Source organism: Natator depressus, chromosome 8, assembly GCF_965152275.1.
Source record: "Natator depressus isolate rNatDep1 chromosome 8, rNatDep2.hap1, whole genome shotgun sequence".
NCBI classification, from domain to species: Eukaryota; Metazoa; Chordata; order Testudines; family Cheloniidae; genus Natator; species Natator depressus.
This window is the reverse complement of record NC_134241.1, coordinates 17,795,533-18,083,890: the sequence shown is the minus strand read 5'-3', so window position 1 is coordinate 18,083,890 and position 288,358 is coordinate 17,795,533. Positions and strand designations below refer to the sequence as shown.

The 288,358-nt window shown below is 42.7% G+C and overlaps 7 protein-coding genes and 1 long non-coding RNA gene across 9 annotated transcripts in view; 3 read left to right on the top strand and 5 right to left on the bottom strand.

The window, feature by feature from the left end:
• The window catches only part of LOC141992003 (uncharacterized), an 11,598-nt gene extending 7,260 nt beyond the window's left edge, over positions 1-4,338 (bottom strand). The window contains exon 1 of the long non-coding RNA XR_012640511.1: positions 4,258-4,338. This is a non-coding gene — a long non-coding RNA (uncharacterized LOC141992003). The remainder of the gene's footprint in view (positions 1-4,257) is intronic.
• Positions 4,339-5,310: 972 nt separating this feature from the next.
• On the bottom strand, positions 5,311-7,502 carry POU4F3 (POU class 4 homeobox 3). The gene has a single exon (XM_074960523.1). It carries the CDS (start codon positions 7,500-7,502, stop codon positions 6,735-6,737), a length of 768 nt encoding a protein of 255 aa, XP_074816624.1. The 3' UTR covers positions 5,311-6,734.
• Positions 7,503-20,858: 13,356 nt separating this feature from the next.
• LOC141992631 (uncharacterized) lies at positions 20,859-22,663 on the bottom strand. The gene is made up of 2 exons (XM_074961972.1): positions 21,946-22,663; positions 20,859-21,373 (listed from the first exon to the last, which is right to left on the bottom strand). Exons 1-2 carry the CDS (start codon positions 22,475-22,477, stop codon positions 20,859-20,861), a joined length of 1,047 nt encoding a protein of 348 aa, XP_074818073.1. The 5' UTR covers positions 22,478-22,663.
• Positions 22,664-54,601: 31,938 nt separating this feature from the next.
• Positions 54,602-93,534, bottom strand: RBM27 (RNA binding motif protein 27). Of its 2 annotated transcripts, none has more exons than XM_074960521.1 (21): positions 93,446-93,534; positions 89,655-89,773; positions 87,402-87,526; positions 84,916-85,007; positions 84,238-84,431; positions 83,163-83,423; positions 82,266-82,517; positions 79,473-79,607; positions 75,865-76,014; positions 73,969-74,116; positions 73,481-73,631; positions 71,848-72,123; positions 71,571-71,711; positions 70,279-70,401; positions 68,311-68,385; positions 68,026-68,190; positions 66,802-66,906; positions 66,499-66,690; positions 59,844-59,930; positions 59,255-59,365; positions 54,602-58,045 (listed from the first exon to the last, which is right to left on the bottom strand). In XM_074960521.1, exons 1-21 carry the CDS (start codon positions 93,502-93,504, stop codon positions 57,959-57,961), a joined length of 3,048 nt encoding a protein of 1,015 aa, XP_074816622.1. In that variant the 5' UTR covers positions 93,505-93,534; the 3' UTR covers positions 54,602-57,958. The 2 variants fall into 2 exon arrangements, with proteins under 2 accessions (XP_074816622.1, XP_074816623.1); XM_074960522.1 differs by having other exon boundaries at positions 71,869-72,123.
• A 10,694-nt stretch (positions 93,535-104,228) lies between these two features.
• On the top strand, positions 104,229-156,436 carry LARS1 (leucyl-tRNA synthetase 1). Its single transcript, XM_074960520.1, has 32 exons — positions 104,229-104,341; positions 108,928-109,046; positions 113,952-114,039; positions 115,545-115,625; positions 117,084-117,224; positions 118,708-118,869; positions 120,273-120,385; positions 120,841-120,904; positions 121,464-121,531; positions 124,197-124,422; positions 125,739-125,826; positions 125,939-126,015; positions 126,881-126,934; positions 127,941-128,081; positions 128,816-128,893; positions 129,731-129,816; positions 129,903-129,968; positions 130,063-130,145; positions 131,633-131,771; positions 134,730-134,942; positions 135,679-135,736; positions 140,232-140,295; positions 141,008-141,191; positions 141,456-141,546; positions 142,426-142,566; positions 144,461-144,601; positions 144,702-144,812; positions 146,237-146,347; positions 149,276-149,380; positions 150,336-150,431; positions 151,891-152,023; positions 154,913-156,436. Exons 1-32 carry the CDS (start codon positions 104,336-104,338, stop codon positions 155,116-155,118), a joined length of 3,534 nt encoding a protein of 1,177 aa, XP_074816621.1. The 5' UTR covers positions 104,229-104,335; the 3' UTR covers positions 155,119-156,436.
• A 5,680-nt stretch (positions 156,437-162,116) lies between these two features.
• Positions 162,117-173,864, top strand: PLAC8L1 (PLAC8 like 1). The gene is made up of 4 exons (XM_074962099.1): positions 162,117-162,241; positions 166,231-166,364; positions 172,351-172,487; positions 173,721-173,864. Exons 1-4 carry the CDS (start codon positions 162,117-162,119, stop codon positions 173,862-173,864), a joined length of 540 nt encoding a protein of 179 aa, XP_074818200.1.
• Positions 173,865-185,186: 11,322 nt separating this feature from the next.
• Positions 185,187-256,829, bottom strand: SH3RF2 (SH3 domain containing ring finger 2). The gene is made up of 9 exons (XM_074962098.1): positions 256,324-256,829; positions 222,382-222,651; positions 219,607-219,702; positions 215,921-216,247; positions 197,171-197,265; positions 194,600-194,770; positions 190,347-190,579; positions 187,169-187,527; positions 185,187-186,017 (listed from the first exon to the last, which is right to left on the bottom strand). The coding sequence occupies exons 1-9, from the start codon at positions 256,702-256,704 to the stop codon at positions 185,730-185,732; spliced, it is 2,220 nt and encodes a 739-aa protein (XP_074818199.1). The 5' UTR covers positions 256,705-256,829; the 3' UTR covers positions 185,187-185,729.
• Positions 256,830-282,425: 25,596 nt separating this feature from the next.
• On the top strand, positions 282,426-287,700 carry GRXCR2 (glutaredoxin and cysteine rich domain containing 2). The gene is made up of 3 exons (XM_074962096.1): positions 282,426-282,770; positions 285,143-285,367; positions 287,521-287,700. The coding sequence occupies exons 1-3, from the start codon at positions 282,426-282,428 to the stop codon at positions 287,698-287,700; spliced, it is 750 nt and encodes a 249-aa protein (XP_074818197.1).
• Positions 287,701-288,358: the final 658 nt, after the last annotated feature.

Here is a 288,358-nt window from a genome sequence, read left to right as displayed (position 1 = left end):
CATTAACAGAGCAATGTGGAAGAACTATACACAGAACCTTTGTACATTGGGCCTGAGTTTCCTTTCAGCTACAGCTGATTTACACATCTGAGTGTGACCCATAGCACTTTTTCTATTGCACTTTTGGGGTCATTTTCAGACCTGGTACACATCTGTAACACTGTTGGCTTCAGTGGAGTTACTTGATGGTGTGTATGCATGTGTGTGGGATCAGAATCCAGCCCAATACACTTGACTTTAACTAGTGCTATCAGTCTCTTGTATCCATCAATGCAAAAGCCACCCCTAAGGTATTGGTTTGTGGTAGTTTTATATTCATGTGGTGCTACATTTTGTTTACATCAAGAGAAAACTATTCACCTTTTCTCCCTCTTTCCTAAGGAACAAACACAGGCCCTGATCCTATTCCCACTGATGTCAAAGAGCATTTTGCCACTGGCTTCAGTGAAATCACACAAGGCCCATATATTGTTGTCTATTTGTAATCAGAGCTCTAAGGTACTTATACAAAATTGCCACAAAATTGGACTGGTCCAGGAAAAAAAAAGCCTGCAAACCCAGCCTATTTTTCCACCCTTTACCATAATGAGAATGAAAATAAAAATATTTTACTCTCCCATTTAAAAAGTTCCTTTCCTTAGGTGAATATAATCACAAAATATTCTTCATCTGGTAACTCAGCTTTAGTTGGGCTTTAGCAAGGCACACCCTAGAACTAGAGCTGCCTGGAGAACAATTCCATTTTGGGACAATTTTTGATGTTTCAGAATTTGTCTTTTGTTCCTTACTGGAATGAAGACCAAACCTTTTGACCATTTTCATTAAATGGAATTGTGGCAGAAACATCCATTTTTCTGATGGAAAATATCAGGTTTTGTATTCAAGTCTCTCTCTCTCTCTCTCTCTCTCTCTTTTGTGACCAGAGAGTTCATCCTGGATTTCAGAAACCTTTCCATCAAAAACTTTGTCAATGTTTCAACTTCAATGAAACAGAAAATTTTGACAAAAAGTGTTGTTGAAAATGTTCTATATCCTATTTAGAACTAAAGGGGGGGTTAGGATGGATTTCAAAAGGAATTTAAGAACCATGGATGTCAGAATCTAGCATAAGGGGGAAAATCCTGGACCTACTGAGTTTTGCCATTGACTTCAATGAGGCTAAGAAATTACACCTGCATTGGTAGCTTTCAGGTGATACATTTCTGTTAGGATCATATACATTGACTAATTGGTAAGGTAGGTCTAACTAACCTAGCAGCTTCAGAGCCTGATGCTCACACACACCGATATTTTCCTTTGGATAAGACAAAGCTACATTTGCTATAATCTTCTAAACAAAGATCCAGATAGAGCTGAGATACTTGGAAAAGTCCATGCTAAGAAGACAGACTGTACCGCTTTCATATTGGCTGTAACAGCCCTGGCTTCACATCATTTTTCTGCCCCTCATGCTAATAATTGTATTTTTTATTCATTCAATTACAAGGAAATGGGCACAAGACATTTATATTAGCAAGCTTAACGCTCAGCTAATGGAGGAGCCTAATGACTAATTGATCAGCTCCCAAGCACCACTACAGCGCAAAATGGCTTAGAGGAATTGATGCAATTAGTTTGGGTTTGGTAGCGATTGAGTGCATATAAAAGTAAGCCCTGATTGAGGAGGGGTGGACACTGACTAGCTCTGCTCAGGAGGTGAGCAGCCAGGAAGAACCTCAAGCACCATCGGGCTACACCAACCAGCCCCTTTGTTGTAGGGGAGTGAGGGTGCGATGCACAATGGGGATGTGGGGGCTAGTCGCCCAGGCCCGTAGCCAGAACCCTTCCCAAGGCCAGTTCGCCACGACTCGGGGGGGGGGACGGTAATTACAGGTTGCGGGTCTGCTCCAGGCAGCGGGAAATGAAGACGGAATATGTGCTGGGGGGGTGAAACAGGAGGGGAACGTGGCCTACAGGCCCCTCTTATGAACAGCTCCAGAGCCTGGGAACCCAGGTCAGCTGCTTCCTCTTCTTCCCCCCGAGGAAACAAGGGGCTTTGCTCAGCTCCCACCGAAGTCCACGTCCACGCGAGTTTCGTGTCGATTTCACGGGGACCAGGATCGGTCCGAACTGCTCCCCTGCCTGTTGTTTGCACGGACCCGCTTCTTCCCAGCCTGGCTTAAAACCCTACTCGGACATTGTCCATTCGCCTCAGGCGGGTGCGCGCGGGGGTAACGTTACGCCCGGCCCAAGGTTCGGAAGGCCCCTGCCTCCCCGCCGCGTTCCCGCTCTCCAGTCCGCCCGGCGCGTGGCGGCAGCGCGAGCGCCCTGCAGGCGAGGGAGCAGGCTTGGGCGTTGGGTGCACGCTATTATAAGCAAACGTCTGGGCATTTGCAAACACACACACATCCCCGCCCCCCCCCCAAAAAAAATCGACGTTCGTTCCTTTGGAGGTGAGGGTGAAAGAGCTCTCCACCCCCTCCCCCTCCCCCCCAGCTCTGCCAACCTCCTGCGCAGCTCCCAGGCGCCTTCTCAGCGGCTGGCTATCCATCAGACGGAAAGATTTGCAAAGCCGCTAAAAACGCGGGGTTTGCCTCTAACTCCAGCACGGGCCAGTGGAAGGCTCCCAGCCTCTCCCCCGTTGGTCTCCGCGGACGGGGCAGCTCCCTTCTGGGCTTCCTGTGCCGTTAGGGGGCTCCCGAGCGGGGAGGAGAAGCAGAAGCGCCAGCGTCTTTGACTGGGTGCTGCTCGGGCCGGACTGGCGCGTTTTCTCGCCTTCCTGTGCAGCGAAGTCGTTGGGCCGCAGGAGCGCCGGCTCCCGGGGCCAGCTCAGGGAACGAAAGTGTAACTGAATCATTGTTAATGAGCAGAGGGGTGCCTGGTTTGGGGAGAGCGAGCGACGTGGCCACAGAGTGGGGCAAAGGCCCTGCCCCTCGCAGTACCAGCAGTGGGCTCTTTGAGACTGGGGGGTTCCCCTAAAACTCGCTAGCGTCCAGCTATCCCTGGCACTCTGAATTTCGCTCCAAAGGGAGAGACATAGGTGACAGATTTACCAGGTCTCAGAACCAAATAAATCTAGACACCCACACTTCAGCTGTCTGTAAATAAACCACCGTAAGCACACACGCACAGAGATCACACACACGTATCCTACCCCCAGACAGATTATTCATTCTCCCACAGATTACGCACTTCTTTCCTTTGGCCACTGCTGTCAAACAAAAGGGTCTGGGCTCTTCAAAGTGTTATAGTTTAACTTTCCACCAGCAGCATCTCCTTGTGAATTCTGCCTTTGCTTTTGCTGGCAACAGAGCACAGTGACTTTCTTGCCCAAATATCCTAGTCCGAGTTGAGAGAGATTGCAACCAAAAACAAGCTCACTGCAAATCTACGCTCTGCTCGTTCTGGTGTTAGAGACAAGCGGACGGTTTGCTACCATTCCTGTGTTGGGAGACCATAGAAGATCTAGCCTTCTCTGCCCCCAGGTCCTTCAGGGCAACATTAGTACATTTGCTCCAAAAGGATTAAATCTTACCTCAGACAGTTTGTGACTAAGAGCAGGGAGCCATTGGCAGCACTTTCCAAACCAGGCAGCTGATAAAATAATAAAATACAACAGCCATCTTATAAATAAAAGATGCGGTGCTAAAAGAGGGGTTGGTTTTTTTTAAGAAGGCATCTCTTCTGAAAGTGGGATCCAGGGAAAAACTTGGAGAAAGTTCCCTACATCAAACAAAAGCATTTAGCAGCCGCAATGATCTGTCCAGTTCTGAAATCCAGAATGCCTTGCTGCTAAAGCCAGAAGGAAGGAAACAGCATTTTGAGGGTTTAAGAAATGTTCTCAGTTCAGAGTTGTATCGGGAGGAATAAAAATCATATAAGCCAGGAAAAGAGGAAAATAAGAAGCTGGTGCATTATCCAATCACCTTTTAAATTGAATTGGTGTTTTCGTTTTTCTAGCATCTGGTTGGTGTATTTGTCAGATATTTATTGGATCAAAAATATTTGACCTGGCATAGAAATACCGTCTACCTTGATTCCAGAACAACGCTTCTGGCTAATTTATTAGAGCGCATATTTTAACCCCACATTTAGGAAATAATTTCTCTATCTGAAACTCCAAAAATAACTTAAATAAACAACCACCAGCAACTACAGCTTCTTGTTTTTGTTGATCTTGATATCTTGGCTGTAAAACAAACAAACCCACAAATAAATATAATAGGTGACGTTAATAGGATTTTAAAGATTGAGAAAAATATTAAAAATATATCTTACCTGGACTTAACAAACCCAGCCATGCCCTTATAGAGTATCTGCTGAAATCCTAGTGGACAGTAGTGAAAGGAGGCAGCCTGAATTGCTTTTGCCCTTTTTATACTACGATAGCCAATTAATATTGCATCACCCTTATTTTAAATTTTCAAAACCCACAATATAATGTAATGGCATAAGGACATTTATTATTAAAGGACATTTGATTGGGGAAAAAATCATTGGGGCTGATTAGTAAGAAATAGAACTAGGAAACTCTGGGAGGTTTAGCATTCTAGTTTCTTAAAAGCCCTAAAATTGAAACGATGGATTTGTAAGGTGCTTTCCCAAAAGTGGGGAGGAGGGGTGAAAGAGAGAGATTCCCTCATCTAAGGTTTGATGTTTGACACTCACTGAAATGCTACCGTGAAATATTCAGAAGATACTTTGGCTTCGATCATTAATTTTTAATCGTTAAGGTGCTTCTGGGATTCATAAATAAAAAGCCCCCTTTTTTCTTTTAAACAGCATTAGAAATGAAGCTTTCAGAGAGTTGGTTGAGCGATTTTTTAAAATTAAATTTTAGAGAATGAAATTCTTCCTGTAACTGTCTGGATGAGAAGAATGAATCCCCGTCGCTTCCAAAACTTAACTAAACTTGGGACATTTGTTTTGCAAAGGGGAATTGGTTTTATTCCTAATCTGAATTACACGTAGCCTAGGAACTAGTGAATAAACATAACGAGATCCACGCACAGTAGGAATCTATCGGAATCTGGTAATTTACACTTTATAGATGGAAATAATACATTTTCTAGCATAGAGAAATTATGACCGTCTTGGGAAAAATATGGAGATAAATCAATACATGGAAAATTCAACAAACAAGGAGGTGAAACTTTACAGCTTGTAGAAACAGTCATAATAATACAAGAAAAAGATAACAGGTTAACTGGGAAGGATGATTCATTACGATTTAAAAATCCCTTTCCATTCTCCAGTGGAAAAGCACTGTCTAAAGTTTATTATTACTGCACATTTTATAATATTCTGTTCAGCTTCATCCGACCTGCTTTCATCTCTGAAAAGAAAATTCTCCATTCGGGTTGAAAAATAAAGCATTTATTTCAGAAGTTAATCCAAGGGAAAACAACTTTTCAGCATTTATCCCGAGGAATGAATGAATAAATAAATAAATAAATAAATGACCACACACAAGCACTATAAACTATGAGATAATAACTAAAATATGAAACATATGGGGGTGGGAGGGAGAAAGCTCATTGCAAATATTGAACCACGAATGTGTTACAAGAACCCTTACCAACTTTGTTGATTACAAAACTCAGATACAGTCTTTAATTAAAACGGAAAAAAATTCCTTGGATTAAAAAAAAAAGAATGAAAAAAAAAACACCATCATCGAGTGGAGACATTATTGAAGTGATTGCAGACAAGTCCATGAAGTTACAGAGGTACTGTTAATTCCGCCAAGTCTCTATGATGATACAGTCCCAGTGCTGTGGCTGCAAACCCAAGTGAGTGCACTGTACAAGTCTGTGGTGGGAATCTATGGAGCTGAGACGTAAAACTGTGTTCAGACCAAAGCAAGAATACCACTTCTTTCCACAATTTAATCTCTTGTAAAAAAAAGTCAACTAAATAAGAGAACTTGTTTTAAAGATGAATTAAAAAATCTAGGCAATACACCTGGAATCTAATTGGAGATAGTTGTGTGTAGTTGTGTTTGTGTGTGTGTGTGTGTGTGTGTGTGTGTGTTAGTGTCAGGGGGAAAGAAAAATTCACACTAAGAGCAGACAGAGTATTTCGCTGAGTAAAAATAGGTTGATTTGCTTTTCTTCACCAAAGTTTAGGAGTATAAAACAATTGTTCATGTATCTCAGGTTAAGATTGGTCCCTCTACCAGGCGTTCCGGTCCTAGAAGGCGATGAGATATATACTCACACAAAAAGCTAAGTAGAATTTGACCTCCGGGTATAATCATGACATTCTGAAAATAGTCTTTTTATTTTTAAATATAATTCACAAATCTTAATAAATATGTATCCTCTGGTTTCACCTCAGGGGCATTTCCCCTCTCCATCCCCTTCCCCTTAAATCTATCTTTTTGTTTTTATTGCAACTGTGTTAGAAACAAGACAATTCTCCCACCTCTCCAGTACCTCTCAGCTTCCAGCTCTTCCAAAAGTGACACGCGGTTTACATTCTAGTGCACAACAGACACAACAAAAGTGAATCTCAGCCGAGGAGCAACCAGGAGAAACTTGGTTTGGTTTGGTTTTGTTTTCAAGAAGACAGGACAAGAAAAGGGGGAGGGGGGAAATAATCAGCGTGATGGGGAAGTTAATGGCTTTGTTGGTCGGTCGGTTTGAGTGAGAGTCCTCACGGAGATCCCTGCTCTTTATTTGAATAAAATATATAAAAGTCCAGGCTTAGAAGAGCCAGCAGCCCACCCCGTCCCACCCCAGCCCCTGGCCGAGTCAATGCACGGCGGAGTACTTCATGCGTTTCTGTTTCTGTCTCTGGTTGCAGAACCAAACCCGCACCACGTTCTTTTTCAGGTCCAGTTTCTCCGCTATGGCTGCGATCTTCTCCGAAGAGGGTCTGGGCTGGATGGCAAAATAGGCTTCCAAGGAGCGCTTCTCCGGGGCGGCGATGGAGGTCCGCTTGCGCTTCCTCTCGCTGCCACTGAACAGGTCCGGCTTGGTGTTCTTCTCCCTGTAGGCAGCCTCAGCCTCCTCCAGCCAGGCTTGGAGCACGGGTTTCAGGGCGATCATGTTGTTGTGGGACAGGGTGAGAGACTCGAACCGGCAGATGGTGCTTTGGCTGAGCGAGCCCACGCCGGGGATCTTGAGGTTGGCCAGAGCCGCCCCTACATCTGCCTGGGTCACCCCCAGCTTGATCCGCCTCTGCTTGAACCTCTCAGCGAAAGCCTCCAGCTCCCTGGGATCCGACTCCACGTCGCTGATGCAGGACATGCCGTTGTGAGCCGAGACCGGGTGCGGGTGGCCCATGCCCATGGCTTGGTGCAGGTGCCCCATGGCGCCCAGGTGGTGCGGGTGAATCTGAGCCGACATCACCGTGTGGTCGGGGGCCCCCATGCCGCTCACGGTCAGCGTTGGGGAGATGTGGTCCAGGAGGTCTCCATCCAACCCCGGGTGCACCGAGTGGTGGGGATGCGAGGTCAGGGCCGACGGATGCGAGATGGGCGCTGTGGAGGAGGTAGACGTGCATGGGACACTGCTCATGGTATGGTAGGTCGCGTCTGGCTTGAACGGATGGCTCTTGCCGTGGGAGACAATATCCACAGCCGCCAGAGCTTCAGCGCGGGCCAGCAGAGTCTCATCAAAGCTTCCAAATATATTGCCCTGGAGCTGCAAGCAAGAATGCGCATATTGGAGTCAGTGGGGAATACTGTCAACTCAGGATTAAAAAACATTTCCAAGCACAGAGATTCCTCCTCAAAGCTCAGGTCATAAAAATTAATATGAAGGCTGCAGCTTTGCTTGAATAGACATGTGGATCAGAGACAAGAGTGAGAGAGAGAGAAGGGGGGGGGAGAGAGAGAGAGAGAGAGAGGTTCAGAGATATGCGATTGTTCTGGCGACATGAAAAAAACATTAAGCAAGTGCCTGTCAAAAAATGTGCCTTAAAGCAGTAATTATGCTTAAGCTACATACCTGCGGGGCTGGAAGGCAAACTCTGCGCATCGCCTCTGAACTGGAATGCAAGCTGGAGTACTTGGGCTCCTGCAGGGCAGGGTGCATAGTGAAAGGCTGCTTGGTGTTCATGGCCATCATCTTTGCACACCTTGCAGGTAAGCAGCCCCTGACATAGATTCAGGGTTGTCTCTCTGGCTTGCTTCTGTCAAAGTGAGCTATTTTCAATGACAGAGCTTCCCTCTCTCTCTCCCCCCACCTGCTTCTTCACTCATCTTACAAGCCGCCTGCCAGGAATGGGACCAGCACACTGTGCGCAGGCGTGCTGCACTGGAAGAATAAAAGGAAAGTAGCCCTTGGAGTCAAAGGTAGTTAGGAGCAAAGATGCCTCTGCCCTGACCCGGCCGTTGATTGAAAGGGAGCAGCAGGGTTCTTCAGAGCGCTGGGGTTGGTTTTAAAGGCCGGTCGCCTGATCCTCATAGAAAATGCTTGTTCATATTTTAAAATCAAAGTACAATTAAATTCTAAGGAATAATGCAAAATCCCAGTGCAAGCCCTCCCCACTTTTCTCAGTTCCCCTGGCTGCACTCTCTGGGATTCGGGGTCTCAGACAGAGCGGGAGCAGCGTGGTCAGTACACTTAACCACGGGGAGAAACACGTTTGTCATACACAGAGTGCCGCTTTGTCATCTGAGGTTCTGCTGCGGAACCCCACGACACAGAAGTGAGATCAATCGGCCTGCTGGAGGAATGTCACTGCTTCAGCCAGGTGCCAGCCGACGTGTTTAAGATGGGAACCCTGCAAAAAAATGCACAATCCGCCGGTTCGATCTGTTCAAGTCTATGTGCAAACAGAGCAGAAAAGCCTCAGTCCATGGGTGGGGGAGGGGAAGAGGGACAGGTGCTGATCCTATTTAAATCAATAGCAAAACTCTCATTGACTTCAACCAGCAGGAGCAGGCAGGCCCTTGCAGATGGGATAGTGAACTCACGAAAGTTTATGCTCAGATAAATTTGTTAGTCTCTAAGGTGCCACAAGTCCTCCTTTTCTTTTTCCCTGGACACGCTCTGTCTGGGAAGTCTGGTCGGTTGGTCTGGGATTGTGTTCTAGGTTCTATCCCACCCAGCTTTTATTTTGAGAAGAGAAAACCTCATACCTCTTCCAGCACATTCACTGGGCTAAGTGCTCTGTTAAATAGAACAGGCTTTCACCATAGCATAGATGCTCCATGGCTCTTGTGAGGCAGAAGCGTCCTGCAAAGTCAAGTCAGCGATTTCCAAACTTGTTTTTTCAATCTTAGGAGCGCTGCAACACAAGAAGAATAAATAATGGATGTGAAATCCAGGTATAGCAGTGTGGCTAAAAGCTAAGGCTAGGGACAGCGAGTGTATAAGGTTAGAGCAAACAACCCACCCAGCCAAACCAACCACAACCGGGGAGGGAGAACACTCTCATTTGGGTTTGCAGTTATCCAGTTTGCTGTAAAGTTTGTAAACGATCGCACTGGGTGTACACATGCAATGCATGCGCTCAAACAGAGACGGAGTTAGGAAGCCAGCAGCAGACGATGAAGTATCACCGGCTCCAGCATTAGGTTTCTGTGTAATGCACTTTAGTTTGACCAGCTATATTTCATAAAAGTGGCGGGCCTGTTTGAAAGTTAAATTATTTCTTGCCCTTCCAGAAGCAGCTTTGCTCCTGGAGAAGATCGGAGTTTTTGGAGAAGAGCAAAGCAGACGCCTGTGACCATAGGGCTTCGACTGTACATAACCATGTAGATGGAGGAACAAGTTCCTTCAACCCATGTGGATGATTTGTGGCGTTAAAGGTTTCAGGGATTTCTGAGAATCCAGATGAAAAGGACGGGGGGAGAGAGACTCTCTCTCATTTAAAGACAAGTTTAAGCGATATATTTTTCCTCACCTGGAGTGATTGTTCCTCTTGCTGGGCCCTTGTCTTGAAATTTACTCAAATCCCTATGGGAAATGTTAAGTATTCTTAAAACTTTCTGATGACGTATGGGGCCCGATCCTGCTCCCATTAATTCCAGCAAGAGCAGACTCGGACCCGGTATAGATAAAACGGATGAGATCAATTATATGTCAGACCAACGGTATGGAAGAAAGTTGGCTTTGCGCATACCCCTGGGCACAGCAGAAGTAGGGAGACGCTGAGCCCAGTGGAAAGGAGATAAGGATAACCGTGTAGATAACCCGCTTTAGTCAGCTCTCTTACACCTGAACAAACAATTTGCACCGGTAGCCTCACTCCTGGATTTGAGAGAGATCGGTGGTAGCACAGGGGAAAGGGCGATTGAGCCGTTTCCCTCTCTTGATTAGACTCTAGAGTTGAAGGTGCAGCAGTTAAACCAAGGCTTTACATACTCAAACTTTGACATTTCCCCTTCTAATTCTGATCTTCATGTGCCCAGCTTGGGGAAAAGGGAGAGGGAGAAGCTGTCTGACCGGTTCCTTACAGCCTGAACTCTGCTAAACAATCAGAATAAAACATTTGCAGAATATATTTTAAGCCAGGTGCTCAGAGACAAGACAGCATATTTAAACTCCAGTGTTCCAGAATGCTGCCGACTGCGCTGTATCTAATTAAGGGGCTTGCTTGTGCGTCCCTACCTAGAGAAGGCAGCGTAAGCCTTATTATAATTCCTTTCCCTGGGAATCCAGACAGCTGAAAACTCACTGCACAAGACTGTTAATGCCAAACGCCATTTGTATGCCGTGCTCCTTCCTTTAACGAGATGTCACTGATGCTGTGGGAAGAACAGCGTTTTATGGCATGAAACACAGCCTTGCTATTTATAATATTTTGATCATGCCAAATCTTTCTTCCATTTCCAGTGCCCCATGCGGGAGGGGAACAAACTCTATGTCAACTGTAATAGATTTGTCCAGAGGGCAATACAACAACGCAGCACCAACAGGGCGAGTAGAAGATTTCACGGTAAACTGTTGCTCACCTCATCCAAAATGTTAATGATGAGCAGCTGACCAGAAGCCTGACAAGATGGGGTTTCTTTACAAATTTAGCACCGACTCCTTCTCCTTCTTCAGTGACAGAACTCCAGTTGACTTCAGGGGAGCAAGATTAGGTCCCTTAATTTGGACCAGTCTGAGCGTTTGTATATTATATTGACCAGGACAGGGGCCTTCCTTAAAGATCTGCTTCAGGTTTGCCTTGGATCAGTGCAATGGTGACTACTCTTAAAAAAATGTAAACGGATAATAGATACTTGCTGGCTTTGTAACATATCTTCCTCAAGACAACCCTTAGCCTCTTTTGTACATTCATCAAGGCAAGAGGAACCAGGATTTTAAGTCTTAATTTAAACTTCTGCGGGTGGTTGCGTTGAGGTTAACATTGGTTAGCTAATTGGGGAACCGCCCTGCAGTTCTTACTCTGGGAAAACGACTAATAAAACCAGAGCTGCGGGTCAGGCCCCTGGTTTGGTAATTCCAACCACACCGCTCTATATTATGCAACAGGAGGAAGCCAGTGACAGCTCAGGTGTACTCTGCATTTATCAGTACCATAGTAGCTAAGGCTAATCCTTAAAACTAAGTAATTGTTTCCACTGAGGAGCTGATTTTAACAGGGAGTAACAACTCCACACGGGAACGTGTAAAATATAGAACGACTTCTTCAATGTCTTACAGCCAGTGGGTCCCTGCAACCCCCCAAGTTCTTAATTTCACAGGAACTTAGATTCAGCACCAGCCCTGAACTAAGTTTATTAGAATAATACTTGCACTTTTTCTGAGTAGCTGAAAGTACTTTGCAAACATGCATTCACAAAGCTTCACCGCACCACTGTAACATAGCTATTAAAAACTGCAGAATATATTGTACAGTACAGTAGGGTAAATTGAAGCTTAGAGATGTTAAATTACTTCCCAGCTGATTTAAGCTCCTATAAGCTTAGACACTGAATAATAATTATGACATGGCCATATATATTTCATAGGTTGGAAGTAACTTTTCCTTGAATCTTTTTTTTAAGAGCAGAAAAAAGGAGATTATTGAAAGAAACATACTTTTACTATTTACTAGTTATAATTTGGGATCCTCAAAATCTTCACAGTTCTTCAAATATTTCTAGACTCTAGCCAAGTTTTACTTTTTGATGGTCTGGAGATTTAAATATACTGACAATTGTGAAATCTCCAGTTCCTCAGAAGAATGAAACCTAGTCAAAGTTTAAAAGTTTTTGAAGATTCCAAGGCCCTCAAATCATAACAGGGATTTGGTGTAACACCATATCAAAATAAACTGTTTCATCAATCTCCTAACCAGAAGCATTAAGCATAATGTGTTGTTCACAGAAAGTCGGAGGCCCAGCTTCGTCCTAAAGATTCCCTCTTTCCCCTCTGTAACCAGAAGCTAATGTGCCAGAGGTATCACGATTCTGGCTCTCGCAGCACGTGAATCCAGTCAAACTAATAACTAGTAATATATGTTGTATCCCCCTCCAAGAAAAAAAGCAGAGACTCAAAGCTCACAGTTGAGCTTTATACCTGTCCAGCTGCTAGAGGCACCAACAAGGAGCCCAATGAAGGGGAAAGAAGCTAAATGAGACACATTATAGAAAAACTACTGCAAACTCTGTATGTTATGGGATGTGTCTTCGGCGTACATGAGATACTTATAACCGTTGTTTCCCAAGTCTGCTGTCAGTAATAAGAGGATGAGGGAGAAGTTTGAGTCTAAACTTAACTAAACTAACATTATATGGGGCTTTTCACCTGTAGATCTCAAAGCGCTTTAAAATGGGAAAAGGAAACCCATTCTCTCTTTGTACTTTGAATCTGGGCCACACGAAAGGACAACTGAGAGCTGTGTCTCCCCTGCAAAACCCAGGAGAGATTAAGCAACTCCACTATTTCACTAGGAGGGTGGTGTGGGAAGGGGGGATATAGCTATGGGGTAGCTCACCACAGACCTAACCCATGAAGAGCATTGAACAGGTGGGAACATTACAGGGTGGAACAGGAGAGTTTCAGACCCTGGAAGAGCATGCAGGGGTGTAATCAGGAAAGCCAAAACACAACTGGAGTTGCAGCTAGCAAGGGATGTGAAGGGTAACAAGAAGGGTTTCTACAGGTATATTAGCACCAAGAAAAAGGTCAGGGAAAGTGTGGGACCCTTAATGAATGGAGGAGGCAACACAGTGACAGATGATGTGGAAAAAGCTGAAGTACTCAATGCTTTTTTCACCTTAGTCTTCACAGACAAGGTTAGCTCCCACACTGCTGTCCTGGGCAACACAGTATGGGGAGGAGGTGAGCAGCCCTCAGTGGTGAAAGAGCAGGTTAAGGACTATTTAGAAGAGCTGGACATGCACAAGTCAATGGGTCCAGATTTAATGCATCCAAGGGTGCTGAGGGAATTGCCTGATGTGATTGCAGAGCCATTGGCCGTTATCTTTGAAAACTCGTGGCAATTGGGGGAGGTCCCAGACGAGTGGAAAAAGGCCAATATAGTGCCCATCTTTAAAAAAAGGAAGAAGGAGAACCTGGGGAACTACAGACTGGTCAATCTCATCTCAGTCCCTGGAATAAAACATGGAGCAGGTACTCAAGGAAACCATTTTGAAGCACTTGGCGTGTAGGAAAGTGATCAGGAACAGTCAACATGAATTCACCAAGGGCAAGTCATGCCTGACCAACCTGATTGCCTTCTATGATGAGAAAACTGGCTCTGTTGATATGGGGAAAGCAGTGGACGTGATATATCTTGACTTTAGAAAAGCTTTTGATATGGTCTCCCACAGTATTCTTGCCAGCAAGTCAAAAGAGTATGGATTGGATTAATGGACTATAAAGATGGGTAGAAAACTGGCTAGATAGTTGGGCTTAACAGGTAGTGATAAATGGCTCGATGTCTAGTTGGCAGCCGGTATCAAGCAGAATACCCCAGGGGTCGGTCCTGGGGCTGGTTTTGTTCAACATCTTTATTAATGATCTGGATGATGGGATGGATTGCACCCTCAGCAAGTTTGCAGATGACACTAAGCTGGGGGAAGAGATAAATATGCTGGAGGGTTGGGATAGGTTCCAGAGTGACCTAGACAAATTGGAGGATTGGGCCAAAAGAAATCTGATGAGATTCAACAAGGACAAAGTGACAGGTTTCAGAGTAACAGCCTGTATTCAGAATAGTCTGTACTCACAAAAAGAAAAGGAGTACTTGTGGCACCTTAGAGACTAACCAATTTATTTGAGCATAAGCTTTTGCGAGCTACAGCTCACTTCATTGGATGCATACTGTATGCATTTGATGAAGTGAGCTGTAGCTCACGAAAGCTTATGCTCAAATAAATTGGTTAGTCTCTAAGGTGCCACAAGTACTCCTTTTCTTTTTAAGGACAGAGTGCAAAGTCCTGCACTTAGGATGGAAGAATCCCATGCACTGTTACAGGCTGGGGACCGACTGGCTAAGCAGCAGTTCTGCAGAAAAGGACCTGGTGATTACAGTGGAAAAGAAGCTGGATATGAGTCAGCAGTGTGCCCTTGTTGCCAAGAAGGCCAATGGCATATTGGGCTGCATTAGTTGGAGCACTGCCAGCAGATGGAGGGAAGTGATTATTCCCCTCTATCTGGTACTGGTGAGGCCACACCTGGAGTATTGCATCCAGTTTTGGGACGCCCACTACAGAAAGGATGCGGACAAATTGGAGACAGTCCAGCGGAGGGCAACAAAAATGATCAGGAGGCTGGGGCACATGACTTATGAGGAGAGGCTGAGGGAACTGGGCTTGTTTAGTCTGCAGAAGAGAAGACTGAGCGGGGATTTGATAGCAGCCTTCAGCTACTGGAAGGGGGGGTCCAAAGAGGATGGATCTAGACTGTCCTCCGTGGTGGCAGTTGGCGAATGACAGAACGAGGAGTAATGGTCTCGAGTTTCAGTGGGGGAGGTTTAGGTTGGATATGAGGAAACACTATTTCACTAGGAGGGTGGTGAAGCACTGGAACGGGTTACCTAGGGAGGTGGAGGAATCTCCATCCTTAGCGGCTTTTAAGGCCGGCTTGACAAAGCCCTGGCTGGGATGATTTAGTAGGGGTTGGTCCTGCTCTGAGCAGGGGGTTGGACTAGATGACCTCCTGAGGTCTCTTCCAACGCTAATCTTCTATGATTCTGTGATTCTAAGAGCAGGCGGCGGCGTGCGGCCAAGAACGGGTTTTGACGTGGCCCCTGTGATCTTGATGCACTGGAATGCTCCCCTTCCCTTTATTCCGGTGACCTGGCGGCAAAAAGACAAGGCATCGAAGAAAGCGCAGGACAGATGAGAAGTTCGCGGCGTGCCATCACTTCCCATCAAGCCCAAGAGCTGCACAAATGGAAGTGGAACATTAACCAGGCTTTGAAAGGCAAAGAGAGCAGCTTCCTCCCATCAGGGGGGAAAGTGGCGCGTTGTCGCATAGCTCCATGCCCTGATTTATGATAAAAAATTTAAAGGAAATCATTTATATTTCAAAGGGCCTAAATAGCTGCATGAAAGTTTTATCTGAAGTGGCACTGTATTTATAGGCAGCCCCGCTATGCTGGAGGTAATTAATAGATGGATAAATTTCATGCCTTTGTTTTGTTTTTTTTTCCACCCTTCCTTTCTTTGGCACGGTCTAGTTGAAGTAAATAAATAAAGGGGGGAAATGCAGAAGTGTGCGCTGAGCTCTTGGCAATGCTTTTGTGCAGGCACATCCCCTCCGATGCTAAATGCTAGTGGACTGAGCGGACACTTCGTTTCCAGAGCTTTGCGGCTTCCCTTTCCCCCCAGAAGTCCGGGAGAGAGACAGAAGAGTCCCCCTTCCTAGCGCACGCTGCTCCCACGTTGTGAAAATGAAAGCACGATTAGAGGCTACACGCCAGCTAAACGTTACAAGCTCAGCTGTAGGGTTCAGATCACAGCTCGAACCAATCCTCCTCCCCCCTCTCCGCCGCCCCCCATTGTCAGACAATCACGATCCTAGCCTCCCCCCCTCACCCTAAGGTGCGTGTTTTGAAAGAAACCAGACTGGTTCGTCTAACCGCGCAGCGCGCTCTAATTAAAGCTGTAAAATATTGATGTTTCTGGCCCTGTCTGTTGCTGTTACACCTTACAAATAGAGGAGAGAAGTCTAAAGGATAAACAATAACAAGTTAAGAGAGTCCAGATGGTTTGCCATCAGAAAGTAGCTGCAGCCTAAAAGGTGTCACTTCAATAGATTTGAGAGATCATTCACCTCCTGCTAAATAATTAATAGTATTTCTTGAAAGAAAGAAAGAAAAAACCTGATGCAACATCACTAGTGACTCATTCAAAATCTGCAGGTAAAAGTCGGATTTCAAGTGTGCTTTTTACCCACTCGCCTGTTTTATTCTCTGACCCCAGTTCAAAGACTGAGGGAAATGGGGAGCCCTACAAAGGAGGATTACATTCTCCCTTAGGGTCTGAGCCAAAGCCTGGCGGAGTCAACGAGATCTGACTCCAGCTTTGAGTTTGACCATAATATAAACTTCGAACAAACTACCATGAACTTTAGAGAGACAACCCCGCCCCCAGCATTCTACACTCTGTATGCCACATGCCAGCAGCAGCTTTTGCCAATGTAAAACCAGAAACTTACCAAACAAAATACTGCAGAATGTTTTATTTAAGTGTTAATTGCATTAGATTCTAGTGCATAATTACTTGCAGGTCTAGTCCTTCTGGGAAGAGGATATGATGCTTTACATTTCAAGATCTGTGTGTAAATTAAACCATATATGTAAGTTAAGCCAAAGATCTTCTATTCCTTTTCTTTTCCTAACTGGGGTCTAGACACAATGGCATGTGCTTGCTTCCTACTCCAGAGAACTTGATCAGACAGAGTAATCGTTCCATCGCCTGCAAGGGGACGTGGGTTGGTTCTTGTTTTACTTTCTTGCACTTTTCTCTGTTTTCCATCTGAGAAACTTCTTAGCGTTTCCAGGCCCAGCTTAAGAACTAGAGCTAAAGTTAGTCTTATTTTACAGCTGGCATTGTCAGGTCCCAATCATTTACTGTAAGACACATACTTCGTTTTGAAAGAAGGATGAAAGCAAGGGTGATTTTGACTTTGGAAGAAACCCCTATACTTGGGGCTTAGAAAGCAGATTTCTGACATCATAAAAGATCAAGAAACTCTGCCCACGGTATGACATAGCTGTTCTGCTGAACAATCTGATCGAAGAAATATCTAAGGTTACCCAGACAGTCAATTATTCATCAGCTAAACGGCAAAGCATCAATTACCTGGCTTGATTCTCTCATTCATTAAGGAGATTGAACAGCCCAATTTAACAAAGCCAAAGGAAAGTTGCTAAGTTACAGGAGCAGCAGTGGATTGCCTGCACATTAGCAGACTTTCAGACAAACAGGTCCCCCAGAGGGGAAGTTTGTGGAATATAGAGAACACCCAGGATTCAATTATATATCAGTCACTGTCTGTGCAAGGTTGAAGGAAACAACATATAATGGGTTTACAGAGATATAGCAGTTTTGCTGAGTTTTAACTCAATCTTTATATGAACTTAATGAGAGTTTAGCTAAGGAAGAAAGCCTTAATAGAAGTCTTTGGTAGAAGGCACTGGAAATAAGGCACATGAAATGAATGTTTAGAGTAAGAAACAAATAGTAAGGGAGGAAGATCTCCATTACAGGAAGTTATAACAAATACAGGGGTGCGGTGGAAACCTCTTTTGTGATAGTGTATTAATGTAGTGGAGCCAGCCTATGCATAAGCTGCACAGATGACCTCTTAGGGCTCCTGACACTGACGTGTCAACTCACAAGCCAGTGGGACCCCAGGGGGAGGATTCTCACTGCTTAACCCTGACCTCCCCCTCATCCTTTTGTAGTGGGAGTGGATCAGCCCAGATCAACACTCCCCAGCAACTTGGGAGTTCTGGCTTAGAGATTGTCAGAGGGAAGGTTTCTTAAGCAGGCTTTTGGCTGCTTTCTATCTCAGGGAGAGGAGAGCACGGTTTGGAAAAGGGGAATCCGATCTTCTGGTAGAGGAGCTTCAGCATGTTGATAGCAATGGAGACGGTGAGAGGAAAAGCACAGTACTAAAGTACAGTTGCACTCTGAAAAGAGGCTTTAATACCCACATTGCTGGTGAGAAAGGAGGCAGAACAAAACACACTGTGGGCTGCTGGGGCTTTGTTGGCTCTGTAGGGCTAGGAGTAAAAGCTTGGTTATGTGAGTAAAATAAGCAGCTTTAATTAACATGTTGCAGTTAGAGGACCTTGCAAACAGTAATTTATACTCTCAACTGCTGCTGTGAAGTAGTTATTGCCCCCATTTTACAGCTGGGGAATCCCAGGTACAGAAAGAGCATAGGCCTGATTTTCACAGGTATTGGGCATCCGCCGCCCCCACTGACTACAGTAGGTAGTGTAGGAGCTCAGTCCTTTTTGAAAGTTGGGCTCTTAGGGTATGTCTACACTACGAAATTAGGTCAAATTTATAGAAGTCGGTTTTGTAGAAAGCGTTTTTATACAGTTGATTGTGTGTCCCTCCACACAAATGCTCTAAGTGCATGTAGTCGGAGTGTGGCCACAGTACCGAGGCAACCGTCGACTTCCAGAGCATTGCACTGTGAGTGGCTATCCCACAGTTCCCGCAGTCTCCGCCGCCCACTTGAATTCTGAGTAGAAATCCCAGTGCCTAATGGGGCTAAAACATTGTCGTGGGTGGTTCTGGGTACATATCGTCAGGCCCCCGTTCCCTCCCTCCCTCCGCGAAACAAGGGCAGACAATCGTTTTGCGCCTTTTTTCTTGAGTTACCTGTGCAGACGCCATACCACGGCAAGCATGGAGCCCACTCAGCTAACCGTCACCATGTGTCTCCTGGGTGCTGGCAGACATGTTACTGCATTGCTACACAGCAGCAGTTAATTGCCTTTTGGCAGCAGACAGTGCAGTATGACTGGTAGCCGTCATCGACGTACTCCTGGGTGCTCTTTTAACCAGGTGCCTGGGCAAACATGGGAGTGACTCAGCCAGGTCATTTCCCTTGTTTCATCTCGTGGCAATTCAGTCCCGCACTGTCTTTTAATCAGCAGCCAGCAGAAGACCATGGCCAGCAGTCATACTGCACAGTCTGCTGCCAGCAAGATGTATGAAGATAGATGAAGTGGATCAAAATAAGAAATAGACCAGATTTGTTTTGTATTCATTTTCTCCTCCTTCCCTCCCTCTGTGAAATCAACGGCCTGCTAAACCCAGTTTTGAGTTCTATCCTTGAGGGGGTCATTCAGTTTCTTGCAAAGCCACCCCCTTTGTTGATTTTAATTCCCTGTAAGCCAGCCCTGTAAGCCATGTCATCAGTAACCCCTCCCTCCGTCAGGGCAACGGCAGACAATCGTTCCGCGCCTTTTTTCTGTGCAGACACCACACCACAGCAAGCATGGAGCCCGCTCAGATCACTTTGGCAATTAGGAGCACATTAAACACCACACGCATTATCCAGCAGTATATGCAGCACCAGAACCCGGGAAAGCGATACCGGGCGAGTAGGCGACGTCAGCGCGGTGACGTGAGTGATGAGGACACGGACACAGATGTCTCTCAAACAACAGGCCCTGGCAACGTGGGCATCATGGTGCTAATGGGGCAGGTTCATGCGGTGGAACGCCGATTCTGGGCTCGGGAAACGAGCACAGACTGGTGGGACTGCACAGTGTTGCAGGTCTGGGACGATTCCCAGTGGCTGCAAACCTTTCGCATGTGTAAGGGCACTTTCATTGGAACTTTGACTTGCTTTCCCCTGCCCTGAGGTGCAAGAATACCAAGATGAGAGCAGCCCACACAGTTGAGAAGCGAGTGGCAATAGCCCTGTGGAAGCTTGCAACCCCAGACAGCTACTGGTCAGTCGGGAATCAATTTGGAGTGGGCAAATCTACTGTGGGGGCTGCTGTGATGCAAGTAGCCAACGCAATCAAAGATCTGCTGATATCAAGGATAGTGACTCTGGGAAATGTGCAGGTCATAGTGGATGGCTTTACTGCAATGGGATTCTCTAACTGTGGTGGGGCCACAGACGGAACCCATATCCCTATCTTGGCACCGGAGCACCAAGCTGGAGAGTACATAAACCGCAAGGGGTACTTTTCAATAGTGCTGCAAGCACTGGTGGATCACAAGGGACGTTTCACCAACATCAACGTGGGATGGCCGGGAAAGGTACATGACGCTCCCATTTTCAGGAACTCTGGTCTGTTTCAAAAGCTGCAGGAAGGGACTTTATTCCCAGAACAGAAAATAACCATTGGGGATGTTGAAATGCCTATAGTTATCCTTGGGGACCCAGCCTACCCCTTAATGCCATGGCTCATGAAGCCATACACAGGCAGCCTGGACAGTAGTCAGGAGCTGTTCAACTACAGGCTGAGCAAGTGCAGAATGGTGGTAGAATGTGCATTTGGAAGTTTAAAAGCGCGCAGGCACAGTTTACTGACTCAGTTAGACCTCAGCGAAACCAATATTCCCACTGTTATTACTGCTTGCTGTGCGCTCCACAATATCTGTGAGAGTAAGGGGGAGACGTTTATGGCGGGGTGGGAGGTTGAGGCAAATCGCCTGGCCGCTGGTTACACACAGCCAGACACCAGGGCGGTTAGAAGAGCACAGGAGGGCACGGTGCGCATCAGAGAAGCTTTGAAAACCAGTTTCATGACTGGCCAGGCTACGGTGTGAAAGTTCTGTTTGGTTCTCCTTGATGAAACCCCCCGCCCCTTGGTTCACTCTACTTCCCTGTAAGATAACCACCCTCCCCACCTCCCTTCGATCACCACTTGCAGAGGCAATAAAGTCATTGTTATTTCACATTCATGCATTCTTTATTCATTCATAACACAAATAGGGGGATAACTACCAAGGTAGCCCAGGAGGGGTGGTGGAGGAGGGAAGGACAAGGCCACACAGCACTTTAAAAGTTTAACACTTTAAAACTTATTGAATGCCAGCCTTCTGTTGCTTGGGCAATCCTCTGGGGTGGAGTGGCTGGGTGGCCGGAGGACCCCCACCGCGTTCTTGGGAGTCTGGGTGAGGAGGCTATGGAACTTGGGGAGGAGGGCGGTTGGTTACACAGGGGCTGTAGCGGCGGTCTGTGCTCCTGCTGCCTTTCCTGCAGCTCAACCATACGCTGGAGTATATTGGTTTGATCCTCCAGCAGCCTCAGCATTGAATCCTGCCTCCTCTCATCATGCTGCTGCCACCTTTCAGCTTTAGCCCTCTCTTCAGCCCGCCACCTCTCCTCCCGGTCATTTTGTGCTTTCCTGCACTCTGACATTGTCTGCCTCCACGCATTCGTCTGTGCTCTCTCAGTGTGGAAGGAAAGCATGAGCCCAGAGAACATTTCATCACGAGTGCATTTTTTTCGCCTTCTAATCTTCGCTAGCCTCTGGGAAAGAGAAGATCCTGTGATCCTTGAAACACATGCAGCTGGTGGAGGAAAAAAAAGGGACAGTGGTATTTAAAAAGACATATTATAGAACAATGGCTACACTCTTTCACGGTAAACCTTGCTGTTAACATTTCATACATAGCACATGTGCTTTCATTACAAGGTCGCATTTTGCCTCCCCCCACCGCATGGCTAGCCCCTCATCCCTCTCCGTGGCTAACAGCGGGGAACATTTCTGTTCAGCCACAGGCAAACAGCCCAGCAGGAACGGGCACCTCTGAATGTCCCCTTAAGAAAAGCACCCTATTTCAACCAGGTGATCATGAATGATATCACTCTCCTGAGGATAACACAGAGAGATAAAGAACGGATGTTGTTTGAACGCCAGCAAACATACACTGCAATGCTTTGTTCTACAATGATTCCCGAGTACGTGCTACTGGCCTGGAGTGGTAAAGTGTCCTACCATGGTGGATGGAATAAGGCTGCCCTCCCCAGAAACCTTTTGCTTTGGGAGTATATCCAGGAGAGCCACGAATGCCAGGGCAAATTAATTATTAAACATGCTTACTTTTAAACCATGTATAGTATTTTAAAAAGGTACACTCACCAGAGGTCCCTTCTCCACCTGGTGGGTCCGGGAGGCAGCCTTGGGTGGATCCGGAGGGTACTGGTTCCAGGTCCAGGGTGAGAAACAGTTCCTGGCTGTCGGGAAAAATGGTTTCTCCGCTTGCTTGCTGTGAGCTATCTGACTCGTCCCCAAAACCTGCTTCCGTGTTGCCTCCATCTCCATTGAAGGAGTCAAACAACTCGGCTGGGGTAGTGGTGGCTGAACCCCCTAAAATCGCATGCAGTTCATCATAGAAGCGGCATGTTTGGGGCTCGGACCCGGTGCGGCCGTTTGCCTCCTTGGTTTTCTGGTAGGCTTGCCTCAGCTCCTTAAGTTTCATGCAGCACTGCTTCGGGTCCCTGTTATGGCCTCTGTCCTTCATGCCCTGGGAGATTTTGACCAATGTTTTGGTATTTCGAAAACTGGAACGGAATTCTGATAGCATGGATTCCTCTCCCCATACAGCGATCAGATCCCGTACCTCCCGTTTGGTCCATGCTGGAGCTCTTTTGCGATTCTGGGACTCCATCATGGTCACCTCTGCTGATGACCTCTGCGTGGTCACCTGCAGCTTGCCATGCTGGCCAAACAGGAAATTGAAATTCAAAAGTTCGCGGGCCTTTTCCTGTCTACCCGGCCAGTGCACCTGAATTGAGAGTCCTGTCCAGAGCGGTCACAATGGAGCACTCTGGGATAGCTCCTGGAGGCCAATACCATCTAATTGTGTCCACAGTACCCCAAATTTGACCCACCAAGGCCGATTTCAGCGCTAATCCCCTTGTCGGGGGTGGAGTAAGGAAATCGATTTTAAGAGCCCTTTAAGTCGAAAAAGGCTTCATCGTGTGGACGGGTGCAGGGTTAAATCGATTTAACGCTGCTAAATTCGACCTCAACTGCTAGTGTAGACCAGGGCTTAGTGACTTGCCCATTGTCACATGGAGAAAGTCTATATCCTAGGAAGGTCTCCCAGTCTTGCGCCTTATATGCTAACATAATCCTTCCGGCCCTTCCATTATAAATTGAATAGACCAGGGTGAAATCCTGGTTCCACTATAATCAATTGGAGTTTTGCTATTAACTTCAGTGGGGCCAGGATTTCACTCAAAGGACACACATTTCCAGACAAAGACCGTACTTTAAAGGTAGTTAAAGTGTAAGAGCAATCTAATACATTCTCAAAATGGTGAAAGGAGATGAAAATAGGTTTGTTCAAAAGATTTTTACATGAAAGATCAGGTCCCTGAAAACTAGAAAATTACAAGTTTAACAGCATTAAACAAAAAAGGTGCAAGAAATAACTGATTACAAACTGGGATAACTTTATCAAAGTTAGAAAATGCATATTTGAAAAATTTTGGGGGATTTGAGGTATATGCCTTAAAAGAGTCAAATTTTCATTCATACTCCAATTGCGTACAAAAAGGTTGCAATGATTCTTCTGTTTCCAAGTATAAAAAGCACTGATTACACATCTTTCTGCTTAGCAAACACAGAAACCTGCTTGCATATGCAACCATAGGCTTAGTACATGTAACCTGGCATAGGTGCAATTTTATTAACACAAATGAGTGCACACAGTTTAGCAAGCATAAAATTTGGGGCACTATGTTTGAAAATTTTTCTTCAACTTGAGTAGAGATGATGAATGTGGATTTGTGAGGAGGAGGCCTGGCTAAGTTAATTTGCTGTTTGTGGGGATCTTTAAATTAATTACCACTAAGATGCTGTAGGCACGGGGAATGAAGTGAATGTTACTAGTTTACAAAAATAAATTAATATTGAAACACTAAGAATTACTGTCTAGTGTCAAGTAAGTTGTGATATAAAATAAATTTAGGTCATACAATAATTAAAATTATATAAAAAACTTGTGCAACGCCACGAAGTATTGACTGTAAACAGTAACTCCACCATCTGTAAAATAAATTGCCAGTAAAGTAGCTTAGGTCTTGTTCATAGTGTCAAGACTGTCAAGTGGAAGACAAAGTTTTCTGATGGCATCAACACTGAAGAATAAAAAAAAAAGCAACAATACAAAGAGGTCCAGAGATACTTGACTCAGATTTCGGGCAGGGAGTGAAACGGTACATTTGAGCTAAAAAAGGTAGAGTAAAGGACTATTTAAAGAACCAAAATTCAGAGGACTTATTCCATGTAGCAGTACCTCAGAAACAGCTTTTTTTTTTTTTAAAAAAGGAATCTACAATAGTGTAGATTTCCTCTTTCCTGACCTCAAAAGCACTTTACAAACACTAGTTAGACCTCAAACCATTTGTGCTGAAGGTAACCCCACTTTCCAAATGGGTAAAATATAGGTGTTAAGAGGCTAAGTGACTTGCCAAAGGTCACACAGCTAGACAATGGCAGAGGCAGAGAGAACCCAAGGATCCAAAACAGTTTCCTAATTACAGATTACTACAGGAAAATCCTTGAAGCCATTACTATCCCAGTGGATATTTCATGAAATAGCTACAAAATTTAGAAACTGAATTGATACTACAAAAATATCCTTCCTTACATAGCCCATCAGCATGGTATAATCTCAAGTGACCTGCTCTGCTTAGGGGGGCTTCAAAGAGAAAATGGACTGTTGCAACATGTGGTCAACATCTAGGCCTCCATGGGTCTCTTCTCCCCTTGATGAGTGACTCCCATTGAAGCTAATACCTGTTACCTTGTGTTTTCTTGTGTTCTCGTCCAGTGTGCATGTGCACGTGTCCAACACCAAGGCAGGAGCTTCAGCCTGAACTGTGATTGCCCCTCAGCTGCTTTTGTCAGTTTCAGGACAGCCTCTCTCACCCCGTTAATGCAGATGTAAGTGTGAAGTCTGAAAAAAAGTTAAATAAAGTTCCTGAGTCCTGCTGAGCTGTGATTGACAATCGACATAAGACGAAGAGGTGAGGGACAAAGCTGGCAGCATACTACCTCTGTGCTCTTCTGACTCCTGCCAGGGGGCTGGGGCTACTCTAACTTGTACCAACATTGACACCCATCTCAATGTCATTATACTGGCTAAGAACTGCTGGAGCATAGCAACTTGCATCCAACATTTTACGTGTGAAAGGGGTAACAGAGCCAGTTATGCCAGTGTTACAGCACTTGGGGACCCCCAGCTTCCCAATTAGGGTAATTCTGTGCCAACAGAGCAATTCGAAGAGACCTTATTAGGGTCAACATGTTCTACTTGCAATACAGCTAATCTGCTAATTTATCACCTGGGACAGCAGAATTAAAAATAAATTAATAAATTAGAAAACGGCACAGCTGAACGTACCTTCTCCAAACTATTCTGGGGAAGTAAGGGACAGTTAGATAATTCTGTTCAATGAGATTTGGCGGGGGGGGGGGGGGGGAGGAAGCCAGAACATATAATTGAGACAAAGTAGTAAGACTCTTAAGCAGAAGTTTCCAGTAAGTACCCATCTTGTCAGCATTATTGATCTGTTCTGGCAACATACAGCGTATTCATGTGCCATATAATTCAGCAGTCATTGTCAAAATGGATTGTGTGAGCAATAACAGGCTTCCACCAACAACTCAGAGCTACTCTATCCTCTGACACACGCTGATGCAGTCTGGCCATAATTTACTTCCCTCTTGTGAATGGCAAATTGCCTTTCAGGTTTTGGTGATGTCTGTCTGAAATCCTTGCAGGTTCCTGCTGCTGATTGGCTAAGAACTGTGCACACAATTAGTCTGTGTTTGTTACTGTGTTCGTTACTATGTTCCACACCCATATTGTTGTCTCATGCAGCTGGTAAGTCTTATCCTTTAGACTGTAAACAATATGGGAAAGGACTTGTCATTTACTCCATGTTTGTACAGTGCCATGCACTAGCAATATAAAAATGTTAAATAGGCCAAGAAATAGGGGAATCTGTGTGAGCATTCTGTGGTGGTAGGAGATGGATTGACAGCTCTGAAATCCTGTTTCTTCATAGCATAGGTAGGGCACTGGCAACAACCGTGGAAGCTGCCCCGCACACCGAGGAGAGATTCACTTTGCAGGTGAGAGAGGGGTTCAATCTGCACACCCGTTTAGTCCTTGGGCTCTCTGTGGAAATTGCCAACAAAATGTCCAACTATGGTGGAGTCAGGGAAAGGTGAAATGAGAACACTTGTCCACTAGGAATGGGGCTGAGAGCACCAGTCTACTTTATCCTATGATGCTGTTTGTTAGAGGTAACTTTGTCCCTAACAGGCTGGGCTGGATTAAAACCAGTGGTCAAGTGGTGAAAGGATCCAGTGTCCATTTTAATCCACTGAGCCAACTAGTCCCCCAAATTAGGGAAAGTCAGAAATATTTTGTTTTATGTGAATATGTCTGTTAATCTTTTCATAATATATCAGCACTCCTGGGAGTTGCAAGTAACAGAAAAAGCCACTAATGAGATATGAGATACATATTTTTATGCCACCTTGCAGAGAGATTGAAAATAATGATGCTTGTAATTTACGCAGCTCAATCTATCTGAAATGAGCACTCATCGTAAGCCACTTGCTGAATGGTGGTAGCCTGTTAATAAGAACAGAAGAGAACTGTACTGTATGTTTGGGAGATAACTTGAGTCATTTCACAGCAGAAATCTATCTAATAAGGGTGGGTCACTTGGACAGGTTGCTCCGCACAAAGAGGAATGTTTTATAAGTGAAGGGCTCTATCAGTGCAAAGCAAAATTAAAATTTGATGAGCAATTAGATATTAATTGGTGCTCAGTTATTTCACTCTGATGTCCAGCAGGCCCATAAACAGAGTACTGCTAATTTTAAACACCCATCAATACATGTTTATGGCCATTGATAAAGAAGTTTGGAGCACAGAGTTGAGAATTTTTCAGATGCAGTCAGGCAACGGAGATGGTCAAAGGCACAAATGGGAGCTAGGGACCCAACTCCCACTGAGTGTCACCGGAAATTGGATGCCTAAGCACCCTTTGTGTCTGTGAAAATTTCTCCCACAGCTTATGAATAAAACATGCCATTGAAACATGCCTTGTGGGAAGACTTGAACAATGAGTTTTATCCAGAAAAGAGAACAGACTCAGCTTTGCCATTTACAGGACACATTTCTCTAGTAAAATAGGAGCTGTTGCTGAAGGTACCATGGAGACAAGGATCTAGATGAAGCTGACGCAGAACAGGAAGGCAGATATGCTCCTTTGCATGTCAATGCACAGACTATTTTAATTCTTATAGCAATGCTAGCGTCTGAGCTCTAGGAACAAGCCACAGTTTTAGGTAGGTTTGTGGATACAGTGAACATGTTGCAAAATTCTACATGTAAAAATTATGGAAAGTTTCTCTCTTTACTCTTAGTTCTTACCAGTTTTGGAATTTGGAAAAAGAGGAGAAAAAAATCACATAGACAATATATGCTACTTTATGGAGATGGTGGGAACTATTTACAGTAGCAGGGTCGTGGAATGAATTAATTAGTATGAGACTGAACTCACATTGCTTCATATTAATCCTAAATTAAAAATGCCAAATTAAAATCTTTTGCATTAGCAAACACTCTGGCCAAACCAGAAAGTTCAAAATGCCATACTACACTAACGTTAAAACATTTGGTTAATGAAAAGTAATCAAAACAAACACTGTTTTCTAAGAGGAGCATGTGAAAGACCGATGCAGTCTCATTTTTGAATTTTGCAATAAGATTTTGATTTAAAGAAGCAGGAATGCAAGATACCAGACCATTATTCTAACTGGGAGGTTTTTCTTGTACACGTTTGTAATGCGCATGAATAATAGAACTTGTTTCTTGTATCTTTCCCTGAAATTAAAATGGTAACAAATCACACATTGGTGTTTGTTAAGAATAAAAATTATTTCTTGTATTTAAGATACAAGATGACAATGTTTTCCAGGAATAAAAAAAGGAATCATTCTTAAGATTAGACAGATCTTTCTTGTTATATTTGCTCTGAATTCTAGAAATATATCTAAATGTAGTCTAAGAAGACTGTTTCGCAAGAAATTAATGAGGAACAAACATTAATTATTTATGTCCTGAAACCGTAGGTCTGCTAATGTTTCTGCTAATCACCAAAGCCAAACAGATGTATCACTATAAAGGCAATCTTGGTGAATATGAAGAGGTGAAAGAACAACTTTGAAAGTCTACTTCATTACAATTAGGTGAAACGCATCAGTGCCCCAAAAGTCTATTTACCTGCAATTACAGTTTTAAAATGCTGCAATATAAAGGTAAGATCCCAGTTTGTTCCAAGACCATGTTCTATTTGAAAAAGCTTAATCTATGTATTGTACTGAAATATTATAAAACAGTAACATACCATAGATTCATAAATTATAAGGCCAGAAGGGATCATTATTATGATCATCTAGTCTGATCTCCTATACAACACAGGCCATAAGACTTCCCTGAATCAATCTCTGTTTCAACTAAAGCATATCTTTTAGAAAAAACATCCACACTTAATTTAAAAGTTTCCATTGATGGAGAATTTACCATAATCCTTGGTTAGTTGATCCAATCTGTCATTATCCTCATTGTTACCGATTCATCTAGCTTCATCTTCCAGCCATCGATCTTGTTAAACTTGCATCTCATAGATTGAAAAGCACTTCATCATCAAATTTCTGTTCCCCAGATAGATGCTTATAAACTGTCCAAGTCAACTCTTAACCTTCTCTTTATTAAACTAAACAGATCACTAAAAGGCATGTTTACCAGTCCTTTGATCATTCTCATGGCTCTTCTCTGAATGCTTTTCAATTTTTCAACATGTTTTTTGAATTGTAGACACCAGAAGTAGACAATATTCCAGCACCAGTGTCAAGTACAGAGGTAATATGATCTCCCTTCTACTCAAATTTCCATTTATGCATCTAAGGATCGCATTAGTACTTTTGGCCACAGCATTTCATTGGGAGTTGATGTTCAGCTGATGATCCTGGTGGATGGTCTTTTTCAGAGTCATTGCTTCCCAGGATAGAGTCCCTTATCCTGTAAGCCTGGCCCACGTCTCAGCTATAAGATACATTGACTTTGCACTTGACTGTTAAAACACATTGCTTGCTTGTGCCCAATTTACCAAGCAATCCAGATCACTCTATCCTCTTCATTAATTTACTGAAATCCCCAATCTTTGTGTCATCTGCAAACTATCAGTAATGACTATGTTCATCATTCTAATTTCTTAGTCAAAATGTTGGTACCAACTCAAATACCTTATGGACATCTATACATATTACATCAACACTATTACCTTATCAACCAAACTTGCACTCTCAAACAAATAGCTTAAGTGTGACAAGATCTATTTTCAATAAACCTATGTTGATTGTCATTAGTCCAGTATCAGCCATTCCATTATTGTCAGGCTGACAGGCCTATAACTACCCAAGATGTCCCATTTACCCTTTTAAAATATTGACAACATTAGCTTTCTCCATCCTCCAGAACAGACAATATTCCGGAGACTTACTAAAAACAAAAACAAAACAAAAAAAACCAAACCCCTCAACATTAACATTCAAGAGTTCCTCAGCCAGCTCTTTTAAAGCTCTTGGATGCAAGTTATCTGGACCTGATGTTTTTAAAATGTCACACTTTAGTAGATGCTGTTTAATATCCTCTTGAGTTACTGCTGACATGGAAAGTATTTCATCATCATTGGATATGACTACATCATCCATTTTAACCAGTGTAGCCTTCTTGGCATTTAGTAATATGTTCTTAAACTCCTCCTAATCATTCATATTTTTCTGTTTTAGTTCTTTCTTCCCAACTAATTTGAGCTTTGTGAAATTGTCCTTTTAAAGCACCAAATATGTGTGTCACTGATCTGGATTATATTCTGTTTGCACTTAAGAAATGTGATCAATTCGTGATCATTTGTACCTAAGCTATTACTAATTTTCAGTTTGTGATTAATTTCTCTTTATCTGCCAAGATGAGGTTTAATACAGAATTCTCCTGTGCTGGATGCAACATGTTTTGAGCTAGAAATCATCTACAATATTTAGAAATTCCACAGATGCTTTAGTAGTGGCAGGCTGGGACCTCTAGTACATATCAGGTTAAAAAGTCTCCCATGATCACAAAAGGTATTTTCCTAAACATTATAGGTAAGTGCTTAAGGAGCCAATTCACTAATGTGATTTGGTGGTGTGTAGTGGACACCAGCTAATGACCCCATCTTGTGCTTTACCTGTTAGGACACTGATCCATAGGCATTCAAGATCATTTTCTTCAAAGAGGTCAGTGACTCAAAGAACCAATGTCATTTTTGACAGAGTGCTACTCCCTCACCCTTTTCCCCACTCAATTTTTCCCTGATCATTGTTTGTAACATTCCAATCATGTAAATAATCCCACCAGGTGTCTGTTATACCATATATGTCAAATCTATGCTCAGAAATCCAATTTCTCTTGTTTATTACCCAGGCTCCGAGCATTGGTTGTTTAATTGCTGAACCACATCCTGTGGTGCCTTGATTAATTTTGATCTTAACATTTTTGTGCTAAATGAGTACTTATTTGTTCACGCTTTTCATCCTCTCCTTTTGTTATTGGTCAAATGCCCTCCTGACTCATCTAGCCCAGAGGTTTTCAACCTGTGGTCTGTGGACCCTTGGAGGTCCGCAGACTATGTCTAAAATTTCCAAAGGGGTCTGCACCTCCATTCAAATTTTTTTTTAGAGGTCCGCAAATGAAAAAAGGTTGAAAACCACTCCTCTAGGCAAACTGTCCCTGAGAAGATGGTAGTACTGACATGGACGTCATCCAAAATGTACAGCCCCTTCTCCCTACAGAAGATGGACAAATGTTCCACAAAAATCAAAACCACTCTACTTTACACCACTTACCTAGCTAGGGATTCATTTTCAGAATCTGCTGCCTTCTTTCTTCCTTCACTTGCAAGGACAGGAAGGATCTCAGAGATGATTACTTGGACATTCTTCTCCTTCAGCACCCTTCTGAATTCCATATATTGGGTGAGATATCCCATGACAGTATCATTAGTGCCAATGTGCATCAGCACCAGGGGATCTTTGCCAACTTCAGAAGCCTATCTTAGAGTGGCATCTCATGGCACCAGAAGACAGCACATCATCCTGTTGTCTGTCTGTTCTCCCTCACAGAATGTTCTTCCCCATTCTTTTTACTACAGAATGCCCAACAAGGATTTTCTGCCTTCCTTAGATGCTGAAGATCTTTGAGGGCATGTTTGATTTTCCCTACAAATCGGGCTCAGCAGCCAGCCAATGGCACACCTCTCCATTCCATTTAACCAGCTGGATTTTCAGAGCTATCTTCTGCAGTTTCTATGCTGATGACCTGGTAAAGACTGGAAAGTAGTACAGGGCCTGACCCAAAGCCCACTGGAATCAATGGATGTTTTTCATTGAGTTCACTGGTTTTTGGCTCATCCCTTTGTAGAAATGGGAAATAGAAAAGGAAAATGGAGAACTTTAGCTTTTGGGTCTTCAAATACAAACTCGGATTGAGTACTAGAATAAATCCTGTAGTTGCACTTCTAGTGTGTTGAACCACAATCCTAGATCTGAAGATCCACTGCTGTGTCTTCAAATGAAAAGACTGTACATAGAGAGAAGAAAAATTAATGCTTTGACAAGTTTTAGGGCCTGATTTTCAAACTGTGCCTCCATCTTGGTGAAAACAATTTTACTTCTAAAACTGAGCCTGCAAATGCTACTATTTAGACATTTGCCTAACAGAATACACTTGAAAAACTGGTGGCCTGGTTTGGGGGTGTGTGTGTGGGGGGGAAATCAAAGCATAATTAATGTATTAGACAAAGAGTTATACGTCAAGGCTAAAGTTTGGAGCACTACAAAAAAAATACAAGTGATCTTGTCTTTTACTTCAACAGGCTGAAATATTGCCAGACTTCAGACATAAGCAATTTATCCAGGCATTTTGCAATCAATCATAATGAAGACTGCATCATGAGTGAAGTTTTTCCCTTGAGCGCGCATACGCACACTGTGCCTCTTCAAAACCCTCTCTAACGCCTTGTGGAGCTAGACAGTACTGTTCCAGCTATTAGCTGAAGGGGGTCACTACAAAGTATGTAATAAGAGAACATGCTTCCATTCATACCCTCCAGGGATTAAATGCTTTTCCAGGCTGAGAGCGAAATTCATTCTAACAATATTGCAGAAAGCAAGGTCAGATTGTCACATATTTATGCCAAAGAGTCGTATTCACATTTATTTCAGACGTCTCACAATCAGTAGACCAGCAAGAGGAGATAATGGTTTTTCACTTCATTAAAATACTATCCTTGGTGATTTAAGTAGAGATTTCAGACCTTCCTCACCAAGGAGCTGATAGCTTGGTGCTCTGGGCTTCTACATTCAGACAGCTTATAAGAACTTTACAAACATTTATTCAATCCTGGAGCACTGGAATTCCACCTGTGCTGCAGGGTTAATTCCATTGAGTTCCTGCAGAACAGGAGGAATTTTAGAGCTTGTCTATATTAGGAATTTTTTCTAACTAGTCTGTCTGTCTAACCTGATTTTAAACCTGGTGAGAGTCATAGTGGTCTCAAAACTAGTGCACTAAGACTAGCTCAGGCTGCCTAAAACCAGACCTACATCATAGCTGCATCTGCAAGAGATTGAGAGACCTGCTCAAGGTCCCTAAGTAGGTTGGTGGCAGAGCTGAAGACAGAAGCCAAAACTGACTTCGACTCATATGCTGTAACCATCAGACCATGCTCCCTCCTATGTACCCTGTGGATCCCTTTGAACTCGCTCTGATGGCACTGCATATGAGGTACTCTGGAAGTCGGCATAAAGGTTTATGGGTTGCTTCTAGAAAGTAAGATTTGTAACATCTGCCCCCCGCCTCCACCCAAAAGTTAGCGCTGCCCCTCTGGCTGAGGGCCGCTAGGGACAAGGATGTTTTAAAGCTGTTGGGTGCATGCCTGCCCTGTAGCTCTATAAAATTATTCAGCTTTGCGTTGCCTTCACATCCCTTTTACATTAATGCTCACTGAAATCTTCATTAAAATTTGAAATTAAAATGTTACAATCAAAGAAGGAAGGGGAGAAATCCTGTCACCTGACATTAAACTCACTGCTTCCACATTTACATTCTGAGGGTTTTTAATTACCCCAAAATAAATGAATAAATAAATCACACCGGCTGCTATGTCAGAGTCTGGGGAACGTAAGTAGTCGCTGGCCAAAGCGCGTGTACCGTTAGTTGCACTGCCACAGCAAATGCCATGTATGATATCAGTGCTGACAAGCCAAAGCTTCCTGCATCGCTCACTATGTTTTATTAAGGAACAGAATCTGCTAGGCCATGTAGCTGGCAGCGGCTGCTGAACACGCACCAGCTGAATTCCCTTTGCCGCTGCAGACACTCCCAAGTCGCAGGCATCACACAGTGTTTTTAGAAGTTGTGTGTGTCTTCTTCTGTCAAAACATCCCTGATTCTTACCGCCATTGGTCACCCATCAAACGCACCTATCCTTTCCTTTCCTGAGCACAACAATCCCCCTGAAAGCCTAACGGTCTTAAACGACATTATATTGGGTACAGAGCTGCATTAATGCAATGGAATTTTCCACAGCAGCCAAAGGTTTATAGCTCATAAATAGCAGATAGGAGTTTTTCCAAAGCACCTAAGAGATTTAGGAGCATAGGCCCAATTGACATTCACATCTAATGATTTTCAATGTTCCATGTGCTCCTAAATCCCTTACGCACTTTAGAAAAATCCCACCTCACACTCCACAATTATTTGGTCTTTTCCCCCTTGTTCCCTCTAACATTTTGCCCAGTCAGGTTCAGACAACAGGGCTTCTGGCACCGCCCATGAGACTATTTTAGCCAGATGTCACTGTCATACACTCTGTCCCCGTTATTTTCCTTTGATTATTTTCACCTCAGTTTACCTGCTCTTCCCACCCCCACCTCCGAACACACCTATTCCTTCCCCGCCTTCGTCAAGCCAGAAACTCAAATTTTGGCTTTAGGTTCACAAATGAGTTTCAAGCTGGCCTTGTCAATACACCAGCATATACTTACATACAGCCTTTTAGTGCTTGCTTTCCCCGTCATCCTTTAGCCAAGCTGCTCTTCAGTACAAGTCTCTCTTCACAGACCAGTCCTTCCAGCACTTTCCACATGGTTGATGCAATCCTTCCAGTTGTCAACCTGTGTTGGGGAGGTGCCCACAATTGCACCGGTTAGCCTGGATTTGTTGTACCAGTGCTGTACACAGGGAGACTAGCGCTTCTTCAATCTATGAGCTGTCATTTGTGCAGCCCACAGATTAAAGTGCAGGGCTTCCCCCCACTCCCATTTCTGCCTCCAAGCTTCTCCCTCCTGTTGAATACTATACCAGGATGCCAGCACTTCTCCCCTGGCCCCCACCTTTACACACACCTTCACTTGCATTCCTCTAGCTCAGTGGTTCTCAAACTAGGGGCGCCACTTGTTCAGGGAAAGCCCCTGGCGGACCGGGCTGGTTTGTTTACCTGCCTTGTCCACAGGTTTGGCCGATTGCAGCTCCCACTGGCCATGGTTCGCTACTCCAGGCCAATGGGGGCTGCGGGCAGGGCGGCCAGCACAGCCCTCAGCCTGAGCCGCTTTCTGTCTTGCCAATCTTCCTCACTCCCCACATAAAATAACAGAACTATAACATTAAACATTAACAATGCGGAAACCTCAAACTGTGTAAACTAAAGCAGCGATATGATCTTATTACTATGATCCTTGTCCCATTTCCCCCACCTTGCTGCTATTACTGGAGTTCTAGCTAAAGCTACCAGTCCTGATTCTGACTGCATTACTCATATTGAGTAGTAGTTTATTCAGAATAGTCATGCTGAAATCAAATTGCAGAGTGAAGATGACAGTCAATCTGTGATACTGTAAGCTGCAAGGAATTTTGTCTGCATGGAGCCATGCACACTTATGGCAGTTTACAAATAATTACATTAAAAATACTATGTTAAAAGAATCTTACTGTTGCAAAAAGTGTAAAATAATAATCAGCTACCATAACTGATCATCATAATGCATGGCAAATTACAGTTGCACAAGCAGAATTAATTCTGGCACTTCCTAATTTTTGCTGGACTTTGCAACCGTAACATTAAATTTATTTGTTTTTTTAAAAAGCAAACAAAACAAATTCCATTAAGTGAAACCATACTGAACCCCCCCCCCCCAACATGGACCATCACCAGGACTGAAACCTCTAGATCCATAGCACAGACTTCTACCATTTGAGCTGATGGGAGTAACTGGCAGCAGTAGGCGGCAGTTATCCCCCTCTAAGGGGCTAGTCCAAACACTTTGCCAGTGAACTGCTGTTGCTTGCTGAAAGCACAGAAATGCTGAGACTTGAGTGCCCTGGGTTCAATTTCAAGTTCTAGAGGGGAGTGCCCTCTAGCAGTACTAAACACTTCTCAGCCTGTCCCTCTCAGTTCCTTTATGTCCTGTGCCTCTCCCTGCTCCTATTATTCCCCACCTTTCCTCTGGCTCCTGCCTGGCCCCCTCTCAAATGCAGAGGGATGATGGGAAGGGAGGAGTCAGGTCGATTGCTACCTAGCCACTGGCAAGGGGAGCACGGAGAGAGTCTCCCTGTTCTCAGATTTCAGAGTAGCAGCCGTGTTAGTCTGTATTCGCAAAAAGAAAAGGAGTACTTGTGGCACCTTAGAGACTAAATAAATTGGTTAGTCTTTAAGGTGCCACAAGTACTCCTTTTCTTTTTCCCTGTTCTCCGTTCCAGTACCTGGCACCACAGCAGCCCCAGCAGACAGCAAGAACCATTACAGGGAAAGTCCAGTTCAGCCCTTGCAGCAGCCTTGGGATGGAGCATGCTCAATGCAGTCAGTATGTTTGGGGATAGAGAGCATGCCCAGTTATTCAATCTCTTGGGAGAATTTAGTTGCCGGATTCTAACCAGCTTCTGAGCATGTATGAACTGCAACTTTCACAGGCTTATAAACTGGCCAAACTTGGGTGGATTTTTACATGAATGGCGGAGGGCACATCCCTAACACGGGGGTGACCGCCCTGACAAATTTCAAGTCCCTGCTCCAAAGCACGGAAGTGCTAGACGAGCTTTTCAATGAAACTGTGCTAAGGATTTCTCATGTGCAAAACAGTATTTTTCCTCTAACTTTTCCCAGAACAGGCAGACACCCACCATGGACAATTTCTGCCTGAATAACTTAAGTTTGGCAAAGTTGTAAGCAACTGAAACCAGGGTCTTACACTGGAAAGTGTGTGTTAACGACAGATAGCACAACCAGCTCAGCTTAAAGTGTCCCATTAGGTTTCATTTACACTTTTTCCAGCGAGGAGATACAAATACTGCCTTGGTAGGAGGGCTCACTTCCATTCAATTCTTACTTCATGCATGTCCGGCTGAAAAGGGAATCTTTATGAGAACTGAACTGGCAATCACATTGCCCTGGGTAAAGATCAGAGCAGGTGCTGTTCTGATTTTGTACTAAGCATCATAAGCAGGTAGAGTTTGAAAGTTAGTTACCTTTCAATCCCACCTTCCCTCCCAATCCCAACGTGAAAAGTTGACTGGATCTACTGGCAAGCCATTTTCTTTCGAGCCAAGTCAGAATGGTTTCGTCCACTAATTGAACGAGAAGGTGTGGACAAGGGAATGCTCTAACAAAGCCAGGATCAGCAAGTAAAAGCCAGAGACAACACACAAAACAAAAATCCCCCAAAAGAAAAACAAAAACCTAAAAAACACACATAGGATGAAATCATACTCCATTTATACCCTGTGTAACCCCAGTGAAGTTAGAGCAGAATTTAGCCAGGTATATTTACAGCTACTGTCCTTGACTCCATGGATTACCCTAGTGTCTGAAAGTAGTGTACTCTGAATCCAGGGATCAAAGATTTGGGAATAAAGTCACATTCCTGATGATATACAACAGGTTGACAGTGTCCCTTTAACAATATTTAAAATGAGATTCCTGCTGTGAAGATAGACAGGACTAAAAACAGCAGAGGTTTTCATGTTTATCGAGTCAATGGCTTTCAGACAGAATATCCTGCTTGCAAGAAAACTGTTTTTACTGTCAGGTCTGCAAATGCAATCTGGAATCTAGAGCTGGCTGGAACATTTTTGACCAAATGTCTTTTTGATGGACTGTGGTGTTTCAAAACCTAAATGTCTTGTGGAGACATATCCATCTCAACGGAGCTTTTGTCCAGGGGAGAATAAAAAACCTGACCATTTTGACAATTCAGTTTTTGCGAAAACATTTGAGATTGTGGTTTTGTTCCAATGAGGAATGAAAAACATCACAGCTTTGACAGTTGTTGAGAGATGGAATTGCCATCCTCCGATCAGCTCTCCTGGACTCTAGATAAAAGCTGTCTCTGTGATGACCTCTGAACCACCATGAAGTACTAGGTTTTGAAACTAGAACATGCTAATAATTTGTTTGGGGATGCACAAGTTAGAACAGGCTCCTGTTTGCTCATGTAGTTATATGGGCTCAGTGGCAATAAAACACAGGACCTGAACACATGCAAGGAGCAGGCCTCTTGAATTAAGTGGCACAATTTTTGCAATGTCACCTTAAAAAATATTCAACCCCCCCTAAAAAAAAAAAATAAAATAGCCAACTGTGCGGTACTATGATACTTCCAGTCCCCACTGGCAATCAGAAGTATAAAGGACTGTTTTTTATACTTTGAAACAGACAGACTCCTGGTTGCCTGGAGCTACCATGTCATCATCTGATAGGAAAATTGTTAAGCTTCATGCACTCATTTTAGGCTCTTTGTATTTGGGTCCTGGCAGATGCACGCTAGTTATGGAACTCTCAGAAAATATCAGCCCTTCTCCAGCCTACTAAGTGAACCTTTAACAGCACTTCAGCTCACTGAACCGAGTAAGCAGCATGCCTGGGGCAGTGTGCAGCATTTTATTTTAAACAATATTGTTTGTAAAACACTGGGGGAGGGAGGCAGGACTCCTGTTTGAAAGCAGATTAAATACAAGCAATTAAGTGGCAGCACTGACATTTGTCTTCCACAAGCAGCACTATCACTACTCGTGCAATTTTCCCCTCTTCTGCTCAAAGGGGGACTAAAAGGAACTCAGGTGAGGGGCTCCTTTCCCTGGCTAGCAATGAGTTGAATACATGCAGGACGGTGTCCCGGTAGCCATACAGCACATACTACTGAAATTGGACTTCCTTAAGAAGCCTGTTTAACTAGGATGTGTCCCAGGGAACAGCATTTATCTCCAGCGACACATGGCGTCCACTGATACCACTGAATAGCAATATGTTTAGTTGATTTGGTAAGATTAGAAGGTGCCAGTTTTGCTGGCAATGGGCAGGAAGCAGCAACAGTTCTTTATATAGGGCAAACAAAGCTCCCCCTCAATTCTGTGGCGACGATTGACAGGATTAGGTCTTCTGCTTGCAGTAAAAGAGCACTGCTATTGAAGCTATCCTCCATTTACTAGGAATTTCTCTTGATGGAGAAGGATGGTAGGATCCGAATTATCTGCTACCACCCTTTGTTTTTAGTGCCACAAAGAAGGCATTCTGTACTAAGCACTGGTGACTACAAAACACAAGATGAAGAACTGAAGCTCGTTACTGCAGCAAGTCAGTTTGGACTTAAGTTACACAATATTTGAGATGCATAAAGCTTCGTGTCACTAAGAGTGAAATCAGCATAGCTGTGCCCAGGGTAAAGCAATCTGTACTCAGTCTGTGTGTGTGTGTGTGTTTGGGGGGGGTGGGGGGGAGAGAAGAGAGAGAGAGAATCTATAATTCACTGCATCACCGCATTCACTGCCACTGATGAGTGCTTGTCTGTGACTCGCAGCAATGAAATGAATCATCAGTTCCAAATTAGTGTTGCATGCCTTTTCAAGAATCTGTACCTTGTACCAAGAGGCAAATACTGTATGTTTGTAAATATACTTAAGAGAACACCATTATTCACCAAAATTGCATTAAGTCTCTCTCTGTTTGGTCAATCCTCCTGCACTCCTGTTAAAACTTCCGTTACACAATACACAAATAAAGCCAAAAAAGCCTTCAAGACCTATAACATTCAGCTTAGTATAGAAATATGATCTATGTAATGATATGAAAACAAGTTCTATCCCCCTTTAATAAAATGGATTTCAATGTTTGAGACATGTTCAGTTAAAAAGTGTTCCTCAATTTTTTCTGACCTACAGATAAGCCAAAGTCACTTTAAAATGTGAAACTGAAGAGTGGATGTAATTGTTGTTTGACATATTTTTGGCCACAAGAGACCACACAGAAGTACATTATATTGAGCTGACTCCAAATAATTTTCACATGAATTACTAAAGTGCCAGAAATGTATAATTTATTAACATTTAAATAAATCACATGGAGTAGAAGCGCTTTAAGGTTATCAGTGTGAGATGCACAGAATACCAAATTATAATTACCAAAAAAGGTTATCAAGTACAATAGACTCAACTGTGTCATAATTTTACACGAACAAAGCAAGACAAACATTGACTAGAAAAGAGGGGATCTGTCTTTTAAACACACTGAATAATGATAAATACAGTACTGGTTTAAACAAAATGCACTAGTTAAAAAACTAATGCCAGAACTGGTCCAGTTCATTTGGATCCATTGCTCTTCCTGACACTTTCACTGGCAGTAACTTTCCCTAGGGTCTACACCACATTATTTTTTCTCTCATGCACGAACATATGTGCAGCTTCCACAGACAGCATGTTTTCTATTAATTGGCAACCAACCAGTTTACAGTGCACAGCTAAAACAACCTATTTAGGGGGAACTTCTAACAGATCATGAGTATTCAGTGTATTGCTTCATCTGTGGCGTTTCAATCTCGTATACAATAAATAAAGCTCGCAATGAATGGGCCACCACAAATTGTGTTAGGGTCATTCCATTTCGACAAGGTTCCTATTACTCACTTTCAATATAGTCAGATACTCAGAAAGAAGACATCTCTGCAATTATTTCCATCAGCTACTGATTAAGCATATGTACAATGTAAATAAAGCACGTAACACTGTTATTTTCTTTATAAGATCAAAATCTAAAAGCTACCTTAAAAAAAAAAAGTACTTTCTCCAGAAGCCACAAAGAAACTGAGAAATGGTAAAGAAAAGGGGTACCTGGAAGGCAGGAGTATAGGATGAAGGATAGTGTAGAGAAACCTTAAAGGACTTTAGATAAATCTTGATGGAATGTTTGATTCCATGGTGGTAAAACAGGCCTAAGAAAATAATGTCAATCATTAAAGTGCAGTTTTCAAAATGTTGACATTTAAAAAAGTTTGAGATATGTAAAGTTGTTACAGAGGAAACATTAACAATCTCCTCCTGGAAGACTACGTCTCAAAAGTAAGTAGGACTTAGTTCTTTTAAAGAGGTAAAATGGATTTTTATTAATGTAACAATTTCATCCCTTTATGGCAACAGGATTTGTGCTATATGAACGCTGTTACAGATTAGCTGAAGACAATGTTCTGTAAAAAACATTCCCCCATGTATAGTATGTATTTCATGTATTTTACACACAAACATACACCCTAGATGTGGTCACGACCACCATGGAATAAGCAACGTTCATTTTTTGCCATTTTTGATCTTCTCACCTGCTGTATGCCCTACGAATCTAGCTTCACTAGGATGGTTTATATCACTCTAATCCTGTCATTTCTTTCCCCAATCATGTTTTAAAACAAAAATCACATAACCACGTTTTTCCTTCATATCTACCTAACATACATTTCATACAGGTAACTCCATGGTTTTAATCACCATACACACAATTTAAACACAATTTAAAAGATACTACTCCCATTCCACCACTGATTTAGCTGCTTCTGCAGGGTTGCTACCCAGTGGGAAGAGTTCATTTGGTGGTGGTTGCGTGAATATCTGTGAAAATACCCGTCTTGCAAGTCTGGCTTATCCTGATGTCCTGAGGAAGGAAGCTCAATGGATATGGCCTTCGGCAACAGAGGTGTGCCCCCAAAGTTGCACTGCCGGCTGTTAGCTTGAGCATTGCTACTGACTGAAACTGTTGAAGCAAGCCTCTGGAAGAGAGGCAGACCAACACTCATGCCTGCAGTCCAAAGGTCTAGATGAAATGTCATAACATTGAATTGGATCCAATATGACAGGGAAACAGTGCAGATCAGGAAGAATTAGTCTGATGTGCTCATGTGTCTTGCTTTAGACTACAGGCTGCCACGGCACCTAAGCAAAGCTTCCGTGACCCGCACCTCTCTTTCTAGAAAGTGTGCATGCCTAGCCTGAAGTTGACTGAAGAAAGCACAAATCATCCCCGCTGGCTCCACACCTAGCAAAGGGTGCTGCCTCACAACCTGGATCAGGCAAGAGCAGGGACTGAAAGTTACAGTGAGATTGGTCTGTTATGGCCAGTCCTAAACTGGTGCTGGTAAAAACACTGCTACTTTTCCAGAGCACTGCAAGCTTTACACAGTTCAGTATCTCTTGAGGTGTCAGCATTAAACACAAATGTTTCACATTACAGGTGTTTTAGGAATCCTGGCTGTTCAGAACTATAAAAGAAAATCCTGTTTTGCCCTGACCTAATAGGTTTGTCCCAATTCTAGACTATATAGGAACTAATTAGTACTAATTTTTCCATCCTGTAGTGAGTGTAACACTTCAGTTACTGTATTATACAGAAGAGAACAATCACAGTTTACAGGGGAGTGATAGAGCAATAGAAACAAAACAAAATTAAAACATGGCTACTCCAAAATGTCTATATCACACCATATTTTTATGTATTGCATTTTTATTGGCATTTTGAGATGATCTGCAGAACATACAAATGGCAAAGCCATGAGTAATTGTTATCTCAAACTCTTTCCAGTTAGCTGCATATCACACATCCATCCATCTGGTATGTAATGCTAAAGCCTTTTATGGTCATGACATTACTGAATTAAAGTGAAAAATCCAAAAGTTTAACATAGGATCGAAAGTATAATAAAAATGAATGTACCATTGTTGGAAGAATGCGGGTCAAAATGTCTTGTACATTGACAAGATGATCCAATTTATGCAAGCAATCAAACTAAAAATACTACATCAGCTCTTTCTATCCATAAATTTTACAAGACTTGAAAACTGCAAAAAACACAGCTAAATAAGTTTATAAACTTTCATTTTAAGCTAAGGCTAAAAGAAAAGGCATCAAACTCATGAAAATATTGAAAAAAACATACTGAGGCACCATAGAAAAACTGAAAGATCATCATAATCCAGTTTGCTACTGAAAAGGCACATTTAAGATTAAACTGAAAATAAAATAAGCAGCCAAAGTGCTTCATATTTCCTGGATGAACATTGCTAGGGTCACAGAAGATATTGCTTTAAAATATGTTTATCTACAGATTAGCATAATCCTGTTCTATATGGTTTCCAATAAACTTTTCTGTGCTGCTCCTCCCAAGGGATACAATATACTCAAATACAATGTGCAGATGGGGACAGATGAAGCTAGGACAATGACACTTGACAGACACAAATAAAATGGCCTGCTGACAGTGTTACTATACTTACCTATACATAAGCCTGCAAAATAAGCCAAATGGAGAGAAAAGTCAAATGCAGCTATGCTCATTTTCTAAGACATGCTCATGCAGTGTTGTGTGATGGGTCAATACATTAACATAAGACACACATTACAAGGGAGACATTTACAGTCTGATTTAATACCATTATGACGCTGTCAGACAAGTTGCCAGCTCATGCCAAGGGCCCTAGGCCTCAACTGGACACTGACCAATACATAGCTGGAAACCAGTATGGCTCACCTGTGTGTTAATATGGTTAAAACAGATGTTAAGTTTATACAAATGTGTTTAGTGTTTAGGTTTTATGAAATGCTTACAGGATGCTGCATGTAGTAATCTCACTTACAACTCTGTACCCTATGTGATAAGGTAATACTGAGCATCTGCATTGCCTGGTCCATGCTGCAAAGTTAGGTCAATGTAAAGCAGCTTACGTTGACCTAATTATGTTTTGTCTACACTTCAGCCTTGCTCCTGTCTATGTAAGGGCCCTACTACACCGACATAACTGCACCTCCACAGGAGGTGTAGCACGTATGTTGGTGTAATTAGGGTGATGCAGTGTCCATGTAGACATGGGTTACTTACATCGGCTGTTGGCTGAAATTCTTACCAATTTTATAGCTCCCCTGTGCTGTGTAGCAGGGGGCTCACAGTTGGAGCCATGAAATTGACAAGAAGGCTGGTAGGCTCCCTACTATGAAATTGAGCCAGGCACCAGGCTGACAGCTGCCCCCTCTCCCCACAGCTGTCAGCTTGGTACGGGGCTCATAGCTGGAGCCCTCATCCCCCACCCCGGGGGTGACAGCCCCAGCTGCAAGCCCTGTGCTGGGCTCAATTTCACAGGAGGAGCCTACCAGCCTTTCTTGTCAATTTCACAGCTTCAGTTGTGAGCCCCTGGCTCTGAGACTGGCAGCAGCCCTGAAATGGACAAGGAAGTCTGGGTGGCTCTATGCTATGCATCCCAAGTGGGGCTCAGACTGATAGGTGTTCCAAGGGGTACATCAACTCATCTAGATATTTGCCTAGTTTTACAATAGGCTACATAAAGAGCACTAGCGAAGTCAGTACAAACTAAAATTTCATACAGACAATGACTTGTTTATATTGCTCTATATACTATAATCAGCAGTTCACAAACTGTGGGTTGAGACCCTAAAGTGGGTTGTGAGTTTATTTTAATGGGGGTGCCAGGGCCAGTGTTAGACTCTCTGTGGCCCAGGACAAAAACTGAAGCTCGAGCGCCACCCCCTGGGGCTGAAGCTGAAGACAAAGTCCGAGACCTGCTTCATGGAGCTGAAGCCTGAGTAGTGTAGCTTTGCGGAGCCTACGGCAATTGCCCTGCTTGCAAACCTGTAAAGCTGGCCCTGAGTACACAGATAATACCCTAACTTTAGGAATGATGTTTTGGCTTTTGGGTCAACATATCTTTGTGACATCTCATTTTCTAAGACTGCCATCAAGACGAAGAGTAGGAATAGACTCAATGTGGAGAAAAAAGTAACTGCTGCTGTTGCTTCACTGCTTCCCAGAATGACAAGGCTCACAAGTGAAAAACAGGCTCAAGTATCACACTGAAAAGTAAGTACAATATTTACATTCCAATTCATTTATTTTATAATTATATGGTAAAAATGAGAAAGTAAACAATTTTTCAGTAATAGTGTGCTGTGACACTTGTATTTTTATGTCTGATTGTGTAAGCTAGTAGTTTTTAAGGGGGGTGAAACTTGGGATGTGCTAGGCAAATCAGACTCCTGAAAAGGGTACTGCTGTACCCCTTTCAGGAGTCTGATTTGCGTAGAACCACTGCCGTAACTCACCAAACAGGAAAGAAGCATTAACTAATGTAAAATGCTGGCTTGCTACAGAAGATGTTACCTCCTGTCAACAAAAAGGCCCATTGAAACCAAATAAACCATTCTGAAACATCAAAGAACAAAGGCTTTGTTAATTGTTCTTCCCCACCCATGATGAGTAGATGCTTGAACTCTGGAGGAAGGGAATAAAAATTCCTGACAAGAAGGAACTATCTCTATGCTGCTTTGACTCTGGGAGGGAAAGATTTTTAAGCACAAGCAAGGGATCCCTAGCTGCTTAGCCTGGATTAACCCTAGGACATATAAAGCTTGCATATCACCGCTTCTATCATCTTTTGAAACCTAAGTAACTCATTTGTATGTTTATGTTTATCTGCTTTAACCTTGTAAATAACTCGTTTCCTTTTCTTAGTTAATACATCTTTAGTTAATTTATTATAGGATTGACTACAAGCATTGTCTATGGTGTAAAACCTAAATTGTAATTGACCTGGAGTAAGTGACTGCTCCTTTGAGATTGGAAATAACCTGAATAATGTTGTGATTTTTGATGTAAGGGGCCATCAACCACAAAGGCAAGCTTGCCTCAGTGGCAAGATAGACTGGAGCACCCAAGGAGACTGTCCGTGACTCCATTGTTATGCTGTTATAATGCCTGATGAATTTACACTTGATACTTGGTTGGTGAAATCTAAGTACAGAACTCACAACCAGTTTGGAGTTTGTGCCCTGCTTCTTAACAGTCTGCCCTGAGGTTGGTACTCATGCTCTTGAGTCGCTCCAGACAACTTGACAACCACAGCTGATAAACAATCCAATTCCTGAGGAGGCCTCCCAGATAATCCATAGTACCTTATTTTAAATAAGGTAACACACAACTAAATCACTCAGCATGACAGCATGGCTTTTTCAGTCTGAGTGTTGTGAATAGGTGTTAAGGAATCACGACTACTCTGCCCCTCCTTTCTTGCTAATGGGGAAAAGGGGCTCCAGCTAGTTCCTGGTAAAAGTCAAGCACCACTGTTCCTTTCATAACTTGTACACATGGTCAACTCTGATGGGCATTTTGAGAGCCACAATCCAAACAGCCATTTCAGATGAGAGAGATGAGCCCCTGTGCACAATGAGAATAGTGCTTGCCTCCCTTATTACAAGATTTGCTACAGTGTGTAAAATGCTTTGGAGATGGAGAGTTCTATATAAATGTAAAGTGGTACTAATAAATGCAAAGCTTAATTGCAGGTTAGAAGTTTAACCAGAAGTCAGGAAATGAAAACATGATGAACTCACTCACATTGATGACCTCATTTTTCATTGCCTGATCGGTATGCTTAAATTCATATTGCCACAGTAAAGATTTTTACCTTTAACTTCCTTTCAGAAAAAAGGACCCGCCTTTGCTTAATAACGTTAGCATTCAAACACATGTAGGCTTTAAAGGTCACACTTCCTTGATATGAAGAGGGAAGGAGAGGAAATTTCCCTATTACTGTTATTTGTGTTCAGGTTTAGGTGCTATCAATCGCCTTTTGCTGGAGACAGGTTTTCTGCAAGGACTTGTCTACATAAAGTTTCGGATTTGAAATAGATTTTGATTAATCGATTTGTGGTTGGCATCATGTCAGCTAACTTGATTCTTCACAGTGGTGTTCAAACATGGCAATGTTTACAAGCCCCAAAACTGATCTGGCGTATTGGGCTCTGGCACATTGGTTTACTTTTGCAAAAGGAAGTGTTAACATTCTAATTTTTTTTTTTTTAATTACAATGCAGCAAAAATTGCTGAGAAACTTTTAAAGTCACAAGAGACACAATTTTCACATGATCCCTGAAAAGGTTTTTTCCAAAGAAGTTTGTGTTGGTTATTTCAACAAAATATTTAATGCCAGATTTTTAAAAGTGCTTAGTGTTGGCCTATCACTGCTTCAGCTGAAGTAAATGGGAGTTTTACCATTGATTTTCACGGAAGTAAAATTAGGATAACGCTAAGCACTTTTGAAAACTCATACTCTTAGCATTTCCTTTGTTCAAACTGTCCAAGAAAGCAGCTTGAGTGCAGAAGCCTCTATGTCTGTCAGGTTGGGCAGGGAACTGAGCTTTATTATGCTTTGCTAAAATCTCATTTCTATTGAGACTGTTCAAAAACGTTTGTTTTTTATGGGAATTCACACCCCTTCCTCTGAAGCATGTAGTACTAGCCACTGTTGAAGACAGGATACTGACTAGATGAATTATTGATCTGACCTGGCAAATATTTTGTACTGATATTCATTTCTCATCTATTTTACCCCCAAATAAACATCCTCAAAGGACTAGCCACACATCAAGTATGGGGTTTTACCAGAAACATTTTCTAGATGCAGAGACAGGCGACTCCAGTAGGTTTTTATGATGAATATTCACTCTCTTTTATTCTCCAACATCCCTTCCACCAGTATTTCACCTTGTAGTATTAGCGTGTCCTATTAAAACTGATGGAAAAGCCTGCAAGCACCCTATCTGTTGGGCCCTGATGGCTATTTTCTTGGACTCTTAATACTTAGGGTGACCATATGTCCCGTTTTGGCAAGGACAATCACTTTTTTAAGTCCTGTCCCGGGTGGCCTGACTTTTTTGGCAAATGGGACAACTGCCCACTTTTGTACAAAACAAACAAAACAAAAAAAATCCAACACCGGTGTGTGGAGGAACATGCGGGGCGGGGGGGGGGGCGCGCAGCGCAAGCAGCGACGCCAGCCCTGAGTGGAGGGAGGCAGGGCTCGGGTGGGGGGCAGGCAGGGCTCAAGCAAGCAGCGACGCCAGCCCTGAGTGGAGGGAGGCAGGGCTCGGGTGGGGGGCAGGCAGGGCTCAAGCAAGCAGCAACGTCACCCCAGCCTCGCAAAGGGTGTAGTGAGGGCTCTGGACACCAGCCCTGCACGGGAAGGTGGCTCAGGTGAGTGGCTCGGGCCAGCCCTGTGCAGTGGGGGAGGGCTCGGGCTACACCCATGATTGGGGAGCAAGGGAGAGGGCTTGGGCTAGCCCCATGCGGTGTCCCAGTTTCCCTTTGGGAAATATGGTCACCCTAAATACCTGAAGCTAGAAATCTTTCCTCTGCAAATCAAAGCTATTCAAACTTGCCTTTTCCCTTACAAAAAAGAAAGATTTAGAGGTACTGGAGTGAGAATGTTTAGACTGGTATCCAGCTTAAAATGCCAATTTATTTCTTAACAATGAACTGCCATGGATAAAGGTCAGTACAAACCTATGGAGCAGGAATTTCTTTACTGAGGCTACATCTACACTTCGGACCTTACAGCGGCACAGCAGTACCACTGCAGCTGTGCCACTGTAAGGTATCCCGTGTAGCCACTCTATGGTGGTGGGAGAGAGCTCTCCTGCATGCATAATTAAACCACCCCTAATGAGCAGCGGTAGCTATGTCAGCAGGAGAGCAACTCCCACTGACACAGCGCTGTCCACACCAGCACTTTTGTCCGTCGGGGGCTGTGCGCTTTTTCATACCCCTGAGCGATAGAAGTTTTACCGATAAAAGTGCTCATTTAAACAAAGCCTTAATTACAATGAAGAGTTGAGATGTTGGCTGCCACAGAGAGGCAATTTGTATAACTTTGGCTCTGGAAATGACAAGCTTTAGGTGTAGAGTGCTTTATCCTGAATGACAAACTTATCACACTAACTTCAAAATGGATGTCGGGGGACTTAACATTCTAGACTAACATTCTCAGACAGGCACTAAGAACCAGATTTTGTAAGTAAGTAGGTGCCCAGTGTGATCTTCAAAAGCACCTATATGTCTGATTCTCCACCTATTTACATCTTTAGGCACCTAAACACCTTTAAAATACTGGCAGCAAATACACAAGTATTCTTCTGACAAGCTTAAGCAACTTGTGATGCCACAGATGTATGAAAGTGGGTTTAAGAGCAGACAGTCATAGTCAGAGTTCGCGGTGCAAGTGTAAGATCTCTGTATTCTTGTGCCCTCTACAGGATAAACCTCCGACAGCCTGAATTTTTCACCAATTCTTATTTCAACCACAAGGTTTTCAGCGGGCAAAACTTAATTAAATGGAAACATGAGAAATAAAGCACTACAAGTTACAGATGCCAATGTAATTGTAACCAAAAAAATGCATCAAAACGTAACAAGTTTCAGAAGATCAGGTAATAACCGCCCACTTGCCAAGAGGTTTGAGCACTTTGCCTTATGTCTTATAGTGTCCAGTAATGAATTTAAGCTCCCAGGCTCACCTTTTGAAGGTGTTGTGCAGGTTTCTGTTGAGGTCTTATGGTTTCAGTAGAGACACTGGATTTATGGCTTATTACTCCAATTTGTAAGCCACTAACCCTTTTTTTTCCCTATGACTGCAGAGGCATTAACAGACCATTTCACCTTGGATGGTCTCTTAAGCAGTAGTGTGGACAAGCCCTAGGTCGATGTAACTTATGTCGCTCACGGGTGTGAAAAAGCCACCCCCCTGAGCGACGCAAGTTACATAGACTTCAAGCAGTGTCTACACTGTGCTATGTCGGTGGGAGACGCTCTCCCGCCAGGATAGCTTCCGCCTCTCATTGAGCTGGAGTAATTATGCTGACAGGAGAGCACTCCTCCGTCGGCATCAGTGCAGCTGTGCTGATGTTGCGTGGTAGCATAGACGAGCCCTCAGAATATGGGTTAACTATTTATGCTAAACAAATTCTTCCACCTTGTATTTAGTTGTGATACTCTACAGTTCCCAGATTTGAAGAAAAGCTCTGTATAGCTCGAAAGCTTGTCTCTCTCAACAACAGAAGTTGGTCCAGTAAAAGATATTGCTTCACCCACCTTAAACTTTACCGTTTAATAGTAACTATTTCAATTGTGGTAGCACCTAAAACTTGCTAAGCACTTTCCAAATAAGCATACTACAATTATTTGAATAGTTAGCACAATTCATTTTCTATACAGATATTTTCTTTAAGTACAGATTTTTAAAGCTGGGAATGGGCAAAAAAGGTGGTGGTGTAGAAGACAGACAAGAGAACCAAGATGTATTGTGAGAAAGCACTGACCTAGCAGCCAGAGACGACCCAGGCCTGCTGAGAGTGGGGGAGGAGGGGCAGAGTGAGGGCAGTTGGCTTCAGCAGTGTAGACAAGCAGCAAATTTGGGGGGCATGACACCCCACGTGCCCCTCCCCGATGCGTCGCCTCTGCTAGCAACACTTCTACAAAAGGCTCCTTTAGCAGATCTTGGTCTCAGTGAAATACCTTTTATCACTTGTTTTCTAGTTCAACCCTATGCTTTATTATGCTCATTTGAAAAAACTAAACTTGTCAGCCACCAACTTACTTTTTATCTTCAGTATTTAATCGTTTTAATCTTTCATAAAATAGCTACAGATAAATGGTTACTATCAAAATACCAGGCTGTATCTCCTACACGCAAGACCACAATAGATGTCTAACAATTACTTACCATGTCCTACCTGTATCAAGTAGCCTAACTCCAAGACCTGGACTGGCTGGTTAACCTTCAGTGGACTGCAGAAATGTGTGTCAATGGCAGATCCTGTAGAAAGAAAAAGAAAAAAAAAAAAAATCTACAATTAACCCATTTGCATTTTGTCCCAAGTGAATTGTTCCACAGCTATAGCTTTACTGTGCAAATAGTAGTACGGCAATGTGTATGTAGGCTTTAGTGAGTTAAATACAACTGACATGCACTGTTCAGTTGGCTTCCACTCCCCACTCCGGCCCCCCATTATGAAAATCTTACAACTGACAAGACCTTCAGTTAGATCCCACTTTTATGTCAATTTGAAGGACAGGCTGAAATCCTCCTCCCTTATTTGATATACCGGGATGTGTTTTTAACTACAAAAGGAATTGTCATACCAGATCAGACCCATCATGCATTAAGTGCAACATCCTGGCTCAGACAGGGGCCAACACTAGATGCTTCAGAGGAAGGTGCAAAAAAACCCCCTTCCTAATAGCTAGTAGTTCAAGATTGGTTTAAATTCTGAAGCATGAAGCTTAACATCTTACAAAATTTGATAGTGTTATCCATTAAAACTTTGGATATTCTTGTCCATTAATATCTAATCCCTTTTTGAATCTTGCTACATTTTTGTCAATGGCATCCTGTGGCAATGAGTTCCACAGTCTAATTATACATTGTGTGAAGAGTATTTCCTTCTATAGGTTTTGAATTTACCACATTTTAATTGCCCTGACAGTCTCTTTGCTTCTATGAAATAAAGCAGAAGCTCCTGATCTAGCATCTAATACCATTCTTTTTTATATATACCTCTACCCCGATATAACGCGACCTGATATAACATGAATTCGGATACAACGCAGTAAAGCGGCGCTCTGGGGGGTGGGGCTGCACACTCCGGCAGATCAGCACGTCAGCCTCCGACACGTGTCTCTGAGCGGTATGTTAAGGGTGCTGGGCTGCGGCCGAGGGGTTGGATAAGGGGCAGAGGGTCTTGGGGAGCGGTCAGGGGACGGGGGGGTTGAATGGTTCGGAGGTTCTGGGGGCAGGGTGGTCAGGGGAAATTGGATAGGGCATGGGAGTCCCAGGGGGCCTGTCAAGGGGCTGGGGTCCTGGGGATGATTAGGGATGGGGGGGGGGGGTGTGTCAGGTCTTGGGAGGGTGGTTGGGGTGGGGGTCTCTGGAGGGGGTAGTCAGGGGACAAGGAACAGGGGGGGTTGGATGGGTTAGAGTTCTGAGGGGTCAGTCAGGGGGCAGGAAGTGACTATTAATAATGGAAATGCTTGAGGCCAAAAGCAAGTTCGATATAACTCGGTTTCACCTATAATGCGGTAAGATTTTTTGACTCCCGAGGACCGCGTTATATTGGGGTAGAGGTGTACTTCTCTCATGCTTCCTTTTATCTAGTCTTTTCCAAGGTAAATCCCAATTCTTTCAATCTCCTCATACAAGGGTTTTCTGAAGCAGCTAATCATTTTCATCTCCCTTCTCTGACCACCCCCTAAATTCTGAAATAGCCTTTTTAAGATTCCAAGACCAGAAGGGACCATTGTTATCATGTTGGCTCACCTCTTACATAATACAGACCACAGAATAATTCCTAGAGCAGATCTTTTAGAAAAGCAGTCAATCATGATTTTAAAATGGTCAGTGATGGACAATCCACCATGACCCTTTGTAAACTGTTCCAATAATTAATCACTCTCACTGTTAATGTACGTCTTATTTCCAATCTGAATTTGTCTAGTTTCAACTTCCAGCCATTTGACTGTGTTGTACCTTTCTCTGCCAGATCGAAGAGCACATTATCAAATATTTGTTACCCATATAGATAGTTACAGACTGCAATTAAATCACCCCTTATCCTTCTTTGTTAAGCTAAATAGATTGACCTCCTTAAGTCTATCACGATAAGACTTTTTTAACCTCTAATTATTGTTGTGGCTCTTCTCTGAACCCTCTCCAATTTTTCAACATACTTCTTGAATTGTGGACACCAGAACTGGACACAGTAGTCCAGCAGTGGTCACACCAGTGCCAAATACAGGAGGTAAAATAACCTCCCTACTCCTACTTGAGATTCCCAATTATGCATCCAAGGTCACATTTAGCTCTTTTGGCTACAGCTTTGCACTGGGAGCTCACGTTCAACTGGATTATCTCAGATGACCCCTCAAATCTTCTTAAGAGTCATTGCTTCCAAGGACAGAGTCCCCCATTCTATAAATATGGCCTACATTCTTTGTTCCTAGATGAATGACCTTACATTTGGCTGTGTTAAAATGCATATTGTGTGCTTGCGCACAGATACCCAAGTCAGCCAGATTACTCTGTATCAATGCCCTGTCCACTTCATTATTTGCCACTCCTCAATTTTGTGAGCTTCAGTGATGATTTTATGTTTTCTTCCAGGTCACTGATAATGTTAAACAACATGGGGCCAAGAACAAATCCCTGTGGGACATGACATGAAACAACCTGCTTTACGATGATTCCTCATTTACAATTATATTTTGAGATCTAGCAGTTAGCCTGCTGTTAATCCATTTAATATGTAGCATGTTGATTTTATATCCTAGGTTTTTTTAAATCAAAACATCATGCAGTACCAAGTCAAATGCCTTAAACAAGTTGCAATATATTACAGCAGCCATTACTGTTAGCAACCAAACTTGTCATAAAAAAAAAGGTGGGGCAACGAGTCCTATGATCTAGACAAGGCATCACCCGTGAGTTATATGACGGCATAATATTCTCCCTGTTCTCCACCCCATTCTTTATCTATCCTAACATCTTGTTGGCTAGACAAATACAAGCCTACCCAACTGAGTGAATCAATACATTTCTAAAAAAAATTTTTTAAAAGGGTGGAGAAGACGACTTTAAGAACATAATTTTAGTTTAAGGAGCTTCACGTTATCACATCACATACCTGGGTCAACAATGTTTATATGGGTAACAAGTATCAAGAATCTGACAAGTATTTCTTAGTACACATTTCATTAATTACACAAGCTACAATACGATCTTGTATATTTCAAAAGTAAAAAAAAAAGGAAAATCAGTTATTAGCAAGTTCTAGTTCCACCTCTGAAGAAATTCTATGCATAGAAATGCCAATCAACTCCACAGGAGTCCCGCATATAGGACAGGCATGTTGGTCTCCTAATTAGCAATGGTTGAAGTATAATGTAAAAATCTTTGAGTTAAATGCATTTACCTTCACATTTGTTCTGTTAATAGACTCCTTAATATGTCGTTTTTACCATAAAGGTTTTAAAGAATACTTTCCACCATAAGTGTAACTGCCACATACCAGTAAAAGGGCATTTCTAAAATTCAGGGGCAAGACAGCTATATTCCCATACAAAAGATCTGCAAAAACATGAGAGAAAAAATAAGAGCTCTAAAATACAGACAGGATGATTTCTATTACCTTTTCTTGCTTAAAAAACATGTTCAATTAGTAGGTTTTGGGCAACTATTTATTCCCTATTCCAAATCGCACGCCCTAAACATCCCCATTTCAAGGCCTCTTTCCTTCAAAAGCCCTTATCTCATAAGACAGATATTGAGAACTGCTCCAAGACTTTATATTTTAGGCAAAGGAAACAAGCTCCAAAAATGAAAGACTTTTTAAAATTTCCCTTATGGTACTGCTTAAGGCCTCAATTGGGGTTGGGACCCATTGTGCAGAATACTGTAAAAATACAGAAAAGCCAATTCCTGCCTTGAAGCACTTACAATCTAATGACAGATGAAGGGTAGGGTAATAGGGATACAACACACCAGTGAATGAGCATGGTGAAGAAATGACACTACTGTTACATGTAGCATGGCTTTTTTTTTTTTTAAATTGAGACTAGAAGTAAAAAAGGGGAAGAGAAAAAGTCACAGCTTGTCACCTGCCTGGCCATGTTCGGTAAGCAAGGTTTTGTAGGCATCGTGACAGAGCAAATTCTAAGGAGTAATTTGAAGAATAAGAAGGATGAGATTGGATAATTTCCCCACCGCCGCATGCATAAGGTACAACATGGGAGAAAATGCAGAGGCATTTAAGGAAGCCGATTGGTGGGCATTAAAAGCTAGGAACAGAGGCGGAGGTAGAAGTTCTGATTAACAGATTGGATCAATAGGGTGGGGCTACGCTGTGTTTTTATTTATACCATATTTGTACTCTGATACCACCCCGCCTTAGAGATCATCAGGTGATATGCATATGCTCTAATGGGCTGTAGGGTGTGTAACTCACTCCTAGTCTAAAATAATTCTCCACTCATTCCTACTTTTAAATTGAACTTTAGGAAGGAAAGAGAAACTCTAAAGATTAATATAAATATATGACCAACAACGGTTCTCACTTTGTATTAGATCACTCTTAACTTGGTTTTACAATTGGCACACTGTAGTTTTATAGGCTTGCTATATTTTCAATGGTTTCAAAAGATCGATGGATTTGAATTCATTTTGTTCAGTGCACTGGCACAGGTGCATTAAAATAATTAGTTAACCCTTTAAATAAAAAGATGTGAAATGCTTTGCAGTTTTCTGCAAAACACAAATATACTCACAGTTTGCTGACCACATTACTTCATACTGGCTCTTACAGAACTGTAATGCTCTCCACAGAGAAACTATCTTCTCTCCAGCTGCTTCAGCAATATTCCTTAACTATAAGGCAAGCAAAAGCCTGCACATACATACAGAGACACACACGCACACACATTTTTCAGAAGAAAAGTGATATAGCTCTTTTTGTGATGGTTGTAATTTTTTGGAATGGTTCTTCAGTTTTCCAATTTTTTAAGTTAGAGTTATTTGTAGCTTTTTCTTTTTTCTTTTTTTAAATCTTGAACCATTCCATATTATATCTTTATTGCAAAAAGTCAACATGCATCTTAGAAATTCAGATTGTAATCAATAAAACAAACATTACATATATGAATTTAAATGTATAAACAGTTAGAAATTCAACAATATCTCCTATTATACTATTACACAAGTTCACAATTTTGTAAAAACTATAGTACAAGTTTACTATACATCAAGAGGAACTTATATTCCTTTTCACATGATTTTTTTAAAAACTGCTGAAACGTTTTCATCATAAATGGGCAAGTGTTTTCAAATGAATCTTTACAGCTCATGGGCTTTATTATGCTCAAGAACTTAATTTGATGATAAAGAAATGAAGAATAATTCTTCATTCCAAAGTTTAATGTTGAGCATATACAGTTGTATGGTCTGTAAACTAGGCTTTAGTTTGGTAACATTTTATTTTAAATTTCCTATATATAAGTTGCTTGGTATGCATATACAGATATAGTACTGATTATGAATTAAGTCAACTGTACTTTTTGAAGGTGTACATTATAATTTCATAATAAAAATAAAATGTTACCATAAAAAAGTAAAATGTGCATTCTCAGTTACCTACTTAAAAATAAACAATTTAGTATTACCTACTAAGCCGTAAAATACAACACAGGGAGATCCTCTAGCTTTGGCAAAATGAAGGTCACTTTCAAACAGCTTTCCCACTCCTTAAATACCAGAATTTAATCAATTACTGTTATGCTGCCTGTCATTTATATTCCCAAATGATATAATAGCATGTTTTTAATACACAAGCTAAGTTCAGAGGCACAACTCACTTTTGTGCTTCAATGCTTAAAAATCATGTTTGGGATGTCACTTGAGGATGTATGTAAGGCTACCAATGTGCATACCAAAGAAAATGTTATATAAATCTCTCCAAGGCCCATTAAATAAATCTTCCACCCTTGTCTCTCGCCTATCTCACCTAACTAAAAAAGCCAATACATATGAGCAAGGGCAAAAGTGTCTCTCAACAAAGTGTGCCAATAAGATGTGTCCTTTTGGAGCTAAAACCATATGAAAAGGAAACCCCATTCTGTTTAACTGTGTCAAAGGCTACTGAAATTTCTCTTACAGCTTCATTCATTCACTGTAATCTTCAGTTTCCAAATACAAAAATACAACAATTCTTATTGAAATCTATACGCTGGTAGTTTTAGTACACAAAAAGAAAAATATTTACAAAATTATACAGTTTAAGAAAAAACTCTGTACAAAAAAAATATATAAATCCTTTGTTCCCTCTATCATTTTTTTAAACTGTCAGGACTCAAACATTTGCTGTAATGGATCTTTCAAAATATACACTGAGCCACAGACATTAAGAAAATATTAGAGATGGTGGGAGAAGAGCAAGGATTATTCTTCTAGGTTCAAAGTATTAACGTTTTTTCATCATTCCTTCATACATTTAATTTAAACTCAGCATTAGTAGGAACGCAGTATTTAACTACAAAATGGAAGTCTTAATATGAAGGGGGAAAATATTGAAGGACATATTCCCTCCAACTGATACTGAAACTTAAAACGATAAAGTTTTGGCTTCTTTTACATATTACCACAGCAAAAGGATACTCAAATGGAGAGGAAGAGTACACGGGGCAACCTGAAAGAACGTGACTTCAAGTAACTAGCTATGTTCAGCCTAAATTAAAATTTCTGGTACATGCTGTATTTATTTTGAATCAGGAACCAATTGCCAAATACTCTGGTGTGCTAAATATCTGAAAGCAATATATGATTTCTAAAGCCAAGAATGTATGCATTTGGTACATGTATATAACAAAGCTGTTTAGTATCCCAGCAGTTGGTAAGAGTATGTTTGCTCTGCTCCTTCAAACTGACATTCAGAATGCAAAGATACTATTTTACATGGGTTCTTACATAAGAGATAACTCCTACTGTACAAAGTGTACAGTACAGATGCATACAGAGTGAAGGAAAAAGCTTACTGGATAATGTAGTTATGCTCACGAACAGCAAGACCCACATAACAGAATTATGAAGATCTATAGCTCTCGAGGGTCTAAACTTATTAGCCCCATTTCTACCACAATCACCATCATTTCTTTTTTGGTGGTTTTTTTTGTTTTAAAGTGGTATAAAGACAAAGGCAATTGAAAATTTCATAGTGTCTGTCTTACCTGCTTTTAAACTAAACTGCACTTTAAGATATAAATACAAATAGTTTTCCTAAAGTGAGTTTTAAACACTAGTCTTAAGAATCGTATCACTTAAAGTGCTGGTTTAGTATAGTAGGATATTGACCTTCCATGGGCCAAAACACAACAAAACTTGCTCTGAACACTGTATGGGTTTGGCCTGAATATTAATAAGTGACAGACCTGGTCACATTGCAGAGGTGGGACAAGAGGGTTCTCATGGTTGATTGTTTTAGAACTCTATACAGTTTAACAGAATTGACACTTATCAATACTGACAATGCAATAAATCAACAGCCTAGATTAAGCTTGAACCTTGTATCCAAACCGTACGAAGGAATTGACACTGACAGTGAAAGAATGGAAACAATATGCTAATGACCCAGATATCAGTGTCACTGCTAATGTTTCACAGTGAAACAGGATTTAAAGCAATTTACAGCGAACTACTATCAGGCAGTATCATACTAAAGTATGCAAGAGGAAACAGAAGACAAAACACTTGAATGAAGAAAAGTTGGGGTCTTCTACACTGAAGTTGTGTGTGGCTCTCAAGACAGGTCTTGAAGCAAAAAAATGAATTCAGACACAAATATTTCCTATAATAGTTGACTTCACATGTAATAAAATGCTACCCTTTTTGAGTTAGCAAACATGAAGCAACTGACATTTAATGAAAATGTGTCTGCAGCTCTCTCCTGCAACCTTATATTACTAAATAAAACCTGTGACATCTTTTCTTTTATATCTAATAAATCAAAGCATTAAAAAACAAGATAATACAGGTGACGTGAAAAAAGGGCTTGACAATATTGATAAGTTTCTTCTTTATAGGAGGACTACCACAACTGATGATCTTTTTAACTCTGTAAAAAGTCATTGGGCAAAGCTTTGGCTGATCTAGTAGCACAGCTAAGTATCTGACACGTTCGTATCACAAACTTGTTCTCACTTGAAATCTACTGTGTGTTTTGAAAAGAAAGTAAAATAAAATTTTTTGGCTCATCAACTTTCTTAAATAAATTTTTAAAAGTTGTAGTTCAAACTATATTCCTAAAACTATACAATTCCAAATAAAGTTTTATCTTCTCCAAGAACGGGATTCGTCTTCATCTTCATCATCATCGTCATCATCTTCGTGCAAAAATAAATCTGAGGTTTCAGTCTCCTGGATGAAGACAAAATTGTAGTCTGGTTTTAGAGATGACACTTCTATATGCAAGAGGCAACATACTGTATGAAGCAGCAGCATATTATTTTAGGGTTGGATTTACACAATGGATTCTAGATACTATTTGAAAGGGTTCACCATACAATGTGCATACACAATGCATTGGCTCTAAAAGAAGAAGCTGTGTCCCCTCCTCAATGGCACCAGCATGTTGGAAAAATAGTAGCATCTTTTTCATTTAAGTGAACTAAAAAATTCTTTACTAAGGGGAGAATAATTTGCAACATTCCTATTAAGTTCTGGTTAATATGTCAATATCCCTCCATGTCAAGGGACAGGAACAATTACGCAACTTAAACACTGCTTGGTTCAGGATGGCATGTGATCTGAGGAAGCAATATATAGTTTAAACTTATATACTTCGCACATTTTTCTTGCTCTACAGGTGTTTTGCACCATCTGGCCAGGATTAATACAAAATCTATCAACTACTAATTTCACCTTCTTACTACACTGATTCTAGTAAATATGGGATTGTTAATGTTGAATTATAGTCTCTTGCAAATATCTAGTAGTTTACAAGTCAAAGGGATAATCTTATCTTGAGATATGAATAATTATTTCCACCAAAATTTATAAAAGAATACTATCTTGCCCCCATCATAAAGGAGGAAAAATGGTAGGAAGGAAACAAGCACCAATCCACAAATCAAATACTATGCTGCTTCTGAGCAGTCTTTATTAACTGTAGTTGGTTCTCAGAAATGAGTATTTTCCTTTGCAGACCAGGCTAAGGCAAGTTTGTTTATCCATCAATCATTTATAAGGGCCCAAATCAGGGAGGGGGAAAAAATAAAAAAAAATCAGGTACTAGAAATGAAGCAATTTACCCTATATCAGAACTGCTGATGTGTACCTTTAACAATCAGCACACAGAGAACTCAAATGTTTGGTCCTGATAGTTTATACAGGTATGCATATTTTACTCAAAAATACACATCTCTCTCTTAAGGATGCACGTGCAGGTACAATATCCAAGTAAGGTTTCAACATTTCTGTCTTGTAAGAATTACTGTGAACTCTGCCACAATATCTTTGGACAACTTCCACAGCAAACAGAGAAAACATTCTACACAACCAAAAATCCCTACACCACTAGGAATTCTGTGAAAACAGATAAGCCACTATTCCAATGTACTACAGTACCTCTTCCTTGGACTCCTCTTCCTCAATTTCTGTGGACACAGAAGGTACCTTAGGTTTGTGCCATGATATCTGTAGTCTTCGGTCTTTGAATCTTGATCCCTGGTTAGCAGCCTAGGTTTTATTTTAGATGTGTTTTTAAAGGGAATTAAAAACATATGGTTCATAAGAGTAAAGAAACAAGGTAACCAATAGTGAGCTAGGTACTTTAATCAGAAGAGGTTATCCCCTTAAGAAGTGTCAGCGTACACCTCCCAAATCTCTGTTATACAACTACCTCCCCCAACTCCCACAAGGGTATTTCTGAGCAGCAACTTCAACACAGCTCCTAACTGGCAGAGTCACTGTATGCACATTGGCATTCTGGGAATCGCAACAGGGCTCAAAGATTGCTTGGTTGGAAGACTCCAGCATTGAAGCTCTGTCTATACTGAGTTCACCTACCATTTAACTAATGGCAACATATATCCTCACTGTCCATTCCAGACCGGTATGGAACAAAGCACCCCAAAGAAAGTTCAACTAGTACATTGTACGAAAGAGTAAGATTCTTACCCTAAAACCACAGGAAGAGTTCTCTTACTGAACTTACATTTTCAGCTTCTGAGCGGGACTTAAAAGTCAGAACGACACTTAAAGGAGAATCCTCTTCTTGGAGGTCTTCAATATCTCCAAATTTCTGTGAAACAGATGCACAACAAGAAAAAGCATCATTAAACAGGTGTGCTAGTTGGACAAACCATCATATCGTAACCTGGGCCTATTCAAAGCTGAAATTTAAATATGGCTTTTTTGGTGGAAGGAAGAGATAGCCTGAGGCTAGAAAGGTGTCACGGCTTGTACCATTCCAGCAGTGGTATATAGCCTCAAGCCTGTCTCCCAAGAAACAGATTTAAATTACTTGCAATTAAAATTCACTGCTCAACTAGGAACACACACCCTCCCCCCACAAAAAAGGGCCTTAACTTACCAGAGTGTTAAGAATTCTCATCTCCCCCCCGCCCCCGTTAATCCTCTCCTCCACACACATACACACCCTTCCTCATCACATAACTTCTCTAGTCCCATGAAGTAGTTCCTTTTGGAGCTCATTAATTTGCAAAAGGGAAGCTGTTCAGCAAGAGAACCACAGCACTCTGCCAGAAAACAGAAGCTTGATCAATCCACTATCACTAGATCAATCAGACGTTTGCATTTTACAACTAACCAACTCCCTTTAATCTGCGTATTAGGGTGGCAATAACACTGGACCACAATACTGGAGAACCAGATTGGCTTTAGTGTTCCATCTCGCTGAAATGAAAGCAATTTACAAACTTTCATACTGTATTTGTCTTCAATACAAAAAGGATGTGTCAGGGAAAGCATTTCTTGAATCTTAGTCTAAGTAGGAGAATGAAAATTATTTTTGTCTTCTACCTTCATTTTATGTAAAAAACTAGTAAGCTTCTTGGAAACAATTTATTAACTTAGGTAATAGAAATGATGGTATGCCAGATCTCTTACTGCAGATTTAACAGCTGATGCTGCTGAACTAGCAGGGAATATTTTCACAAGAATTTAAGTCACTCAGAAAACTGGGAGAATTCCCAGAGGATGGGCACTATAGTGCATTACTTCATGTTCAGCTAAAAAACACTAGAGCAGGTCGAAAAAATTTCCAACAAAACATTTTTCATCAGAATTGACCAATCCATGGAAAATCTACAGTGTTTGGCAGATATAATCCTTATATCTTATTTCAGGAGTCCAAGAGAACCCTCTCTGGTCACATGGCAGGCAGGCGAGTTGCCAGGACTGCCTCAGAGTCCTGAACCCTAGGGTTTGCAGCTCTGGTTTAACCCACCATATGGGGCACAGCCAGGATTCCATTCCCTTCTACAGAGAATTTTGAAATTTTTGGTTTTAGTTCCAGTGTGGAATGAAAACCAAATTTCTGAACTATGAAAATTCTCTGTGAAATGAACTCTCTTTCTCTACTCAACTCTAATAAATGGTTCTTAATATTACCCAGGTTTGCCATATGACTGCTTTCTCTTTGCAAAAGTTTAGGTATTCTTTGCATTAACTTGGTACGATTCAATGTCACGTTTCACAAACACGGCATTTGTTTCGATTGCTCTGATTATAATTTATGGATTACCCAAAAAAGTTAATAGGCGTCTCAACTAAGAATTGCCAGAAGACATTTAGGAAAGACATTTAGGAAAATTTATCAAAAACTTGATATTAATTTTAGTTGTGTCCCATACTGACACTGGATGCTGGGTTGTGAACTGTTACAAAAGTCCACAACCCTGAAAGCTGCAATATGAACTTCCTAAAAAGTTAAATTTGTGAAATTGCTGCTTTGCTTGGGAAAAAGACAGACAGTTACCTCTTCCATAACTGGTGTTCTTCGAGATGTGTTGCTTATGTCCATTCCATATTAGGTGTGCGTGCTCACCACATGCACTGGTACTGGAAGCTTTCCCCTCAGCAGTATCCATAGGTGACTGACTCTGGCACCCTCTATAGCGGAGCCTGTATGGCGTGGTATAAGGGGTGCCGCGGGTTCCCCCCACCCTGAGTTCCTTCTTACCCAAAACTCCGACAGTGGGGGAAGGAGGGTGGGTCATGGAACAGATATGAACACCACATCTCGAAGAACACCAGTTACAGAAAAGGTAACTGTCTTTTCTCCCTTGAGTGATTGCTCAGGTCCATTCCACATTAGGTGACTCCCAAGCAGTACCATCGGAGGCGGGTAGGAGTTCACGGACATGTAGATAGCAACACAGCTCTGCTAAACCCAGCATGGCCTCTGGCCTGCTGAATGATGGCACAATGCGCTGTGAGCATGTGAACAGAGGACCATGCTGCGGTGTTACAGATGTCCTGGAGAGGGATGTGCAGCAGGAAGGCCGCCAAAGACACCTGAGCTGTAGTCGAGTGGGGTCTGACAATTGGTGGTGGTGAAACCCTGCCAGGTCGTAACAGGTCCTTATGCAAGAGGTGATTTAGTTGGAAATCCTCTGTGAGGACACCGGAAGGTCCTTCATCCTATCCACTGTAGTGATAAAGAGCTGAGTTGATTTATGGAAAGGCTTGGTGCGTTCTAGGTAAAAAGCTGTTGTAGGAGCAGCATGTATGCTCTGTATGATTATGCTATGTATAACCTGTATGCTCAAAAGGTCTGTTACACTTTCCCCCCCATTTTGTCTCCTCTCCCTCTTTGAATACCTGTGAAGTGTCTTTCCCCCTCCACCTCCCTCCTGGAATACTTGTGGGATGAATGGGTTGGTTGAACAGCTGGAAGATCAGAAGAGCTCCCAGGTAGACAAGGTGTCTAGGATTCTAATTAGGCAGCGCTCACACACCCTATGCATGGACACTACCCGAGGTGGAGTGTGACCAACCAGACCCGGCCTAAGTCATCTGTAGTTGCAGGCCGTGAGGAGCAGGTCCTTAAAAGGGGAAGGGGCCATGTGCTCAGGAGTGCACTCACAAGCGTGTACCTCCCGTGAAGGCCCTTTGCTCAGACCGCCTGGCCAGTGGTTCGCCACATTGCATTCTAGCGTGCCTTGGGAAGACTTACCTTCATCGCACCATCCATTGCTGCGCTGTGGGACACCCACCTTGAAGAATCCTGACATCTCCAGTGCTGTGCCTGTCCTGCGAGTGTGAGTGTGACGCCCCGCCCCCCACTTCTTTTCAGCTTAGCTATCAGTATAATAAACGCACGGCTTTCTGCCAAACTTTCTGGGTCATTAGTCCTCCCTACGCTTACTAGCTGGCTCAATTTTGGGTAACAAAAGCCAAGGCCCCTCAGATGTCCAGCATGTGAAGACACCTCTCTTTGCTGGTGTTGTGCGGTTTGGGACAGAACACTGGGAGGAAGATGTCCTGGTTCATATGGAAGGTAGATACCACCTTCGGCATGAAGGTTGAGTGGGGCAACAGCTGAACCTTGTCTTTGTAGAAGACAGTGTACAGCATTCTGAGGTCAAGGCTTTAATCTCAGAGACTAGTCTCGCTGATGTCACGGCCACCAGGAAAGCGACCTTCCATGACAGGTGGGAAAGGGATCAGGAGCCCAGCGGCTCAAAGGGCGGGCCCGTGAGCCTAGAGAGGACCAAGTTAAGATCCCACTGCAGAACAGGGGTCCCTACCCGTGGGAAGTCTCGAGACCTCTCAAGAATCTGACTGTCATGTCATAAGAAAACACCGTCTGGCCCTGGATCGGCAGGTGAAAAGCAGAGATGGCCGCGAGATGCACTCTAATGGAAAAGTGTGCCAGGCCCTGGTTCCTCAAATGAAGCAGGTAGTCTAAGACAGACTGTATGGAAGAACATGAGGGAGAGATGCCTTGCTCGGATGCCCAGTGGGAAAACCTCATCCACTTGGCCAGGTAAATCAGTCTGGTTGAGGGCTTCCTACTCCCCAGGAGAACCTGTTGGACCTTCTTCGAACAGGTCCACTCCTCCGGGTTCAGCCACGCAGCATCCATGCCGAGGGGTTGCTGGGAGGATCTTCCCAAATATGGTGATCCCCATCTTGGAGACCAATGACAGCAGGCTGGTGACTTCGGTCCCTTGATCAGTCCCAGGATCTGTACCAAGCTCTTAGCGATGTGAGGGATTGGTCTTGGTGCTCCTGCGGGGGGGGATGGGTGGGAAGCCTCAGTGAGTCTGTGCCAGGCTACCAACGAAATATGCCTCGAATCCCGCTGTCAGTGCCCAAGGTCCAGGGACCAAAGAGGGCTCCACTGAGCCTGCCTATTTAGCTCTGAGGTGTGACGGCTTCGGGTGGGCAAGCGGTGGCGGGATGTCCCATGTGATGGGGAACGGTGCTGCTGAGGTCCCAAGGCGGGTTTACCCTGAGACTGGGGTACCGCCGGAGCTGGTGTGGACAGCACTAGAAACGTCAGGATCTCCTGATCTGCCTGTAGGGCTTTGGGCGTCGATGGCACCTGAAGCTGACGGAGGCCTGTACTGCTATCCAGACTCACAGGCAAGGTATGGGATGGGCTGCACCACTCGACTTGAACTGGGGCCTGACTTCCCGAAAGGGGTGTTGAGCTGCCCGGTGCACGTCTTGGCTTGCCCCGAGCCCTTTCCTTTCCCTTGCAGGAAGTAGGAGATCTTCCCCTCACTGTCTTCTTCTGCTTCTTGGCCGGAGCTCTGAAGGGGGTTTGGTGCCGGCTCATGGACGGTGCTGGCAGAGCACTGCGCACCGACACCGCAGTGCTCGGTGCCGCCTCGGACCATTATTCCCGTGCCGCATTGAGTGCCAACTCCACCAGGAGTGTTTGCAGGCAGTTGTCCTGTTCCTTTTTTGACCTGGGTTTGAAGGACGTACGAAGACGACACTTGTCGCTTACGTGCCGTTTGGCCAAGCACCTAAGGGCAGCTACTATGTGGATCGCTGATTGGCAAAGGCCATTTGCAACTATTGCAGGACTTAAAGTCTAGGGACCGGGGCATGCCCCATCCCAAGGCTGAGTCCTGTTTGGGACTAATGAAAACTAAGAACTACTACTAAGGGTAACTAATTCAACTAATAACTATATACAACTATATTACAGGTTTTATAAAGTTCGCAAGAATGGAGAACAAAACACTGCCAGCCGAAGCAGCAGACGTTCCAGCACCATCCCTGGTGGCAAGAAGGAACTGAGGGTTGGGGAAACCAGTGGCGCCCCTTATACTGCGCCATATGGGCTCCACTCCAGAGGGTGCCAGAGCCGGACCCCTATGGATACTGCTGCGGGAAAAACTTCCGGCACCGGTGCATGTGGCGAGCACACACCCCTAATATGGAATGGACATGAGCAAGCACTTGAAGCAGCAGTGCTTTACTTTTTAAGCTACATAGAGAGAAAGGGTTGGCTAGGAAATGCCTTTGGTGGGTAAATACACACACATACACGTCTCCCACAGACTGTAAAAGGCTGTTAAGTATTTTTCATACTTCTAAAGTCCACATTTCAAAAGACTTTAAAGCAATGTAGACAGTAACATACATAAGATGACAGAACAAGGGAAAAAGATTCATTTCGCCACATGGTTTTCTGTTTTGTTTTTGGTCTACATACACACTTATGCTCCTGAAACATGAAAGCAATACCCATGGTAATATACTATTTTGAAGTAAACTGTGTGCTGAAGGTATGAAAGCACACACGTGTGAAGTGTAATATGCATTTGTTTTAATGCATGCATTTCACTATACCAAAGACGTTAACTTTAGTTCAGGAATCTTAATGGTCAGAAATGTACTGACTGCTACATCCACTTTACACAATGGACAGATAGGGGAGCAGTGGCCTGCTCCCATATGCACATACCCACACTCCACAGACGAGCTAGGTAGGGATCTACTTACCACAAGATGTGAATTTCAAGTGTTTGAGTAGAGACAATAGGGGGGTTGGACAAATCTATGCACTTGGACATCCATAGAGACTGCAGTGCAGATATACCAGATATGGCAAGTATTATATTCGGGCTTGCAAGGATTACATTTTTAAAATCAGTAAATGTCAATTTCACCATACATACAAACAGATGAAAAAAATATTTTCCTCAACAAAAAAAGTGTACAGATCGACAATTAAGAAAAATGCTGCTTGAGAACTTTTTAGAGTAAAAATCTAGTGATGTATACTTTTGAATTAGGCTTGTTCCAAATGGACTAGCAAATGAATAAAAGTAGGTATGATTTGTTGATTTAAGGACATTCACTGCGTATATTTTGACATGGGATGTTGACAATTTCAAAAATTTAAAGCTTTATAAACCATTAAGACAGAATGTCAACCTTTAGTGTCATTAACTGTCTGCCCCTCCATAATTTCCTGCAACTGTGAAAATTAAAAATTGATAAAAAAAAACAAACAAAAAACCCCAACTTAAAAGTAGATATCCACTGAAATTATAAAAAATAAAAATTTAATTTTGCCAAGCCTAGTTACATTTAGTAATCCAAATCCCAATTTTGGAAAGCAAAATTATATACTTAACTTGTTCTATGATTTTGGGATAGTGATACGACTTATCTGTATTATGGAAATATGAATAAAGACACTCACATCTTCAAGATGCAAGGGGGGGAGGGGGAGGCTTGGGAGAGGAGGCTTGTGCATGAAGTTACTTTGAGTTCCTCTATTGGAAGACACTAAAGAAACACCAAGTCTTTAATCTGCAGTACAGAATCATGACTACATTTTTTTTCCAGTTTAAGTTAACTATCCAGAGCTGACTTACAGAGAAGTGTTGTAATAATTCATCTTTCTCCTCTTGTACGAAGCCACCGACGGTTAGAGCTTTGGGACGGTGATCTACCACCATATGATTCAATGTGCCCCTTCCTCTCCCACCACGACCTCGTCCTCTTCCTCTGCCCTGAGCAGATATCACCTTTCCTCGACCTACAGGCAAGATACCTAAACGGGCAGCCTGTTAAAAAGAAAGGCACATAGTGGGCAAAGCTATCTTCAGCTTTCAGGGGAGTTGAAAGCTTCATGTAACAGACATGAAGCACTGGGGCAGCACTCCTTACAAACTCACTTCAACCTGTAGTTGACTGAGCTTTTTCCTCAACTCTGTTGTATCTTCTCCAGAAGACAATCTTTTATGAAAGTCCAGTTCTGCATCTAAAAGCTCTTTTTGTGCCTTTAAAAAAAAAAAATAAATGGGGATATTAATACTTATCCTCTTAACACCTTATTCCATTTTGTTTAGCCACAAACTTTAGAAGAATCCCTCAGTATCCATATTCCTCCCTAAGCCCAGTGTTCATGCCCAGTAGAAGAAAATGTTCAACGCTGAAGAGAAGACATTTGAATTCCTGTGTTGAAATACATACAATGCCAAGCTGGTAAAGTTCCTTTGGACAAGCAAACTATGATTTCAGTGATCTCTTCTCAGTTGATCATTGAACTATATGGATCAAGAGTAACTTTCAAAAAGCTATTTTCTATTGGAGTTGATGCATTTGCCCATGCTTATACTTATCAGTAGGTATTTCGTTATAAAGATCAGAGTGAAGCAATTTTTGATGTTTTCACAGGTATGAAAGGATTTTATTTTATACTAAACACTGCAGGAGGACAATTTTACTCCTTGTGGGAGTGCCAGTTAGTAGTCATTTATATTCCCCCACTAATCTATCTTGGCATTTAAATGCTGGTAGAACTTGCTTTGTCCTTGCACCTAAGGCTTTTGCTCATACCTTTCCAATATGGAAAGTTCAAACAATTCTTAGCAATTAAAAACAGTATCCCTAATGCTTTTAAAATATCTGTATTACTGTAAACACTGTGTTACAAGTTACTGAATTAGAAAAGTAATCAATACCTTACTGTCTCATTCATGCAGTATAAATCAGCATGTACTGGGTAACGTGACATAGTTCACATACAGGACCCAAAGAACAGGATTGGCAAGAAAAACTAATGATTAAATTAGTCAGTTTGATTTCTTCTCAGAACTAGTGTGATGCATTTTACTTCAGAAAGCTGACATTCAAGCAATGTCTGTAATCAACTTAAGGTCTGAGATATGCTCAGATTACTATAACAACCAGGTATACCCGTTCCCTGAGTACCAGTGTCCTAAAGCGTATTAGCTTTCCGCTTTATTCTATCCCCATGCTTCATTGTCCACTCTGAAAGATGAGGTGAGAAAGTAAACCTGAAGACAGCTATTACCCACTTGCTAAAAATCATAGTAATGATTTATTTCAAAAGTATGTATGTATGTATGTATGTATGCACGCACGTATGCACACACCTCTGTCTTCGACTTCAGTTTTGATGGCGTGGAGGCTACAGATGAAGTTTTCAATTCATCCTTTAATTGAGAGATTTTTCCTGTTAGTTCTTTCAAGGTCTTCATTATTTCTGCCCTCTCCTCTGGTTTCATGGCCTTATTTTTCTCCAGCTTAGATATCAACATCTATGTATGTTAAAAAAAGACAACTGAGCAAGAAGATACAATTTAGACAGCAACCAAATGGAATAAATTTGGTGCCCACTGGAATCAGAATGCAACAGCTAGAATACATTCCAGACTTACCTTTTGGCATTCTATTTGTTTTTCTAACATCTCCTGCTTCTTTTTTCTCATATCTTGTTGAAGCTTCATTGCCTCCTAAGTGAGAAGGACATATTTTCAGCTATTGGGCATATACAAGTTTCTATGATTAGGAAGAACTAGATTAAACCAGAACTAGAACCACTTTTTCTTGGCTGAGATCTAGAGTAACATCCATTTAGTACTAGATTTGTCCTGCAGTGACACACAATGCTACACTGGATGGGGGATGGATTCAGTAAGTCTTTCATTGATAAGTTTCTGATTATCCCATATATAGCCAAGAAAGGTCAATAGCAGCAGCTTTTCTAACACTCCTCCTGCCAACTGCTCAGCTGTTATACTTTTTCTTTAAGCTCTAACGAAGATTAAAAGTGTGTGTGCTGCACAAACATAAAGAGGCTCTGATCCTGATTTACTGTATCACAGTAACACCTAAATGCCCCAAGCTAATGCTGCAACTTGCACACAAAAACAAGGGATAGCACAGACCACTTAAATGAAAACATGTGTCTCTCCCAATTCCCCTTCATCTTCTTACAAACAACTTTCTCGGTCAAGTAGGGTAATTTAAGTGCCTGAGAACTTTAGAGATAGAGGAAACATTCTCTGATACAGAACACATCAGCCTCACAACAAGAGCATTTCCAGTAAAGACAAAAAAGAGATAATACACTTAACACCATATGCTCTCTTCACTGCAAGGGGGGGGAACAACTATTGAAAGCCATTTGGCCCACCTAGAAGAGGAAAGTGGCCAAAAGGGCTGCTCCTGACCCTGCTTAGCCACACTGCCTCTCTGCAAGATATCCAGACAGCCCACAGGCTGTACTTAAAAAAAAAAAAAAGTGGGATCATTGTAAGAGTCAACTTGCCCCAGAACTGCTCTATATGAAAAGTTGGAGTTAAAGCTATGTGATGGGGTGTTAGGCTTGGAGGCCCCCTGCTGGAGGCCTCACAGTCCTACCACAACCTATCCAAAAAAAGAATAGTAGAGGAGAGTCCTCCAAGCTACCTAGAGAGGCTGCAAGGATCAGCCAACCAGGGCCCAGCAGACTCCTATAAAAGGAGCTACAGAGCCAGAGTGAGTTCAGTCTGCTGGCAGGGTCTGGGGGAGCAAGGAAGGTGCTCCTGGCTGGCTGCAGGAGGTGCAAGGGCCAAAGTGAGCAGTTACTGGCAGGGACTCGTGGAACAGGAAAAGTGCTCCTGGCTGGCTGCTGGGACATGAGTAAGATAAGGGCCAGAGGGAAACACAGTAGTTAAAGTGACGTGGCATGCGGCTGCTACTTAGAGGGTCCTTGGGTTGGGACCTGGAGTAGTGGGCGAGCCTGGGTCCCCTGCAAACAGCCACTGGGCAAGTGGCTAAGCCCTAAGCTGAAAGAGGCCCAGGGAAGGGCTGCATCTGGAACAGTGTTACCATCACCAGAAGGGGGGCTAAACTGAGACTGATTCTGCTGGAGAGCTGGAGTCAGTGAACCGAGTTCAAGAAAAGTGGCTGAGTTGGAGAGCTGGGGTCACTGCAGACTCAAGGGAAGGCAAAAGTCGCCAGGGAGGAAGCCCTGGTGGCACTGCTCCACTCCAGAGCAGGAACCTTTGCAAGGCAGTCCAACCCCAGTTGAGGGTACCATGATGGGCCCTGTTGGATGGGCTAAGGACTGAGCCAGAGAAGGCTTGAGGGCTTTGAGATAGGCTCTGTTAAACTGTACATATCAGAAGGTGTGTGTGTGTTTTCGCGTACAGACTGTGTGTGACTTGGCCAGAGAGCTGAGTCACTGGAGACCCACCTGACAAGCACAGTACCTGACAGCGGGCACTGCGAGTGGCACTGCGAGTGGAGAACGTGAGAAAAAACTGCAGGCACACTGCAGGGGGCACGCTGACATAAGAGGTCATTTCTTTACAAGGATCTTGACTTTTAGAATATCCATCAAACAACGTATATACAAGTACCTGTTTCTTTTTAAGGGCCTCTTGAACATCATGGGATTTAGATCCTGTGCCAGGTTTCACAGAGGTCTTTAAGTTTGGGGAATTATACACCATTTTTGTATGGCTTGTAGAAGTAGAAAATGTCTGAAATAATAGAACACTAAAATGAACGAGGTTATTATGCCAGAACATAGTTATAAGCACATGAACAAGCTTTAAGAGTAATGCACCCAGTTTACAACCAAGATAACATGCTTTCTTTTTAGACATTCGGTATTTAGGTGATGCATGACAATTTAATATACAGAGACAAGGTGAGTGAGGTAATATCTTTTATTGGACAGGCTCAAAAACTTGTCTCTTACCAACATAAGTTGGTCCAATAAAAGATACTACTTCACCCACCTTGCCTCTTTAATATCCTGGGAGCAACAAACTACAACTACACTGCAAACTTAATATACATGCATGCATACAGGAATCAACAGCATAATTCTTCCCAGAAGAGTAACACCTGAATGCTTGTCAAAGGCATTTGACAAAAGAAAACCTCTCCCTTCCCTCATCCAAAGTTCTTATTTGGCGAATAATACAGGGAAAGATAAGAGCCAGAGAAGCCATAACAAGGTGATGCTGCCAGTTACACAAACCACAGCAGGATCAAATTTCTCTGCTAACCACTATGGAGACTAAGTGTATTACTTCTGCATTATATACAGGTTAGCAGTCACATGCCAACAATATTATGCCTTCTGCTCAGAATTTTAGAAACATGATTCCCATTAAAAGAACAATAGTTGTTCAGCCTAAACCTTGCATGATTCCTCCTCTCCCACTACAAGCATATCCTGTGGTTACCAGGGCTGTTTTGCACCACAGCATCAGTGCAACTCAATCCGCATTACCTTGAACTGTATGAAGACTGCTATAGAACCACATAAAAAAGTACCTACCCATGCAGATCAGTGCACATGAAATTTACAGGAATAAGAAGTGAAATCTTGTCACTAGAGATCTGACCGACTATACTGAGGGATCAGATTTGTTAGCTAAGCAATACCTTTTGACTATTTTTCTAATCATACCTATATTTTAAACCAAGATTCAAGAATTATTTCCCACAGACATTACTCCAATTTTGCAGATAGGATATTGGAGCTACAGAGATTAAATGACTTGCTGGAGGTCACACAGAACGTTAATGGAACAACCACAAACAGAACCCACAAGTCCTATTTAGTCATCCTCTCATCTAACCAATAGTGAAAGTATTAAATTTTGAGATTCACAGGCATAATCTTTGTCAAACATACCTGAGAATCCTCTGCAGTAGCGCTGGACTGATTTAACAAATGTGCTGCATCTGTCTGGTTTCCACCTGCTGCTCCAAGGCGACGTTTAACTGAAACCTTATTAAGGACATAGGCACCCGATGCCAGTGGTTTAGTTATCACCTGCGTACGAGTACATATAAAAAGGAAAGATTATATAGTTGCATTTTTAAAGCACTATCCACTTTGAAGCATCACTGATCTTCAATGCTCTGACCAGTCTGACAAAGCAGCCTCATTTTGCATGAAGGCAGTATACCTTTGACACATTGCTATGTACCGTTGCAGCTGGAGGTTGGGCAGTCAGCGTTTGTTGTTGAAGATGAAGCTGGTGATGCAGAGATTGTGGTGGTTGCTGCTGGTGATGGTGCAGGTGTTGCTGCAGCAGTGGTGGCTGCTGCTCATTTTCCCTATGCCACAGCACCCTTATAAATCGATTGTTTAAAACTGCCTCTGTGCTGGAAATGGCCTTTCTGGCCTCATCGTTAGTTAAATATTGAATTAGGGCAGCTTCAGGATCACTCTTGAAAGCAACCTAAAACAGAAGTTCAGCATATATAAACAATTGTCACTGATCCATATTTCACAGGAAACAGCACCTGAAACGTCACAAACATTTGTCAAATACAGTTTTACACCAGAAAGGAGGGAGTTGTATTTTTCAAGTATCGATTACACAAAGATGACACTGATCAAGTCAAAGTCAAATGTCCTCTCACGTACTTTACACAGCACAGACGATAGTGTATTTTACTACATACATAAAACCTACCATTGTGCTATCTGCTATCATCACTATTAAATATTCACTATGAAGTGAAACAGGAACAACAATTGCTGCTCCTATCACAGCTGCACTCTGCATCCCCAGTTCTTCCTTTTAAGCTCCTGTGGAAGGGCAGGGTTTGAATCCATACAAGACTAAATATCCACTGTATTAGGCATTTGGGTTACAGAAGCAAGGAGAATTCTGCCCAAAAGGCCAAACAGTCACTACAATGCAAGCCACAAAGGTTTACTCCATTTTTAGGAGAAATGCCTCCTAATTCCATGTGATACATTTGAGGGAAAAAAATGTTTTATTCAATGACAGTATCAAAGACCAATTTTATTTTTCAGTACGAAAAAGGTAATTACATTTTTTAAATACACTATTTTTTGGAGGAAGGTAGATTACTACCAATAGAGCAAGTCATTCTTAACAGAGATAGCTAGATATTTTTAGACTAAAAGTGTCTTTACTCATATCAAACTCAAAACGTAGGTAGATTTTCATAGGTCCCACTTTTTATTCAGTTTTCCTATCAAAGGCCTAAAGGAAGCCAGGCTACTCTCCCAGCCAAACAGTGGGAAACAGTTGAATAAGATTTTAGCCATACAACTATAAATATTTTGTTTATATAGTGTTCTTCATTACAGATAATCCCAAGCACCATCACCTGAATTGCAGTAATTTCTGTTGTGGAAAATGGCAGTAAATTGATATGCAGAGACTTTTGGGGAAAGATGCATGGATAAAGCCCTGGCCTTATAAGAAATACTATGGGATCTTCAATTCCCATACAAAAAACAGGAAGGATTTTTGTTTACCAGGTCTCTTCCAAAAATCAAGTGTAGGGTGCTCAGTGAATGTTGGGCTTTCAGACCCAATGCTTAACCCCCTTGCTTCACCCCCAGCTTTGGGAGTTTAAAATGCATCTGTGCAACTAGAAGGTACTGTAATATTTTTAACAGAGTCGAGAAAGTAATGCACAGTGGACCAGGCACAAGAGGCCTCTGATTTAGTCCTTTGCCCTCCCCACTACCTATCCTGATTTCCCAAATGACACAGTATGTTTTTTTTGACAAACTTATTGGAGAGACACATCAGAAAAAAATAATCTTGATTTTACCTGAATGTTAACAATAGTTCCAAATTTGCTGAAGTGTTCATTGAGTTGTGTAATATTATTCAACTCAGGTGGGATTTTTCGAACTTCCAGCTTGGTGTTAGTATACTGATTCTTTTTCAGAAATCCTGGTTTATTCTGGTTATTGGCTTGCCTAGAAAAAGCAAGAGTGAGATAACATTTATGGGAAACATATTGCATACTAACTACTTAATAGCCTACTGTTCATTACTTAGGTTTATCTTTCTATAATAAGGGTAGATGACAAACTCAAGATTTAATGAGACTGTAGTATATGTAGCATTTAACATCTGTATTCTCAAATGGCAAGAGCCTGTTCACTAGGCCCCAGAGTCTTTTGAGAGCCTCTGGCTCAGACAATTATATTCAGAACACTGAAAGAAATCCATTTTACATTACTGATTAGTCAGCTGCATTTAGATAATCTCATCGTCTCTTATGGCCTTATACTCTGACTTGTTAGTTCTTACTTTCCCATCCAGGGTTTCTTTACAGATGGCCCTTCCATGCTACTTGGAGGTCTTTTCCTGTTGTCTGGCTCAAGCACCACTCTGGTTACATTGCTGCTGTTATTTGCAATGGAAATGGGAGTTTCAGTCTGGATGATAATGTTGGCCGCTGGAGGAAAAAGCAGCATATTATTTAAAGTGCTCTAACCGAGACATCCCCAAAATTAGCATTTAAAGTTTAAAAAGCAGGTTTTTGTTTAAAGAAAAGCACAAGTATACATACTACAGATGGGTATGTTCAGCTGTTAATACTAAAAATCAAAGGTTTTGACAAGCTGCTCAACCTTGTTTATGGAATTACTTCAAGGAATGGAAGTAAGTAGCTTAACAATAAGATAAGTAGTGGAGGGTAAGAATCTCTCTCTTAAAAACGACTTTGGACAAGCACCATATTAAAATTAGAGAAACACACTCAAATTAAACTTCACACTTTAACTTCCAAAGCCTATTTAACTCACTTAAGAAAGTATGGTGCTTCAGCCTATATTTGTGGATATCTGTTCAGACCACAATTCACATTGTTTAGCATGACTTGATTTCTTGGGCTGAAGATCAAGACAGAGGTAAGAGGCTGCAGAAGTGCTGGGGAACTGCAGATCAGAACTGGATGCAATTAAGAGAACTAGGGAGGTTAGGAATATTTGCCTACTGCTTGCTTGCATCCTGCTTAGATGTGGCTATTGCCATTAGTCTTTCACTTCCCACATGCCAAATATTCATTCCCCCAAAAAGAAGCTTGTGGAACTGTACATCATTTTATATGGTTTGTATAAGTACCAGAGACTTCGGTAACACCTAGTTACACTGGTGAGAATGAAGGGCACAGGATGCCCAGATTTTTTCATTTTAAATATATAAAAACAGCTTCCAAAGTAAGTACACCTCTCTTAGCCTTGGAAAACTTGAATAGAAGGGATTGAAACAAATTTGCCTGTAGTGTTCTCGATTTTCCCCATTACTGAAATGCATTCTCAGAGAGCAGTCTCTTAGAGCTTGCGATGTGTTTATGGCATCACAATCCTATGCTATGGAAATGGCATATCAGATTCCACAATAATACTTCACTACTAGATCCCCTGCCCCACCCTCCTCCACCTCCGGGAGCTTCTTTAATGCTGTTCTGGGCCTCAGTTTTTTTTTTTTTTTTTTTTTTTTTTAAAAAAAGCCTTACATGTGTTATGTGCAAGCTGAAGTTTTTTACACATGAGAATTAACCCTTCATTTAGACTACTCCATCTCAACTGAATAAATGCAATAGTTCCACATGCAAAAAGACATAAGATTTCCATGTATGATAGTCTGTTTAAATTAAGATACCTTGTTTAAAATAAGCCAGATCCCCATGTGGCTAAGACCTGCCACAGCAGCTCCTTTGCCACCACCCTCACTTCAGCTGACACAGGGAGTATATGGAGAGAAGATGGTGTGGACGGACATTCCTGTGCCCCGTTGCCAGAATGAACCTTTGTTACATTAAAGCAGTGTTCAGGCTGCTTATGTTATAATGGGTATGATTTTAGGATTAGGTAGCTTAAAGCTTTTTGCACTAAGAGCTTGTTGCGTGCATTTGAAAATTAGAGGGAAAGTGATCTGTATTATGCACTAGTCTGCACCCTAGCAAATCAGTTTTAAGTAATAAGTTGGGTTTTTTTAAAAACTTTTAGATGATCAAGTTAGCATTCAAAATTATCTTCTACTTTAATAAGAACTTTGACATTTAAAGTGTGTGAAAGTTATGCCCGAACATTAGTTCAAAGGCTCTATTAGTTTCAGCCCGGAACAAAGAAAAACCAAGTGATGACAGACTCAACTCTGCTCATAAGAACAGTTAGAGCAGTGTCAAGATACCTTTCTTACCTCTTGGATTTGTATCCATCTCCCCAGATGTTAGGCCAATCAGATTTGGACGCTGTGTCTGTGTTCTAGTAAAGAACTGTCGGTATTGAGATCTACCAGCACTGGTAATACTAGGTGCTTCTGGGTTATAACCATCTGGCTCATACGTATCTATCAAGAGACAGAAAAAAAAAAAAATAGGAGGGATTTCTAAATAATTCCAAAATTCCAGGTTAGTTGCCTTGAGGAAGATGATTTGAATGTAACACATCTGATGTACTACACTGAGCACATAGCCCTTGTCTCAAGGAAAAGAGATTGCAAAATAGCATTCAGCTATATCACCCTGAAGGTCATCTCCCTACCCACCATGACCTGCAAAACCATGCTGAGGTCCAAGAATTAGAGCCTGGTTTGGATGGGGAGCACAGATGGGAGTAAAATAGGGCATAGAAAATACAGAGCCTGCAATCTAAAACAACTGAGTAATATTACTGAACTCTGTAGTAAACCCGTGTTCTACTTAGTTTGTCACTGTTGCTAGTTTGAGGTGTGTTAATACTTCAACCTTTTTCATGCTGCTCCTCAATTCAGAAATGAAAAGATTTAAGCCATGTGGGTTATTTTTAATAAATAAGCCAGGCAATAGGGTTTCCTTATGGCACTCTGCACTAAATCTAAATTATATTCCAGTGCCTGAGGGGGAAGGAAAGGAGATACCCATGTATTTTGCAGGGCATGGTGGGTAGGGAGATGGACCTTCAGGATGATATAGCTGAACTCTGTTGTGCAATCTCTTTTCCTTGAGAAAAGGGCTATGTGCTCAGTGTAGTACATAAGACATGTTCTACATTCAAATAATTCTAACACAGCGGAAATATCAGGCAATGATTTGATCAAAAATATTTACCCCCTAAATGAGCCAACAGAATTTAGCTATCTGACTCCAAGACCTGAAAGAAGAGGTTTGTGTAAGCTTGATAGCTTGTCTCTCTCACAAACAGAAGTTGGTCCAATACAAGATATTACCTCACCCACCTTGTCTCTCCAATTAGACATTAAGGATCATAGTAATCAAAAAGGATAAAGTAGGGCTGTTGATTAATCGCAGTTAACTCAAAAAAATCAATCACGATTAATCCCAGTTTGAATTGCACTGTTATTTAATAAATTTCAATTGGTATTTTATTGTTTATGTTGGATATTTTTCTACATGTTCATATATATTTTATTCTGTTTTGTAATTGAAATCAAAGTGTATTTATTACAAATATTTGCACTGTAAAAATGATAAACAAAAGAAACAGTATTTTTCAACTCACCTCATACAAGTACTGTAGTGCCATCTCTGTTGTGAAAATGAAACTTACAAATGTAGATTTTTTTTGTTACATAACTGTACTCAAAAACAAAACAATGTAAAACTTCAGAGCCATGCGAAACATTCATATGCCCCTTCATGCTTCAGCCACCATTCCAGAGGACATGCTTCAGTGCTGATGACGTTTGTTAAAAAATGATGCGTTAATTAAATTTGTGATTGAACTACTTGGGAGAGAACTGTATGTCCCCTGCTCTGTTTTACCCGCCTTGTGCCATATATTTCATGAAGTTACATATCAATCTTTAGCGCATCTGGCACATAAATATCTTGCAACACTGGCTACAACTGTGCCATGAGAACACCTGTTCTCACTTTCAGGGGACACTGTAAACCAGAAGCAGGCAGCATTATTTCCTACAAATATAAACAAACTTGTTTGTCTGAGCGATTGTCTGAACAAGAAGTAGGAGTGAGTGGACTTGCAGACTCTAAAATTTCAGTTTAATTTTTGAATGCAGGTTTGTTTGTTTGTTTTTTTACATAATTCTACATTTGTAAGTTCAACTTTCATGATAAAGAGATTGCACTACAGTACTTATATTAGGTGAACTGAAAAATACTATGTCTTGTTTTTTTACAGTGCAAATTCTTGTAATCAAAAATAAATATAAAGTGAGCACTGTACACTTTGTATTGTGTTGCTATTGAAATCAATATATTTGAAAATGTACAAAACATCCAAAATATTTAAATAAATGGTATTCTATTATTGTTTAACAATTTATCCAGGGCAATTTATCTTAGGGCTGATCGCAATTAAGATCCAAGAACACAAGAGAAGCTAGGTTGGAGAAAGAGCAAGTGTGGGTCCTTTCAAATGCCACATCATGGATGTCTCCTTCTGTCAAAAGTGTAAGGAAAAAATCCCACACAAAACCAGGAGTTGGAGGGTTTCCAGAAATTTTACCAGGTAAATACTGCATGGCCTGGAAACGGAATGACTGACTAGAGAGATTCATCTGACACCAAGTATCAAAAATCCACCAAACCAGCCTTCCACATTGTCAAGAGGCCATTGAAGTTTCCCCAATACATACTGTAAGTTTTAAAATGTATTCTTTCAGAAAAAGCAAGAGTGACAAATGCTTGATCTTGGATATTTTTTAAAAGCGGTTTAGATCTGGATTCTGCTGAGGACTTCTGTTAGGCATATGTAAATTGCCTTCTAGTTGCTCCTTTGTTGTATCCCATCTGATTTCAAGGGCACAGTCAGCGAGTGTTCCGATGGCAACAGTGAGAATTTAAGAGAATTTATGTAGTGTCAAAGCATCAGTAACATCTGAAGAATTAAGACTGATCAATCAATCATGAAGGAAAACCCTGCAATTGAAGGACAATCATGTGGGGACAACATGGACTGGAAGTATTTGGAGATAAATGAACAACGATTTCAGCAAGGTAACTGAGTAGGCTAAAGCAACACTGCCCTTCAGAACAAGGAAAACAGAAATGCCAATCGACTCTTCATTACAGGCAACAAGTAGTGTAGCACTAAAGATATTGTTGGATTTAAGTTAACCATTTAAGGTTATCCAGTGACCAGACAGATGAAAGCAGTAACTGAATATATTATGTTTTATATAAAACTCTTCATTTTCCATAGTAAAGAGGGACACGTTCATCTTTTGGATAATTACAATGTAGTCACAACATAAACGAAGTCTTATCTTTCTAGCTTGCTTTTCTGGTTCCAACGTACTTGGAGGTGCAGTCTATTTTGGTAGCTGCATATATTTATTTTAATAGAAAATTAAAAGATGTTACCATAATCAAGAATAGAAGCCTTAAAACTGGCCAAAAATAAAAATAAGGCTGAGAGAATGACAGAGGGAAAACACCCCCCGCTATTTAGAGGTTTAAGTGTGACACTAGATTACAAGTTGCAGTGTAAATACTGAGGTTTACGCCGATAGTTTCACATTACTAGCTGAGGGATCATCATTCAAATGGAATTTCATCCAGGCATCGTCTCCTTAAAGCAGTGTGACGGTGGCATAGGATCTCTGCATCCTCAGGGAATGTGGAGGATCCTGGGGTGAACTAGATTTATTAGTCTGGTCTAAAACTCTCTCTCCCCCCCCCCCCGCACACGGAGCACTAACCAAGGGAAAGCCACCAGACTGAATGTTTTTGGATTTGTATGCACTGCAAGAAAGTAAAAGTAATCACCATTTATATTATACAACATTAACAGAAGTTTTAACTCTACTTTATCCCAGGCAGATTAAAAGAGACATTTGCTTACGTTCTGATACTGTATACAGTAGGTTCTGGGGTAAAGGAGGAGGTAGTCTTGCTCCCACTGGTGCAAGATTGGGCACGGCACTTGTCCGAGGCTGGTCACGGTTATTCATCAAACTTGACTGTGTTAAAGGTGGTCCTATAATGACAACATTAAATAGATCAGTGACTTCACAGCCCTACTGACACTGAACAAGTTTAAAAATGTACAAACAGTTCAGTCCACTCAACCTTTACTATAACCAAGTTTCTTGAGATTGCAATATTTTCTAGTCTGAGAGCAATAAAAACTTTCTGTATATGAAACGCCATTTGGGTCATTTACTCAATGATATTTTATCAGAAAGAATAAAGCTTTAAACTAAAAGGCACTCTCTCTTCCCCTGGAGACAATAACTGTTATTGTTAGGGCTTACATTTGCTAGAACAGATCCTCCGTCACTTCCACCAGGGGAATAAAATCTTATTGAGAGCAAGATCACAATAGCGCTGTTTACCCAGCATCAGCCTTCTGGGTGGTGATGGGGAGGGGAAGGGCCGCAAAGCAGTGACCCTCCCCTGGAGCCACAAACACCAGAGGAGCAGACAGCTGGTGTGAGTTCACCATCTTGCTCATGGCAGTGGGGCTCAGACTTCCAGCTTCACCCCTGGGGTGGCGGGTTCCCGCCATACGGCAGTGGGCTCTGGCCATGGGCTCTGGCCCCCAGCACCTCGTGCACCACCCCCAGTCCTCGCTGAAGCCTCCGGCACCCACCCATATACTACATCACCTCAGGCCCCTGCTGACTCCCTACCCACCTCCCCACCCAAGGCTTAATTTGTCTTCCAGCTTGCCAGCGCTGAGTAAGTCTGCTGTGAAAAGTGATATTTGTATGTTTGTTAATATCACTTTTCATGGCCTCCCAGCTAGCTTAACACAAAACAAAACCAAACAAAAAGACAAGTGCATGCAAAGCACCTTATTTGTGTTTCTATTCTGTTTAGGTCCAGTAAAGGATAGAGACAACCATATGGTATTTTTATTATTGAGCTTGCAAAAAAAAAAAAACCCTTGCATAAATAAATTACTATGATTTGGACACGTGCATATATATTACTTAACTTTAGGAAAAACTATTTTAGGAAAAACTGTCATAGTGGCCACCAGCAAGAGTTGGTGGCCACACTGAGGCCACCAAAAATTTTGTTGTGAGAACCTGGGGTTTAGACTACAGGTCTAAAAGAAGAACTGCAAGGATAAGAATTAAACCCTTTTGTGGACAGAAGCATTTGTGTGTTCAAGCTCAGAGAGTTATTTTATTATGTTCTTTTCTACTTACTTAAGTCCAGTACAAAAACTGAGAACAGCTTTGATTTTTTTTATTCATATTTTAAGGGACCACACAAAGTGGCTGAATCATGCAATGCATCCAATTAAGAAGGTTTCAGCCATGATCAGACCGCACTATAGTCTGGTTTCTATTGAGCAAAAAAAAAAAAAAAAAAAAAAAAAAAGGTGGTAAGCAGCTCCAAGTAGTTTTTCTGCTGATCAGATGTACTCGTCGTAGGTGGTTAGAGGGGGGAGTATGTTTTTCCATATCCAGACGATTTTAATTTCATTTCCTTATATTTTTAATACCAATATAAAAGTTAAATGTATCCCCACACAGTTCTTGAATCCTGAAGTCATTTCAGAAGTCTTTGAGTTTTGCACACAAGTTGGTCAATAGCACTACTTTGGGGGCGGGGAGAGAAGGCTAGCAAACTCAATCCTCAAAAAAAGACTGAGGTTTATTCATTCATACAATTTTCTGAATATCACGTATCTGAAAAATTTACAGGAGGCCCAAATGCTGAATGCTTGGAGAGTTCTGATGGAGTATGACTATTCCTATTCCGACAGCAGCTGGCTGATTAGTCCACAGAATGTCACATTACCGTGTTGATGTAATGAGTAAAATAGTGCTGGAACACAGCGTCTATGTTTCCAGTATTCTGCAAAATTCTTCTCACAGGCACAATCTATGCCCCAACGTTTCTCAGAACCAGCAAAATACATTGGGACATAGCGGAGAAGTGGGTAGGGAAACTCAGCCACCACTGACAAGCCTAAAAACCATAATCAACCAGAAGTGTTCGATGTGCTAGAATGCATCCTCTTTATTTTGGACGTTCTACAGCTAAGAGACGAAATTTTGAAAAAATATTAAGATATGCTTTATTACCAAGTCTAGTAGGACAACTACAGAACTTGAAACCTCTGCCTGTAAGCTAGTTCAGTTTTGATGACCGCATACATTTGCCTTAAAATAGTTATTTGAATATTATATGATTGGTAAGGAGTTTCAAACTAATGTGAGAATCTTTTGACTAGACTAACCTAAAAAGGTCATCTGTCAGCAATAATCAGCCCCATGTATATGAACAGCTGCATCTATTCCTTTGTATTAAACATGCTTTGAGTTGTGAGTATCTACTAATCAAAGGGATATATTATACTGAGTCTATAGTGTGACTTATTGGAGACTGAAGTGCTAAGTACATGAATCTAAATGCTCAATCCTACACTGATAAATGGGGAATGGTTAGATTCCCCACCGTGTCTCTGGTTTCTATATTAGTCATTTATAGTGCTGTGAACACTACATTTTTAAAACTGCCTTCCGAGTTTCATTTTAGTAATGTTTTGTACGGTACACAGATAGCTAAGAAGCTAGAACAATCTATTACTTTGGGTAAATATAAGTATTTCTTTTAACAGGAGCCAAGTAATTCATATTAGGACTACAAAATAACCTACTGCAATATTTTAACTTACTTGATACAGGAAGCACAACAGGAGGTGGTGGCCGAGGATGTATTTGTGGGCCTGGCATTCTCATATTGTGAGCTGGGCCTGGCATTGGAGGCATTAGCATTCCAGGAGGAGGGGGGGGAGGAGGAGGAGGGGGGAGTCCTGGGGGTGGTGGTGGAAAAGGAATCATGCTTGGCAATGAAACTTCATCTACTACTAAAGGGTCATTTCCATGATCAAACTGGCAAAGGTCGCCAAGTACACAAAATCCTCGCTCTGCAAAGACAGACAGACAATTTCATTACTATTTGTCAAGAACTTCAAAAGTGATGACTATAAGATTTAATCAACTATCACTATTTCTGTGATTTCTCACTAAAGAACAAATAGATGCATTTAAAAAGTCCAGCATTTTCTGATCTAACATTTTACACAATTAAATAAAACTTCAAACTAGAATTCAAGTTGGAATATTAGTTTAGCGTCAAAGAATCTGAACTGTTTCCACAACAGTGTACAAACTTCAACAGCAACATAGGGGATGGGTAGGTAGGGAAGTCAGAGAGAAAAATCACCCGGTTTATGTCAAACCCTATAATCTTACTTCACCCAGTAGCAGCCCTCAGTATTTGCGAAGGCACACCTGTAGAATTATGAACTTAATACATTCCTGCCAGTGCCAAGAATTGTCAGATTTCAAGTAAATCACTTCCAGCAAGATTAAATCTTATCCAAGCAAATTGCAGGCTCATTAAAAATAATGCATCCTTACATTAAAAATAATCTACCTACCACTTAATCTTCATTTACTGCTTGCATTTAGTGAAGAATTTAGTAGATATATTTAAAAATAAAAATATGAGAGGTAAGAAATAAGAGGCACTAGGGAAGAAGTTGGAGAGAAACGGATACCTTTCTTACCATCATAATCTCGACATCGTCTTTTAGCTGGAGGGTTTCTGCCAAATGAATTGGGAACACTATGATTGTTATAATAATTTGACCAGCTCTCCGTTGTGTTCTCAGGATGGTGAGCAGGTGCAATCACAGTAACAGCACTGGGAATAGACTGCGCAGAGGAATACTGTTCAGTAGAATTACTGGATGACAAAGACACTGTGTTATATGAGCTCTCCATGTCATTCCTTTCTCTCTTGAATTTTGCTCTCTCCTTGTGTTCAGCTTTAAAAAAAAAAAAAAAAAAGCAAAATAAACCAGGTAAGTTTTCATGCTTTTGTTAGGTATATCAAAGTCCTGGAGAAATGGAATGCATAGATGGTTAGTGGACATTACACAGTAATACAAACTCACTTATTCACCATGCAGAACATAGAATGTTTACACAGTTTGTGTAAAATTACTTTTCTTAAAATGCTAGCACTGTAGACCCAAGGCATCGAAGAAGTTTCCACCTCAGAAACTGATCATTGCTCTCACAAAGCTCACATTCATCCAACCATTCTCCTTTCTTGAAAATGAAAGCAACTTTTCCCTCCAATGTGGAGTGAATGACAAACACTCCTTAACATACCCTGAAATCCACAACATTTTATGCCAATCGCTTCAGTTCCTGGATTCCCTATACAAGGCCAATGGAACACGGTGCCATGGTTCTATTTAAGTATTAAAAAACCCCATTTCCTAAAACTGAAACAATTTTATAGGAATAAATCAACTTCTGCACAAAAAGATATCAGCATTTTGGAACAACAGTATGTTTTATCAACAGACAGCACAATACCAGAAGCATACATCCCCTGGAATACACTTATGAATAAATTAAAATGGAGTTTAAAAAAAACCTAATTCCCTTGACTATGCTACACTACATAACAGCACCTTAATTATGTCAGCAGCATGTACTTCTCCAAGCCAGTTCCATAGCCAGAGTTCTTAAACAACTCACAGGCATCCAACTTTGGTTTGTTTAATACATTTTGCATTAATCACTACAATGAGTCAGATGTTCTTCCAGTGCAACATTTTGGCTACTCACCAATATTTCTGTTCAGATCCCGGTCTTTGCTTCTACCCCCGCTGCGGCTACGACTTCGGCTTAACCCTCTGCTTTTACTACGACTTTTACTCCTGCCTCTTCGCCAGTCGTATTTGTCTCTATATAAATCATTCCGATCATAGTATCTGTCATAGTCTCTCCATTTGCCATCATCTCTCTTTTTCTCTCTGGTTCTGAAAGACATGTATGTATGAGCCACATACATTGAGAGAAACAAAGCCACGGAACAAGTTTGGAGTCACAAATGATAAATGTTCTTCACTCCTCACTCTACTCAGACAGTGGCACCAACATGTGAGACAGCATGGCTCACAAGAAAGAACAGGTTCCTGGAATGGCCATCATCAGCTGCTGTTAATACTGTGCATAAAAAACCCCCAATGTTCTTCCACTCTCTCTCCTTTCTAAAATGCGGGTGAATAGACGGAACTCTTAAATATCCCTAAGCACCAGCCCGTGGGACATTTTGCGGTGTTCTCAGAGGAGACTATGTTCTATCAAAGAGCTACTGGAGGTTGATGGCAGAAGGGGAGGGAGGAGCGCGTAGGCATTGTGGTAAAATTACTGGCTCAAGAGGTGAAAATCCAGAGTTAAAGACTCTGACCAGCAAGGAAAGGGAAAGAGATTAACATCTTGTGATTAAACAGCAATACTAACCTTTGTTCATTAGAATCTAAACGGTTTCTCTGTGGGCTAGGATATTTCTTTTTCCTGCCATCTCGTTCTTCCTCAAACGACTCTTGAAATATCTATTTAACAAACACATCATTAAACACAAACAGCTTTAAAAAATACAAAGAAATAAACCTAGATTTAGTTCAAATCACAGCTAGCAGCTGTTTTAGCATAGGGGTCCTGTTGTCTTAATGTTGTATGTAACAAAGCAGCAGGGTTGTAAATGTTCATGTCTTTCTTTTAAAAAGCTTTCAGTTTCCCTTTGTCAGTAAAGCTTTCCAAAATTAGAAGACTATTTTTGGGTTAAATTTATATTATACAGGAGGTGTTGAAGTTAAAGAAAAACAGTGTGTCATCCTCTAATTGGTTGCAGGGTTCCTTACTGTAAGCAAATAGGATCTTCTACATATGATTTCCCAGACAACAGGAACTTAAAACTATGCAGTTTTGCAGGCCTTCTTTCATATGTAGTTGCATCATTAATACGAATTCTGGATGTGGTAAATTATTCATATATTTGGATAGTACTGTACAGGTCATACTTCTCACAAACATTAACAAAAGTCAAAAACAATTTCACTGGTGCTTTTACTCAGCTCCATCATAACTTTGTCTGTTTGAAAAAGATCCCTTGTAGTATTTCTAAGTTTATTGGCAGCCATTTTGTCCCAAACAGTGAATCACTTAAAAATTATTAATAATTTTGATGGCAACAGCGGAGATAGCAATGACCTTTTATAAAACCTTCAAGATAACTATATTTTAGTTTAAGATTCTTCCTTTGTCTGCATTATTTTAGCTTGTGTCATTCCATTTACAGGAATCCCAAAACATCTCTAGATGTACAGCAAATAATGTTTCACAATGAGTTTAAAAGACATTCTGATCTAGGACTGGCTGTATCATGTACTGATCCCTTGCAATCCCACATAAGAAACCCAAATACTCAATTCTAGAAACAAGAGAACAATGGCAGTTTTAAGATCTCTGTTCTAACATGAACTATTATAGCTAAATACAAGTGTTATGGCATTAAAGGAAGTGATCGACTTATAAGGATGCAGTATGATAAACTTTCACTCAGGATCAAATGGTATTTCAGAATTAGAATTTTGGTATTAAGAGATGGTCCTTAGATACAATGAAGGGCAATCTAGAAATAGCTAGATTGAACAGTGTAGATTTACATCTACACTAAGTTACACTTTTAGCAGAGAAATGTCTCCCTTTCCAAAACCCAACATTACATGACTATTCTTTGGAGGCCCGACTGACAGTTCGCAACGCGTGATCATTTACTGCCTCCATGACCTTTGGCTAATTGCTTACATTGCAGACAGGACTATGAAAGCATAGCAAGATATTTCCAATATCTGTATGTAGACTCTCAGACAACAGCAGATATATGAAAAATCCATTTAGAGGCATTTGTCTTAAGCCTTGTTTTCCAATTGTTCACTTATCAAGGAGAGATTTTAGAAGGGAAACTTCTAGTTGTTCTAAGAGTACATGATATACATGCACATGAAGCAGGAGAAGGGGGTCAGAATATCATATATCCCATTTGACCTTATCTAAATATAGCCAGCTCTTTTCTGTAATAACTACATCACTTAAATCAGGCTTGCGAATCTCACTGAACCATGATGACAGTACATCCAGAGAACAGAGAATTATTTCTATTGCATTCTCTACCAAAAACTCCAATCAGGATCAGAGCACCACTATGCTAGGTGTTTTACAAACTTGTAGGAAGAGGTTCCCTGTCCTGGGGAATACACAACCTAAAAAGATAAATATAATAAAAAAAGGTAGTGGAAAGGGGTACAATATACAAATGAAGTGCACAAGGCTGATGATGGGCACACACCTTAGCGCCTCCATTTTATTTTTATTATTCTGAGCAACAATGAATAGGAGTATAAAAAGCAGCTGCTGTGGAAAGAAAGCTGTATTATATCCAGGATAATTCCTTTAAAAAAAAAAAAAAGCTTGCTAACATGTTTCATTGGTAACAACTTTTCTAAAAACACAACAACTCCATTTGTTATGCATTTAATCCTGCATATACAATAGCTACACCTAGAGTAGTGGTCTTTTGAAAATCTACATGCATCTTTTGAGGTAGCTATCAAGGCCTTTACATCATTCCCCATTCCTTAAATCTGTCCATTGTAGTGTCATTCCTCACTGCCAAGGAGGGCTGAATGAGAGTTCGGAATGCTACTCCCACATTGATCAAAGGGAGGTGTCTGCAAAAAGAGACAAAATGCTCCCTTACCCAATGGACAGAGCACACCACCTTTACAGCATTCCTGCAAGCTCAGAGATGGTAGCACAGACCATTAGCCACAAAAGAGCCTGTTCAGAGCATGTTTTGTTTTTATAAAAACTTCCTACAAAAGTGGATGGTGGAGGGACTGGTGTGAGAAGCTCACAGCAGCAGGTGGATGGGAAATTAACATTACCTCCTCTTTGATTTCTTCTTTTTCCTGACCTGCAGGCTTCGGTTCTAGTTTTGCTGGTTCAAGGGAAGGAAGGTAGTTCTTTGTGTACAGACTTTCAAATAGTTTATCTACAAAACCTGAAGTTTCTGAGGAGAAAGATACACACAAAACTTGATTATACATCTTGACTTAAGTCTATTGTCAGGATTATGTTGGTAAGACAATTCCCCAAAATCCAACCACAAAATATCATTACTTTAAAAAAATCCTTATCTTAAATTTGTGTGAATTTTAGTGGTGTTAGGTACTGGAATAACAGCCCTAAAAAATGATGTTCTCTATACAGCTATAGACATAGGTACACAATAGGAAGCAGCATGGACAACGCCACATAGTCCTGCTAATACATCTCAATATGTGGTGAAGGGACCACTTTTAGGACTGAATACACAATTATCTCAATTGCTCATTCAATTTTTCGTCTCTGTAATAAGACTGCCGACTGCAGCAATTTTTGTGACTTAGACACTCATCCACAGGAAACAAGACAAAATTTCACACTGGATCCCAAAAGGCCATTGAGAAGTACTAAGTTACAGTCTCTATTAAATTGGTCTGCACTTGAACCAGTGGCCTAGAAATGAGAGGCTCCGTATCTCCATTTCCATGCCCTAGACAATGCAGTCCATTACATTGTCTACATCCTAGACATTAGTCCATTAAAAATAGGCTTTAAAAAAAAAAGCAAAAATACAATCCACCAATCTACATTTATTAGCAAGTGGTGTGTGACATATTAACTTTTCACATTGTGTGCACAAGTGATAACCCTTATAGGATCATTCAACTTCAAATACTGAATTCACTGAGATATCTAGCAGGCCTAGCTTGAGAGTCAGTTTTCTTTAACCTAGTTAATTAAAACACTTATAGTAAACACAGTCCATGCCTACACGGAGAGTTTTAGGCAATTTGTGGTCTAGATACAGTACAGCTTTCAGAGTGGAAGCAACAGTGTAGACACACTGACATTTTTATCATCACATCATTGAAAGATGCTCAAAGCAAGTCTAGATGATGACAAAAATAATGGTGTGCTGTCTACGCTGCAGCTTTCACCATTGTTAACACAGGAGGAGCTGTGATTGTGCTCAACTTGCTTAAAATTCAAAGCATAGACAAGAGATAAGGGTTTTAATGGCATTTCAATTCTGGCTTCATGAATAGGAAGGGCTTCTCATAAAAAATCAGAAATGGAGGAGGGAGATCAAACAGCTCTTCCGTTTTCAATAAAAAGGAGGTTCTTACAAAATGACTTTTCTATAAGAGCCCCTTTTTAGTCAAAATTCAAAGGCTGTTTGAATTTCACCTCCTACCACACTCAACCCTAATTATTTTAGAGACATTTGCAAGTGGGCATTTGTACTTTAAAGGACAATATCAGTCTTGGTATAACTCTGCTGAAGTCAATGGAGTTACACCTGGGATAAATTTGTCCCAGAATATCAAGTCTCTGATCTGACATTACAAAGATGGCATGGGTTCACTACTAGCAATAAGGAGGAGGATTTAGTTAGGCACAGGAGTGAAGTGGCACCTTTGAGTCCTGAAGTTTCCATCTATTATAATAAAATGGCTCCATCCTGTTGAGGAACTGGTGAGAAACAGACACCCGAGAAATACCTCAAATCCTCCAAACATGGTGTTGTGAAAGTTAGTCATCTTCATTACTCATGTTTAAGAGCAAACACATCCCACCAGACCCACTAATTTGGCCACTAAGGGTCAGATTTCCAAGTTCTCAGCACCCATATTTGGGGCCAGATTTTCAATTGGAACTGAGCTTCCATTTTGGCATCTAAATAAGGGCCAGATTTTCAGAAGTACTCTACACTTGATAGCTCCTGTTGTGAAATTTATGGCCCAATCTTGTTTTGCAAACCTGGCCACTAGCGTCTAAGGAAATTAAGTGTTAATTTTTGCTTATCAGGCTTTAACTCAATTGAAATTGTTTAAAAACCAGATCTTGGAACCTTTGATCCTTCATTTCCCTGCTAAATCTCATTATGAATGCAACATACTTGTACATGGGAAGAGATGAGTAGGCCCCAACATGACAAAACTTTATACAATCCTTTCTAAACTAACTATTATGCTGCAGAACAACCACCTTCCAACTGTAAACCACTAATCACAATTTAATAATTGCATTTAAATTTTATAAATTATGTTGAATATTAAACTACGTAATTACAAAGAAAGCAGAAAAAGTACCTTTCTGCAGAAAGACGTCTAGCTGATCGGCACAGAAAGCCTTCAGCTCTTTCTCTGGTTTGTCTTTCTTGACTAATGCCACGACGTAGTTAGCTAAGGCTGAAGGGTCTGCATCACATCTGAAGAGAAGAGGAAAAAAATTTTCAACATACAAATTGATTTTGTTAAACAATGTTGAAAAATCACTAGAAATTACATTCTGAACAATCATGGTAGTTATAGAGGCATCATCAAGACAGTCTTCTGGCAATGCAGGCTGTTGGACCTTTAGGATAATGTCGTGCAATCCAGTAACACCACAGTTGCACCTAGCTCCTGTGGCACAGAGCAGCTTCTGCCACTGTTGCACACCAGCGAGATGTTTCGATTTTATTTTGTGCTCCACTAACAATATGTCAGAAAAAGCTTCCATGTCTTGTGCTTATTCTTTGGCTTTGCTTGTAAAAACCACCACAATACAATTCTTAGGTCAATCAAGCAGATGCTATCCTTTCCGGCCAACTCCCCCTTACCACAGCACACCCAAAACAACTATGCCCCACCATTAATGAGAGAAACTTACAGAAAAATGACCTGGAAGACTGTTCCACAGTGGAAATGTATGATGTCTTAACAACCAGAATAGACTAACCAAGCACATCTCACCAGGAAGAGATCTGAAAAATGTGTATTACGTACACAGTTTCATCACAAAGGAGCACAAGTGAAAAGAATGAAGCCAACATGCAAACCTTCTTTCTTTTCTTCCACAGTGAAATCTCTATTACTTGAGAGTACTATCTAAAAGTGCCTTTATTATCACAAACTAATTATATTACACTCTCAGCCCAACAGCCCTTATTTGGCTATGTGAAGACCACTAGAAACACATCCTCCCTTTGTACCACAATGTTCTGGTACCACTGGTTAAACTGAAGGTTGCTTTATCTTACACTGTTCAGCCATCAGAAAACGTTCAAAAATGAGAACCTACTTGCCAATAGCGAAGCATTATACAACGCAACAAATGTAACAGCTAGGTGAATAGATGCAGAGGACCCCAAAATGCCAGGGGTATATATTTGTATATATTCTAAGTTCACTATTTTAGAAATCTTTTTTTTTTTTTTTAAATGACCTTTGACTGTCAACATTTGCTTGCTTTTGGAATTGTCAATATAAAGCACACTAGAAATAGCAAACAGTTTAGAGGCCTCAAAAGTTCTTTTGCTTGTAACAATTATTTGTTGAAAAATGCAAAACTTCACAATTAAATATTCACTCACCTCTACACCCTATTAATTCGTTCACTTATTTCCAGTGTTTGACGGTTGCAGGAAAAAACATTTTATGTTTCAAAAGGACGTATAGAAATACAGTAATGAAAAGGGTTAATCCAAAAAAAAAAAAAAAAAAAAGTGGAAGGTTTTAAGGCTTGTAAAAATGGGGTTGATATGTTCCATGCCAGTCCCCATGTACAATTTAATGAAAAAAAAAAAAAAAGGGAGAGCTTCCATCTCTCCCAAACATGTTTTTTGTTTTAAATTTTATCCTTCCCTCTTTAGCATCCCAATTTCTCTCAGGATGACCCACTGTGATATTCTAGCACTTGCTTATTACATAACAGAAATTTGCATAAAGTGTTTATTATACCCCGGAAAGGATCTGTGCTTCTTAGTCACTCCTCATTGATCTCAAATGTACAACCAGCACCACAAAGAAATTCTAACACTGTTTGCCAAGAACCCTGGTCTCCAACTGAAATTCATTCAGAGTATAGCTTTGCTACCAGAAGTCTGAAAGTGCTCAGGTTAGAAGGACGATCAGAATCAATAATAAGACAGATGATCTAATAGAGATGGTAGACAGTAATATGCTAGATAAACATCTGAAGGCTTTTTTTTGTTTATAAAGACATGATACTGTCACTCTCAATTTAAGTTATTTTATCAAAATTAATGCAAGTGAAAAGCGAAAGTATTCAGAGGAAAAGAACCACACTGTAATCACAAACATTACACTTTAAATTTTCAAACATCCATTGGTAATAGGAAATGGGGAAAAGTTTCAGCCAGTCTCTATTTCTTTGCTGTTATAGGTTTAGGACAGACCCCTAATATCATTATGGCAAAGTGGAGAGTAATATCAATGTTTAAGTCTTTTAATAACTACATACGAGTTAGTAAAGTCTGTAACAACTCCTCGTGTAAATATGTAACGAAACGAGTCTGCAACAGTTTTTATAACGTATCTGTATACAGACAATTATTCTACAAAACTGTGCTATTTAACATATTGTAGCTAGAGTCGTCGTAGGGCCTACCCAAATTTTCAAATGGACAAACACAAATACAGAATATATTCAGTGATAAAAAGTAGATTACGAATAGCTTATAAATTCCACAATTGTGAATTCACATAGGCCTCTATTTTCCTCTGTATAAAAACTGAAAATTCAGATAGTTCCATCCCCCAACAAGCCCGTCCCACAGCTTTCATTACAGGAAAGCCCTGTTATTGGGAAACATTTTATGAAGGGAGTGTGCATTTATACATATTTTACAAATATTTACCCAGTACATCAGGGACTCTTTTAGAACTACATCTCTTTGTAATTACAGAAAAATGGCACATTATCAAAATCCTTCAGAAGTTTGCCTGGGAAGTTTTCTGAAGATCCTCAAGAGTGGATTTTGAGTGCAAACTTTTGCCACCTTTTCAATGTGACTGAAGATTTATTTTATGAACTATTTTACATTGTGTGTTTGTGAGGCAGGGGAGGAGGAATTGAACTCATGTTGCACAGTTGAAGATTAAATGCATACTGAAACCAAAAACTCCCAAGCCGTCAAAATATGGTGCAAGTACCACATATTCTGTCCGCAAAGCCCTGTGCAAGCGTTAAATAATTAATCTTTCACATTCCTGTGAAGTAGGAAAACAATTATTATCCCCATTTTACAAGAGGGCCAGGGAGATTTATTTAACTTCCCCAAGGCCAAAGAGGGCATCAGTAGCAAAGCTATGATTAGAACACAGAAGGTCCCTGGATCCCAGTCCTGCGCTCAGACCACTGACAAAGGACAGTCTCTAGGAGAAGCTCTGCTTATGGAAAAGTATGAGCCAACATAGGAGTGTGACGATACAGAAGCTACCGCATGAACTTGCATCCGATGAAGTGAGCTGTAGCTCATGAAAGCTTATGCTCAAATACATTGGTTAGTCTCTAAAGTGCCACAAGTCCTCCTTTTCTTTTTGCGAATACAGACTAACACGGCTGCTACTCTGAAACCAGCATGAACTTCTTAGCTACTAGGCCCTGCCACTAACCCAGTACGTGGACATTCACGCCTCTGCCCCCTTGGCCTCCCCCACAGCCCGCATGCCAGGGGCACAGCCCAGGGCACCTTTCGGACAGCGGGAATAAGGACCTGGGCTCGCAGAGGCCTGGCGTGCCAGGGAACTCGCCGGCCGAGCCCAGAAGTTTATTTGCGAGCCCGATTGGGGGCCAGTAGTGGATTATCAGTTTTAGAGACAGCGGGCCACACATTTCACACACACACACACACCCTCCGAGTTTCCCGCCCCCCACGAACCCCCTCCCCCCCACGACCCCCCCCTTCCCCTATTGTCTCCAGTGCCAGCAACAAGGCAGCCCCCACCCTCACATCTCCACACAACCCGCCTCGCACCCTGCGGCCTCCGGCCCACGCACGCGCCCACAGCCTTCCCAGCGCCCGCCGCCAGCGCCCACCGCTCCCTGCCCTCCCGGGCCGCCGCCGCCGCCGCCGCCGCCCCCTCTCCTCACTCACATCGGCTCCAGTAACTTGGCTAGCCAGGTCTTGAGGGCGTCCACGTTCTCAATGATCATGGTGCCCCCCGCTGCTCCGCCCGGCGCCCCCGCTACACCATGGCCCCAGGCCCCCAGCGCCGGTTCGGACCCCGCCTCCCCCAGGGCAGTTACTCGCCAGCAGCCCCCGCCCGGGCCTAGTACAGGAACTAACCACTCGCTCACAACGTAACTTGCTGATTGCCGGCGGGGGCGGGACCTCGCTCACGGCCACCAATCACATGGCCGGGCGTGCATGAAGCCAGCCAATCGTAGCCGCGCAAAGCCGCTCGGCCCGGGGGTCAGTAGGCAGACAGCAGGTTAGGTCGAGCTAGCACGTGAACTCTTGGTGCAACACAGTAGGGGGGGCGCTCTTAAAGGGCCAGGCACTTCTATTTCCCACTCACCCCCGTCCCAAATGGGTGAGCCACAGCCATAGTGCTCCCACCCAGCCCTGCCCCCTGGGGCGAGCCCCCCCTTCCTAGCCGAGCACCCCGGCCCATTGAGGGACAAACCTCCCCACTCCTCAACCCCTTGCCTGTGGGGTGGGCGTCCCACCTTCCAGCCAACCCCACACTGGGGAGCACCCTATGGGAAAAGCATTCCACATTCCTCCCAGCCCCCCCGCCCCCCATTGGAGTGAGAGCTCCCTATTGTCACTGCCAGAGCCCTTGGGACTGAGCACCTTACAATGCATCTTCACACTGGTGCACTGCAATCCTCTGCACACTGCTCTACTGCGAATCCTCTGCACAAAATGGCTTTCACGATCTTATTTTTAACAGGCCGCTACTGTCACCAGTCATACACATGGTGTTCAGGGTAGGGCCTGAAGGGGGCTGGGGACTGTAGCTCACGAAAGCTCATGCTCAAATAAATTGGTTAGTCTCTAAGGTGCCACAAGTACTCCTTTTTTTATTCCTCAGCTAGTGGCCTCCGGGGGGAAATTAAATTTATAAAACCAGCAAGTACACTTGCAACTAGGTCACGAAGCCACTTATAGTTTAAAATACTTCACTTCAGTTTTCTCTGGAAGGAATCCCCACAAGTCCATCCTTTTATGAATGACTGTGTTATCTTCAATTAATTAAGGCATAAAACAAAGAATCATACTCTGATGCTATATTTAAGAGGACTTTGTATGACCTGGCTGATCTTTATGAATCACATTTGTCTTACTGAATTGCACACGCCAAATAAACACGTTTGTCTTACAAGTGTGAATACGTAGAGGCCCTCTCAAATATTTGTGATTATATTGCCCTGTAGTGGGTGCCCCAAAACAGGATTACAAACCATAATAAAATACATATACTGCAGATTTTCTTGCAGCTCTAGTGCTGATCTCTTTCAGCAGTATTAGATGTCTAAGTCTAAATTGGCAATCCAGTTGATTGCTTCAGGTGACGTGGAGTGGATGGAAGAAATATTACAGGGATATGACTGTTTGGGATATTGATTGATGAGGGGTGCTATAATCCGAAGTCAGTTTCCACAGTCACAAATACAATTGTGTCTCAGTCCCCAATAATGGAGGAGGTAGATGCAACGGCCATGTGATTTGCAGAGGTGATTCAGAGTAGACCATATTTTTATGGGAGTGAAAAGCTACTGAGTTCTTTGGTTGATCCTCGATGAGATGTTTCTTTGGGACATTCACATCCTTCCACATTGTTCGCCATTGATCTTTGGGGGAGAACCCTGCGTCTTTGCATACTTGCATTGCAAGCCAAAAAGGTTTTCTGGATTTAAATCATAATCTGTTTATTATTTAGGTCTTCGTGTATTGGAAGATATTTGTTCCCTTTAATACAATGGAACTCTCACAGGATTCTCATTTTGTGAAGAACTTAAGGTGGACAGATTTGCACCAGTACAGGAAGCCACAATTTTGGAATTGATTTTACTGTACCCATAATGATCTGCATGATAGTGTTAAGTTGAGAATTGAAAAGTGATGTGTGGGACGGTTCACCCGTCCCGATGGGTGAACAGTATTCTGTGGTAGAGTGGACAAGGGTGTGTAAAGAGGTCCATAGAGTTTTCACATTAGCTCCCCAGGTGATTCTTGCCAGTTTTTGGATGAGATTTAATCACATCTTTATTTTGTCATGTATATTTTTCAGGGGCTGTTGTTGATATGTGAGGTTTAGGTCTAATGTCACACTAACATATTTCAGGATGGGATTGTTTCTTACTTGCTGGCCACAAAAGTCCATGAGCAGCTTCACCCTACCCTTTCGATTGATTAGATGAAATGCTGGGGCAGGTGATGATCACCTTCTCATGGTTTGTCCTATTATGGGTTAGAGCACAACCAATGTTATCAAATAGGCATCTGAACATCACTCAGTGAAGTCCTTGATCGAACAAGCAATAGAAATAGTTACTCTGGTGGTAATGACCTTAACTGTAGGAAGAAAGGTCCTGAGTTTTAATCCTTGCTGACAGCTATGAAGTCTGCAATACAAATAGTGACTGTGAAATCCAGGGTGGCAATGGAAGAGTTACATCTTCCATCATTTTCATTAGTCTACAGTGTTTTCATTGACTTGTTTGTCTGTGGGCATACTAGCTGACAATGTCTGAAATATAAATGTGAGGAGATGAATAGGGACACTACTACACCTTAACATCACTGAAATACCCTGGACTAAGGGAGATTCTGAGAAACAGGGAAAATGGTAAATAGTAAGACTACATGAATATGCGTGTTGCACCTTTGTCGAAAAGATCATTAGGCTTGTTTTCACTGGGTATTCATGCTCAGCAAGATAGAAATATTTTTCAAATGTCACAGCTAAGCTCTACTAGGTTTTCAGTGTATACTCTTGAAACAGTAAATAAGTGAATACAGAACTGCTCTTGCCATATTTTTCTATAAATTTAGCTTTTTAAATTAACAATTTAATGTCAGGGAAGATTTAAAATTCTCTCTCTGTTTGGTGAAGGAGAGACTAAAATGTCAGTTGTTTGATGCAGCTTCAAAACTATGTTTTAAAAGGTATTAAAACATTTTAAGATGCAACTAAGCTGTTGGAGACACATATCCAGGGTGTGATGCATTTCAGTTCATCAAATGACCAATTCTTAATGTCACCCCATGTTCTATTTGTCCTCTGAGTACTTAAACCCTATCAAAAATGACATTTAGAGGAAGAAAATATTCGGTTTGTGCTCCCTGCACTTATGATTAATAAAGAAGGTCTGACAGTTCTTTTACATTAGAAATTCAGATCCTCTTTAGTCTGGAAGACTCTGTGATGACTGGACACCTGGTAAAATGATGATTTCACTAGCACTAAACAAGAGAAGGTTGAGGAGTTAGGCAAGGAATTAGTCAGACAAAACACTTTTTCAACTTGAGTGACTAATTAACAGTTTGAATAAAAGAAGCATTTGTTAGAGATATCTCATACCTTCAATTAAGACATTAGGAGCTTTCAGTGTACATCCCTTATGCCTCCTACTAGGTCTCCAACAAAACCAGGGAAGATCCGATGTTATATTCCTGATATTTCTAAGATTAAAAAAATACTAGCAGGAAAAATGAAAGAGTTCAGGCCTTTATACATCATAAAGAAACATAAAGAGAACAAGCCCAGTTGTTTTAAAGTCCTTTGGAGATCACTTTTAAAATAAGAACAGCGGTTAGAAGAATTGAAAATTGTAAAGCTAATATAATAAAGCTACTGGCACAGTAGCTTTAAAAATACCAAAGTCCAGAGTCTCCTCTGCCTTGCACCTTGTGTAGTCTGTTACACCTATGTAAATGGGAAGTAAACTGTTACTAAATTAAAATATAATTTTTGCACAGATTTAAATGTTGACACCCTACCAGACAGTGGAGAATCAGACTCCAACTCTCATTAATGGATACAAGTAATAACAATTAATTATTGGAGCCTATCAATACAGCTCACACAGAATTACAGTATTAACTATTTGTAGGAGCCAGAAGGGGAGAGAAATACTAGATTCTTCAGTGCAAGGACTGTCTGTTTTGTGTTTGTATAACGCCTAGCACAATGGGGTCCTGATCCAGGACTGGGACTCCTAGATGCTACGATAATTAAAATAATAAATAATATTAATAAAGCAAAAAACACAGGCAGATTCTTATCAAATACAGAGTTCAATTTTTTTTGCTGCTGAAGGTGATGCAGCTGCACCCATTTATATAAACAGAGAATTGGTTCATAGAATTAATAATTGCAACCTGGAAATAGAAGCCACGTGATATAAGCCTCACATTTTGCATCCCCCCCAAAACAACAGCCAACCACCAAGGAGCCCTGACTTTGTAAAGGGTGTGCTGGAGAAGTAATTGAAAATGAAAGCTGTTTTCTACTTCACCTTACAAAATATAAAGTAGTACCAGAAAGATATTGTGTTTCCTCAAACTACTGGCTATAGTAAAGGACTTCTAGCTAAAAAAACAAGAAAGAAAAAATACATATAACTGTGGAAGAAAAGAGAAGCAGAAGCTGCCTTTGAATCAGACACACTAAAAAATAAAACTTAGTCCTTATGTTGCATTTTAAATGTTCAAGTCTGTCTACAAACAACTTTTTTGTCCTTTTAGATTTTGTTTGAGCAGAACTTTGAACATTTAAAGTGTAATATAAGTGCTAAGTTGTATTATTTCTTATTCAGAGGCTGGCTATAGAATGTGATGCTTATTTGTGCTGTCCTTTTCTTCCAAAGTTATACTACAGTATCTTATTTTTCTTGTCAAGCTGACTTCTTGGTTTTTTAAATTTTTAAAATTTTAATACTTTAATTTTATGCTGCTAGTCTGTGACTAAACTTGCAGCCAGTAATTTTTCTGGTGACTTTGTCAGTCTCAAAAGGACAGTAAACCCCAAATGGACACATATAATATCCATTTCCCCCATTATCTTGAGGAAACCAGGCATATAAACAAACACTGGATGTATTAACTTCAGCAACAATTGTATATCTCGTCATGCAATTCCCTTCAGGTTTGGATCTTTCAGACTTGAGAGAGTTTCACTAAGCAAAACTAATCAATGGTGTATGAATTTATCTTATCTTACAGCAGGAGTTCTCAAACTGGCGGTCAGGACCCCTCAGGGTGTCGTGAGGTTATTACATGAGGGGTCGCAAGGTGTCAGCCTCCACTCCAAACCCCGCTTTGCCTCCAGCATTTATAATGGTGTTAAATACATAAAAAAGTGTTTTTAATTTATAAGAGCGGGTCGCATTCAGAGGCTTACTTTGTGAAAGGGGTCACCAGTACAAAAGTTTGAGAACCACTTTCTTACAGTCTTATGATTTATGTCTTTGAGTTAGCAAACTTGATTCTTAGCCTTGGTCTACACTAGGAGTTGAGGTCAAATTTAGCAGCGTTAAATCGATTTAACCCTGCACCCATCCACACGACGAAGCCCTTTTTTTTTGACTTAAAGGGCTCTTAAAATAAATTTCCTTACTCCACCCCCAACAAGGGGATTAGCGTTGAAATCGGCCTTGCCGGGTCAAATTTGGGGTATTGTGGACGCAATTAGACGGTATTGGCCTCCGGGAGCTATGCCAGAGTGCTCCATTGTGACCGCTCTGCACAGCACTCTCAACTCAGATGCACTGGCCAGGTAGACAGGAAAAGGCCCGCGAACTTTTGAATTTCAATTTCCTGTTTGGCCAGCGTGGCAAGCTGCAGGTGACCATGCAGAGCTCATCAGCAGAGTGACCATGCAGAGCTCATCAGCAGAGGTGACCATGATGGAGTCCCAGAATCGCAAAAGAGCTCCAGCATTGACCGAACGGGAGGTAAGGGATCTGATCGCTGTATGGGGAGAGGAATCCATGCTATCAGAACTACGTTCCAGTTTTCGAAATGCCAAAATATTGGTCAAAATCTCCCAGGGCATGAAGGACAGAGGCCATAACAGGGACACGAAGCAGTGCCGCATGAAACTTAAGGAGCTGAGGCAAGCCTACCAGAAAACCAGAGAGGCAAATGGCCGCTCCGGGTCAGAGCCCCAAACATGCCGCTTCTATGATGAGCTGCATGCCATTTTAGGGGGTTCAGCCACCACTACCCCAGCCGAGTTGTTTGACTCCTTCAATGGAGATGGAGGCAACACGGAAGCAGGTTTTGGGGACGAGTCAGATGATGATGATGAAGTTGTAGATAGCTCACAGCAAGCAAGCGGAGAAACCATTTTTCCCGACAGCCAGGAACTGTTTCTCACCCTGGACCTGGAACCAGTACCCCCCGAACCCACCCAAGGCTGCCTCCTGGACCCGCCAGGCGGAGAAGGGACCTCTGGTGAGTGTACCTTTTAAAATATGGTTTAAAATATGGTTTAAAAGTAAGCATGTTTAATGATTAATTTGCCCTGGCATTCGCGGCTCTCTTGGATGTACTCCCAAAGCCTTTGCAAAAGGTTTCTGGGGAGGGCAGCCTTATTCCGTCCACCATGGTAGGACACTTTACCACTCCAGGCCAGTAGAACGTACTCGGGAATCATTGTAGAACAAAGCATTGCAGTGTATGTTTGCTGGCGTTCAAACAACATCCGTTCTTTATCTCTCTGTGTTATCCTCAGGAGAATATCATTCATGGTCACCTGGTTGAAATAGGGTGCTTTTCTTAAGGGGACATTCAGAGGTGCCCGTTCCTGCTGGGCTGTTTGCCTGTGGCTGAACAGAAATGTTCCCCGCTGTTAGCCACAGGGAGGGGGAATGGGTGAGGGGCTAGCCACTTGGTGGGGGGAGGCAAAATGTGACCTTGGAATGAAAGCACATGTGCTGTGTATGTAATGTTAACAGCAAGGTTTACCGTGAAAGAGTGTAGCCATTGTTCTATAAAATGTGTCTTTTTAAATACCACTGTCCCTTTTTTTTTCCTCCACCAGCTGCATGTGTTTCAAGGATCACAGGATCTTCTCCTTCCCAGAGGCTAGCGAAGATTAGAAGGTGAAAAAAACGCACTTGCGATGAAATGTTCTCTGAGCTCATGCTGTCCTCCCACACTGCCAGAGCAGACAAATGTGTGGAGGCAGACAATGTCAGAGTGCAGGAAAGCACAAAATGACCGGGAGGAGAGGTGGCGGGCTGAAGAGAGTAAGTGGCGGGCTGAAGAGAGGGCTGAAGCTGAAAGGTGACGGCAGCGTGATGAGAGGAGGCAGGATTCAATGCTGAGGCTGCTGGAGGATCAAACTAATATGCTCCAGCATATGGTTGAGGTGCAGGAAAAGCATCTGGAGCACAGACCGCTGCTACAGCCCCTGTGTAACCAACCGCCCTCCTCCCCAAGTTCCATAGCCTCCTCACCCAGACGCCCAAGAACGCGGTGGGGGTCCTCCGGCCACCCAGCCACTCCACCCCAGAGGATTGCCCAAGCAACAGAAGGCTGGCATTCAATAAGTTTTAAACTTTCAAAGTGCTGTGTGGCCTTGTCCTTCCCTCCTCCACCACCCCTCCCAGTGCTTCTCTCCTCCACCACCCCTCCCAGGCTACGTTGGCAGTTATCCCCTATTTGTGTGATGAATTAATAAAAAATGCATGAATGTGAAGTAACAATGACTTTATTGCCTCTGCAAGCGGTGATCGAAGGGAAGAGTGGAGGGTGGTTAGCTTACAGGGAAGTAGAGTGAACGAAGGGGCGGGGGGTTTCATCAAGGAGAACCAAACAGAACTTTCACACCGTAGCCTGGCCAGTCATGAAACTGGTTTTCAAAGCTTCTCTGATGCGCACCGTGCCCTCCTGTGCTCTTCTAACCACCCTGGTGTCTAGCTGCGCATAACCAGCGGCCAGGCGATTTGCCTCAACCTCCCACCCCGCCATAAACGTCTCCCCCTTTCTCTCACAGATATTGTGGAGCGCACAGCAAGCAGTAATAACAGTGGGAATATTGGTTTCGCTGAGGTCTAACCGAGTCAGTAAATTGTGCCAGCGCGCTTTTAAACGTCCAAATGCACATTCTACCACCATTCTGCACTTGCTCAGCCTGTAGTTGAACAGCTCCTGATTACTGTCCAGACTGCCTGTGTATGGGTTCATGAGCCACGGCATTAAGGGGTAGGCTGGGTCCCTAAGGATAACTATAGGCATTTCAACTTCCCCAAAGGTTATTTTCTGGTCTGGGAATAAAGTCCCTTCCTGCAGCTTTTGAAACAGACCAGAGTTCCTGAAGATGCGAGCGTCACGTACCTTTCCCGGCCATCCCACGTTGATGTTGGTGAAACATCCCTTGTGATCCACCAGTGCTTGCAGCACTATTGAAAAGTACCCCTTGCGGTTTATGTACTCGCCGGCTTTGTGCTCCGGTGCCAAGATAGGGATATGGGTTCCGTCTGTGGCTCCACCACAGTTAGAGAATCCCATTGCAGCAAAGCTATCCATTATGACCTGCACATTTCCCAGGATCACTACCCTTGATATCAGCAGATCTTTGATTGCATTGGCTACTTGCATCACAGCAACCCCCACAGTAGATTTGCCCACTCCAAATTGATTCCCGACTGACCAGTAGCTGTCCGGGGATGCAAGCTTCCACAGGGCTATTGCCACTCGCTTCTCAACTGTGAGGGCTGCTCTCATCTTGGTATTCTTGTGCTTCAGGGCAGGGGAAAGCAAGTCACAAAGTTCCATGAAAGTGCCCTTATGCCTGCAACACTATGCGGTCCACCAGTCTGTGCTTTTTTCCCAGGCCCAGAATCGGCGTTCTACCGCATGAACCTGCCCCATTAGCACCATGATGCTTGCATTGCCAGGGCCTGTGGTTTAAGAGAAGTCTGTGTCCATGTCCTCTTCACTCTCGTCACCATGCTGACGTCGCCTACTCACCCGGTTCTGGTGCTGCGTATACTGCTGGATAATGCGTGTGGTGTTTAATGTGCTCCTAATTGCCAAAGTGATCTGAGCAGGCTCCATGCTTGCCGTGGTATGGCGTCTGCACAGAAAAAAGGCGCAGAACGATCGTCTGCCATTGCTCTGACGGAGGGAGGGGCGACTGATGACATGGCTTACAGGGTTGGCTTACAGGGAATTAAAATCAACAAAGGGGGTGGCTTTACATCAAGGAGAAACAAAAAGAACTGTCACACAGAATGGCCCCCTCAAGGATTGAACTCAAAATCCTGGGTTTAGCAGGCCAATGCTCAACCCACTAAGTTATCCCTCCCTCTGGCATTTCAGGCAGGACTGAATCTCCACTAAAGTTTTCAAGGTGCCCCTGACAGACTTCACCAAAACGATTGTCAGCCGTTGATTCACAGAGGAAGGGAGACGGGGGGGAGGGGGAGAGGGGAATGAATACAAAACAAATCTGGGCTATTTCTGGTATTGAACCACTCCATCGATCTTTTACATCTTTGGCTGGCAGCAGACGGTGCAATAGGACTGCAAGCCATCCACATCTCCTGGCTGCTCAGCAGAAGATGGTGCATTAGGACTGCTAGCCATCCTCATCTCCTGGCTGCTCACCATAAGATGGTACAATAGGACTGCCTGCAGGACTAAAGAGAATGATCTGGTGAAGTCACTCCTAATTTAGTCTCTGCACCCATGTCTGCCCAGGCACTCCTGACCAACCTTACCGAGGCGGCCAGGAGCACGTCGGACACGATGGGATGGTTTTCAGGCCTATTGCACAGTCTGCTGCCACAAGGCAATGGGTTGCTGCTGCTGTGTAGCAATGCAGTACCACGTCTGCCAGCACCCCGGAGACATACGGTGACAGTGAGCTGAGCGGGCTCCATGCTTGCCGTGGTATGGCGTCTACACAGGTAGCTCAGGAAAAAAGGCGCGAAACGATTGTCTGCCGTTGCTTTCACAGAGGGAGGACCTGATAACATGTACCCAGAACCACCCGCAACAATGTTTTTTGCCCCATCAGGCATTGGGATCTCAACCCAGAAGCACTGCACAGGCACTCAGGGCTGTGGCAGGGAGAGATGCCTCTCCCTCTGCTGCGGCTGGGGGAGAGGCACCCCTCCCCCGAGCCCAACCTACACCCAACCCAGCCCCGGACCTGCCACGACTGGGGGAGAGGCACCTCACCTGCTGCAGGGAGAGGGAGCTGGGGGGAGTCCTCTCTCCCCACTGTAGCTCCAGGGCAGCCTACACCCCAAACCCCTCACCCCCAGCCCCACCCCAGAACCTACGCCCCCAACTGGAGACCAGACCCCAACCCTCTGCCCCGGCCCTGAGCCCCCTCCCACACTCCAAACCTCTCGGCCCCACTCCCGCCACATGAATTTTGTTATGTGCATCGTTATGGAGGTGCTGTGTCACACATCCCCTCCATATCGGTGCACATAACAAAATTCATTCCATACATGCATGGGAAAATGAGAGGGAACACAGCTTCTCCTCTGGACTGCCTCCAATTTGTCCACATGTGCGGTTAGCTGCTCAGTGCCTAAGAGCAAGGGGCCCTTGGTGCAGACACTGACCCCTCTGCTGGGCTGGACACTAAATTCACTAAGCGAGACTCCAGGCTCAGGCAATCACTAAAAATGGCCAAAATAAAGGCAAGGGGTAACAGGAACCCCAGTCGTACCCTTTCCCCTAGGCCCAAGCACTAAGGAGGGGCAACTTGATACTCCCCTATCTTTGTGGGTTGGTATAGCCTAATGATGGGCATGATGGGACTTGTAGTACCACTGCGAGGCCTCTGGGAGCTACACGTCGGCCAGCCGTGCTTCCGTCGGCGCGACGATGTCTGGGACCTGTAGTCTTCCAGCAGCTCCTCCAGCATTAGACTAGCAGCGTGGAGAACTACATTTCCCGCGAGGCCTTGCTGTAGGGCTCTGGCCTTGTGCTTGCCGGAGTGCGGCTGGCAGCTGGTACAGCGTGGAGCAGGCTGCGGAGGCCAGCTGGGGAGTCGCAAAGGATAGGATGATGGTGAGTATGGGGCTGTGTCCCGGGGGCACCACGGGCGACTGGTGAGAGAGCGAAAGGTTGGGGGTGTATGTGCATTGTCCACAGGGCGAGAGGCTGGGGCTGTGCATTGTCCCACAGGGAGAAGGGCTGGGGCTGTGGACTCCCCATAGCGGGTGACTATGACAGCAGATTTCAGAGTACTAGTCTTGTTAGTTTGTATCCGCAAAAAGACAAGGAGGACTTGTGGCACCTTAGAGATTAAGCAATTTATTTGAGCATGAGCTTTCGTGAGCTACAGCTCACTTCATGGGATGCATTCAGTGGAAAATACAGTGGGGAGATTTATATACACAGAGAACATGAAACAATAGGTGTTACCATACACACTATAACGAGAGTGATCAGGTAAGTTGAGCTATTACCAGCAGCAGAGCGGTGCGGGGTGGGCACCTTTTGTAGTGATAATCAAGGTGGGCCATTTCCAGTAGTTGACAAGAATGTGTGAGGAACCGGGTGTGGGGGGGTGGGGGGGAGAGGAATAAAAGTGGGAAATAGTTTTACTTTGTGTAATGACACATCCACTCCCAGTTTTTATTCAAGGCTAAGTTAATTGTATCCAGTTTGCAAATTAATTCTAATTCAGCAGTCTCTCATTGGAGTCTGTTTTTGAAGTTTTTTTGTTGAAGAACCTGCCACTTTTAGGTCTGTAATCGAGTGACCAAAGAGATTGAAGTGTTCTCTGCCTGGTTTTTGAATGTTATAATTCTTGATGTCTGATTTGTGTCCATTTATTCTTTTATGTAGAGAGTGTCCAGTTTGGCCAATGTACATGACCGAGGGGCATTGCTGGCACATGATGGCATATATCACATTGGTAGATGTGCAGGTGAACGAGCCTCTGAAAGTGTGGCTGATGTGATTAGGCCCTATGATGGTGTCCCCTGAATAGATATGTGGACACAGTTGGCAACGGGCTTTGTTGCAAGGATAGGTTCCTGGGTTAGTGGTTCTGTTGTGTGGCGTGTGGTTGCTGGTGAGTATTTGCTTCAGGTTGGGGGGCTGTCTTTACTCAAATCAGATGTCAAGAATTATAACATTCAAAAACCAGTCGGAGAACACTTCAATCTCTTTGGTCACTCGATTACAGACCTAAAAGTGGCAATTCTTCAACAAAAACCTTCAAAAACAGACTCCAATGAGAGACTGCTGAATTGGAATTAATTTGCAAACTGGATACAATTAAGTTAGGCATGAATAAAGACTGGGAGTGGATGTGTCATTACACAAAGTAAAACTATTTCCCATGTTTATTCCCCCCCCTGCACTGTTCCTCACACGTTCTTGTCAACTGCTGGAAATGGCTCACCTTGATTAGCGCTACAAAAGGTTCCACCCCCGCTGCTCTCCTGCTGGTAATAGCTCACCGTACCTGATCACTCTCATTATAGTGTGTATGGTAACACCCATTGTTTCATGTTCTCTGTGTATATAAAATCTCCCCACTGTATTTTCCACTACATGCATCCGAAGAAGTGAGCTGTAGCTCACGAAAGCTTATGCTCAAATAAATTTGTTAGTCTCTAAATTGCCACAAGTCCTCCTTTTCTTTATGACAGCAGACTGCGCTCTGTATGGAGATAGCCATAGAGGTCCATACAGTCTCTTTATCCATCAGGGGCCTGTGGCATGCTCCATTTCCTGTCATGCCTTCTGTCAAAGGATCTCAAAACAATTTTCTACCATTGATTCACTGAACTTCACAGGGCCTTGTGAAGCTGTTGTTCTCTCTCTTTTAGGAAAGGGGAAGCTGGGGCACTGAAACGTTAAATGAATTGCCCAAGGTTACAGAGTGGGATGGTAGCAGAGCTTGGGAAAGAAGCTATGTTGACGCGTAGTGCTGTGCTTTAACTAGCATATGACATGTATGCTGTTGCTCGACTTCGGCCTGTCAATATGGCACATGCATTTAAGGGGTTCTTCCTTTTTAGGTTGTCCTGCCAGAGGATTTATGTTTTACAGTGTAGTGACAATTATGCCATGGTGCTGGAAACAGTACCCAAAGCTATCTAGGATTGGTATAGTACTATAGTCAGTGTCTTGTAAAATGCAGGACAGCTTCAGTAAAAATTGGCACTTTCCCTTGAAAGAACAGGCAAGTTTACTTAGACTTAAATTTTGGCAGTTATAAAAATGTTTATAACAAAATTTAAAAATAAGAACTTGGTTCATCTTTTCTCATTGTGTAAGGCAAGTATTCTCAGCCCCCCAACATGCTGTAAAAACTCCATGGCTCACCTGTGCTACAATAACTGGTTTTCTGTGCATAAAAGCCAATGCTGGCATGAAGGGGTAGCAACCAGGGCAAATCGCCTGGGGCCTCATGCCACAGGGGCCCCTGCGAAGCTACATTGCTCAGGCTTCGGCTTCACCCCGGGTGGAGGGACTCAGGGCCCTGGGCTTCAGCCCCATGCAGTGGGGCTTCAGCTTTCTGCCCTGGAGCCCAGTGAGTAGAACACTGGCCCTGCTCGGTGGACCCCCTGAAACCTGCTCTTGGCCCTGGACCTCTGGTTAAGAACCACTGGTGTAAGGTCCATACACTAATACGATATTTGGGATATCACTGTCCGTTGCATGGACAGTGGAAAAAATATTGTTAAGAGATTATGAGTATCCATTTTAATCTCAAATATAGGGATAGTTCTGTATCAAGCGTAGGAGAACAAGAAGATGTCAGTAGATGGGGTAGATTTGAAACATTTCATCAGGTTATGTAATCCCTTTTGTATGGTTTATAGTCATTCTGTGCCTTTCAAAGGCACCCTTTTATTTCAGAGGTCCCCAAACTGTGGAGTGCACCCGCTAGAGGGGGTGCAGAGGAATGTTCTGGGGGGATGGCAGGGGATGGGTCAGCCCCCACGAGGGGAAGTATATGCATATATTTTTAAAATGTATTAATGTTCGTTGCTTATAAACTAATGCAACTTAGTTTATTAAAACCTTTTAGCCAAAGATCTTATACTTCACATACAATAATGCAAGCAGATTCTGCTCTCTTACACTTTTAGGAAGTATTATTTCCATTTCCTGTATGGGAAAATTGAAGCACAGTGAGGTCTAGAGATTTGTCCAGCGTTACACAGTGAGTTACTGAGAGAAATAGGAATAGAGAGGCATGACTTGTCATCCCTTTTTCTAACCACTACTTGTGCTACTTCCCACTAGATCCAAGCTGTTTGCCAATACCTAACTCATTACTTGACTGCAGCCATGGTGTGCTTATAACAGGCTTTCTTTGAGGCACATTTTCAAGGCCCTTTGTATGCTACTGATGGCTACATCAAGCCTCCTGTCTTGGAAGAAGAGTATTAATTACTTCCTTTGAGATTTTTGGTCTTATCATATGATTAAATCTTAGGGATACAGCCATACGTGGATCAATCACTCATCACAATATCCACATGCTGAAGCTTGTTCAGGCACTATGGTGGCAGGGAACAGTGTGTTCAAGAATTGTCACTCATTAACATGAGGTCAGAGCAACAGTGAAGAGCAGTAATATTTCAAATTCAATAGAAAACCAAAGTTAAGTTAGAAGTATGGAGGTACAAGGCTGGTGAGATCAATCAGCAAGGGCTAATGCCTGTCTGTGGCATAAAGTAGAGATCAACTTGAATCAGTTTGGAAAGAACGTAAGTGGTTTTGGATTAGCTGTTACAATTTATTGTCCAAATGGTCCCTTTGTGCCAGTGCTTTCATGTTTTAGAATTCATGCTGGTGATAGCAAAACGTGCCGGGTAGCCTCTTGGTACTTTATCACTCCTGCAGCAACACACACTGCCAAAAACTATGTACTGAGAGCCTCTCCATCCTTTTAAACCTATGCAAAATAAACCAACCTGTATTTTTATTTTTAAACTTCCTAACTCCTCGGTCTTTAGGGGCACAAATTGAACCAAACCACTTATGGTTAATGCTTTGTTTTTTTTCCTAATGTTGGGGGTGGGAACTCTGTAATGCACAAGTCCATGGTAATTTAGTTGTGAAGTAAAGACAGATCATTTAGCAATAGGGCTCCAGGACAGGAGGCTTAATTGCAAGTGGCTTCCTAAAACTTACTTGGAGCTAATATGGAGGCAGCATGGTTTAGTTATCTGAGCACACAGCAGTGCATTAGGAATTTAGGAGTTCTAACCTAATGCAAATCACTCACCTCTATTTGCTATCATGGAAACTGAGGTAGAAAAGTTAATGGTACTTCATTTAGGTAGCGAGTTTGAGGATTCGTTAATATTTATAGTTGTGCTTTGCTGATGTATAGAATTATCTGAGTCCTAAACATTTTACAGTATTCACTGAATTTTAACCAGGTGACACGAGTTTTAACCTTTTAAAAAAAATCTTAGGAGAATAGGAGACTATAAACTTTTTGATAGATGGCAGAGTGCTATAGTTTTGTGTACTCCAGAATGATGATTGGAAATCTGAGATACAGTTCTAATGTCCAGTTACAGAATGAATGCAGAACTGTTCTGTGGTATAATGAGTGCAGAAATATGGTAAATGGTTGGCCAACTGGCTAGATTTTTTTTTTCTCTTGCGTTGAATAGGAACGGAAAGGGACCGCAAAAGTGGACTTCCTGAAGAAAATTGAAAAAGAAATCCAGCGGAAGTGGGATGATGCGCGAGTGTTTGAGGTTAACGCATCTGATATTGGGAGCCAGACAAGGTAACATTTTTCTGTGGGGAGGGAAAGCTTCTAAATAGAGCTGGTTGGAATTTCTTTGATGGAAATTTTTTTTGGTCGAACACTTCAGGTTTTTTTCTGTTTTCCAACCACTTTGTTCTTACATAATCCAAAATATTTTTCTGTTTCTACATTATGTGGGAATCCCCGTTGCTGATAGTTTGTAAAGCAGTGATGCATGTATGTTGGCTGAAATACCAATGAGCTGAAAGAAATTTCTTCCATTTCCTTTGTAGCAGCAGATGCTGCTGAGATCAGGGAGTGAGGGTGTTTCTGAGATCCCCTCTGTGACCAGATAACTTCCCATACTTTGTTGTCCTGGTAAAGATTTGTTTGTCTTAATATTTCAATATGGGGCGGTCTGCAGTTCCTGCAAAACTACTCCCTGAATCAGATAATTGGTGACCCAAAAGGGGCAAACAATCTCTGAATGCTAAGAGAACTAGTGCAACAAACCATGTGTGGTTATTTTCCTTGTTCAGATTTCAAGAGGATATATGGGGCAGCTGCAATCCACTATCTTTAATATTCATGATGTTATCTTCCCAAAGGTCATGGATTTAAATCCCCGGAACTATTAATGTTTTAAAGTTTCAGACTGCAAAGGAAAGGTACAGGTCAGCACTCCATAGACAATTTTACTGTAATAAATCCTTTGATCTGGAATTCCACGGGACACTATGGTAACATACAGTCATTCTATTCGTAAATGGAGTAAAATCTGCTTGCTAAATTGAAGCTGTTTATACTTCTAGTTAGCATGCAGTTCTATTTATTTTGGGGTTTAAGGTCCTATGGCTTTAAACTCTTGGCACTATTTGTAAAAGTTAAAGTAGGTGAAACTAGCTAGAACTACCCCAAAACAGAGTTTCCATGTCACTGGTGCAGCTGGGAAGGTCTCTGCAAGCAGCTTGTCCTTGAATAGTCTAATTAGGAGTCAACCAAGTCACCAAATAGAGTATGCCTTACATCAGAGGTGGGCAAACTACGGCCCGCGGGCCACGTCCGGCCCGTGGGACCCTCCTGCCCAGCTCCTGGCTCGGGAGGCTAGCCCCCAGCCCCACCCCTGCTGTCCCCCCTCCCCTGCAGTCTCAGTGCACCACGCCGCCGGTGCAATGCTCTGGGTGGCCGGGCAGCGCAGTTGCAGAGCCGCGGCCTGACCCGGTGCTCTGGGCGGCGCGGCTGTAGCGCCACCAGGCAGCACGGTAAGGGGGCAGGGAGTGAGGGCGTTGGATAGAGGGTAGGGGAGTTGGGAGTGGTGGTCAGGGGGCGGGGGTGTGGATAGTGATTGGGGCGGTCAGAGAGCAGGGAACAGGGGGATTGGATGGGGCAGGGGTCCCGGGGGGGCGGGCGGTCAGGAAGGAGAGGGGGAGTTAGATGGGTTGGTGGGGGGCAGTCAGGGGCAGGAGTTCCAGGAGTGGTCAGGGGACAGGGAGAAGGGGTGGTTGGATGGTCCAGGGGGGCAAGTCAGGAATGAGGGGGGGGTTGGATGGGAGGCAGGGGGCAGTTGGGGTGGGGGGAGGTCTGGGGGAGGCAGGGGGTGGTGGATGGGGTAGGAGTCCTGGGCAGGCCGTCAGGGGACGGGGGGGTTGGGTGGGGCTGGAGTCCCGGGGGAGCCGTCAGGGGGCAAGAAGCGGGGGGTTGGATAGGAGGCGGGGGCCACGCCTGGCTGTTCGGGGAGACACAGCCTCCCCTAACTGGCCCGCCATACAATTTTGGAAACCCGACGTGGCCCTGAGGCCAAAAAGTTTGCCCGCCCCTGCCTTACATTGTACTGAGCCTGAGCTCTGATAGATCAGCAGGGGGAGCAAGTTATGAAAGTGAGGGCCTTCTGCTGCCATTCCTGGATTCAGTCCTAGAAACTGACAGCAGGAACATCCCTATCAGTCTTAAATGCTACAATGAGATATAAGGTTTCATAGATTCACATTAATAGATTGTAAGGCCAGAATGGACCATTGTGATCATACAATCTGACTTGCTGCATAACACAGGCCATAGGACTTCCCTGAATTAATTCCTGTTTAAAAAATTCCTGTCTTGATTTGAAAATTATTGAAAATGAACATTTAACAGTCCAGAGAGCCCCTCAGCCAGCTCTCTTAAAACCTGAATGCAAGTTATCTGCACATGCTGATTTAAAAATCTCTAACTTTAACAGCTGCTGTTTAACATGCTCCTGAGTTATTGTTGGAATGGAAAGTGATATGAGTACATCATCAGGCTTTTTTCCAAATACAGAACAGAAATATTTATTGAATACATCTGCTTTTTCTTCTTTATTGTTGACAATTGTCTTTTCCATATGGTAATGGACCAATACTATTGTTCTTAATATAATTAGAAAAACTTCTTTTTGTCCTTAATTCTGCTGACTATACATTTTTCATTGTGCCCTTTTGGTTCTCTTATTAAATTTTTACGATGCCTAATTTCTAATCTATTTTAGTTGCTATCAGTGCTCCATTTCTTCCACTTGGTATATGTTGTATTTTTATTTTTGTATAGTTGTTTTCACTTCCCCTCTAAGCCTGTTTTTTTAACCAGGGTAGCCTTATGTCTTGACTGTGGCTTCATGGGCATTCAGTAAAATGTTCTTAAACGGTTCCCAATTATCATTGATATTTTTGTGTTTAAATTCTTTCCCACAACCAGTTTGGCTTGTAATTGTTTTCAGCTTTGTGAAACTGACTTTTTTAAAGCACCCAGTATATAAAATAGTAGTTTGGCCTTTTATTCTGTTTGCACAGAAAAAATCAAGTATTGATTCCTTGTACCTACGCAACCACTAATTTTTAGTTCTGTGATCAATTCTGCTTTATCTGCCAAGATGAGGTCTAATAATAGAATTCCCCCTGCTGAATGCAATACTTTTTGAGTTAGGTGAGAGACCACCTCCCTGTTACTTTAGTCCCAGAATAGTCAGAACTCTAAAGACTATAACTAGGGTCCTACCAAATTCATGGTCCATTTTGGTCAATTTCCCAGTCATAGGATTTTTAAAAATTGTAAATTTCATGATTTCAGCTATTTAAATCTGAAATTTCATGGTGTTGTAAATGTAGAGGTCCTGACCCAAAAAGGAGTTGTGTGTGTGTGGGGGGTCACAAGGGTATTGTGGTTTTTTTTTGTGGGGGGGGGGAGGGGGTACTGCTACCCTTATTTCTGCACTGCTGCTGTTGGCGATGCTGCCTTCAGAGCTGGAGAGCAGCGGCTGCTGGCCGAGAGCCCAGCTCTGAAGGCAGAAGCCACTGCCAGCAGCAGCGCAGAAGTAAAGATGTCATGGTATGGTATTGGCACCCTTCTGAGCTGCTGCCTGCAGAGCTGGGCCCTCAGTCAGCAGCCACCACTCTCCGGCTGCTCATCTCTGAAGGCAGCTTTGCAGAAGTGAGGGTCATGTGGTATGGTATTGCCACCCTTACTTCTGTGCTGCTGCTGGTGGGGTGCTGCCTTGAGAGCTGGGTGCCTGGCTAACAGCCGCCACTCTCTGGCCGTCCAGCTCTGAAGGCAGTGCAGAAGTACGGGTGGCAATCCTGCAACCCCCTTAAAATAACCTTGTGACCCCCCCCCCAACTGCCTTTTGGGTCAGGACCCCCAATTTGAGAAACATTGGTCTTCCCCGTGACATCTGTTTAGGATAGGGTAAAAGCACACAAAAGACCAGATTTTATAGGGGGGAGACCAGATTTCACGGTCCATGATGCATTTTTCATGGCCGTGAATTTTGTAGGGCTCTAGCTATAACCAACAATTTGAATTGTATCTATAAGCTCTGGAGACATATCAGCAGAACATGACTTTGGTCTTTTGCGAAACAGAGCCTGGAACAAAAATAAATTGTCAACTAAAGTGAAAATCTGTATTTATGAGACATATGTTTTATCCACTCTTCTATATGGCTGAGAAACATGGACAACTTATGCTAAACGTACCAAAAGACTAAATAGTTTTCATATCCGATACTTGCGTAAAATTCTTCAAATAAGATGGCAAGACGGGGTGACAAATGTGGAAGTGTTAAATTGTGCTGGTATGTCATTTCCTGCAATAAAAGAAAAGGAGTACTTGTGGCACCTTAGAGACTGTTGATTAGTAAGAAAAGACTCAGGTGGCTTGGACATGTCAAGCGAATGCTGGATTACATGATCCTAAAGAGCATGTTGTACTCTGAAACTTGTGAAGGGTCTAGAAAGAGAGGCAGACTGCTGCACAGATTTCGGAATGCTTGCAAAGATGATTTAGTATCCTTTGGAATCTCTGTGAATGATTGGGGAAAGGAGTGCAGAATGCTGGTTGGTGGAGTCAGCTTGTAGATAGAGCGAGGCGGACTGGACCAAACTTTGTGATGACCGGCTTCAGAGAAGGAAAGGATCTGCTGCTCGGATTCAGAGCATTACTAGCGCGTGGGTATGACCGGACTGTCACTTGTGCTTCGGACTTAGCAGCCATCAAAGAACTCATCGGCTCATACACCATGCTCTGTAAAGAGCGTCAGTGCCATTGTTGCAGGTGGGGAAACTGAGGCATAGATAGGTTAAGTAAATGACTTACCCAAGGCTGCACATCAAGTCACTGGCATAACCAGGGTTAGAACTCAAGTGTTTCTTGGTTCTTTGTCCACTGGAAGATGCTGCATCTAGTTACCACCTATTTTGTTAGAACAGTATTCAGTTTATTTATGAAGAAATTTTGCTTATAACCAAATAGAGGTTGTTACTGGGGACACTTACATTATCGTAGTTGTGGGTCTACGGTAGCTAAACATGCCTGTTTGTTTAATAGATTCATTCATTTAAAATAATAAGTGGTGCTAGTCTCTTATTCTGAAATTCACTTTTAAAAGTTAGTTGTGGTGGTGTTTTAAACATCTTTTTAATCCTTCCTCAGTAAAGGGAAGTACTTTGTCACCTTTCCATACCCATATATGAATGGTCGCCTTCACCTCGGACACACGTTTTCTTTATCTAAATGTGAGGTAAGAATTTCTCTTTCCTAATAGCTTTTTATTTTAATGCCTCTTCAGAGCAAATGTTGTTGAGCCACCAGAGTGCCTCACTTATTATTCTCTTGTCTTAGTAATAACAAAGTCTTAAAATGCCAAGTTTTCTGTTTTCTTTGCATTTTAATGTCTCGGTCCTTACATAAGGTGACACCAGAGTAACCACCAAAAGTAAAACGTTTATAATCCCAGCAGATTGTGAGATGTTGGACCTTAAAGCCAGATCATTCTGATTATCCTGTCTTGTATTCTTTGTACTCCTATTTCAAATTCGTCATGATTTTTAACAGCTGCTTTCTTGAAGGAGTTAGAAGATTAAGGTCTGAGATTTCCAAAGAAACCTCAACGCATCTTTCTTTCATGCAAGCTCTAACACCCACGTCCAAGTGTTTTTAAATCCTAACAGCTGTGCATGCACAAAATCTGCCATCTGTGTGCATATGTGTTTGTGCACACACCTGTTCATATCCAAAAGTAGGCTATTTTCTGAAATTCTAAAACTAGAGAGATGGTATAAAACAATGATTTCTAGTTATACTGGTTTTCATAGTAGTGTCTGCTGAAATCCTACTGGATTTGAAGCGTGGATGGCATAAGAGTCACCATAATCACAACTGAAATATTTTTTCAAAGTACAATGTTTGTGACTTCCTGGGCTAGAGAAGAATGATACATAATAGGGGAAAGAGGAAAGCTGGAATTCTCATAATGGTGCACAACATGAATTCTATCCCTGAAGTTCTGAGATCACATCTTAACTACCATTTGATCCTTCAGTTTAGCAGTGTCTTTTTGGCACTCATACAGGCCGAACAGACCATGTCTTTCATTAATGTAATATTCATTGTTATCTACTTGACACTGTGTTTTTTCCTCTTGTTGATCTGTGCCAATTGTAAGGAACATTATAAGGCTAACTGCTATTCCCTTTCCTTTCTTAATATAAATATTTGTGAAGAAGAGTATTAGTTTATATCATTAGAATAATTTTATAGAATTTCACTGCTTATTTTGTGAAAGTACTATGTGTGTTATACTCAAGTTCATGCTCACCTTCCTAATGCACCGTGTCTTGGAGTCAACAGTTTACATAAAGTTTTTATGATACTGCTGTGCATTCTTTTCATCCATGGAAACTCAGTGCTTCACAAACATCAGTCAGTCCCATCTTGTGGGATCTGTCATATAGGTAAGTATTGATTTAACTTTTCAGGTGGGGAACCTGAGATAGAGACTGAATTAATTGCTAAATTGAATTGCACAACAAGTCAATGGCAGAACTGGGAATATACTCCTAACTTCTATTCTTTTACTCAGATCATTAGACAATATTCATTGCTTTGTGTATTTTTAGTAATTTTGACTGCAAAATGAATCTGAGTCAGAGGTTAAGGACTTAATGTGTCAAGTCACCTGCTATAGCTTTTTGCAGTTATTGCTTCATATTTTTGATGGATGCCTTTTTTTTAAACTTTCTGTAGTTTGCAGTTGGGTATCAAAGGCTAAAAGGAAAGAATTGCCTGTTCCCATTTGGCCTGCATTGTACTGGCATGCCTATTAAGGTAAGACTGCTCTGAGTTACTAAGGTCTCTTCAGCATAGTTCTGTATTTAAGTGAAGTTTTCAGTTAGCCCTACATTGCATATTCGAAGTATTGATTGATTGAAGAATGCATAGATGCAGTTTGATATGAAACCTGTCAATTTTTAGGATTTGTACGGTATGAAAGCATGGCTGTATTTGAATGGAAAAGCATCTCTTGTGGGCGTTTCTGGAAATGAACATCCTTGTCTCAAACCAAAGTGTTCAGATCATATTTACATCCTTTCCACACCCACACTGATGTATGGCATCCCCTGTCATAATAGGTACAGACAATCCACAGTACTTGGATTTGGACAATTCCTAGGATGAGAATGATATTTTAGATTATAGTGGATAATTCTAGCTGACATGAATAAGATGGAATTGATTGCTATGTTATTCTCCAGTGTATGAAGACAGGGAGCTGGAGAGGTACATCTCTGCTCTGATGCCTTATATATATAAGTGTATATTTCAATAGCACCTAAAGGCCACAACCAGGTTTATTATGTACAAACACCTAATGAATGACTGCCTCAAAGATCTTACAATCTGAGTCATTTGGGTGTATCCAATGTTACCAGTGCACGAGGGCCTCAAATTGGGAAACCTTGGACCTTTAATAATCTATTTTTATGCCCTAAAGCAGGGGTCGGCAACCTTTCAGAAGTGGTGTGCCGAGTCTTCATTTATTCACCGTAATTTAAGGTTTCGCGCGCCAGTAATACATTTTAACGTTTTTAGAAGGTCTCTTTCTATAAGTCTGTAATATATAACTAAACTATTGTTGTATGTAAAGTAAATAAGGTTTTAAAAAAGTTTAAGAAGCTTCATTTAAAGTTGAATTAAAATGCAGAGCCCCCCAGACCGGTAGCCAGGACCCGGGCAGTGTGAGTGCCACTGAAAATCAGCTCGCGTGCCGCCTTTGGCATGCATGCCATAGGTTGCCTACCCCTGTTCTAAAGTTATTTCATAGCTGCAAAACTTACAAGAAAATTATGTCTTTGTACCTGCTTAGCCAACATTGCTTATGCATCTAGGACTATGATAAAAATGAGCAGTGACTAATATTTTTTTTATTGATTAATGGCTAATAAGCTATCCTGATTATGACTGAGGCCTGATAATTGTTTTCCTATCTCCATCACTAATTAAAATATGAAGTGGAGGAGAATTTTTTCAGTTCCTAGCCAGTAGTCAAAGATGGACAGGTTAGTGGTGAATTAGGGGGAATTAGTGAACTACAAGCCAGGACACTTGCAAATTGTCATGAGTCTCCAGAAGTGGTTTAAATTGTTCCTGTGGAAAGGGAGATAGAAATATTATCAAATAGTCTTTCAGGTACATAAATAATTGATATAAAAATCAGTCATTGATCATTGTTCCAGCCTTAGCTGCTGAGCAGTTCTGATAGGATACAAATGTCTTTTTATTTAGGCATGTGCAGATAAGCTGAAAAGAGAAATGGAATTATATGGCTGCCCACCTGAGTTCCCTGATGAGGAGGAGGAAGAGGAGGAAATGGCTGCTAGAAGAGAGGAGGAAGTGGTAATCAGAGACAAGGCAAAAGGCAAAAAGGTAAAGTTTTGTATCAAATCTTTCTGAAAGTATTTGTATAGATACATATGGGTACATAGCATATATACCTATGCACGTGAAATGTAAACATGCAGCTTTTTAGTGTACATTTGTTAAAGCTATTTTTTCGCTTTAACACGGTGCTTTAATGTTGGCTTTAAAAAGATGCTTTAATTATGTGGTCTTCAGAATCTTATTTTAACGCATACAAGCTTTCTAATAATGAGCTTGCTTAGACTCTTCAATAGTCTGAGGGAAATGGAGTCTGCCTCCTTGCTTGGGATGTTGAAAAGGACACTGGACAAAGCACTTGAAAACACACTGTAGGAAACAATCCTGCTCTGTCAGTGTGATGGATTAGACGGCCTAATTGGTAGTTCTGTCTCCAGATTTTCTGATGACTCTATGAGCTAAATTGAGAGTCAAACCCTGGCTAGACGTATCAAGTACAACCATGTTCAAACAAGTGGTTTATCAAATAAACTGTTACAGAGATTTATGAATTTGGAAAGATACAATAAATATTAGGGCCTGGGAAAACTAAAATTTTGGGGGGGTTAAATTTTGTTCCACACAGATTAATTTATGATAATTATTAGATAATTGTTAGATAATTTGCGAGCAAAGGATTTGGGACACAGTCTGTTTTCTCCGTGTGTGTGTGTGTGTGTGTGTGTGTGTGTGTGTGTAAAACAGCTCTTCCATAAGGCTTTGTCTACACTGGCAATTTGTGTTGTTCAGAGGTGTTAACCCCCCCCCCCCCCCCCCAAAAAAAAACGACAAAAGTTTTCTCTACAAAAAGCGCCGGTGTGAACAATGCTTTGTTGACAGGAGCGCTCTCCTGCCAACAAAGGTACTGCCGCTCGCTGGGGGTGGGAATTTTTTGTCGGCGGGAGAACTCTACACTGTGTGCTTTTAGCGGCACGGCTGTAGTGGCACCACCGTCTCGCTAAAAGGTGCGTCGTGTAGACAAAGCCTAATTTGGCCTGGTGGCAAGCGAATATTTTGTTTTGTTTCTTCACAATCTTCAATCTTAATTTCCAGCTATTTGTCCCTAGCATATGAGAGCAAAATAGGAGCAGAAGAGATTATCAATCAATCAGAAGGATCTAAAGCAGAGCAACTTAACCTTTTCCTGCAAACGTATCTTTACTAGACCAAGACCTCGCCTGTACCAGTCAGTACTTGCTAACTGCCCCACGGCATGCCCTGGTCTCTGAAAGTATTTGGACTGATCTGAACTTCATTCTCTTGGCTGCAGCATGCTAGAGTAGACACGTGAATTTGAGGCAGACCTTGAGTATATACCAGCACCCATCGCAGTGTATCCTTATTAAATCAGAGAGAGGCAGCCAAAATAGCAGTACTAGTATGCATCTCAGTGATTGGAAGATGTTATGTTAGGATTGAATGATTCCCTGCAGGAGAAGAAACAGTGAGACATGCTTGGATGTTCTTTTGTTCACTCTACTTGTCTTTTTAGAGTAAAGCTGCTGCCAAGACTGGCTCTTCCAAGTACCAGTGGGGGATCATGAAGTCTTTGGGTCTCTCTGATGAAGAAATAGTGAAGTTTTCAGAGGCTGAGCATTGGCTTGATTACTTCCCACCCCTTGCTCTCCAGGACCTGAAGAGCATGGGGCTGAAGGTACGTGTTTAAAATCTAAAATGCTGTTACAAACATGAATTCTCTTACTGGTTTTACTAAATTAATGTTGAGATCTCTTCTCCCCTTGATGTGTTTGCCTAACATTAGTGGCAGTGCAGTAAGTATTGGAACATCCAAAGTGCTATAAAGCATTAATTGAGCTTCACAATATTCTTGTATGATCAGTAAGTATTATCTCAATTTTACAGCTAATGCACAAAGGTTACCTGATACACCGAAGGTCACATAGCAAGACAGGAATAGAACCCAGGAATAGAACCCACTGTGTATTGCCCCAGAAGATATGTCAAATGCTAAATTATGCCTGCAGTTACTTCCACATCACACAGGAAACTCTCAATGCCAAATTGCTCTCTAGTGATGGAATTCCTTCATGTTTAGGACCCTGGCTTACTAGTGACTCAGTAGTGGTACAGGTAATTGATAGGTTTTGTTCTGCTATCCATGACTTCCTGCTAGGTCAGATCCTGCCCTGGTGGTTGATAGCCAAAAGTTCTTGCTGTCTCATGTCTGTGCATTGAATTGTTATTAGTACTAATGTGGCTCCTTTGGGAAGTCTCTGTAGAAAATCCAAGGACAGAATGTATATTGAAGACAGAGTTGCCTCAACAACCCTCGAGGGAGTCTCTTCCATGTCACAGTTGACTCGCTGTTTTTCTAACTGGTTGGGAAACTTCCACTTTGTTTCTCATGGCTGCACCTGTTCTGTGGATAGAGAGGATGTCAGATTTTTAGTTCTTTTAATCTAGCCCTTTTCACCATCAAAAATCTTATTTAAATAAATGAACAGACCCCCCTTCTCTGTATTTATTTTTAAAAATGCCATCTCCCTGAGCTTCAGTGGTGGAAGTTTGCTTGTCCATAAAGGACTGTGTGTGTGTACGATGTGACTTTTATATAATCATACCTTATTTTTCTTTGAAGATTTGGGGGTGAAAGGTGCTACAGATCATTTACATGCGATGCCATATACAGGCAGTCCCCTCTAGAGTGTAGCATAGCCCCCAGGTAGGTAACATGTGCAAAACACATGTAGAGGAGAAAGGGAATCCATAAAGGATTTCAGAGAAATATGTCCCCACCCCCCTGGTCTTACCAAAAAGTGCCATAGAGCACACAGAAGACAGAACCCAGGCTTTTGAAGTTCTTTTCTGAAAGACCCACATGCAATCAACTGCATAGACTTTGTATATACATACAAGTGTCAAACAATCAAGGGTTGGTTTTTTTTTTTTTTTTTTTTTAATTTCATGGAGCAGGTGGTACCTTGTAGGGTTGAATAAGTATAGCAAATGAGTGAGATGAAATGAGTGTTCTGTGTGTGAGTGTTCACAGAAATCTTTGGCTGGATTTGCTTACCTGTTACTTGCATATCTTTTCAGGTGGATTGGAGACGTTCTTTCATTACCACTGATGTTAACCCTTATTACGACTCATTTGTACGGTGGCAATTTTTAACACTGAAGGAAAGAAATAAAATTAAATTTGGGAAACGGTAAACATGCTCTCTTTAATTTACTAAGTCTGTACTATTACAAAATTAGCAAAAAATGTAAATTTTCCCCCATGCACTGCTTTAAAAAGTTGGGTATAATATGTGTCTCTGTGACTTAGTTATAATCATTTTGTAATTTATACAGACTCACCCAAGCAAGTCCTCTGAATGCACATGTCCCACTGAAGTTAGTGGGGCTACTATGCTTGGCCAGCTGTCCAATTGGGTCCTTAGGCTTCGTGGGTGAGGTTTTTAAAAGCTTTCAATATTTACCTAACTTTGCTTCCATTTATATCAGTGGTAGGACTCTCACTGACATTAATGGTAGCAGAGTTAGGCAAGTTGAGTGCTATTGAAAATCCCACCCAAAGTTCTTTGTGCCAGGGACCTTGTCCTCCTCCTTGTCTGTAGATTGCCATGCATACCCCTAAATAATAATTTACTGTGTTTCCTAGGTATACAATTTATTCTCCAAAAGATGGACAACCTTGCATGGATCATGACAGACAAACTGGAGAGGTAAGGTATTTTATTTGACACAGGTTCTTTGTATATTGTATGTAACTTTTAAATAATGAAGAAGTATGCTCTATGCTGAAAATGATTATTAAATATATTTTCATGTTGACTTATCTGATCTCAAGCTATTAATACATGGCAAGCTTGGGTGTCTCTAGAAAATATAATTGTTGTGACACGTGCAATAGATAGTGTTAACTTTAGCCAGGTTTCTCTGAGTGATAATCTGGCAGCTGATGTCCTGACTTTCATAAGAAGAGCATGATTCAGTGCCCCCTGAAGTCCAATTCATTTACTTTAGTAGTGTAATATTATAGCCTCAATGAGTAAGGTGTTTGATCCGTAGGAATAAATAGGACTCTATCCTGCAGTCTGTACGCTGCTAAACTCCCATTGACATCAGTGAAAGTCTAGTTTATTTAAGGACTCCAATATAAGATCCTGAAATAGCATTTGAATTGTGCTACTACAAAATGTAGAATTGATTTTTGGGAAATGGTACTTTTGCTGCATGAGTAGACTTTTATATTGACTACTGGTCTGTGTGTGTGACTCTTAGGGTGTTGGACCTCAAGAATATACGTTAATAAAAATGAAGGTGGTGGAGCCTTACCCTGCAAAGCTAAGGTAGGTCTCACAGATTCATGGATTTTCAGGCCAGAAGGAAGCATTAGGTCATCTAGTGTTACCTCCTGTATAACACAAACCACAGAATTTCAACCGTTACCTCTGCATTGAGCCTAATACCTTGTATTTGACTAAAACGTATTTTCCTGAAAGGCATCAAGTTTCCTTTATAAATGTATTTACAGGAGGGATCCAGTCTCCTTTTAAAAAAAAAAAGTCGGTCAGGAAAACTTTTAAGTTGAACTCAAAAGCCGTTTTTAATAAATATTTAAAATTGGTAATAGAAAGTGTGAAGTGCAGAAACTTACAGTAAAACATAATTGTACAATATTGTTTTTTTCTTCTTTTTCTTATTCACCTGTCAAGTCCTGGATTTTTTTCTCTCCTGTAATTAATATTTAAAATACACTTCTCAAAGACTCAAATTTTAAGGCCATTGGGGACCATCGTGATCATCTAGTATGACTTCCTGCAAATCACAGGCCACAGAACCTCACCCACCCATTCCTGTAATGGATCCCACAACCTCTAGCTGACTTACTGGAGTTGTCAAATCATAATTTAAAGAATTTACTAGTTTAAACGAGCAAGTGACCTTTGCACCATGCTGCAGAGAAAGTGAAAACCCATCAGCGTTTCTGCCAATCTGACCTGGGGGAAAATTCCTTCCTGACCCCAAATATGGCAGTCAGTTAAACCCTGAGCATGTTGGCAAGATCCACCAACTTGACCCCTGGGAAAGAATTCTCTAACTCAGTGCCCTGCTCATCTAGTATGTCATCTCTGGCTGGTGGGTATACTTGCTACTGGAAGTCACAGATTGCCTACAATGGCATGTGCATCATCGTATTATCCCCTCAATAAAGTTATCAAGCTCAGTCTTCAATCAAGTTAGGTTTTTTGCCCCCATTGCTACCCTGGGAAGTCTGTTCCAGAACTTCTCTTCATCTGATTTCAAGCCTAAACTTGTTGATGGCCCGTTTATATCCATTTGTTCTTATGTCAACATTGACACTTGACTTAAATAACTTCTCTCCATCTCTGGTGTTTATCCCTCTGATGTATTTATAGAGAGCAATCATATCTCCCCTCAATATTCATTTGGTTAGGTTAAACAAGCAAAGTTCTTTGAGTCTCCTCTTGTAAGGTAGGTTTTCCATTCCTCTGATCATCCTGGTAGCCCTTCTCTGCACCTTTTCCAGTTTAATTCATCTTTCTTAAACACAGGAGACCAGAACTTCACACCGTATTCCAGATGAGGTCTCACCAATGCCTTGTAAAATGGCAATAATACTTCCCTATCTCTACTGGAAATATCTTGCCTGATGCATCCTAGGATAGCATTAGCCTTTTTCATGGTTGCATCATATTGGCGTCTCATGCTCATGCTGTAATCAGCTGATACACCCAGACCTTTCTCCTTCTCTGTCACTTCCAACTGATATGTCCCCAGCTTAGAGCAAAAAATTCTTGTTGTTAGTCCCAAAGTGCATGATCTTGCACTTTGCACTATTAAATTTCATCCCATTTCTATGACTTCAGTTTTCAAGATCCTCCAGATCTTGTGAGATAGTCCAGTTCTACTCCCAACTTTGTATCATCTGGAAATTTTATTAGCACACTCCCACTTCTTGTGCCGCGGTCATGAATGAAAATGTTAAATAAGATTGGTCCCAAGACCGATCCCTGAGAAACTCCATTAATAACTTCCCTCCTGCCTAACGGGTCACCTTTCAGTATGACTTGTGGTTGTCTCCCCTTTAACCAGTTCTTTATCCACCTTTTAATTCTCACATTAATCCCCATTTTCTCCAATTTTTAATATTTTCCCAGGTAGAACTGTATCAGATGTCTTACTGAAATCCAGGTAGATTAGATCTACTGCATTTCCTTTGTCTAAAAAATCAGTTATTTTCTCAAAGAGATCAGGTTGGTCTGGCATGATCTACTTTTTGTAAAACTATGTTGTATTTTATCCCAATTACCATTTACCTCTGTCCTTAACTAAAAAGAAAAGGAGTACTTGTGGCACCTTAGAGACTAACCAGTTTATTTGAGCATAAGCTTTCGTGAGCTACAGCTCAAATAAATTGGTTAGTCTCTAAGGTGCCACAAGTACTCCTTTTCTTTTTGCAAATACAGACTAACACGGCTGTTACTCTGAAACCTGTCCTTAACTACTTTCTCTTTCAAAATTTGTTTTCGTACGTGACAGAATGTCTCCCTGTGTGCGCTCAGTTTCACACCTAGTGACTTAATTGACAGTTTACTGCTCTTTATTCCTCTTGGCCAATAGTGTCCTTTACTGGGAAGAGAAAAGTGCTTTGGCTAAGATTTTTCAAAAGTGATGACTAGAGACTCCTTAAAGGGGTCTGATTTTCAGAAAGTGCTGCACATCCATCACTTGAAAATTGGGCTCCTTTAAAGTGTCTCAAGTTGGGCACCCAACTTGTGAAAGTCTTGTTTGTTGTCTTGAGTCAGTGTATTCATGAATCTGAATAAAGACTCACAAAATTCTACAGTATTAGACTAAGTGAAAAAGCCTAATAGACTATCCAGATTCATCCCTTACAGAACTTTCCTTAGGGCTAGGTCTAGCTTGTGAGTAATTAGACTCTGTAATAACTCGAGTTTTCTTATTTTAATGTGCTCTATCTTATTTTAGTGGCCTTAAAGGAAAAAATATCTTCTTGGTGGCAGCTACTCTCCGACCAGAGACCATGTTTGGACAGACTAACTGTTGGGTTCGCCCAGATATGAAGTACATTGGCTTTGAGACTATGAATGGGGATATTTTTATCTGCACCCAAAGAGCTGCCAGGAACATGTCCTACCAGGGCTTTACAAAAGATAACGGAGTGGTACCTGTCGTCAAGGAGCTGATGGGAGAGGTGAGCATCTTGCAGCTTATAGGCCAAGTTATGGACTCCTGCAGCAGTTGTGCTTTGCCTACTTATGGCATACAAACTTGATGACACTTTAATCTATATTGGTAGCTTTTTGGTGAGTGTTAAGTGACCAAATAAAGAATGGGGAGGAGATTACCAGACTACTGCAGCTGTTTAATCTATGGACAAATGTATTTGTGCTGCCACAATCGTATTTGAGAACTAATGACACAAGTAATGTGTGTTGCAGTATGTAAAGCAGTGACTCATTATTTTTACTACAAAGAATGGAAGGGAAATAATAGTTAGTTAGAACGAGTTAAGTGAGTCCAGGACCATTCTCTACTGAAATACCCAGTTCACCCTGGGTGAGAATAGCTGCTTCCTTTGACTGCTCCCTATCTTTAATGCTTTAGAATGCTTGGGCCAGGTGTTCAGCATATTTAGTTTCACGAACATTGACTAAAAGTGCTGACCCAATGGCATTTATTCAACATAACAATGCAATATGGGGTGTGCCATTCTACCTCACTGTCTAACTAGAATGCTACCTGCCAAAACTTGATGCACTGAATCTCCTGACAATGTCCTTTTTGTTACTAAGTCACATGAAGGACGGAAAGTGGAATATTCTATTCTATCTTGTTGAAGATAGAATCCATATAAATTGGAGGTGGGGAAGACTGCTAGAACACCTTCTCCATCCCGTTGTCAATGCATGAATGGCCCTGACCGTATGAGTGCTTTTCCAGTCCTTCATTCAATTTAGCTATAAATTTCTGAGTTCCTTCCTCCATTTCCTTTGGGAGACTATTTTTCAGTCTAATAGTCCTCTGGAAGTTTTTTCCTGATATTCAGGTTTTAACCCTCTTTCACCTAAATGTGTCACACTAAACCATTCCATTCTCTCCTTGCTGTTTACCTTTTTCAGTTCTTTGGAGACAGTCTCTCCCGACTCAACCACCCCTTTTATCAAAATTGTTTTGTGTCTGGAAAATGGTATAATCCTCTGTACTGTTCTCCAGTTCTAATGATTTTTGTTGCTCTTCTCTGAATTCCTTCCAGAATTTGGTACTTCATTTCCTAGTAATGAATAAAACAGTCCATATACTGTCCCACAGAGCGATATGTATGGTATCTAGTTACTTTGCGGAAGAAGGGCTTCTGCAATTTGTATTGTGTCATGGCCTTTTAATTTATTTATCTATTTGTATTGTGTGGGGAAGGCCAGCTGGGTTTAAAGGAACATCAGCTTAGCAGGTTCCTGCTGAGCCAGGCCAAAACAGTGCTCCTTGTTCTAATATTCCTCTCTTGCACAGGAGATTCTTGGAGCTGCACTCTCTGCCCCTTTAACTTCCTACAAAGTAATCTATGCTCTTCCTATGCTCACAATTAAGGAAGATAAAGGTAAGATAAAAGTAACATTACAACATCATTTTCTTGCATGAGCCTGTTAGTTAATTCCATGTTTCATAATATATATTGATTGATTTTTGTTACCTGATTGATTTTTTGCAAGGCACTGGAGTGGTCACAAGTGTCCCATCTGATGCTCCTGATGACATTGCAGCCCTGAGAGATTTGAAGAAAAAACAGGTCAGCCTCTCATTCAGATCTGTATTGCTCACAGTTCATTTTGAGTGTTCTGAGTGGCAAGAACATTGACAAATAAAATGGGGACCGCTTTTTTTTTTAGTTGATGAAACTTCCATGAGTGGCCTTTAAACTTATGTGCAAACTTAAGTGTACAGTGTTGCAGACTGTAGTTTGGAATCCACTTGTAAATAATATTTAAAAAACTCTGATCTCCAGTATCATTTTAATGCAGACTTTTTGGAAATGATTTTGTACCACAACCTCATCACTTTTATTATTCTATAGGTGGGATTGACAAGACTGTTAAGGTGGAAATTAGTACCAGGGTTAAGAGGGATTTCTCTGGTGTGGTCACTTGGCCATTGGTTACTAGGCTGAGACCACTATACTCATTTCACATAAACCACATAGCAGCCATTTGATTATATAGTACCAAAAGTGTGCTAGGTGTTTCAAAAATAAGTGAGACTGGTCCTGAAGAGCTTAAAGTCGAGACACATGAATTTTCTAGGTAGTGTGGTACCTGAGCACCTAACAACTGCTAATGTATTTATCCTCACAGCATCCTATGCAGTACAGAAGTAGTATTTTCCCCATTTTATAATTGGGAAAATTGAGCCACATAGGGATTAATAATTTGCCTGAGATCAACTGGAAATCGATGGCAAAACTCGGTGATTGAACCCAAATTTCTTAATTCCCAAGGAGTGGTGGGCAAATAGGGTTGACAGCATGTCTGAGAGCATGATCTATTATTCATTCAGAAGGATGTTCTTTTTTTATGGAATTAATGAAAAAATAGGTTTAAAAAAAAAACCCTCTGTTTTATGGTGTGCTGCTTTTTTTTTTTAAACATCTTCTGTAGGCACTAAGAGGGAAGTATGGAATTAAAGATGAAATGGTCCTGCCTTTTGAACCGGTGAGTGTACCTAAGTGTGTGTGTCAAATATACAAGGCTTTTTTTACTTGGATTAAGAGCTTACATGCCTTTCAGAAATTTTGTTTTTAAAATCCTTTATTAGCCAAAAGAGCTTGAGGCATCAGAAGAACTTTCCCTCACAGTTGTGAAACTGCAGTTGTTAGACTGTGGCCTTGAAGGAGCAAAGCTCCATTACTTCGAATTTTTTTTACACAAAATACTGTTTTTGTAGCAAGTGCTACTTTGAGGCTGAAGTTGAGAGTTTGAATCTCTGTGGGTTAAAACCTTCTGTGATGATCTTGATTTAATGGAGAGTATATTATCCGCTCCATGTAAAGTGCTATAGCTATGCCACTTCTGTTACTGCTAATGGAATTTATGGGGATTCAGCCACGTATGTCATTTTGAGAGTATAAGTTACAGCCAAATACATCTCAGATTTTCTGCATTGCTCCTGCTCTCCTCTCAGTTAGCTGCTCAGTACTCCTTGTCTGTCTCATGCACAGCGGAAAAAATTGGGTTATTGCTCGCAGACGTGCAATCGTGAGTCACTCTGGGGAGTGCCAGAAATTCCTGATGAGCTTAGTGGCATTGTGTTGAATTTTTGTAAAATTCCACCAAATTTGATTAGCAGTAAATTCTGGAAAGTAGCACACTATGTATAGAACAGCAGGAATTCAAAGACTGCTGTAACTTTGACAGCTGCTTTTCATAGGTGTTTTCTCTATAATATCACTTGCTCTGTGCAAATCATACAAGTATAACGCTTATGAATTTTCACAGTTGGGAGATATATGCCTTTCTTCCTCCCCTCCGAATCTCTGGTTTCAATTCTCATGTTGGTTGATGGATTGTGAACATGGAAGAAAAATGCACTTAGCTCTGCATTTTCTTCAGTGTACAATTTCCACTGAAGGCTGCGAAATTCAAGAGTCAATTCCCTGTGGAACTTGTGTTGCGTTCACAGAATTTGAAACAAAACCTGACAATACCATGCTATTCCCAGGTGCCCATCATCGAAATCCCAGGCTACGGCAGCCTTTCTGCTCCATTGGTTTGTGATGAGTTGAAAATCCAGAGTCAGAATGACAAAGAGAAACTTACAGAGGCTAAGGAGAGAGTGTACCTAAAAGGATTTTATGAGGGAGTAAGTAACTAGGCTTCCCTAGGTGTGTTGTGAAAGATGTTTTTTTTTTTTTTTTTTTATATTGAAGTTGATAAGAAACATTTGAAAAGAGGCAGATGAATTAACAGATTAATAAATCGGGAAGGTGAAGGTGTATGGATTTTTTGGGGGATGGGTCCTTTGGGATTTTTTCATGGCTCCCATTCTAAGGAACTTCCCCTTAGGTGAGCCTCTGAATGTGGTATGGGGATAGTGTAGAATCACAGTTGGGAGGTTGGAGGTGTGTCTGCCTCAAGATGAGGCCCACTGTATGGCCACTGGATGCACCTTTCTCAAGAAATGGTCAACATCATTCCAAACCTTGACTTGAGGAAGCTGGTAGAAAATGACAGAAGGGTGGTTCTTCCCCATTTCAGCTCATTCAGTGGGCTTCTGTCACAGTGCCCTAAGCCTCGGCCCATCTAAACTATTTGGAATTCAAAGATCAATTTCCTGTGTGGCAGGGCTGTGCATGTCCAGCTAGCCCTCCTGGTTTGAATGTTCTTAGGTAAAACACATAATGTATAAATATATATGTGGGAGTTAAGGGGGATTTTTTTTTTAAGGCAGATTTTCAACATCTAATTTTTAAGGTACATCATAGGTCACAATACCAGTATTTCTTGTAGCTCAAAAAAGCTGGTTGTTTTTACATATTACTTGAAACTTTAATCTTTTTAAAAAACCTAACTTCTGCAATGGTCTCTCCCTTACAGATAATGTTGGTGGATGAGTACAAGGGGCAAAAAGTCCAGGATGTCAAGAAGCTTATACAGAAGAAGATGGTGGGCAATGTATGTGGTAGTTTGGATACTGCTTTCCAAGATGATCGTCTGTCTTTCCCATAGCAGGATAGTCACTAAAGTATATTGGCTTGTTTCCACAGAAGCATTGCCTTAGACGTTCTCTGGAAAGAGCAGTAGCAATAGAGTACAAAGTGATGGTAAAACAAAGTACGGTATTTTTAGATAAAGAGAAATGTATTGTACCTGATGGATCAAGTAGAAAGAGATGTCTGTTTTTTTTAGCTTTGTGCATACTGCCTTTTATAGAGGCATGCCTTATGGCCTAGTCATAGCCCATAGAATCATGGTGATAATATGGAAAAGGCTTCAGTTATTTAATCTATATTTCTGTCAGTGCAGGATCGTTCCTTTCAGTCTGCAGTGTGGTGCTCTATCTCTTTTCTCTGATACAGAATATGGATGCGGAGTTAAACCTAATCACTCATTTCTCTCCCATTCCCCATTTTGTCTAGTTCTTGAGGATTTTGTGCATCGTATTTTAAAGCCTTGTTATACACATTTTTACCATCTGTACATAGCTTTAAACAGTAAAGACTTTGTGCTTCTATAGCACCTTTTAACTGAAAATCGCCACACACTTTACAACATTATATAAAATAAGACTCAGCGTCTGATACAGTTGATAGTATTTTCTCTATTTTATAGTTGCAAATACCAAGTCATAGAGAGGCTGAGGCTTGTCCAAGGCATCACAGTAAATTGCTGGCTGAGTTGGGATTATAATAGGGGGGTTATTGTTGGTAAACTCCTTTCATATAATGCCTTATGTGTTATATGTTATATTTTCTTTAAAGGTATAAATATACCTCTTCCCTTTTATTTCAGGGTGAAGCAATGATTTATATGGAACCTGAGAAACAAGTTATATCGAGGTCCATGGATGAGTGTGTGGTGGCTCTTTGTGACCAGTGGTGAGTGAAGTGAAATCACTTAACCCATCCCTCTGTTGCACCCTTATGTGAACTTCTTTATTCTAATTATTTTGCTTGATCTTCAGGTATCTAGATTATGGCGAAGTAAACTGGAAGAAGCAGGCATCTGACTGCTTGAAGGATCTAGAGACGTAAGTTATGGGAAAGAGATGATAAAGTGTAGGTCGGGAAGTGGCGTGTAACCCTGAGGAAGACCAAGGATTAATAATAGTCTGTTCCACATAGGTATTGTGAAGAGACCAGAAAGAATTTTGAAGCTACACTGGGCTGGCTGCAGGAGCATGCCTGCTCAAGAACATATGGCTTAGGTAGGCAAACCACACAGCTTTTCCTCACTTGCTGCTTGAGGAGCGTAACTCTCACTTTTTCATCCATTCACGCTTTTCCTGGTGAGGGTTGCAGTAGCAGCATGGAGAATAGGGAGGACCAGACCTCCCTTTCCTCCGCAACAGGTTCCAGCTCCTCCTGGGGGATTCTCCAGTGTTCCCAGGCCAGCTGGAAGATATAATCCCTCCAGTGTGTCCTGGGTTGGCCTCAGGGCCTCCTTCCAGAGGGACGTGCCCAGTAAAGTTCCAAAGGAAGCCTCCCAGGGGGCATGCTTATCAGGTGCCCGAACCATCTCAGCTGGCTCCTCTCAATCCAGAGGAGTAGCAGCTCTACTCTGAGGCTCTCCGGAGTAGCTGAGCCCCTCATCCTGTCTTGAAGAGTACGCCCAGCCACCCTCTGAAGGAACCTCATTTCCGCCGCTTGTACCCACGATCTTGTCCTTTCAATCATTACCCAAGGTTCATGACCATAGATGTGGATGGGGATGTAGATCAACCTGTAGACCGAGAACTTCATCCAAGGACTCAGCTCCCGCCTCACCACCACAGATCTGTGTGGTGCCCACATCACTGTTGCCGCCGCACCAATCCGCTGGTCAATCTCATGCTCCCGCTTACCATCACTCATACTTGAACTCTTCTACTAAGGGCAGCTACTCCACCCTCACCTGGAGAGGACCTAATTCCCCCCACTAACCTCTCAATTAGATATTGTATTAGTTGTAAAATCACTAGACATACTGATCATTTTAAATCTAATACAATATCTAATTGAGAGGTTAGTGGGAGGAATTAGGTAGGCAGAACAGAATTACCCCAATTAGAATTTGACCCAGAACATCAAAAAGATGACACCCTTCCACATAACCTGAGTTAATCAGGAGCTCTTATATTTTTTATATGGAAACACCACCCGCAATAACGCACCCCTGCCCCGATCATCATACACGGCCCATTTGTTCAGAGATGACATAGAAGGAACCAGTACCATTTCCTGCAGCACCTGGGAGTTTTCCTTGCAGGTCTCTCATCCAGACCCAACCCTTCTTAGTTTACAGAATAGGATCCTGATACAAGACCACCTGACTCAGTATGGCAGCAGGCCAAGATAATCTTTCTATGAAACATGCAGAGCAAATGATAAGGTGAGCAGGTGCTTCAGTTTGTTGAATTTAGAAGTGAGCTGACCATTGCATTAGGAAAGCTAAGGACAGTCCCCTGAAAGGATTCCCTCTGTCTGCCAAGATGTTCAAGAACAGAAAACCAGCTGCAACTGGCCCATTCTCCTGAGTGAGATTTTCAGAAGCTCTGAAGTGATTTAAGGGCGAAAGTCCAACTGAAAGTCAGTGGGACTTGTGCTCATAAGTCACTCGGGCACTTTTGAAAATCCCATCATCTGTTGCGAACTTGGCAAGTGGGAATTCTGGTCTGTGCCTGGTTATGATCATCTGTTTTGGGTCTTCTTGTAGGTACTCGTTTGCCTTGGGATGAGCAGTGGCTGATAGAATCCCTCTCCGATTCCACTATCTACATGGCCTTCTACACAGTCACTCATCTGCTGCAAGGAGATAATCTGCGTGGACAAGGAGATTCTCCGCTTGGCATCAGGTAAGGGATCCAGGTTGGTGTGGAATGGTATGTTTCAGTATAGTTCCGTTCTGGCTCTTTCCAAAGGCATAACTTGTAGGCCGACTCTTCAGATCTGTGCTTAGAGCATTATATATAGATAGTAGTACAGATAAAGGCAGAGCCCCGATTTAGCAAAGCTTTTAGACTGGTAGTGTTGGAAGAATTGGGAAGGACACAAGGGAGTTCCTCCAAGGGCAGCTGAAGGAGGTCTGTTTGCAAGTAACCTTCTTTGCTCAGCACTTGCTGCCTTCAAATGGAAACTGCATGATATTTTGGTAACTGACTGGTTTCACTGCGGCTCCTGCAAGTAATTCTGTGGTACCTGCTGAAAATCTGCTTTGTAACCTCTTACAATCTCAGCAAATTGCAGCTGGACCCCTTCTACATGCCTGCTTCTGGGGACACAGTGGACGAGGATAGGTCTTGCTCTTGATCACAAATGAACCCACACTAGAGACTGGGGTTTCTAAGAAACTGGGATTTTTACTATGCTGCAGCCAATATTTATTTGGAAGGCTTCTAGCTTTTTCTCCTCTGTTGAATCTGAATCTGTTGACATGCCAAGAATAGGTTTCACTTTTGGGGTCTGGCTCATTTGGTAAGTGTCTTCTGAAAAGCAGTTGTGCTCGGATGTCTGCCAGGTCTGCTCCAGATGGGGTGGCTGAGGGCTGTGACCTGTGACTGATAGTTTGTGTTCAGTGTTCTCCTCAGGACAAGAACAGCCAAGTGTCCTGCTACTGCCACTCTCCCCTTTCGAGGCTGGGGCTTTCTTTAGTTTAGTGTTTCAGGTGTTCAGGAGAGTAGTTCACTTATGCATCTGAGAGAATAAAGGGAGAGGTGGAAGCTTCCTGCAAATGGTGGACGCAGGGATTAGAGAGGAGTGAGGAGAGGTATTCAGACTCTGCTGGTGGCGGGAGGGGAGCTGAGCCCGTTCGTGGATGAAAAGGGGTTTTTACTGGTTCCTGGGCCTCGCAGTGGCCTTTTTGGGTCCTGCTCCCTATGCCTGATCCTGGGCCCTGTGGCAGCTGCTTCAGTCCCTCTGGGTCTCACTCTCACATCTGTGTGTGCCCCCACACACCCCATGTGCAAGTTTAAGTGGGGGCAGAACTCTCACAATATTTCCACTGCAGGGACACTAGCCTTTCCGGCCCCCCCGTTCTGTGACCCCTGTACACATCTGCTTTGGAGCCTTGTTTAATGCTTTAGTTAATCTGGAAAGGAATTCCAACATAAGGTACCTGCAGCAAAAACTAATCTTAAGAAGCCTGGCAGGAGTTTCATCTGACTTAAAGAACACCTCTAATTACATACAGAAGATATTTTTTGCACTAGGTATGTCTGGAAACAAGGTTTGAAGTGAGCAATCTGAATTGCATTGGATTTTAGATGCACCTGTAAACTATCGTGTGCTTTGCCTCGTATAGAACATCTAAACATCAAGGTTTGTAAAGCACTTTTTTGCAGAGATTAACAGTATTCTGCGGTAAATAAGGGATGTTTAGGGATCACTTCACCCATTGTTATAGTGCAGCGATCTTTGGCATGAAACAGCTGTTGAGTAACAGCACACATCTCTAACTGTAGGGTAGGACAGTAACTGAGAGCCTTTCAGCAATAATCCACCAGAACTAGAAATTTTTAAAACTGCCCATTTTAGGGAGTAGACTATAGCCTGGTGATGTCTCATATGTGAGCTGTAGTTTCTGTCTAACTTATATTGTAAAGCCTTTGATGCTGAGCAGGGCCAAAAAAGGGTGGTAATTGAAACTTTGGGGAAATAAGAGCAGGTAGAGTCTAATAAGCTACAGTGAAATCCCCCATAAAATAAGTACCATGGGATCTTGAATGACTGCTGGTGACTGGAGCCTTGGCTTTGTGTCTGATCTCTAAGGGTAGCACGTTTGTTCTAAAACTACTGTCGTCCTGCCTCTAATGATTTATAGTATATGACTTTCATCATCAGAAAATGTCAATTGTGTGGGGATTCTGTCTCTTGGCCTGCGTTGGTAGAGTGTGGGACTGCTTGCTATGGGGACAAAATACTCACTCTCTGAAGTGGGAGATTGCCTTGTGTTGTTGAACAAGTGATTCCCTCCCTCTTCTTTTCCTGCCCTCTTTGGGACCGTTAAGGGGAAGGGCTGACACATGTGAAGGAGATTTAATCTTGTCCTCCGCCAGAAGGATGGTAGCATGACCTGTGAATGACCCATTGCGTAGAGGCTTAGGAGGACTTAGATTCTGGTTCTGCATTTTCAGGATAGTATTTAGCCCAGACAGGAATGGAGAAGAGAGATAAAATCAAGTTTCCAGGGCTTTAAAGTGTTTGTATCCCCCTCACTTTACAGGAGTCAGAGGACACTGTTAAGTAGAGAGGGGCATGGCTGAGACAGGACATCCTGAGTTCTGAGCCTTGCTATGACATTGACTCAGTCCTCTGTGTCCATGTGCAAGGCCTCTCTGGGTACATCTGTGCTGTAAGAAAACTCCCCACAGCAGTGAGTCTCAGAGCCTGAGTCAGATGACCCTCCCCTCATTAGGTGTCGGAGATTAAGCTCCAGACTGAGCAGGAATGTCTACAAAGCTGCTATTTTTAGTCCCTCCTATGAGCCTGAGTCAGCTGACCTGGACTCTGATGCTTCTCTGCTGCAGTGGTTTTTGTTTGTTTTGTTTTGTTTTTTTAAAGTGTAGGCGTACCCACTGTGTCTCACTTTCATCACCTGTAAAATAGTAAGAGTAACTAGCTCATAGGGACTGTTCTGAGAATTCATTAGTTATTGTTTGTAGCTCATTTTGAATTAGTAAAGTGCTAATTTTTGAATTAAGTAGTGGTAGGCCTCAGATTCAGGTTTTGTTAAAAACAAACATCCTGATTTTTAAAGAAAAACTAACTGCGCGCACGTGTGTATTCTTTATTAAGACGTTAATATTTCTATGCAGGGCGCATCAGATGTCCAAAGAAGTCTGGGATTACATATTCTTCAGGACTGCTCCATTTCCCAAGACACAGATTCCAAAGCAAAAGTTAGACAAGCTCAAGGAGGAGTTTGAATTTTGGTATCCTGTGGATCTAAGAGTCTCTGGCAAGGATCTCGTCCCAAACCATCTGTCATATTACCTCTATAACCACGTAGCCATGTGGCCAGATCAAAGGTAAGTTTGGAAGCGATGTCAAGCAAGTGTGGAGATAAAATTACGAGCCTCCAGCCTTGGTACCCCCGTCAATGGCTCTTGACAGGATGTTCTGTATTTGGGACTTGGGTGAAAGCATGTGTTTTGTTTTTATTTTTAGTGGGCTTTGTTGCAAGTATGTGTATATACCATCAAGACCAGTGGTTCCCATATTGTGGTATGTGAGCTTAATGTTTCATCCATTCACTTCTCAACAATTCTTTAAGAAAGTGATATGTGAACCAATAGAGTTTGGGAGCTGCTGATCAGGATCATAGCAGAAATGGGGCAAATTTCCTCTCTCGAGCATTCTTAGAGCTCATAAGCTTCTTCTATCAGCAAAGGTGTGTGAAACAACTGGCTTTATCCATTGCTATTGGTCCCTAATTTCACTGGCACTAAATTAAATTAAAAATGTAATTGAAAAGGGGAGACAGTGGGGGTAAGTGGAGTGTAGTTTTTTTTTTAAAGCTCTGTAGCGCATGTTTTGAATTGTAGTAGCAATAAGGCTTAGCCACCTGTACTGTAGCTGTTCTGTCTTCAAAGTGACAACATTAACCCTCAAGATACCCCAGTAGGTGCCTTTTTTTTTAAGGTTCCACTTAAAAACATGCCCATTCCTAACTGAAATCACTAAACTTTTGTTCTTTTTGAAAGAAAAAATGTAATTGCTTTTTAAAATAAAAATATACTCTATATTTTGTGTCTTCAAATGCAGAGACAAATGGCCTGTAGCTGTGAGAGCAAATGGACATCTCCTCCTGAATTCTGAGAAGGTACAATAGTTTTTCATCTGTGATATTCGTGTGATGGTCAAGACAACTGGAAACTCCTGGGCCTGCTTCAAAAATATCTTTCAGCAGATTAATCAGGGCAGCATTTAGCATGCTGATTACCTCCTCCCATTAAATGCCTCAGTTACCCATCTTCCAAAGCAGGAGCCTGCTTTTCTTCCATTCCATCTGTCTAGGTTTTCATACCATAGTGTCTGACCACTTAATGGTCCTCCACAGATCATAAGCAAACCTGGTCTGATAATGCTTTGTAAGTTTACCTGAGGTATCTGCTTAATTCTTCCAGAGTTTCAGGGTTACCTGCCTTTATGGGAGAGTTTCTTATGTCTGAATCTTAATTACAGTACTGTAAAGGTGCATTTCACTTTGAAAGTGGGGGAAAAGGGGAAAGTTCATGCAGACAAAATTTGCTTTACTGAGTGTGTTTTGTCAAAGTGAATTAAATGTGCTTTAGCCTCAGGGTATAATTGTCAAAAATGCCTAAGTGACATAGGGTATGCCCACACTTCTGTCAGAGTTGTGACTGCAGCACATGTAGAAATACTTGAGCTAACTTTGGTCTAGCAGACTTGAATAACAGTAGCAGTACAGGCAGTATTAAGGACTGTCCATCTCCACCCAGGTCCCTAGGAATGTACTCAGGTGGCTAGCCTGTGTTGCTGTTCTGGCTTCACTGCTGCTGTTCCGAGCTAGTTAGATTAAAGATAGCTCAGCATGTCTGCATGTGCTTAAGGCACATCTCTGTTTGCAGTGTAGACTGAGGCTGTGCCTACACTGCAGAGCCCCCTAGTGTAGATGCAGCATACGCTGACAGATGGAGGAGTCCTGCCAGTGTAGAGACACCACCTCTGCAAACCATGTTAGCTATGTTGACAGAAGCCCTTTATGGAAAACAGGAGACTGAATCAGGAGCTGAGTTTGGGTGTCTTGCAGGGTATGTCTACACTACGAAATTAGGTCGAATTTATAGAAGTCGGTTTTGTAGAAAGCGTTTTTATACAGTCGATTGTGTGTGTCCCCACACAAATGCTCTAAGTGCATGTAGTCGGCGGAGTGTGTCCACAGTACCGAGGCAACCATCGACTTCCAGAGCGTTGCTCTATGGGTAGCTATCCCACAGTTCCCGCAGTCTCCACCACCCATTTGAATTCTGGGTAGAAATCTCAGCGCCTGATGGGGCTAAAACATTGTTGCAGGTGGTTCTGGGTACATATCGTCAGGCCCCCCTTCCCTCCCTCCCTCTGTGAAAACAAGGGCAGACAATCATTTTGCGCCTTTTTTTCTTGCGTTACCTGTGCAGACGCCATACCACGGCAAGCATGGAGCCCGCTCAGCTAACCGTCACCGTATGTCTCCTGGGTGCTGGCAGATGCGTTACTGCATTGCCACACAGCAACAGTTTATTGCCTTTTGGCAGCAGACAGTGCAGTATGACTGGTAGCCGTTATCGACGCAGTCCAGGGTGCTCTTTTAGCCGACCTTGATGAGGTCAGGGGCGCCTGGGCAAACATGGGAGTGATTCAGCCAAGTCATTTCCCTTTTAAGTTTCGTCTCATGGCGATTGAGTCCTACCGGCAGTGCACTGTCTTTTAATCTGCAGCCAGCAGAAGACGATGGCCAGCAGTCATACTGCACCATCTTCTGCCAAGCATCCAGGAGATGACGATGGCTAGCGGTCGTACTGCACAGTCTGCTACCAGCAAGATGTATAAAGGTAGATGAAGTGGCTCAAAACAAGAAATAGACCAGATTTGTTTTGTATTCATTTTCTCCTCCATACCTCCGTGAAGTCAATGGCCTGTTAAACCCAATTTTGAGTTCTATCCTTGAGGGGGCCATTCTGTTTCTCGCAAAGCCACCCCCTTTGTTGATTTTAATTCCCTGTAAGCCAACCCTGTAAGCCATGTCGTCAGTCGCCCCTCCCTCCGTCAGGGCAAAGGCAGACAATCGTTCCTGTGCCTTTTTCCTGTGCGCCACACTACGGCAAGCATGGAGCCCGCTCAGATCACTTTGGCAATTAGGAGCACATTAAATACCACACTCATTATCTAGCAGTATATGCAGCATCAGAACCTGGGAAAGCGAAACCGGGCGAGTAGGCGACGTCAGTGCGGTGACGAGAGTGATGAGGACATGGACACAGACTTCTCTCAAAGCACGGGCCCTGGCAATGTGGGCATCATGGTGCTAATGGGGCAGGTTCATGTGGTGGAACGCCGATTTTGGGCTCGGGAAACAAGCACGGACTGGTGGGACCGCATAGTGTTGCAGGTCTGGGACGATTCCCAGTGGCTGCAAAACTTTCGCATGCGTAAGGGCACTTTCATGGAACTTTGTGACTTGCTTTCCCCTGCCCTGAGGCGCAAGAATACCAAGATGAGAGCAGCCCTCACAGTTCACAAGCGAGTGGCAATAGCCCTGTGGAAGCTTGCAACCCCAGACAGCTACCGGTCAGTCGGGAATCAATTTGGAGTGGGCAAATCTACTGTGGGGGTTGCTGTGATGCGAGTAGCCAATGCAATCAAAGATCTGCTGATATCAAGGGTAGTGACCCTGGGAAATGTGCAGGTCATAATGGATAGCTTTGCTGCAATGGGATTCTCTAACTGTGGTGGAGCCACAGACGGAACACATATCCCTATCTTGGCACCGGAGCACCAAGCCAGCGAGTACATAAACCGCAAGGGGTACTTTTCAACAGTGCTGCAAGCACTGGTGGATCACAAGGGACGTTTCACCAACATCAACGTGGGATGGCCGGGAAATGTACACGACGCTCGCATCTTCAGGAACTCTGGTCTGTTTCAAAAGCTGCAGGAAGGGACTTTATTCCCAGACCAGAAAATAACTGTTGGGGATGTTGAAATGCCTATAGTTATCCTTGGGGACCCAGCCTACCCCTTAATGCCATGGCTCATGAAGCCATACACAGGCAGCCTGGACAGTAGTCAGGAGCTGTTCAACTACAGGCTAAGCAAGTGCAGAATGGTGGTAGAATGTGCATTTGGACGTTTAAAAGTGCGCTGGTGCAGTTTACTGACTCGGTTAGACCTCAGCGAAACCAATATTCCCACTGTTATTACTGCTTGCTGTGCGCTCCATAATATCTGTGAGAGTAAGGGGGAGACGTTTATGGTGGGGTGGGAGATTGAGGCAACACAGAGAGATAAAGAACGGATGTTGTTTGAATGCCAGCAAACATACACTGCAATGCTTTGTTCTACAATGATTCCCAAGTATGTGCTACTGGCCTGGAGTGGTAAAGTGTCCTACCATGGTGGACGGAATAAGGCTGCCCTCCCCAGAAACCTTTTGCAAAGGCTTTGGGAGTACATCCAGGAGAGCCGCGAATGCCAGGGCAAATTAATCATTAAACATGCTTGCTTTTAAACCATGTATAGTATTTTAAAAGGTACACTCACCAGAGGTCCCTTCTCCGCCTGGCGGGTCCAGGAGGCAGCCTTGGGTGGGTTCGGGGGGTACTGGTTCCAGGTCCAGGGTGAGAAACAGTTCCTGGCTGTCGGGAAAACCGGTTTCTCCGCTTGCTTGCTGTGAGCAATCTACAACTTCATCATCATCATCTTCCTCGTCCCCAAAACGTGCTTCCGTGTTGCCTCCATCTCCATTGAAGGAGTCAAACAACTCGGCTGGGGTAGTGGTGGCTGAACCCCCTAAAATGGCATGCAGCTCATCATAGAAGCGGCATGTTTGGGGCTCTGACCCGGAGCGGCCGTTTGCCTCTCTGGTTTTCTGGTAGGCTTGCCTCAGCTCCTTAAGTTTCACGCAGCACTGCTTCGGGTCCCTGTTATGGCCTCTGTCCTTCATGCCCTGGGAGATTTTGACCAATGTTTTGGCATTTCGAAAACTGGAACGTAGTTCTGATAGCACGGATTCCTCTCCCCATACAGCGATCAGATCCCGTACCTCCCGTTCGGTCCATGCTGGAGCTCTTTTGCGATTCTGGGACTCCATCATGGTCACCTCTGCTGATGAGCGCTGTATGGTCACCTGCAGCTTGCCACGCTGGCCAAACAGGAAATTGAAATTCAAAAGTTCGTGGGCCTTTTCCTGTCTAACTGGCCAATGCATCTGAATTGAGAGTGCAGTCCAGAGCGGTCACAATGGAGCACTCTGGGATAGCTCCCAGCGCTAATCCCCTTGTCGGGGGTGGAGTAAGGAAATCGATTTTAAGAGCCCTTTAAGTTGAAAAAAAGGGCTTCGTCATGTGGACCGGTGCAGAGTTTAATAGATTTAACGCTGCTAAAGTCAACCTCAACTCCTAGTGTAGACCAAGGCGCAGAGAGCTAATTCCTGAGCAAGCCACAGGAATCTCTCTTATCTATCTTGGTTATCAATGACACACAATCCTGCCCTCGTAGGCTGGGACAGCTTGTTTTATTTGTGTCTTTCCCCCTTTGTTTATCAGACTGAGCAGCATGAACATGTCAGAATTTCTCTTATCTGTCTTCTCTTTCAGATGTCTAAATCTACAGGCAACTTCCTCACCCTGAGCCAAGCTGTTGACAAGTTTTCTGCAGATGGTAAGTGCATGCTAACTTGCATTTGTTTTAGTGATGCTAAATTTTTTGGCGTGTCATGCCATCTTCCAAGGAGTAATGGGTTCATTGCAGCTTTGATATTTGAATTGCAAGAAGTACAATGGTTATCGGTTGCTCTTGTCTGTGAATAATCACCAGGCTCTTGTATCTTTAGGAATGCAGAGTACATGTTAATCCTGGCATCAGTTATGAGGCACTCTGGGTCAGTAGGAAGGATCTTTTTTTCATCAATTGCAAGGTTCTTTGGCACCTCCTTTTGGCAGTTTCTGCATCCTTTCCTGTCACACATCCCCTTCTGAGGCCCAGGGCCTTTAGATAGTGAACGAGAAAAGTGCAGAATTTTGCTGCTGTGCTAGGTTCTCATTCTTTTGTCCCCCCCATACCCCTCTATTTTTGGACATGTCCCCACCCAAGATCATTCCTGCCTCTTGGGACACAATGGTTTTTGTCCCTCTCGCTCCTGTAACAAGGCAGTTCGCTGCCCTCCTCACTCCAATCAACCCAGATCCCTTTTGAGGCACTGCTTTCACTCACATTGACCACATGCAATACACGCATGTCCTTCATAGGTGAGTGTTCCGTCTGCATTTTGCTGGCCCTCTGCATGAAAGATCAGTTGGGATTCAGGCAGCCGCATTTACTAGTTGGCTGTGGAGCCAGACATGTTAGTTAATCCTGTCTCTCATTCCTCTAGGCATGCGTCTGGCACTGGCTGATGCTGGCGACACAGTTGAGGATGCCAACTTCGTGGAAGCCATGGCAGATGCTGGTATTCTCCGTCTCTACACCTGGGTGGAGTGGGTGAAGGAAATGATTGCAAATAGAGACAGTTTAAGAAGTGGGACTCCCAACACCTTCAATGACAGAGTCTTTGCCAGGTACCTCTCAGAATAAATATCTTTATAGTTTTTAGTTTCGTATTGAGTCTCATTTCACATTTGTTTGTTTTATGAAGCTATTTCTACTGAATAATGAATGCTTTAAAACAAACAAATGTTCAGTTAACTTTCAGACTAGTGTGTGTTCCTGCTGGATCAGGGTCATTTATAATGTCTTATTACCATTATCTTTAATTATTATTGCCGTTATTATGTGAGTTGGACTGTGTGATGCTAATGTTTTCTCTTCTCTTTTCTTCCTAGCGAAATGAATGCAGGAATAACAAAGACGGATCAAAATTATGAGAAGATGATGTTTAAGGAAACTCTGAAAACTGGCTTCTTTGAATTTCAGGTAGGAGGTCTACTCTGCAGGGGGCAAGAAACCAAATCCTGACATTTGTTACCTCATTTCTTTTGATACTGATACATCTGATTCCTATTTAAGTATACAGTTGAATCAGGGTCCGTATTGTGCTAAGAAACAGGAATAAGTAAATGGATTAAGGATCTGAGGTCATGGTGGTCTGTTTGTGGCATAATACTTCTACAGGAAGCAGCTGTGATCTTGCAAATAGAGCCCTATGATCTTAGGTGAGCAATGTGTAGCTGAAAAGGACAAATGGTTAAAAAGAGTGATTCCTTGCCTCAGCTTTTTTAAAAACATGAATAATATACATGAGAAATACAGAAAATACATCAGCAGACCTATTTGGAAATGGAATGTTTTTCAAAATGTTTCTTGAGGTGTCAGCATTTCTCTAAAGTGTCTGCAGAACCATCTGATTTCACTTAATAACATCTTGTAGAGACTGCTTGACTTGTCTTTCACGAATATGATTAGGCAGGCTGAACAGCGTACGGAATGATAGATCATATTTATTGCCTTTTTTGTTAGTACTTAATGGCATCTTTTATCTGGGCCATCCAGAATGATAGCACCTAATATACATTTACATTTATCTTTGACTTCTATGTCTGTGTCGATAGATGTCTTTTTTTTTTTTTTTTTTTTTAGCCATAATAATGTAAAACTATTATGTCCAATTGGCAGAAGTTCATACTCTTCCATTCCCAGCTGTTTAAGAAAATATAGTTCTTTTAATAATCCATTATCGGATTCTAGGTTGTTTACATTTTAAAGACATATTAGAGCAAAGAAATTGGCTTTTTAAGAAATATTTCTCCATGCCAGCTGGAATGTTTAATGGTGGCTCTGCTGGCTGTGTTTCAGGCGGCAAAAGATAAGTACCGAGAACTAGCGATAGAAGGAATGCACGGGGACTTGGTCTTCCAGTTTATTGAAGCTCAGACTCTGCTGCTGGCTCCAGTCTGCCCTCATCTATGCGAACATGTGTGGACACTGTTGGGAAAGGTACTAGTATATAACTCAAGAATGCTTCTTTGAGACTCTACTTTGGGCTGACTAAGCATGCATGCTTACTGTGTCTAACCTGAACCAAAAGTCTGGGGCAAGAGAAAAATTATCATCATCAATCTGCACTGCATCATCAATCTATTTGAATTGAAGGTACTGCCCCAGTTTTCATTGTTAGTGTTTAAAATTTTAGGCCTCTATCAGTATATGATATACATATGAAGTGTATCTTTGTGATACTTTTGTTATGTGAACTTAATATGTGAGAAATTTGATGCTGGAGTGTTCAAGATGTAGACTGATCTATAGATTATGTATAAGAATTCCCAGTTATCACTTTGCGGGTTGACAGTTATTGTCCCAAGATCAAGCCCAGTACTATTAAAATTACTATATAGTGGGGAACCCCGATGTGCACAGTTGCAATACTCACGCTATAGGAACTCTTCTATATTTACAAATAGTTTATTAATACATTTAACACAGTCACAAACACTTTAACTCAGTAAGGTAGATAGAGATAATACAGAAAGTGCATCTGAACATCCATATTTACACCATTCCTTGCAGAACAACCGGAAATGTTAGCCATTATCTTCCTCATAATCATCACCACCTTCATCTTCACCTGTGGCCATCATTCTGTCACCTCCCAAGAGATACATCTCTCTCTTTCCTCCTGCCCACAGCTAGGATGCCACTTTTATAATATGCTACGCTGATGCTACCGTATCTAACGCATATTCAGTAGGGGTTTCTCCCCTCTTCCTTATTTGTATTTCCTCCCCTTACTAATGTTAAGGTATCCTTCTTCTTTAGGTTAGTATATTAATGATTTCAACTCATTATCATATATGTCAATTCGTTGCCGTGGCACTCTTGTGGTTGGATGTTCTTTCCAAAATCTGGTGTTAGCTCATGTTTCTGTGGTTGGCTGATGTCATTATGGACAAAATCCCTCCTTACACTCTACTTCGAGTTCCCCAAAACATAGGGGTTACCGTTGGGCTGTTTATCTATGCCAAAATTCATAGGCCTCGAGCCTCATGCTAACTGCCGAAGACAATGTCTTACAGTATGCAGGTCTGTAGGTTCCTTGCATTACTACTGAATATAATAAAGGCAGAATAATAAAGGCAAGCTAGTCCTATGGGCTACAGAGGGTGTGTGTGTATTATGCTGTATTTGTAACAAATGCTGTTTTTGTTATAAAATTAATATTGTTGTGAGAAATGTAATTGTAGTTGATAATCTGTAGATGAAGGCTTTATCCAAAGCGTGTTGAACTCAATAGAAAGACTTGTATTGATTTCAGTGGGTCTTAGATCAGGTTTCTGCTTAATACCTGGATGTCTTCCATATGTAGACAGAGGAATTGTGTGAATGCATGTCATACAGCAAGAGAGTATGACAATGTGAACCTTGTATATGTGGCTATGTTTGCAAGGGTGTTGTGTTAACATACATAATTTTAGTGTAGTCATTTTGTATGCCTCATTGTTATGAGGTGACCTAAAATTAACACAAATAACAATGCGGAATTCATTCACTTAGTTATACAGCCAATATCTGCACTTGTGTAGGTAATTTAACAACCACAGAAGTAAATTTCAAGTTTGCAAATGAAAAATTATGTAATGGTATAAACATAAACGTGTGTGTGTGTGTGTGTGTGTGGGCATTAATACACTTTCACAAATGCATGCTAGTTACGAGTATATTTCTGTACTTCACAGCTGAATTATAGGGTTAGTGAGTTGGTGTACTGCGAAATTTAAACTCTTCATGTATCCCCTGACTGTTCAGTTTCCAATTAAAATACAATAGGTAGAGAAACCACCAGAATTTCATGTCCATTAATCCCAAGGCCTGTCATTTTCTTTGTTGACAGCCTGACTCCATCATGAAAGCTTCATGGCCAGTAGCAGGCCCAGTGGATGAAGTATTGATCAGATCTTCCCAATACCTCATGGAAGCAGCCCATGATCTCCGACTGCGTCTCAAGAACTACATGGCACCCCCGAAAGGAAAGGTGGAATACACTAAGTCCCTTGTCCAAAAGTGTATGCGCAAAGTTAACAGATTCAGGGACTCTTCTGAGATGATACATATTTTCTGTCTTCTTTCTTTAGAAAGGTAGTAAGGAGCTGCCCCAGAAACCATCCCATTGCACCATCTATGTGGCAAAGACCTACCCACTTTGGCAGTATACCACCCTATCAGTTTTGCGCAAGCACTACCAGGTGATCTTTTGTTGACACTTACTGCAGTTCTCATATGCTCTGTTTTTCTGTCCGTGAAACAGAAGTTAACTTGACACCAAGGTGTTTGAATGCAAGGAGAAATAGTTTTAATGTGCTTTATTATGCTCTTACAACTCTACAAGGGATTACGGTGTTCAGTAAAAATGGTTTTTGGCACATGATTGAGTCCACAATATGACCTATTACTTTTGACATTTTTAAAATAAAGACTGGCCAGCATTCCATTACTTTTAATCTTTTTCACATGCATAGATTAGTAAAATATTTCTCCCCCAATAATGTTTTTGAGGAAATATTGGCTAATTCTGCCTTATTATGCAAGGAGGCTTAGAAGCATCAGTTCTGGAACTTGGCGAGTATGATATTCACGAACTTTGCAGGAAATTTGCTGAAATGCAATCAATTCTTCTCTCTTGTAAGTAATACAGTGTAAGGAAATCTGGCTTAAAAGCAGCAAACCCTGCATTGCTGAGCTGCTGGAACTGATCCTGTAATTGTTATGGTGCATGAACAATTGTTCTATTCAGCCCTTGCAAGTCAATATCATAATTGATAGATTGCAGAGTCGTGTTTTTCCACCCTCATCTGTAATACCAGGGTTACATTTCACATATGGTTGGAAATGAACAAATGTGGGTATTCTGAGGGTAAACCAAATTGGAGTGAAGTCTGCATTTTCTTTACATCAGGGTCGAAGTCTGCCACTGGATGCAGAGGTGCAGTGGTCACTGCTGCCAGTGAAAGTTGCAGAGCAAATATTGGAGTGTGGAATTTGAACCTTAAAAAAATTAATGATCTAAGATAGTATTGTTTCACGTCTGCTTGAAGGAGGGTCTTATTACACAAGATTAAAACATGTAGTGAAAATCCAGGCATATTTAACGTTATAGGTTTATGCATGTTGCTTTACATAGTGAACAAAGACGTTGGGTAATGTTTTCAAAAGTGCCTAAATCTCATTTTCAAAGTGATTTGACAATGGGACTCAGACTCTGAAGTCTCTTAGGTGTTCTGAAAATATCTCTAGGCCTGGTTTCAAATAGCTTAAAATCTGTGTGGCTGGGATAGACAGGATGCTTGGAGAAACATTGAGTTGGGAGAGTGAGGGATATACATCATAATCAAATTGGTTGCCTGTGTGGCATATAGTCATGGTTTTTGGTTTTTTTTCCAAACTTTTTTTAGGTTTACTTTTTAAAAGTTATTTAAAGGGAGTTGGAAGATTGTTCCCCATGGGATCGTGGGAGCAGGTGGATTTTGAGGCGTGTGCGTTATAGGCAGAGGGAGGACGTTACAGGCATATGGGGAGTGTGAAAGAAGGTGCGGAGGAAAATGGTAAATCCCTGTGGAGTGTGTTGATATTTGCTGTGCAGTGTTTAATGGATTGTTGTTCCATGTTGTAGATCAATGGAGGACAAATGCCAGATAACAAAGTAATTGCTGGTGAATTGAACACCTTGCCGGAGCTGAAGAAATATATGAAGAGGGTTATGCCTTTTGTTGCCTTGATTAAGGTAGGTGTCAGAGAACAGAACCAAGATAAGGGCAAGTTTTCAGTTGGGAATAAGAGAATGATCTGAAATGTAGGCAGTGTTATCGAATGGTTAGAGCACAGACCTGGGTGTTGGGACTCTCTATTCCTGGCTCTGCCTTACTCTGCCCTGTTGGACAGGTCATTTAACCCCTCTCTATTCAATGTCTTATCTGTAAAACAGATGATATATCCCAAAGAAGAAGAAATGGGGCTTTTTGTTATTGTTTATAAAGCACTTTCAGACTCTTGGACAAAAGGTGCTGTGTAAATGCCTTCAATATGTATTGTCCTAAGTGAACTATGGACTAGTTGGCTTGCAGCTAATACAAATTTATGATTTGTGCGACACTGCTTCAAGTGTATCCCTCCTGCATACATCAAATTCATTGTCTCTTGTTCCATTTTTCATTCCGAGAACACAAACAAGGTGATGCTATGGGGATATTAAAAATTGTCTTAGCAGAATTCTTAATGTGGTTTAGAAGTTTGGCACAAATCTAGAGTTAATTACTGGGCACTCAGTTTTTAAGAGTGCATTGGGGATTGCTGAGCTGGATTTTTAGTAATGGAGTGTTACCGACTCTCACAATCTTATCAGGAATCTCAAGATACTTAGGGATTTTCTTAAAGCCCCAGCTCCTTGTCATGTAATGTTCATGAGAGTCAGAAAAGTAAGCTTCTATCCCTCATGTTGGCACAGAAAAGCTCGAACACAAGAACTTTGTATGCTCAAAAACTAAAAGATCAATAAAGAGTCTAACATTTATTATTTTAAAAAATCTCATGATTTTTAAGCCAGTCTCATGATTTTGAGGGCATGACTCGTGTTTTTGAAAGCTTGAATTGGGAATGTTGATGGTGAATAGAGGGGGCTACTTTTTAAACACATGTAAGCAACGTTGTTTGCTTAGTAGAGCAGTGAGTTTTATTGCACCATACAAATGCAGGCTCCTTCTTTCCCTTTGGATCCAGCACTAATCTAATTGCCCCCTTCTGCTGAAGCACACAATGTTCAGAGAAATAGAATGGGTAAGACCAGCTATAACACTCCCCACTGACTATTCTCCTGGGCCAGTATCTGCTGCATTAAAACATGCCAGGGGATATGACATCCTTTTAAGATTAAACTAGTTTAATTCCTTCATCCCAGATATAAAACACACCATATGGCTTTTAGGGGGCAAGGGGAGAAAATTTTATTAGGGAACGTTCTGCTTTCTTGATGCTGCAGAACTCCATTGATGTAGATGCTGGAGCTGTTGTTTGTCTTGCTTTGGTTCCAGAAAGTCACAAGGGCTGCTGTGTAGTGTTTTAACTGTTCACGGTTGTAGGGTGTGTGTCTCCTATCCTGAAACAAGCCTATATTTAAAGATCCTATCTGATGCGAGGAGGCTGGCACTAACTAGATGACTTGCCTTCATCATGAGCTTTGGTCATGCTTACCACTTCACCTCCCTATGCATAAGGCTTATCAGAAGTCTCAGCATTTCTGTTCTGAAGCAACAATAGATAGCAGTTATATAACGAGACCTAGAAACATCCAGCCCAGATTTTTAATTTCCTAGGCCAGTGGTTCTCAACCAGTGGTACATGTACATCAAGTCATCTAGATATTTGCCTAGTTTTACAACAGGCTACATAAAAAGCACTAACGACGTCAGTACAAACTAAAATTTCATACTAACACTGACTTGTTTATACTGCTCTATATGCTAACTGTACACTGAAATGTAAGTACAATGTTTATATTCCAATTGATTTATTTTGTAATTATATGGTAAAAATGAGAAAGTAAGCAATTTTTTCAGTAGTAGTGTGCAGTGACGCTTTTGTATTTTTATGTTTGATTTTGTAAGCAAGTAGTTTTTAAGTGGGGTGAAATTTGGGGGTGGTATGCAAGACAAATCAGACTCCTGAATGTGATACAGTAGTCTGGAAAGTTGAGAGCCACTGGGCCAACATGCTATGCTCAGAAGCAGATTATTCAGCAACTTCAGTGTACAAAAGATATTTCTTTGTTGTTCTTTCCATTAAAGAAAGATTTTCTAATTTACAAACTGAAGCAAATTATTGATAATTTTTAAAGATTCTTGGATATTAAAAAACCATGCATAAAAACAAATTATCAATGAAGCAGAAAGCCACCACCACCTGAAATCTGACCTTGTTAGACATTCAGGGAACACAGCTCTGTTTGTGAAAGGAAGAGAGGGGCTGGAGCCTTAGATGTGAAAAGGAAGTTCTGTTTTGTTCCCATTAGAAATTTCAAACTTAGGAGATGACATCCTGGCCCCTTTTGAAGTCAATGGAAAAAATCCCATTGATTTCACTCTGGCCCCGATTTCACCCATTGTGTGTATTAAATTAAACGTTGGGATTTTGAGTAACTGTGCTTTAATATACAAAGTACATTTTTTTTCTATGAAGAATTTATCGTACTGTTACTTTGAATGTGTCCAATTTCTGCCTGCTTGTCTCAAACTAGGTCATCAGACTGAAGTTCCTGCTGTGAAGCAGAAGAAAAATGGCAGCTTACTGAGTGTGTCCTACAGTTTGCACATTTAAAGAGAGAGTGAAATGTTTACAGCTGTTTCTATGTACTTTTCAAATTCTATGCTAAAATGCATTCTTGCTTTTAAAAGAACATTCAGCCATACAAATACTGGAGCTGAGGTTCGCTTCCCCTTCCATCAGTGTCAGTATCTTGCTGTAAAAATAGCCATTTCACTGCCAATTATAACTACTGTACTATAATGTGTCGTGAAATTGTTGCCAGCAAAGAGCTCTAACAGCGAATAGCCTCATCTACTCAGGACTGATGCAACTAGAGTGTGTAGCTTCCCAGTGTCCTCTTCATTTACAACCTGGGAGAGTTTTAATCCAAATTTTCCTTCTTTTGACATGACAGGAAAATCTGGAGAAGAAGGGTCCACGTGTTCTTGATCTGGAGCTGGAATTTGATGAACGGGCCGTGCTCATGGAGAATATAGTCTATTTGACAAATTCCTTGGAGGTTCGTGTTCATTTGGGGGCATATTTTATTTGACCTTTATTGGAGTAGCTGGAGGCCCAACACTTGCTGAGATTTTAAGCCTAACTAAATTCATTTCTGATTTGGGATGACCATGAACGTTTAATGTTTTTATTAATGCTGACACCTACACTAATACAAAAAGCAGAGTTTGCTCTTCTTGAGAGATTCTCTTTGTACAGTGATGACCTCAATGGTAACCCAGCTGTGAAGAATCAGTTCTCTCTGGCATTGTGTCTGACATAAAGTCAGTGGGAAAAGGCTCTTTGCCGGTGAACAGTGGAAGACGTCAGATAATATTCTGGCTTCCTCAAAAATTACAGAAAATCAGCATCTTCCATGGTTGGAGCCATAGAGGGCTGTTCCAAGGAATGCCAGTGAGCATAGTCAGAATTCTTATGCTGTTATAGAGTCTGATCTTCCCATGGCAACGATATGTCATCAACTATATGTCATCTCCATGCCAGGGCATTTAGAGCTAGAATATAGTGCATGCTGCTTTTTCAGTGCATACGGATGCCAGTTTGGGAGTGATTATGCCCTTTCATGTGATGGCCAGAATTCAGCTCAAAGGACAGGGTCATAATAAGGGGAAAGCCTAGGCATAGTTACAGGAAATAACTTATTTCAGGATTTCTAATCTCATGATATTTAGATTTAAAGCAATTGAATACCTCACTTTATATTCTGTAATATATGAAGTCAGTGATCTTAGCTACATTTTGAATTCAATCCTCTGAGCAAGATCACCATGCTGGCAATAGTGTGCTATCAACTTTTAAGTTTGCTGTTCCTGTTGTTCTTCGTTTTGCCTTTTATCAATGGGGATTGCCTTCCTCTGTACTGTAGAAACAATTCTGCTTCAGTGGCCTGGTATCTCTCATTAATTCAGTGGGGATGATAGTACTTTTATCTCTTCTTTCCCAATGCACCAAAGCTGGATCATATCGAAGTGAAATTTGCTTCTGAAGCGGACGATAAAATAAAAGAAGATTGCTGTCCTGGAAAACCTTTTTCTGTGTTCAGAATGGAAGTAAGTTATGAAATCCAGAGGCATTGGAAATACAGGGTACATCATTAACTGATGTAAAAAATAAAATGACTTTCAATTTGAGGATGTGTTCCCATCAAAATATATATGCACAGGAGGGCTAGGTGGCTCAGGGCACTTAGTGACAGGACATGCTGGCTCATGTTAAGCTAAAATTGGTAACGACTAAATTGTCGCTATCTTGCTATCCAGGAGCCTGTGATATATGAATTTGTTCTCAGTCCAGTTTCCAGTGGATGTGATTGCACATCATAAACATCCATCCCCCTACGTGCACCTTGATCGGTGTTTCTGCTGAAAAAAGCCACAGACTGGATGTGTGTGGAGACTAAACTACCTTTTCATGTCGAAAAGTGGGGCGTCTGGTTAAGGGCCGAAGCACGTTGGCAGGGTAATGTTGGGGTTTCAAGTTGTGTGATAGTAGAAGAACTCTCCTTCTGTTCTTGATCCAATGTCTCTCGCAAGCACTGAATTAACTTAAAGAAGTGATGCTTCTTTTGTTCTTTAGATGTAGAATTTAACATGACTGTGGTTGTGTCTTATCTTAAGTTTACTTTCAGTAGAACCTCTCTAACTGACACTAACTGGGAGACTCATCACAGGTGACTGAATTTGGAGGAACACCCCCCTGCCCTTTCCCCCACCACACTCACTCACTCACTCACTCACTCACAAGTGCACAAGAATAACGCTTCTAGAGAGGGATGCATGATCCTGTGGCTAAAGCACAGGGCCAAGACTTGGGAGTACAGAGCCCTTGGTTCTATTCCTGGCTCTGTCATGAAAATCCTGTGTGGACTTGGGCAAGTCTCGCTTCACCTCTTTCTGTCTGTAAAATGGAGTTATTACTCACCCTATCTATTTAGGGTATTGCAAAGCTCAGGGTCTAAAGAAATTTGAGCTCCCACATGGAAAGTGCTATTCTTTATTCGATGCATCCCAAAATGTGCTGTGATTTTGATTATGATAACTGCAATAATGTACTACTATACTGCATTGCATTTTGTGAAAACAACAAAGGCCTGTAAATTGAGACCTCATTACACCTCTCTGTAGTGAAATCTTTGAGAGGTAGAGCAAGTTATAAGGCGTGGAGCTCAGTGAAGTTCACTGTAATGCTACCTTGTACCAATCCTTCAGCTAGTTATAATAATTTAATATGGCTATTTGGATATCTTAAAAGCAAAACATTTGAGTGTATTTAAAGAAACAATAAACATTTTTATACATATGCTGTAGTTTATTTTTTTAGGTCTGTGATGGTGCTTGCATCCATCCACTGGTATTCAGTATTTCTGAATAAAAGATTTTCTTATCCATCTAGAATGCAGTTGGATGCCGGACATTTCTTTGTTCCCTTGCTGGTTGCATGCTTCCTGTGTGATTCTACCCACAAAAAGCATGATTTTTTAAAAATGTGTTTCTTCTTAATGTCTTACAGCCCAGCATATCTCTATTTTTGGTGAACCCCCAACCATCTAATGGCCACTTCTCTACAAAAATCGAGGTCAGGCAAGGAGATGGTAGAGATGCAATAATCAGGCGTTTAATGAAGGTGGACAGAGGAATCAAAGGTAAACACTGGTTTGGAAGTACAGATATCACATTTCAACCAGGCAGTCTCTGAACAATTGTGCAGTTTTCTAGAATTCCCAGGAGACATTGGGAAACAGGAGGCAGCTTGGCAGGTTTTCATTATCAACAGGAATCTTTCTGAAATTTGGCCTGTTTTAATAATTGCTTAGTAAGAAGCAAAGAGCTCTGTGCTCAGTGAATGTGAATACGGAATAAAGCAGGGTGCATACTCCTTTTGAGGCGTAAAATTACAGAAGCTGAGGCATTATTGACAAGCAAATGAGTGTGCCTCTGATATGCACCCTTACTAAGAACTGTCTTCCCTCCTGGGTTAGTCCTTTATTCTCCGCCAAAAGAGTCACTTACTCTCTATCAGTGACTTGCACAGTGGATGTGTTCTTGTGCCAGGGATTCCCAAGAGGGGGGTTTAATGGTCCAATAGTCTGCTATATGGAGCTTCTTCCGGGAGGGTGAGGGCTTCCTAGGTTAGAGCCCTCTGAAGAGAATTGCCGGATTGCAATTTATTTTCTGTTTAGACATTTTAAATGAATTCATTGAGGAGAAGGTGCCAGATTGACATTTCAAAGCTTTTCTTTATCCTGCAAAGCTTCTCTACACCCCATATCCTTACCAATAACCAATCTACAGACATAATCTTCAGGGAGGGAGCTCTTTGTCATAGAACATCTCATGCTTAAGCCACTTAGTTAAGACAGTTGACATGAAGGCCAAACAGTGCCATCTACAATATCATGATTTATAATGTGAACACTTGTCCTCTAAGAACCTAGACAGAAGCCATTAGTTCATTTCAAATAGGGACCACTCAAAAATTGCCCAGTGGTCTATCAGTCGCTACTCACCTCTGCTAAATTGGAACCAGTGGCCTAAATGTGAAAGGCTCAATATTCCATTCCAAGTCCCCTGAGCCATCCATTCCCTCCCATTTCTTAATACACGACATGCCTTATTTTAGAGTTTTTTAAATTTCAGACTCTATAGTGTTAAAAGAAATAGGGGAAAAGTACCAGCAGAATCTTTCGGAAAGCCCTTAGAGTTCATTGGCAGGAATGAGCTGCAGTGTGAAGGCATTAAGACAAATGCATTTTGTCACCTAGGAGCCAGATTCTCCAGGTAAACTGCTATACATTCTGTTCCACCCCCCTTAGAATAGCTTAAGAGGTTGCTGTGTCACATAAACATCAAGAGGGAATATGTAGGTGCTGCAGCCTCCTGTAGCAGCTCAGGGTGGTTTTCAGCAATGAAAAAGTGGGTCATGGTAAAGTTAAAATGTGTGTTAAACAAATCCAAAAAACCCACCAACTCTATGCCCATCTCGAATTCCCATTGTGCTGTGCTTGTGTGGTTTCCTATTTAGAGAAATTATCTCCAAAGTAACCTCCACAAACTTTCTCTTGGATACTTCCAAGGTTGCTGCTGATATTCATGTGATTCAGTGTCTGTTCTTGATTCTTTGCTTTCCACATATATAGCCTTATGACTTTTGTTTGACTCCTGCCTTATGTTACAATATAGCATCCCACCATTGTAAGTGCCAGAGGGACCAGATGCATAAATGGAATGGAGGAAAGGAAAGCCTATGTTCTCCTACCGGCTCTGCCATTGACTTAGTGTATGGCCTTGAGCAAATTCCTTAGCATATTTGAGGTACAGAGAGGCTATCTGTACAATGGGGATAATAGCTATTCCCACTGGTCCTGTAAGGGTTGATTTAATTAATATTTTTATAGTGCCTTGACAATAAAAAGTGCTTTGTAAGTAGCATAATTTCAGAGGTCATTTGGGCAGCATTTTTTTAGAGATTACTTTTTCCTTTTAATTTTCACTTAAAACAAGTATTTTTCTCCAGTTTACAGTGATAAATTGATTTGTTTAGCAATTCCTAGTTTCTCCTTACTCACTTGCTAAAGAATGACTTATTGGAGAATACTGTGGCCATCAAACACATCGGTGGAAAAATGTTACATTTCAGGCTCCTATGTTGACAGTTTTCTTAAAGGGACAGAGCAGCTTTCCTTTGCCTGGAGACTTTGCTAATTCCAGAGCCAGACAAGGAAACCTCAAGCAGTGCAGACTGGCAACCAGATATGAAGAGAAAACTGGACTTGGTCTACACGCTTGTAACACCAAGGCTGCTTCTGTTTCCATGTGATTTAACAGCTTGCATTTGTAGTATCTCAAGAACAAAGAGACCATTTTATATTGATGCACAGGGAAACAGTATTTAAAAAAAAAAATTCTCCGAGGAAGGAGTACAGGGTAATGTGCATGGCAAAGTACAAATAGAAAAGAAAATACATTTTGGACTCATACACACTGTTAACTAGAGTTCTGCAGCTGTTTGAAATGAATGAAAACAATTGAGAGAGTCCATCAATGATTCTTCCAGATCTTTGTTGTTTCTAGGAGATATCACTGTTAAGCAAGAACCTGAGGAGTTTCTATCTGATGAATGCTAGTAGTGGGAGAGAGCTTTAGTCGACAATTAGTTTCTGGGCTCATTAGTAAAGCTCTTGAGATGCGAAGTATTGTTTGTGGTCTGTAATAGCTGCTGAAAAAGCAGCTAATGTCATTCAGTGCTGAGTTTTAGGAATCGGGTCTCCTGGGTTCTGTTCCCAGTTCTGCTAGCAACTTACTTTGTGACCAAGTTGTATAACCTCTGTGCCCATTGGTAAAATGGTCACAATACATATCTCATATGGCTGTTGAGGCTTGATTGGTGTTTATGAAGTGTTGTGCATTTCTTTGAAGAAAGGTGCCTTAGAAGGGCCCATTATTAATTAAAGACCTCCATTCTGGTTAGTTTGAGTGAAACACTAACCTGGGTATAGACTCCTGTGACGTGAGAATTGTCAACTCTTTTGTAGAGCTCTCTAAAGTAAAACTAATGCGATTTGATGATCCTGTGCTGGGCCCCCGTCGTGTTCCTGTGCTTGGAAAAGAAGATGCAGAGAAAACTCCCATTTTAGAGCAAGCTGTCTTCCACCTAGACCTGGCTGAGAAACGGGTTTGCATAACCGAGAACGGGCTGACAGCGGATATCGGCGACACAATTGTCTATCTAATTCATTAAATTGTGGACTACACCAGCTTGATCCTGGGTTAATATGATATTTTAAAACTCCAGAGTGGCTTTGAAAACATCTGTAATGGACCAAGATAACTGTCATTTCTTAAAAGAAATCTTTTGTTGCACGGCCCCAAAATCTTTTAAATATAGGTATAATAAACATTTTCTGCCTTCCCCTTGGCTCTTCTTGAAAGAAATAATTTTCCCAAATGCTGAGACTGCAAATTTACCTTTTTCAAGAGCTTCTCAACTTTTTGGTATTAGACCAACCTTTACATGGTATTATTCTTATCTGCTAGATACTGATTTCTGTACGTAGAAGGTGATCAGATCTCTTATGGATAGATTGATAAAAATAATAGAAAGCGGAAAAATTGCATTTACTTTCATTGTCTGATGACTCTTTCAAAGATTGGGGTGGGGCTTTAAGCACAGTGCAATGGATTTTTATATGGACCTGTAGCTCAGAAGGAATTGCATAGTGAGGACCCCTCAACGAAAGCATACATGGAAGTTTCCTCAGTGAATATAAAATATAATAGGTAAGCATTGATACTAAGAATTGAGATGTACCTCAAGCAAGATGCTGTTAGTTAAGGCCTTGCACTTTATTCTGTTCTTAAAATTGTTTATAGAAGTGTTTTTAAGTGGAGAGATGAAGTGTCCTTTTCCTAAACAGTTTCAGTTTGAACAATCCTGGCTTTTGGTAATCCAGGACTGCCAAATTGTTTTTTAAAAATGAGCTGTTCTAACATAAGGCACCAACAGTACTATAAAGTATGTTCAGCTCATGTAGAGAGAAGGGTCTATGTTAGACTTGAGGATCAACACAAACTGCTTTAGAAATCTTACACATACAAAATTTGCCTGTGCAGATTTGTATTTAAATAAAGGTCACTGGTGGCAGGCAGAGATGGGATAGTTTGTTCTATACGATCAGTCTTTGACTGAGTTTGACAACTTCTGATACTGCACTTGTCTTAGCATGTTACCAAGGGAAGATCAAATTTATAATGGGGGTGAAAATAAAGGGAATAGTGTATTAGTCTAAGACAATCATCATGAGAGTTAAGTATTGCCACGTTGTTTTTTTTCATTGTCTCCCGGTTCATTGTCCCATCTTATGATGTGTATTTTTAATGTACATGATGTCCCCTCTCACCATGGCAGTGTGCATATACAAATGAAATTAGCCGTACATTATTTGCCTCTATAGAGAGAACTAAAGCAATATACCAATAAACCTCAACCAATATAAACAAACGTTCCTTTGCCACTAATCCTTCCAAGCCCCACCAAGCAAATGTTTGAGAAATGGGCCTTGTATTGATCCCTAAAGATCCACCCTCACACCACTGCGGGAAATAAGTTCCATAGCTGAGGGCCACCCACTGAGCATGCCTGGCCCGCAGGGATTGTTAACTTGAAGTTGGCTACCACTGCAGAATTCGAGGAGAGAGGCTCTACTTCGGCTATACTAGGCTTTATGGGACAAAGCCTTGCATTGAACCCGGGAGCCAATACCATTGTTTTAGAATGGATGCCATTTGTTCCCTCCATCTATCACCAGCTGATGTAGCAGCAGGGAGTAAGTAATGATCTCAGCTATCATAGATGAATTCTATAGCTCCCCTCTTTACAAGTCAGCAGGGGGGAATGAGTCCAACTTGTAAGGTCACAGGCCAAAGAGCCTCTAGAACCTCAGTCAGCGAGACTGGTCAAAGCTACCCTAGATTCTATGTTCATCTCCATGTCCCAGTATCTGTGTTGTGAATCTTATCTTGGAAAATCCCTCATGGTATGAAGATCAGATGGTTTCCAAGTGGAGGTAGCCAGGGTCAACTGCTCAGAACTAGAGCTGTGCAAATAATTGAGCGTTTTTTGGGTTCTCTGGCAGTTCTGAAAAAAATTCATTTCAGGTTGATCCAAAATGAAAAATTTTCAGTGAATTGAAAAGTTGAAGAAAACCTTTGTTTTGGGTCAAAAGAAATGTTTTGTTCAATCCGCAACAAAATGTTTCATTTCAACATCGAGCATTTTTTTACTTTAAAAAACCCCAACCCATTTTTAATTGAAAAATCAAATTGTTTTTGTTTCAAAGAGGTTGAAACAAGATGTTCTGATTTCCCGCCCCCCCATCCCCCTCGAATTGTTTAAAGGCTCTTTCAGCCAAATCAGTTTGGCACAATCGACAGGAATTCACGAAAGGTTGACCCAAATTTTTCATTTTTTTGCAACAGAAAATGGCTGAGAAACGTCACTCGGCTGTACTTCGCACCATTCTTCTGGACATGACCGAGCATGTGAAGAAGTGTGGGCTTTACTGCTGCTGTGCCACAGGTCTTCAAGAACTCACATAGAAAAAATCTGAAGTATTTTAAAATAAATAATAATCCAAGCCATTTCTATTTCCTTTCCAATATCCTGTCCAAAAACCTGGGCAGAGTGGCAGCCGCCATCTTTTTCAATAACTTATTAACCAATGTGGAAAAGGGGGTTGAGGGTAGGGTGACCAGATGTCCCGATTTTTATAGGGACAGTCCCAATATTTGGGGCTTTTTTCTTATATGGGCGCCTATTACGCTCCACCCCCTGTCCTGATCTTTCACACTTTCTATTCGGTCACCCTAGCTGAGGGTGAAAGACACTGGTCCTTCTCTCACCTTTTTCTCTGTGCTTTGATTTGTTTCTCTTCAGGAAACCAGGCTGCCTCCTAACGCCTCTTTAACTAGGGCTTGTCAGTAAGAAAATGAACTATTTTAACTGTGCAATTACAGTGCCTGCTGAATGCTTGTCATCACAGCGGTAGGAACCTGCTCTGAAGCTTATATATGCTGGAGAGGGAGTTACAGCAACCAGGGCACAACTTTATAAATATCCAGCGAGTCTTGCATACCAAACCCCCGATGTTTGTGTAAGTATATAAAACACTGACAATAAGACTCGGATTTTTTTGGCCAGCCAAGGAAATAAATGCTCAGAAGACTCCATGCTTTTGATGGAGTTATACTCAGGAAAAAGAAATAGGTGTGTTCATAAAAGTGGGTAGGATCAAAGTAGTAATAAGTATGTGCTGTATATTGTAGGCACAGGTATGTAAATACATATGTATACTGACTGAATAAGGTCTCCAGTGACCCCTTCATCAGCAAATCTGAGGTTGTCTACACCATCCCCATCCTCCTCAATCTTCTTTGCTGCTTTTGACACTATCACTTTTCCTCTTCTTGACATTGTGACCTCACTGAGTTTGAGATCCTCTCCTCTCCTGGTCTCCTACCTCTCTACCTGTTTTTTCAACGTTTGGTGGCTTAGGGCAGTATATATAGCAGAGTGCTGCTGGTAGAGAGAGTAGTACAAATCAGAGAGTGAGGGAAACGAGATAAGGAGCCTTAAAAGGTAAAAAGATTGGGAATAACAAATGGTGAGGAAGCCAGGGACAATGAAAACAGATCTAGTTGGCAAGCGAGATTACGTTGGGCCTTATGTGGCTGAGACATGAAACCCACTTCTCGCACCCTCAATAGCTCAGGTTCTCACTTTGCTTTTATTCTGCCTGCCTTCTCAGTTGCCTTCTCTCATAAGTGTCTCGCTGTGCTAATCTCCAGCATCACCTATAACCTATAGTTAGACAAACAATGCAGTAAACATGACTAACTAGGTCTGGCTCTTTAGTTACAATCAAGCAGGAAAAACTTTCATGCCATCTACTCAGACCAACAGTGCATGATTTCATCCTCTTTTTGTCATGCCCTAGCATCATGTCAGTCCCTCTGTGAGCTTCCATTAATAGTCCCTGTCTCCATGTGTTAGCAATGATCATTTCTCCCCCCCTCCCCCCCATTTATAATGTCTTGGTCAGCTCAAGGTGTTAAGTCTTGATTGCCATTGTGCACTTTGCTGCTTCTGTTAGCTCAAGACTCATAGATTCATAGATATTAAGGTCAGAAGGGACCATTATGATCATCTAGTCCGACCTCCTGCACAATGCAGGCCACAGACTCAGTACACCTTGCATTGTCAGGTTACAGTCTTTGCTTTACATTCATTATCCTCATGAAATACAGTCTTTAATTCATGGCTTCCTAATTTCACACAGGTGTATATTGAACACTGCAATGGGCTTTTTATATATTTCAAAGAATTCTTCTGAGTCTACGTAAAGGGCTCTTGAATAAACAGACTTTGCACATCACAACCAATTTGGTGTTTTGCTGGAGTTACCTCTGACACTGGATCTTTTTCAAAAGATCTCCATACACCCATTCTCCTCTCCGATGTCTCTGGAAATACATCCCGCTTTAGGAGAACCTTTGTAGGATGTTAATGCTTCCTCCTACTCTTCAGGTTTTTCAGGCTCAATTGTCTGATAAAATCACTTTTTTAGACTCAGAATTATTTTTTCTTATCTATTTATAGCAAATAGTTTATAGCAGATTGTCAGGGCTCTGAATGTCACAACTTGTTTGACTTTCCTTAAGCAGCTTTGGGTCTGATACTGAAAATTGAGATTTTAATGAACGGAGAAGTAATGAAGCACAACTAAGTATTTCCAGATGTGCCCCCATGGTCCCTCTTCACATCACTGACACCAACTTCAAGTCAGAACGCTAAAGGTTTAGGTGCTACCCCAGGAATGGGGCCATATACTAAAGCTGACCCTTCTGTGCTGTTCCTATAGGAGGTTGTTACATTACAAGTCTCCTCCTTTGGAAAAAGGCCTAAAACCTTTCCACCAGCTCTGGTGGATATCCAGGTGGAAGTAACGAATGGGTGCTGCTGCAAATCACTACAGATGTTATAGGCAACAACCCCCCAAAAGCCCAGCTGAGTTTCAGGCTAGAGTGTAGAATGGAGATGATCAAAAAAGTTTTCTTAAACAAGTGCTTTCCTTGTCTAGAATCACCCTGGCTGGCTCCAGAAATTGGAAACCAAGCAAGCAAATAAATAAATAATCCTGAAGCAGTGTGGACTGACAACCAGATAAGCAGGGCAGACTGGACTTGATCCAAAACCTTCTAACAGCAAAGGTTGCTTCTTGACCCTCGTCATTTAACAGCTTGTGTTTGTATTAAAGCTTATTGCAAGAACAAAGAAGATTTTAGACTGATGTTGCACATTGAAATAATGTTTTGGTTTGCTTTTTAAAGAAGGCCTCTAGGAGGAAAATCTTGTACTTTTCATTGTGAAGCAAAAAACGAAGACAAATATGTTTCACATTTGCTCAAGGTTCCTGCAGTCCAGACAAACTAAACTGATTATTCTTCCTAGTCTTGTTTTGTTTTGTTTGTTTCCAGGAGATGTCACTGTTATGCAGCTATGTGTGCAATTTCTGTCTGATAAAAACTAATGACTATATAAAGAGATTTGTTAGTATTAGATTCTCCATATTAGTAGCAAAACTCTGTGCCTTCTTCATAGCCTTACTGGAAAAAGTTTGGTTAGGTAAGCTTTAACAGGGAATTGCTTTTAAAAAACATTGATGAGCAATTTTTTGCTCATGCTAATGTATAGTGTTGTCCAGTGGTATGGAGCAGAATAACGATCAAGGCTCTGCTACTTACTTGCTATGTGGCCTTGGGCAAATTTCCTTAATTCCTCTGTGCCTCAGTTTCCCTATCTTTATCAATAGTATTAAAATACCTTCCTTTCTCTCAGGAGTTTTGTGAGGCTTCATTAATGTTTCTAAAACTTTGAGATCCCCTGAAAAGTGCTATAAACATGCAAATTATTATGGCTGCATTACTTAAAGCCATCACAGATTGGATGAAATGCCAAATTGTGCATAGATTTCAGCAATCTAAAAATAAACTCAACACTGAAAATAGATTTCCTCTTTTGCTGTAGTCCTCTTCAAAATGACACAAATGTGGCTTGATTCCCCCCATCAGGTGCCCATCTTATAAGATTCAAGGAAAACTCCAATATCAACAATCTTTTACATGGGTCCTGCCAAAAACTAAATTAACATCACCGGAGGCAGTGTGGGAGGCCTTCTCTAATGGAGGCAAGAAACCAACCCCTCCTATGTGAACTGTGGGCCTGTAATGTGGATACTTGACCAATTTATGTCTGATAAAAGTTAGTGACAAGATAAAGGGATTTGTTAATGTGTTAGATTTCCCCATTTTATTCGCAAAACTTTGGGATGACTTTGCCTTACTGGGAGAATGGGGGTTAGGCAAGCTTTAACAGGGAATAGCTTAAACAAAATCATGAGCACGAACTCCTGGCTGCCTTACATAGGCATTAAATCTGTTTGCACTTAATTCTTCCTATGCCTGGTTTATCTCTGTCCTTCAAACTTGATTTGGTAGAATACTCTGTTTTCAGAGCGGTCAGCCAGCATTAAACTGTAGCTTTTTCTTTGCCCCTTTCCCCACTTTTTCTCCCTCCTCCAGCCTTAGTCCTGGTCTACACTTTGAAATTAGGGAAGTATAACTATGTTGCTTAAGGGTGTGAAAAATATAACTGTTAGTAGTACTAGTGGGAAAGGCTGTGGGAAAGGTGGTAATACTACTGGATCTGATATTTATACCATTATACACTTCTTAGCTGGAGCTATAGGCCCACTCGCCATTGAATCACATCTGTGGCAAAAACATACATGGGCACTGATTAGCAGTTCTTAATCAAGGGGGTCTGGATTATTTTCCATCACTTTAAACTTCAGGTCTGTATCTCCAGTCATTCATCATTTTAAAGGACTCTCCCATCCACAACAGACATGCTTTAGACTAAAAGACTAAAGTTTAGAGGCAGAAGGGCTATCTTCAAATTTCATGTGAAGACGTGTGTGTGTGTGTGTGTAAGTGTAATTTCTGGGGGAGGAGGCAGTTTCACTTTCTAATCTGGGGGTGGTTTCAGCTGTTGGGACCCCATTGTGACATCGGGCCTGAGCATGCGATGATGTCATCAGCATTCAGCTGTGAACAACCTTGAGGCACTTCCGAATTCAACAGAGAAGGAGAATTTTTCTCTCTCCTTCCCCTCAACCCCAAATGAACTGCTTGGGAAGTCGCTGCTTCAGTGTGACTGAGGAGGCCCCACTGCCCGAGATCCAAGCGCCGCTTCTCCTCTCCCTAATAACACCTGAAGATGGGACCTTTTTTCTTTCTGCTCTTCGGTAAGAAATAAAATAAGGTGCCTGCCTTTCACGTCATAGTTGGCATTATAAATAAACTGTGTGTAAAAAGAAAAATATATTTTACAGGTGATGAGAAATGTGCTTGCTGCAGTATAGTGCTCTGCACAGGATTCAGTTTGGCACAAGTCTTAGAGAGGATTCCTTGTTATTCAGTCCCATGTGGCTTTCAGCTGAGAAGCTGATTGGTCCTTTTAGGCCTCCATGGCCAATGAAGAGAGAACCATTGACTGCATGGGGCACCAAAAAAGCACCCAGAATCCAAATTTTGATTAAACCACACCTGGATATATTTCAGTAGTGTCTTACTGGGTTAGCAAGATAGTTTGACCTTTGCTGGATTTATTCTCCACTGAGATTAGGACAAGCTGAAATCATCAACTAAATGTTAATGAGACACACAAATCAGCTGCTGAGTAGGAAAGGAATCCCCTTTAGGAAACCACCATGAGTGAGCACACTTGCAAATACTCATTTTTAATTTTTATGTAGTGCTTTGCACTTTCACATGGCTCTGCGTTAATATTGACCAACTCTCAAATTGCCTGTGTGGGATAGATAAGCATTATCCCCATTTTATAGCATAGGAAATGATGGCATGATACACTGCGGTTGAGTCTTGCCTGAGAAGCATCAGTGCACAACTGGGATTACAGCTCAGGGCCTGGACTGGCCTTCCTTGGCCCACATGGAGACGATCTTCCCCCTTGTATGCATGTGTGTGTTAATTGTCTCCACAGCACCTTCCTCATGCTTCCATGGGGCTGGGAATGAGGCTGAGAGAGCCCTACAACCCGCAGGCCTCGCTCCAGCAACTCTGCAGAGAATTCACGACTCAAGCACTGATATAGCCAACATCTATATTACTTCATAAACCAGAGCCCCTCTATACTGACCCAAGGTACAAGAGTACCTGGCAACATGGAAGGAGTGGATCCCAAATCCAGTGTGGAGGCACAGGGCCTCCATGCACCTGAATCTAATTCTCCAGCAGACCCCTGATTTCTACAGTGTTTGGCTTGCCACAGGACGGCTTCCTGTGGGACTTTCTGTGGAAGAGGGTGGCTGGGCCCCAGGAGTTCTTGGCTCTTAGGTCCATGTCAACTAGACCTTGCTGCCATTTCTAATTTAAGTGCGCGTTGTCCCATATGGTCAAAATATTGACCAAATTATCAGTGGAATGTTGTGTGTTCTCACAAAGAATAACATTAAGAAATGCTGAGGATTGATACAGGCTCCCTCCTGAGTTATATAGTTTAATAGCAGAACCTATTGATATTGGCGTGAAGGACCGCTTCCCTGATTTAGCACAGCATGGAGACTGCTGTGTTCTTCCACTGCTGGAGAAAGGGGGTGGAAAAAATAATTCCCAGAGGATACTATAGTGGAGATTTAACTGTTGTGATTTATTGAGGTAGCATTGCCGCAAGAAGCATAAAAAAAAAAGCCGTTAAGGAAAAAGCAGCGTTACCTCACCAGAAGTCCAGAGAAACTAGTCAACCTCTCAATCCCTTTCTATTAAGGTTCTTGCAGTTTCAATTTCAAAGCAAATGGAACAACATTATTGAACCTAGGGAAAATTAATTACTATGTGGAGCATTTTAATAATAATTTTAAAAAATCCATGCAAGTGTGTTGCTGCCAACTTTTGGTTTTTAAATGGGGATTGAACCACTCTGGTCTGATGCTCCATTTGTATGAAATAAACCTGGGAGCCAGATTCTGGTTCCCACTCTGGCCTCTGTTTTTGCTGCTACCATGCCATGTAGGCTGGGCTGTAAAGGTGCCACCTAAGCCCTGCGGCAAATTCCCCCAATGCTGGAGGTGCTTAATAATGCCAGTTTACGTGGTCCTAGTTTCATTGATTTCATAGAGTTTAAGTCCAGAAGGGACCATTATAGATCATCTAGTCTGACCACCTGTTTAACACAGTCTATGAATTTTCACCCAGATACCCTTATATAAAGGCTAATATTCTGGGGAGTGTTTTTATGTAAGACATTGGAGGTAATTGTCCCACTCTACTGGGCACTGGTGAGGCCTCAGCTGGAGTCCTGTGTCCAATTCTGGGCACTACACTTTAGGAAAGAGGAGAGCAACAAAAATGATAAAAGGTTTAGAAAACCCCACCTATGAGGAAAGGTTAAAAAAACTGGGACTGTTTAGTCTTGAGAAATGAAGACTGAGGCGAGACCAGCTAACAGTCTTCAGATACGTTAATGGCTGTTATAAGGAGGACAGTGGTCATTTCTCCAGGTCCACTGAAAATAAGAAGTAATGGGCATAATCTTTAGCAAGGGAGATTTTGGGTAGATATTAGGAAAAACATTCTAACTATAAGGGTAGCTAAACTCTGGACTAGGCTTCCAAGGGAGGCTGTGGAATCCCCATCATTGGAAGTTTTTCAGAACAGGTTGGATAAACACCTGTCAGGGGTGGTCTAGGTTTACTTGGCCCTGCCTCAGCACTGGAGCTGGGCTTTGATGACCTCTCCGGGTCCATTCTAGCCCTACATTTCTATGATTTGATGCATTGAGATTGAGCCCAGTGATTTTCGTTAGACAAAAGCATTTCATTCCTCAGCAAACTAAACCATTGTGTGCCATAGGCAGAGAACATGAGAGACCGAGGTACCACTGCTTGAGGCCCTTGCAATGTCAGGAAATAGATTAGGTAAGACGTGCCCAGATGATCTACAACCCTTGCTGGAGAGAGAGACAAAACTTCCCCAAGGTCCCAGCCAGTCTGACATGGGAGGAAACTCCTTCCTGATTCCAAATCTGATGATCTGTATGACCCTGAGCATATCAGCAAGACACACTAGCCAGGCATCTAAAAAAGAGGATTCTCTGTGCCACCTGAGAGCACTGGTCCTCCCCATTTGTCATCCTGGCTCCAGCTGTGGCCAATCTCTGGTGCTTCAGAAGAAGGCAAAAAATAAATAATAAAAACATTCAATAACCCTAGAATACATCTGGCCAATTGTGTATCAGAGAAAAAATTCCTTCCTGACCCTGCAGGCAATTGGCTGAATCTCTGAAGCATGAGATCTGATTTCTCTCCCTGTAGTCCAACCTCCCTGATGTAAGAAGCAGGGCTGGGAACATGGCATGGGGGAGACCACGGTGTTGGCAAAAGGAAGGGAAGTGGCTGTAGCACTGAGTACTTCTACCATTCTGAGCCGCAAAGATCCCTGCAGATAACTGTGAGGATGCTGTCATAACTTGGGGCTTGCATCACTGGCTGCAGGCACAGTCTGGGTGGTACAAAGGGAGATTAAAGGTACCTTGGCATCCCCTGCACTCCTTGGGGGCATCTTCCGGGCTGCACCTCTTGGAAGATGCAGCACAGAATGCAGCCTTAGATGTTCCACCAGAAGAGTTGCTCACAATGCTACTTTGGAAAGAAGTTGGGTTCGGCTCAGAAGCCAAGTTTCATGCTATGTCCAAAAAGGAAAGAATGATTGTTTCAGCACGCAAATGAAATCGTTCCACTCAGCAAAAAATCAGTACCAGTAGCTCAGCCCTTGAAAACCCCCTTTGGTGAAATGATGAATGAATTGATACATTCATCATAAGGATGAAAGGTCTGTGCTAGGAACAGATTTCAAGCGTTAACATTAAAGAGGTAAATCGCAGTGATTTGGCTGGTGGATGCTGAAACCTACATGGATATTGTGTATTTGCACTTGAAGTACTTGGTTTCTGATCAGTTCTTTGTTTGCTAGAGACTGAAGGGCACTGGTGATCAGCTATATTTTCTGCCGCACTCTGAGTGGCTAGAGAGCAGCAGCAACAGAAGCAGAGAGAAATGAAACTGCAAAAGGGGATAGCCATAAAGCAAATTGGTAGCACTAAAATAATGAAATCCACTTTTTTTTCTGTCAAACTCAGGATAGCTTCATTTATGAGCAACCTCGGTGGTAAAAGCCCAGCCTCCCTTTTTTATTTTATTGCTTTTTTTTCAATCAGGAACAAAAAGACAACAGAGCCCGTGACAACTCAGCCGACTCATGGGGTTGGCACGTCCACCATCACAACAGTCATACGGACCGGAGGAGACTGGACCACTGGTCTCTTTGGTATCTGCAGTGACAAGAGTGTTTGTAAGAGTTTGCAGTGTTTTATCATTGCTTTAATTCCTCCTTTGGGGGTGAATTCAAGTAATACGGGGAGGAAAACAAAACCAAGACTTTTATAGAGCAGTTACTAGACACTGGAGATTGAAGATCAGACCATCCATCATGGCTGGTTTAGGGGTAATGAAATTAATATAACTGAGACTCCCAATAAATCAATAGTCAAATCATAAAAACAAATAATGCTTGTGGAAACCTCTTTCATGGATTCTAAAGGTTGGGTGTATTTTTATTGTCCCATTTTGTCAGTGGAGAAACTGAGGCATTGAAAGATTAAATGTCTTACTGAAGCTAACGCAGTGAATCAGTGGTAAAGTCAGGAATAGACCAATTCTCCTGAGTCCAATTCAGGAGCTGAAAGCTACAGGCCAGTCACAGAGGCCTTAGTTGTTCCATGTTTCTGTTTCTTTCTTGTGCTCCATGTAAATTAGTGGCTAACAGAACAAAGTATTAGCCCACGTAATGCAGGAACTCATTAAGGATTTTGCAAATAGTTACAAAGAATCTTTTGCACACACCCTCCCCTTTGGTTTATGTGGTGTATCCTGCAAGCTTCCTCTATACAGGCCTGCTAATGAACTCCATTGCTGACTTGCATTTGTGAGTTCTGTGCCTTTTCTGAACAGGGAATACCCATCCTATCATATTGCATGGTGATTTATAGTGTGAGTGAATTATGGGATCAAAGTGAGATCTCTACACTAATTTTACTTGTGACAGTGGTTACCACAACTACCCTGCATTTGGAATGGTCCCTAATTTGAATGGCTGCTGCTTCCTTTGCCAGAAAGAAGAGAAGGAGGGGTGTCCTGTAGCAGGTTTGAGCTAAATGGGTTCTGTCTATTTTCCTGCCCTGCGGGCTGAATTAAACCACATTAGTACTTGAGAGAACCAGGGAAGATGGGTCTGAAAGACTAGATATGTCCAGCCAAATCAGTTTGCTCTTGTGCATTAGTGAGTTGCTTATAGCCATATTGTTTGTGGAAGTAGTTTGTAGTTTCTGGTGCCAACTCACTCAGTACCAAAAGACCCCCGAACAAGACCCCCCCCCATCTGTTTTTCTTCCATAGTTGCAAAATAGCTTTAAATATTTGATCAGTTCTTGAAGATAGTTTCTAGAATATTGAGAACAATCCTTGTCAAAGGAGAATTGATCCTGAAAGTTATCATTTTAAGAGCAGTTACTCTCACCAATAGGAAGGCATGATATTCCATCTGATGACTAGAATGCCCCATTTTGTAAGATAGAGTATGTACTATGAGAGATGCATGTTACTGGATTACCTGTGTGTTAAACACATTTTGAACAGAAGTTCAGAGAGGAAGGATGGTCTAGTGGTTAAGGCGCTAGCCAGAAACTTGTGTTCAAGTTCCAGCTTTCCCCCACTCCGTTCCTGTGTGATATTGAGCTAGCCAGTGTATGTCTGTGCTGCAAAAAAAACCCCCAGGGCACTGAATCTCGGAGCCTTGGGTCAATAGACTCTGGCTCAGGTTGTGGGGCTAAAAATGAAAGTGTAAATGTTTGAGTTGGAGCCAGGGCTCTGAGACCTTCCTCCCGCACCAGGTTTTAGAGCCTAGGCTCCAGCCTGAGCCTGCACATCAACACAGCTATTTTGAGCACCTTAGCTTGAGTCCCATAAGCCTAAGTCAATTGTCCTGGGCTCTGAGACTTCGTGCTGTGGGTCGCAGTGTAGACATATCCTTAGCCTCCCTGGGTATGTCTGCATTGCAGCTGGGATCAGGTCTCCCAGTTGCTGTGTAGACATACCTTTTGTGCCTCAGATCTCCATCTGTAAAATGGAGATAATAGCACTGCCATTCATTGGGAGGATAAATATGTTATAAACTGTGAGGTGCCCAGATACTCCGGTGATCAGGGCCAGACAAGTACCTAAATTAGACAGAATTTGATTTAAAAAACCAAACGAATTGAAAAAGGGCTATTCTCCAGAGCTGAAAAGCTAGTTTAATTGTGTGAAGGAAGGAAGCAGGGCCTGTTGAGTCGTTAAGGCGTAGCACTTGGGAATCATGAGTTCTTCTCCTGGCTCTTCCAAAGACATGGTGTATCATGATCGTAAACTCTGGCAAGTCGCTTACCTTCTCTGTCCCTCACGTTCCCCATTTGCAAAGTGGGGATGATATCTTTGCCTCATATTAGACTAAGTTCCTGTATGTCTATCAACGGCTTTGATGTCTTCATTTAGGAGGATCAGAAGGTATTAATTTCTATTTGAAAACCAATCCTTGAACTTGCCCAAAATTAAACTAGCCTTAATTCTGCCAATTTTTTTCAATTAGAGAGAATAAATTTACTTACATGGTGGCATATCCACATCTAGCGCTTGGAGTTCCTGATGCCACCGAGGGGTTGAAATGATAAGCGCTAAAGCCAGAAATACAGCCCCTTACCACCTCCTCCCTTATTTCAGTTTAATTAAATAACAGAAAAGTGAAAATTCATTATTTTCAACTTTCCATTTTCTTTGGACTTGAGTCCCCTTCCAACCAACCAGAAAATGGTAGGATAACCCAGAGCTGTAATTTGGGTGTGCCTATGGGTTTGCATGCGGTGGGTGGAAGACATTTAAGGAAATATACTCTCTTTACTCCCATACTTAATTTGGTCATACATTATGTTAAGTGAGCAATAGAACACATAAGCCCCTCTCTACTACTGCTATGTTAAATCTTGGCTGCCGAATGAACTCCTTTTGCTACAGCCGCTCATAATGTCAGTGTTATTAGCCGTCATATGGGAAAATTTAAATGTAGTTGGGCTAGATCCCTAAATAGTGTTCAGTACCATCATCATCCATGGAAGTCGGCTGGAGTCAGGGATGCTCAGCATCAAAAAGGATTTGGCCAACTAGTAGTTCTCCTGTCATCCTCCTCTCCTGTGTTACAGTGAGAGTTTGCATTATCCCCATGGCTTATAGCACTGTCATAAATATAAAGGGAAGGGTAACAACCTTCCTGGATACAGTACTATAAAATCCCTCCTGGCCAGAGGCACAAAATCCTTTTACCTGTAAAGGGTTAAGAAGCTCAGGTAACCTGTCTGGCACCTGACCAAAAGGACCCATAAGGGGACAAGATACTTTCAAATCTGGGGTGGGGCGGGGCAGAAAAAGGTTTTGGTCTGTCTGTTCTGGGTGCTTGCCAAATACAGATCAAGCAATCCAACTCCATTAGAATTAGTAAGTACTAGCAAGGGAATGCGTTAGCTTATATTTGTTTTGGCTTGCATTTTTCTCTGTGCTGAGAGGAAGGTGTATTCCTGGTTTTCTTTTTGTAACTTTAAAGTTTGGGCCAGAGGGAAATCCTCTGTGTTTTTGAATCTGATTACCCTGTAAGATTATCTTCCATTCTAATTTTACAGAGGTCCTTCTTATACCTTTTTCCTTTATAATAAAGTTCTGTTTCTTTTAGAATCTGATTGGGTTTTTTTTTAGTGTCCTAAAAACCCCCAAGGTTGGTCTGTGCTCATCTTGTTTATTCTCAAGCCTCCCCAGGAGAGGGGGTGTGGGGGCTTGGGGGGATATTAGGGGGAAGTAGGAACTCCAAGTGGTCCTTTCCCTGAGTTTGTCTAAATCACTTGGTGGTGGCAGCGTTACCTAATCCAAGGTAGAAGGGAGAATTTGTGCCTTAGGGAGTTTTTAACCTAAGCTGGTAGAAATAAGCTTAGGGGTTCTCTCATGCGGGTCCCCACGTCTGTACCCTAGAGTTCAGAGTGGGGAGGGAACCCTGACAAGCACTAACTAGGTGCCATTAATCAATGGCTTCCTGCCATCCCTGACTAAGAGAGAGACAGTATATTTGTAAACACGGCTTTTTTAAAAAAAACAAACTCTTTTGTTTATAAGCAGTTGCTAAAAATTAAAAAAGGCCTTCTGAACCTGCCTTCTGTGTCTTAGTCTGACACACCATGGAATCCTAAACATGCATCATTTTCTCTCTGATCTTTAAAAAGAAATTGTTTCTTTGCCTTAACTTAAAAAAAAAAAAAGAAAAGAAAAAAAATTGTTGCAGAAATTTCGAATCCTTTAAACAGAAGGTAAACAACTAATAGCAATGTTTTTCCTTTGTTTCTTTTGATGTTTTATTTCCTTAATAGCACTTCAAGTTTTCTTGTCTTTATTTTCTCTCGCTTATTATTTTCTTCTGTTTTCTTTTGTCCTTTTAGCTTTCTTTCATAATACGTCAACATTAGCAAATCCTCGCTATTAATTTGCAGTAAGAATACAATCTGGAGCAAAGCCAGATTCAAAGGCACAAGGTGCTTCATATTGCTCACTGTGAACTAGTGCTCTGAATTTTATTCTGAACACAACTCTAAAGGCCAGGGCTGCTTATTTTATGGAAAAAGTATTTATAATGCCAGTTGAAGGAACAAACAGGCATATGAATGTGTTTGCAATTGTTCAATAGATCAATGAACTTAAACTCACCGTGGAGCAGCTGGAACAATACAGCTGATATGCATGTTCTCAGAAATCTGCTACTGCTTTGACTTGTTTGTCTGAAGGTAGCTCAGCTGAGCTTTGGATGCAGGTATGAGGTCAAACTATGCCCTCATTTACACCTGTCAACTCTACTAAAATCAGTGGAGTTCTACACTGAGGGGGGCAGGACTTTTTAATTCCAATTTCTGGGTGGGTTGCTTGGGCCTTAGAAATGGGTTGCAAGACTTGGCTGACATCACTACTCAGCTGAAGATAGAACTGGGGATTCATTTTTGGCTTTCAAGTTTTGCTCTCAGCCACTGGTGAAAATACCCTTCTGGAGGAAGAACTCTGTTTAGTTTCTCCTGCTGTGTCACCTGGGATCATTTACATTGACTTTGTTGTCTTAGCCAGTACCCTGCTCCCAGATGAGGTGAGTTGAGGGCTGTGGCTGTACTATTTCTTTCAGCTTTTGTCATCTTCAGAGCATAATATTTAAAGTAATTACAGATTCAGGCTTCCACTGAGATTAATGTGAAGATTTCCTAAAAAGGGGGCCATCGACCACATTTAACAGAACAGGAACTAGTATATTTTATTGAAAAATACTGTATCTATAGTCACCAAAGAAATTAAATGAATGATTCCCTGCAGTGGGCACTTGTGCTATCGTTCTGCTATAGACAAACGCTATCCTAGGTGCTTTTACTCCTGATTTGAGAACAAAAGACATTTAAATGAATTGCATGAAACTGTGTGATAACAATGCTGTTAATTTACCTTTTTCAAGAATTTTAAAAAGGAAAAACAAATGAAGTCAAATGGGATTCAGTGCTGTCTGGAAAGATATTTTGAATACAATGTATTTTAAGCTTTGCTGTCAGTTCATCCCTCTTTTGGAGATTTAGGGCTCATTTGCACTACAGGGGAGCTGTATCTTCTGCCGTGGTTGGAACAGTAGTATAAAAAGGCCTTTAGTGTTAGAAAAGTGTTCTATAGACTGCTTTTATGGGGGCGGGTGATCCACTGTATACCTGCATTGGTTATTTCAGCTCAAAGATTAAAACCCCTATCCACGCTGATCAGTAAAACCATAGCAGCATCCTGTTAGCAATGGTTGGTTGAAAATAGCATAGTTCATAGACCCATAGACATTTGAACCAGAAATGACCTGCTGGGCCAAGTAGTGTAGTGATTATCAAACTGTGACTTATGAAACTGTACCTGGTGTTCTGCAGAAAGCTACATGTTGAGAACTAAGCACGAGGGGATTGGGAAGAGGAGATGGGACGCATGTGAGTTACCCACAGAAAGAAGCCAACAGGAAAGCCACCACCTCCCTTCTAGTGTAGGGTTCGCTAGAATTCTGTGAAGACCCGTTTAAAACGCTCTTATCCCCAAGGGGACAAGGCTATTAGAATGAAATGAATGTTCCAGGTTATTTTCAAAGTGCTGTTTACCTCTTGTTAAGTGTGAACCTACAGCACTCCTGTGATTGTGGTTACTGGCAGGTGTCTGTGGTGCCTTGTGTAGTCCATGTCTAGAATGCAACCTTGCAAGGCACCATGAGGAGTGCCTGTGTTTCCCATTGCTGCCAGGTTCCACCTTAGCGTTGAGAGTCGGCGCCAGAGAGAAATACAAGATACGAGTAAGTCTTTGTGTGTGTGTTGGGGAAGGGGGGGAAGGCTGTTTTGTGCAGCTTACATAATGCTAAGAGGCATGTTCCTCCTGTTCCCAAAAGAGAGACTGCAGAACAAGCTTAATATCTGTAGACATGGTCAAATGGGATTAGTGTGCTGGAGTGTGCCACTGAATATTGATGATGTAGAAATTCTGCAAATGTAAAAAATTCACTTGGGGCCTGATCCTGAGAACAAGGAGCTCAGCACCTCACTAGCCTTCCTCCGCCCTTATTTTCAGCTAGGGTTTGAACGGGGTCCTCTAGCCAAACTCCTTTGTGATCTGAGAATCTGTTTTTCAGATGCCTTAATGCATTTTTAAAGCAGAACTAATACATTAACCCTCAAGAATGCCCTTTCTCTTTGCAGGGAAGCAAAGGCAGCATTTGATTTATGATAGAATGCCCATTCCAAGCAACTACTCATGTTTTTTAAAGTACTTTGGAAGAACAGAACTGTGGGGGTAGGTGGGTGGGGATTGTTGTTTTTGTGGCTGTAAATTTACATAGCCCAGAGCTGATGCTGTAAAATATTCATTGCTATGTAATCAGGATGGCAGGGAACAAAGAACATTGTTCAAAGCATGTGGAGAGACACTTTAACGGCTTATGAGGTACTGAGTGTCCTCAAATCTCATTGGCTTTAATGGGAGTCGTGGGCACTCGGCACCGTGCAAGGTCAGAGCCTAAGGTTATGTCTGCATTGCAATGCGGGGGTGTGTGTGTGTGTGTGTGTAACTGCAGCTCATGTAGACGGAGCCAGGTTAGCTTCAATCTAGCTAGCTCGGGTATTGGCAGCAGCGAAGCTGCAGCAGCATGGGCTTCAATACGGGCTGTACAAGCCCGCCCAGGACCCTCAGCAATTATCCGGGCAGCTAGCCTGTCTTGAAGTCTATGCTGCTGTGGCTTCACTGCTATCCACTACCTGAGCTAGCTAGATTAATGGTACACTGCTTGCAGTGTAGACAGATCCTAAATCTTCTGTAGGCCAACAGATTAGAAAAGATCCTATTAGACACTGGGCCCAAATCAGATCTCATTTACCCCAGTGTACATCCAGAGTAACTTGTTGATTTAGGTCCGGATCAGGCCCAGCAACTCATTCTTACTATAGGGTGATTAGAATAGGAAACACATAGCGAGGCAGAAAAGCTGCTTCACGATCATTCCATTTGTGTGAAATGATCTTCCTGCTTTCCCCAGGGAACCCTGTGTGAAGACTGGATGGCAGTTCATTGCTGCTGGCCTTTTGCTGTTTGCCAAGTGGCCCGAGAGCTGAAGAGGAGGGCTACGACCCAGATCTATGAAATAAACACTGCTCCTACAGCTAAAGATACCCTAGTTTAAAAATTCCCAGCCACAAAGCTTGACTCATGATACTTCCCCCTCCTGCCAATGTAAAATACTTTATTTTTAGAAATAAAATGCATTTGTGTCTTACAGCAAAGGCTCTCTAATAATCCTGCAAGGCTGTGTATGTTAAACCGTGATATAACACCTAACCGCCTCAGCTGAAAATTTCCACAGTGCAGCCATATTATGTGGTTCAATGATCTAGGGCCTGCTCTGAAGTATGGCGCTGTTGATGACCTCCCTCTCTGGGCACAGGGATCTGGAATCCTAATGCAAAGCATTTTGCATGCAATTCCTTAGCAAAGCAGCAGTGGCAAAATCAGTGCAACTGAAAAGGCTAGAGGGGAAAAGGAACACATTTAAGGGAGGAAGCACAGTGCCGTGAATAGGGCATGAAACTGGAAGTGGAAGGAAATGGATTCTTTCTCCAGCAACTCACAGTGTGACCTAAGCGGCTCACTTAGTCTCTCTGTGATTCTATTTCCCCATCTCCTAAACATGAGACTAATGATACTCACCCTCCTTTTGAAAAGCACTTTGAGATCCTTGGAGGAAAACTCTCTTAGTACTAAGTATTATTAATACAGTCCTTTGTAGATTACTGCAGTTTTGCTGGAGGCAAAGAAGGGAGATAGATCTCCCTTTAATCGGGTGTCAAAATGGTGATGGGTACAGGGAGACAGCCATGGTAGTCCTAGCTAGAGTCCCAAACTCAAACCACATTCCCAGAGTAGCTGGGAAAGGAATGGCTGAATTCAGAGTAGAACTGCTAAGTCCCCTGAAACCAGCACTAAAATAATTCCTTTCATGCAGGCAACTGGAAAGACTAGAAGTAGAATTCAGTTCAAATAAATGAAAATAAACATTGTTTTATTGTTTCATGCAAAAACAAATTTCATGGCAACACAAAATCTTTTACAGAATGGAATCATATACATGTTTGGCATTGAAAACTTGACCAACATCTATACTTTCCATCTGCTGACCTCCACCGTGCTGATGAGCTAATTTTTGCAGTGCACTCATTCTGAAACCCAGTCTGTCAATTACTTTTTCAGTGTATAAGGTGCAGTACGCCACTCAAGTCAAGATAACTTTTTTTTTATTGGTCTACAGACAACAAACCTAAACATTAGAGTTATAAACTTAAACAAGTAAATTTGTAGTAACTTAGAGCATTCTAAAACCAGAGCCTTTCAACTGATGTAATACAAAATAAATACCTCAGTGGTCAATACAAAACAGAAGATGAAGATACGTTTTGTTCATCAACTTTTCACTTCCTCCTCTTGAGGAAAGTGAGTTAAATTGAAAAACCTTTTAAAAATGAACTTCATATAACTGAATTTATACAACAGTTATTTTTAAACAATAGACTAAAATTATACGTTCTGTCCACCTCCCCAAAGCCCTCCCACCCCATCACAAAATTAGGGAAGAAAATATATTCTACTATTTCTATTAAAAAAACAAAAAAGTTTCCATTCTAGTCATTTATAACACAATGCAATGTTACAGCCATATTAACGGCTATTGGGTTCAATACAGGAACAACTGGATGAAATTCTCTGGCCTCTGCTATGCAGGAGGTCAGACTAGATTATTTAATGGTTCCTTTTGACCTTAAAATATATGAATTTTGGTCTGAAACTTGGTCTAGATAGTCTATTTTTTTCATGTTTATATTTCTACCAAGTTTGATCATTTTTATGGTTATCAGGAGCCACTCCAAATAGTGGTTTCTGCCATCAGTAGCATATAAAAACCAACCAAACAAAAAACCAGTCTCCTTTACAAAGCGGAATTCAGAGTAAATGACTTGTGCAGGTTCTCACTGAAGCTTATGGCTAAACTCTCATTGGCTTTAACTGGGCAGGATCAGGCCCTAAACATGGACCACTTTGGGTGTTTTAAAATGTTACTTTTTAAACAGCTGAGATATTGATAGAAAACAAACATTTTAAAAAGCCACTGTGCATGAAGGAAAAAAACCACTTCCTATGGATTTTATTACATTTAAATATTTATTTACACAATAAACTGTAACGACTCTATTTAGTAAATGATTCATATTATAAATATACATATGAAATCACTTGTGTGCGTAATTTGTGGGCCAAACCCTGCATTACTGCTTTCCTGCATTAGGCACGGAGTAGTGGGAGAGAGAGGGGAGCATAAAGCCCACCATCGTTCTCCCAAAATTCTGGGCCCTGTTGGGCCTTGAGCAGTTTAGAGCAGCCCAATGGCTTCTGTAATTTACAATGGTTTTCCACGTGGTAACTCCTGTGGGTGGTTTCGTCACTGAGAACAGCTGGAGGGCAGCATGCTGTGGACACATCCCCTGCACCTCCGCAGTGGGATCTGTGAGGAGAGGTAGTGTGTCCTGTGCTACCAGAAAATCCTCCTTATATTGGGGTTATTTCCAGGGCAGAAGTGGTTGTCTCAGTAGTTTGCAGTCCCTTTGTGCCACCCTAGAAGAGTAAAGGGACCGCAGTGGATTCAAGAAGCTGGCCTGGTATCTATAACACAACAGTGACACATTTGCCTATAGTAACATAAAGAGATTTTTATACAATAGGCATGTGGTGTTGATTTGGCCTCGCTCCTCCTTCTTACTCTTCAGCTATATATTTGATGCCTCTGTTGGGTTTTTCATTTAAAAAAAAAAAAAACTTGCTATAAAGCTAACAAAAAAGAGCTTAAACTACAGAGCCCCAGGTTGAAGTAACCCCTCAAAGCAAGGGCAGTTCAGAGGTAAGAATGAAAAACATAGGCTGACACCAGTCTTATTTTGCATTATGCCTCTTTCTATTTGCCATTAAGTAAATAACTGCTATGTAAGCTAAGCTATCCTCCCAGATTTTTAGCCTTTAACCTGGATTTTGTGGATTTAGGTCAGACCCGTTAGTGTTTTAGCTTTTTTTTGTAGTTTATGAAAAATTAACAGGATCAGGGCAGAACATGAAACACTGGGAAACAAGTGACCTATTTAAAATACCTCGTGACTAAAAATACAGAATGGATTTGATGTCTAAATGCACTAAAGCTAATTGGTCTTCCTTATGCTAGTTTTAGAAAATGACCTTGCCAATTCAGGGCAAAATATTTGGAGCAGGAGAAGAAGGGTGCATTGTCTGTCATTTGATCATGACATGTAAATGGACTGTATGCCCATGTTAGATAAGATCACTGCTGTGGATATATCATGCTAAGTGATGAGGAATGATTGTAAACTTTGTTGCTTGTTTTGATCCAAACAGAAGATTCTTCCTGGCTTTTCTCTGAGCACTCTTAAGATGGATATCCAACAAACGTTACTTAATGTCCTCCTATATTTACAATACAGCTCTACCTACTATGGAAATTAGTCACAACCTAATTCTCCTTAGCATCTGATGCTATTTCTTCAGTACACTGTTTTCCCGGATGCTACCCTGTCTTTCCAGTATCAAGACACCTGGATAGTGTCTGAAAGGAGGAACCAAGAATGAGAGGGAAAGAAACCAGGGTTTGGTATTGTACACCTCGGTCTCAACTTTGATTAGTTTATCACAAGATTTGTGATATCTGTTTTTTTTCCACAAAGCCCCAGCTTCTGGAGTCAAGTGATTAAGTGACACTAAGCTTTCATTTACAAAAAGTTTCCAGCTCTACTGGTTGTGGAGAAAATGTGAACACTGAAGCCTCAAAAATAAGAAGGCAAATAAAAGGGACCCCAACTTATGTAGCCCGTGATCTGCATATATGCCTCATAGCATGTCTCAGCTCTTCTCAACTCCCAGTAAACATATGATTCTGAATCTACTTTCCATGTGACTGGCCATCCTCCTTGAGTGTAACCCATTTATAATCCCAGCCCATCCATCTCACCAAGTGATAAAACTCTCCATTAGGCACCCCCATCATGGGGCAGATACTGTCCCTCTGCAACTTGTCCCAACTACAGTTGTCAAGCTCATACTCTGTTGCTGTCATGGTCCCTTCTAGTAAAGGTGGGGTTACCTCTAAAGTAGCCTTGCAAAATTCTATTCGTGGCAGGTAATGTTTTTGATCAGGGGCATGTGCAGGAATTTAAAATTTCACTGCTTTTAGAGGGGCATGTTTTGTACCTCTGCCACAGCCCTGGGGCTGGAGGAGCTGTCAGCTCCCACCGTGGCCCCTGGACTGGAGGGGTTCTGTGCCCTCACTGATTAGTGGGGGGGCCTGTGTCCCTGCTTGCCTCTCTTTGTGCATTCCTTTGTTTTTGATGGGTAAGATACTCCTTTTTTCATTATTCTCCTCCTTGTGGTAACAGGTGGAAGAACAGATTTTGGGCCTGAACTGGTAAATTATCCCATCAGCATTACACGGGTGCCTCTCTGGTGAGTCTGAGTGCAGTCAAGTCTGGCTAGGGGCATGGTTGTATTTTTTAAGAGACACTCATGGAAACAATTGGTTAAAATGTTCTGGGTCTCGCCTTTGCTCTGTCTTCTCTTTTCTTTTCTCATCAGGAAACATGACTGCAGTTCAAGCTGAAGGGGTTAGGTTACTTACTGAAGGACTTCCAGGTCCTTGAGCAGTTAGGCAGGCAATTAAAACAGGGCTGATGAATAATCTGATCTGAACTCCAGTTCATTAACTAATCATATAAAATGAGCTGATACTGTGAGCTGAGGAGAAGCCCTGTTCACAAACTCGAGAGAGGTTCATTAACGACCCCTCTGTCCCCAATGTACTACTTTATGCACTATCCCAGGGCTCCTTTTCTATGCACTTCAGACAATCAAGGCACGCTACTGATGGTAGGAGGCTCTGTGTGACCAGCCTGCTCTTTTACATTCACTTGTTAGATAGAGAGCAATATATTTTCATTATCCAAACCCATTATGGTGCAGTACATCTGGAATGATATTCTGATGTTGCTAACATTTTTTGTTTCTTTGTACCTAGTACTTTGTCTGATGAGCTGTGACCAAAATGGAAGGCAATGGAGTTAGCAATACAGCAAGTTTTGGTCTTACGATTTCAAGTTGTAAGAACTGAGTGCTACAGAGACATCATGTGCATCCCCTGGGGAGGAATGAGTGACCTTAACAGGCAGAGGTGGTAGGCCACATCCAGCAACCCTGGATCAGAAGAACTGGTGTGATGTGGATCTTCGGCATAGGGATAAGGAGGATTTGCCTGACTCCACGTAACCCCTTCCTCCAAACCCCTCAACAAGAGCACATAAGTAATAACTGACATTTCATTACCTGTAAAAACCCACCCACATCAGTACCCAGTGAATCCAAAGTATAGCTATGCTGGAATAACTCCCAATGTTGAGACACTATTCCAGAATAAAAGTCACTGTTAAAATTGCAGAATAGTGTCTCGACGTGGAGAGTTATTCCAGCATAACTATAGCAGAGTAGCCTATTCTGCTATGGCTATGCCAATCAATTTCCCTGTGCAGACAAGACCTGAGGCAGTTTGTTGTACTGCCTCAGGAGCAAACCAGGAACCAATGTGCTGCTCTTTACTCAAGGTTCAAAGCAAAGCCATGGTTTAACCCTTAATGGGGATTTTCTTTTAGCCTTTGCTTCTGGAGTAGGAAGACCTTAGTTCCAGCCCCTTTACTCTTTGATGTCCCAAGAGGCCAAGGTATGCAGCAAAGACCTAACTGTGAAGGGTTAGGTGGCTAAGGATATATATAATATATTTTGCAACATTTTCACGATAACAGGGTTGGGTATTAAACAGGAAGGTGGGTGTATTTTGTAGCTGGAAGGGGTTGGACAAAGACAACAGAACCGGTCTTTAGAGCTGTCACTTTAAAATACACCCACCTCCACTTTGATCTCCTCACATCAGTCTCTCTCTCTATATCTTGGGTATATTTAGGATACCTATCACCATGGCATCAAAGCACTGAAACACTCTGATTGAGATATCTCCTGGCCCAAAATAACTACATGCTATTTTACCAAAGTGCCAATTTCACTGTCACTATTTCCTTTCCCTGTCACTGCTCAGGACTCAAAGCATGCGTGTGTATGTAAGCAAAAAGCCCTCTCCTTTTTGATCAGCCTGATTCCGTTAGTGCTGTCACGATGCAATGGGAACAAGGTCTAAGCTCACAAGTGTTTTGATCACGTTGAATATGTGGCACTTGTTTGGGGGTATGCACCATTCCATATTCAGTGTCATATAATGGATAGCTGTGTGGCTTTGCAAACTCGTGTGTCCACAGGTGATATGCAACCTCACTCATCTCACTGTATCTTGTCATCCACATGGAGAGAGGTGGTTTTTGTTTTGTTTTTCCATGAAAGGGAAGCTCCTGAACTGATGCTAATACAAGCTGCATCTGGCTAGTGTAAGTATGGTTTTGAGGAAGGACTTTAGTGGTTTATTCAGTTGGAATGGGTTGATTTTCAGAAGTGCTGAGCCCCTGCAGCTCTCCTACAATATATCCATGGGAGCTGCAGATGCTCCACATCTCTGAAAATCAGGCCACAAAAAAATTCATGTTACCAATTTTCACGCCTTTGCATGGATGGCAGGACTCAGGAAAGGGAGAAGGGAATATAGCTTCACTTCCATTGCAGATTTCTCACTGGGTACCTAACTTTGTATCCCCAGAATGAACGGCGTTCTGTTATTAATAGTTAATCATTCTCATAACCTCTTTCTGCCTGAATGGAGTCTCTTGTGGGAAAATCTGCCCCAGCTACAGATTAACCTTACAAGGTGACTTTACCTCAACATATGTTTCTGTCTGAAGCTACTGGTGAATTAGTGTGTTGCTTCCTTTCTGTTCTCCTTCTTTAAAACTCTCTTTGGATGCAGACTGCCCTAAACTGCCTGTGAGTTTCCAAAACTACTGATGGGCTCTCCTTTGCTCTTTCACCCTGATCTTTTGAGATTCTGAAGTTACAACACCGTAGCCTTCTAAACCCGGGGGTTAATTGCCAGTAATCAGAGATTTCAGAGTAGCAGCCGTGTTAGTCTCTATGTGCAAAAAGAAAAGGAGGACTTGTGGCACCTTAGAGACTAACAAATTTATTAGAGCATAAGCTTTCGTGAGCTACGGTTCACTTCATCAGATGCAATCAGAGAGGATCTCTATTGGAGCTGCCTTAGGCTTCCCAATCCATCACATCAGGCTAGGATGTTGATGAATGTGGGGTGTCATGAATCATGCTCAAGGCAAAATTGGAATTGACAGCCTCAAATCTGACAATTTTTTTTTTAGCTGATATGCCAGGAAAGGTATCCGCCATCAGTAACGTTCTATATAGACAGGTTTCTGAGTGGTAGCAGTGTTAGTCTGTATCACCAAAAAGAACGAGGAGTACTTGTGGCATCTTAGAGACTAACAAATTTATTTGAGCATAAGCTTTTGTGGGCTAAAACCCACTTAATCGGATGCATGCCATGGAAAATACAGTAGGAAGATATATCTATCTATATTTATATCTTCCTACTGTATTTTCCACTGCATGCATCCAATGAATACACAGAGAACATGAAACCTTAATCCATTTAACCTTAACTGATCACTCTCATTATAGTGGGTATGGCAACACCCATTTTTCATGTTCTCTGTGTGTGTATACATACATTATATAATAATCTTCCTACTAAAAAGAAAAGGAGTACTTGTGGCACCTTAGAGACTAACCAATTTATTTGAGCATAATTGCTCAAATAAATTGGTTAGTCTCTAAGGTGCCACAAGTACTCCTTTTCTTTTTGCGAATACAGACTAACACGGCTGCTACTCTGAAATCTTCCTACTGTATTTTCCACTGCATGCATCCGATGAAGTGGGTTTTAGCCCACGAAAGCTTATGCTCAAATAAATTTGTTAGTCTCTAAGGTGCCACAAAGACTCCTCGTTCTTTATTCTATATGGAATCATTCTGTCCATCTAGTGCAGAGACATAGTGTATGTGTATGAGCAAAACATCTTGATCCCACTCGTTCATGATGCAACGAGCTTTTAAGTCTAAATAGAGCGTCTCCTTTACAATATTCCACTTTGTTCCAGCACTTGCATTCCGCACTTTAGGAACCTAATCTCTCCATCTTTGGAGGACATAGCTGGTGCGCACTCTCTCTCTTTAACTTCCTCCTACGGACTTGAGGAAGCGTTGAGTGAAATTCATGCATTGGAAGAGAACTGAAATGGCTGCTCCAAGTCCTGCCATACTGGCAAGGAAGCGGAAGTTTAACTCCCTACCTTACAAAGAATAGCTGCCATTATATATTGTGAAAATCTTAACTGCTCAGGCTGGCACATGCCTCAGCATTCACATGGCCAGTCCTTGCAGCCTGAAAGGAGGAAGTTTTTGCGGCTTAATGGCAAGCGAGCGGTCACAGGGCTGTGCGACTTTAAGGTAAATGCTTTAGATCATGGATGTCAGGCCCATGGGTCACATTCAGTTCAGAGCAACTACACCTCTGGCTCTAGAAATGGCGTAATCAAGACAATCACACTAGGCTTTTTCCAGAGGTGTAAAAGGCAAAAGCCTCCATAGCCTCTCTATTTTGAACCCAAGGTTTCACTTTCTACTGTTTTATACACCTGCAGCATTTGCCAGTGACTCCATCTGTATAATTAATTCTCCTGGGTGGCTTCCCTCCTCATCCTCCCTCCCCCCCCGTGCTCTGACCAAGCTTCTTTAGATGAACCTCGTGAGGAGTCAGCTGTTGAAATCTGTTGGTTAGTATACCAGCAGATTTCAGAGTGGGTCATAGAAAGCCACCTTGCTTTTCATCAGTATGCTGTAAATCGTCATTCAGAGGTAGGGCATGAGCAGGCAAACCTGCCCAGCTATAGGTATAAACTACTAAAAGATCTGATCCAGGCCATGTTTATTAGGCTTTTCTGCCTCCTTGAGTGCATCTGGGGGAATCTAGTGCTTTTTGGTGCAGTTTTTTTTAAAGGGGTTATGCATCTTTAGCTAAGGGATATTGTCTCTAAAATGTTCATTAGTCATCGGAGTGACAATTTTTAGCAAAACCAAACAGCTTGATTTTTCTACTTGTTTGCACCTTGTGTTGTCATTTATGTCTGGGCATATTGATGGTACATTGCTACTTCTCACTGGTAGTGTTTTACATCCCCTTGGCCCAAGTCTTAGGCTATGTCTGCATTTTGTACAGGGAGTGTAATTCTCAGCTCGAGGAACCTACCCATGCTAGTTCTGATGCAGTTAGCATGTTAAAAATAGAGCGTAGCCACAACAGTGTGAGTGGCAGGAGGGGCTACTTGCCTCCATGTACGTGCCTACCCTCTCAGACGGGTACCTACTTCAGGTGGCTAGTCCGTGTCGCTAATGTAACTAGGCTCTCTATTGTGTGTGGTAGCTTGATCAGAGAGAGTGCATGTATGTCTCCACCCGCTGAGAATCCCACCCCCAGCTCCAAGAGTAGACATACCCTAAATGACAGCACACAGTACAAGGCAGTGGAGAATCAGGCCTTTTGTCTATGCCATTGGTGGCCTCTAGCCACGGAATGGGGTTTTTTAAATTTGTGAAAGCAGATGCCAGTTGCTAGCACTTGTGCAGTGTGATGATGAGCTACTAAACCCAGGGGTGCTGGAACAATTTTTATAGCGGGGGGTGCTGAAAGCCATTAAACCAAACCGTAAACCTATAAATAAAAGAAACCACTTCAAGCCAGCGGGTGCAGCAGCACCCCTAGTTCCAGCACCTATGACTAAACAAGAGCTTCTGAGGGTGGGGTAGGGGAGGCAGATTATCTCCCCATGGGGTTTCTTGCTCCATTTTCTGAAGCATCTGCTGCGGTCATAGGCAGTATACTGGACTAGGTGCACCACAGATCCCAGCTGGCAGTCCCTCTGGCCCTAAGGTGGTCTGTTGCCCTAAAATTCTGCAGACCAATAATTGTATTTAGCATTGTTGATTTTTAGGTGTTTAGTTTTAGGCAAAATCTGGCTGCTTCTTTGTTTTTATTTTTTAATCCCAAACTTTTGTCTCAGAGGGGTTATATCTATTTTAATCTAAAACTAGGAATCCTAATTATTGGGCTATGAAAGGACCGGGGCTGTCGGACACTCCTGGGTACCATGAGTCTCTGCTTCCAGCCCCTGCAGATGCACTGGGCTGAGGAAGAGGGTACAGATTAAGGAAGCTGGGATGGGAAAGATTGGGTAGGATTTGACACACATCATTCCTGTTCTGGCTCTTTGGCAGGCAAAAAAGATATAGTCCTATCTGGCTAGCTGGAGTCAATTGTGTAACTATGTGTCATTTAATTTATACTGCTAACAGCTGAAGGAGACTTTCAAACAGTTTAAGGTGCTAGGGGGCTGTGCTTTTGGAATGGAAGGATCTGAGTTCTGCCACTGTTAAGTTTTGAGAGGCCTTGGTGTGTAGCACAGTGATAACTGTGCTTTGCTAGAGGTTACAGTATATTTATTTCTGTATGTAAACATGAAAAAAACCTGTCTGTTCACAGCATGGCTTCATCCATTGCCCTTCCTTAATTTCAAGAGAGAACTTCCCCCTTGGAGGCTGTCCCAATGATCCAGAAAGCTTAGAGTGACTTATTGAGTTAATTTGAATGGGTCTGTGCAATGAAGCAAGAATGTTACTTTACAATGGTCTTTGAACCAGCCCAGCAGCCATTGTCATGAGATCGAATACTCCCATGCTCCAGCTGGAAAGGGAATGGACCGTCTTTGCACTGGCACTAGAAACAAAAGTACACACAGACAAGCAAACCCGTTGTGCCAATTTGCTAAACATCAGTCACAGAGGAAGGGCTGGATACACTTTCCAGTTCTGCTTATCATTTCTGTGGCTCCATAGCTAAGAGAGAGAGTGAAAGATCAGTTGAAGGTAGGGGATGGGGAGAGGGAAGGAAGGGTATATGTCAAGGAGATGTGCAAATCTCCTTCATATTGTTTAGAGAACTATTTCGTGAACTTCAACATGGATCCAGATTTTTAAAAATCCATTTAGGATTTAAACAGGGGGAAATAACATTGCCGCTGAATCACAGGCATCTAGGAAGTGCTGCCTATACTGTCCACAACTCAGAAAAAAACCAACCAACCAGCAGAAGCAAGATCCAAATCACATGACTGCAAGACCCAATGACTGTCACAAACAGCTGCAGCTTAGTACTGATTGCAGGGCAGGGTTCTCTTCCCCAGAAAATTACCTCTACTCCCAGGCTCAAAAAACTGAAGCAACAAACCCATCAAAGGGGAACTTGAAAATTCATCCAGGAACTGCCTGAATTTGATTTATGGTTTCTTTATCCTGTAGAGCTGAGAAAGGTAATGAACCAGAGTTTTGATCTCTATGGGCTTTCATAGCAGAAAGGATAACAAAAAAGGTTTAACTATTTCTGATATATGCACACTTCTTCCCTCTTCCACTTTTCTATAAGGCTGGCTGCAAGATATTGGAGGATACCAGAGAACACTGGTTTTGCAGGGACCACAAACCCATTCCATGTTGGTCTGTGGTGCTTGCATCTACTCACTGGGGCAGTGTGGGCTGATGACATTTGATGCATTGCCATGACATACAGAGGTGGCTTGCTGGATGTGAGTCAGATGCATTTAAAATGAGACTCTACCATAAAATTAGAGAGAGGTGCTGACCCCCATGCCAGTTCCTCAGAGGCCCCCGAGTTACTGGCTGGCCAGCTGCAGATATTGTGAATGCCTGAAGGAGGCCTTGCTCCCCATGGAACTGGGGTCTAGTAAGTTCCTGACTGGATCGCTAGCTCTTGTAAGGAGAAGCCAGGGTGGTGGCAGGTTGGTGTGAGGTCTGTGGGGAGCTTATTTTATCACAGAGGCGAAAGCCCCATTTGAAAAGGAAAGCAATTGAATGGGAAAAAAACCTGTCAGTTCTCAGAAACGCTGCTGTAGTTCTTTTTGGTAGGGAAGGTCAGTTGCCCAGCCTGGGCAGAAAGATCCAGCGATGGTGTCTTTGGGTGCGGCGTCCTCCTCAGATGCACTGGGCTGGAGCTGAGTCGGTGCGAATAGAGAGCTGTCATGTCAGGGCCCAGGGTGTTTGCTTCTGGCTGGGCTGTCTGCTCAGTGTTGCCACCGGGATGGTTTGGCGACGGCTGTGAGCTGTGCCGCTTGGACGGAGGCGGGCTGTAGTTCTGAAATCGCACCGTTTTCACTTGCTGAAATGTGAACAGAACCAAGAGTTACTACTGCAGAAACACAGTGAGTCTCTTCCTTTGCTTTGATCTGCTGTGGCATGGTGCTGCTAGGATGGAGCACAGATACTTTCCCTGCAGGGGACTGGGTACACAACAGAGGGGGTGTGAGTGCCCCACACTTGGGATGGTGTGCAGCAGTGAAGTGATTAGAGGCTTTACAATGTGTACTGTACCAGGCGGGAAACATCAGAGGAGCATAGAGGGTACCAGAAAAACTGGATACCACACAATGGGGGCAATATGAGAACCTAGAGAGGCAGGATTGGATACAGCATGAGTTGAGGTGGAGGAGAACATAGAAGAGAGGCTATGGAATGGTGAGGAGACCTCTGAGAGAGGCTGACCTCTAGCCTGAGGTGCCATTCACCCAGAATACATAACCTGATTTCCATCCTCTGGCTCTCTTTTACCTGGGACTCTGGAAAGATTAATCTCTAGCTAATATGCTAACCAGAAACCTCTGAGCTGGCCTCATTTTGTGGGACTTGTGTGGCTTTTACGAAGTTATTCTGCAGGTGCCACCTGTGGGGAAAGTTGTCACCAGGGTAGTTTCACTCCTCGAATGAAACCATTTGGGTTTTTTTTACTGCAGATGTCAATCAGAAAACACCCAACCTATTCAGCAGAGAAGCAATTAACACACAAGCAAAGGGAGCCGGACAGCAATCTCAGAAGCCCTGGTAGGACAAGCCTGAGTTCTAATAGCCAGATTCAGAGCTCCTTACTCATTTCTCACTCAGACCCTCATGGACTCTTGCCTGGGTTAAGGTCTGGGTAAAGATGTGAGGATTTGGCCATAAGTGAACAGAAGACAGAAGAGTTCAAAATATCTGCCCCTGTGAATGGTTTCATTCCAACAACAATAAACGTAGGGTGGGGTTGGGTGTGGGAGAGGGGGCAAAATCCTGAGAACTTTACTCAGGCACAAATCTCCGTGAATCGCATTGGGAGTCCTGCCTGAGTATGGACTCACTGAAGTAAGGACCTCATGGGAACTGAACCATGGTGAATAGTCAGCTGAAACCTAAGGTCAGTCCCAGCAGGATTTTCTGGACTTTCCAGAGGTGGAGGGTCAGTGTACCGTTCCTTGCAATGATTCAGCCTTACGCTACCTTTTCGGTGCTGTTCCGGGAGGTATCTGGTTTCACCAGGATGGAGGGCGGAGCTGATGGAGGTGGCTTTGGAGCTGGCTCGCTTTTTGCTGGGGATTCTTTGGCATCCAGGATCACTGAGCTACATACAGAAGGAGATCTGCTTTCACCTGCCCTGGGCACAAGCAGCAGTGAAGCATCATGGGAGGCGCTTGGCCTGGCTCCTGGGTCCGCCATGCCAGGGGTGACAGGGGGCTGAGAGGAGACATGCTGGTAAAGCTGAAGTTGCTGGGGCCGCACCGTGGCAACTGGAGCGCGACTGAGGGAGCCGACAACCTGAGGAAGAGCTCCGGACTGCACAGGTCTCTGCAGTGATCCATCTGGGGAGAAAGATTGTTTTGAAGTCAATCGGAGATGAAGGTTAAAATAAATAGGTGCCAATGGGCAAATATGAAAATTTAAACAGAATCAGAAGACAAAAACTCTCATGTTCCATCCCCTTCCACCAGCTCTTGTTGGCTGCTGAGACCGTCCGCTGTCTGAGGCAGGGTCTGACTGAATTCCTACAGGTCTGCAGGGGCCTTTGCATGGTTGGGGGCCCAATATAAATAACAGATGAGCAAAAATGACTTCTTCCACTCCCCACACTTTGCAGGTAACGGATAGTGCCTTTTTATCTAAAAATCTCAAAGCTTAATGAATTCATTTCCCCAGCATTTCTTTGTATTTGTACAGTGCCTAGCACAATGGGGTCTCAGTCTGGCTGGGGCCTCAGCATGCTGGGGCAATACAAATTCTAGTACAAATAGTACTAGAAAAGTACTATTGTCGTCATTTTCCAAATGTCAGGAAATGAGGCACAGAGACAATGTGACTTGCACTAGGCAACGCAATGAGTCTGTGATGGACTCCAGAATAGAACTGAGGAGCCAGAGTCTGGAGTCCCCTGCTCTAACCACTGGACTATACTCCCCTCCTCTTTGTCAGTTTATGTAGGCTGAACTCAATCCATGCAATTAAAAAATAAAAAAGTCCTTAACTCTTCTGCCTTCTGTATGGCAGTGGGCAGGACAGGCTTGACGTTCCTCGATCCACCTGTATGCTGCAGGACCATTAAAGACTCTACAACTATCTCAGGCTTTGAGCCATGTTAACACAGCATATAACAATATTGAGTTTCCATGTTGGACTCTTGCATTAACAGGTGAGGCAATGACACGTCACACACTGATTCGCCACAAAATTCTACTACCCCTGCCCTGACAAATTGAAGTAGGTGGGTAGAACCCTAACCTAGAAGGATCTGATCCTGCCAGGTGCTAAGGTCCTTGGGTGAGGACCTTGCTTGCTGTGCACCCTCAACTACCACTGGCTTCACAGAAGTGGGCCCCTTTTTTGCCAGTCAGCTAATCCCAAGCATGAGCCCTATACCTGAGCCCTCACTAGCAGGCCTCTCAGCTGTGTGACATTTGTGGTTTGCACATCACAGCCTATTCCATTTGAATGTTTACTTTACAGGTGATGCATGCTTTATTCCTCTTGCAATTTCCTGCTGCTTGGAAGATTGATTTTAAATAGAACCACAGTGGGGGAACAAGTCCTTTAAGGTAAAACAACTTCTAAGATAAATCCAATTTCGAGCCTAAAAACATTGACCGTGTCCTTTGCAAATTAACCTCACCCCCTGCCAGTGACTCTACATAGCTCAAGTAGCAGTTCAGGCTGAAACTATTGAAAAATGCATTGCTTAGTTGCTTAAATATAACTGGAGATTTATTCCATGGCAGTCTGAGCTGTCTGAAATAAACCTTGCCAACCTCATGGAAAGAATGCAGCACGCTGAGCTCTGCATAAGCCCGTGGAAAGGATCCTTTTGTGTGTTGAGTCAGGAATTTGGAATAGCAGGAGCTGGGAGAAAGGATGGTCTTGTGGTTAAGGCAGGACTAAGAACAGGAGCCTTGGGTTTTATTGCCAGCTCTGCTACAGACTTCCACTATGACCTTATTCATTCTGTGCTTGTTTCCCCATCTTTAAAATGGGTGCAATAATACTTTCCTATCTCATGCAGGCTTCTCTGATGCCTGATGTGGTGATATTTGAGGTGCTCAGCTATTACAATTATGCCAATAAATAGATCTTACACTTCATCCTGATGAAGTGTGAGTATGCCCACTGGACTGAAATGCAGCCACTTCTGGAGTAGAAGGCAGCAATCAACAAACATAGAGAGCAGTAAGGGAAGATGAGGGTCAAGGACATGGGTCAAACACATACTCAGACTCAGAAAGTGACATCTAACCCCTTGTTTGCACCCAAAAATCCAGTAGTGAGATGTCTAAGTGCTGTCAAATGCACCCACAATTATGTTTGTTCACAAAATTTCACCTGCAGTTCTTTGCAGGTACAAAATCAGAGGCCATGTTGAAGCTCTTTGAAAGATCAAAGCTTTAAATTCTGGAGGAGCCAAATTGATCCCTCTGTAACTCCCATGACTCCAGCCCTAGTGCCTCAGTATTTAAGGACTCCTGCAAACCCCACTTCCTCTTACTTTAAGCAGCCTGGAGATCAGTTAATTTAACAAGGAGGGACAAGGAGTGGAAAATGACAGCGCAGATCTTGTCAGCCTATGTGTTTTAACCAGGATGTATTTGACTGTTAAACCATCTCTCCTGACAGACCCCCCAGTCCATCCACCTGCAGGTTTTACACAAGACTAAGGCCCAGCCTACACGTAAAGGTTAAACTGACAGAGCTATGACACTCAGGCATGTGAAAATATCCACCCACTGGACCGTCAGAGCTCTGCTGATCCAATCCCTGGGGGAGATGCAGCCGGTCGCCAGAAGAATGCTTCCGTTGACTTAGCTACTGTCACTTGGGGAGGTGGAGTTCTTACAGCAATGGGAAGAACTCCTTCCGTCACTGTAGGCTGCTGCTGTAACCCCGTAGTATAGACGCACAGCTATAGCACCGTGGCTATGCCACTGTAGTGCCTATCACGTAAACATTGCCCCCGTAGGCTTCCATCCCAGCTGGATGCGTTCTATGAAGTGGCCAGCTCTAAGAGCTGTAGCATGTTATTTATTACCAGTATTACCTCATTCCTGAGTCTGTGTGTGTTAATTAAAGGCTCCCAGTACCACTTGCCCACCTGGGAACACACTCACAGGCCTGTCTTCACCCTCCCACCAGAACTTACTCTTCCTAGTACTGCCGCGTCCTCGCCTCAGTGATGTTTGTCCTGAGGTGGCTGGCACAGCTACATTTCTCAGTGGCGAAGACAGCACCGTGGGCATGAAGGCTGATTTCAAAGGCCTGCTTTGCCTTGGGCCATTCTCTGAGATGCTCCCCTGGGAGGAGAGTGAGCCAGTGGATAACGTCCAAGTGGCATACAGGGAAGGCATCCTGGAGTCAGAGAAATTGGGTGACTTCCTGCTGGTAAAGGGGTTGCGGGGGGAGGAGGAGAAAGAGAGAGAGTTAATTAAATATAGCTACAGAGAGGCACAATTCAAATCCAAATCTTCAGTCCCCCACACAGCATGGTGTATGTGTTTTTTTTTGTTTTTTGTTTTGGTTCAGCCCATTATAAAGAAAAGGACTGTTTGCAAACCTGTGGAGCCAGATCAGAATTTTTAACAGCCCACCGGTCCCTAGAGTTCATCAGGTTAAAAAAAATCCTTCTGGAATCCCTGCAGTTCACTTTCTGGTTCCATTAGAGGAATCATTATCAGCCCTATTGCTCCCATCACTCCCACATGCCCACTTTATACCTGGGCCTTCTCAGACACAACCTAGAATCATTTGCAACCGTTCCCATGGGGTGCCAAAAGGAAGGGGGGCCTTTAGGGGCCAGTGTTCTTCCATAATGCCAGCAGGGGACATGCCAGGTAATTATTGTGTGGAGCTGCAGCATTTGTCCCACTTACTAATGTGTTAAGCAGCACAGAAGCCATCGAAATCTTGCAGACACGGTCATATGTAAATACTCATCATTAGGTTTGCACTCCGCCCATTGAGTTAGGGAAGGAAAGCTATTGTGCTGTAGGTAGCTTAACATGCTCTGAAGCTAGCTTGGTGAATTAACCTCACCCGGTGTTCTGGTCTGATCTGTGCCTCTCCAAAGGGAAATGGGACCATTTCAGTGTTACTGTAAAAATTCCATGCAGCTAAAACATGCTCGTTTTGCTCATTCGGCCTGTGTCTGACCCATTGTCCTGCACTGAATGAGCTGGGCAAGAGAGCCCATTGGCTTGCTGACATCACACCTTGTCTCTTGGTACAGCTCTCACCAGAAAGCACTAAAGGGAGCACAATGATCCTTAAGGAAAAGGCTGTGGCTGCTTTCACACTCCTTGCCCTTCTGACTCTGGTTGCCCAGCTGCTGTTCGGGCCCCATTGCGAGCAGCTGTCACTTCCCATTATTCCTCTCCTCATCTGCTTTCCTTGGAGAGGGCATGTTGGCTTTTTCACCTAAATCCGTTAAATTGCCATAAAGGCCTTCGATCTCCCACATCAGCGTGATGCTTAATAACCCTCCCAAATGCTCCTAATTCAGTGGGAAAGTCAGCCAGGGTAAAGGCTGTCTGCTAACTCCTCTGAAAGGGAAAAGACGGCTCCTTCTGACCCTTCTCTTTCCCTTCCCATGACTCTCTCGGACAGTAGAAGAATGATTTATGGTTTAATAACAGAGTGGCGATTTATCAAAATAACTGGCGCGTCAATTTATTATGATGAACTGTCCAAAGGAGGATACAGAAGAGCAGCTCCAAAATTGGTGCTTATGGCTGAGGTGACTTTAGGGTAGCTGGGCTTTGTGTTGGATTGTTTGTTTGCTCTGTTTAGCAGGGAGTTGGGGCCATGGTGTTATCAGAGGTTGTATCGCAGAGAAATGAGCCAAAGAGACAAAGAATAATCACTGGCTCCCTTTAAATCAGGGAGGGCTAATGCTGGGATCAAAGCAGCAGCATCATCTTCAGTCTGAACTGAGAATTTAACACAGTGAAATATAAGCAGGAAAAGAAAAAGGAGCCAGAGTCTATCTGTCAATGTCAGAGATAATGTGGAGGGAGTTAGGCCACCATTAGGCTATTTCAGTGGGTCAAAGCCTGAGTTCCTTGATAAGTTTTCACATAATCCAAACTGAGGCACACTCCCATAGCTGATCACTCCTTCATCCAAAAGGCAGCATCCCTTCACACCATCCTGGGGCACTGGTTCAGGAGTGACTCACCAGACTGGGAGCCACCTGCAAATCCCCAATACTTGCTTCTCACACCACCCTGGAGTTTGTAATGTGTCTGTGGCTTTCCAGGACTTTGCAGTCTCTAGGGCATGCTAGCTGCACTGGACTTCATGGCCATACATTAACATAGAACTCAACTTCTGTTGTTAAAGCACAGGCATCTTGGGCAGGAGCCAGAGGAGAAGCTCATGTTATCCGTGTATCAGAATTCCGGCTTATCTCTGCTCTGCCACTAGAGGGCAACACACACCTTGAGCTGGTCTGACCTTTCCTCAGTGGTGAGGTACTCAGTTCCTGGCAAAGTTTCTGAGATAGGGCATGCTATCCTTTTGGAACTAGGAAGTCCCAGGCAGTTGTGTGGGTGACTGCCTAGCTAGGATTAAATCCCCAGACCTCATTTTCCCTGTCATGTGTGCTGAGTTTTTGAACTAGGCATGAAGGGTTTAAGCAGTTGGGAAGCAGATGCAGATAGGGCTTGTGCACCTTCCAGGCTTGGCTGCTGTATCTGAAAAGTGGGGGCAACAGTGGGGGAAAGTCTAGAGGACAGAGGGTCTCATTCCCCATTGCTCTGCATCAGACAGGGCTGTTTACACCAGTGTAAAATGCTCCTAGACGAGGATGGGAGTGTTTTACTTCACTTTGCAGTTGGGTAAGTGACTGTGCAGAGTGCAGGGCAATGACGAATAAAGGCCCTACGTTACACTGCTCATGATCCAGAAAGGATGAGCTTTCTCGTTGGACCCATTTATATGAAATCAAGATGGGGAGAACTTTTGTTTGGGGAGCTACTCCTAGCGCTGGTGTGGGGCAGCCCCTCCTGTGACAGTCTCCTTTCTAAGTGCTGACCAACCACATCTCGAGGTGCTATCTATTGATATCTATAAATCAGTCAATTGGATTTGTACAGCACCTATCACCATAGTACCGAGCACCTTGCAATCTTTCACGTATTTACCCTCACAACACCTCCCTGGAGTAGGGAAGTGGTATTTACCTGAGTTTTTATGGCTGCAGGTACATGCTAGAGTGCTTTCTCTAGTCCAGTTTTGAATAACCAAAGGGTGGCACTGTTCCCGTTGGCAGACTGTTCAGCAAACCAATAGACTCCCTCCTGGCACTCCCTCCCGTCTCTGACACTCAAGCTTCATTTTCACATGCATTACTTCATCTCCCTATTCCTTGGATCAGCCCAGACAATTCCGCTCCCACCGTGGCATTCACACCCTTGAGTGATAGATAGGCTGTTGCATCTGTAAAAGGGGCTGTGCTGCTTTGATGTGGTCACAGATGAAAGGAAAGTGGGTAGGTTTGGAAATCATCCCCACAAGTCCTTAGCTGTTCATCTCTGCAGGTCGCTCTCCCGCTTTACTCTGGTGTCCATCCCTGCCTTGCTTGTAAGAGAGAAAAGAAGCTGAAGCAATCCACAATGCATTTTTTAGCAGTGGAATCTCTGCTTAAAAAAAAAGCCACGATGTTCCTAAAAGATGTTGCCTAGGTACTCACTTGACTTTAGGGGGTTGCGAATGCACTTTTTTATATCGTTAGGTCAACACCTTCCAACGCTTGGAGCAAACAGCTGCTCTGACGACAGTGCTTTGATTCCAGTAGGGTCTTGAAACAAATATAAAGGGGATTCTTTCTTGAGGCCGCTGGGCACAGAGAGACCCTGTGGTTCCTGATGGCTCTTTGGCGCCAAAATAACTAAGCATGTTGCCGCATGTTACTAAACAGGGTTTCCTTAAATCCTGGAGTGGACTGAGCAGTATTGAAAAGGGCTTCTGACTGCATTACACTGTTGACATTTCAGATTCAAAAGAGACGAATGAAGGATGTCGCAATACTGCTCATCTGTTCATCTTATCTGGACCATACGGCAATTCCTGTGAGAACCCTGATCCATCCAATTGGGTATCTTACAGCTGGTGGTGGCCAGTGCCTGATCTTCAGAGGGAGGTGAAAGCACATATAGCGCATGTGGCCAATGGTATAGTACAGAAGGGGATAATGTGAAATGAGATCCAGTTATTCCGGAGGGGTGGCAGCAGGACAGCATTCCATATACCCATGGTGCTGACAGCCATGATCAATGTTCTAGGACCATCTCACTGCCCTGGAGCCAGGCAGTGAGCTTCTTTCATTATATGCCCCCCAGGATTACCCACTGTACCACTCCTTCTACAAATAGGTTATTTCACATAAGGAAATCAGACCTGAAAAGGGGGACGACATAGTTACTGGGGAAGATCCCAACTCTTCCAGTGACCAATGACATTCCCCTGAGCCAGCCTTCATGGTACTTCCCGAAAACACGAACACCTTCTCCCTTCTGCAAATCCAGCTCCTCCGGTCCATGAGCGGTGTAGGAGTGTAGAGCGACGCACCTGGTGATACACAGGAAATTAGAGAAGCACAGACATGCACTATGGAAAAGTTGCCTCCCCCGTGTGCCGTAAGGATAGGAGATGACACAACAATCCTGTTTCTAATCATTCTGGGAGCTGATGCTGTTGGTTCTGTGTGAGCAGAGCCTATTGCCTGAAGCATCTTCAGCTGGCACTCGCATCATATATCTGGGTGCTGTCATGAATGTGGAAAGGCTTTGTAGGAAGGTAACTGCTTACATCTTAAGGCCAGGGGGGATATGAATAAAAGAAAAGCTACCAGGAATGAAGCAGTCTTTGTCAACATTTTTTGACCTAGAACTGTCAGTCTCAGCCAACGGGGCCCAGTATTGGGGATGGAGGGGGCTGTTTTTATTCTCCAACCGTGAATACTCCACTGAAATAACTGATTAGGGATGGAGTTATGCCTCTTCCAAAGCAGAGCAGCACTAGAGCGCAGGTGAGGTGCACCACCCAAAAGACTGTGTCAAGGAGGCATTATATCTTTGAAAGGTACAATGGGATCAGTATGTGGTCAGCAACAGGACTTGTTAACCTGGGTCTTCCTGCCAGCGTCTGTTGGTTATAATCTCACCCAGACACACCCAAAGGGACTGTGAGCTCCATAGAAAGCATTAGCCAGATACCGCCCCCATCTACTTTGCTTTCCTCAGCATGTACTGCCAAGTTATGGCTGTCTCCTGTACAAGTGTTTGGGGGCTCCCTGCAGCCTGTCTCTCCTGCTTAGCAAACCTGCTCAGAGAGCTGTGTTTAAAAAACAAAACAAAACAAAAAAACCCCACTGATTCCAGTTGTGTAATGAGATCGCTTGTTCTCATCAGGGGGCCTCATGAGACAGAATGGCAAAAAATAAGGAAAACAAAACATCAAAAATCTCATCCACCTGTTTTTCAATTTTACCCTTTTCCCAAGGGCCTGTGGCTTTTTTTAAAAAAAGAACTTTTATTTGTCTCCAAGGAGACACACATTTTATCTAATTGCATTGGTTTTTTTTTCTTCTCCCAAGTAGGATGTGGTCTGTTTTCAAATATTAATCTGAGTAGCAGATGCTACAGCAACTATCATCACCTCAAAACCAAGAGTTATTAAAAAAAAGGAGACTGTCAAGGACTTTTTGCTAGTTCTTAAAAGCGATTGTTCTCTCTCTGTTGGTCATAACAACCATTTGGAAGTTTGAAATTGAAATGTCTTTCCTTATATGAGGATTTTTCCTTCTATTATTTGTGCAGATGGGGCTAAATTCAGACCTGCTCTAACTCCCCAGTGGTTTATTTTTTTTAATTGAAATACCGCTCTTAGGTGGTAGCTTGCACTCATGCTAGTTTGTTACTGTAGGTTCTGAGCAATGAACGGTCCAAATTAGGGACCCAATCCTACCAACACTTCAGTATGGCCCTAATTCTGCAAATTCTTCCACATGTGCTTAATTGCAACCCCTTGTATATTCCCATTTCAGGTCATCAGGATTACTCATGGATCTAAAGTAAGCATGTGTGTAAATCTTTGAAGGATCAGGGTCTGTGTATGTAAGTTTATGCATGAGAATAATTCAAAGTTATACACCTTCCTAATATGTATTTATCTTTGCAGGATCAGGATCTCGATTTTCAATATAGAACTGCTCATGAGCAGTAGACTGCATTCATGCTTGTTTGTTATTGTAGGGTTGCTCATAATGAGAGCTAGGCTGCTGATTCTTGTCCAGGAGACAGACAGACAACAACTGCCATATATTTATTTGCAAATTTTAACTCGACATGTATTTTTCTTTGAATGATTTGTTTTAAAAATCAATTAACTTTTAAATCGTTTCTTAATTAAAATAATTAGTTAAATTTAAAGAGCATTTCAGTTCACTTTTAAAGAATTTTTGGTTTGAAAATGTAGAAACACATCAGTAATTCAACAGGCATTGGAAAGAGATAAACAATCAGGTACAAAAACCCACAGTGTTAGGATTGTAGTAACTGAAATATGAAGATCATACTAATTTAAAGTGAGCAAAAGCACTCAAAATCTATGAAAAGCCCTTGTGTGCTGCCAATATTCTATCTTTATTTTTCTACAGTGCTATGTCCTTTCACTGGCCTAAGAGTCAGGCTGTGAGTTCAAGAGTTTTACTAGGGCTCAGTGATCTGGTGGCTAGAATGCGTAAGAAAGAACTAGGAGTCCAAAGAATCACAGCTTCTAATCTGATTTTAGCTCCTCATCGGCGTGTTACTTCAGGAAAACACTTAGTGTCCATTCTGCCTTGGCTGGGTAAGCCCCCAGAAGCCCCACTGAAAATGAGATGCCATATATCTGAGATGGGCTTTCACGAGTCAAGCTCCCTGCCACCCTCTGAAACAAAAGCAACAAAGTTTCAATACTCATATGTACATATTAGCTGATATGTGTTGCTGAAGATGCGGAAGGGTGACGATGGCAGTTGAGTGCCCCAGGGATCCTGGTGCAGTATAATAAGAAGCGCTGACCTGCAATGAAAAATGGAAACAAAGTAAGTTGAATAAAATGACCTTGAGTTTAGGCTCCCTCAGCCATCGGAACCCCACTGTGAAGAGTGTGAAACGACCCCACAATCATTTGCCACCACAGCCAGGAAACATGCCCTGTTTCACAAAAGTGTTCTGTTGCTTTATTACCCCAATGGCCTTGAATATCACAGAAAGGTTTGTGTAGGGATGGGGACAGACTGAATTCCAGCCCTGTTCAGTAGTGATTGCTGCCATCTCTTCAGCGGACTGTTGTCTCAATTCATTTCCTAGTGGACAGGTTATCTACATTCCAAACCTCTTGTCTACATCACAGTAGATGCCTATGGCAACCTTGCTGTCAGTCACAGCAGAGATGTCCAAAAGCTGCATGGGTCATGGAAACTTAAGCTACTACCCGTTCATCTCTGAAGGTGGCCTTTCTACCTCAACGCTGATGTACATAGGTGGGTCAGTGAGGAGGAAGCTTGCATTGTCACTGCCAATGCTATGCCATTCTGTGAGTAAAGAGTAGTGTCTAATTTCGAGGGTTGTCAGCCCGGCACCTTTCACTAGCCCCTATTGGACTTGCACTCACACATAGGGCCTGATTTTCCCCTGACTTACACTGGTTTTACAGCTATGTTACTCCACGGCCTTCAGGGGAGCTATTCCTCATTTACACTGGTGTAAGTAAGAGGATAATCAGCCCCACATACTTTAAAACGGAGGCAGAGTAGCGTTTTGCCTACTTTTGGAATTCAATACATCATCATTTTTTGATTCAGTTCTCCAGCTTATGGGTGGAGCTGGTTCTGCCCTTAGTGCTACTGCTGCCTGGCACAGAAAAATGGCCAGGTAGATACTTTCCTATTGCTGGCAAGGTTCCAAGCTACAGGTTTATTAGGAGGGCTAATCTTGTGTTTGTGGAGATTTTCAGCACACTGATTAAACAGAATAAACGTCACCTAACAGCCATGACTTTCAAATGTTATGTCTGAGCCCCCAATCCCCTAAATCTGTAATCATGGCTGATCATATAAATATGAGATCCGCTCAAGGGTGGTGGAGTTCATTCCTCTTTTTGGTTTTTTTTTCTCTTTCCTTTTGGATTACTTCTACAACAGGGCGAGTCCTTGATTCATTTGTTGGGACTGATATGCACTCCAGGCATGAAACCTAGAAGGGAAGAGGAGCTGGCAGGGGTTGACAAAATGTTATTTAAAATCTCAAGTGTGATAACCAGGGGGAAGAATATCACCTCAGTCAGGTGAGTGGGACTGTATAATCATAATTTCGCTTACTAAACTCCAACCAAGTGTTTGGCTGTGTATGATACACAAATAAGACAGTCCTTGTGTCAGGGAGCTTGCAGCAATAACAACAGTATTTATTAATTATTATTATTATTATCTGGTATTTATAGGGTGCATATCATCCTAAGGGATCAAAAAGCATTTCACACATACATACACAAAGCTCCACTGACATGCAGCCACTTCTGGGGTGGCAGGTGATAACCACATGGCACACAGCAAGCTGCAGAATAGTTTGGGAAGTGGGGTCTTTTAGAGGTCATAATTCCACAAATGATGTGACTATTGTTGAGGGAACACCTCCTTCCTGCCACGGTCCCAATGTACCAGTCATCCTAACACCCAGTATGCACTTTTCTCATGTGATTCTCTCATGTTGGGGCGAGGGGCCTGAATCTGTGACTGTTGTCAAAGCAATTGTTGGTGGTCATGTTTAATACAAGTCCCTTCCAGAGCTGCTGTTGAGGCAAAAGTTCCTGCCTAGAGATTTCCAAACACTGCTGCTGCTGCTTTCACCACTGATGTCGGGCTGCCTGTTTCATCTCCCATAAGACTAGCATTCCTGGAGTCTGTGCTGCCAGAGTCACTGCTAGGAGATGGGCTGCTATTCACAGTGTAAGTGAAAAGAAAGTCCAGGAGAAGGGAAAGAAGAAACCTTTACAAATCCCAGCTTTCACCAGTTATCTATCAATCATACTGATCTAGCCCTATTACCATAGAATCTGAGTGCCTCTCAGTCTTTAATGTCTTTATCCTTACAACTTCCCGGTGACATTAGGGCTATGCTGTTCTCCTCTCCTGGGGAACTGAAGCCCAGAGAAACTAACAGTACCTCTCCACTGCAGTCAGGGGTGTGATTGCAATATGTATAGATGTAACCAAGCTAGCTTTAATTTAACTAGCTCATATAGCAATAGCAGGAAAGCCATAGCAGCACAGGCTAGCTGCCTGAGTACATACCCAGGTGGGCTTGTACAGCCCATGCTGCTGCTGCTTCTTCACTGCTATTGGTACCTGACCTCGCTACATTAAAGCTAGCACAGGTATGTCTACAGGGGCTGCAATTACACCCCCAACTGCAGTGCTGACGTACCCTTAGTGACTTGCCTGTGGACATTCAGGAAGCTTTTATCAATAAATGGGTCACTGTCTCTTCCCTGCAATGCCCCTTGAAGAAAAAAGTCGTGGGTTAAAGGGATACAAGCCCGTTAGCCAGAAAGGTTATCTTATGAAGTAACTTATGATCTGTTTTCCTCTTTTCTCAGCTTCTCTGATTCGCCTCTTTGGTGAGTAAAGCCATGTTTGTTTTAGCACCAGTCCTGAACAGTGTTAGGCTCACTCCTAACATTTATGGCATTGAAAAGTATCTCTGGTTCTTCCCTCTGTTTCCATGCCCCTATCCCGCCAACGTGAGAAATCCTGAGATTGTCATATTCTAAGGAGTGCAGTGGGATTCAACAAGCGCACTAGAGGTAAGGTCCTTAAACTATCACAGTATTTAGCAGCCCACATTTTCTCTTGGTGTGAAGCATTTTGTATTCGACATGGGTTAAGGCAGGCATATTCCCACGCATCCATTTTCTGTAATTCTTGAACTTCCCACCCTCATGCCACCACACAGCAGCTACAAAAATGACACATGCTTCCCAGCTATGAATCCCTCGATATCCTGCCTTTAAAGATGATTCAGTAAAAACAGAGTAATCTTGTCATGTCATATGTTGCATGGGAGGGTTTAGGATGATGTAGAAAGATAGGCAGATATTGGCTCCTCTTGAGAAGAATGTCAAGATTTATTGACCGAAGAGTTAATGTAGAGCCAAGTTCGCTCAAGGGACAATACATTTTGCTGGTCCTCAGATGTTTTGTTCCAGACATTCTGAATGTTTTCATCAGAGAGCTCTGGAAATCTCTTCTATTATGGTCATGAATTTCTTAAAGTATAAACATTTTGTTTTTTTTCTTTGAGGTGACTTGCTAAGAAGGGATGAAATTACAGGGCCAGGAAAAAACCCACAACCCTACTGTTGGCTTCTGATAAGCCAGTCAAGAGCAATGTCATGTGTAAGCCTGCAGCAGATCCAGCCTCCTGGCAACCCAAAGGAGCACAGCTGGCCCTGATGGAAGCTGTCTGATTGACTGTGCTACCTGATTGGCTGCCAATTCCTGCAACCTGATATCTAGACTCTGCAGTGGCCGCAGCAGCAGCAGTCCATGCTCGGTGTCCAGGGCCGGCTCCAGGCACCAGCGAAGGAAGCAGGTGCCTGGGGCAGCCAATAGAAAGGGGCAGCACTCTGTCCGTCATCGGGGCGGCACGTCCGGGTCTTTGGCGGCAATTCGGCGGCAGGCCCTGCAGTCCCTCTCTCCCTCTTCAGCCGCACTTCGGCGGCAGCTCAACCAGGCTTGTTTTTTTTTCCCCCCCTTCGCCGCTTGGGGCGGCAAAAAAGCTGGAGCCAGCCCTGTCAGTGTCCCCTTCAGGTTCCCTTTGTTTGACCCTTTGACCTTCACACCTGCCCCGTTACATTTTTGGCTGTCCCCCGTAATTATTTGAGTTCCTGATCCTTGTGGATCCTCCCCTCAGGCTGGGGAGGGTCCTTTAGCAATGGGCGGGCTTGTGCCCGCCTGCTTCCCGGAACCCAATAGGAGCAGCAGCAGTCCAGTGGCTTCTCAACACATTCCTAGCCAAAAGTTGCACTTGGTCCACTGTCTCTAGCCTTGCTCCTGCTTCTGCTCCAGCCTGTGCCTGCTCCAGCCCCCAGCGACTTCCTGACTTCTGACACCCAGCCAAGACCCTCGGCTCCACTTTCTGACTGCGACTCTGGTTAACCCTTTGGCTTAGGCTTTAGTCTCTGACTCCCAGCTATGACCCTTGGCTCCGCTCCTGGATCTGCCACATCTGGCTTCAGTGATAAATGACAGACTGGACTCTTGCTTCAATCACTAGGCCAGACCGCTCATGACTTGGTCGCTGACAGTCTGAGCAGCTCAAAAGATTGAACACGGTTGGGTAAGTGGCTGGACTTCCCTTTAGATGGATTCTGAAGAGGCAACTGTGCTCCTGCCAAACATTGTGGGATCTTGCAGACCCTACAGGCCCAGATTATGGCCTTGCAGCTCTATGGGCTCAAGCCATCCTGCCAGTAGCTGCCATCCTGGCTTCTAGGGAGTCAGAGATTCCAATCCCGGGTAAGTTTGCTGGGTACTATAACAAGTTCTGTGGAATGCTGGCTCCTGTTTATGCTTCGGCCCCAGTTGTTCTCCACTGACCAGACCCGAGTAGAGCTTATTATTAGTCTGCTAACTGGGGAGGCCTTGGCCTCTGTGTCTCCCCTCCTGGAGACTTCTAGACCCCTGCTGGGGCAGTTTCAAGTGTTTGTCTGAGCTACGGCAATTGTGTTTGATGATCCAAATTGCACACGATCTGCCGAGAACCTGCTTCGGGGGCCGTGCCGGGGAAATAGGTTGATCACCAAACTTGTTGCAGAGTTCTAGCAGCAAATGCTGAATGAGGTGGCACAGCGCTACCATTTCCGACATGCCCTAAGTGAGCAAATCAAGGATGAGTTGGCACGGGTGGAGCCACCATCCATCCTGGATGTCTTGGTCAAGTTGATTGGTCAATGACCCCCTAACCAAACATCTCCTGGAGAGAGAGTCAAGTTCCCAGTCCCCTCTCCTGTTCTCATTACAGTGGCCCAGGCAGGTCAGCTGGGTTCAGCCTTGCCTCTGATGCAGAAAAGGGCTGGCATCTTGCTTTGGGGATATGCCTGTATTATGGGGAATTTGGACACCACGCTTTGGGATGCCCTGTTAGGAATCCAGCTGTGTCTTGACTAGAAAGACTCCAGGCCTCAGCCCTGATAAGGGGGTCTGGCTGAGCTTATGTTTCCTGCCCCCCCTCACTCCAGGAACTTGTACCCCAGCTGTGATGGGACACCGTGCTAGTGCCCTCCAACTCCCTCTCTGGTTACAACATCCCACCATATCGGAGGTAAAGCTGAGGGGGCTTGTGGACTTTGGGGCCCTCCAACAATTTCATGGACTTAGACTTTGCCCGGGTTCACAACATTCCAACTCAGCACAAGAGCACCCCTGATTTGGTTAATCTGTTGATGGATAAGGGAGTCATGGGAGTTGTAGGAAAAAGTCTATGCTCTAGAACTCATATGTGCCTTCCATCAGAAAAACCCCCCAAGACCAGGACCTATGGTCCTTAGGAGGCACCCTTGAAGGGGGGGCGGGTACTGTCAGGGTCCAGCCTGCAGCAGAGCTAGTCTCTTGGGAACCCATTGAGCACAGCTGGTCCTGATAGAAACTGTCTGACTGCATCACCGGATTTTCTACAGACACCTGCAGCGTGATACCAAGCCTTGCCAGCAGCAGCAGCAGTCCAGTGGCTGCTCAATGCTTTCCTAGCCTGCAGCTACGCTCAGTTCTGCCCCTGCTTCCACTGTCTCTAGTCTTGCTCCTGCTCCTGCTCCTTCCTGACCTCTGACGCCCGCCTCAGACCCTTGGCTCCACCTTCTGACTGTGATTCCAGCTAACCCTGCAGCTAAGGCTTTGGTTTCTGACTCCTGGCTATGACCCTTGGCTTTATTCCTGGAGCTGCCCCATCTAGATTCAGCTCTAAGTGGTAGGCTAGACTCTTGCTCTAACCATTAGACAAGACTGCCTATGACTTGGTAGCTGGCAAGTAAGATATTTGCGTAGGTTAGAGGACCTTAATAGTTGTCATTGCCCTAAGCCACATCTAGTCAAGATGCAGTAACTTACATATGCGATCTGACTAATAATAAGCCCAACCTCAGAACTGTTCACCTTTGAGGTAGTAATAAAAACTTACTGATTCACCATCTGGCTATTTTTCAGCATTCATAAGCCAAACTTTTCTTGTATGTAGCAGTTTTTATTTCCTTCTAACCTATTTGCATATCTCCACCTTTTCCAAGTACTGTATGCATTTTGTATTTAATTTTTCAGCTCTGCCTCACTTACATGGTAACGGTGTGGACAAAACTTCCTTTCTCATGTAGGGGTAAGAGGCAAACACTTACCTGTGTGAGGGAAAGGGGTTCTGGGGCAAATTGCATTCTCTGTTTTACCCCATTGGCTTAAGAAGTGCCAGTACACTGCGTGGTTCCTGCCTGTAGTTGAGAGCAGAATTTTGACTGCTGTTTGTAACAACCCAGGGCTTAAACATATTAACCCTTTAAGAGCAATGTACTTAACAGGAGGAAGCAGGAAATGGTGTTGAAATAGTGGAATCTGGAGAAAGCAGGTTATTACTGCCCTGTTCACCTTCAATCTTGGGGTCTGCTTGAACCCCAAGGTGTTTTGACCTGGTTACCTTGTGCTTGCATGAGTTGCAGGAGTATGCTAGTATGCATTGGCAGGTAACCCATATCCAGCTGTCTGCTAGTGTGCCTGTGTTGGGATATCCTCCACGGGCTCCCATTTGTCACATGCTGCTTGATAAACAGCTCTGAGGAGACGAAACTTCAGAACAGAGCCGATTAATTCTAATTTGGAAAGGGACAGGCTGTGGATGGGGGTCATCAACCCAAGAGGCTATGTCACTAATTTTTCTTATCTGTGTTTGTCTCCGAGCCAGTGCAGTCTGCTAAACCAGCCTGTAATTTATTAGCTACAAGCAGATAACTGATGTCACTTGCTTGCCTTCAGAGAAAAATCTTCACTGAGCAACACAGCTGTTTTATCTGGACTAGTGAAGAGGGATGGGAGCAATTGGGTTAGGGTCTCTCTCAAATATACCTCTTATAGGAAGTGAAATTAGGAAGATGGGTTGTACAGATCTCTCAAGGATACTTCCACTCTTGCCCATAACAAATACCTAAAGGGCTCTGTGATTATTCAGCTAATTAACTGCAGCCATTTCTTTTGTAAGTTTATACTTTGACAAATAGGATCAGCTCTACCAATCAAATAAAACCTACAGCTACAAACTCAAACCTGTTGCACCTGTATGCTGAAGGACAGGGTGGGGACTCAGGGTACAGCTAATGCGATCAGAGGCTTTCACCTCTAGGTAGCCAGTTTGATGTCAGTTAAGGTTGATAGTGGTTTAAAGGTGTGGCCATCAAATAGCTTTTTGATTAAATGAGTTGGTGGTCTTAGTCCAACCCTGGTTGGGAAATGTGTTTTTTTCCCTATCCTCTGACTTTTTGGCAAAAAATAAAAAACCAAAATAATTTAATTTAGAAATGTTGCCACAGTGTCTCCCATAGGAATTTGTAGGTCAGGGGCCTGGTGCTCCCATTCTCCTCTACAGAGTGGAGCCAAACAGCATCGCTCACCGTACACCATCATCTCCTTTCTTGGTGAGGGGAGCTGATGGATCATGGGAGTCCCTGGCTATCGTGCAGCCTGGGAGATGTAGTGGGGCTATGGAGTCCAGCCCATAGGGGAGAATGGAGATATAAGGCAACCAAACTACAACTCTCATCAGCACCACAGTGGCATGTCTTAACTGAAATATTTTGTTTTCCTGGCACAAATGGAAAACTGTAGATCTTTGGGCATTTGATTGAATGAAAAAAGTTGAAATTTTCCTCAGAAAGCAGACACTTTAGTTGAAAATCAAATTTTTGGGGGGAGGAGAAAAACTATTTCAGCAGAAATTTTTTGACCAGCTGCAGTTGCTAGGCTTGTTTGCAGCTTCAGCAGAGAGACAAAGGATTAAATGAGACAAGGAGAATGAAATCTTTCTCCTTCAAAGGTGGTCCCTTTGCACCTCTCTAACACCTTGCTTTGGAGGCTCTCCAAGTGCTTTATAGACACAGAGAGATTAATGAAGTCTCACATCACCCTGAGAGGCAGGGAGATTTTATTATCTCTCTTGTACAGATGGGGAGGCTGAGGTCCATTGCATAGGGTGGTGTGGGAGAAGCTAGCATTGCTCTACCTGGCCGTGGACCTGCTCTGTGCACTGGGGGGGCTGCAGTCTCCTGGGCTGTCAATCCACTCACTGTCTTTCACAGGGACAAAAATTCACTTCAGAAAGAATAACAAACAGGTTGTGCTGTTGAGCCCTGGTGCATGACGGTCTCATTTATTTAAGACACTCATCTGTGTATCTTGGGATTCTTATAAGGTGGCACCCAGGCAGCTTTCTGTGATCCAGTCCTTGTATGTAACAGCAGCAAACCACAGGCTTTTATACAGGTGATTTCATGTCCTTTTCCACTCTCCTAATTTCTACCTATGAAGTTCAGCTTTGTTTTTCCACTCGCCCTCTTTACATATACAACACAGCATGCCTCAGAGACAGAGCTCTTGTACTCCTGGTGGCTGGCACTCAAGCTGGCATAGAGCAGGCAGTGTACTGGCACGTCTTCAAAGACAGGACACAAGTAGTTGAGCGAGGTGATAGGCAGCCTTCATTAAAGAGTTTTAATTATAGCCTCCTTTTGCAGCTTTATAACTTGGTCATAAACATTTGCTCTGGGATGAAACTAATACAAGAATCAGTTCATCCACCTCTAAAATGCAGCCACTTGCAAGCTGAAATACAGAAGCCATATTGCACCATTCATGTGGCATAGCTTTTCTCAGGACGGGGAGTGAAGAATAGCTTCTGCAATTCTGCTAACATGAGGAAGTTTAGGTCAGCAGAAAGCATTTAAGCTGGAATTTGCTTTTCTCCAGAGTAGACTCATCCTCCTACTCTGGAGAAAAGGACCACAGGATCTTTAATGATGAAAATGGTCAGAGCTTTAATTTCCTATCTCATCTCAAAGCTAACGATTCCAGCAGTAGTGCCCCCCCCCTTAGTACCATGCCCGGGGCATTTGTGGAGTACTGATTTAAAAGAAAGTACTGCTTTTTGCGTTACCAACCTCATTCCCTGCCGCATATTAGCCCTGATTTTCATTTCCTCTGTTCTGACCTTTGGGCATGCGTGGAAGTGGAGAAGGAAACAGCTAGCTTTAAGCAATCTTTTCTCGCCCTGGGAACGTCCAGCCTCTGGTACAAGTGTCCTGCCATCTCTAATGACGATTCTGTTTTGTGACAATTTTTGAGGTTTGGAAATTTTGTTTTAGTTCTGCATTGGAATGAAAAGAAAATTGTGTCAAAACATCCATTTTTGGACTGAAAAGGTCAGGTTTTTGATCTTTTTCTCTCTCTCAAGTCCGCCCTGGATCTGAGAAACCGTCCCATAGAAACCTCTGTCTAAATTAATATGGTTTCACAAAGTACTTCAGTTTTGACAAAATGGCATCTTTTGATGAAAAAAGTTTAATCAAAAAGTTTCCAACCAGCTGTAGGTCAAGAGCAACCTCAGGGCTGCTGTAATCATTTGTGCTCTGCTACCCATGGATCCCCCCTGTGCACCTTTGAAAGCAGGGAATAACTGTGTCCATGGCTGGCTCTAGGTGTTTTGCTTCCCCAAGCTCTGAGAGTGTAACTGCCCAAGCAAAAAAAAAAAAAAAAAAAAAAAAGGATCGCCGGAATGCCGGCCCTGGAATTGTGCCACCCCAAGCACGTGCTTGCTTTACTGGTGCCTAGAGCCGGTCCTGACTGTGTCCTCTCCTGGCCCGTAGCCCACCCCCTCTCTTCAACTCCTGTCATCTGTCCTCAATATGCTGTCTACACTGGGCGCTGATGTGAAGCCTTTACGCCAGCTCCACACTGGCCCAGGAAGCCTTCTTAGTAAGGGGATACTTGCAGGGGGCCATTTCTGCCAATTTGCAGCATAAAGTGGCCTTAGTGTAACTGAAACTCAAGTCCTACATGTTTGTACAACATAAGATATAAAATTTGATGCTGGCCATCACGTTTCTTGAGCTCCTCCACTTTCATTGACCCACTTGACTAGTGGTGAAGGGTAGCAGTGGCCTCGAGCTAAGTGCTCCCTGACCTTGCTGCTACCTGACTTGCCAGGATGGGCTTGGTTTGGATCTGGAAATGAGTGTAGAAGTTTAACAAGAGATCCCTGTAGCTTCTTTTATTTTCTTGGGGAATTGGAGAGGAAGGACTGAGATCAGTGACTGAACAATGGCTTTTTTTCAGTTTGGTTGATTTCACAACATGCATTGAGGCTCACGGCATGCCTGGGCAAAGAGGGCCAGAGTCTTTTAGAACTGGCTTTGGCTCCTATAGGGTGAGTGGCTTCGAAAGAGTAAAAGGAAGGGAGAGCGTTGCAGTGTGCCAGCAATTACTGGCAATGGCAGGAGAGCTGATAAGAGAAGTCTCTCCCAGTTCATTTCCTTTTATGGAATGAAATGAGTCTGACATGATCCTCCACAGTGAAGGTGTCAGTGAGTCAGGTAGAGCAGATTTGGGGAGACACTAGAGATATCCAGTGGGGATTTTCGAACATGAGTTATTTTGCTGGTATGTGCTGTGTTGTGTCACCCTTCCCATCCCCACTAGACCCTGCCTCTGTTTTAAAGATACACATATTTACTTAACGGTGCTTGGGATTAGGGATTGATCCTCTTCCCACACTTCCAGCATCATCAACTCCCTTGGAGGCACTGAGGCAGTAATGGAGTCAGACTGGACGCTAGAGGGTTTTCCTCTCATGCCTTTATTTTGGACTGGAATTCTCTTCCACCTCCATAATCCAGCTGTTTATCAAGGTGGGGAGGGAAGAGGTGTCTTTTCATGGACGAGATAGCTGACCACTTCCTTCAGGACCATACTGAAGTTCTAACTGGCCTGTGAGGAGGCACTGGTAATAAATCTAGTGGCCTTTTGACTGAGGCCAAATGTAGCATAATGACAGTTGCCCCCCACCCCCAAAAAGTGTGTGTGTTTGTGTGTGTGTGTGGGGGAAATCCCCAAATTTGATGGGGAAAAAAGGTGACAAATGTTTTGTGAAGTTTTTCATGAACAATTTTCCTATTTTATGACCAGTTCAAAGTATAATCTTAACATTTATCTAGGGGATGGTGTTCTTGGCGGGGGGGAGATATAATAGGGTTTTTGTTTTTTCAGTTTCTAATAACCGATTCTTTTTTCACGTCTACTTTGCCCCACTCCAAAATTGCTATAGAGATTGAGACCTTTCCCTCTGTGATCCCAATTTCTGCTAACTCAGATGCCTGTGAGCCTGCCCACAATCTAGTCTTTTTGTGTGAGTCTTACAAACCCACTACTTGGACTCCTGCCTGAGACAGTGTATTGCCTCAAAGGCCAAAATTCACCAGAGATCATACTCAGGACAACTTGTTCCAGCCTAGGATTGAGCAGCTGCCCAGACAGAGAAGAAGGATGCTGACTAGGGCAGTTTCTTTCATTGAAAGGAGAGAAGCTTCCCGTTTTGAGGTGTGGTGCCCCATGGCACTGAGTGCTCCCAAACTCTTTATATTTCAAATGGACGCCTCAGATACCAGAGTGCGGACTTTCCCTCGCTCCCAGCAAGGGAGTATGTCTGTCATGATGCATAGCTCTCGTGCAGGCGACTCAGACTATTTGCCAGTATGCCTGGTGGTCCTAACGCTTTCACCCATTGTCTTTCATTCTCTGATGAATTTTTGCTCCATCCGATGAAGTGAGCTGTAGCTCACGAAAGCTTATGCTCAAATAAATTGGTTAGTCTCTAGGGTGCCACAAGTACTCCTTTTCTTTTTGCTCCATCTAAATAAACCCATCCTTCCTCCCTTATAGCAGAAAAGCATGTTTCCTGCACTCATCTTAGGAGGACAGCTAGAAACTTCCACTAGGGAGTGAAAGAGGGAGAGATGAATGTTGTTCCATCTTCTGTCTCTTCTCCATCTAGTTTATCTGTACTACATATGCAGTCTGTCCCCCATTTAGGAGCTTACATGGCTCCCCTAATATTTTCTCATCTATTTTATATAGTATATACAATAAGACCATAGCCCCAATAATCTTTTTTGTTCCAAACAAAGCAAAAGGTTATGCTATATCTTCACTGCAAAACTAGGTGTATTTTTTCCCAGTGAAATAGCTGTCTCAAGTTACCTATCTTGATGTAAAAACAGACCTATTTTTGCATTGGAGACAAAGCTTCAGTTTAGATTGTATAAAGAAAGAGTTGGTGAAAGGGAAAACTAACCTGCTTGCAAAGAAACCTTCTGAAGCTGCAAATGAAAGTCTTGACGGTAGATTCCCAGACTTGCAGTCAAACAGAACAAGCCAATGTAACCCTCCAGTTTCCTGCACGCAATCATCCAAGGCAGAGGTATCACCAGTCTCTAAGCATGCACTGGGGAAACTGACAGGCTCCCTACTGAGTTAAGAAAGCAAATAAAACCCACACCTAAACCCAGGAATGCTTCAAGGAATGCACCTCCTTAATGCTTCCATTTCAGAGAGTGATTCAAGCTTCCCTAAAGTTTTAGGGGAAGAAGGGGATACTGAGCAAGAGTTTGGGCCCATCTCTAGTGAATAAATTTCAGGGTTTAGCACCTCCACTGTCACCTGTCAGTTACAACATAAAGATGGATCTGAACAGCCTCAAATTTGTGCAAAGTTTTGCATCCAGTCTCAGATTTTGACTTTGGTGTTGGGGCCTATTTTGTATCATGTCTCGGCATGTGGAAATTTCAGCTGGTTCTAATTGGCCAAGTAGGCAATAGAACAAAGCAAAACCTCCTGGGCCACTAGGGCCTGGGGCTGCCAAGAGAGAACAGGTGAAGGATTCTGAAGAAATCTACTGGAATTTCCAGTAAGGTGTAACAAAGGAGCATTACAAGGAGGCGGGACCTGTTTTAATTTAGTTGGACTTACCCTTAGGGGAAGTACCTAGGCTCCTTGCCCTGCTGAAGGCCAGCACTTATCTGAGCTCCAATGTTGCTGTATAGTGTGTGTGCATTTGCTGGAGGTACTTATGGTTTAATTTCACAGCAACATGCACAGAGATGACACTGCAACATACAAACTATTGTTGGGGTTTTTTTTTGTTTTAATACTATTAGAATGCAGCCAATTATACTTAAAGTGGATTACACAGTTGGGTAAAATACTAGATCTAATTGTAGTAAACATGTGCTTCTTGTTATAGAGGCAGGTCATCATCATACTTGTCACTCTAAAGCTGCAGCCATGGTCTGATGATGTCACTTATCTCAAATAGTGCCCTGGGAATACAGGGACCGTTGTATCAGGCAGTGTTCAAGTGCTTGCCTACGCTCTGCACATTCGCATTTGGGGTCGTTCCTTAGATTCCACTTGGTTGTATTGTCACCAGTCTTTGCTACCCCAGCTCGAGTTCGATTCAGAGTACCTAGTATTTTCTTTCTAGGTCAGTGCCTCACAGAAGTTGTTCTATAGGAATCGGTTGTCCAGGATCACTGGCATTTTTAGCCGTTTGATTACTCTGTAGCCTTCCACAGTGATATTTTGGGGTAAGGGATTTTCAGAGGCAAAGCTCCTTCTGGACTTCAACCCCTTGGTTCAACGTTGAATACTTCCTGAGTCAGGTGAAGTATAGAGGAAAGTTTAAAGTCCAGTTCTGCTCTGAATAGTGAGGACGTAGACACTGGCTCCTTCTAAATCAACCAATCTGCTCCCTCTGTGTATTCAGAGCATTATCTGCTGACTTTAGTGATAGAAATATGCTTTTACACTTCTTAGGCCTGTGGGCCCAGCACACCAAGAGGGAGTGAACTGTGGGTTTGGTTCCTTTTGGTGCAGCATCAACAGAATGACTTATTGAGTTCCAGTCAATTCCACCTCTGCAAACCTATTGCAGGCCACAGAGCTGCATAGATTAATTGGCTTGGAGAACTTTTTTTTTACCAATGATGATGTGCAAGAAGGAAAGAACCATGCATGACTCTCAGATACCAGGTTCAGTTTGCAGGAGAACTCCCACCCCCATATGTCTTTACTTGCAAACAGAGCACGTTTGATCTGGAGTAATTAAATCTGAACACAGATCACCCTCTCTCCACCACACAATGCCATTTGTATACAGACAGTTGTCAGGATACAATCACATTTTAGGGGATGCACTGATGACCAGATTTTCAAAAGGTCTCAGTACCTGAGTCAAGGACAGATTTTCAAAAGAGTTTACCCAACATGATGATCTAGCATCAAATTTTATCTATAACTTTGGCTCTTATCATTCATGACCTTGGCACAAAAAGTGGAAATATGCTAATAAAATTTGCAGATGACACAAAGTTGGAAGGTATTGCCAATATGGAGGAGGACCAGACTATCATACAAGAAGATCTAGAGGATCTTGAAAACTGGAGTAATAGAAATGGGATGAAATTTAATAGTGCAAAGTGCAAGGCCATGCAGTTTGGGACTAACAACAAGAATTTTTGCTATAAGCCGGGGACATTCAGTTGGAAACAACAGAGCAGAAGAAAGACCTGGGTGTATCGATGGATCACAGGCTGACTATAAGCAGCCAATGTGATGCAGCGGTGAAAAAAGCTAATGAAATCCGAAGATGCATTAGGCAAGTTATTTCCAGTAGAGATAGGGAAGTGTTATTGCCATTATACAAGGCATTGGTGAGACCTCATCTGGAATACTGTGTGCAGTTCTGGTCTCCTGTGTTTAAGAAAGATGAATTCAAACTGGAACAGGTGCAAGGAAGGGCTACTAGGATGATCAGAGGAATAGAGAACCTACCTTATGAGAGGAAACTTAAGGAGCTTGGCTGTTTAGCCTAACGAAATGAAGACTGATGGAAGATATGATTGATCTCTATACATACGTCAGAGGGATAAATACCAGGGAGGGAGAGGAGTTAAGAGCCCATGTTGACATAAGAACAAATGGATACAAACTGGCCATCCACAAGTTTAGGCTTGAAATGAAATTACACATCATGCCATCTGCATCCCCTTTCCAAAACAAACAGTAGCCAAGTAAACCAACCTACCAGGAATAAAGGCTGGCTTAGGAAAAATAAACCAATTAAGAGCCATTTTAAGGCAACAAGATAACATAGTTGCACTATGGCTTATGCTGTTGACAGTAGTTCACAGAAAGACATTTTTCAGTGAAATGACATTGGGTTCATAAGCCATGATACGATTTCAGTTGAATGATGACCCTATTGTAAAGCTTCACTTTCACTCACAGTAAAACAGGATCAAGCATCCAACGTGCTGTGCAAGGTATTGCTGAGCACAAAATGCCTGCTGGGTTTTCTTGCATAGCGACTGCACTACCAAGAACTGGCTTATTGCTCATAAAACCTTTGGAGCTTCCTTAAGGTGCCAAATAAATCTTAACAACCCCTTTTTCTTTTCAGCTGATCAGTTAACAAGCAGGGTGGAGACCTCTGTTCAGAGACTGGGGATCTTGGGATCTTTCGCTTCCCTGAAAAGGAGAGATCTTATTTTGAAAGGTCTTTTTAATAACACTGTTACACCATTACAGTCCCAAATTCAGTCTGTCTTGGGACAATCCTGGGGTAAGGTTTGGAAGGAGGCAAGGACTCCTACGCTGCCATGAGAATTTATGGCAATTCCTCTTTTGGACTTAAAGGGATGCAGGCAGCAGAGTGACGTAGTAGAAAGACAAAGACCAGGACTCCTTTCCAAAGGAAAAAGGGTTCTGGTCTGGATGATTGGATTTCTTTGCTAGCAGGCTTCATAACAGTCATGGAATGGAGGAGAGTGAGTTACATGTGTGTGAGGTGGAAAGCAGGTGGCATCATGTGTAACCAAGAGACAAGACAAGCCTCACTAAGTTGTATTTAGGTTGATAGGCTAAGATCATCTTTCAGAGGGCATCACGTTTATTGCTAGCAAAGTCTGAGTTCATTACTCTAGTATCACCTCTCTTAACTGTCTGGAAGATGCTTTTTACTGTATCATTAGAGCAGAGCTCACCTGTGGCCTGATCCCTGCCTACTGAAGTCCGTGTCAAAACTCCCTTTTAATTCACTGTTGCAGTATTTGGCCCTTAACAATGACAGGTTTCCATTAACACTATGTTGGCTTTCAAGTAATAGTTTCCACTCTTTTTAGCTGGTAAGTTACAGGATATCTTGCTTTCTCCAGCTTATGTACTGAAACAGGGTATCTTAGGGCTTGTCTATGCAGCAAGTCAATGTGTGGCAAGCCAGGGTGTGAATCTACAAATGCACACTAGCCTGTGGTGCACTAACTGGCTATCTAGACACTGCTATTGCACATAAAAGTTCCATTGTGCATTTTCATGTAACCTGTTTCAAACTCCTGATTCAAACAGGAGTCTATCAAAGGGGAATTTGTCAAAGCACACTACAGAACCTTTAGTGGATTTTTATGGCTGAAAATTGCTGCACGAGGTCAGTCTCACAGTCTATGACTTCCGTAGTGGAAGTAGTCAGTACAGCTTCTGCAATCTACCAGATAAAATTGATCTGGTAACTTTTCAAGGCAGGCAGGCATGCTGTAACACCCATCTTTCCTTACTAGCATTTTGGGGTTGAGTCCGTAGGGGGAGGGCAGGGTGTTGTAACATGACCGAGTAGCGTGTCTTTTAGTTTTTGTGGACAAGCTTCGTAAGTGGAAAATTTTGCCTTCAGGAGAAACTATTGCATTAAAATATTGTATTGCACATTTTGGATTTTTAATGGAGTGCTTTAGAATATGTGTACATGGCCACGGCTGGCCTGGGTCAGCTGACTTGGGCTTGTGGGGCTTGGGATTCAGGGCTAAAAATCGTTGTGTAGGTGTTCTCCGGCTCGGACTGGAATCTGAGCTCTGGGACCCTCCCCCCTCACAAGGTCTCAAAGCTTGGGCTGCTGCCTGAGTGTCTACATAGCACTTTTTCAGCCCTGGAGCCTGAGCCTTATGACCCCAAGTCAGCTGACTGAGGCTAGCCCTGGGTTTTTTACTCCTGTGTAGAAATAGCCCTAGATGCCAGGAGGTTCCTAGAACTCTGGAAAGGTGACAGAGATATTTAAATAAATAAATACATCCCCACAGGTTTACATACATTTGACATTCAAGCAAAGAGACAGGAGAGAAGCCCATTAAAACAACTGCCATCGAAAAGATCCCTGAGGAATTGCTGCTTTTTCATTAACCTAGCTGGACTTCATAGAATCATAGAATATCAGGGTTGGAAGGGACCTCAGGAGGTCATCTAGTCCAACCCCCTGCTCAAAGCAGGATCGATCCCCAATTAAATCATCCCAGCCAGGGCTTTGTCAAGCCTGACCTTAAAAACTTCTAAGGAAGGAGATTCCACCACCTCCCTAGGTAACGCATTCCAGTGTTTCACCACCCTCCTAGTGAAAAAGTTTTCCCTAATATCCAACCTAAATCTCCCCCACTGCAACTTGAGACCATTACTCCTTGTCCTGTCATCTGCTGCCACTGAGAATAGTCTAGATCCATCCATCAACTCCTCGTTAAACATGATAACTTGCGATCTGACTTTGCAGGTCCTTCCTCACAGGGGCTAACCTCACACTGAAGTCATTAGGGGAAAAATCCTGGCCCCATTGAAGTCAATGGCAAAACTTCCAGTGACGTCAATGGAGCCAGAATATCACCCTAGGAGTCCAGGCAGCACAGTGAGTGCAGGAAACAGGGTCTTAAATGGGGCATCAGCAACACTTAGGCAAACATGTACCAGTATTTTTCAACCTGAGGCTGTGTGGGGGACTAGAAGCATCAGTGAGGTGGCACCTTTGAACTTGGCCCATCTGTGTTTTTAATTTTACCTTCTATTTTGTTGATATTGTTCGTTTCTGTCTGTTTGGACTATTCCTTCACATAAAGCAAACCCATAATTGTGTGTGTGTGTGTGTGTGTGTGCATGCCCACACATGCATAGTTTATGTGGTGCACATTTCTCTGCAAATAAACTGAGGCTCAGTTAATTGCCCAAGGAATGCACATCCCATGCCAGACTTTCCAAACTGGAAAGTCTTTTATTTTTTAAGAAAACCCTCTTTCTTCTCAGTCTCCACCCCCGCAGCTTACCAAAACAATGTCGTCATTCTGATCATTTAATCTCCCTTTTTATGAGTCACATTGGCACCTGTGACTCAAGAGGCAGAGCTTTCCATTTCCAAACGGGGGAAGAAGTCCCTGACTTCATGGATGACACATTGGCTTGTAGGCGTCTCTAGCACTGGCATTCCATCTCCCTTCTCTCCCGTTTTTTTAACATGCAATCCTTAAAAGGAGTCTTCTACCTTTATCATCTTCCTGTCGTATTTACAGAAAGCTGCACTAAGGCGTGGAAAAGAGTTTAAACCATTGTAGATATAAATGTTTAAAAGCCTAAAAGAGCTGTTTAATGCTAATTTGAGCTTTGGCTTTTCAGGTTGCTATCTGCATAGTGAAAAATGTTTCCACCTAGAAGTTACTTTTCAGCCTTTTGTTTGCAGAGCCAACAATGTGTGTGCTCAACAATCAGCGACATGAATGGTTTTCATTTACCTGGACCGGGGGGCCATATGGGAATTCCACTTTCTCGCTGCTCTGGGTTGCCACAGTAGGATTACTGGAGCTGATGAGCACTGGTGAGCTGATTTCCAGTGTTTGCCGCTCTGTGGGTGAGTGGACCATCCTGTTGAGTGAATTCAAGGCACTCGTGATAGAGAATGGTCTCAGGCTCTTCCTTCTAGATTCTGACACCTTGCGGAAGGTTGGTGACTCTGTGCCTTTCGCTCTGGGAGAGGCTGTCCTTAAAGGTGATGAATATTTAAATGAGGGGGATCGGTGGCTTTTCTTTGTCTGTAGGAGTTGTCTTGCAGTCATGTTTGGCTGGGACAGAAAGAAGAGAAGTTTTATGGCACCATCTCAGAAGTTAAGCTTTGCATAGACCCCAAACCCAGTGAGCATAGACCCACATTTTATACCTCTTCCTAACAAGGAGCATAGCTGAGTTTGGGCTTCAGATGACATTATGGTTAATCTTTGCAATTGAGTGGCTCAGCTTTGTTATATTTTCAGTGACAAATCCCAGAGGCATAATTACTAACACAAAGCTGACCACCAAATTAAAATGGATTGGAAGAAGTCTGTCACTGAGACACCATCTGATTAAGCTTGTATGTCTGGTTCTCTCTCCAGCTGAAGTCTCACAGAAAGGTTTGGCTTCCTTTCCTGTCAAAACTGGAGACTCACAGAGATGAAGAAGAATGCATCCCAGCTGGTTTCTTCCACTCAGCTCCAGTACACAGTATGATAAATGGAACGCCAAATTACAATGGACAAATGGGCACATCTTTCTTAATTGCTTTGTGTTGGCAAGATTGGGTGCATTTCACAGCAGGGGGTCAAGTCTCTCCAACTGACATGAAGGCGTTCATATGGAGAAGTCCATACTGATGTTAGCTTTATAAGCTGTGTTGCCTCCATTCAATTAGATCAATTTAGAGCAGGGGTGGGCAAACTATGGCCCGTGGGCTGGATCCGGCCCCTCAGGGCTTTGGCAGGGAGCTTGCCCTGGTCCTGGTGCACGCTGTTGCCACCCTGGAGCCGCTCCAGGTAAGTGGTGCTGGGTCAGAGCCTGCACCCCGAACCCCTCCTGTCCCCTGTCCCCCAACTCCCTGCCCTGAGCACCCTGCCTGCACCCCAACTCCCTGCCACACCCCTCCTGCACCCCAACCCCCTGTCCTGAGCCCCCTGCTGCACCCAGAACCCCTCCTGCACCCCAACTCCCTGCCCTGAGCCCCCTTCCGCACTCCTCCCTGCACCCCTGCCCTGAGCCTCCTCCCGCATTCTGCACCCCCTCCTGCACCCTAATCCCCTTCCCTGAGCCCCCTCGTACACCCCGCACCCTTCCTCTGCCCCAACTCCTTGCCCTGAGCCCCTTCCTGCACACTGCACCCGCTCTCACACCTCAACCCCTTGCCCCAGCCCTGCATGCAATTTCCCCACCCAGATGTGGCTCTCGGGCCAAAAAGTTTGCCCACCCCTGGTTTAGACCAAAACATTCACAGCTTGATCCTGCTCCCACTGAAAGACGTGGGATTTTTACCATTGATTTTAAGGGGAGCAGAGTCAGACCCTCAGTTTGCATAGAGACTAAGGGCATGTCCACACGTACAGTGCTGCAGCGGGGCCGTTGCCCCAGCGAAGACGCTGTGTGCCGACGGGAAAGAGCCCTCTCACTGGCCTAATAAAACCACCTCAAGGAGCAGCAGAAGCGATGTTGGTGGGAAAAGCCCTCCCACCAGCATCGCCCTGTCCACACAGGCACTTATGTCGGTGTGATTTACGTCACTCAGGGGGTGGTTTATTCACACCCCTGAGCAACGTAAGTTCTGCCACCATAAACTGTAGTGTAGAAATAGCCTGAATTTCAACAGGATGTCTTTGAACCTGCTGAGTACCTCAATATTAATAGCAAAGGGCATTTGGTGGCAATGTTTCTTCCTACAATGGCTCCCAAAGAAATTAACCCTGATTTATGGCTGACATTAAAGACTTGCAAAACTTTGAGATTCTCTCCCACTCACTTGAAACATTATGCCTAATGCCTAGGATGAAAAATAATCCACCTAGCGTGGAACAGGTCATTGCCCTTACCAGTATCATCATGTAAAAGCAAAGGTTGTTTTTATATTGTCTCCTCCTCAATCCCAAAGACACGTTCTTAAAACCAGGTTTAAAAACAGGTAGTGTGTGTGTGTGATATATTAGACTCCTCTCCAAGTACTTACAGAAATAAGTGTTATATATAATATTGTAATTTCTGTAAGTGACTAGAGATGAGTCTAAAACCAAAACCATTTATCTGAATTCCCCTAACACTAGGTATTTGGTTAAAGTGGAACATGGATCTGATCATTGTCTGTAAAGCCAAAGCCAAAAGAAGTCCTGTATCTCCCAAACTAGCCCCAGGTTTTCCCTTCCCATAATTAATTTCTAATTCCCCAGTGGCCATAATTAATTTATTCCAGCTAATGCCAGATTAAGTAAGAAATTACTTGAGTCAAAATTATTTCATGAAAAGAAGAGACATTTTACAAGATCTGTTCGAACTTCAAGTAATATTTTTACTAGTGTCTGTCTATAAAGTAATTGTGGAATAAGTAACAAATGTTTTCTGTACTTTAATTTAATAATATCTCCATTTGTGTCTAGGTATTTGGTGTGCCATTTACAGTTTATAGCCCAAGCTAAACTTTAGGGAGATCATTAATGACCAATTCAGTATTAAACAAGAAATGTTGTGGCTGGGGAAGGACTAGATGGACAAGGAGATTGATAGTGCAATAAATCTCTCTCTCTAAATCTCTGCTTTGAATTTGGGGCAGGTTGGTAGTGACTTAAGGCTGTTACTATCTGATAGATGTTTTGTGCTTTATGGAAAATCAGTTGGTTGATCTCATTACAGTTCCTAGTGGAAATGTATTAATAGAGCTGATCAAAAAAGACAAGTCTAGTTTGTCAAAAAATTAGCAAGGAATGAACATTTTCCATGACATTTTTTGGATTTTTTTTTTTTTGCCAAAAATATGTTTGAAATAAAATTTTGAAAAACATTTGAAAAATGTCATTTTGATGGGGAAAAACAACCCTCTTTCATTTTTCCACACTGGAAATGATGACGAGGGGGGCAGTGAATGTGAAAGAAAATGCCCCCCCCCCCATAAACAACACAAAACAAAATGGAACTTGGATGAATAATTTTGAGAATTTTCACTTTTAAAATTTTTTGATCAAAAAATGAATTTTTTTTCCCATGAAAGTGTTCAGTTTGGTTGAAAGAGTTCTCCCTCCCCCCACTAAAACAGAATTTCAATGTACATTTTGCAACTATTTCTAATTATTAACATCACAAAACCCATCTTCTGACCCTCACCCTTATTCATAGTGTCAGCAAAATGCCAAGGACTGAATAGGCCATGAAGACTGAATTACCCCTTCATTGGTAATTGCGGTCCCTCCAGTTAGGAGGTGAGATACGTTGACAGGGCAGTGTTTGAGAGTATCTCCTTAGCTTCCAACCACCATTCTTCACTTAAATGAGATATAACAGAAACCAGAGAATACCCTCCAGGATCATGGATCACATGAGGAGCATCATTCAGTATGGTGGGAGTGAATACAGATGTTGACTGCTTCCCTGTGGTAATGGATTGAATAAGTGTTTTTGAATGTGGTGCACTTACCTCCACAAACAAGATGGGGAAGATCCCTATTTTATCACCTAACTTTCCCTCTGCCCAGTTCTCATCAACTCTGCTAATCACTGTGATGATATCGCCCTGAAATGCAGAAGTATATTGTTACCAACCTTCCCGTCTGGGATAGACAGATAGTACATGTAAAGATGGGTTTGACCCGTAATTGCTGCAAAACAAAATCATTAAGCAGCCTCTGAGGTATGTCCATTGTAGAGAACACATGTCTTCAGCAAAGCTCTTTGGCACATGCTTAGTCTTAAGTACATGTTTAAGTCCATCTGTATTCAGCTCTATGCTCAGCGTGCGTTTAACTTAAAACAACGGAATTTAACAAAAAATCATGGAAAATGTGTGAAAAGCAAGTGAGTTTATGACTTTTTAAAATACTTCCTTCATGTGGAAATTCTTCTTTAATTATCATGCACGAATAAAATAATGAAAATGGCATTTCAGATATGTACCAAATATAAACCATTATAAGTTTCCAGGCAATTGGCACTGTACTGCCAAGAAACTCCTATATAAACGAATATTTCAAGAGTTGAAATACCCTAATATTATTGGACCTGCAGTACTTCAAATACTCTGCAGCAAAACTAGTTTTCTATCGACTTGTGGCTAAAAATCCTTTGGAAAGATCCATTTTCCGTGCAACCCAGCAGAAATGAAATGTTATTCATTTTTAATATATTTGTATTTGATCAACTGAAAATACCTGCAGGGAGAAAAGGTCCAAAAATGCATGGGACTAAACTCACGTTTTTTTCCCCTTTGAATTAATTTGAAGTTTTTGAGAATCAATCACATTTTACTCTAATTCCAACTGAGAGCAGAATGGTCTTGGCCTAATTCCCCTCCGGCCTGCATCACTTGCATCTATGCAAAGTGGGTAGATGAGGATTCCATTACAGTTTGGTAGAACTTTGCTTTCCTTTTGCGCAGATGTAAATGACTCCACAAGACGAAGGAGAGGGGAGAATCAGGCCCCCTTTCCAGATTTTTTTTTTAATAATAATACATTGCACTTTCATAGCACTTGTCATCTGGACTGTGACTCTCAGATCACTGCATAAACATCCAGGGCCAGATTGTGGTTCACTCTGCATGGGTGCACAGAACCTCTCCTTTCTTGCATCACCCATATGAGTCTTGTCACAATGGCAGTGCCTGGGTTCTGCTGACTACTAGCACCCACTGGGGTGCAAATAACTTCAAGAGGGGAAAAGAGCAGCAGAGAGGAGGTTATGCGGGGTACGCTGAGCTTTGAATCCTCCTGCTGCGGTTGGGTGCACAGAGGGATCTTCAGCGACCTCGTGCAGCCTGATGGGTGATATTAAAGGGAATCACTGCAGCAGCTGGGGTCCTTAAGTGAGAACATACAATGTGAACTGTCTGACTAACATTGCAAGGCACGGGGATGTGAGTGAGTGAGTGTGTTGTCCCCTCCTCGAAGAAGCATCTGCCTGTTTTATATGTACGATAACGCTCCGTGTGCTAACTGAACTGTAGGCGTGGAAATGAGGGCTGTCTCCAAAGCAAATAAATAGAATGAGTAAGCAGTGAAACAAAGACAAATAAAGCAAAAAAGAAAACAAAACCAGACGGCATGAAAGAGAGGAAAGCATCTGCAGTTAAAAAATATTGTTGGCTCCCCATGTCCCCTGAGTTATTGTTAGCAATATTAGAAACCACACTTTAAAGTGACAATGCAAAGTGAGCAGCAGCAGATGCTTCAGTGAAACTTACTTTCTCCTCTGGTTCCACCCCATCCCAGTTTGAGATAACAGCTGGTTTTGGATATTTGAACTTTCTTTCCCCCAGCCTTCCCCTCACCCAGCCCTATCTATCAAGCCTCTTAACTTTCTCCTTAAGCCCCTCTAGAGAACTGCTTGTTTTTGCTGATTAGCAACAGCACTAGGGGCTGAGTTGCCGAATGAAAAGAAAAACAGGTGACTTTTCTGTTTGGACATCAGCGCCCCTAGGCATTGGTTTCTCAGCTAGATTCAATATGCTTCACCTAATTTTGACATACTAGGAAGTGTTGACATTGCTGTGAAGCACAGTTACCTTGAAAAGTATCTACTCTAAAAAGAATAAATGCAAGTCCTATAATTTCAGTAGAATACCAGGACAGATGGAAAATGTCTGTAGAAGCGTGCAGGTGTTGCTTCACTAATGTATGTTCCTAAAGGAATGGCTGAATATGTTGAAGGTGCATAGATGATCTCTGTCCCCTGACTATTAAGCCATTTTTATTATATAACTAAGCATCTTTCAAGGCAAACCCTCCCATAGTTTAGGGAATAATGCAGCTAATCAGTTGTTAGCTAATTGACTAAAGGAGCATTGTGGAGAAGTTAAAGGAAGGGACTGAACATCAGGCTTCTGGGTTCTGTTTCCACCTCTGTCAAATTTCCACTCATTTTCTAAATATCAGTGTGTGTCCTTGGCGACGTCACTTAGGTGGGACTTTCAAGCATTGACTTCAATGCTAGGTTAGAGTTGGGTTAACACTGAGGACTTCTGAAAACCCCACCCTCAACTTCTCCATCTTGGTTTATCTATGTGCAAAATGGGGATGATATTTATCCCATTGAGATTTTGGGAAGTTTAATTCTTGTTTGTATAGTGCTTTGAGATCTTTAGATGAAAGGTGCTGTAGACCTGCAAGGTTCTATGGTGCTGACAACAGGACCCAGGGTTGAGAAACTACCCAGCTGTTCAAATACTGGCCCCAGACTGGCAGACAGGCAACCTTACCTTATGAAATGTCAGGCAGTCCTTATTTTCATTTTTATCTCTCTCTCTCAGATCAAAGTTGTAAAGTGCTTTGCACAGGGGTGGTGGCAGTGGAAGTTGTTTGATAACCTGCACTGTGCTGCTTGGGAAAACCCCACTGACCCCATTGATCTCTCCCAAGTACCATTTTTCATCCAGCTGTCGGTGCAATATGATGATGTCCCCTTTATTGAACCTCAGTTCGCCAGGGTTTTGTCCTCTGTAGCTGTACAGGGCTCTGGCCCGGGGAACCTGCAGGATAAGAAACAAACATTAGCTTTTACTCATGACTTACTGACACAAAGTTCTGGTCATCATTGTTTAAGCTAACATGACTCCTCGCATTTGCATCCTAAATTGATGTCTAGTGAAGACAAGCCCAAAAGGAGAACTCCTGACACCAGTGCAGCTAACACATCAAGTTCAATATTTAGGAATTTGATGAAATGAGCAATTGCTTTCTCTGTCCTTGTGGGGCTTAACTGTCTCCTGTGAGTTTGTGATCCTCTCATAATGTTTTCATATTAATAAACCCACATCATTTGGCTTTTTATTAGTTAGTTTTTTATTCAGTATCCTATGCACTATGATGTAACTGCTGGCTTTAGATTGTATTTTGTCTGCTCAGCATTTTAGAAGGGGGCACTTTATTAATAATAATAATTAATAATTATTGCTTCTTAACTGTTCAATCTGGGTTGGAGGGAGAAATTTACTGAAATCAGAGGAGATGAGGGAACCTTCCCACATTGTCCCCTGCAACAGTCTCCTAAGTAAAACTAGATTTCACTTAAAATATCCACTTTACTGGCCTGAATCATATTTTATCCACTCAAAAAAATTCAATTTAATACACAGTGCAATGGATTGTTTGGATGGTTGAATTAAATTCAGAGCCATCACTGGCCTCACTGCCCTGAGCCTGAGAGCTACAGTTTGAAAGCAACCTTGCAGATTTTTTCCTGGAAGAAGACGAGTACAGATAAGCCAAAGGCTGCTTCTTGCTATGTAGCAGTTCCAGGTGTGCAGCTCTTGGTGCAACTAGCTTCTGCATCAGCTCAGAAAATGAGGTGGCGGGCTTGTGTTCCAGGCTGGTGGAAATACCTTGGGTGAGCAGCTTTATTAGATAGCGTACTGTCCTCCTACACTCCACATAACACTGGTGGAATTTGGGTTTCACTTATATTTGCTGTAGTTTGTACCATATGCTTCTGGTTGAAGTGCAAAACGAACTAAAAAGTTGGAAGTGCAGTAAGGGTTAAGGCTTGTATTCTACCCACAAATAACCCCGTGTGAGGGCCAGTAGTGTGTAGGCTCTCTGAATAGGGGTGAATTTCATTCCAGGTACCTGAGTGTTGTAAAAAGTTGTATTACCTACAATAAAGAGCACTGCCAAAAGACCTCTACAATCTCTAAGCACAGAGGGAAGAGTGACATTAGAAGCAGCAGCCTTATTGAATGTCCTTGTTTTGGCTTGCTAAACATTATTTATTTAACAGTGCTATTGTAATACAGCATCTTGGTGCTATTGAATACAGCAATTGCCATGCTGTATCAGACTAGTAGTCCGTCCAGTCTTGTATCCAATTCGCAATGGTGGCCGAAACCAAATGCTTTAGAGGTACAGGATTAGCTGGTGTTGGTCCTGATTTAATTGCTGTTGCTCCTGCTTTGAGGAGGGGATTGGACTAGGTGACCTCCGGAGGTCTCTTCCAACTGTAATATTCTATGAAAACCCTAATGCTACACAATTTTGCAATAGCATGCCTATGGGAGAAGTTTCTTTCTAACCTGAGCCAGTTAGTTGTTGGTATTATGCTGTGAAGAAGGAGGGTGGACATAGCCGATAAAGTTTACCCCAGCTAGTGTAACTGCAGATGTTGTTCTTCTTACTCTTATAAAGTATTAATCCTTTTGTGAATCCTACAGTATTGTTTGCCTTAATAATATCTTGCAGCAGTGGGTTCCACAGGTTATGCATCTTATAAAATATGTTTCCTTTAATACATTTTTATTTGCAATTATGCAGTTCCTAGTGGAATATGCTCAGGTACCTTCACTGCAATTGTTATATCTCTTGAAATAATGGCAGCTCCATTCTCTGTGGAAGTATATAGATCATTCACTGAGAACTCTGAACTCGAGAGAGGGTTCCAGGGGTATCCCGGTTCCCCCAGGGCAAAGACTGAAAAAGTATAAGTCATAAATATCCCAAAGATCCATTGTGGATTATAGATACAACATACCATGGTGGCCCAGAGCGCTGCAGCCAAGGTCTAAAGACCAGAAAAAAAAAATTGGAGCTGGGTGGGAAACAATTCTCTCTTCCATGCAAAAATTTTGGAGATTTTGAAAGTTGTTCCCACTCTGCATCAGGGTGAGACTGAGATCTTTTGAAGTTTCTCATGGGAGCTGTGGAGAGGAACTCTCAGAATAGCCAATAGCCCAATAGTTATAGCTTTCACCAGGGATAGGTGAGAGCCTGGTTCAAGTCCCTTCTCTGCCTGGTTCAGCGGAGGGACTGCAACTTCAGTTTCCCATATTTCAGAACAGTGCCCTGGCTGTTGGCTATTCTGAGGTGGGTCTCTCTCCTGATAGAGCTCTTCCACTTTGTATAAATAGTTAAACAGTCACTGGGCCAGAGAGAGAAAGAGATTATATAGCCTAGTGTTTAGGGCACTCACTTGGCATGCGGGAGATGCAGGGACTTGAAAAAAGATTCCCCCCTCCACTTGCAAAAGACCCCATTCTATCATCCATTCCACAGTCATTCGTACTGAAAGAAATCTGAACTGCTTAGTGTCTGATCAGTTAGGAATGTTGGAATTGACACATTGGATAAGACTAGTCATCCATTGAGTTTGGTGTCCTGTCTCCATTAGCGGTCAGTACCAAGGTGCTTCAGAAGAAGGTGCAAAGAACACCACCAGCTCCCAGGGGAAGTTCCACCCTCGGGTACATATTACAAAGGCTGGGTTGTTTCCAGACATGCAGATGCGCCAGTATTGGGAAGATCTGTGCAAGAAGGTGTGGCATTACGCCCCATATTCTTCATGGAGATATGGTTATGATATGATTATGGCATAACTAAGATATATTTTATGCAAGATGGTGATGTGAGATATCATTGGAAAGGTTATGATTTACTGAATATGGTTATCCTATTTGTATGCATGTATCATTTTTGTTCCTGAAGTTAGGAATATTGCCTATGCATCTATTACAAATGTGTTTTACACCTAGGGAATGCTCACCAAACAGAATGCAATCAGTCTGGATGGCCAGTTGGGAAGTGCCATTAGGGAAAACAACAGGTCTTTGAAGATACTAATCTCCCATCGGGAAGTCTTCCTGGGGACCATGCAAAGAGCCTCTGAGTTATGGCAGCAGGGTCATGTGACAAAGTCACCTGGTACTGGACTTCATGAAAATATTAGTATTTTCCCACTAACTAGGGGTGGGAACCACCCTGGGAGACAAAGGATTCCCGCCATATGCAAAAACTATTTAAGGCAGGGGAGTGACATTATTGTGATTTGTTCTTTACTAACTCCCTGCCCAAGAAAGAAGGCTGCTGGAAACACCTGAGAAACAAAGAGACTGAGCTGGGGGTGGGTGGGGAGGACTGAACCCAGGCTAGAAGGTGTCTGGCTTGTGAAAGGAATATCTGGAGTTTTAAGCTGCAAGCAAGTCTCTGCAATCTGCCTAAAACATCATTTAAGATGAGAATTTGCTACTTGTAACCAATTTCTTTAGTATATTAATCTTAGGTTGTGTTTTGTTTTATTTGCTGGGTAATCTGCTTTGATATGTTTGCTATCCCTTGTAATCACTTAAAATCTATCTTTTGTAGTTAATAAACTTGTTTTGTTTTGTCTAAAACCCAGTGTGTGGAATTCATAACTGGGGGGCAAAAAGCTGTTGCATACCTCTCTCCACATTGAGAGGGGGGCGAGTTTCATGAGTTTACACTGTACAATTCTCTGTGCAGCGCAAGATGGTGCAAATTTGGGTCTACTCTCTAGAGCGGGGGCATGCACTTGAGTACTGGGAATTTCCTTAGCTGAGCCTTCCCATGCAGAGCTGATCTCAGCATCTGTGTGTAAAGCTGCAACTGGGATGTGTCCCTACCTGTATGTGTGCTGGTAAAGTGCAGTCTGAAGCTTGAGGGGGAGGGCTTGGCTGGCTTGCATCAGCAATACAGTGTAAAGAGAGCCCAGGCTGGTGGGTCAGGCAGTTCCAAGTGGCACTCCGAAGAAGGGGGGGGAACCCGTCTCAGAAGTCTCCGCCACTTGGTCTCTTCTGGCCCTCCCCTCACAGTGGCTGGGAACAGCTGCCATCCTTACGCTCCCCAGACACAGGAAATGTCATCTTCTAGGGCTTCCATGGGGAACCTCGAAGTGGGCATGGAAGAGGCATGGATAAGGTCCATTCCTCCTCCTTTGGGTTGATAGTGGAACTAAGAGCAAAAGAAAGGTGCATTGCTGTTCCCTCCCCTTAAGGGAGGTTGTCACAAGCACCTCCCTTGGTACATGGTCTGGGGTTCCCCTGTTCTATTGCGGCTCCACAACCTCTAGTCCCCACAATTACACAGCGCCTGCCGCAATAAAGCCCCAGATGTTTAGGATCCCTTTAAAACCAGCTGAGTTCTGTAGTCACCTCCCATGTGCTGTAGAACAAATATTCTGAGGACCACATTCTGGAACCGCCGTCCCATCTCCTTGGCTCCAGTGTCCAGACCAGAGTTAAATGAAACTGCTAATGCTAAAGATAGCACCAGCAAATGCCTCTTCATCTCTTTTATCTTGTCTCTGCAGCCCTAGATTAACTCTCTCCATTCTTTGGGTTTTGCAACTTTATGTAGGGGGACTAACTGCACATTACATGTAAAGCAGCTGGCAAATGTGCTTAATTCATTATAGGTACTTTTTGGAGCGTGACCTTTTATTAAAGTGGCATTCACTACTGTTAAATGTGTTGACGTGAACTGTTCAAAAGTGATCTGCTGCCATCGGCTGAGAGGCCAAGGACTGTATGGTCCATAGGGAGTGAATAATTCGTATCACTATCTAGAAGTGGACTTTCTAGATGAGGAGCAAGGCATGTTAATGGGGCAGTGGGGAGCTTCCGCTGCTACTGCTCAGGCTGTGCCCATTCAATGGATAAATTGTGGATTTCAGTCCCTAGGGCAGTCAAGGGCTGGGTGACAGCGTGTCCTGGTGGCTAGGGCACTGGACCAGGACTTAGGAGACTGGAATTTAATTCCTGGCTCTGCCACTGGTTTGCTGGATGACCTTTGGCAAGTCACTTCCCTCTTCATGCCTCAGTTTCCCCATCTGTAAAATGAGCATAATGATCCTGACCTCGCTTTGAGATCTATGGATGAAAAGTGCCATGTAAGAGTCAAGTACTATTATTAAGTCACCTTACCTTCATGAGCCCTAAATTAAAACAAAACTAAACTAAACTCTACTAGTATGAATGGAAAAAATTGAAGTCCCTGGTTCCTGCTCCAAGATCCTGTCTTGCTTCTCACATAAGAACCAATATACATTAAATCATCATCATCATAATCTTATTGGAGAGGCAGCACAAGCTAGTGGGCCAATCACAGGTCTGGAAGTCAGGAATTTTGGAGTCCTATTACTGGCTGTTGCTGGGGACAGGCTGTGTGGCCTGAAGTGCCTCACTTAACATCTCTGTTGTTTAGTTCCCCATCTGTAATGTAGGAATCGCCACTCGCTGGGGTGGGTGTGGGTGTGGGGAGTTAAGGCTGATTACTGCTTCCTGTGGAAAGTGCTTAGGGGTGGTGTTCTCCACTGAAAGTGGCTATCGCCCCCAAATCAGGGCAAAACTGTTATTTTAAACAATGTTTTTATCTGACAATTGTGTTCCCTTTTAGATTCTGCTGAGCTGCTCCCTCAGTGATTCACGAAATTGCTCTCCCACTATCCTTCACCAGCACAGACTGTCAAAACTGAAGCTCCACGTGGCTGTAAAAAATGCTCTCCCTCTTGAGAGCGTAGCTCAACAGCTAATGCTTCCAAAGGGCCAGCTTGGTTCTTTCATTTCCGAAAGCTTCCGTGGCTCCAAAGCAAATATTCTGAGCTCACCTCCTATCTTGAGGCCCAAGAGCTACCGTGGAGGGAATGGGATCTGTGGTCCTAATTCAGCAAAGTACATAAGCATAGCTTTAAGTCCCATGGATTTCAATGTCACTAAAACCCATGCTGTAGAGCTTGGCTGAATCAGGACCAACGTGTGAGGAGAATTTGGCCCTTGATATGTGTGATGGTTTGGGGAACCTGTATGAAATTCTGGTTGATTATTAAGTTGTTACTATGAAAATGGCTGTATCATTGAATTCCCCTGTGTAAATGTTCTAGTGTGGGGCTGGGTCTCTGGCCCTGCCAGACCGTGGCAATAGCCAATGGTTAAGGACTATCAACACCTCAGTAGGCCTTACCTGGGGAGAACAGAAGAGTTACTGCTCTCTAGGACAACACAGTTCTCTCCAAATTCCCTCAACAGGGAGGGGAGGAATTGGAGAGGTTGGAAAGGGGAAGATGCTGGGGCAGACACAGGAAGTTTGAGCTGGAGAGGGATACGAGACAGACCAAGGTCAGAGAAGAAGAGCCAAATACAACCATACACTGCAACAGAAGGATGGTGGACAGCCCCAAAGGATTCTGACCCCCGTGCAAAGAATGCTCCAGAGAGGTGAGGAAATTGGGGCTGGGAAGTGTGTGTAGCCTTTATTGTTCTTGTATAGACTTGTGCTATTAAAAAAATAGCAATAATGTTGTAAAACCCTGTGCAAAGTGTCTGTATGTGCTATACCTTATCACTTGTCTCTTGAAGAGGTAAGCCAGGTGGCTCTCACTTTCGCATGGAGTTCTGGGGAAGGATGTGTTAAAGCTACCGGGAGAGTCTGAGGGCTCCAGGGACCTAGCAGTGGGCTGTGTGGTTACAACTCTCAGAAGGGGGTGCCAAAGGTCCCCAAGACAGGGCCAGTGCCAGGGCTTTGTTCAGATTCTGGAGGCTTAAAACACAAGGGAGCCAGCAGCTGAGTCCCCTCACAGCAGTCTGGTGAGTGGCCAAGAGGAGGGGGTCAACTGGACTTGTGATAGTAGATGGAAAAGACCTTTTTAGTCAACTAGCTCCTGTCACTGCAGGATTGTTCCCTACTCTCTACATTTGTTAGTGCTTTCTCTGGTCTGGTTTTAAATGTACCATGGGTGTTGGGAGGCAGCACTGAGCCAACATATAACAGGCAACAGACCCACACCCATGTTGTTGCAATTTCATGTTTGTTCTTGTGTTTGACATTCAGACTGAAAGTGTTTGGTTGCTTTGTGTGTGTGGAGAAATACAAGTTTCCACAACTGCAAATCTAGCTAAAATACGTCAAAGCTTAGGATTTGGCTAGCAGTTCATGTACAGAAATCAGTCAATCCCAGCAGTATTCTGGGAGGGAGGTATGATTCCAGAGAAAGATTAGACTCCAAGTTAATTAGAGCTTGGGAAAGATCAGAAAGTGACCTAGAACTTGGGAAGAGAATGTTCTTCAAGAATAGTTACGTAATCATTGCTGCTTACTACAGAGAAAGGAGCCAGGAAAAGAAAAACTTCCTGTAATACCTTCATAGCTCTTTACACCTTCAAAGTATTTTGAAACATGAAGCAATTAATATTAATGTTTAATGCTAATTAAGTAATTCATTTTGTAATGTAATATCTGCTAATGGTAAAAATGCATGCACCTGGCTTAGTAATACTTGAAGTGCATCTGTGCAATAGGAAAGGCAACGAAAGAACCCTGTATAGCCTTAAAGTTCTTTGACAAAGTCCGAACTCTGCAAGCTCTGTTTTTTCAGTCACTAGAGTTTGTTGTTGAAACAACCAGAAACAAGTGGCTTTAATATTCATCTTCTGAGCACAGTCTCTCTCTCTCTCTCTCTCTCTCTCTCTCTCTCAGGATGTAAGGGCCAAACAATCTTATACTTGCAACTTAAATGACTTATGTTAGCCCAACAGATACAAGGCTTCGTTTGTCAGAGGTGCTGAGTACCCACAGGTGTCACTGGCTCCAGTGGCAGGTGCTGGTGCTGAGCCCCTATACAATTATGACCTGTAGTTAAGAAGGTTCTGGAGGCCTCAGTGCCCTTTACTTTGTGTCTCCCTTTGTCCCCCTGGCCAGGAGCTCTCTATGACTTGGCTAATCCATATTCAGTTATGTCCTTGCAAACCTATGACAATTCACAAGATTGCATTAAAAACTCATTTTGGCACCATCCAATGCACAATCTAGCCTTGGTTCTGCCTGGAATTCCAGAACCCCTTCTGCCCAACCCAGCCTAAACCTGGATCCAAGCACTGCTGTTTTAGTCCATCTGAATGAAGAACTGAGCAGTAAGTTGCCCTGTTAATCTAAATTGATCAATGCAAACATGATGTGAAAAGCCTGGCTGCCTTGCAACAGTTTCACTGTATTACAGCAGACGAGTCCAATACAATCAACTGTGGTGCTCAGAATGAGATGGCTGCAGCCATAGGTGTCCCCAGTAATTCTTGCCTTTGCTAGAGCTGGCCTGAAATAGAGAGAAACCAGAAATATCTATGCTACCTGTGGATGGGTCCCACGCACATGCAGCCTTGCCACCATCTTTCACTAGTCGGTCTCAGTAGGAAATGCATGTGGCATCTATTAAAGAGGGCTCAGTGAGGGCCCAGGTCATTAGTGGGATTTTAAACCCCAGAAATTTGATCAAGGCTGCTACCACTTGAGCTAAAGCAGTGGTTCCCAAACTGTGGGGCACGCAGGGGAGGCATACAGCAGGGCTGGAGGGAGCACCACCCAGCTCAGCTCCGGCCCCATCTGCAGCTCTAGTCTGTCCCCTGCTCTGCCCCCAGCCCAGTTCCAGCCTTGGCCACGGCTCCACTCCGCCCCCTGCTCCACCCCTAGTCCAGCTCTGCCCTCATTCCCTCTCTGCCTGCAGGCTACCTTCACCTCTAGCCCTAGCTCTTCCCCCCATCCTCAGTTCAGTCCCCAGCTCTGCCTTCAGCCCAAACTCTTCTGCTGAGCCAACTGTGCAGTAATGGAGGTGGGGGGCATGGACAGATTCCATTACTGGTAAGGTGTGGGGGCACGACAGGAAAAGTCTGGACACCACTGAGCTAAAAGGCTTACTCCATTAGCTGATAGCAATAGTCTTATGTTTTACATTGACCAGGCATTAGCTGTTCCCAAACTTTTTACCTGCATGACCCCATTTAGGACTTATTGATTTCTGTGCCGCAGACAGCAACAAAGCAACATGGGGCTACAAAATGATCTCGCATGTATGATGCCCTCAAGGTCAGACTGTAGAGCAAAATGGCAACCTCTCTGCAATGTGACTTTGCACGTATGGTGCGCGCAAGGTCACGCCACTGGAGGATGCCATTTTGTAGAGCAGTTCAGAGGAGTTCATGACCCCGTCCATTGATGACTGGGGTCACAATCCATAATTGTGGAAGCACTTAGAGAAAGACAAGACACACGTTTCCCCCCCATGTGTTACACACATGGCCAGTGTGCTGGGAACCTCTGGGAGTTATTGTGACTGCCTGAGACACAATGCCTCCCATTGTACCTGCTTGGCACCCCCACCCACAAAGTAAGCCATTGTTAAATGGACCTAACTAAGCCTTTCGGTTCATAAGCTCTTCAGAATTGGTACCTTGTCTTATTGTCTGTGGAGTACCTAGCACATCACTGGTGCTATCGGGAAGAAAACGCTCACAACAAAACCTCTGAAGAATGGTTCTAGAGATAACCAGAGACTTCATGTTGAAATGTCAAGCTCAATCTCTCCAGCCCGGAGTAATTTTTAAAAAGCAAACATGGAAATGCTGCTGTTATGTTCTTCACTGAAATGAAGTTTTGTGCATGTGTGGCAATGACATGCAGTGCTTGGTTTCACGTGCATAATTTAAGCATAGCACTTGCTCTGATTTCAATCTATTTTAAGAACTAAATACACCTAAGCAGGAGGGACATTTGTTAACTGAAGATTTAACTTTCAAGGTATATCAAATTGTCCAGAGCCAAAAGTGACTGTCAGTTTCCCTTAGATAGTACACGGCTGCAAAGGCCCTGGTAGATGTAGTTTGAAGAACCTATCAGTTCACTTTAAATTCAAATCTGGACTAAAAAGGGTCTGAAATATCTGAAAGAAACAGAGATATTGGTTTGTGCAGAGCCCACATGAGGCTAGCTTATTTTATACATGTACTTAACAAAGAGAGTAAATTTTAATCTGATTGCAGAAATAGTCAGATGAGGCCAGGATGTATCTGCCAATGCAGCTTTAAATGTCAACAGACTGAAAGAAAGGATCAAAACTGTCCTCTAATTTATTCACCGAGGAATGTCATCAGACTTTTCACTGGCATCTCTGTTTTGTGACCTTCTTAGTGACGTGTATTGAGACCAGCCTGTTCCCTTCACACTCTGGAAATCAGCTCTCTTGGTTGCTGTCAGCAGGTGAAATTCCCCCTCTCTTCTGAACAGCATTAGTGGTGCTGTACTGAAGAAAGCTCTAGTAACAGTGTACGACTGTGGTCCTCTTAGAAGGGGTTCTCAACTTTTTCCTTGCTGAGGCTCCCCTCAACATGCTATAAAAACACCAGGGCCCAGCGGGGGTTGGAGAGGAGGGGACCTTTGGGCATAGGCATAATTTTACTTTTATTTTGGGGGGGCAAGGGCTGGTGGGGCTCAAGCCAGCTCTGCACAGTGGGGTCCAGGGAGGGAGCACCACCTCCACCCCCTGACTCACTCAGGAGGCCACCCAGTCTGCCTGGACTGTGGGGGGATGCAACCAAAAATATAACTCAAAGCGGGGACTCAGTTCAAAAAGTCTGAAAACTGCTCAGGGTACAGAGAAGGGATAGCTAGGGGCTGTTTGCAGGCAGGGGAGTAGCTCAGGGTTCAGGCAGGTGGTAGCTAGGGACTGAGTGCAGGCAGGGGGGTAGTTAGGGGCTGTGTGTGAGAAGGGGAGTAGCTCAGGGTGCAGGCAGGGGGTAGCTAGGGGCTGTGTATGGGTGGGAGGGCTCCCAGTGCAGCTCCCAGCTTCAGCAGGGGTGGGGCTCCTGGCTTCAGCCCCCACGCTGCTCCTGGCTTCGCGGCTGGGGCTTGGGGCACCGGGTTTCAGCTGCAGGGCTCCACAGCCCACCTGAAAGGGCTTGCAGACCCCCAGGAGGCCGCAGACCCCCGGGTGAGAACCGCTGCTCTTAGCACCTCATGAACACAAGATGTGGATCAAACCCATTAACCATGTCTAGAAATACTCAATCTAGTGTAACAGGCTGGCAATGTTTGAGTGAGACCCTTGGCTTTGTTAGTAGCTGTTGATCCTGCTAGAAAAGAGTTAAGCAGGGTCTGCTGACTTGCTGAGTCAGGCGACTCATCACCCCACCTAGATATGTGGGAGACAAGAGTGACTCTCTTAGGAGAGAAGATCTAGGGGGTGGGTTGAGCAATCTGGAGGGAGGCACTCCGGGAGAGGCTAAACCTGGGGAGGATCTTGATATTACCTCATTGTTATTTTCTTTGTGAACAAAGTCAACCCCCAGGAAGTGGAGGAGTTTGGAATTGTCATACCTTATGGATTGTGACTGTAGATTGGATTGGCAATGGCACCCGCTCAGTTAGATATAGAGGCTTTCCAGTGGGGTGTGGGTGTAGCTCACTATTTGTTTCGCTCACAGTCAGTCTAGTTTCTAAAGTTAATGCATATGCATATAAAAACCTGCTGGGGCTACCCATGTGGGAAAGAACTGTTTGGCTGATCACTTCCATGGCTCTTAATCCACCTGCAGGCATTGCCTCCTATACTAGCCACTCCTTTTACTTGTGATCAACATGCCCTCCCTAACTTTGTCAGTATCATCACACGGTCTCTCTAAGGCTTTGTCTTTGAGGAATACAGTAGATCCTGTCCATATACTTCAGATTTTCTCGAGCTCCCCGTGTAAAAGAATGTATGCTGGATTGTCCTCCCTGTAACCCGGGCTTCATTTCCTCAACACCTCATTGTCCTTCCTCACCCTCACGTTCAGGCTCTTGTCAAATCTTGCTGCTTCTTTCTTTGCACTGTCTCTAAAATACAATCATCCCTCTCTGTCCAAATTGTTAATCGTTGGCATGTACATTGATTAGTTCCTTTACCTCTATCTCTCTGGCCTTCCCAGCTCCCCAATCTATCCAAAACACTACAAATGAAGTATCATCTTGTCCTGATGTTCTGACCATATCTCTCCCCATTGAATCCCTTCTGTAGCTTTTTTTCTCTCTCTCTTTCCAGATTAAGTTTAAGATGTTCATTTTCACCTTTTTCAGTGTCTACAGCTTTGCCTCCACCTACATTGTTGATCTCCTTTCCTCCTACACCCCCTCTCAAACTCAACCCTTTCCCTCATTCCTCAATCCTCAATGTTCCCCTTTTTCTCCTGATACTCAAAATTCAGTGCCTTTCCACCACACCATGTTTTTCACTATGGCTGGAACAGACTCCCTCTTATTGTGTCACCTAGTGGGCTCTCTGGTTCAAATCCCTCTTCTTTTGCTTACCCTTCCATTAATCTCTTCTCCGGCTCTGTTGCTCCTTAACTGGTGTAGAGAATCTAATGCTGACTGTAAACATCTTCGGGCAGAGACTTTCTCTCTCTCATGGTTTTATGTAGCTGAGCACACCTATGGCCCTACTGGCCAGATTAAATGCCTATTGAAGTTAGCTGCAAAACTCTTATTGGCGTCTATGGTAATAATAATTAATGATGATGCTGAAGTGCTTCTTAGCTCAGTATCTACAGTACATTCATCCTGTCTCTCCACAGCTGGATTTTTCACCTATTCATGGGTTTATGGTTAGCAGTACATCAGGAGACTCACTGATGAAGTGCATTTGCCTTCCATTCAATGAGATAGTGATGAATATCTGCATTACAGGACCCAGTACTCATCCTGAACACCACGGGAGCATCAGTAGTGGGAAGTAGCTTCCTTCACCTCCATCTGGCCAGGAAATGATGATGATCATAATGACCCCTAGGGCTAACATAGCGCTTTTCATGTGTAAATTTTACAGTGATCAATGGCTGCCACCTCCAGACTTTATAACTCACTGTACATAGGGCTAAATGTGAAGGAGCTATGGAAACTGAAACCCATGCAGAACATGGCAGCTCCCCTCCTTGGCTGGAAAAAACACTGACAGCATGTACTAAAGTTCTGCACCTTCCACTGGTTCCACGTCAGGACATAGATCAATACCCTTATTTCAACCTTTAAGGATCTCTGTGGGCTGTGGTACAACAACATCACCTGTCCAGCTATGTGTCTCTGGGACAATGCAGCTGACAGTGTTCAGGGTGACTTTATAGAACCAGTGATAAGATGTTCTTTGCAGAGAATACTGTTACTGTTACTGGTCAGCTCTGTGCTCTCTCTCTCTCTCTAGGTGTAGCCTTCTGACCCTGACTTGTGTGATCAGTTATAGTTTTCTAAACCTGACTTTTATAATCAAAATTATGTTAGATTTAATATTATAACTGTTTGGTTCGTTTGGCTCCCCTATGGTTATTACCTGGCAATAAATATCTTTTATGGTTAAACTGGTTGCTTCTCCCCACCCCACGTGGGTGTTTTTTGGCTTCCCCATTCACTCTGCAGCAACGCTCCTTGTACCTAAGCTAAAGATCCCTGCAGCGCCCCAAAATCCTGTGGGGTTTGCTCATCAAGTGGGGATAGGGGCGTGCTGTACCTGGGGCATATGAGGGAGGCAGCTTGGAAGTGCTGCTCGACCCAGCCTACTGGGTCCAGGGACATATAAGGGGTCAGCTTGGGAGTGCTGATTAACCCGGTCCTCTCAGATGTGCTCTGTTAATGTGTGTGTGTGTTCATCTGATTCTGGGGCTGGAAGGATAGCTCCAGTGGGAGGGAACTTACAGAAGCAGAGCTCTGTATGAGAACACGAGTGATACAAGCAGTACATGGACAGAATTACAGAACCCCCCCCCAAAAAAGAGTAACCCTAATAAATGAAAGAAAAGGAGGTCTTGTGGCACCTTAGAGACTAACAAATTTATCTGAGCATAAGCCAACAGTACTTCACAGCCTGCTGAAGGAAGAAAACCTGAACCTGATGGCTTACAGAGAGCACAGCAAGGCTCACCATTTTGCAAAAGCTTTCATGCAATATCTAAAGACAAAGAACAATGACTAAAATAAAAAGGTACAGTAAATAAAGCCTACTGAAACTGGGAGAGGTGAAGAGCAGAGACTACTATGGGCATCTCTATGATAATTTTGATTACTGCACATGGCACTAAAATATGTGGTTCTGGGAGCTCTGGACATACCTAAGATCTAATTCCTTGCTTGGATTACTCTCAGAGGGCTGTTTAACTGAGGTGTAGACATCGGCGCTTGGGCTGGATCCCGAGCTTTGGGACCCTCCCACTTTTGAGGGTCCTAGAGCCCAGGCTCCAGTCTGAGCCCAAATATCTACACTGCAATTAAACAGTCTCGTGAGCCCAAGCCCCGCGAGGCTGAATCAGTTGGCACGGGCCAGCCATGGGTTTTTAATTGCACTGTAGACACACCCTCAGCCATTGCTTGGTTTCTGCTTGCTTTTGGGATTGTATCAGCAGCATCTGAAAATAAACCTGTTTAGCCTGTTTTTAAATGAGGTAAGTATAACTGCAGAAATCAAGTAATTGGTAGCGCAAAGTAATGAAGAACATGCATCTAGAAGCAGCATCCCTTGTGTAGCCTAGTGGGTTCCTCCAAGTCTCCAGCCAGATGCCCCTCTCCCTAGTTGGAGGTACTCTGAGAACTGCTGTTCATTTTCACAGAGTATCAGTAGTGGCAGAAAGTTTAACCCAGATAACTTTAGAAATGGTGATACGTTTGAAAGGTCCCCTGCATTCAATGTTCCTCTCTCCGTCTCTCTCTCATATGTACACGTTCACATACACACTAAGGATGCTGAACTTTGATATAAAACAGGAATGCAGGCTGGAGGAGCACCTTTTTTTTATTACGCTGCGTGTACCTTTTTCATTTATCTGGATGTGTATCTTTGATTCAAAACTTTAAAATAAATAAAGGACAAAGTGTAAACGTGCCATGGAACCTGGGGCCAGATCCTGCTACTATTGGGACAAAATAGTGAATCATAGAATCTCAGGAGGTCATCTAGTCCAACCCCCTACTGAAAGCAGGACCACTCCCCAATTTTTGCCCCATATCCCTAAATGGCCCCCTCAAAGATTGAACTCACAACCCTGGGTTTAGCAGGCCAAAGCTCAAACCACTGAGCTATTGCTCCCCATATTTGAAGACTTTACTCATGGCTATTGACTCCAGTGGGAATTTTGCCAGAATAAGCAATTCAGAATTTGGCCAATCAAGATCAAAGGCAAAACTCCAACTGACTTGAATGGATAGAACTGGACCCTTACTAAAGAACTGTGAGTGTGAGAGGATATGGCAATTCCATCTCCATATTATTACCGTGCCACAAGTGTGCAGGGTGGTTTACGCTCACACCCAACCCACTCAGGGTTTTGATAGCATTCATTACCAAAGTATCTCAGCCTGGGCTCCGAAGAGCTTCATCTACCTTAACGCATCCCAGAGTGGCCAACAGGACACAACATGGATGAAAAATACATGTGAAGGGAGAAGGTTTTCCAGGATGCCTATGCAATACTGGGCCTATAACAGCAATCCTCTTAAAGTGACTGAGTCTTTCACATTCTCCTACTTGAATACTCTCAATCATTACTGTGGGGGGTTGGGGGGAGTGAGGGTTGTGTGGCAAAAAGGGGTAATTAAGTATCAATGTTAAACTCTTTGGTCACATTTTTAGGGCGCCAAGTAGGAATGGATGAATGTCATGTTGTGCAAACATTGCATGTTCTTTTTGGGGTGTGCAATCATGGTTTGTGTTTGTAAACTCATTTTCCCGAGATTTCAATGGATATATATGTGAGTGTGTGTGTTTTTTCCCAAGTATGATTCAATTTTATAAACCACTTCTTTTAAGCTACAAGGAACCTGTGCTAGACATTGAGGGGAGAATTCCCCTCTCGCCCCCAAAAGAAGCTAGCTAGAGGCTCCCCACTCCCCAGTCTCTCTGTTTTTCAGTCTGTAATAATGTTGCCTTATGCCCACCCGTTTTTCTATTTTTTTCCTTTTTTTTTCTCTCTCTAAGCTCCCTTTTTGTCTTGCCTAAGTGGAATGTGACCCTAACATTGCACTCACGTGTGAGTGGATATTTTAAGATCACAGTGTTTGAAGGGTAGAAATTACGGCAAATGAGCTTGCCCACCACTTGTGGAGAGCTAGTCCAGTTATATCATGCAGTTGGTGTCGTCCCAGGGTAAAGCATTATTTTGAGAATTCAGGAGATGGCGAAGAGAGAATGCAACAGCCAAAACTAAAGGCTACGAAGTTCAAGAGCTCCGTGGTTTATCACCACAATAAAATCTCTGGGCAAGATTCTGCCCTCACTTGTACAGGGTGTAAGTGACAGCAGAATGTGGCTCTTTGTGCTTCCTGCAATACTGGTACATTTGAGAGAAGGTGGGAGAACTAATCTTTCTGGCTGAATTTGGGGGTTTTTTTTGTTTGTTTTGCATCTGGCTTTAGCGGAGCTGTGGCAATCGTCCAAAACATCTGAATCTCCTGCCACACAAAATGGAGAGGCAAATTAATATCTATCTATCTATATGGAAGTAGTTCAAAGCATCGCCTCATAGCTGGGATAAATGTGCACTATAATTATGTTAAATGAGCTAGTTATAACTTCCCCATTATTGATGCTGGATTATTATAAAATTGCATAACTCATATTATTGGATTTAAAAGAAAGGAGGGAGGAAGGCACATTAAAAATGCCAAGAAATAAAGACAAATAAGGAAGAACAATGAGGCAGATGTAGACAGATTTCTGGATAAACCAAGTCTCAGGCAATTCCACTGAATGCCGTTCATGACAAGCAGCGTGATCTGACTTGTGGTGCCCTGGCAGCTGGATGAATGGAGCAAACAAACTGGTTGGGATACATCAGGATGAACACGTGGTTGTTTTAGGCATCAGAACAATGCATTTCCACAGAATTTCCCTCTAATCCCATTTCCAAGCTTGCACATTGCAAATGATTTAGGCAGAACCAAGCTAAGGACGCTAGTGTGGATTTCCCCTTTTTTCCCAACTAACTGTATTCCTGGAAAAGGCAACAGCTATGTAGGTAAACATAAAGAAATGAGCAGCACCTTGGTTCTCTCTCCAGCTTGTTGTCCTTAATTACTGCATAGTGTCTGCTTTCTGCAGGGCCTCCAACCAGTTGGCGATCTCACGTGCTTGGACAGGAGACATTCAAGAATGACACAGAGTGTTGTAAGAAGTAGCGACCTTGTTTAAATAGGTGGCATCCTTCCCTCTGTGTCAGTATTGAATCCATCTCAGATTGTGGTGTGAAGGGTCACTGTGGTCCTGGACTTAATGCCTTTGGGCTGATCTAACTTACTTTCTGCGTTCCTTTCTCCTCTGTGGGCCATGACAGAAAGGGAATAGCCAGAGAGGAGTGTGCTCCAGCCAAGGCCCTTCCCCCCAGGCTGCCCCTTCTCTCCCTTAACATGGCACAGAACTATGTCACAGAAACCGGCTGTAGGCCAACTGGGGAGACCCTCTGCATGGGAGATATTCCCAGGGGCCATTGCTGTCCCCATCACATCCACTTTGATGCTCTGGCAATGTTAAAGGGATTTAGTGTGTCAGAGCATCAGGCCCCATGTATGTGTGTTGGAGGAGAGGTGGGGCAAAGAAGTCTGCTGGTACCTTCTCTTGGGAAATTTTTTTGAAAATACCTCCTATTTGGTGTGTTTTGGTCCATTCCAAAGGGGAAAAAATGCTGTTCAGTGATTATCCTTAGAGAATGTCTTTTGGTAGGATCCAGTGTGCCAGCGAGCTTAACTGAAGTAGGAAGTTCACTCCTTTCAGTTTAGTGGCAGGCTGTTAATTAGAGGCCTTGGAGCCCCCCTCCAGCACGTTACTGCTCTGATTGCCAGAGCCGATTCACAATGTTTAGGATGATTTTGGCAGGCTCAAACATGGCTTGGTTCAGGTACATTTGGATTTTCATTCAAGTAACTTTCTCAGCTGCAGTGTTGATAATTCTACACAGGAAATGCCCTGGAATCTCTCTTGCCTGCACCTGTAAACTCGAATACAGAAAACCATCCAAACCACGTAGTCTCCTCCCAGACTGGCATAGTTTCCCTGGACTAAATAACAGGAGCCTGATTCTGATCTCAGTTTCATGGGTGTAACTTCAGTGACAGGAATGGAGTTATTCCTGAGTCTTGCTGGCACAATGCAGAGCAGATTCAGGCCCTAAGTATCTTTAAAATGCTGGTCTCTGACAGGGAGACTGTCAAGAGCACATTCAAAAATGTTCTGTCCAGTGGGTGTTGGGAAATCAGGCTGCAGTCATTGTCAGTTAGACAGACACAGATGACCAGAAATAGAACTGGAACATTGTAAATGAGCTGTGAAAAACAAAACTAGACCCAGATGTGCCACCCAAAAGGTTGGGCAGGACATTGAGAAGCAGAGATGCTGCAGAGAAGAGGCATGGCCATTCTTTAGTGAACGGACCGGAAAGTCAACGTAAACGGCTGCACAGATCCAGGATGTGCTTGCAGCTCTATTCTGCTTCAAGTACTGGATTATTTGTACAATAGCATGAGGGGGTTAAAGGCAATGGCACACTGAGGCAGTGTCCGGCCTGTTGGTAGATGTTTATGTACCTCACTATGCTCTGCTCTGGAGCAGTGATTTATTTCTAGGAACAAGGTATTCATCGCTAGGAAAAAGAAATCCAAATCTGGAGATCTTCCAAATTGACTTCTTGCCTGTTAGAGGCTTTTGATTCAGTTTGTAAATGTCTGTTTAATTCTCTTTGGCGTCATTGCCCCTTGGTTCCATCCTGTGCTGCCCTGACATCAGTTAGAGATGGGCCAAAATCTATAATCTGGATCTATATTTTGAACACCCCAATGTTCAGAAGTGTTTGGATCCAGAGTTTCTGTTCAGATCCATTCCTAATGGAAGCATGTGAAATTGAAGCCCTCTTGTCCCTAACTCCTCCAGACTGGCTCTGTGCCTTGTGCTCCATCAAAAGTCTGAACAAAGTTTAGTCAAGTGTTCAAACCATACTGAGGTTTTTGAAAGAACATCCTCCTCCCACTCCCTGCAAAGCCACAGAAGAGTAAAGACTGAGGATCAGTGTCAACATGTGAGAAACGGGGGGGCTGCAGCTCTCCGGCAACAGTTACTTCTTATCATAAAAGCAAACTCTTAAGAGGTGCAAAAGTGACATTTCAGGAGAAATGAAAGGACTCGTCTTCATTGCCTGAGACAGTGGTGCCCAACCTACAGCCCATGGGCCATACACAGCCCACCAGAGCATTTCATAAGGCCCACGGCCTGCCCATGGCCTAGAGCCACCAGGGGGGTCTTGAACCCTCAACTACTCTTTCAGTGAACAAAACTCCATTTTTAGTTAAACATGAAACTAGATACAACCAAGTGGGTGAGTTTTGCCTGACTTCACCTTTAATTAAGATTGCTTTGCATGGTTTTGCTCAGTAGTTTTCACCTCCTTGAGGACTGGTCTGAGTGAAGTTTAGTAGTGACCAGAGGCCACTGACCGTTGTCCGGTTTTGGGTGGTCTATGTGAAATGAACGGGTTGACCATAATAGACAGGAGGCCGCATCACTAACCCACCACCACAATTTACAATCTTGGGCCAGATTGATACTCAAAGGTAAGTCAACCCACTTACGTTGCTCGTGGGTGTGAAAAATCCACACCGCTGAGTGACATAGTTAAGCAGACTCAGCTCCTGGTGTAGGCAGCACTTGGTCAACAGAAGCATTCTTCTGCCAAGCTGGCTACCACATCTCAGGGAGGTGGATTACCTGTGGCGACACCTATGGCGATGGGCCAACCCCTCCCCTTGCTTTCGTAAGTAAGCTGCAGCACTGTAGCTTTGCCACGGTGGCGCTTTAAGTGTGGACACAGCCGTGGTTTCAATCCTGCCAACCTTTACTCCCCTGAGCAGTCCTGAATCATACGCGCAGGCCTATTGACTGCAAAGGTCTATTTATATGAGTTAAAGGTTTTCAGAATTGTTTGCAGTCTCACTAGAGAGACAACGGGTAACTCAACACAGTGAGCTATATGCTCAGCTCTAGGAGTGGTTTCTGTAGATTATAGCTGCGGCACATTGGTGGAATGGGGTGTGGCAATCTGTGCTCATGCTGCACATGTTGTACCCATTTCTGTTGGCTAAACTGTTTCCAGTTTGGTCAATCCATCGTATCTCACCCGCACTAAGTTCCCCCTTAAAACAAAAGATGAGGAGTAGCCAGTATAGATATGAATAGGATGATCTGTTGACCCTTTCTCTTATAAATGCATCTCATTTTAGCCATATTCCCTTTCCTTTCAACCTCTGTGACACACACAAGCATGAAGACTTCTCAATTCCGAATCACTGTGCATGCTATGCAATAACTTACAAATTCCCATTGTTTGAGACCAGGGAAGCGTATTATATCTTGCCGGACCTACTTAACTTTTTAACAGATAAGTGAAACTGTTATTGAAGTTTCAGGACTGCAATTTGGCACGATTATACGCTTATTATAGATAACTTGCTGGCTTGGGCTGTGTCTACCCTAGCCTTTGTCTTAAATTCTCCCATTATTGCACTTCTTTGATAGCAAACGTTTACTTAGGCCAACTCTACACTCCAGACTTTTGCCAGCATAGTTATGTCAGTCGGGCATGAAGTGTTGTTATCCCTGACTGACATAGGTGTGGTCCCTAGTGGAGACACAGCTATACAGCTACCAGCAAAACTGCACTCATACAGGAAGAGCTTGTTCCACGGGGGGCGGGATAGCTCAGTGGTTTGAGCGTTGGCCTGCTAAACCCAGGGTTGTGAGTTCAATCCTTGAGGGGACCATTTAGGGATCTAGGGCAAAAATTGGGGATTGGTCCTGCTTCAAGCAGGGGGTTGGACTAGATGACCTCCTGAGGTCCCTTCCAACCTTGATATTCTATGATTTGTGAGGGGTTGCTTTGCTCTTCTGGAACAAAGTGCAGCTTTGCTGTTATAGCTGCATCCACACCAGGAACTCTGCTGGTATCAGGATTTCTATTCCGGCAAAGTAGACACGCGTCATGCTGCTTCCATCACCTCACTATTGTTCTGGATTTTTTGCTGCTCAAGTAGTAGTACACATCATTTTGTTTTTCTTACATGTAAGAAGTGAAGACATGGCACAGACATGGTATGGAACATACATGGCACCTGTGCTACTTGAATTCCGGCTGTGTGCAGACAGACTATTCTGTATGCAAATGAAAATACAAATACACATGTGGAGTGAGTGCCAAAATTGGAAGCTTGAGCTCTGAAACAAATACCCAATCCAACCATTCTCATTTACAATGACTTTGCTGCTATCAGTCATTATTATGATTTATATTACGGTAGCGCCTAGAGGCCTCAACCAAGATCACAGTCTCATTGCGATAGGTGCTGTACCTACACACAGTAGCAGAAAGTCGCTGCCCAGAAGAAGTTACAATCTGAAAAGGCAAGTGAGACAAAGGGGGTGGGGGAAGAAGTGTTGTTACAGATGGGGAACAGAGACGTTAACTGACTTGCCTAAAGTCACACAGGAAGCCTGTAGCAGATCTGGGAACTGAATCCAGGTCTCGTGCATCCTCGTATAGTGCTAGAACCACATAGAAATAGAAGGCAGGTTTTTATTGCTGTATTGACTTCCATCCTTCTCAGAAGAAAGACAAGCACTAGAAACTCCATTTCAATAACTGACCTATATCTCCATTGCTACCCCCCATTTAATAGTATGTCCCAGAGGGGACAGCGTTTCAAAGGCGGGAGAAGTGATCCCTACATCTATAGAGTTTGTACAATCACTTCACAAAGTTTCCAAAGCTCTTTGGATCCAACTGCTTGAAAGGAACCATTTGAAGGTAAGTTCATTACCATTACAATTCTGTTTTTCTTCTTTTTAACAGCATTAACGTCAGCCTTGTCACATAGAACAAAACCATCAAACTTGTCATTTCAATCTCTTCATATAATTATGTTCTGTGAATTCAGACAGTTGGGTAGTTTTTGCATTATTTCCCCCCTCAGGAGGAATGCTAGCATCTCCCCTGCAGCCTGTTTTTACAGCAGGGAGAATAAAACCATGCCCTGTGAAAGTACTTTAATAGCATTCACCAAATCTGCCTTATTTTCTCCTCATTCATTTTAGATGTTAGGTGAAAGCCGCTTTGTGGCTCTAGTTAATGAATGAGCCATGTTCAGACCTGGTGGGACTGGCTGCAACTCATATGGAAGCTGATGATGTAAGTGATGTAGATTTAGCAAAGTATGGAAAACACTGGCCTAATTTACTCATTGGGAGTAAATTGGTCAGAAACCAGGTGTAAGGGGGTGTAACAGACTGAAGAAAGATATCAGGAAAAGTAACCAAACATAGTATATAAAAGCATGTAATATAAAGTAAAGAGCATGTAAATTATGCTTACTGGGCTAATTTCTACTCTGCTGCAGCTGTGCATCTGCACGGCAGCCAGTGGTGCTTCACCAATGTAGATCACAGCAGTTCCCTAATTTGCATTCGATACACAACCACACCCACAGTTACATCATGTGGTGAATTTGGTGTAAAGTTGCGGCTATTTTCTGGGGAGGGGTCATGACTGAAACAGCGCAGAAAAAAAATGATTAAAGATAATACTTTGCCCCTTTTATCACAAAGGATCTCAAAGCATTCTACACCCTGAAATTACATGACTCACTACTGAAATGCACCCATCCTGGGGGTGGAACACATCAGCTATTTAACAGTGCACAGTAATACCGCACAACAGGTCAGGATGATGACACTACCATATTAAGTATTAGTGTATCTGACATTTTTAGATAGGCAGAATTAATGTCAAAACAAAGTATAATTCAGGGATTATACGTGAATCTGGCTTCATTTGATGGTTACAAATTCTTTTGTACATACAATATTATGTAGGTGGTAGGATGATTTATTCAGATCTGTCCCTATCCATCTTCACCTTTTCCTATCTTCTTTCTTGGGGAGGTGGAAGGAAGAAGTAGGGGGGAAGGATTTGTCAGCAGTATGTATCATCTTGGTCCTGTAGCTTATGGGAGGCACAGTATATTTGCTGCCGGTGGTAGCTACAACAGGCATGTGTGAGCTGTAGCCTCTGCATCAAACCTTTTACAGCTGTTCCATTCATGGTTATTGCTATCGGACTTTTTCCCCACCACTGTGTCAGCAATCTGGGACATTGTTTAAATTTTGTGTCATGATCTTTAAACGGCATCAGAAACAAAATGTGCCAGCCCTCAACATGTTCAATCCTGATTCTTTGTACTTTAGAACCACAGTTTAATCCTCACCCAGGATTATTGTCAATAGCAATGGGAAGTTTGTATTTTGCTTCTGTTCCTCTGATTTAAGAATCTTATTGCTGGTCTCTGTAGCCATCAGTATCCTTAAATTCTCCTAGAGTAGGGCAAATTTGACCATTGAGCTTATCACCAAGGGCAGGAAAATGTCAGGGACAGCAGAGTGTTTAGTAACTGTTTGAGTGGGTGACTGTGGGCTTTTAGGGGATGGACATTTGATAGTTTGCTTATAGCAGCAGCAATCACTAGAGGTGGTCATCTGCTAGTGCTCCACCAGCAGGAAAGCTGGTTACCTGTGTAATCGTAGGAATTACACATGGAAAAGATTTATTGGGTCCTCTTGTCCAGGTCTTTGCCCATGGAAGGTATGAACCTCTGCAGAGCAGAAAGTTGGCCAAGGTGCAAAACCCCAGAGATTTTGTTCAGAGAGGTCAAGTGGAAAAGGAAATCATCTGAAAGGTCGCTGTTCACCATTGTAAGAATCATTGCACAGGGCCCCAAACTCTCTCTTCATAGGCACTGCAGTATGTGATTCATAGGCACTGCAGCAAGTTAATTCAGAGCAGAATACTGTTAATCATGGCACATGCTTCTAACCATTAGCTTGGATGTGAATGACTGGGTCTACCAGACCTTGCCCCAACAACAACAGGAAGACCTTGATACTCATACTCTACATCAGGGGTAGTCAATTGGCAGACCACAGACCAAATCCGGACCACTAGATGCTTTCGAATAGACCCCAAAATCTTTTTATTTACTTATCATCATTGGTTTGTTTTTTTTATTCTTTTCTGTGGAGTCTGGACCTCAACTATACCTTGACCAAGAAATTTGGATCTTGGCAAAAAATAATTGACTATCCCTGCTCTACACGGTCTCTTGGCTGCATGCACTCTTGACCAGGACCTCAGTAAGTACTGTGACAAGCTGGGTGGGAATTTTCATCACAGAGTAGGTGCCTGGAGACTTTGAGTCAAGAGGGGTTGCCTGCATAATCCAGATGACATGTCTGTGCATTATGTGGTACTTGAACAAGAGAAGGAAGATGATACTGCTCATAGACAGGTAGGGCTGCCAAAAAGATGGCAGTATGTGTCTAGATAACCAATGCATGTGGTAGGTCAAGCAGTGATGGAACCATTTGGAAGATCACAAAGACATTCCCAACTCTCTTAAAGAAGAAGAGACCATCCCCATCATTCTGGGCCCTAATGATAGTGAGTGGGCAGCCTGACACTACTGGCAGGATCACTCTCAGAAGTTCTTCTCATCTCTCACTAGATTCTTTGTGTGCCAGTCTGATGCTGGGGAAGGATAGTAGGTAGCTGTCTCATTCTGCTACCTATATATATATGGAAGACAGTATCAATGCTACTCAAAATGCCTGCTAAGGAAGCATCTTTTGGTGTGAATGCCTCATAAATAATACCTACAAAACAAAAGCCAACATTTATCTGCAAATGCTATAGTTTTCTTAGCGAGGAGGAGAACTGAAGGAGACCAAGAGAAGAGTTTAAAATTGAAGCAATGAATCAGTGTTCTTCCTGTCAAAAGCTAGCCTCAGACCTCTCAGATCATCTTTTAGAATAACCCCAGACTAAAAGCAAAACTGACCCATGAATCTGCCTGTTCTTTCCCCTTTTGTCCAGCAATGAAAATTACAAAATCAATCCATTTGACTCGAACTCCATGATCACAAACCCAACCAACCACCAGTGTGGAATATTTGACCGGAGAATAAAAGTGTCTAAGACTTTCCCCATCCATGCCTCCAACTGCAGTATTTAATAGATGAACATAGCACTCTGCTGAAAGCCTGGGTTATTCTATTCCTGACTTGCCATCTGAGTCTGACTCATTGCCTTGGTAACAAATTAAAACACTTTTTTGGGGTGTGTTTTGCTATTCAGGACCTAATTTTGTAAAACTAGGGAAACCAGCTTTTGAGATTTAGGGCAGGTCATTTTGCTATTTGTCAATGCTCGGCACTACCCTAATCCAACCTCTTTGCTTTCTTTTTCGTGATTAATTTATTGCAAACCCGTGCACACTATGTGTCGCTTTCTCCATGCATGCCAAGTCAGAACTGCACTCATGCTGTGGGATGGTAAACAGCTGAGAGTTTGCATGGAGCACAATATTGGCTCATGTATGGTCATTTTTGTTCCCCTACCAGTTGCGTGAACAAGAGTATAGGGTGCTCTGTAATGGATCGGAGATAAATATCTCCGCAGTCTTTCCATGTTACTGATAGATGGGTTCAGGAGGGGGACTTTTTCTCCCTGTAGTTATTTGGTTCACTCTCTGCATTACTAGTGTGATTCTTGCTCATCATCACCCAGCACAGCTGGATTAGAGGTTTCTAACCAGGTAAGCGATTAGTAGATTCATAGATTTTTAAGGTAAGAGGGGACCATGAGATCATTTAGTCTGACCTTCTGTATAAGACAGGCCAGATAATTTCATTCAGTTCCCCCATACTGAGCCCCTTTATCCCTACTCACATTTTTGGTGAATTTGTGTGCTTCATCCTTTCTCCTGCTCCAAGATTAAATTTTTCTTCTAAAGTTCTTACATGAGTGGCCTTTCTAGTGAGTTCCTAATGCTGCACCATTCAGAGCTGAAATCCTCATCACTGAGGGTGTTTATAGCTGTGGTTTTGGATTGTGCTTCCATCTAATGAACATGACTGAAAGTTTTGCTGTATCCTGTACACACTGGTAACTATATTTTTCATAGGTTAGCAGGAGACATATAGAGACCTTAAAACGTAGCATGCAGTGCTGCCTCTTGAAAGCATGCTGTATCTCTAGGGCTAGCCTCTTTTGCTGTTCATATTGTCAGGCTCTCTGCATTTCAGTGAATTTGCTTTCTAATTCCACTAGGCGTCAATTACCACACTAAGACCATCGGGGGAGGGGGGCCAACAAGTTGTGATGCACAGAGGGTGCACAGTGCAAACTGCATTATTTGTTCTAGCACTAGGGAAATCATTAGTCAAGTCACATGTAGGATACCAGTGGTGCCAATTCAGATTTTTTTTTTTTTTAGGAGGGGAGTAAATTCCAGTTTCCTCCCCACCCCCTGTAAGGACCCCAGGTCTCCCTCAGTTGGGGAACCTCCCGTCTCTTACCCACATTGGGCATAAGCCAGTGCTACCAGGGGCCAAGTTCTTAATGGATTCCTCTATGCTCTGCCATTCAGGAACAGATCCCATGGGCCAGGTGTCAACACAACCCAGTGAAATTTGGCCCAGCTGCCCCTCCATCCATATGGAGGGGCAGTCAGATCAAATGTCAGTGGTGCTGAAATGCACACCGCTCTAGTAGCAGCTGTACTGATTTGGTACAGGACCTCTGCTTAAAGGTGTCAGGCCATCCCCCGCCCCTCTGCTCAGCAGCCTACGGAACTTTGAGGAAGTGCAAAAGCCTTGTGGGGGAGGAACGCTGGCTCCCTGGATCTCCTAACTGATGACACTGTAGGATACCCTATGCTGTTTTGGTCACCATAAGCCAAATCCTGACCTGGGGCAATAGTATGGGAAAGGGGGCATAGGTTGCGTCCTTTTCCAGCAGCATAGCCCAGCCCTAGGAATGGAAGGAGAACTGACGTCATCTCTAGCTGGTGGACAATGGCAGCCAGCGTGGCATGAACAGACCCCCAGGTGAGCAGCACGTATACCACTGCCTGCAGTAGCTGCTTTCAGGGAGAAAATGGTCCTTCGTTTAAAAGAAACAGCAGTGTGTGCCTCACCCTGAGTCAGTGTGCATTGATAGGAAAGCTCTTGTTCCTAATGCATGCTCAGCATCTATCCACTCCTTTCCCCTCCAAGCCCAACCTGACTCTAATTAGTAAGGACAGGATTTTGCCTTGTGCTGTTAGGTCATTCCTGAGACTGGAAAGGAGCAGAATGCAAGGGGAGGAAAGCTACGTATTGCAATGGGTCCATAACTTGTTTCCTGCTGCACTTGTCTCCTCTTTCTGGAATCCTGGGTGCCAGTGCAAAGAATGTTGGACGCATAGTTTCAAAAGAGCTGGCAAAGTAAATCCTGTCTGTCAATTCAAAAAGGAGTTGGAGATGATTTCAGAAGAGAAGAGAATAGCAAGGCATAGTCACTATATATAGGCCTCAGTGTGAAGGTGGCGACGTTGGAGTATACTGTATTTTTATCTCAACAGAGGAGGTATCTGTCTGTCTCCCACAAAATGCTCTGTGTGTGTGGGGGGGGGAGGGGGTTTCTCCACTGAGACAAGAACATAGGCCTCAGGTGGACTAGTATTTTCTGTGTTTCTAAGGGCAGAGTTTCATACTCTCTGGATATTTTTGCCTGGCTCTGTTTTTTTCCTGTATTTTCCATGCACTATAATTTTCATCGCCCAAATAGCAGTTTAGTGGCATGATTCATGAACAGAATATCTGTGTCTGGGGTATAGTTTGGCCCTGCTACACTTTGGAGGACCATGGAAGCTTCTTGCACAGTGCTCCACACGGAAACTTTTCACTCTTCTCACGACTGTCAAAAATGTATTTTATTTAGTTTGTATCCATGCTGTAGCTTTTCCCCTGAGCTGTGAAGTATGCCCTCACCTAGAAAGTAACCATATATTGCACATGGAGAGGATGGCTTTTAACAGTCTAAAGTATTCAGGTTAAATTATTTACACTCCCTAGCATTCAGTTCCCAGCAAATCCTTTAGCCCTCTGTTAGATTGAGTCTATGCAGTTTATTGTGTGGGGATCTTTCAGATAACACTTTTAAAAGCAAAAGTCTTATGCTTTCTACATAGGCATTAAAGATCTCATAGCACTATTTGTAACAGTTGAGGTTTGCCGTGGTTTCCTTTGCAAAAATTCCTCCTGCCCCTGGCTCTTGAGCAGTAGGCTGTGCACTATTCAATTGTCTGTGTCCTCCACTTCAGAAGTGGCTGCACTTCTGTGGTGTTTGTATAATGATTCACATATGTATTTGTGTATGATATATAAACAGATTACATTGTATTCACATGTGCAGAGCATGAATACAAATGATTTAGGTACCACCAGGTAAAAAATATTTAAAGATGCACTGGAACTATAAAATACCCTTTCTGTTTGTAGGAGTTTGGCTCTGGCTGTGAAATTCTTGGCTACGGTCTGTCTCTAGATAACATTATTTCAGCAGCTCTGCTGAGGCTCGTATACACTTTGCGCTTGGAATGGTTTGAATTCTTTGCTTGCTCTGTGGTGATGGGATTTGTTTTAGTTTTTTGGCTTTGTGAACACTCCTCCGGAGCTCAAGAGGCTGAAGAGCAACAGCTTGCTGAGTATGAGTGGCAATAAGAGGCTTGCCAGGAGTTGAGAATCCAAGCAAACGGTCTTCTTGTGCCCAGCTCTAAGCTCTTTCCATCTCTCTCAGCTCCATATGTTTGTAGGATGGCTTCCTAAGTGGAAGAAAACTGTATTCCCGATTCTGCCTTTCATGACACATCTCAGGTGCAGTGAGGCATGGAACAGAATAGATTATTTTATTAGCCTTGTAAGAGGAAGTAGCTTGAGGCTGACGCACAGCTTTCCATGGAAGGGAAGAGAGACGATTTCCATTGGGCATCACTGATCTTCCCCACTACAGTCATACATGGACCCTGCATCCATGCACACACAAGCAAGTGACTGATGTTAGCCTTGTAATGAACTATGGTAGCTCATACAAATGAGATGCTAATCTCACTGAGCTATCTCAGGGCCTGATCCAAAGCTCATTCATTTCAAGGGAGCCTTTCCATTGACTTTAGTAGGCTTTGGATCATGCTCCAAATGAGAAACATTTAAAAATAAAATAATGCTCTCAACTCTCCCTCAAGAGCTACCTTTTCAGAAATTCTAACTGTACCTATTGAATGTGCCCCAAAGATGTCTGGCTCACCCCAGCCTCCATTGTAAAAACATCGCTGAGGTGAATTCCCCTAATTTCACCATGTGCAAAACTGTTCTCACAGATCCAGTCCATAAGTGGGTTGCTTGCTGAGATCTAGAAGACAGTTGTTTATTATACTGCAGGAATGTGTTGAGTCTGCCTGGTGCTGATGGAGGAAAGGATTAAATATGACTGGGGAGGTGCTGGGAAGGATGTGGAATAACAGAAGAGGTGTGTAGGCGGGTGGTTTCTCTCCTTGTGTATATGTGGCAGGGGCAGGAGAGAGGAGGGGGTGGGGAAGGTTAAAATGTTAATGAAGATTCTTTAGGAGTTCTTAAAAAATAATATCTTGGAGAATGGCCAGGGCAGCCTCACGAGTTACTCTGCATCAAATGGGAAATAACAGTGGCAAGAAGGTAGTAGGTGGGTTTTCTCCTAGGAATAGATTGCTCTTTATCAGAGGCTCTAATAGCTTGTTTTTCAGAAATCTTAAACTGAGAAGAGTCACCAATTTGAATCATTGTTACAGTTCATCTGAATGTAAACAGTGAGCTAGATATCAATAGGCTTCAAGAGATTTCTCTGCATCTTCCCAGAGGTTTTCACTACTTTGTTAAACTGGGGTTTTTTTGGTAATCAAGTCATTTCAAGAACATTATGAAAGCCGCCGGAGAGGATCAGGAGAGAGGGAAATCATATCAGAAGTTCAAACTTGTTCTTCTACAGCTATGAGATCTAAAAATACCCAAGAGACCAGGCTGCTGTCTTTCAAAATCCCTTCATCCTAGCTATATAGTAATAATGCTAGTCACATCTAAAGCTTGAGCCAAAGCCCATGGAACGACTCCCCATGACTTCAGTGGGCATTGGAAAAGGCTCCTTCAGCACCTTCTAGCCCAGGGTCTTAAAGTGTTTTACAAATATCAAACAATTTTAGCTTCACAATGTACAGTACCTCTGAGCTAGGTAAGTATCACCATTCTAAAATGGGAGAACTAAGGTAGTTTAATCCCAATCCCACTGAAGTCAATGTGGGTTTTATAATTTGGTATTTGCCCAAGGTCGCACAGAGAGTCTGATGGAAGAAATGGCCTCCAGATTGCTATTCCTGTGCTGTTACCAGAAGACTATCCTTCCTCCCAATTTGCTTAACCAGAAAACCATTTCCCTCTATGTAGCTATGTTCACAACATGGGCAACAACTTCCATTTTTATGGGGGCCTCAGATTACCGTGATTTATCTTGGTGATTAGAGAACATAAACTCAAACACTCCCATGATGTAGACAAGATCAGCCATAATTTCTTAGTCTTGAATTTTTACACTATAAGCACGTCTGAGGTTAATTGTTAGCGTTTGAGAGTCAACACTAAGGGCGAGTTCACTTAGGGGTATGTGTGAATGACCCAGTAAAGCAGCTAAGGAAATATGTCACTGCTGTATATATACTGAGCTACCAAAACATGTTGCATTTTGCAGTACTTTACTGCTGAGGATCTCAAAGTGCTTTACAATATTAAGTAATTAAGCTTTACAGCACTCTCCTATAATATGTTGTTCTACCCTTTTCTCAGATGGGTAGACTAAGGCATGGAGAAGTTAAGTGACTTCCTCGGTCTTACTCAGTGAGGCAGTGCCAGAGCAATGAACAGAACATCACAGTCCTGTTGTCTAGGACTCTTCCCAAGCCAGCAGGGAATAATCTAACTAGCTGTTCTGATTCTCAAGGGTAATTTGATCTTAACTGTTTTTGGTAGGAGCAAATAGCTGCATGACACCACTGCACAATATCAGCAACAGGTTTTTCCTTGTCCTGAGAGCTAAGTAAAATCTAAAGCACACAGAGAAAAAAGAGTAAGATGATTGTAAAAAGGAATTAAGCTTTTGAATGGGGGCTGGAAGACACAAGGGTTCTGAACAGGATAAATTATGAAACTTTTCACCTCAGGGTGCAAAGTCAGCCCATAGTGATAGTGACTGAAAACAATTGCTATTTGATAAGTGACTAGTAGCCTCTCTGAAATAAATCAGTGATTAATTCCAGCTGCTAGAGAGGAGCTATTTTATATTGGAAAACCCATCATTGGCCATGCCACTGACTGTCATTCTCATTGGCAGCTTTAATACAGCGGCCAAGGGTTACATGGTGAAGGAGGCTGAAATGCCCATGTGGTGTTCTCTGGGGCGAAGAACACAGATCTGGGTATTGTCAAAGGAAGTTTGTATATCCACTATCTGATGCATTTGTTCCATGGCTAGAGAACTTCAGTCCCTAGGACTAACTAACTCTTCACTTGCCCTACGTTCACTCATTCAATAATTTAAAGAATGACATGATAAAGTAAATAGCAGGAGATTGATTTCTTATGATATTGTGCCTTCCAAACCTTCCACTTAATGAATCACACTATGAATATTGCAGTTTAGGCCCTTTGGGCTGTGATTCGTCTACGATGCTTGGGACTGGGTTTGAGTTGCAGCCAGAATTTGCCTGATCTGGGTTAAATATATTTTGTGGCAAAACAGGTGTGTGTGCAAGAGAACTAGGTGATTGATTTCCTCCATGCTGACCTGCTCTGGTTTCTTATCTGGCCAGTGACCTAACGGAATGAAAATGAAAGACGACTGCTGGCAGCGATAAGGCCAGTGTGCTCACTTAATAACCGCATTGGGATTACAATAATAGCCACCGGTAGGCTACCAAGTTTGCTAATGCTCTCCAGTGGGATTTGCAGTTTATAAAATGTCTTCCCTTTTTTGCAAAGAATCTGGTGTTGAACAACCCTCACCTTTCACTTTTTACTGTCACAAGGAGATTGCAAGTGACCAAACAATTGTAAAATTTCATTTGCTGCAGCATGCATGATGAATGTAACGATATAATAATGGAAGCAAAGCAAGTCTTCTAATTTCCCTCCTCTGTATGTGTGTATGTATTTATTTATTTACTTATTTATCATATGAATTTAGGGCTGATGAAAGGTTGTAGATTGACAGTCTTGGAACCACTAGCCCTTCATTTACTAAAGACCAGGTCAAGAACACACAGCGGTAATGCATGCTTACCCATGCTGTCCCTGTGATGTATGTCAGTCCTGACCTTAAAGAAACAGACTTCTATAACTGAGGGAAATTCAGACTCTTGGATAAGGCTGCAATGGGATGCCATTAATGTCACTGTGCCATTGATGGAAATTGGAATAAAGATACAACATATTTCTCATACACCACCCAACAGCTGCCAGGAAGTAGGAATTCTGGATCACTACCACCAAACTGTGCTCGATTTGAACCACGGACTGATAATAACAGCCATCCATTCCCCTAAACTGCACAGGTCTTTGGTGGCCACATCAGAAGGAGGTCCAGTGCATAAACTTCTCAGGCAACAATGTCACATTTTCTCACACTAAGGGAAAAATCTGAGATTCATTCTTCAAATATCATTTTTTAAAGTGCCACACATGAAGAAGAGTTTCTAACTCAACAGAGGTTGTGAGATTTAATGGATGCATCTACCAAATTGTACTTATATAGGGTACAGTATAACAAACTGTACCTGGTTCTAAATGTATACAGAAATATGCTTGTACATAAATGTTACATAAACACTCTGCACATGCAAGTGTGTGTTTCTTCACTGTATATACATTTATAAATTCATGTCTCTGGCAACCATTCTACCCAGATACCCTCTGCCTTTACAACCCTTTGTTCTTGAGTATTATGAAAAGGATTTAGATGAGCATTATATGAAGAGTGCCTAGGAATCGAAGCGATGACAAATTAGGGACTGGAATCCAGTGCAGGTAAAATAAAACCTAATGCCACCCTTTACACCAAATGCAGACAGAACCAAACCTATTCAAAGGGTCAAATAACATGAGTTGAATATATAAGAAAAAACTGCTCTTATGGGATACTGCAAAACCACTGAGGACATCTAAAATTAGACTGGTAAAATCACTGAAGGGAAAAAAAGACCAGTCTCAGTCAATGGATAAAATGAAAAGACTTTTCAATCTCTAACTTCCATGATTCTGCATTTCCTGAGTTAATCTCAGACGGGAGATATATGTACCAAAATATCATCTGCAAGTCAGAGCACACCATATTTCTGGCCCAACTGAAACTAGCAAACACCAGAAAACTCACGATGAAAATTGATTTCTTGAAATTTTTGCAAACTGATTTTCAAAAAGACAAGTTATTTTTGATAAGCTTGAGATTTAATGTTGTTACTGCAGAGATCAACTCAAAATAGCCAAATATCACAGGGAGACAGCAGGCAGATTTGTAATCAAGTGAATTAATCTCTCCTGTTTTTAAGTATTTCTGCAGTGTTACTAACATGAAGGTTTTCATAGTTCTTGACTCATAATAATGCAACTTTTTCTGCCTATGAAGATATTAAGAAACATGGACTCTCCTTACCCCTTCCATATGGATCCTGGGATTTGGTGCCAGCCTGTACTGATTAAGTTGTAAACCTCTTGGATCTCCCCTGTCTCTCCTGATGGAAGCAGGAGAGGTCAGGACCCGAGATCTTTGGACTGAGCCAAACCTCGTAACATTTTGTCCATATCTGACACCGTCCAGTAAGCGAATTAGAAGCAAGTTGGACGGTAACTCGTCAATGCTGCAGAAGACTAGGGTTCTGCATTCCGGGCACCTCAGCTCGTTTTGGGATTTCAGTATCCCCTGTAGACAAGGCTTGCAGAAGGTATGCTGGCATGGTAGCACCTTGGCTGTGACATCTAGCTTTTCAAAGCACACAGGACATTCCAACAGGTCAAGTATGGCGAAATCGTCCATCTTTAGTGAAGAACTCCAGTCTCACGTGAGGCCAGGAAAGTCCACATGATACATTCACCAGAGCATTGGGTAGCAGTTGCTTCAGTACCTTCAAAAACGACACTGAAATCCTGAACTCAGAAAACCATCCTGTATGAAGGAAAAGAGAGGAGGAGGGGAAAAAAAGAACAGAACTTGACTGCTACAGTATGAAACCTATCCCACCTACATTGCAAAGCAATGCCTCACGAGCCAATTTGCAAATGTATACTTTGCTCTCACATCCAAGTTTGAAGTGAGTCATTTGTGATTCAGTACTAGTGAGAAGAATTGTATTCAAGCTCAAGTCTGCTGCAGGAGAGACCAAGTTTCTGTTTGTCAGGGTAGATAAATAACCGCAGCTCAGATTGAGACAACTATACTAATTCATGCCAGTGCCCCAGAGCAGGGCAACTCAATCAAGACAGGAACATTCCTTCTCACATGTACTGTAGGAAAACTTCGCTGTAATGCTTTGCAGTCTATTCTAATGTTAATTATGAATAGTATAACAATACTTTAACCAGATCAGGAGCGGAGATCCTCTGGTAAATATCCCATAGAGTCAAGAGTAAATATGTTCAGTCTTAACACAGCAGTTTAGTTACACACAATCCCACACACACCCACACTGTTTCATTTTTAACATCTTTCCTAATTAGCTTTCTTTCTACTAGTTTTGGCAGCAATTCTATATAAAAAAAGTCACCCAAATACAAACATAATTCTTGTACCTTGAAGAGAGACTTTAGTTAAGGAGTTTAGTGTTGCTTTAGTTAAGGAGCTCTGCAATTTCATCCTCACCTAGACTAGTTGCTTTGGGTATCCAAAACAGCCTGAGAAGTCATTATTCCCTCCCACAATGTAAAGTCACTCAACCTGTTTAGCTCCTTTTACAATTGTATGTTGGTTTACACTGAAACATGTATACATTTTGGATTCAAGTTATGGCTTGTGAAAACAAGTACAGTTCTATAACACACAGTAGAAGAGTGTGTGTGTGTGTGTGTGTGTGTGTGTGTGTGTGTGTGTGTAAAAGAAACCTAACCAGGAATCATTTCCCCTCTGATGTTGAAACAAATATTGCTAACCCTGAAACCTGCTCTCTGAAAATCCAGTGCAGCACCTGTGCCACGTTAAATACAAAGATTTTGTAGGATACTTTGCCTAGTAATCCTGATCAATATATACTGGAACATTTCCCCACGGATAAGGAACATTATAAACAGCATAACTTCATTTGTTAAGCTTGTGTTTGAAGATGTCTGCCCCAAAAGGAAACTCGAGCAGGTTGCTAATTCTTGAAGTACCACTAACCTTGCATCTGTGCCCCTTCTAAGACAAAATCAGCTCTGCACAGCTCAAGAGATAAGAGCTCTCCCTCTCCCCAAATTGCAACCCTGTTGAAAACTTTAACATAACAACTATGTATGTTACTCATGACAGATCAACTTACATGTCCAGCCCTCTTAACTCTCTCACTGCCTGACTCATAAGCTACTCATAAGCAAGTCTCAGAAAGAAATTCCTGTACCATCGTTCTGGTTAGGAGCCAGATCCTGATTTGGTGTTCTGATCTCAGTGGAGTTTATTCTGGACTTGCACTGCATAAATGAGATTAGAATTTGGATCTTCTTCTTTCTTGTCTATGCAACTGTGCTTGTTTCTGGGAAAAGGCAGGAACCACTTTTAAACCCTCCTTGCTATAAACACTTTAATCAAAACGAAGCAAAGAAAAAAAGATAGATGCAGTCTCGGAAATAGGTAGCAGTTAAACTTAGCATTACAAGAGTTTAGATTTGTCATACTGGAAAAGACCAATGATCCATAGACTAATACCCTGTTTCTAGCACTGGTTATGGAGGCAGCAGACCCTCCAATGGCACCTCTCTTTGTTATATTTTATCAGAAGTGAGAATCCACTTTCTGATCTGCTCTGATGATCAGCTTTGTCTTCAAGCCTGAGCACTGTGATATCTTATCTACATACAGGGGGCTAAAGTTCCAGAAGGACTTAGACGCCTAAGTCCAACATTTAGGTGCCACTGACATTCACAAAACCCCTGCTCAGCTGCCACCTAACCCAGTAGGCACCTAAAAACCTACTTGGCACCTAAATTTTCAGGCTAAAAGTTCCCTAGATGCCTATGTTTCTACCTCTGGGCATTTGCACGGATGCCTCACTCTAGCAACCCAGATGCCTAAGCCGCAGTGTGATTCACAAAACAGGGGAAGATAGGAAGGGCAGCTGTGGGGCCCAATTCTGCAGGCGTGCGCAGAGGCTACCTACCAGATTGCATGCCATTCAAAATCCCTTTGGAAGAGGCGGTGGAGGTGGTACTCACCATCTAACTTTTAGCCCAGTGGTTAGGACATTCACTTAGGATGTGCGAGACCCATATGCAAATCCTTTCTCCCCTTCAAGCAGAGGGGAGAAAGGAACCTAACTTTAAACACCTAACTCCCTGAGAAGAGCAGGGCTTAGGATATACCTCTTGCCACAGCATCTCCCATTGGCAAGCGTAGGCAGCTCCTAAGTCACTGTGCTGGCTTTTGTGAATCCCATTGTTAGGCCCTCTCTCTCCCCATTCATTGTATTGGAAGCCTAGTGCCTGCCCCAGGCTCTGTGAATCCCAGTGATTTTCTAGGTAATCTAAAAGGTAGGTGGTGTGATGTGCTGCTTTGCAATGCCGAAGTCCCTTTGTGACTCTGGCGCAGTCAGAGTAACTGCAGATGGTATTCTTGTTCAGATCAATGTATAATTCTTTTAAGGAAACTTAGTAAGCTATTTACCTCCATCCCATCGTAAGTCTGTGAGTTCCACAAATGATATACTGCTTTTTAAAAAAAGCTCATTTATACCATTCTAAATGTTTTAAATTCATAGAGTAAGAGAAAAAGGTAATATTGTGACATGTTTATTGCAAAGGGAATAAAGCAGTAAGGATACAGTTTCCACATCGGTTTCAAAGTAGCAGCCATGTTAGTCTGTATTCGCAAAAAGATGTTTCCACATCTTTAAGGTATTATAGGATAGTTTAAAAACAAAACAAGACATGGATCTATGAACATACTGGTAACACTTTTTAAGGTTCCCAAATGCATATTTAATTTAGATTGGGTATTACAGTTATGGTACGTTAAACACTAATCAATTATTAAAATAATTTTTGAGAATTTATCACAGTGTGGTAGACATTACATTTTATATGACCAAGTTATTTAGCTCAATAGATACATTTTACGCTTCAATTAGTGCTCATTTATTGCAAAATAATGGGCCATATCCTGTTGTTGCTATGGATGTGGAAACCCTGTTGTAGTCACAAGAAATAAAAAAATCGTTACTAGGGGATGTTTTAGTCATTTCCGATTGAATCTAGGTTTCATAACTAACTTTGTATGTATTCTCATTTGGAGGGATATATGACTCATTTTTAGACCCAAATTTACCTGAGCTCTCTTACATTATCATTATTTGTATTATCGTAGTCCCATCTGAGATTGGACTAGGAAGGCTGGACAGAATGAAGAATCAAGCCCAGAGAGTTTTGGAACTGGGGTAGCAAGCTCTGTCCTGGGTATCTCCGCAAGTGGGCTGGATGGGAATGAGTCTTCACTTTACCCTCATCCCAGACTTCAGAGGTGCTTTATGGGATCCACTTCAGTCCACACTTCCTTTATCTAGCGACACTAGGGTTCAGAATTGTTAGTGGCCTTCTCCTATGAGCCAATGGGACTGCTCCTACTCCCACTGAAGTCAATGGGCATATTACCATTAACTCTAGTAAGAGCAGGATTGGGTCCAATATGCTTAGGGATCATTTAGCAGATTTGCTGCTCTGTAAGGTTCTATCCTGCAAGGTGCTGAGCATGCCTGTGGAGGTGAGCACTCTTGTCTTCCCTTTACTTCAATGGGATTTGTGGGGGCTCAGTACATGGGAAGACTGAGCCCTACAATAATAGCATATAACATTTAAGTAAACACGTCCTCATTTTTTGGTTCAATAAGGCATCATTCAATAATGAGCGCTCCCCTGATTATCTGCTAGCTCCAAATCATAACAAAATGTCCTAGCTGGAAATGGAACAGGAAGGCAAGTTCATGGTACCTTTTCATTTGTGCTGTTGGCATCAGTGTCCCTTGTTTTATCAGCTGACCTCCTCTTTAGATGCCTGCTTTTGCTCTAATATCCTGATGCCCCACCTTTGTAGCAAGGGGAATAATGGCCTGCCCTGTATTGAAGAAACCAGATACAAGGAAAAGCAAAATAGGTTTCCCCCCTCCACAAATTCCTGACATACCTCAATTGTATGTTTCTAAATGAACATTAGAGATTTGTTTTCACTCCAGTTCTATCCAGTGCTTCTGGTGAGTCTTCATGCCCCAGTCATATATTTCCCCTACCACCCCCCACAGGTATAAACGGGTATATAATATGGGCTTGACTTTCAGTAGTGTTGAGCACCCACATGTCCAGTATGGTTCATGAGAGCTTCAGGTGTTCAGCACCTCTGAAAATAAGGGTGTGTGTGTGTGTGTGTGTGTGTGTGTGTGGCAGGGGGTTGGGGTGGGGGCGCATTCATGCATGCTGGATAATGCTAATTCCCCCCCCCCTAGATTTTGATATTGTTAATAAATCCATTTTAATTGTTCTTAAGCCACATGTAACCTCTCATCTGCTTTGGCTATACTGGTAAAATTGCACTCAGGACTGAACATAAAAGCACCTGAAATAAGGATCTAGATTGTAAAGACTCTATCCTTCCAACCCAACCCAGTTACTACTCTTTCCCTTTGTAAATCTTTCTAATTTGGTTCAAACAATTGGAATGAAGGTTTCTGAAGTTTTAAAAGCTAACCTGAAACTGGGGTCTGATTCTATAAGGTGCTGAATACCCCAATTCCCACTGCTTTATGTAGGAGGCAAAGTAGCACAGAATCTTGCAGGACTGGACCCTTTAATATGGCAAGTGTTCTTTGCAGTTCTGTGGCAACATGCAGACTACTCAACCATCTCCTCTTTTAAACTTTCAGCTATTGGAAGCACCTGTAAAGATTGCAGTCACATGGGAATGACAATATATACTTAGGCATTAGGCATGTCGTATAATATCCCTGTGGCTCAGTTCCCCATCTATAAAATCATTTTTCCCACCCTTTGTCTGTTTTGTATATTTAGACTGTGAATTCTCAGAAGCAGGGACTTTCTCTTGCCAAGAGTTTGTCAATTGCCTAATGGGGCCCTGATCTCAACTGGAGTCTCTAGGTGCTACCATAATATTAATACTTTGCATTTTATATAATGCTTTTAATCTTCAAAGCACTTTCCCAACAGTATTTAATGCTGGTAACATTCCTGTGAGGTAAGTAAGCATTATCCCCATTTTATATCTGGGGAAACTAGGAAGATGTGGATACATTTGCATGAGGTCACACAGCAAATCAGTGTCATTTGGGGATTAGAACACAAGATTTGACTGGCTCCCAGCACCATGCATAACCTACTAGCCTAGACTATCTTGCCTACCTGTTGATTTAGCAATGTTCCTCTTATAATTATGTGTCTGGAGCTATAAATCTGTCAGGTCTTCCCTTTCATTTTAAAACTTCCATTTGATACTTATGTTATAATTAACAATGGTCCTGGTCTTGCAATGTGCTTAGCGCTTGTGAGGTGCTGCATGCCTGCAGCTCCCATTGAGGTTAACACGAGCTGAAGGCATGGCAGCATCCTGGCAAGAAGAAGCTGGGAAAAAAGACCTGTGGTTATCACGTAGTCTGGCTTTGTTTCACTCACTACCCACCTATTCTGTCTATTTTTCAATTCTTGTGTTACAAAGGGTGCCTTCTACTGAATGACAATTTATATTCCTAAAGTCAAAGCAAACTTTGTTCTTCTTTAAATTGAACTTTCTCTGTTCTGCCCTCCCAGAGAGGACAGTTAAAAGTCAATTACTGAGGACAGAATGAACATGCCCAGCTTTGTGGGAATTTGTCTTCCCACTCCCTCAAGGAGAAAGGATTGTTGTTGTTAGTAAGCAGGACAATGCCCTGCTGACTGTCAAGGCTTAATGAGCTCAGTATTGCAGCAGGTGTCACCTTTGTTTTCTCTAGGCTGTCAATGCCATTGGGATGTCATGCCTCTGTCTACCCTACTGGGGTGCTGTAAAGATAAACGACAACACCCCAAAATGTCCTTAACCAGTCTTCTGTGAAGTCTTTCCTTGAAGAACCCTGCAAGATTTCTGCACATCCTTGTGAGTATGTTCCATAACATAGGAACAGGTACACTGCTTCAGAGCTGAGGTCCATCTTTCCAGAATCCCACCGCTAACAGTGGCCAGCACCAGATGCATCACAGGAAGGTGCAAAAAACCCATCTTGCACTAAATAAGTGTGGGATAATCTGCCATCCTGTTAAGGATTAGGATGAGACTAGGCATTGGAGTTTGTGTTTAAACCCTGAAGCATGAGGTTTAATATCTCTCTTCCAAAATTCATCAGCATTAATTATTGTAACTCTGGATATTATTGTTATCCATATAAATATCCAGTCCTTTTTTGCATCTTGCTGAGTTTTAGACTTCAATGACATCTTGTGGCAGTGAGTTCCACAGTTTATTCACACATCGTATGAAAAATACATATCCTTCTAAGGATTTTGAATTTGCCACCTTTTTATTGACTGTCCCCAAGTTTTGATGTTTTACATAATAATACTTGTGTGCTGTGTTGTTGTAGCTAGATTGGTGGGTGAAGTACTACCCACCAATTGGACCAGCTTGTCTCTCTCACCAATAGAATTTGGTCCAGTAAAAGATCATGATACTTGGCACTTAAAATATATTGATGGATGTCATCATCCCATTTTACAGAATGGGAAAACAAGCTGTGTGACTTTTCAGTCAGCAGCAAAGTCAGGAATAGAACCTAGATCAGCTGACCTCCCTCCATGTTCAGCTTTGCCTCATTGTCAGTTTTACATATCATAATGTATATTCATTCCTATATATTAAAAACAAAAATTCCACTCCAACCTTCATGCGCTTGTGTAAGCAGAGTTAAAAGAACATGGAGAGATCGTATAAAATGTGAAATTCCATTCGGTGTATGGACACCTGCGTGCGCCGTGTCAATGGAACACTGGGAGATGATTAGTGAAAATCCTGCTATTGTAAAACCAACAATCAGTGCACACAGGCAAAGCATGCATATTTATTTATTTATTTACTTACTTATTTTTTAAGCCCTTGTACGTTGCCAAATCAAAACAGATTTTCTCAGGACCACATCCCACTGAGTTCTACAGATACAGAGACTATGTCCCTGTGCCCACAGAGAGGTATTTCAAACCTATTTAACCCCCTATTTCAACGTTCTACTGAAGCTACAGAGACACTAGAATTTCGTCTTTTCTTTTCTTATTTTTAAGAAGCAAACATTTTTAAAAAAACCCCAAACTGTACTGCCCACTCCTTGTCCTCAATGAGTAAAAAATGGCACAGACATCAAACTGCCCCAAAAAATTCACTCTCCACCTGAGCATAAATGTGGATGATTTCTGTCCCAAATGGAAATGTGTGAGAAAGATATGGAAAGGAAATGCTTGAGCATTAACTTAGAGGAGTCTCTCTGCGCTCTGCCTGTAATGACGACAATGCTTGCCAAGTGGCTTGAAAAGGTAAAGTGAGCCTCCACCTATGCCACCCTGTCCCTCTTGTGGAGTGACTGGCCACAGTTGCAATCCCCAGACCCTCCCGAGCACAGGAACTGCTTGCTTGTGCCTTCTGGGCTGCAGCCAACTCAAAGAGCTGGCGATACAGAGCTTGCTCGCTGATTAGGGGAACGTATGTTGCACTCCCTGCATAAACATGAGTTCCAGAATACCTCTGCGTAGCCCGCAACACAGGGCTGTAACCAAGGGAGCTATGTATGGGTGGTGTCACATATTAAAAGTGTATGTGTCAGAAAGAGGTGGGTGGTGATGGGGGGGAGAGCTGGCAGAGGTCATGTGCATGACAGCATTTCACTTGGGAATATAGAAGAAGCCTGCTGTTACGTTGTGTATTGTAAATGGATGTCACACTCCCTCCTCCTCTGGGGAAATCATAGAACTCTGGCTCTTTTTTTAGCTTGTGGACGGCAGGGAGTGGGGGTGCTACTTCCAAGCTGCTACAAATTATAGATCTAACAACTTGTCCTCCTACCCACTCACAAACACAGCACACAGACCTGCTATTGTTGTTGTCTCTGAAGGCTTGCAAGCAACCGAAGATCCTACTTGTGTTTCCAAAGTTCAGAACTAATACCTAGGCTAAGAAGGCTGGGGGTGAGTTGTCTGTGTTAGTAGCCGTCTCACACTTGTGGAAGTTGTAATTTGGGTGAGCTCACTCTATGCTTCTGGTAGGACAATGTGTCATGTTGGTCTGAAATGTGGCCAGTGCAACCAACTGTACATAGCTGCTGTATTCTGGCCATGGATACTGGACATACAGCATAGCCTATAAAACATGCATGTCTAGTACATGCATTACATTTGCTATAATAACAGAACAGGACAACATGAAACCACAGTAATGGACACAATAGAGGAACCTGGACAGAAGAGAACAGAAACTCCCAAATCCCACAAATCTTCCAAATCAAAAAACAATATTTCATAGTTTATTGTATATCATAATTCTCGCAGCCAAACACAAAACTGTCTGCCTGTGTAATTGTGGTGGCTTCAGTCCAGAACTGGGGAAACAGTAACAAAAATTGTTAGCAAAAATTTTGGCTTCATCCCCCCCACCCTTTGATATAGTGTGAACCTTTCTGCTAGCAAAGTTCTGTTCCTGTGAATGTTCATAGAAAGAAAATTTTGTTTCTGAAGCTGCGATTAGTCACAGATTAATTGAGGCCCGATCATACAAAGCACAAGCATATGCGTTACTTCGCTCATGTGATAGTTCCACTGAAGTCAAAATAGGACTCCAGGGGGACTTAAGTGGCACAGGGATCTTAGGTAAGCTCCTCACAGTGGTGTATTTTTCCTTAATAGTGCATTGTCTCTCTGTTGTAAAGCTAAACACAAAGAAAAGAAGGTTCGGAAATATTTCCACTTTGCAATGTCAAGTCTTGAGACCACTCTTTGGTGACAAGGGTTCGGTGACTTGGATCTCTCTATTGATGACTTCTTCAGAATAAGGCATAGTTGGAGAAATCAGCACTTGGCCATGTTCTTTAATATAAGGAGATGCATGTATGTATTCACTTTAGATTTAATAAAAATGGTTATGCTGCATGTTAAGTAGATCTGGCCAGGAATCGGATTTTTCATCTTGTGGGAAATTCCGTGATTTCCAAAGTTTTTGTGGTCCAAAACGAAACCAAAACATTACAAAATTTCCTGTGAAACAAAATTCCAAAACCCCATTTTTGATCATTTTGATTGAAATGTTTCATTTTGATTAAAACCCAATTAGTTCCAATTTTGATATTTTAAAAACTTTAATATTTTTAATTAAATAAATTTAGTTTTGGAACAAAAAAAATCAAAATTGAGAAATTTTTATCAAAATAGAATCTTTTAAAAAAATGTCAATTTCAATGAAAATGACATTTTTCATTGAATAGCTGTTTTGACAAAAAAATTGACCAGTCTTAATATTAAACATATATCAACTGATTCATATATATATATATGAATCAGAGTCTTAGCTGCAGCTGGATGACAGGTGTGTGTGTGTGTTTGTGTGTGTGTGTGTGTGTGTATTAAAGCATTATTGAACCTCAATACATATTTAATAATCAAGTATTGTATTTTACACATAATAATAATAATTAATAATCTTTTCAATCTATCTTCAGTGGACATTTGGGAATGTAATGTAAACCATATGAAGGTCAGTTCAGAATAGGCTGGCGTCTGTCCAGAAGGGAGTGCATTATTTTAAAATGAAATGTAAATAATATTCCCTTGAGAGAGCATGTTGGAGATTGTTAAAGTGGAATGAAAATAGGAAATTGTGCAGCCAAGATGGGCAGAGGTGATCTTGATTTTCTTCTGGATATTTAAAATAACATGTATATTCTGCAACAAATCCATAGTCAGTGGCTCTCTGTTGCTTCAGAATTGCCACATGCTGCATAGCTTGGCTTCTTGGGACTTTGACAGCAGCAGAGCAGAACTCAAGAGCAAATAAAAAGAACACCAAATTTATTATTTTTTAAATATTATGACTTTTAAGCTAATCTCTTGATTTGGGGGGGGGGGGGCTGAGTCTCAATTTTTGAACACTTGGGGTTGGCAATGCTGAGTCTCCATTAGTTGTTAACAGTAGAGGGCCTATGTCACTCATTTGAGCAGGTCTCACTCCATCCGGTAGAGGGCAGCGTGGACACCCCCATTCACATTAAAGTATTTAATTTGGCAAGAGAAAGGCTAGTGGTGCAGGTCACGTGGCTGAGAGCATTGCTGATGTAGCACCTGGGTCCTGCTCTGCGTGTTAGGTCCTCAATGCAGCAGCTGAAGCTCCTGCTCCTCACTATGCCAGAGACTGGGAAGTGGGACAGAAAGACAGACTTGAAGCTCACCAGCAAGGAGGGGTAAGGAGTGGGAATTGGGATGTTGGAGGCTGGGGCTCCTGGGAGGGGATGGTAGGGAAGCTCTCTTGAGGGAGGGAGTAGGTGTAGAGGCTAATGGGCCAGGATGATGGGGTGGACATTGGAGCAGATAAGCCTAGGTCAGGCTCCTACTTCAATGCCAGATGTTTTCTTTCTCTCTCTACTTTTTGGCTTCTTTCTTTCCCCCACTTACGGAAAAGAGCCCTGCCTTCAATAGCATTCTCTTTTGTCCCCTTTTAAGATAAATAAAACAATAATATAAGTTGTTGGCCATTCTTCCTTCATTCCCTGAGAAAGCAGGCCCTGGAGATGACGAGCATGACCAGCTGACTTTGTTTCTTTGATTGTATCATTTCTTAATTATTTTTGAGGGGTTTGTTTGGACAAACCTTAAAAATCCCCCTCACTAGCAGGGAAATTTACCTGCAGGAAAAAGAAGGAAAAAAAAAAGCAACTGATTTTGTTCAAAACATTTCTGGAGAAATTAATGCAGGCAGCCCATCACAAGCTCATCATCAGCACCCCCACTACAAAAATCGTTTCAGTACCCTTGCTTACTAGGGTTGCCAGGTGTCCGGTTTTTGATCAGAACACCTGGTCGAAAAGGGACTCTGGTGGCTCTAGTCAGCACCGCTGAATGGGCTGTTAAAAGTCCAGTTGACGTGGGGTTGGCAGGCTCCCTACATGGCTCTGTGCATCTTCTGGAAGCGGTGACACGTCCCTCGGCTCCTAAGCAGAGGGATGACCATGGGGGTTCCGTGTACTGCCCCTGCCCCAAATGCTGGCTCTGCAGCTCCCATTGACTGGGAACCACAGTGCGCAGACCCTCCTGGCCATGCCTCTGTCTAGGAGCTGATGATCATGTCGCCACTTGTGGGGAGCCACCTGAGGTGAGCGCCACCTGGAGGCCACACCCCAAAACTCCAGCACCTTAAATCCCCACCCCAGCCCTGAGTCCCCTCCCACACCCAAACTCTCTCCTGAAGCCCGCACCCCCTCCCATGACCCAACTCCCTGCCCCAAACTCCGTCCTGCACCCAAACTCCTTTCCAGAGCCTGCACCCTGCAACCCCTCCAGTGCCACAACCCCGTGCCCCAACCCCCTGCCCCATCCCTGAGCACCCTCCTGCACCCCAAACCCCTCATTTCTGGCCCCACCCTGGAGCCCGCACCCCAAGCTCAGAGCTTGTACCCCCTCCAACACTCCAACCCCCTGCCTCAGCCTGGAGCCCTCTCCCATACTCTGAACCCTTCGGCCCCAGCCTGGAGCCTCCTCCCGCACTCCATAGCCCTCAGCCCCAGCCCAACCCCAGAGCCTACAACCCCAGCCAAGAGCCAAAACCTCCTCCCACACTCCAATCCCCTGCCTCAACCCAGAGCTCCCTCCCATGCTCCAAACCCCTTGGCACCAACCCCCAGCCTGGAGCCCCCTCCTACACCTCAAACCCCTCATCCTTGGCCCACCCCAGAGCCTGCACCCCCACCTGATGCCTTCACCCTCACCCCCTCCTGCACTTCCACCCCCTGCCCCAGCCTGGTGAAAATGAGTGAGTGAGGGTGGGGAAGAGCGAGCAACGGAGGGAGGGGGGATGGAGTGAGTGGGGGCAGAGCCTGGGAGAAGAGGCGGGGCAGGGGCAGGGTCTTGGGGAAGAGGCGGAGAAGGGGCGGGTCAAGTGTGTTCGGTTTTGTGCAATTAGAAAGATGGCAACCCTACTGCTCACATCCTTCTGAGGATCTGGGCCGCAATGCATTCTCCCATCACTAAAAGTCTTGTTGCAGTCAAGGAGGGGATTGGCTGTGATTTAAATTAAAATGTAGAGAGACCAGCTCATGAGGTTTTGTCATGGTTGAACCCAAACCCTGAAATCTCTCTGTCATTTGGCCTCACACCTAGGCTGTAAACCCAGTCTAAACCCAATCCAGTGCAAACATCTCTGGTTTAATCCACAACTGCCTACCTCACATTTCTTACACTATACTGTAGCCATTGCTGCTCTGTGCATGGGGTGATCAGATGTCCCAATTTTATAGGCACAGTCCCAATATTCGGGGCTTTTTCTTACATAGGTGCCTATTATCCCCCACCCCCAGTCCAGTTTTCAGCTGTGTTGTGAGCTTTTCTCAGATGTCATCTTCAGAACTGCAGCGCCTGGGGATGGGTTGTACTAATTTGCACTAATACCCAAAGCTTGGTATAGGAAGTAGAGGTGAGAGGGCTTGTTAGTTTTTCTTCTTGCCAGCCTCTTCCTTTTCCTGCCACTTAAGGCCCCATCTCTTTCTCTGTTTTCTGCCTCCTGTCATTTTTTCCCCTTTGTGCACTGAAGAATTACAAAATATCCCTCTGGAATTGCCTAACAAAGCCTTAACCTATACAGATAACCTTTATTAAGAAAAGAACAGGTTTGCAAGAAGCAACAGACACGAGCAGCTGTCTAACCAGCTCCTGCAAGCTGGTCTCAGCTCTCCTCAGCAATTCTTTGCACAGGTCTGACCACAGACTTCAGTTACCTAATTAAACACAGATGCAAATGAGAGCATTATTTGCAACAATATATCCCTGTTTATGGTTCCCAGGTGTTTCTAGCCAACAGGAGCCCAACAATTCTTATATTAATGGCCCAGGCTTCTGTCTAAAATGGAAGATTGGCCACTGAAGGAAGCATGTTTTTAAAAGTTGACTAATTGGAAAACTACAGTTCCTGACCACATGGTGGAAAAGCTCCGAGTGGGAGGGTTGCAATGGGGTAAAGCCCCCTAACTCAGCATTGAGGTACAGTTTATAGTATAATGGGAGTGAAACTGACTCAAATGTATCCTTATTCCACTGCATTAAGAGACCAGAGAATCAGCAATCTGTCCCTAAGTGTTTCTTTTAACCTGTTACTGTTATTGAGAGTGACAGAGTCTGAGTTCACAAGAAGAAAAGGAGTACTTGTGGCACCTTAGAGACTAACCAATTTATTTGAGCATAAGCTTTCGTGAGCTACAGCTCACTTCATCAGATGCATCGGATGCTGTAGCTCACGAAAGCTTATGCTCAAATAAATTGGTTAGTCTCTAAGGTGTCACAAGGACTCCTTTTCTTTTTGCGGATACAGACTAACATGGCTGCTACTCTGAAACCAATCTGAGTTCAGTTTTCCAACAGTTAATCCTTTCAATTTAGGGAGACTTGGAGAATTAGATACAAATGATCTGATATCAGTCTAATAAATAAAGACAGAATAGAGACCGAGAGAGATGTTCACATGGTTGAAATATATACTGTATTTGGCAAGATTGTAACATTGTTTCCCTGACTGGTATAGACAGGTTACATTTTCTGGACATCATGTTATGCCCTAAACCCATGCTATGTAAGGGCTAGGCTCTATCATGGCTTGGTCCTTAGAAAAAATCGATGTCCATGCTGGTAAGGGAAACTACCCTAGAACCTTGATAACAACCACTTGTTCTGCTAGCACAATTTACTCATAGTGGAGCATGCCACCGAGAAAACGAAAGATTGGAGTATCTGATTTTGAAAGCAGGCCTCAGCCTGACGCCTGTTTTTGTGGCTGCAGTAACAGGCCAGCACAACTGATGTCACTCAGGATATGTCTACGGTGCAATCGGAGGTGTGATCGTAGGCCTATCTGTGCTAGCTTTCATCTAGCTGGCATGGCTAAAAATAGCAGTGTAGATGTGGTGGTGCCAGCTTCAGCCACCTACCCAGAGTTCCCTTGTACAGCCCACAGCGAAGCCTCTGCCACCGCAGCTTCATTGCTATTGGATAGAATAGCTAAATATATCAAGCTAGATTAAAGCGAATGTGGGTATGCCAATCTGAGCTGCAATGACACCTCTGATAGCAAGGTAGACATACCCTTCGATGTCCACCTCCCTGATTGAGGACAGTGTAAAAACTAAATTGTGAGAACAAAATTAAAATTAAGCTTGAAAGGCACACAAAGGGAAGGCAGGGTTTTATAGCATGGCTGAGTGAGCGGCAGAAACACGATTTGTTTGACTACTCTAATCAGCTGCCCCAGGCTATTGGAATCAGGAGTTCAGGGGGGAGAGAAATCGAAAAAGCAGAGAGTTACTCAGGTGGGCGGAGAGGATCCATCATGCTGGAGGGTCAATCAAAGCCCGGGAGTGTGCATTCAGTTCACACACAAACAGAGCAGTCTGCAAAGGATGGAGCTTATTTTGGTTTTCACAGATGCCCACTCTCATGCTGAGGGAAAAGTAGGTCTCTTTTAGAGGCATTTATTTTAAAGAAAAAGAATATCAGAATTTCCTCTTGCTAGCCAGCTGGCAGCGTTCTCCCTATGCTTGTACGCAGGTCATTGCTGAACCCTGAAGCAGTTTACATTTCCCTTCCCTTGCTCCTCCTTGTGTACACTAAAGGAATTTACATGTTCTCAGAAACACTCAAATAGGACCCAACACTTCATCTCTCTGACTTGTTTAACTAGCTCTGATGTGTTTTATGAGTTAGGTTTCTTGCCACTTTGAAGTAATTTTCACTGATTTCTGTTTCTTAGTGGCTTTAAGCCTATGTGCTGTAGTTGCAAATGTGTTTTTTTCTTCTTCTCTGGTGTCATGAGCATGACCTCTCAGACCATAATAGGTTTCACTTTCACCAGAGATACCTTCAGTTTCGGTGGATGGAACTGGAGTCTCTCATCAGGGGGTTGATTCTGCCAGCTGCTGAGTGCCCTCAACTCCCTTTGATTTCAGGTAGCATCTTGCAGTTCCCTCGTTGTACATGCATAACAAGGGCAATGAGCAAGCAAAGATAAGGAGTTGTTTTCTGGTGGTCTCACTGGATAGGATTCTGCATTTGATTACACCTGTGGCCTTTAACAAGGCTGCATGAGGATAATGGGGACAGAATGTGGCCCTTTTTCTAACAGACATGAACAAAAAGTTTGAATACTAAGGATCTGGGTGTTTAAGCGAATCAAAGAAAAAGGATTGGAAGCTAGTGATAATCATTTAGTGATCTTTTTCACTGACATCAGGACTCATTGGCCATTTCTTGGGAAACTGAATATATCTAATCAGTAGCTACCACTACATAGTAAGAAGTTTCCATAAAAACTTGGCAGGAAAATAGGAGACTAATAGCCACACTTTCAAAAATCTTAGCAGAAGATGCACTTTAGGAAGCTTTGGTTTGGGCATGAGGTGAGCATGTATATTTTTGTTTGGACGGACTGTCAATTTCAGCAGTACCTACGATTGCTATTAGGCTTTAATGCAGGAGAAAAGCTACCTATTTGCAACTACCGGGATTTTGCTTTTGTGACACTTTCATCATAAGAAAGAAGAGTGTAATGAAGTCCTTTTGGAAGTGCCACTCTCTGCCCAGTTTTCCTTGGTTCTTGCACACTGTTTTGGACCTTTTGCAGTTACTCTTGCGAAATTTCATTTAACAATTTGCTTCAAAGGGGGGAAACCCCATTTTTATGGGGAAAATGTGTGGAAGAGCACTGTGAAGAGTGATCAATTTTCTGTATGCAAAAGGGGCAGAGTGCCTGCAGCTCCCATTGATTTTGGACAAAGCCGTCCCTAGGATACAGCGAATCGGGGTGACCACCCCAGGACCCACGCTTTGGGGGAGCTCGCAGGAGGTGGGCGGGGAGGTGAGGTGGGCAGGCGATCGGGGTGAGGAGGCGATCGGGGGGGGGGGTGAGGGGCAGGGGGGTCGAGGAGGAGCCCCCCCTAGCAGATCCTCCCCCCAGTGCCTCTTGCCCACCGGTGGGCCCCAGCAATCCATGCCTCCCCCTCCGTCTCAGTGCCTACCATGGATCAGATGTTTTGCCCGCGGTATCAGGAGGCACTGGGGAGGAGGGGAAAGGAGCAAGGGCACAGCGTGCTTGGGGGAGGGGGCGGAACTGGGTGGAGAAGAGGCAGGGAGGGGCAGGGGTGGGAAGAAGCAGGGTGGGGGTACGGCCTTGGGGGAAGGGCCTGGTGCTCCCCCCAGCAGATTAGAAACTCGGCCCCTATGTCCCAGGCCCCGCACCCCCCCAGGGACGGCACATCCAAAAATCACCCTGCCTACTTTTAGGTGCCTAACTTTAAGCACCCAGGTTTGAAAATTTTGTCTCAAGTTCCTTTCTGGAGCAGCGCAAATACTGCAACAAATTTTCCAGGAAAATTATTGTCATGCTGTCTGCAGTGACTCACACCTGTGAGTGCCTCTCACAGGCAGACTGTCAAAAACAGGGCAGACACCCCAAACTAGTGATATGTTCTATAATTAGATTTCACCCAGCCAGTAACAAATATGAACTCCTGGATCACATAACAGTCTTACCATGGAGTCAGAGACTCTCCAGTCTATCTTGCCACCGGCAAGCTGGATTTAGTGATAAATGGTCATTTACACCAAAAATCACAACTATTCAGGTTGCTTCTAGTCCCAAGAGACCAGTCACTTACCCCAGATCAATCTGTATCTTAGATCACACAACAAAGACAATGCCTGCAGCCAATTCTGTAATTAACTAAAGATTTATTAACTAGGAAACAGAAATCAGATAATTATTTCAAATAATTCAAATAATGCAAACAGGTTAAAGCAAGCAAACATATGCACACAAATGAGTTCCCATCTATTATTCCTAAAGATGGCCTATGTGGTAATCTGTCAATTCAAAATGTCTTTCCAGAGAGACCCTGGGCTAACCTCTGGGGAATCTCTGCCTTCATTTAATGTCGCTGCCCCTATGAGAGTTCAAACAGCAAAGAGACAACATATTGTCTTGTGTCTCTGTTCTATGTTTGCATTCGGCCTTCCAGTCCACAAGATGAGCTTCCTGGCACGTAGCATTTCCAAGGTGCGGTAGGGCCATTCACCAAGCCTTGTACTGTGCTGTTTCTTAATGGCCCGTTTAATCTGGATACGTCTCCTTAATGGGTGAGTGAGGGGACGATTCCTGTGCCTGGTTTCACAAGATCAGAACAAACGTGTTCAAAGGTGTAATAAAGCAAAACTTCCCTATTTCCTTATAGCATGGAATACCAACATGATAAGTGAGATTAATGCATTCAGCAACTTACAAGCATTTCTGAGAGTCTAAACCAGTGGTCCCAAACTGTGGGTCTCCACACTCAGCCCAGCTCTGCACTCATTCCCTCTCTGCCCCCAGGCTAACTCTGCCTATGGCCTTGGCCAGAGCTGGCATTTGTTTTATCAGCGTCACAATTATCAATTCATGTCAACCCAGTTCACACAGCTTTTGTGCTCCCTCTCCGTTAATGATAACAAATAAGTTCACTGGCAGGAATGTTTGTGGAACCAACAGAATATTAAGAGACTATTCAGGGATGCCAGCTGTTGAAGATATAAATATTCACATGGGAAAACTCATTCCAAGATGTAAGGAATTATCCAGGCAGGAAGGAGAAACAGCAAGGGGCATGGGCTATAAAACCAGACCTGGAAGCCTGGGTATGTACTCCAGCTGTTAGGTCAGGTTGCCGTGCTTCAGTGCCATTGTTGTTTGAGCTAGTTAGATCAAAGGTAGCTCAGGCATGTCTACATATGCTGCAATCACACCTTTGAGTTAAACATAGACATACCCCTTGACTCTGTAAAACACCTAGCACAAAGGGATGCAGATCTTGGTTGCTACTTTAATAGAAGTAATAAAGCGTAATAATAATTTTTGAATAAATTATTTGCTCATCTATAGTTCTGACTCCTGATATGTGAACATTTAAAGGTCCCATGACACTCTGTGTAAGGGTAGAGCTTGCAGTGATGTTCTTAGCCTAAATGTTCTCTACGTGCACACTTTTGCACTGTACTTTGCACTGTTTTGCACCTCCTTCCTAGTGCAGAAGTGGCTGCATTTTACTGATACTATATTATTTGGGGAGCGTATTTGGATGAAAGGTATTATCTACATGTAAAAGGTGATTTTTATGTGGCTACAGCAAAGTGTGCCTTGGTGGGGTTAGTGATTATATTCAGCATTCTATAAGCTTATCCAAAGAAGCAAAGTTGACCTACCATCTCATCTATCTAATCTAGCACTGGGCAAATGTTTTAAGAGGATGACCTAGTCCACTCAAAGCAGCTGTATTTAGGTAGGAAAAACCCCAACTTAACATTACGATTTAGGTTCAGCACTTGTTCTGTAAACATCACAATCTCATTGCATTAGGAGGATGTCTGAGTTGTGATACATTGTGTACAAATTGTGTACATTGTTTCACCTATCTAGTCTGATGGGGCCTCATTCCTGGACCATGTGGTGGAGTTCAGGCTCAGTTTGAGGTTTGCTGAAATTAGTAATGAATGTCCAAATTTCTTCTGGTTCATTTTACTTTAGCTAAAAAGGGTCTGATCCTTCTCTCTTTGGGCCAAATGTTGCCCACCCTTACTTAGAGGAGTACTGTACTCTGCCAGTTGGCTCATTTTCTTCAATATAAATATATGCAGAGTAATACTACTCAGGATGAGTAAAATCTGGCCCATTAACTCAATGACAATGCTCCCATTGACTAATGGAAGCAGAGCCAGAGTGAACATTTTGCTTCTTCAACTACGACTAAAAAATGCAGAACGATGTCTGTTGGTTTAACCTGAAATGGGAAAATGTTTTACAGGGTTTTCCTTGGTGCCAAACAGAGGTGTAATATGCTGAATCATACTGTGTTTAGGAAAAACAACGAGGAGTCCTTGTGGCACTTCGATGCCATAAGGACTCCTCATTGTTTTTGCTGATACAGACTAACACAGCTACCACTCTGAAACCTGTGTTTAGGAAATGACTCTCCTTGGTATAGCATTTTGGCACATGTGCTGGATTTCTGGTTCAAGTCTGAGTCCATCTATAATAATGGGAGACCCCCTTCCTTGGCAGAGAAGATGGCTCCCGGACATCTGCTGCACTTATGCCTTCCTCGGGCAGGTAGTATAGGGAAGTCTGAGATGAGTCATTCCCTAAGTACATGCTCTGGTATTATGAGATAATACAAAATTCCTGTAATCAGTATAATATCTTCAGCGAAATTAGCTTCAATGGGTAAAGTGAAATTGTCTCATCCTGTTTGAAAGACAAATCACCTTTTCCTGTTTCTGGTCCACTGAGTGTCAGAACAATGACATGGTGAAATCTGATAGTCCACAGGCTCAACAGGCCAGCCATCATGGGCTGAATAGTGGGGTCAGTTTAAGGATGTCAAATTTTTCCAGTAGCTGTCTTTAAAAAGGAAGTAAGTTTCTTCTTGGATGCTTGTCTTCATCCCTGTGGGATCAGAAATACTGGGGAATTTTCTTTTCACAGGGTAAGGATTCAGAAAGAGGTATAGATTAGACGCTTTAAAATTTAGTGACTGCAGAGAAAAGCCTCTTAAAAAGTTGGTTAGTATCCACCAGGCATAGTGGCAAAGGTGGTGATGGTGAAAAAGTCCTGGGGTTTGGGGTGAATGCTAATTATAAGGTATCTAGAGCTAGAGATGGGCAAAAAGCAGAGTCATTTATTCAACCCTCCATCCTTCAAACTTGGAGATTTTAATTAAAATGGGACCCAGATCCAGACAAATCACCATCATTTTGATTGTGCAAAACTAAAAGCATCCCAAATTTTCTCATCTCCATTGTGACACCACTTGCTGCAAGCACATTATCCTAGGAATAAAATGGAATAATGCACCATTATTCCAGTGCAAGGATAGCTGAGTGATTTGAAAAGGCCAATTCTGAGAATTCAAACCCTAACTGTTAGAAGGTTCTTAAATACACAGAGCAAATACAATAAAAAGATGATAAAAGGAAACTGCACCCAATTTGCTCAGCAAAGTATCCAAAGTCCACACAGGGCAATAATAATAAATTTCTTATAACGTATGAACAATGTATTGCATTTGAAATCTAAATGTGGGGTACTAAAATATGCACAGTGGGTAGAGTTTTCAAAAGTGCTCAAGGAAAATTTTCAAAAGCACCTAAGTGACTTAGGAGCTAAAATCTCATTGAAAGTCACTTGTGTGCATTTGGAAAAGTTATCACTGGTTCTTCTTGTGTTTGCTACTGTATGTCCCAATTATACCGTTAAGTAATTTCACCTCCCTGAGTAAACACCTTTCCCTAACTTAGGATGGATTGTCCCCTACTGCAGAAGAACCTGGAGGGGAAGCTAAGAGTAGAGGAATCTCTCTCTTTCTCTTATATCTCCTCCTCCACAGATGATTTAAACTTCCTGTGGCTAAAACGTCTATTTCTTCCCAAATGCATTTGCATTTCACCCATTCTCTGCCACTGTTAATCCTCCCTATCCTTCAGCCTCATAACCAATCATTGACTCCTTCCTTTCCTTCTCCACACACGTACAGGTTATACCCAAACATTGACATTTTTTCTCCACATTTTAAAGATTCAACCTTTCCTCTTGAGCCTGACAGCTAAAACTCTTGTGTACGCCTTGATATGGTGTCTTCTATCTCAGTTACTCTAAACTTTTCCTTTCGGGCCTCCCCAATGCCCCCACTAGCCTCCTGCCCTTCAATCCATCAGACATGTGACTGCTAAAATTAGCTTCCAGAGCACATCCTGATCTGAACACTTTTAGTCCTTCCTTCCCCACTGCAGCAAGTTAAACGTTCTTGTTCTCGCTTTCAAGCTCCAAGCTAGCTTTGCTGCTTCCTACATATCTGACCTAGTCTCTTATCACATTACCCTTTATCCCCTCTGCTGGGCCAGTGATGCCAGCCTAGATACCACATTTGTCTAGTCTTCCATAACCATCCTTAGGCCTTTCTGCATAGCACCCCCTATGCATAGGATAAAATGCCCAGTGCAACAGGGCCCTGATCCTCATTGGGGTTTTTGAGAACAACTGTAGTAATGGAGAGGATGAGGTTATAATTCCATTCCTAAAATAATAGGGCCAAAATGAATGTGTGGTGTATTTAGCTAGACAATAATGATGACTCTGTCATGAATCAGACAGCTCCTATAAATGACTATGAAGTTTATCAGCAACCATTTCATGTTCAGATTATTACAGAAGGGATGGTCACACTGCACTGTGTCATGGATTCTTTACTTTTGTTTCCTGTTCTCTTTATCTAAAATAATAATCATCAGACTAAAGTGCCTTTGTAAAGTAAGATTCATATCAAATGAATGTAGGTTGGTCTTTGTGTATAAAGAAATGGAACAATAGTGAGGCTCAGTTTATACGGTATGTATTTTAAACACAGGTGGTGATATCTAATTTGAAATAGAAATGCACTAGGATCTGAGCTGCATGATTACAAAGCACATTCATTCTGGGCAGAGAGATTGGATTTTGAATTTTGTGTCAAGTAGAAGGTTGGGATGAAGGTGAATATTACAATCTTTTTGGTGTGTTTTTGAAATGGATGGGGTGTATGACCAAAAAAGAATTTGAAGAACAGCTAGCCAAAGACTCCAAAAGTAGTAGCAAATTTTTTTTTAAAATACATCCGAAGCAGAAAGCCTGCTAAACAACCAGTGGGGCCACTGAACGATCGAGATGCTAAAGGAGCACTCAAATACGATAAGGCCATTGTGGAGAAACTAAATGAATTCTTTGCATTGGTCTTCACTGTCAAGTATGTAAGGGATATTCCCAAACCGGAGCCATTTTTTTTTGGGTGACAGATCTGAGGAACTGTCCCAAATTGAGGTGTCATTAGAGGAGGTTTTGGAACAAATTGATAAACTAAACAGTAATAAGTCTCCAGGACCTGATGGTATTCACCCAAGAGTTCTGAAGTAACTCAAATATGAAATTGCAGGACTACTAACTGTCGTCTGTAACCTATCATTTAAATCAGTTTCTGTACCACATGACTGGAGGATAGCTAATGCGACGCCAATTTTTAAAAAGGGCTCCAGAGGTGACCCCAGCAACTACAGGCCCGTAAGCCTCACTTCAGTACCAGGCAAATTGGTTGAAACTATCATAAAGAACAAAATTGTCAGACACATAGATGAACATAATTTCTTGGGAAATAGTCAACATGTTTTTTGTAAAGGGAAATCATGCCTCACCAATCTACTAGAATTCTCTGAGAGGGTCAACAAGCATGTGGACAAAGGAGATCCAGTGGATACAGTGTATTTAGATTTTCAGAAAGCCTTTGGCAAGGTCCCTCACCAAAGGCTCTTAAGCAAAATAAGCAGTCATGGGATAAGAGGGAAGGTTCTCTCATGGATTGGTAACCAGTTAAACAAAGGGTAGGAATAAATGGCTAGTTTCCAGAATGGAGAGGGGTAACTAGTACTGGGCCCAGTCCCATTTAACATATTCATAAACGATCTGGAAAAGGGGTAAACAGTGAGGTGGCAAAATTTGCAGATGATACAAAACTACTCAAGCTAGTTAAGTCCCAGGCAGACTGAGAAGAGCTACAAAAGGATCTCACAAAACTGGGTGACTGGGCAACAAAATGGCAGATGAAATTTGATGTTGATAAATGCAAAGTAATGCACATTGGAAAACAAAATCCTAACTATACATATACAATGATGGGGTCTAAATTAGCTGTTACCACTCAAGAGAGAGAGATCTTGAAGTCTCTGTGGATAGTTCTCTGAAATCATCCACTCAATGTGCAGCGGCAGTCAAAAAAGCGAACAGAACATTGGGAATCATCAAGAAAGGGATAGATAATAAGACAGAAAATATCATATTACCTCTATATAAATCCATGGTACGCCCACGCCTTGAATACTGCGTGCAGATGTGGTCACCCCATCTCAAAAAAGATATATTGGAATTGGAAAAGGTTCAGAAAAGGGCAATAAAAATGATTAGGGGTATGGAACAGCTTCCGTATGAGGAGAGATTAATAAGACTGGGACTTTTCAGCTTGGAAAAGAGGTGACTAAGGTGGGATATGATAGAGGTCTATAAAATCATGAGTAGTATAGAGAAAGTAAATAAGGAATTATTATTTACTCCTTCTCATAATACAAGAACAAGGGGCGACAAAATGAAATTAATAGGTAGCAGGTTTAAAACAAACACAAGAAAGTATTTTTTCATGCAACGCCCTGTCAATCTCTCAAACTCCTTGCCAGAGAGTGTTGTGAAGGCCAATACTATAACAGGGTTCAAAAGGGAGCTAATAGATTCATGGAAGATAGGTCCATCAATGGCTATTAGCCAGGATGGGCAGGAATGGTGTCCCTAGCCTCTGTTTGCCAGAAGCTGGGATTGGGTGACATATCACTTTATGATAACCTGTCTGTTCATTCCCTTTGGGGTACCTGCCATTGGCCACTGTCAGAAGACAGGATACTTGATGGGCTTGATGGACCTTTGGCCTGACCCAGTATGGCCCTTCTTATGTTCTTATGCATACATTCTGTGGGCAGAATACATGCCATTTAAACCTGTAGTGAAGGTGATATTTGCATATTGCAGGGCTCCAGAAGTGCAAAGGAACTCACTAAAACAGCACTTGTCAAAATGGAAGACACTTTCTATACATCAGGGCTATACTTTTAGGAGGTCTCTACTGCACAAATTTTCCTCCAGGCACCATTTGAATGCTTAGTAATTCATTAATACATAGGCCCCTGAGTTGTCTTCCTAATGTTTCATAAAGTAGTCATGATAATATAATATAATGAATCTATTGAGAACATGTTGCTTTAAAAAGCTCTATTTTTCAGCCATATGAGATAGTCTGGGAAGGATGCAGACAGAAAGTTTAGTTTAAGCACCACTCAATGAAATCACATTTAATTATGAAGACATTTTACTGTAATATCAGGGATTCTAAGCAAAAAGGCAGAGATTGCAGCTATTGCTCCATGTACTTCATGTAAGTAGATTTTTATAGGATCTTTAAATGCCAGGTGACAGTTATTCTGCTGATGCATTATGGTACTTAGCATACATTTCCCTGGACATGAAAAAAAAGCCCGAAATGCACAGCTGGGATTGGGAACTGTAAGGCCTAATACCTACTTTACCAGAGCAGCAAAGTGCATGCCACTGAGACATAGGCAGAGATCCTTGACAGTGCCTTAGTACTGAAAGGCAAGAGACATGAGGAGCTGCTAGCTGCAATATGGATGGGAGGGCATTGTGAATGTCAGGACATTAAAGGTGCTTCAGTTGGAGACTAAACTAGGACTCCTATCAGATACTGTAGATATTTGCTACAGTTACCAGTGCCTTGCGGTTTGAACTGCCATTGAAAAAAAATATCTGCATAACGGCTGTAGCAATTGCTGTTTTTCTGAAGTGAAGAGAAGAGTTCAGGCCGTGACGATCTTGGGCCTGATCCTCCAATGCCTTGCACCTTGTGTAGTGTAAAGTGAGTGCACCAAATCAGACCCATTGTACAGGCATAAATGACTACACAAGGTGCAGGGCAGTGGAGAATCAGGCCTCCTGGGTTTCTTGTGGTGGGGGGAGATATCTGAAGTCCTACTGTAGCAGGAGATTGCCTTTAAAAATAGACTAGCAAAACCAGAATGGTTAAAAGGCCCAGCAAGCCAGTAAGAATTACAAATAGGGATTTAAAGCTAAAGAAAGAGACAATCTTAATTAGATCTCCACCAAACTGTAGAGAATTTTGGATTAAAATGAAATAGAGCTTTTTACTCCTAGGGTTTCAGAGCAGGAATGGGGAGAACTATTTACATATGCTATTTGAGTAGATGGATTGCTTTTCCTGAGTCCTCATAACTTTCAGCCTTTTCAGAAAACTACTAAAAGCTGCCCGTGTGGTATATTTGGGTGATTCTGATCACAATATACAGAGAGAGGGTTCCCATGGCTATAGGCTGAGTGAGTTGTATCCCAGTTTAATTTCACCCTTCCAAAGTTAACGCCTGTTCGCGTTTGTACACCGGCTCATCCATCATTCAGGGGAGCTCAGTGAAACTTACCTTATATTTCACCACCACAATTACATTCCATTTCATGAGCATCCATCAATATTTAATACAGTGGTGTCAGCTTGACTGTAACACAAGAGGACCTAATAGGAACCCTGAATTATACATTGCATGGTTGGGAGAAAATAAAGAGGCTTTTCTTGTAAACCCAAAGATCTCCTTGCTGAGTCGATTTCTGGGAGACGCTGCATGAAATCCATATCAATGGACGAGGTTCAGAAGAAACTAAGCCAGAGGTGTGAGGCAAGACCCCGCAAAGTGAGGTTCAAAATCTCTTCGGCATACAGTGGCCGGGTGTTAAAGCAGGTCTATGAAGATGGCCAGGAACTGAAGCCTCCAGAGGAAGAATCCCCTCACCGTTTTCTCCACCACAGCTTTGAGTCAGGGGACCATTTCAACAGGGTTGGAGAGGCACCAGAATCCAGGTTTTATTCATCAGCCAAACTGACTGCCCAAAGGATCAGTGTATTCAAAGACGGTACCAAGTACAATCTAGCAAGTAACCCTCCACTCTTCAGTGACTACCAAGCAAGTGATAGTCATCGCAGGGTAAGTAGTGTCCATGCTAGGTTTTCACACTGGCTGCAAAGTGGCTTTAAAATGGGTCCACTTTTATACTATGGAGTCTGGGTCTTAGCCTGAAGTGTCTCAAATCAAAATGTAATATAGTAAGTCACACTGCCAATAGCTTTCACAAATTTGCATTGAACTTTGCAGGTTTGGTTTAGCACACAGAAGTTATATATATCAGTTATTCTATTCTATTTCATTCCATATAGTAAGCTTCTACACCACTGTGTCTGCACATATTGCAGTAGTGACTAACATCTGTTATGTGTGTTATGTGCGATTCCTTGTCTCTCTCCTCCTCTCTCCAGTGGGGAAATTGTGTGTGTAATGTAGTGTTCTGGTAAGGTAGTATATAAATATTTATATGGTGGTGTGTGTTTATGTACCCGAATTGCAGGCCCAAGTGACTAGGTGCAAACGGCAGGTGACACTGGGCTAAATTGAAACCCTTTTTAAAACATGTCCCAGTGTATGAACTAATTACCAAATGATTGATAGATTTGGTGAAGTTTAACAACTGTGTAGCACAGCCTTAGCACATAGCCTATGCTGTATTTCAGTGCCAGACACTATATGTAGACTGGGATTTTCCAAAGAACCTAAGGGAGGTGAATTTCAATAGGCTTTGGATGCCTAAAACTCTCTTAGGCTACTTTGAAAATCCCAGGCTTAGTTTGCACCAACTATTTAAGGTTTAAAGGTCAGAAGGAGCCATTATATCATCTAGGCTGACCTCCTGTAAATCACAAGCCATTAACAACCCAAATACTCCTACATTAGGCCCAAAGACTTTAGTTAGATTAAAACATTTCAGTCCCAAGGAAACTAAACTGTTGTGTACCACAGAGAGAGAGAGAATGGGAGAGATCTAGGTGCCACCAATGCCCACACAATGTCAACACAATGTGTAAAATAACAGGATATGGAAGCTACTGCATGATACTTGTAGAGAGAAAAGAGGAACTGGGCCAAGTGAGCAAACATACTGCTTTACTAGAAGTGCTTGACAGCCCCAGGTGAGCTTTAAAATTGGTAGAAAAGCATATAAATTCAAGGAACACAAGAACATTTATTTAGTCCTTCTCTTCATTGTTAGATATAGAATACAACAGATTCTGGATTTAGTTGTTTTTGTTTCTTTTCCATCCAAGGATCTCAAAACACTTTATGAACATTAATAAATGAAGCCCCTCCTTCCCCCAAGAGGGAGGTAAGTATTTTTATGCCCACTTACAAATAGGGAAAGTGAGGCATAGAAAGGTTGATACGCAATTTCCAAAGGTGTTGCACACCTGCTGGCTCCAATGAAGGCATCAACTTTGACATTGGTGGGTATTGCAGGTGCTCAGCAGATCTGAGAATGAGGCCCAAGGTGACTTAGTCACACACGAAGTTGGGGTAGAACTTGGATCTCTTTGTGGCCAAAACCTGTGCTTTAACCACTAGACCATGCCCCTTTTCTAGCACCTTTGATGTTCAATAATGAATTAGATTCTGGCAGTGCATCAGTTGTATAGGCAAACATGGCAGCCATTATGCAAACTGTAATAGCTCATGCACAGCCTTGGATATTGGAATTTACATTTAAGAGAGGGAGTATTGTCTAGGACTCGAGTTATTTCTGGGTGAGTTTCTAAGACATTTGCCTTTGTTTGGGTGACTGCCCCAAACTCTTGTCTACTCATCTGTGTCTTTTTAAATCTGCAAAATTGAGTTAGGAAATGTCAAAAGTTACAGACTCTCCTGACATCATTCAGCACTTCCATTTCTGGGCAGGATCAGAAAGTGAAGACACTCTTGGAAATATGAAAAATCATGGGGAGATAAATTTCTGCAAACTTCTCAACCGCCAAAGGGTGCAGGTCATTTCCTAATGCAGAGATGGTTTTCCTCCCTAATCCTCCCCTGCTGATTTCAAACCATGGTATTTTTACTTCCCTTGGGGCTGAAACAAACAGATGGACGCCAGGATGCTGTCCTACCCAAAGATGCAATTTGTGTATGAGGCTTATAGGGCCTTGTCTAATGCCAACTGAAGTCAATGAAAGATGGTCATTGACTTCAATGGGTTTTGAATCAGGCCCATAGGACCAGATTTTCAAGGGAGTTCAGGGCTAGATTTTCAAGGGGCTCAGCAGCAAGAATTGTGGCCCAAGTTTTTAACAGAGCTCAGTGCTCAATGTGCACTCAATGTGTTGAGCTCTTCTTAAAATCTGCAGAGCAAGCCTACTGGGTGAACTGCAGTGAGCATTATGGGCCTTATTCCTCTGGAAATTGCCAGGGCAGCAGAGTTTGCCTTGTACTGTGTGATGGTTTTGTACAGCTGAGGTACTCATGTGTCCCTTTTACAGCCCTCCCCCATTTTAGATTTTGGCAAGATTGTCATCTACACTAGTAACCTGAAAATCATCCGCACACCAATGGACAAGAAGGAGCTGATGAGAAAAATCATCCAGAACGAGGGCACTGATGACTGGTCCTTCATGTCCCGAGATGGGAAGGAAAGGGATGGTCATCAAATCAATGGGTGTGTGAAAGATGCAGAAAACCAACTTGCTGACAACCAGTATGTGCAGGTAAAGCAAGATGGGCTGCAGTGCTTCCTCCCCACTCCTGCTGTGTCCTCCTAGCCCGGTCAGGGCCCTGAGAATTCCCACATCAGCCCCTCTTCAAAGCTCACCCATCTGCAAGGTCACCAGTTACTTCAGCTGAAAGCTGGAATCATTGGCCTCAATGTTGTTCTTATATCAACTGTGGGAGATCACTATTTATGCAGCAAAGCATCCCTGACACCCAGGGGATAGGGGCTATACTTCTATAGTGCTAGTTTGTCCTGAATCTTCTCCCTAGTGAAGTCAATCGGTCTTCCATTGACTTTTATGGATGTTAGACCAGGCCCTTTGTCCCTGTCTCCCAATGGAATGAGAGACCAGGCCTTAGAGTTGACCTTGAATTTCCCCATGCAGAGCACTATTACTACATGGCTGAGCTAGCCCTGAGGTTGTAACGGAAGTCCTTTAATATCAGCAGAAATATTTCGGATTCAGGTCCTCCATTTTTTGCACAGGTCATTCTTTCCTGGTCAGAATTCCAATTAGTCTGACCTCAATGGGCTCCCAGAATGTCGTGCCGCTGTGCAGTGACACTCCTGAGAATTACAACTTTTGCAAATCAGTAACTGACCTTTTATGCTTGGTGTAGTTTTACTTACAGAAATTCTCCAAACACAAAATCTGCTTGTGGCTCAGACGCATGAGTGTACAGGGAAACCGAATGCTCTACCTTCTCTGGAAAGTTTTAAGGCAGAGGTTTTCCAAAGTGACTTTGGGATTCAGGTGCCTCAGTTTTTGGGTGCTGAATTTGAGGCACCTAAAAGTGGCTTGACTTTCAGAGGGCAGGTGCTCAAAACCAGGGCATCCTTACAGTGTCTCAAAATCATCACCCAAAATTGAAGATCTCCCTAAATCAGTAGCACATACAGTAACATGGAACTTGTTTTGGTTAGAAACAGGGAAGGGGAGACCAGTTTTTGAATGTGGTCATCTAATTTAGGGATCCAAATTCAACATTTAACCTTCAAAGCTCTGAATGGGTTTGGGATCTCATTACTTGGGAGGCTACCTCCTTCCCTACATGATACTGTCATAGTTGCAATCCGTGGAGGAGCTCAAGTTGGAGCTCCCTCAATGCAGACAGAGGGAGCTGCCATAAGGTGTTGTCCTTGAATAGTCTAACCTTGTGGAAGCTCAGCAAAGCCCATCAATTTTCCTGGTCATCTGAGAGGAAGAGAATATGGTAAAAGGTGAGGTTTCCATGATTAGGACCGGTTCTTTTTGGAGGGTAACTGTGGGCCAGTCTATTTGGATAGATAGATTGCATTTGATATTGTGCAAGCTCAGAGCCCTGGAAGGTGCCTATTAGTATTATCCTTATAAGTTGAAATACACCAGTCTGGACTTTCAGCAGGTAGGCACCTAAAGCATGTATCTGGCACCAAACTACACCTTAACTTAGGCCCTCAAATTTCACCATTTGCTCTCTAATGCTATGCAAAATAGAAGTCCATGAATGATGCCAATACCTGAACTTGACAGCCTTTTTGCAGTAAGGCATTTTTCCCAGTGAAGATATTTAATAATTTCTGGGATCTGCAGACACAGGGAATTTTGAGAGGGATTTGAAAGAGAGCGCCTGGCATACACAGATGGGGAGGCAGTTGTAGGTGTATAGGGCAACATTGAAGATGGCATGATGGTGTGTGTGGCGGGGGGAAGAGAAAGAAGAAGGAGATTAAAGAACAGATGAGGCAAGATTCACTGGTGGAGAGACAGAGGAGAGAGGAGTGGTGAGAAATGCCAGCAGAAACAGATAGAGAGCTATGCAGAGCCTTGTGGGAGAAGGAAAGAAGCTTGAACTTCATTGCATTTCACACAGCCCATAATTATTATTTGTGGTAGCATCACAATATGCCAGGCATTTCCCATAAACATGGGAAGACACAGTCCCTGCTTTGGAGAGCTCCCTGTAGGCAGAACAGAATAAGGATAGGAGACTCAAGCAGGTAGCAGGAGGGAGAGCAGTATATCAAAGCCATGAGCTGTTGTACTGATTTGAGGAGAATTTCCCCCTAAATTGGGCTCTTCTGGTGACAGTTCTCTGCTACTCTGTGTGTTATTAATTAGATTTCTGGTGTTAAATAAAGGATATTTGTTTGATTCTTTTGTTTCAGGAAGGAGACACTGAACACAATTGCTCCCAGTGTAAAGGATCAGGCTCAGCCCCCTGCTCTCTGTGCCATGGAAGCAAGTTTTCAATGTTGGCTAACAGATTTAAAGAGTCCTACAGGGCTCTCCGATGTCCTGCTTGCAATGAAAATGGCCTGCAACCTTGCCAGGTCTGTGCCCAATAATCGTATCTACCATCCCTTCAATTACATATGCGTATCCAGGTCAATGTTTCACTGAAACCTTAGTACACATTATCTATTCTTCATATAAGAAAGCAATCAGTGTATAATAGCAGGTTATTAAAAAGTGGCAAGAGTGCATTGTGCACACCCCTAAATCTACAAGTAAACCTACTCCTATTACTGTTACTCCACCCCTCTCCCCATCAGTTTGTCTGTACATGCCCCTGTTGCGTCTTCGAATTAAATTAGGCCCCAATCCTGCAAACACTTATACATTGTGCTTAATTTGACATGTGAGCAATCCAGTGAAGTCAAAGGGACTACACATATTTATAACTTAAGCACATGCTTAACTCTGTAGGGTGGGGAATGCATGTTTACATAGTGCCTGGTACAGTGGGGCTGCAATGCTTGTCTGGGCCCTGTAGGTACTCCTATAATAAAATAATAACACTAATAAACAGCAGAAGTAGCTGTACTTTAAGCATGTGAGTAACTTGTCAAATTACAAAATGTTTGTATAAAAACAATGCTGCATGTTGGCAAAACCTCCTCTTAGATTTAACTTGGTGGACATTTTAAAATGATACTTTATTGTGCAATTCACTCGACCCTACAGTGGATTTCCCGCAGATTTCAAATATAGTCTGATGATACA

Excerpts from the sequence above, each read along its gene's own strand:
- PLAC8L1 (XM_074962099.1), top strand. The coding sequence starts at position 162,117 with ATGAACTGCTTGGGAAGTCGCTGCTTCAGTGTGACTGAGGAGGCCCCA. Across the intron at positions 166,365-172,350 it reads CTGCAGTGACAAGAGTGTTT|GTGTCTGTGGTGCCTTGTGT; the intron begins GTAAGAGTTTGC and ends GGTTACTGGCAG. Across the intron at positions 172,488-173,720 it reads GAGAGAAATACAAGATACGA|GGAACCCTGTGTGAAGACTG; the intron begins GTAAGTCTTTGT and ends TGCTTTCCCCAG.
- SH3RF2 (XM_074962098.1), bottom strand. The coding sequence starts at position 256,704 with ATGGACGATTTCGCCATACTTGACCTGTTGGAATGTCCTGTGTGCTTT. Across the intron at positions 190,580-194,599 it reads TATGTCGTCCCCCTTTTCAG|GAAGTCACCCAATTTCTCTG; the intron begins GTCTGATTTCCT and ends CTTTACCAGCAG. Across the intron at positions 186,018-187,168 it reads CCCGGAACAGCACCGAAAAG|CAAGTGAAAACGGTGCGATT; the intron begins GTAGCGTAAGGC and ends TTCACATTTCAG.
- GRXCR2 (XM_074962096.1), top strand. The coding sequence starts at position 282,426 with ATGGACGAGGTTCAGAAGAAACTAAGCCAGAGGTGTGAGGCAAGACCC. Across the intron at positions 282,771-285,142 it reads CAAGTGATAGTCATCGCAGG|CCCTCCCCCATTTTAGATTT; the intron begins GTAAGTAGTGTC and ends TCCCTTTTACAG. Across the intron at positions 285,368-287,520 it reads CTGACAACCAGTATGTGCAG|GAAGGAGACACTGAACACAA; the intron begins GTAAAGCAAGAT and ends CTTTTGTTTCAG.
- POU4F3 (XM_074960523.1), bottom strand. The coding sequence starts at position 7,502 with ATGAGCAGTGTCCCATGCACGTCTACCTCCTCCACAGCGCCCATCTCG.
- RBM27 (XM_074960521.1), bottom strand. The coding sequence starts at position 93,504 with ATGATCATTGAGAACGTGGACGCCCTCAAGACCTGGCTAGCCAAGTTA. Across the intron at positions 89,774-93,445 it reads GCCAAGTTACTGGAGCCGAT|ATGTGATGCAGACCCTTCAG; the intron begins GTGAGTGAGGAG and ends TCTTCTCTTCAG. Across the intron at positions 58,046-59,254 it reads AAGAGGAGTCCAAGGAAGAG|GAGACTGAAACCTCAGATTT; the intron begins GTACTGTAGTAC and ends GTCTTCATCCAG.
- LARS1 (XM_074960520.1), top strand. Across the intron at positions 125,827-125,938 it reads CACAATTAAGGAAGATAAAG|GCACTGGAGTGGTCACAAGT; the intron begins GTAAGATAAAAG and ends ATTTTTTGCAAG. Across the intron at positions 128,894-129,730 it reads AGAAGAAGATGGTGGGCAAT|GGTGAAGCAATGATTTATAT; the intron begins GTATGTGGTAGT and ends CTTTTATTTCAG.
- LOC141992631 (XM_074961972.1), bottom strand. The coding sequence starts at position 22,477 with ATGATGGAGTCCCAGAATCGCAAAAGAGCTCCAGCATGGACCAAACGG. Across the intron at positions 21,374-21,945 it reads AGGTGGAGAAGGGACCTCTG|CTGCATGTGTTTCAAGGATC; the intron begins GTGAGTGTACCT and ends TTCCTCCACCAG.